At 45.2% G+C, this 246,976-nt stretch overlaps 1 protein-coding gene across 2 annotated transcripts; it reads left to right on the top strand.

Annotated features, from left to right (window-relative positions):
* The first annotated feature begins 41,956 nt into the window (after positions 1–41,956).
* Positions 41,957–228,976, top strand: PLCL1 (phospholipase C like 1 (inactive)). Of its 2 annotated transcripts, none has more exons than XM_075608723.1 (6): positions 41,957–42,342; positions 177,788–180,259; positions 181,922–182,125; positions 193,559–193,634; positions 196,241–196,350; positions 224,043–228,976. In XM_075608723.1, exons 1-6 carry the CDS (start codon positions 41,983–41,985, stop codon positions 224,223–224,225), a joined length of 3,405 nt encoding a protein of 1,134 aa, XP_075464838.1. In that variant the 5' UTR covers positions 41,957–41,982; the 3' UTR covers positions 224,226–228,976. The 2 variants fall into 2 exon arrangements, with proteins under 2 accessions (XP_075464838.1, XP_075464839.1); XM_075608724.1 differs by lacking the exon at positions 41,957–42,342 and adding an exon at positions 100,166–100,232.
* The last annotated feature ends 18,000 nt before the right edge of the window (positions 228,977–246,976 follow it).

Raw genomic sequence — 246,976 nt, 5'->3', positions numbered from 1 at the left:
GGAGTAACGAGGGAGCGGCCCCAGGGAAGATAGGGACTGGTAGGGAGAAACTTACCACAGCTGCGCTAGATGTGCAGCTTGTGAGCGGTGCACGCGCATCAGGCGTGTGCGCCGCGCGGGAGAGGCGCGCGCGGCCTCAGCTGGGGGCGGGAACTCCTCCTGAGGGACGGCGTAAAGGTCCTTGGCCGTGCGAGCGCATGCGCGAGATCAGTAGCCGCCGTGGGGAGCGGAGGAGCAGGAAGATCTCGCCCGCGGCGGCGAGAAGGCAGAGCTGGAGTGGGGGTAAGCAAAGTCGCGGGAGGAACCCCCTTAGAGAGAGGTGTTCCCCCGGACCTTACAATAAGGAACTGTTCCGTTGCTTCCCAAACACTAGCTGCTGCTTCAGTGCCGCCTGAGGAAAAAAAACGACCTAGCCAGTATCTACTCCTCCTATCGCGATGTATTCGACAAAGTTCAGTCCGAGGAGCTGCCTCCACATCGGTCGTTCGACTGTCCCATTGATGTTTTGCCTGGGTCTGTGCCTCTAAGAGGAGGTTCATATCCGCTATCACCTTCGGAGAACCGCTCTACAAAGGAATACATGCAGGAAAACCTTCAGAGGGGATTCATCTGGAAGTCTTCTTCTCACACTGGTGCAGTATTTGTCTTCATTAAAAAAAAAGATGGAACACTGCATCCGTGCATTGACTACAGAGGACAACAAAATCACGATAAAGGATCGATATCTGTTACCACTATTTTCTGAACTGCTTGACAGGTTGCAAGGAGCCCCTATTTTTACCAAATTGGACTTGCGAGGGCCCTATAATTTGGTGAGAATTCGTCTGGGTGATGAGTGGAAGTAGGCTTTCAATACGCGTGATGAACACTACGAGTATCTTGTTATTCCATTCAGACTTTGCAATGCTCCAGAGGTATTTCAGAACTTTGTGAACGAGATATTTAGGGATCTCCTCGACAAATACGTCATCGTGTACCTGGATGATATATTGATCTTCTCTAATTCAGCACAAGAACATCCAGACCATGTGGTTCTAAGACGGTTGCGGGAGAATTATCCGTTCGCTAAATTAGAGACATGCCAATTCCATCAATCCAGTACCTCTTTCCTGGGATATATCATCTCGGATACTGGATTAGCCATGGATCCAGCCAAATTCCAAGCTGTTCTGGAATGGCCATGCCCCCCTCAGCCTGAAAGCTTTTCAGCGGTTTCTAGGCTTTGCAAATTATTACCGACAATTTATACAGAACTTTTCATCCGTCCTGGTGCCTATCACCGCATTAACCAAGAAAGAAGCGGATCCCTCTCAATGGTCTGCGGAAGCAGCAGATGCATTTGACAGACTAAAGACAGCTTTCGCTTCGGCTCCAGTTCTGGTGCACCCAGATCCCACTTTACCCTTTACCTAGAGGTAGACGCATCTGATGTGGGGGCAGGAGCAGTACTATCTCGGCAGAAAAACCCAGGCCAGAATGCATCCTTGCGCATTCTTCAAAAGATTCTCCCCAACCGAGCGGAATTATGACGTGGGTAACCGAGAACATTTTGCCATAAAGATGGCTTTGCAGGAATGGAGAAACTTGCTGGATGGTACCGAAAATACGGTGACTATCCTCACCAATCACAAAAATCTCTTGTACATAGAGGGCGCTCGTTGACTGTGATCACGACAGGCGCGGTGGTCATTATCTTTCTCTCGTTTCAACTTTATTATCTCGTATCTACCAGGATCCAAGAATATAAAAGCGGATGCCCTTTCTCGCCAATTCCTGGTCGACGACACAACCGAGGACTGTGAAGAACCCATTCTTCCTCCGGCTAGCATCTTCTCGGCCGTCAACTTTGACTCTCTAGAAGACATTATTCGGGATCAATCCTTAATCCCATACGGTCTCAAGGTCGAGTGACGTATTTTCGTTTCGCCAGTCTTTCAAGAAAAAGTCTTGAAGTGGAGTCATAGTTCCAAAAGCTCGTGTCATCCAGGAGAAAGGAGGACCATCAATTTTCTGAAACAGAAATTCTGGTGGCCTGGCATTCGGAAGGATGCTAAGATCTTCGTGTCTTCTTGCCCTGTCTGTGCCCGGACGAAAAAACTCAGGAATTGTCCTACGGGGTTATTACAACCACTTCCGATTCCAGACCGGCCTTGGACTCACATCTCTTTGGACTTTGTGGTGGTGCTGCCCTTATCTAAGGGCATGACCACGATCTTGGTGGTCGTGGATAGGTTCTCCAAACAAGCCCACTTCATCCCTCTTAAAGGTTTACCTAATGCCACTAAACTTTTGGAGGTATTCATTCGGGAAATATTCCGACTCCATGGAGCCCCTCAAGTAATCGTTTCGGATCAGGGCTCTCAAATAATCTCCAAATTCTGGAGGATCTTCTGCCAGCAACTGCGAGTGTCCTTACACTTTTCCTCCGCCTATCACCCCCAGTCTAATGGACAAACAGAGCGGACTAACCAGTCCTTGGAACAATATATTCGTTGTTTCATCTTGGACACTCAAGACGATTGGTCAGACCTCTTGCTCTGGGCAGAATTCTCCCATAATAATTTACGGAGCAACTCATCCTAAGAATCACCATTCTTCGTTAATTATGCCTTTCATCCTTCTGCTCTTCCCTCATCAGGAGCCGCATCAGGAGTCCCAGCCATGGATAACTGGATTCAGCAACTACAGGAGTTATGGGGGAAGATCTAGAACAATCTTCAGAAAGCGGTATCCACACAAAAAAGGCATGCAGACCGACATTGTCGAGAGATACCAGCCTATAATCCCGGTGACAAGGTATGGCTTTCTACCAAAAACATCAGGTTAAAAACACCTACGGCGAAGCTATCCCCCAGATTCATTAGACCTTTTCCTATCATAGAGAGGGTCAATCCGGTGGTGCTTCGGCATCCAGCTTCTATGAAGATCCCGTCGGTCTTCCATATGTCCCTACTGTAGCCCTTTGTACAGGATCCCAGGTCTCCTGTTCCTGCATCTCCTCCGGAACTGTACTGGTGGAGGGACAACAGAAGTTCGAGGTTCAGATCATTATGGACTCCAGGCTATCCAGAGACCTTATCCAGTACCTGGTCCATTGGAAGGGCTTTGACCCTGAGGAACGTTCCTGGATCCCAGGGATAGACTTCACGCCTTTCGCCTGGTTTGAGCACTCACAGTTCTTGGATTGGCTGAATCACAGTTTAAATGCTGAGCCTTTGCAGGTTGCAGTTGCATCTAGAACCTTGCTACGGAAACCGGCCCGGTTTCGGCCGGAGACAGCCCGTGCGCCGCCCGCGGCTATTTCAAAACTGCGGTGGCAGCCGCATTAGAGTCAGCTCGGCCGCCACTGTAGGGTTGGTTGCGAAAGACAGGAAGGGGCAGAATAAAGGAGTTAGTGCAGAACTCGTGGCTCAGGGTACATGGGAAAGTTGTGTCAGGGCTTAGGGGGATATATATTCATGATGTGGTGGGTGTAGAAGTTTGAGCTAGCTGGGAATGTGTGTCTTAGGGGGATTGGGACAGGTTTTGTGATGCAATTGAATGGGGCGTATGTCAAACATCTTCTTAGGAAAAGTTGATATATGGGGGTCAAGTGGATGAGGTTATGTTGGGTCCCAGCATATGAAACAAGTTTTAGCAGGTCTGTCCGTTTCTTTAAGTTGTACAGGTTCCTGGATGTAACTAAGGAGTTTGTGGTTTGTAGATGGTAGTGGGATGGAAGAGAGAGACAAATAAGAGGGATGATCGGGATCCCATCACTCCAGTTATGTTATAGAGCTTGATGGGAAAGATAGGGGTTGTATGTTTTTCAGCTTTTCAAGCCTGGTTATTTAGTATGGCATTTTTGGGGGCTTTTTTTTTTCAGGGCCATGAGGGTAAGTGAGCTCGTGGTGACCTCAAAAAAAGGGGTCACGGGGTTTGAGAGGAGAGGACGATATGGTGGGGTCAGGGGTGTTTGAGAGGAGAGGACATTATGGTTGGATCATGTCAGGTTCGCTTCCTGATCAGGTCTACGACAGATTACGTAGATGGCGGACATTGTGTCGGAACTGGCCAGTTTGTCAATTAGGTACATGGATTTTGAGGGCAAGTTGATCGGTTTGTTTAGGCGAGATGGGGTTCATCTCGGATATCGGATGTGATATCTTTAACTTAAGTTTACAAATTACATTGGAAAGGGTGGTAGGGTCGTGGCGGCCGCAAAGTCAGTTTAAAGCTGTTAAATCCCCTTGCTCATATCGGGATGGTGTAATGATAGTTGTGGGGACCTTGCCGGTTTGGCTCTTGGGTGAAGGTCGGTGGACCTCCTGTGGTTGTAATGAGGGAGGTAGTGCCATACGAGGCTGATGCGGCTAGTGGGGGCGTGTCTTCCCAGTAATGTGATTTGATCAGTGTCATCAGGCTTTTAACAGCGGTGGCGATTTGGGATTCAAGCCACAGATATCCTGGGGGTTTTATAAGTGTATGGTGATTCAGAGCAAACTGGCAGGTTCCAGGGGAAGGTAAATGGGGTGTTATATATTGGTTATTATGTCGTATTTAATAAATGCTGTGACAATTTATATCAACTAGCTATGGTACCAGTATATTTGTTCAAGGTTGGGAAGAGGGTACAAAATCTGAGGCTGGGTAAGTTATGCAATTAGTGATAAAGAAAATAAGCGCAAATAACACCACTTTTAACAAAGAAATAAAATATACTGTCCTTTAGAAAGTGCAGCTCCTGAGATAGGACTCGATCCCAATCCAAACAGCAAACGATGAAGAACAGCAGGGGCGCAAATTTCATCAGGACATGAAAGAAATGAAAACACAATAATAAAGCAATATTACACTATTTTTGCTTTTCTACTTGTATATGTGGATTTCCCCTCCCCCCTTTGGAATATTGCCTGTGTTGATCTGGAGTACCTGTCTGGATGCAATCAAAGTTGACCACCTGTGTTGATTTGGAGTACCTGTCTGGATGTAACTAAAGTTGGTCACTTCTAATAACCACACTGCCTGAATATCACGTTAAACACGTGAGTGTAAAATCTGCAGAGTCTGCAATACCAATTCTATTTCACTGAAAAAAAACAATGTTGCACTATTTTGTGTTTTAATTTCTTTCATGTCCTGATGAAATGTGCGCGCCTGCTGTTCTTCATCATGGGTAAGTTATGCACCTGGAAACCAAAATGTGTGCATTTTTAGTTGAACAGGATTTGCCTCTGTATAAAGTTACACCATTTGTTCAGTTTATTAAGAGCTTGTCCAGTAAAAGCATATTAGAAATAATAAGGCAGAAGGCTACAAAAATGTTATAAGTTAAGGCCTTGGATAATATTACAGTGAATTACTACTGTATGTGAAACACTTACAAAGCAAATGATGTTGAAACAACTGATGTTTCTGATGTAAAACAGCTTGCAATTTGTCAGTTTGTAATGACAACCTTTGAACGTGATCCTGAAAATCTGAGTTGTTGGACTCCCGTGAAGACTGGAGTTGGCCATTTCTGGTTTAGGGAATTTATACAACAATGAAAGAAAGACTCAAAGTGTGCAGCAAATACTCAGCCATACTCCTTTTTATATAACCGAGCCTGTCGGACCTGCCACCTTTTATTATATATGTTGTTATCAAATTGTTTTGCTGCTGAATTCAGACAACCATATAGCAGATGCTGCGAAAGGAACAATTCAAAACAAAGCAACAATATGCATTCTAATAGACTTTAAAATCTAAACTGTCTCTAAAAAACAGTCCCTTCCATAAAGCACAACTGCTGGCTAATAATTGATATCTCACTATTTATGTTGAATGATAAGTTATTTAATTTCATATGCTGTCACCTGTCTATGAAATAGAGGTAGGCTGTGTGGTATATTGGTGCATCACCTCAGCAGACTCCAATAGTATAATCTCCCAATAAATGAATCCAGTGTCCAGGAACAATATATGTAGATGTGAATAAATTGACCTCCCAGGGTGATAACAGGGACTTGTTGGTGCCCACACGGCGGCCCCAAACTACGTCTCCAGTAGGCATAAACTCACCCCTGGGGCAATGACACAGAACAATCCAGCAATGGAAGGCAAGAAACGATGGGCTATGCCCTTTACCTTCCTGAAGTGGTATCCAGGTGAGAGGATTCTCCAGCATGCAGCCCTCAGAAGGTAGATCCAAAGCAGCAAAGGAGAAGAGGGTCACAGCTCACAGCGGAAGCGTCAGCAAGCGCAGGTAATGAGGGCAACTCCAGACAGGGGTAAAAATATACATAAATCTTTAATGGTCAGTACAAAAATAGGACCACGCACCAACGCGTTTCATCCGTTAGCACTTTCTCAAGGTGTCTTGAGAAAGTCCTAACGGATGAAACGCGTTGGTGCGTGGTCCTATTTTTGTACTGACCATTAAAGATTTATGTATATTTTTACCCCTGTCTGGAGTTGCCCTCATTACCTGTGCTTGCTGACGCTTCCGCTTTGAGCTGTGCCCCTCTTCTCCTTTGCTGCTATGAAATAGAGGTGAAGAAATTAAGCACTGTCCCCTGCCTATGCAGCTGGGGTTAGTTTTAGGGTTTCCAAAGCAGAAGAGGAGGCTTTAGGAATGTAATCTTCCAATTGTAAACATACAATTTTCATTAAAACCTAATATGCTCCTAATTGCATGTAGCGGCTCCTGGCTGAGCCAAATATATACAGTAACTATTCTAAATCTTTGAACCATTATTTACTGTACACACAAATACACCTAACAAGTTTCCTAAACACTTGCTGCTTTTTTGTTTTCATCTGCTCAATAGTGCCTGATCATTGGGTTAAAAACCATGTTTATTTTCTGGTGCTGTTGTGTAGAATTGACTGGAACGGTATGAAAAATGACCTTTGTGTCCAGGAACTCTGAATATATCTGCATGTCCTCCAGCCAATCCAGGGGCTTCTTTTCAAACACAGGTTTAGGGTCTTCTTCATCTATAAAGAGCAAAAGAAAGCTTTAAGAACCATTACAATTCTCTCCTGGGATTTCATGTTTTCTTTTTTACAGATGACTATGGGATACTGTCCCCACCGCTTTTAATCTTTGAGCAGATTGCTTTCTTTATTGCTGTTAAACATATAATCTCTTTGTACTGCATGAACTGGATTATAAGAGTGACAGGAAGAATTACTGCACATTAACCCAACACTTGACGTTAATACAATTATGGCCCCAAAAGATCAATACTTATTTTAATCAAGCACACAAAACTGATAGCGCGCACAATTGTATACAGTATATATACTGTATAACGATTGTGATCATTATTTCTTGTTTCACTGCATAAGCAGACAATGCCTATTGAGAGTTCATACAGTAGTTACATTACTTTAAACTCATATTTTCAGCATTTAAAAAAAAATGTAAGGGATCGATAATCTGTCACCTACTTCCTAGAACAGGGGTGGCAAACTTCAGTCCTGAAGGGCCACCAACGGGTCAGGGTTTCAGGATATCCCTGCTTCCGCAGAAGTGGTGCAGTCAAAGACTGAGCCGTTGATTGAGCCATCTGTGCTGAAGCAGGGATATCCTGAAACCCTGACCTTTGGTGGCCCTTGAGAACTGGAGTTAGTTACCCCTGGTCTAGTTTAAAAAAATTGTTATTGCCAAAGGAGAACGGACACTGGAATCTAAAACAGGTTCGCCCAGTTCAAAGGCAGTGACATTACAACTAAGCTACATCGTCAACCTGGTGACAATGTCTCTGTTTTCAACTTGTTAAACATTGTGGAAAAGCTCGCTCAGTTTCATAAAGGTTAAAGCAGCAACTACAACCCCTTTTTTTCTTTGTCTTTTCTTATTTTTATACTGTATGTAAAGCATGTGACAATGTATAATTCTACATTCTCACCTACAGTAAGCTGCCAATCGTTTGGTGCCTCTGTTATAAATCTGTAAAAATCCTAATTGTGTGCCTAATGAAATGGCCGCCTTCTAACTCTGTGCTGCCGTCTGTGAAATGCTGCAGCTGATATGTAACATTATATTACTAAGTGTATTACATTATTGTGACAGCTTTCAGAATAAAAGCTTTACACTCTTCTGCCCTCCTTACATCTCAGCCCTAATTTCTCGCTATGCACCATCCAGACTCTTGCGTTCCGCTCAAGGATGTCTTCTCCCTACCCTTTTGTATCTAAAGCCCTCTCCCGCCGTAAACCTTTCTCACTGACTGCCCCACACCTCTGGAATGCCCTTCCCCTCAATACCCGAGAAGCACCCTCTCTATCCACCTTTAAGACCCACTTTAAAGCACCTGCTTAACGAAGCATATGTGTAACTCCGTGGCTGATACTATACACCTCATACATAAACCATGGCCCCTCTTCGGAGCAGTGACTCCTCTTCCTAAATGTTACTTTTATGTCTGAAGCACTTATTCTCATGACCTGTTATTTATATTATTTGTTATTTATATGATTACCATGTGTATTACTACTGTGAAGCGCTATGTATATTAATGGCACTATATAAATAAAGATATACATACATACATACGACAGTCTGCTGTTTAGAACACAGCAACAGATCTGTTTGTGATACTTTGTTGCCAAAGCGCAGAGCTAGAAAAGGTGTGTGTCAGAGCCTGATTCAAAAGAGGAAGTGGATGTGACTTTCTAAATGTTTGCTGTAGGAACCAAATGATGATCAGTACATGAAAAAAAATATTAAAAAGGGCATTAGGCGTTAAAAAATAATAATACAGACAGTGTTATCTAATACTACAGAACTGATTTATTTAAAAAAGAAAAAGATATATTTTTCACGTTTTGCTGCTTTTTAAAGTAAAGATAAAATAAAATGCCAATAAATGTTATGTCTGCAGTACCTGAATAACACCATCAGATGGCTCATAATTGTACATCGGATACCTCAATATATTATCTCAATATTTCATGTTCCACAAATAGTCAAGAACTTAAAAATCAGATATTTATTTACTAAAAAATGTGAACATAGAAATTCTCCTTGTCGTGTCAATCTGGTAATTGCTGTGTAGCTGACAAGTGTATACACAATGCATGAATAAAGAAATAACATTACATGTAATAAAAATAAAATAATTAGGGGGGAGACATGCACGGATAATGGAGGAGACAATTTAGTCCTGCTCTACACACTCGACACATCGAGAACGAAACCTTCGTATTTCAGTGTCTGAAAACCCAGTCACCCTGGAGATGCCTTCTAAAGCCAAGAATAAATCACCAGCACACAAAGCTTCTGTGTTTTTGAAAGAAACGAGAACTTGCGTTGCACTTACAAGAAATCTGGTCGGGAGAGGGGGAGAGGTAAAGGAAGAGAAGTCTTGCTTCTGCCAGCATATTGTGAAGTGTGATAAGGTGCAAATAAGGGGTTCTTTTCTTGCCCTTTGCAAACTTTGTTGTACTTACAAGAACAGAGACGCTGAACCACTCACGGCCAGCTTGTCATCAATGAGATTTGTTCTCCAACATCAGAACCCTCGTTCGATCAGAACTGAAAATATCAAAATCAACTTAGAGCTCACATCTCAAGGCGAACGCACAAATGCTATTGAAACCAGGACAGATGAGATTGTTGAGGCATGTCATGTCTTGGATCGTGGTGTCCAAGGAGCCAGAGAGCCAATAGCAGATCACAAAGAAAAGGAAGAGGATTTGGGGAACAGATTTCGGGGAAACAACAATCAGAATTTGAGGAATACCTAAATGCATGGATTAGCTAGATCAGGGGTTCTCAACTACACTCCTCAAGCCCCCCCCCCCAACACCTAACAGGTCAGGTTTTAAGGATATCCCTGATTCAGCACATGTGGCTCTCAGTCCCTGCTTCAGTACATTATTGCACTATGATACCATAGATACCCAGATACCTAGATACTAGAACAAACCATACCTCCTGCTGGCTGTAGCTCAGTCAGGTTCTGTAGACATTTAGAAAAGAGGGGAGCTAGAATAATCTCAAATATCTACCAACCAACAGCCTTTTCTGTTTGGTTGTATATGTTCTCGCAGGTTGGTGGACCACTCGGACTGGGAGGCACGGAAGTCCCACCGGTTTGGCGAGACAAGGCTAGATATTACACTCATACATGCCTTGCATACTCATTTGGGCTCTTTCGGAATAGCTCACTTCAAAGAGTGACTCAGGGATTGACAGGGCCCTGTTAGCTGTTACTGTAGATGTCTGTAGACATGATGATGGTCGCAGCTCATGCTACCCTTCTTCAATACACCAACAGGGAGCGCTACAACATCAGCAAACAAATCTTAAAGGCATGATTACAAAACATAAAACGACCAGTAGATGGCACTAGAAATGCATGAGATGCCATTCTTGAAATCAACCCAGAGATACTCTTGACTACATAGAGCCAGGGTGGGCAACTTTAGAGGATATGAAGAGGTTTAACTTCATCACACTTCATGGTTCGAGTGTGAGGCCACAAACAGGCTCTTATATCGAATGAGAGCCGTGTGTCTGCAGAGCCGACTTGTGTGTTTTTTTTATACCAGGCCTCTCAAACTCAGAATACCTTTGGGACCAATTCTTATGTCTGACTGCAAGACCCGAGACTCACCATCAGAGCGGCGGAAGGGAGAAATAAACTGGGCACTATAAGCTATGCATGCACTTTGTTCTTGAGCTTTATTTATTCAAAATATGTAAACGTCACTGGTATCCCTTTCCGCACATCACCACTCTCTCCCTCTCTCCATCACCACTCTCTCCCTCTCTCCATCACCTCTCTCCTTCTCCCCAGCACCTCTCTCTCCCCTGCACCACTCTCCTTCTCCCCAGCACATCCCATCTCCCTCTCCCATCTCTCTCTCCCAAGCACCTCTCTCCATCTCACCAGCAAATCTATCTCCCTCTCCGCAGCGCACCTCTACCTCGCCCCAGCGCACCTCTATCCGCAATGCTCCTCTCTCCCTCCCCCCCAGCGCAACTTTCTCTTCCTCCTTCCCCCAGTGCACCTTTCTCTCTCTCTCCCCCCAGCACACCTCTATCCGCAATGCTCCTCTCTCCCTCCCCCCCAGCGCACCTTTCTCTTCCTCCTTCCCCCAGTGCACCTTTCTCTCTCCCCCCAGCGCACCTCTATCCGCAATGCTCCTCTCTCCCTCCCCCCCAGCGCACCTTTGTCTTCCTCCTTCCCCCAGTGCACCTTTCTCTCTCTCTCTCTCTCTCTCTCCCCAGGGCACCTCTACCTCACCCCAGCGCACCTCTATCGGCAATGCTCCTCTCTCCCTCCCCCCCTGCGCACCTTTCTCTTCCTCCTTCCCCCAGTGCACCTTTCTCTCTCTCTCCCCAGCGCACCTCTACCTCGCCCCAGCGCACCTCTATCCGCAATGCTCCTCTCTCCCTCCCCCAGGGCAGCAAAGGTGACACCTTGAGAGTCGCAGGAGGCCCGCGAGTCATGTGTTTGACAGCCCAGCTTTATGCAGATGCAGTGGCCGTTATTCGAACAAATCACGGAGCCGTTTTCGTACTCCATTAACTTATACTGCATTAACACGGCCAATCGCCCCAGGCACACGTGTTTATCGCGGTTGCTTTGTTTGAATTTCATGGATTCTGTTTCTTTGTGTGCAATGAAATGAATGAATTGTAATGTGTACAGTACTGTGCTACTGTGTCAATTTCGGGTGTTTAGAAACCAGAACACTAAAATGCAATTTTCTGCACTCGCATCTTAAGGCGGTACGGTTGGAAGAAATCCCGCGCCATGACGTGGGTATTCCGAGGTATACAACGCGTGACGTGTTCGAATAACGGCCGCTGCATCTGTACCATACGTTCTGCCTAACCTGCTAAACAGAATGAAACTTAGAAGTAGAGGGTATAATTAGAGGGTATAATTATAAGCTCGCATGCTGAGCCTGAGACCACTTGAAATGTTGATATCATGGAATGTTGTTAGCCTATAGACCAATGTTTCTCAACCACGGTGCCTCAGATTAACCTTAATGGTGCCCTGTGGAAAAAACTAATTGTGTGTGCATTTAATGTATCAACCTACAGTAAATGCTGCAATGTTTTCTGAATTTATTGCTGATGAAAGATGTTGCATTACATTTCAAATAACACTGAATTTTACAATGACAAAACCACTATAATTGTAAGTGTGAAATTATATTCTAATTTGATACTTATTTTCAATTTCTACCCAGTTAAATTGGAATTTAATTAACTGTGACAACTGATAAAGTGATGGGGTGCGCCAGCAATGAAATCCTCTCAATAGGGGTGCCATGTGGTAAAAAGGTTGTGAAACACTGCTGCAGGCCATTGTATTTAGGTTTGGGATTGTGTTGTTACAACTGCGGTCAACCTATATTGTCTATTGAATAACAGGTTAAGTAACTACTGTACCTGTATATTACAGTGACATGTTTCTGTGTTGTAATTTAGAAAATGTGTGTGGGTGTGTGGGGGTTCGTGCATGGGGGAACAGCCTGCGCAGGTAAAACCTTACACTTGCGATAACCTTAGCTTGCATTCTTGTTCCTGCACACTCTTGGGGCTTTGCCCTAGGTGCGTAGTCCAGACGCACCTCTAATCTCAGACTCTGTTTTGATGGAATAGATACTGAACAAATATATAGGATATAAACACCCCTATTAAGCACCATAGAAGGTTAATAAGGGTGTGTTTTTTCCTTTAGTATGCATACAGTATGTACACATAAACAAAGTTATATATTAAGTTCCAAGATATCCCTACTACATAATATAAGATATAGACTTATCATTTGCGAAAGTCTACCGAGACATGTAGAAGGGTCGAGAGATGGGCCTGTCAATCTACATCCATAGTCCTACTTCCCACTGGAGATTCTTCCATGTTCCTGGGCCTACACATGCTCTCCTCTAATAAATTATACCCTACTCCCACCCTTCCTATCGCCCAATTTTAGTGCAAGAGATCTGGAGAACATGGTTTCTCCAGAATTATCCTGATTTCGTATCCTTTTTTTGTATTCCCTACCATTTATTTTCAATCTACCTACCTGACCATACAGGGTCACTCCTTCTGGTCAAGAAAGTATATTAAAGTTTAAAAGATCTATACTGTAACGGTCAGTGACTCCTCTTGGCTCTCAAGATGTCTATTGAAATCATTGAGCCTAATATTAAAGGACTGAATAGCCCACAAAAGGTAAAGTTAAGCGTTCTCGGATTCTAAGGCTGGGGCCATGGTACTGCAGACCGTGCGGATTCGTCCGCGTCCACGCAGAAGCAGGAGGGGGCGCGCGTTGCGTGAGAAATCAGTTAAACTGATTTCTCAGCGCGACAGACAGGTCACTTGAGCGGTTCGCCCAATGAGGGTGAACAAGCTCCGTGATGTCACTGGCACGCCCTTAGACACGCCCACGGATGGCGCGCGCACCATGGTCAAAAAACACACCCGCTTCAAGCGGGTGACGTCACGGCCACGCACGCCTCTGCACGGGCGGAGGCACCATGTCCCCAGCCTTAGAAACGCAATGTGGCTGTATTATTAAAACGACTTCAGGAAACACATTGTAGATCCAGTGCAGCACCTCATTTTCTTGATAAGAAATGATCAGAAGTGTTATCCTCGACACTGCAAAAAAGAGGCTTAGCCAGATTAATGAATAATAGATTGCCTTTTATTTTAGATTTTTTTTTTTTAAACGATAACTAAAGAGAGAAGATAAATCATTATGATGCCTACTATCCAAAACACTATTGTCACCATAGGAAACTTGTATGCTCCCAACAAATCCCTTTAGTAACCTAGACAAAATCAAACAGTAATAGTGGCGATTTACATTTTTGTTTTCGACAGGAGTCAAGATAAATCTAATCCCAAAGGTTTACAGATATAAATTCCAGGGGACATTGCATGCTACGGTCTTTACCTTTACGATACTTTACGATAAACAAATCCCCTGACATTTATCAAGCTAAACTCGCCCACAAAGCAGTTATTGGGGTAGGGGTGGGCACCTCCAGAGCTTAAGGGCCACCAACAGGTCAGGTTTGCATGATATCCCTGCTTCGACTGAGCCACTGATTGAGCCACCTGTGCTGAAGCAGGGATATCCTAAAACCTGACCTGTTGGTGGCCTTTGGGGACTGAAGGTGCTCACCCCTGTATGATGGGTACAAACTGGCAGCACATAGAAAAAAGGTTAGGCAAGGAAAAACGAAAAACGTAACCATCAAACTATCTTCTGCAACATAAGCAATCTCAGTCTCCCCCCTGTTAAAAGACATTAATAATATGAAACATGAATAAAATCTATGACTCACAAATGAAACACAAAGGACCCTCTTGGCTAAAAAAAACAAAAAACCCTGCCGAAATGTAAAAAATAAATAAAAAATGCAAGCATTATACACACGATTAGCCTTAAATCCGGGCTGGTGACCCCTAACCCTAAAATAATTATAAATGAATTTCCTAATTACTATAATAATCTGTATAATGGTCAGAAAGTTACACAAATAAGAGAGTTACACCAGAATCAGAACAATTGCTAGCCTCATGCAAACTAAAAGAATGGTAGAACCTGCACTAACTGGTTAGTGATATAGCAACATCCACAGGTGTCCTGATCCTACGTCCATACCGCTGGGTGTGTGTAATAACAAAATAACTGGTGGGATTAGCACTTGGTAATAGAGAAAAGGATAAAGAATAGAGAAACAAATAGACTCGTGTTCCATTTGGTATGAAATAGGTTTCTTCTTTAATGTGCCCATAAAATCAAGAGTGCTTAGTCTGCAGACACACACTGTTACCCCAGCACAATGAGCTACGTTTCAACGCCCCCCTGGCTCCTTCGCCAGGATTAAGCCTCACCATACGAGATGAGATAGGTTCTCAATAGAACTATTAGCAATTGCTTTACATAATAACACAAATATATCAGGTATATGAGTTGGCAGCTGAGATGATTAAATCAGCCCATGGCGGCTATGCCACATTTATATAATACACTTGAGAAGTATGAATATATGTCAGAAGCAATGAGTGCAAATCTAACCTCTGAAAGAGATAAGATGCTCTCTAATAACTTTAATGTTCAGTGGCAAAAGAACAATATAACTTATCTAGGAGTCAAAATAACAAAATAATACAACACATGATATCAAGCTATTTATCCATCAAGATAATTCTTCATCAAGCTAATTATCCATATAGCGCCTTTCTCCCAATGGGACTTGATGGATTGTATCCATCAAGCTAATTGTTCATCACGCTAATTATCCATCAAGGCGTTGGAGAATGATCTAGAAACATGGCCACTGTATATCACATGTCCTGGAGAACCTTACTCAAATAAAATGACGCGGTTGCCTAAAAAATTACAGATGCAGCGGCCATTATTTTAACAAATCATGCGGTGTATGCCTCGGAATACCCACGTCGTGGCGCGGGATTTCTTCCAACCGTACCGCCTTAAGATGCGAGTGCAGAAAATGGCATTTTAGTGTTGTGGCTTTTAAACACCTGAAATTGACACAGTAGCACAGTACTGTACACATTACAATTCATTAATTTCATTGCGCACAATCCATGAAATTCAAACAAAGCAACCGCGATAAACACGTGTGCCTGGGGCGATTGGCCGCGTTCATGACACGTGGAGTACAGCAGCGCACACGAAAACGGCGCCGTGATTTCTTAAAATAATGGCCGCTGCATCTGTATATTTATTCAGATCACTCCCTATTTCAGTTATCCTAATGGAAATGGAAGATTTGCAGAAAAAAAAGAGTGTTTTTTTTTTAATTTGGAATGGCAGGAAACCGAGGGTGAGTCAAAGCACACTATTTCCCCCCAGGAAGACAGGGAGTCATTGCCCCTCAGTGCTAAGCCTATGGAACTAGATTTATGCCTTAATACATGGGTGCTCAGCACTAGTCTTCAAGTACCCCTCCCCCCAACAACAGGTCAGGTTTTCAGGATATCCCAGCTTCAGCACAGGTGGCTCAATCAAAGACTGAGCCTCTGATTGAGCCACCTGTGCTGAAGCAGGGACTGATTGAGCCACCTATGCTGAAGCTGGGATATCCTGAAAACCTGACCTGTTGGGGGGGGGGGGGGGCTTAAGGAATGGAGTTGAGCGCCCCTGCCTTAATAAAGAGAGCCCTATATCTTTCTTTCAAACCTGACCCATAGGTGGCCTTACTTAAATGTCTGATCTCAAACATATCTAACAAAGAATGCAAGCTCCGTAGCTCATATATTATTGGCCACAAGATGCTATTTTGCTACAACATGGAGGCAGCCAGCCCCGAGCCTACTCCAGATTACAAATACAATTTGGCAAATGATGTATTTCCAGAAGTCACTTTATTTCAGCAGCAAAAACCTATGTGTGTTATTCTTATAAATCAGTCCTGTAGCACGAGTAACAAAGGAGGGACAGGGAGTAGGTGGTATGAACCAGATGAAGAGGTTTGAAAGCTTGTAACACATCAACTACTTGTTGGTCCAATAAAAGGTATCATACCACCTACTCCCTCTGCCTCCTTTGTTATTACATGGACAAAAGGACCAACACGGCTACCCATTCTTCAACGACACGGAGTCTGAAGCAGAGGAACCTGGTTCAAGTCGCAGTGTCAGGTCCTTGTGACCTTGGGCAAGTCACTTTATCTCCCTGTGCCTCAGGCACCAAAAACATAGATTGTAATCTCATCTGGGCAGGGATTTGGACTGTAAAAATCCTATGTGCTGCGTACCATGCACTATACTGTAATTGTGACGTGCTGTGAGTCCCATTGGGAGAAAAGCGCAATATGAAATAAACTTATTAATATTAAGTTATTTTTATTTGCCTTATAATAATAATAATAATAATACAATCTTTTTGTATAGCGCTGCTAGTTATACGTAGCGCTTTACAGAGACATTTTGCAGGCTGAGGTCCCTGCCCTGTGGAGCTTACAATCTATGTTTTTGGTGCCTGAGGCACAGGGAGATAAAGTGACTTGCCCAAGGTCACAAGGAGCTGACACCGGGAATTGAACCAGGCTCCCCTGCTTCAAACTCTCAGTGCCAGTCAGTGTCTTTACTCACTGAGCCACTCCCTCTCCCTTCTGTAATAATAGATCATGCTTACTTTAAAAAAAAACATTGTTCAACTCCTAATGCCATTTTTAATGAGTTTTAATATATTGAGTATCCTGTGGTTGCTATCGCAGGTTTCAATACATCTCCACACTGCAGTGCAAGAGCTTTGGCAACAAATTATCACAAACAGATCTCTTGCTGTGTTCCCAAGCAGGAGACTGTGGCTGAGTTGAAAGCTGTAACAATAGACAATGTTACCCTTAGGCCGCACTTATAGCGCGCGCGACGCGACGGATGACGTCACCCGTCGCCAGTAGCAAAAGTTATACTTTAACTTTCAGCTACGTCGCTGGCGACAGGGGGATTGATTGGTTCAGAGTCTGTCACATGTGGCGATAGCCTCTGAAAAATCAAATTTAACCCGCTACCAATTTACCAGACGCTCCGTCGTGCTTACTATAAGCGCTGGCGACGGAGTCAATTGTTTTGTTTTCGGGCTACGTCACGTCGCCGTCGCAGGCACTATAAGCGCAGCCTTAGTAATAAATGGTTACAATGTACTGTAGCTGTCGAGTTCCACTGACTGAAGGATTGATTCAGCATCAGCCGTTACGTGGACCCAGAGAGCAGTATATAAGCTGATCGATTACAGGAGAATGGATCAATCGGCAGCTTAGATCATTTGTTTTCATTAAAGGTACTCAAATATTAACTCCTCACCCACCCCCCTAAAAAAAAGTGCCACGAGGAACACTGCTTGAACGACTCAGTGAAGAAATGCATGAAACTTGGGATCCATGGCCAAGAAATGTAGGAGGACCCAGTTTCGACAGAGACACCACTACACTTTAAATAACCTCACACCTGCACTCCGAGAGCTCTTTATACTCGGCCACTCGAGGTGAAGTCGTGGGCTGGATTTATGCTCACACAGCCGCACAATTCCTGTAACATATAGTATGACTCTTAACCCCCTTTCTGTTACATTGAAGTGTTGTCTCTTACCATTTTGTTTTGTACTTGACCTGAAGTTATCTGTTACGAAAATGTTTATCCCTTCTCCCCTCTTTTATTTCTTCCTCATTGTATTGTATGTCTTTATTTATATAGCGCCAAAAGTGTACTCGGTGCTTCACCAAGAATACAGTACAGGAATTATAATACTACAAACTCATCCCTGCTTCTTATTTCTGCCATTCCTGATGCCGTAAATATTCACAGTATTGCAAAGTCAAATAAATGACCAAAATAAAATATATATTTTTGACTTACAAATCAAATAAAGAGTAAATCACATGAAGTAGGTACCTATTTCAATTGTATACATATAATGCTCAAGTCTCATAGTTTTTATTAACACACTTTATTTTTGCATTTAAAAAAAAAACAGTAGCAGAAGGGGGTACAGAGTGAAAATATGGGACGGGGTACAGGCAATATATGATAAACAGTAGCCATAATGTAAATGAATATTAAAACATTGTGGTAGAGGAGGACACGGCAGACATTGTAAAAGTGTTATCTAGTGCAGGGGAGTGCAAACTTTTTCAGCTGCGCCCCCCTGCCTGCTCCCCCTTGCTCTTGCGCCCCCCTCACCTTGCTCGGCGGCATCAAAGGACGCCGTGGGGGTCACGTCACCCCGTTGTCATGGAGATGGACGTGTGACGTCACTCCGCATGGCACCGCGGCGTCCCTACAACTCTTCAGAATCCCGGTAAGTTAGTTGAAGAGGCCTCACCCGATCCCCCGGGATTTAATTTAAATGTCTGGGGGAAGAGCGCGGGACATCTGCAACAGCCCGCGCCCGCCCAAACAAATCTCCCACCCCCCTTGCGGGGCGCGCCCCCCAGTTTGCGCACTGTTGATCTAGTGGAGGGGGGGAGAGAATCTGTCTATAGTTATGCACCTGGCCTTGCCATCCGCTCAGGTGTTGTACCTTCCCACTATCAATTTCTATAGGACCTCTTCTCTTCCTCCTCCTGGGAAATTCTCAGAGCTTTAACAATCTAACACCAATATATGTGGTGGGCAAAGCAGCCAAATTGTCTTTTGAATGAAACATACAAAACCAATCTCTAATCCTGTGAGGAGGTGTAATCAGTGTCATCGATGACGTTTCTTTTATTTCTCTTTTCTTTTTGGACTGCCCACCCTATATTCTGCTCCCTTTGCTCTATGTGCAGGATGGCACCTAATTTGCCCAGTTATTTGGCACGTTGCTCAGTCAGGGGAGCAACTCTTCCTCCGTCCCACTCTCCAAATGACCTAGGGCCCTTATTCAAAATACACCAAAAAGGTCAGTTTTTTGGCAAATAAATTGTGGGAAAATGCCAAAGCCCTCTCTTAATTCAACAATAGAATAGATACCTGAAACAGTCCTGAAAAGAAAAAAGGAATGGATTTTTGGCTGAACGGAAAATTACAATTGAAATTTGGAACGCTAAAGATAGTTTATCGGGTTAATTAGTGGGGTTTTTGGATAGTTCAGGTTGCCAAACTGGCCCAGTTTGCAATCTATATGGCAAGGGATACACTGTTTGTGCTCATTTGCATGCCATATAGGAAACCTAATTGTAAATCCTGGACTAGTTGAAAAACAAAATGCCAACCTATAAAATCACTATTACCGACCCCTTGGTAACCATTGTGGTCATCAAGGTAACAAGGCATATGTGTGTGTGTGTGTGTGTGTATATATATATATATTTATATATATTTATATATATTTATATATATATATACATTTTAAGTTATGGTGGGTGAAAAAGGCAACAAAAAACCTCCACCGTTAGCATATATCCAATAAAGAATATCACTTGTGAGCACATTCACATGTCTTAGACAAGTCTGCAATCCTGCCTTTCAACCATTATCACCTAGCATACAGTGCTCCCACTGCAGCACTAAGTCCTCGGTCCCGCTGTGCTCGGTGGCGCGGGCGGCCACACGCGAGTTCCCCACCAGCAGGGGAATCCTGCGGAGCCGGTCCCCCCTGGCTGCACAGCTTACTACACGCTGTGGCGCGTCAGCCGCTATGGGATAAAAGAGAATGGTGATCCCTAGCGTTGACGCGTCACGTGGTGTTGCTGTGAGCCAATGGGGAGGGGAGGCTTCGGGAGGAGGAGAGGCTTCGGGGAGCGGGGAGGAGTGTGGAGTGAAAGCAGCGTGAGTGCCTGTCTGTGTGTGTGTCTGAGTGCGTGCCTGTCTGTGTGTGTGTGTGTGCCTGAGTGCGTGAGTGCCTGCCTCTGTCTGTGTATGTGTGTTGCTTTACTTACCTTCAATCAGCAGCCCGAGCCGTGGAGGGAGGGGGGGAGAGTAGCGTGTCCCTCCGCTCAAGCCACGCCCCTCCTCCCGCTCAAGCCTCCCACTCCCGCCCACCTCCCGCTCTGGCTCCCACTCCCTACAGACCGCATATCGCGGTCTCTGTATGTCAGCGCCCCGCCTGTCTGCAGTGCGGGCGCGCTGACTCTGGGAGCGGGGCCTTAGCCTAAGACATGTGAATGTGCTCACAAGTGATAATTTTTATTGGCTATATGCTAATGGTGGAGGTTTTTTGTTGCCTTTTTCACCCACCATAACTTAAAATGTATATGGTAAACCTACCCAGCCTAGAAATATTGCAAAGCAAGTATAAACCAACCTCACACTGATGATACCCATCAAGGTTGAAACATGTCTGTGAGTGGTTTGACTTGCTTTGCTAGTCCCATGTTGTGCTTAAAAGCTGTGTACACAGCGTTGCAGTTGCTTATATGGGCTCCATGTGAATGGATATTCCAGGCAAAAGGTGACACATTGTGTGCTGATTTGCATGTCATTTCCCAGAATCCCTTGCTGCAGTGGAAGCACTGTATGCTAGGTGATAATGGTTGAAGGCAGGGTTGCATACCTATCTAAGACATGTGAATGTGCTCACAAGTGATATTCTTTATTTTATTTATATATATATTATAATGTATATGTGTATACATCGAGAGAAGGAAAGATACACACAAGAGAATTAGCTGCAAAATCTTGCTCTTTTTATTATAGTATATGCAGATGAGGTATATATAACGTTTCTACTAGCAACAGTATTTATGGAAACTCACCCGTTATTCCTGCCACCCACATTCATTTTCTGTGTGCAGGTCTGTGTGATCCAGGAGGCGCATAGTTGGTGACGTGAATTTAATGATGTCAATGCTACAGCCGTTGCTTGGTAACCATGAACAATGCTAAGGATGAGCGTGTATAGGCACATACTGTACACATACTGGGGCAAGAGAACCACTATTACAACAATATCCACGCTCAGCTGATCTATGGTGTCTCTTGACAAGCATTGTATATATAATGAAGATGTTTAGCGAAAAATGAAACATTCTCCATGGTTAAGATGGGTATATGCCCACAGCTCCGAATAAGCATGCTGGGGCACATATAAAATGAATTTAAAAAAATGCAAAATGTAAACAACAATGTGTGCATCATGTTTGACTACTGATTTATAAAATTATTTTTTTAATGTAAAAACATATTTTATCGCTGAACTACTAGCTGTCAGCTTCCTTCATTGTATACTGTACCTGTAATTATGCAAAAACCTGCAAGAAGTGCTTGTTAGCCACTGTGAATATGTTTGCAATAGCCGCGTGTGAATCTCACTGTTGCTTGCAAATATTACAGTATTAAAATAAACAAAAAAAAGAGGCCTCCGATTAGCATGTTTCAAACAAAACCTAATAAAACCTCATAATTAAAGGTATTACTATTAAGGATATCTCTATTTAGAGGGATATATCTAAAACCCCAAGGTAATAACACCCAAACTGTAAAAATAAAATAAAAATAGAGAATAGATTAATGAAGGACTCGAGGCTACTAATCCTGCTCGATCTCACTGCTGCCTTCGATACTGTCGATCACTCTCTTCTCCTTCATATTCTAAGCTCTCTTGGTATCCACAACAAAGCTCTACGCTGGTTCTCCTCATACCTCTCCCATTGCACATTTTCTGTCTGTGTTGCTAACATGTCTTTGCCTTCTGTTGATCTGTCTGTTGGTGGTTCTTAGGGCTCTGTTCTGGGACCTCTCCTTTTCTCTCTCTACATACTATCACTTGGTGACCTCATCAACTCTTTTGGCCTTACAGATGCAGGGGCCGTTATCCGACCATTTCTCGAATTGGTTTTCGAGATCTCTCTGAGATTCTTTCAACATTTGCCATGACAGACTAATGGCCAATTGGATTAACACAGCAGGGGTCCCTGCTGTGTTAATCCTACCGGGGTCTACCTGTTTGTAAGAGACGCGCAGTAAGAGATAGGCTGAATCAGTCACTCTACCTGCGTGCTTCTAACAGGCGATCGCGGGGGTTTTATTTAAATTTTAACACTACAGTATTGTATCAGGGGATCTACGGTGCTGAATCGCATTCATTTCAGGTATGGGGACCCCCTACTTCCCGAGATACAGGCCCCGTTATGGCGTGCTGGTATCCCCGCCATGTTAAAATCCTGTGGGTCACGTGACCATGGGATTTTAACATTGCAGGAGACACCAGCACCCCATAACGGGGCCTGTATCTCGGGAAGTAGGGGGTCCTCAAGGCTGAAATCAACTTTGTTCAGCGCAGAAGCCCCCCTGCTCCCGCCACTAGTATCAACTGGGTGGTTGACTGACTGTGTGACTGATTGACTGGGTGACTGATTGACTGATTGACTGGGTGGGTGGGGGACTGACTGGGTGGGTGGGGGACTGACTGGGTGGGTGGGGGACTGACTGACTGGGTGGGGGACTGACTGGGTGGGGGACTGACTGGGTGGGTGACTGACTGGGTGGGTGACTGACTGGGTGGGTGACTGACTGGGGGGGTGACTGACTGACTAACTGGGTGCCTGGGTGGGTGACTGACTGACTGGGTGGGTGGGTAACGGGGTGGGTGACTGACTGGATGACTGGGTGACTTACTGACTGGGTGGGTGACTGACTGGGTGGGTGAGTGACTGGGTGGGTGACTGACTGTGTGGGTGAGTGACTGGGTGGGTGACTGACTGGGTGGGTGACTGACTGGGTGGGTGACTGACTGGGTGGACGACAGACTGGGTGGGCGACAGACTGGGTGACTGACTGACAGGGTGGGTGACAGACTGGGTGGGTGACTGACTGTGTTGAAAGTGTGGGTGACTGTATCCATTGGGAAGGGGCCATTCATTGGGAAGGGATGGTTCCCACCTGTGCAGCAGAGTTTGGCATGGTCCAGGTGGCTGATCATGATGTTGTGGCTTCTGGGGTCCTGCACATGCGCACGTCGCAGGGAGGGCCAGCGCACGCACGTGGCGTTGGGTAAGCCTGGCTGCGGTCGCATCAGCTCCCGTCCTCCGCAGCGTGGGACCTTTGCGCTCCAAGCACTACACAGTGCCGCGCCTGCTCCTCATCTACTTGATGCCTTATGACATCATGACCTCACGTGGCATCCAGTTGGCATGGCAACGCGGCGCCATTTGACACCGCATGTCCATTTTCAATGCAGTTGGAGGAGAATGCATATGGTTAAAGGCTGAAAAGGAAAAATGGTGGTAGACGCTGCACCGCGTCGCCGCAGCAGCACCATCCCGCCAAAACACCTCGCTAGCAGGTGAAATGCACTCGTCCCAGGAGAGCGGGTGAGTGCATTTGTCGAGGCCCGCAGACATGGAAATTAGCTCATTTGCCCATTCAAAATCAAACATTAGCCAGCCAGCAGAAATAAAGTAAATAAAATGTTCTTCTTACCCCTGACATCATAAAGGGCATCCTCATCAGCATACTGCAGGTCCATGTCCTCCGTTGCTAGAAAGAGTACATGAAAAAATACAATCTAATGGCCCATAACCCCTTAATCACCTTAGCGATTAATAACCGCTATAGTAATTAAGGGGTTAACCCACCATCCCCCAATACCCACCCGGGAGGCCTAACCCCCCACCCAGGGCCCAATACACCCACTACCCATTGATTGACACAGTGTTAAATCATGCCCATATAAATATGGACATGCTTTAACACTGTAGCAATGAATGGTCAAGCTAAAAAAAAAAAACAGGCCCAGTATTACATAGAAAAAAAAACCCATTACAAAAAGCCCAAAAAACTATTGATTGGCACAGTGACATACCCATGCCCTGTGGGCATGAGCTGCCACCATGCCAGGCAATATACAACCTGCCAATCACCAAAACAAGCCTCAAATTAAAAGCACATTCAATTTTAATCCTAAAAATGCCAAAAAAACAATTGATTGGCACGGTGGCACACTCATGCCCTGTGGCCATGAGCTGCCATCATGCCAGACAATATACAACCTGCCAATCATCAAACCATATTGCCTGGCATAGTGGCAGCTCATGCCCACAGGGCATGGTTGTGCCACCGTGCCTGTCAATTGCTGTATTATTCCAATGGGCCATTTAGTCTGCAGCGGACCATCTCGGACCACCACGCACTATAGTGGGTGATTCAACCCGATAAAGAGTCGGATAACGACAGCTGCATCTGTAGGTATCATCTCTATGCAGATGATACGCAGATATATCTATCCACCCTGACCCTCACTCATGCAATCCAGTCCCAAGTCTCGGATTGCCTCCTGGCTATATTCTCATGGAAGGTGCTCCTATGCCTTAAACGTAATATGTGTAAAACTGAGCATCTCATATGTCCCCCTAAATCTGGCCTAATATCCCCCTTTTACATCACAGTAAATGGTACTACCATTTACCCTGTCGCCAAAGCACGTTGTCGAGGATTGACATTTGACTCCTCCCTTTCCTTCTCCATTCCCATTCATGGCATAGCTAAGGTTTATTGCTTCTTCCTGCCGACATGCGCCCTTTCTCTGTCAAGCCACTGGGGCAGGAATTTTCTTGTTTGTTGCACTTATTTTATTAGAATTGCCTGTACTGTAATGTATCTCTTGTAAATCGCTGAGTACAGCTGTGGGCACTACATAAATAAAGATATACATACAAACATATGGTACATTCTTCCACACTTGTGAACATGCTGAACGTAAAGAATAGCAATGCAACAAAAGATGGCATAGATACATGGTCATAATAAAGCACTCTATCTCCTATAGAGGCAAAAGGTGTAGATCCAGTACAAAGCGGAAAATGATACAGTTCCAGTAACAGGAGATACACAGGTTATTATGCAACAGCCACTAGCTCAGGATTTGAGGACACCTGTTGGGTAAGAACGATAGAAATTGGATGTAATTACATGTTGCTATGGCACTATCTTCCCTTAGCAATTATGGGAGGGGATTTTTTTTTTTAAATGGGCAAAAAACACTACCTTCTAGAAACCCAACCCCTAACCCACCCATATAGTTTGGAGAGAACAAGTGCCTCATAGTTAAATTACACAGAAGAGGGCATCAGTCTTGTGTTATGTCTTCTTTCATTATAACTCTAGGAACCAATGGAGTTCTAACATCTCATTGAGGCCACGCGGTGCCACAGTGTCTAACATACTGTAACGTATGTGCTCACCACAAACCTGGACCGGACCGCGGGGCTGAGGTGGGGATAGATATACACCGACCTTAGACCACGAAGCCTGATCCGGGTTGCGAATTCCGTGGTCGTACGTAGCAGAGTCGGGACTGGAGAAGGCAGGATAATCCGTGGACAAGCCGGGGTCAGGATAGGAGAAGGTTGGGTAAACGATATCCATGCTGGGGTTCGGTAACAGGACGCTTGAGCAAAGGTGCTCCAACGTAGACAGGAATAGGAACGGGGGATCCAGCGCAAACACCCTGTAGACTGAGGAGCAGGCTCGTGGTTCGTGTGTCCTATTAACTAAGGACTGTCTGGTTTGCATTACTCCTGATTTGCCTCCTCTCTTTGCTGTTCTCTGGTGTTCTCAGTTGTTGCTAGTTCACTAATACATTGTAGCTGTTTGCATGTAATTTGTCCCTGAATATATCTATACAAAAGTTAAACTGTGGATTTATTTTGCCAATTAGTTTAGGGATATTGTATGTGTATTTAATTAGAATATTACTTAGAATTTGTGGAGGGTCTTCTATTGTTTTTACTTAGGGTCAGTTTTGTTGTTGTGGGTTCTGGGGCTAGGGAAGTACCCTCTTGTCCCCTTGGGACTGAGGGGAACGGGCCTGACGAAGGGACAAGTCCCGAAACGTTGCCCCCCTATACTCCCCCGTTGTGACCAACTTTTTTTGTTTTCTTTGTTCCCCTTCCACCATTCACCTCACCTTCCCTTCGTTGTCCCATCCTACTTTTCCTTTATCCCTTATCCTCCTGTACATCCAACGTATGGCCCTACCTATATGTTATCTGTTCTCCTAGTGTGCCGTTGTCAGTTGTTTGACTTATTTGTGCACTGATTAAATTTTCAAATTGGTTATATACCAGTGACTTTGTATCTATTATTTGGGTGTGCTGGATTTTCTTCAGTACTTTATTGTGTTTGAGAGGGATTGGGCCCTCTCTAGTCCGTGGCACCCCGCTTTGTGTATATTTATCTACTTTGTGTGAGTGCTGTCAATTACTTTTGTCTATACTGTAACGTACGTGCTCACCACAAACCTGGACCGGACCGCGGGGCTGAGGTGGGGATAGATATACACCGACCTTAGACCACGAAGCCTGATCCGGGTTGCGAATTCCGTGGTCGTACGTAGCAGGGTCGGGACTGCAGAAGGCAGGATAATCCGTGGACAAGCCGGGGTCAGGATAGGAGAAGGCTGGGTAAACGATTTCCATGCTGGGGTTCAGTAAGAGGACGCTTGGGCGAAGGTGCTCCAACGTAGACAGGAACAGGAACGGGGGATCCAGTGCTTTAGCACAAAACAGCACCCCCTAGCCGGGTACAGCTGTAAGTAGTGGAGACCACTGGGAGCAGGAGATTGCAGCAGGTAACAGGAACAACGATGCACGCCTCTGCAAGGAGAATATGCAGCAGGTAACAGGAAGCACCGATGCAGGCCTCTGCAGGAGAGATAGGGGATCCAGTACATCAGCACAAACAGCACCCCCTAGCCGGGTACAGCTGTGAGTAGCGGAAGACACTGGAAGCAGGAGATTGCAGCAGGTAACAGGAACAACGATGCAGGCCTCGGCAATGGAGAGTATGCAGCAGGTAACAGGAAGCACCGATGCAGGCCTCTGCAGGACTGGAAGCAGGGAACAGGTACTGCAGATAGGACAAGAAACACTGAGGCTTCAGTGTTACCGCGGCCTCGCCGTGGGGTCTGCCAGTAACTGAGAACTATGACAAGAATGCCAGGCAGGCCAAACACAGGCTGTGGCAAACACAGTTACTATAGAAAGTCTATGTCCAGCAACTTCCTGGTGGGCGGGGGAGGAGTTAAATAGAACAGACAGCCAATGAGACAGAGCTGCATAGGAGGCAGCAAGAAGCAGGCTGCAGTCTAATTGCACTAGCAGGTGATTCTTGATTGCAGGTTCAAGGGAGAGTTTCCTAGAAGCTGCAAGGTTCTGTAACTTATATGCTTATATATATGTTGTGGTTATTTTGGGGGTTCAATATGAGCTTGTAGGTGTTCTGTATGTTCTGTAGGTTCTGTAAGGACAAGGTTTCAGCAAAACCCAGGAGCGGATTCCTTACACATACATCCACTTAGCTTCTCTTTCTAGGAAATTTCTCTCCCTGCGCCATCCTCCTCCCCCCGTTGGGAGGAGGATTTCACATAATCAATAACTTGATACCCCATTGGTAGATATTATGGCCCATGGTTTGTAAATGTCGCACCACAAAGGCGTCCAACTCCTTGTTCTTAAAATTTGCTTTGTGTTGTGAAACGTTCTCCAGTCTGCACTCACAGGCTGTTAAAACATAACTGTTAATGATATAAAAATAATATATGTCTACACTTGCTTATAATAGAAATTAAAGTGTGTAAGTTTAAAATAAACAGTAAGGTTTACAGGGAATGAACGGAGTCTATGTCTCAATATAATAGATGTTAATTGGTCTGATATCTATAGAGATAGTCAGGTAATGCATGCAAATAATATACACTCATTAGCCACTGTGTCTAAATAATCTGCACCAAATAGACATGTAGTGTAGAGAACTGTGGTAACTAACTAAATATAAGTCATGAAGAGCATGACGCAGCTCCAACATCACTGCATAATATTAATGCTAATCTAATCCAAATACACAGTTATACAATGTGTGTCAATCAGTGCAATGTTCATGCATACGGATGGTATATATTCGTTAACCACTGTATCAAAATAGATCTAAAGCGGATGAACATGTAGCATGAGCATAGAGTTTCAGTGAACTGTGCTAGCTATCTATATATAAATGCCATGAGGACATTTATCGGTCTAACATCACTGCATTACTTTAGTGCTGATCTAATTAAAATACACAGTTGACCATAGTGTATGAAACTCAATAATCGCAGCCAATAAAATAAGGGTGATATGTCGTTAAAAGTACGAAAGTGAGTAAATGCTGAATGCAGATGGATATACACACCCAAAGCTAAACTATGTGAGTATTAATGCCATGTGGAGTGTAGCTCAGTTACAAAGTTGTTGCTAAATTGTAATCAAAATGACTGAATTGGGTTTCTCCACTGCTACACATGCAATGTGAATACAAATTGCAATTTCATCCACCCTCTCATGCCAAATATATTCACTCCGTCTGAAATACACATACCGCAGACCCACTAACCAGAGCCTGGGAACTGGGGAGGCAGAATATGGGTAGAGAACAGTCATAGTAATGCCAATTGGCCGTAATATTATTGTTGCACAAAACGATACACAGTATCCCAGAAGTGAATGCATGCGAGGAGACAAAGACAGAGTACTTCCCTGTAATGACGTAAGCACGTCATACGCCCTACGCGTTTCTCTCCGAGGGTGGAGCTTCATCAGGGAAAGGTCCTCTTACTATTACTATGTTCTCTGGTCATTAATTTGCCTTGCATTGCAGAAATCCTTAAAGTAATTTCGGGTCACTAACAATTCTTTTGCCTCTTACCAGCTCACTGATTTGTAAACCCGTCTTGAGTTTGTGGGGATGGAAACTGTTTAGTAAAAAGATCAGTCAGCACGACTCTCCTCGCGTTCACACGCCGATGACGTCATCCTCAGCATCGTAATGGCGCGGGTTGGTATGTATAAATATGCATGTTGTTCCACTGCACTTTACACCTTGATAAAGTGCTCCGGCACGAAACGCATAGGTGCGTTTCATCTTGTCAATCCATTGCGGAGCTTGCAATAAATTGATCTGTCTATCTTGAGTGTGCCCTGGATTTTTTATTTTTATACCTAATTTGGCTGTCATTTGGCTGTGCTCTGCTACCCACTACAGTACTGTACATCTCATGACTTTATTCCCATCTAGGATAACCTTCACATCTAGAAAGTTCACTGTATTTAATATATAATATGTACAGTAATTAGTTGGATGGGACATATTAAGATGGTTAAGGATTCGGTTAAGGATGCCTTATTTATCTGCCAGGTCATGAAGATATAATCTATATATCTCCTCCTTTCAATATCTGTAATGAAAAGGTTGGCAGAAGTAGGTTGGTACAGGCATACCCCGCATTAACGTACACAATGGGACCGGAGCATGTATGTAAAGTGAAAATGTACTTACAAGTGAAGCACCACCTTTTCCCCACTTATCGATGCATGTACTGTACTGCAATCGTCATATACGTGCATAACTGATGTAAATAACGCATGTGTAACAAGCTCTATAGTCTCCCCGGTTACGCACAGCTTTGGTACAGGTAGGGAACCGGTATTGTTGTTCAGGACGTGCTGACAGGCGCATGCGTGAACTGCCATTTGCCTATTGAGCGAGATGTACTTACTCGTGAGTGTACTTAAAGTGAGTGTCCTTAAACCGGGGTATGCCTGTACTATGTTAGTTCCCATGGCTGTTCATATAACCTGTTCATAAAAATCATATTGTACATAAAATAATTCTTAGTAAGGACTATTCTCATACTATATAATTTTTTTTAAATATATTTTATTTGATATATTTATTTAATTATCTTTTGAATAAATGTATTTAATCTTTTTTAATATACCTTTTAAAAGAGCAATTCATGTTTTTTTTTATTATTTATTATTTTTTAACATATTTTTGAAGCAGGGGGTCTCCAGAGCTGAACCCCATTAATTTCAGCTCCGGGACCCCCTGCTTCCCGAGATACTTACCTCCAAAGTGGGTGCCGGTATCTCAGCAAAGTTTAAAACTCCTGCGTCACGGGGGCCAATAGGAAGTCGAACAGAGATTAATAGGGTTCAGTTCAAAAGCCGCCCTGCTTTAATCCTATGGTAAAAATAAAAAAGTTGCACAAAAAAAAATCACCTGCTTGGATTTATTATATTAATTGAATATACTTATTTTTTAATATTTTTATTTAATACATATAATGTGTATAAAAAACAAATACATATAAAATAACCCCAAATACATATAACCCCCCCCATACATACATATATATATATATATATATGTATATAAAATACATATAAACAAAAAACAAATACATAAAAGACCCCCAAATACATATAAAAGCCCCCAATACATATATATAAAAAAAAACAAATACATATAAAAAAAAACAAATACATAAAAACTCTTACCTTGGGGCTGGTCTCAGTTGTCAGGCTGTGCTCGGTGGCTGCGGGGGGCCCGGTGGCCAGACAAAGCAGTTGCCGTCGGGCCCTGGCTCTTCCCGGCTGCGGGCCTCCCTCCTCATTCTGTCCCACGCTGAGCTTGCGATGCTGCCACGCGACGGGCCCCTCTGATGCGTTCCCGGAAGTAAGCTTGGCCCAGCTTCCGGCGAGCGCCAGCAAGAGAGGGAGGCCCGGCGCGTGCCGACGTCAGAGGGCCTGGCGTGGGACAGTCAGTGAGGAGGGAGGCCCGCAGCTGGGGACAGCCGGGGGCCTGTCGGCGGCCCTGGATGGAGCCATGGGGGCTGGAGCTAGAGGTGCGGGAGCTCGGTTTATACATGTTTACATTGTGGTAATGTATGTGTTACTGAATTTGTATGTACTGCCCCCCACCCCAAAAAATGTTCCTGCTCTCCTGGATGGAGCACATTTGGATTAAGCAAGACAATCCTTTAAGAGATCCTTCCCCTGTGGCTCAAGAATGAAGTGTTCGACCAGCGTATTCTGCCCGTCCTCACACATACCCTCCAACATTTCACAGAGGGAAATAGATAAGCCTCTCAAGTATATATGTTTAGCATTTTGGACTGAATAAATGCTTTTTTTTGTCCTATTCCTGTGCCGTGCTGGTATTTTGATCACAATTGTGGTCTCCATGGATATATATATATATATGTAACGGGTGTTACCTATGAATACCGCCGCTACTACTTGCTGTGCAACCTGTGTGGCTCTCAGGAGCCTAAGCCTCCGCTTGGGGAACCTGGGGTACATACATATCATACATCTCTAGGTGCAACGCCTCCACCTGGGAGGGATCCCAACGGAGTGGGAGGAGGCCCTCACAGGAAACAACCACACAACGCTACCGAATATAAAACAGGACTGGCTTTACTGCATGGAAACACACATATCACGTAATAACATCATAACATCATAACAGCATAACCTCATCATGCGCCACGGCGGGCGCTAACCACACTGGATGTCACGGCGGACACTAACCACACTAGGCGTCACGGCGGACGCTACCACCTCTAGGCGTCACGGCGGACGCTAACCACCCACAATGTGACCCCACCCTGTGTCCAGTAACCCCCACCCAAATGTCTCGTGCTCCCGAAGTCAAATACCACTGTACATGTGTGTGTGTGACTGCGCAGCCACTATGTTTGGTGATAGGCCTGGTTGGTGCACGTGAGTTGCAGGTTACCTGCCCGGGCTCCAGCCACGGGTACCGCGATATAAATCCGCACGATCCGACGTGGTCCTCCACACCGCGTGGGTTGAAAGTCCAGCGCGAACAATGTCACTCCTTGTCGCAGGGTCTTTGGTGGTGTCCTGAGCCCAGAACCCACCTCACAGGGCCGCACGGCTTCAACACTGGTCCCTGTCTATTCAACCAATAATGGGGCAGTGTCCCTATCTAGGGCCTGTCCCTAAGCTCCACAAGCTACTAGATGGCTCAGGACCTAACTGGGACCTTGGGGGCTGCTGGCCTAATGCAGAGGGTCACTGACCCCTGCATCCACCTCTTACCCCTATCTGGTCCGGATCCTGACTGCCTGCGTGGCTGCAAAACCCCGCGAAATGTAGCAATCTCTTCCCAGGCAAATCCCTCAGCCCTATTGGCTCCCTGGCGTCAGGTGTCTCTGCCCCTATGCACCCTGGGGGCTGGCATGCTCATCTCGCGCATGCGCGAGCTATCTGGTCCTCCCGCGCTGGGTTTGGGCACTGCGCATGCGCAACAGCCCTAACATGGCGGCGCCCTGCTTCCCGAGCCGCCGGGCCGGTAGCAACGTGATCGCGGCCTTAGCGACGGCCCGATCGCGTCCCCGGCAACCGGCCTGCTCGCCGCTCGCGTCCCTAGCTACCAGGGATCTCTCCTTCGCGCGCCGGCCCCCCCTCACTCCCTCGCACACAGCGTCTGCCGAAAGGGAGGAGGGGGTCAGCCATGACAGGGGGGACCTGGCTACATCCTCCCCCTGGTGAGAACTCCAACGTCCTCGCTTGAACCACATAACCTTCCAACAGTGTACAAAAATTATATAATAAAAATGCAGTGTTAAAATACAACTTAACGATTACTCTAAACGAGATTGTACAGTTCAACAAACATATTTATAACTGAGGCTAGCTTGGCTTTAGCTTGCTGCTGAGACTCATAGTGAGGTGCCCCTAATGAATCATAAGCCACTGTAGTGGGAGGGCATCTCACTCGCTGGCTCCTGCGAGTCTCAGTCTCCATTTCTTCCTCTTGAGACAGACCATCGTAGGCTTGAGGCCTAGACTCTCTGGCAGAGGGTGAATCAGTTTGGGGAAAGTCTCTTTATAACTGAACATTGTCTCTTTGAGGCACAAAACTCGGAGTGGTAGGATCTAATGATTGGTTACTTGGTGATAATTCTGATGAAGGTACTTTGTCAGCCGGCCCCTTACTTGTTGCTCCTTCGGGAGGTGCCCACCAGTCTCTGTTGGATGTTCCCTCCAAAGGATCTTGAATTGTCTCATCTGTGGGCCCTGGATTCTCAATAGACTCTTCAGGCTCACTGTCGTTTATTACTGTTTCTGTTTCGGGTTCACTTTCTCCCAGTTGGGAGATAGGTAACAAGTGGTTTCGGTGCCAGACTTTTACCCTGCCATTCACGTCACGTATGCGATAAACAGAGAGGCCCGGCATTTGAGACTCTACTTGAAAAGGCCCCTCTCTCCAGCGATCAGCTAACTTGTGCTTGCCTGGAATCCCTAAGTTGCGTAGGAGAACTGCGTCTCCCGGTTGGAGCGCTCTATAGCGTACTTTGTGGTCGTACCGTCTTTTATTATTGGCATTCAGTCGAGCGGTGGCTCTTTCGGCTAACTGATAGGCACGGTGCAGACTGTCCTGGAGTCTCTGCACATATCGATAATGAGCCATGTTGGGTATCCCGTCGGTAGATACCCGTAGGCGGATGTCGATTGGCAGTCTGGCTTCTCTCCCGAACATCATGAAGTATGGGGTGTACCCGGTGGACTCGTGCCTAGTGCAATTGTAGGCATGCACCAAGGCCTCAACATGTTTACTCCATTCTACTTTTTGGGAATTTTTCAGAGTGCCTAGCATGTCCAGCAATGTCTGATTAAATCTTTCAGGGAGCGCATCTCCCTCTGGGTGGTAGGGAGTAGTCCTGGACTTTTGAATGTTCAACAGTGTTAGCAACTCTTTGATCAGCTTGCTCTCAAAATCCCGTCCCTGGTCAGAGTGCATCCTGCTGGGCAGACCATAATGCACAAAATACTTCTCCCACAGTACTTTAGCCACTGTGGTAGCCTTCTGGTCCTTCGTGGTGAAGGCTTGAGCGTATCGAGTGTAGTGATCTGTCACTACTAGCACATTTCCTATACCCTTTGAATCTGGCTCTATGCACAAAAAGTCCATACAAACTAAATCCATAGGCCCAGCACTTTTGAGATGGCCCATTGGAGCAGCACGGGTGGGAAGGGTCTTCCTATGAATGCACCGTAGACATTTTCTGCAGTGTTGTTCGATTGACTCCCGCATTCTAGGCCAGAAGAACCGGTCTCGCACTAAACCCAAGGTCTTATCCACCCCCAAATGTCCATGATCATCATGTAGTGATCTTAAAACGAGGCCTTGCATACGCCAAGGTAGAAATAGTTGTCGACGGTCAGGATGATTGTGGAATTGAACAACCCTATAGAGTAGGCCGTTATTCATCTCAAACTTATCCCATTCTCTCATGAGAAGACTCACATCCTCGCGAGGAGCCCGTTTCACCAGTGAAGAGTCATTTTTGTGTAGGGCCTCTCGGACAGCCTTAGCCGCAGGATCATGTGTCTGTGCTAGTACCAGTTCCTTCACCGTGAAGATAACGTCTTGTGTTAGACCCATGCCATCGGGGTGGCAGTAAGCTTCTGGAAGGGCTTGAGGTCGACACCCTAAAGAATCCACTACTCGTAGCTCGGAGAATGCCACTCGGTCGTTTACAATAGCAGCAGTGGAACACATAGCTCTCATTCCTGGTCCTGGAATTTCTTCCCAAGGGCCATCGTCGGCGGTCTCGCCCAGTCCCGATCTCCTAGATAGAGCATCGGCTCCTATATTGAGAGGTCCAGGCTTATATTTCATAGAAAACTGGTAATTGGCAAGGGTGGCCAACCATCTGTGACCGGTCGCATCTAACTTGGCCGTGGTTTGTACATAGGTCAGCGGATTGTTGTATGTTCGGACCTCGAAGGTGACCCCATATAGGTAATCATGTAGTTTGTCAGATATGGCCCATTTGAGGGCGAGGAACTCCAATTTGTGAACTGGATAATTCTTTTCACTGGGAGTCAAACTTCTACTTGCATATGCCACAGGACGAAGCCCAGTGGGGTACTTCTGGTGTAGCACAGCTCCCAATCCGTTGAGGCTGGCATCCACGTGCAGAATGTAAGGCTTCTCCGGGTCAGCATAGGCTAGGACGGGAGCCTCTGTTAAACTATTCTTCAGCCTCTTAAATGCTTCTTCACAAGCGGGCGTCCACCGATCCCCGAAGGGGGTCCTTGGGGTGGTCCTCTTCTGCTTGGGTTCCTCTGGATAGACCTTCAGCAGATCGTTCAGCACAGCTGCCTTCTTGGAGTATCCGTCCACGAATCGTCTATAGTATCCACAGAACCCGAGAAATGACCTCAGCTCCATCACATTCTCTGGTCTTGGCCAATTCACCACCGCCTCCACCTTGGCCGGGTCGGTGGCCACTCCGTCTGCGGACACGATATGACCCACATAAGTGACCGATGTTCGACAGAAGCGGCACTTATCCAAGGAGAGCTTCAGGCCTTCTTTCCCTAAGCGATCCAACACTTTCATCAGCCTAGTCTCGTGTTCTTCAAGCGTGGTTCCGAACACAATTATGTCGTCTAGGTAGACCAGACACTCACGCGGACACATATCTCCAATCGTCTTTTCCATAAGCCGTTGGAAAGTGGCTGGAGCGCCACAGATACCTTGGGGCATCCGAGTGAACTGATAAAATCCCAGAGGACAGACGAACGCCGTCTTCTCTTGATCAGTGGGGCTCATCGGAACCTGGTAATACCCAGATCGAAGGTCCAACACGCTAAACCACTGGCTTCCGGACAGTGCGCTGAGGATCTCCTCTATTCGGGGTAGCGTGTATTGGTCAGGCACAGTACGTCTGTTCAATGTTCTGTAGTCCACGCACAATCGAACAGACCCATTCTTCTTTCGTACCACCACAATCGGTGAGGCATAGGGACTCCGAGATCCGGTCACTATACCGGCCGTTTCCATCTCATTCAGGACACCACGCACATCCTCCACATCTCTGGGAGCTAAGCGGTGCGACCTTTCCCTAAATGGCGTGTCATCATTCAGACGAATCGTGTGCTGAGCGCTTCTGCTGCATCCCACGTCCATCTCACTAGTAGAGAACACATCTCGTCTCTCTCTCAACTGAGCACGTAGCTTCTCTTTCCATGCTTCCTCCAGGGGAGACTCTCCGAAGTCGAATTGTAGTGCCTCGGCCTCTTCTCCCACACGGGCAGTGTGAACGGTCACTGGGTCGTCTACAGGATCCACAGGATAAATTCTACCCAACCTTTGTCCTACTTCCAGCGGCACGGTATGGAGAGACATGTTCTGGATAGACACGGTAATCTTCCTGGGGACAGTAGATGGCCAATCCCGTACTTCAGGTATCATTCGGTATCCCCACTGACTCTCAGACTCGGGGAGGGTCTCCAGCGAGAAGTATCGGTCGTGTTCGTGCCGACTGGGGTACTTGATCAGCGCTGTCACTTGCCTCACTCCCCCTGGCGGAATCTGCAATAACCCTCGCTCTTGATTAAAGATTTCACCATACTCTTCTTCATACGCCACCCTATAGCATTCTTCCCGCAGGCCAGGGGCTATATTCAGGGATGACAACGGTAGCTCGCCGGCTTCTTGTAGGAATGAGCGAATCACCGACCTCACAATATCTGCATTCGTGCCTAGTATGATGGGGGCACTGGGATGTTCTCGAGCCTCCGGACAGACCAAAGCTTCCACCAGCATGGGATGCGACTTGTTAGTGTTCAACTGCAAGATATCCAGCTTGACCACCACTATTCCGTCTATGGGATAATCATCTTTACTCAGTCCCCATAACTTCATCTTTTCGGCTGACTGCAAGGGAAGATGGCTGAGGTGCTGGTCGTAGAATGGACGGTAGATGATGGTCACTTGTGATCCAGTGTCCAGAAGTGCTGAAGAGTATATTCCCTCCACGACGACTCTTATTACAGCGGTGGGCCCTACTCGGCAGTAAGCATCGGCCGGGGCGTCTCCTCCGTGGAAGGCCTCCCCGACTCCTCGGCAACATCCTCGGGTACGGTTGATAGGGACGAGATTGCCTTCCGCACGGTCACGGTGTAGGTCTGGGCAATAGTGGGGTGCGAACAGTTCCTTGCAACATGGCCCTGCTCGCCACAGTTGAAGCAACGGAAGTCTGGGCGGGGACCCGGACCGTCAAGTGACCTGGGAGCGGACCTAGGCACCTCCGGGGTGGCCGTATCCTTACCGCTCTTGCTTCCCTTTGCTTTGGGCACTGTTGCTTCCTTGGTCTCATCCTTGCGAGGGTCTTTGGCCTTCTTGGGCGTATGCAACCTAGTATAGGCCTCATGACCCTTCACCTCATCCAGTAGGTCTTCTAGAGTAGGGGGGTCCCCCTTCTGTAGCGTGCATCTGATCATTACCACGATATGGTGCGTGGGTATGGCTCCCCGCAGGAATTGAGTGCGCCTATACTCATTTACTTCTGAGGCCTTGATGACTTGGCGGGAACGTAGCTCCCACAAGAGCAATTGGATCCGTTGTATGAACTCGGATAGGTCTTCCCCCTCTTTCTGGCGGAGATTGTAATACTTAGTCCATAACTCACTCACATCATCTTCCTTACCATATGCCCGGGTAAGCGACTCCATCATCTGATGTGCGGTAACCTCAGTATGCTGATCTTTATACATCTTGATGGTAGTGGACGCAGGCGGGCGCAGGCACTCCATGATTCGTTGTCTTTTCACCTCATCAGGACAGGTCCACTCTTCCAGTACCTGTGAAGCATATTCCTTCCAAACATCAAAAGCCTCTTCACCAGTAGGGTTTACCCCTGAAAAGAGCTTTAACTTGCGGTGTGGCTGAGGGGAAGGGGATTCGTGCTTGGGCCCACCCAGTTGTTGGATGGCCTGGGCTAGTAATTGGATTTCTCCCATTCTACTGGGGCTGGAGCTCCGTCTGCTTGAGCGACAATTAGCACAGGATAATACACTGGCCTCATCCCCGCATATACTTTCTGGTGGGGACAGGGACATGCGCATACTAGTCTCTAGCAGGTCTGTACTGGGGCTACAGGGTTCGGGTTTTATCGGCATTTCAGGATATATAACAGGACACCCTGAGCTGAGGGCCCCGTGGAAACGCAAGTTGGATGGGCCTTGCTGTGGCGACAATTCACATCCCCCAGTGATTAATACGGTGCACCATGACCCGTCTGGGTCGGAGCGGCGACCCAAGATTCTGGCATCTTCTAAGCCTGGGTACTGCATTAGGATTAAACATAGTTCATAGGATGAGGCATTGGCGGGAACTTGTCCTACAGCAAGGGTTTGTGAGGGCGGGACTTGCCTTTTTACCGCCCACGTGTACACCTCTTGGCGGGAAGGTAACGTGTAACCTAACGACATTTTTACTGAGTTCGGGCACCCCAGGTCTGACTCTCAGCAGCGCCTCCAAATGTAACGGGTGTTCCCTATGAATACCGCCGCTACTACTTGCTGTGCAACCTGTGTGGCTCTCAGGAGCCTAAGCCTCCGCTTGGGGAACCTGGGGTACATACATATCATACATCTCTAGGTGCAACGCCTCCACCTGGGAGGGATCCCAACGGAGTGGGAGGAGGCCCTCACAGGAAACAACCACACAACGCTACCGAATATAAAACAGGACTGGCTTTACTGCATGGAAACACACATATCACGTAATAACATCATAACATCATAACAGCATAACCTCATCATGCGCCACGGCGGGCGCTAACCACACTGGGTGTCACGGCGGACACTAACCACACTAGGCGTCACGGCGGACGCTACCACCTCTAGGCGTCACGGCGGACGCTAACCACCCACAATGTGACCCCACCCTGTGTCCAGTAACCCCCACCCAAATGTCTCGTGCTCCCGAAGTCAAATACCACTGTACATGTGTATGTGTGACTGCGCAGCCACTATGTTTGGTGATAGGCCTGGTTGGTGCACGTGAGTTGCAGGTTACCTGCCCGGGCTCCAGCCACGGGTACCGCGATATAAATCCGCACGATCCGACGTGGTCCTCCACACCGCGTGGGTTGAAAGTCCAGCGCGAACAATGTCACTCCTTGTCGCAGGGTCTTTGGTGGTGTCCTGAGCCCAGAACCCACCTCACAGGGCCGCACGGCTTCAACACTGGTCCCTGTCTATTCAACCAATAATGGGGCAGTGTCCCTATCTAGGGCCTGTCCCTAAGCTCCACAAGCTACTAGATGGCTCAGGACCTAACTGGGACCTTGGGGGCTGCTGGCCTAATGCAGAGGGTCACTGACCCCTGCATCCACCTCTTACCCCTATCTGGTCCGGATCCTGACTGCCTGCGTGGCTGCAAAACCCCGCGAAATGTAGCAATCTCTTCCCAGGCAAATCCCTCAGCCCTATTGGCTCCCTGGCGTCAGGTGTCTCTGCCCCTATGCACCCTGGGGGCTGGCATGCTCATCTCGCGCATGCGCGAGCTATCTGGTCCTCCCGCGCTGGGTTTGGGCACTGCGCATGCGCAACAGCCCTAACATGGTGGCGCCCTGCTTCCCGAGCCGCCGGGCCGGTAGCAACGCGATCGCGGCCTTAGCGACGGCCCGATCGCGTCCCCGGCAACCGGCCTGCTCGCCGCTCGCGTCCCTAGCTACCAGGGATCTCTCCTTCGCGCGCCGGCCCCCCCTCACTCCCTCGCACACAGCGTCTGCCGAAAGGGAGGAGGGGGTCAGCCATGACAGGGGGGACCTGGCTACATATATATAGATATATATATATATATATATATATATACACACACACACATTATAAATAGGTATTTGAGCAATCATGTGATTGCATTGTAATGATGCGAACGGAAGACAAGGGAATCCTGGTCTTCTGTTTCTGCTCTGGGCAGATCTCATTCCGCCTAAGCGCAGAATGTGATCACCCCTAGAAAACTAGCAGAAGGTCCATGGTGTAGACATGGGGTGGCCAACTCCAGTCCTCAAGGGCCACCAACAGGTCAGGTTTTCAGGATATCACTGCTTCAGCACAGGTGGCTCAGCCAAAGACACCAGAGCGTGGAAATGGCCTGGTCTTAAGGAACAAAGGGAGGCTGCAAATGTTTACAGCTGCAATCAATCTCTAACACGTCTGCTACAAAAATACGTTACTCCAGCTTCAGAATTATTCAGCGTTTTACTTTTTACATTTATTTAAGCTAACCCAGGGGTGGGAAACTCCAGTCCTCAAGGGCCACCAACAGGTCAGGTTTTCAGCATATCCCTGCTTCAGCACATGTGGCTCAATCAGTGGCTCAGTCTTCGAAGCAGGGATATCCTGAAAACTTGACCTGCTGAGCCACTGATTGAGCAACCTGAGATGAAGCTAGTATATTCTTAAAACCTGACCTGTTGGTGGCCCTTGAGGACTGGAGTTGGCCACCCCTGGGTAGACACTTTGTCATGGAGCCCCTGAAGTTGCAAACCCCAAGACATGCTGGCTACGTCATGGGGCTCTCAAAGGGTTAAAGGGCCCATGAAACCCGGTACACGCACGTACACTGCTTGGGGGCTGTGAAGTGAAGAAACAGTACTGTATAGCCAAATCCGAGAATCGGTTGGAGGGTCTGGCTCACGTATGGAAACTTGGACCCTAAATGCGAAGATAATTCAGAAGCTTCAGACGACGCCAAGAAGTATGGAGAGACACATTATGGGTATTACCCGGAGGGACAGAAAAAAAGACAGGAAAAAGAATGAATGGGATCGAAACCAAACACAAGTCAGTGACATCATCACGAGGGTGAAGAATTAAAAATGGCAGGGGGTCGGCCATATCGCAAGAAGAAACGACCATCGTTGGACACAGATGGTACTCGACTGGTTTCCACGGGAAATAAAATGACAAAGACGACCTAAAGTAAGATGGGAGGATGAAATCAGAAAATGTGTTGGAGCAAAGTGGAGAAGAGAGGCTGCAACCGCAGTGCCTAAAAGATCTTTGAGGAGACTTTCATCAAGCAGTGGGTCATTATAAGGGCTTATGCTGCTTATGATATATACCAGGGGTATGCAAAGTGGGGGTCGCGCACCCCTGAGGGGCGCAAGATTATTCTGGGGGGCGTGGACTTCGCCTACCTTTCCTCATCGCCGTGTCGCCATAGCAACGTGCGTCAAATGACGCCGCGGGGGGGTGTCACGTGGCGTGACGTCACATGACCCCGCACGTCATTTGATGCTGGATATTGGGTAAGGGGGGGGAGGGCGAGCATAGGGGCTGGCAGGCAGGGGGGGCGCAGCACAGAAAGTTTGCACGCCCCTGATATATACGTATACTGTGTCTGTAAAATTCCTATATACAATGCTGCTTAACATGCACTATACTGTAATTTTGAAGCACTTTTATTTATTTATTTATAAAATATTTTACCAGGAAGTAATACATTGAGAGTTACCTCTCGTTTTCAAGTATGTCCTGGGCACAGAGTTAGGACAAATAATACATGGTTACAAATACAGTTACATAAATGAACAGGGTATACATTATATACAAGACATTGCATGCACAGTTAAAGAAAATATATATTATGGGCGAATGAAACAGTTACAGACCAGATTAAAGTGTGAGACAGCCTTAGATTTGAGTCCCATTGGGAGAAAAGTGCTATATGAAATAAAGTTATTATTATTGTTATAATATACATACACTGTACATATAATACATATAATTCCCCATCATACAGGAGCATCCTCCCAGCACATGGAGCTGTCACAAAGCGGGATTACACAGTGACCAATCAGATTGCTGCATCCGCACAGACCAATACAGCTCAGGAGCTGGGCGTCCAATGAGCGCTTAGCTTCCCACCCCGGGCATCCAATCAGGAGGCAGCTCCCTCCCTGGACTCGCCCAGCTGTGCCCGGCTCTCTCATGCGGTGCATGCTTCTCCGCGCTGCCAGCTGCACGCACCGGACTCTCCCGCATATTAGATTTATTTCTCGCGCCCCGTGTGATGCAGCGGCCCCCGAGCTTGCTCTACTAACCCGTCTCCTTTTCCCCCGCCCTGCCGTGCCTTCCATGGAGCCGCCCGCCGCCCCGTACCCCAGCTTGGCGTCCGACCTCTCCGGGGATGCAGTGAGTGCCATGGCAGACGAGCCGGATGAGGGCAGCGAGCCGTGCCCAGGGCGGGGCAGGGAGCGCAGGAGCGGGGTCACTGTGCCAGCCTGGGACACCGAGGCTTGTCTGCTGGAGGCGGCCAGGGCAACACCCCGCAGGAGCAGCATCATCAAGGTGGGTACCGAGTATCAGCGCCGAGTACCATTACATCACTGGATATTACTACGGAAATGGGTATTAGTAACGCACTGAGTCTCACCCTAGAGCCGAGTATTACTGCAATAATGGATATTACTAAGGCAGGAAGTATCGCCGTAGCACCTAGTATTGCTGCAGTAATGAATATTACTAAGACGGAGTATCACCACAGTACTGAGTGTTACTACATAGAAAAGTATTACGGCATGTCCAGCACCGAGTATCACTAGAGCAGTAAGCACTGCTGCAACACTGCATGCCCAGCACTGGGTATTACTGCCGAATTGGGCAGAACTGAGTATCAGTACCACTGGGTAATATTGGGGAGTGAGTATTACTTCAGCACTTCGCATAACTGCATGCCAGACATTGAGTATCAATACCGTAGTTAGTGTTACTGCAACACTGATTATCACTGTATGCCCGGGGCTTGGCATTCTTACAGCCCTAAATACCATGCCATGCCTAACACTGCACTGGCACCAGCACTAATCCAGGGTCACTCCAGTGTATCCCAGTATCAGGATGGGCCATTATGTCTGCAGCGGCAAAACTAGTGAATATATTGCAACCTACACGTGGCATAACACAACATTTACTCAGGTAAATGTTCGAATAACGGCCGCTGCATCTGTAGGTGTAATGTGACTGTCACATTATGGTGGGACAGCAGCATAATAATCACTGCTGTGAGTGTTACCAATATCGTACCGACAGCAAAAATGCACAACAAATAGCAGTGGCACTGTGACGATTAAATGGGAGTCTGACACAAACACAAGATGTGACTGTCAGACCAGTGAAGAAAAATACCTCTATTTGGGTTTTACCACACAAAAAAAACACTTTTTAAATGTATTTCATTCATAACTGGCACCTGTTGATACACTTAGGATACTTCAGAGACCGGGTTGTCGCTGGGTGAGTCTGTTGAACACTGTTGGAGCTTTGGATGAGGTTAGGACATTAGTGAAGGTGACCCTCAGAGAGTAAAGGAGATGTGAGTACATTGTAAGCGTGCATCCCGGGGGGTATTTTAACCCCTTCTGTGCCAGGGGAGCAGTGGCTTGTAATACATTGCTTTAGAAATTCTGACATGTGAAATGTGTTTTATTGATAGTTATTTCCTGGTGCAAGATCATTTTATAACTCACATACAGCAGTATAGGAAGAAATAAACCCTGACAGAAATGTAAAGGAATCACTGACCTACATAGCTGACGATCTAAGCCGTTTACCAGATGACAGGGATCCAGAGAGAGATGCTTAACAGGACAAGATTACAGCCCTTGCCCAAAGAGCTTACAGTCTAATCTAATGGGCGGTGTGAAAAGAATACAGGGACAATAGGATTACTTGTAAGTGCATTAGTACATTGTACTTTTACAACGGAAGCGGATGATTGCAGCATATTAGCATTATGCATTAGGTATGCTAAAGAATGAAAAGTAACGAGAGGGGAGAGAGCCTAGTGGGAGTACTTGCAGGGATTGCTGAGTAAGTGAGTACAGAGGTAATCAGTCCACAGTGGGGTCACTTAAAAGTACCGAAGCCTTTGAATTGCTACTTGATAAGAGTTGAAATAAGTCCTCCCTTCATTGCTGGCAGGATTTCACTGGCATTTCAAGCCATCCTGATTTTGAAAAGTCACCCACAGGAGTGTGGCTCTGATCACAAACCTCTTGTATATGCAGAGATACAAATCCTTTCCCCAAACCCAGTTACATCACTGAAAACCCTTTAGCACTGTTTTTTTAAATTTTTTTACAAATGTGCATGTTTAAAGCACATTTGACCTTGTGAATAAGCTGTGATTCAGATGACGATCAGTCACACCCGAACAATAACTTCTGCTATGAAAGATTTCAAATTCTCGTGTTGTCTTTATTTAGCTGAGAAAGTGATGGCTTTCAATGATTTGTATCATTGCAATTGTTGTGCGTTGGGGATCCTGGCACATATCCAGTCTGCACCGAGGAGTTTATATCATCTGATCGCATCGGACAGCCAAAGAGGCTGGCGCCTCACATACTCAAAAGTCACTGTTTCTTGTGAATAGGCTCCCCAGTTTCCGACTTTTGCTGCGTCCCTGCAAACGCTGAGCAGGCGGCGCTTGCGGCGGTTACTTACATATATAGATATATATATAAGTCCCCGCTCACGCTGTGCGCGCGCGCTCGTGCGCGGGCACACACGCTCACCCGCGCTTAGATAAACACAAAAAATTATACTTTCTCGCGCGCTCAACTACTCGCAATGTCCCCCCCCCACGCGCGCATGTAAATGCAGGACACCCGGCACTCATGCTTGGAGCACTCTCCAAGCATGAGCGCGCTCAGTGGCAGCGGGGACTCAGCCTTAGCTTGTCAGCTCTACGCCGTATCCGTTTTCTCCTGCATTTGACAGTTTTCTGCAGTGCGTTGAAGGCCAGGAAGAGGTTAACCGATGTGTACATAGACGGAGGGATATGAGAATAACAGAAGTGCCGTGGGGAAAAGCAGGCACGCAGGAGTTTGGGGAAGAGACAGGGTTAATACGAGTCGTATAGCTGACAGTGTGTCATTGGCAGACACCCGGAGGCCAAATAGATCCGTCCAAGATGTGAAGTAACTAGGCACGTTCCAGCAAAGTGCTACAACATTGTTTTCATTGGATCTAGAAATAGAAAGCAATAGCAGATTATGTGGAGGTGTAAGGCTGCGTCCAATCCCACTCTTCTTCCATCACTCCTTCCCCCCCCCCCACACCTTCTTCCTTTCAGGCCCTCTGGGTTGCTAAACCCCTGGAGATTGCAGCTGCCAATGGCAGCAAATGAACTGTGTTATTTTTCTTATTACCATTATTATTTGCATACTGTGCTTTACATAATTTGCTCTGTGCAACATGTACCAGGCAGAGTGAGAGGAGCAGTAACGAAGTCTCTCCTGCATTGGGGCTGGAGCTAGGGATGCGTGGGGGGGGGGGGGGGGGCGGGGCGGGGCGGGGGGGGGGTATACATTTTGACATTGTGGTAATGTATGTATGTTACAGATTTTGTATGAACAGCCCTCCACACCCCCTCCCAGAAAATTGCTCCTACTGTCCGGTTAAGATTGACATCAGAAAGTACTACAGGAGTTGGGTTACTCTTGCAGCTGCAGTGGTTGTTTTTTATGTTTCTTTCTCCAAGTTAAAAAATCTTAAATTGTAAGTGTGTATACTTTGTATTTTCTTACACTACTGTATCTTGATTTTTCTGGAATGGGCTTTGAATAGCAGCTGATGCTTGCAAGTCTAAAACTCAACTCCTGCAGCTTCTTGTTTTTGCAAATTAAATCCACATGTACTGAAACATCTTAAATGGTTATAAAATTAGCGACCTCTTTTCGATAGCCATTTTTGGGTATTTGTTCCCTTCAGGAACATTATGTTCCTTTTACTGTCAGGGACACAAAAATAATTTCCATATTGCAAGATGCAGCAAAAACAAAGAAACCATGAGTGTATCTGCATGTGTTCCTCAAGTCCCCAAAACTGCTTCTTTCTGCCAATTGTCACGTCAGTGATCAACCCGCAGAAGAGAATTCTGGGTGGTGTCATGCAAATGAGCACACAGTGAGCGTGTCCCTTTTTAGCTTTCTTGCCCATTTTGTACACGGATTCCCTATTACCCCAGCTTCATAAATCATATGCTACAGCTACCTGTGACATGGAAGTGCAGAGTCAGTGTACCTGTTCAGCTTTAGCTCTTCGGTTCTTTTAGGCCAGGGGGCGCAATCTTTTTTCCCATCGCCCCCCTCTTACCTTGATTCAGGCGTCCTGGTGTCATGATGTCATGGCAACGTGATGTCACATGACCCCGCGGCGTCTGAATCAAGGTAAGTTAAGGTTTATACAGGCCCTGCAGCTCCCCCGGCATTCATTTTTAATGTATTCGGGAAGCGTGCGTGGCCTCTGTAAACCCCGTGCCCCCCGCAGCGAGTCTCGCGCCCCCCACTTTGCGCACCACTGTCCTTTTTAGTCTCATCAGACTGAGCTCGCTCACATGCATGGTGAAGCTGGGAGTGGTTGCAAAACAGACACAGTAAGACTATGGTGGGTAAGATAGTGACAAAAGTCACCCGTACAATTTAGAGCAAAGACAAAGAACCTCATTTTATCGCGTTCAGTTTTCACGGGGCAACGTTCAGCTTTGCCGGTTCCAATTTGAGAACGTGGCTAGGCTGGGCTCGTGTTATCACCTGGTTCCTTACATCCCGTGAGATTTCCAAGCTGGACAGGTTTGGGAATAGGGTAGATGAGGTCGGCACCCTGACCAGCCAGACCCTAGGGTAGGAGCAGCCAACTCCATTCCTCAGGAGCCACCAACAGGTCAGGTTTTAAGGATATCCCTGCTTCAGCACAGGTGGCTCAGTCGAAATGATTGAGCCACTGATTGACCCACCTGTGCTGAAGTAGGGATATCCACAATATGTGGCCTGTTAGTGGCTCTTGAGGACCTGCGTTGGCCACCCCTGCCATAGAAGCGTGGCCAGTCTCAGAAGCAACAGGCAGTCAAAATAGCAATGCAGGTCGCAAATAGAAATAATAAAAGTGACCCCGTGTTGCCCCGCTCTACGCACCACCCTGCTTTCATCTTGCTCAATTTATCAGCACATGCAGGGCAGCTGTTTGAGAATCATTTTGTAAAAAAAATAAATAAAAAATAAATCCTCGTCGCTTGTCATTGGAAGTCCACATGGTGGAAATACAACATGCTGCTGGGATAAGCTGCAGAAAAACAGCTACTCTTATTTTACTGGAATAAATATGAGGGGGAGAGAGGTGAGCCAGCATGGGAGAGGTTTACAGTATGTTACAGTTGTGGCCCTCAGCTCTGCATTGTCTCTGAATCTTATTTAGCCGCTTTATGTTTGAAGGCATCCAGTGCTGGATAATTTGGGCATAGGGGGACACGGAATCATTTTATCAGCGAGGAACAAATAAATGCTTTGCAGTTGGTCTCGCTTCTGCAGCCAAGGTGTTAAGAGCAACCCTTGCTTTGCTTCCCTCTCCCCTCTTTTTTTGTTGTTAAATAGATGGGAAGTGGGGGATCCCCAGAGCTGAACCCCGTTAATTTCAACTCCCCGAGATACTTACCGGGATCGGCGCCGCATGTTATGTCCTGGTATTTTAATCCCTGTGTTACAAAAGAAATGAAAAAGCGCTCACAAAAATTATGTGATGGTGATAGTGAACAAATATATAATATAATTAGTGAATATGGAGAGGTGCAGCTGATGGACGGCTGTTTCCCAACACCCTTAGAAGATGCAGCAAGAAAACCTTAAGCGCAAGCTCGCTTAATAAATAAAATAAGCGAATAAAGGTGCAAAGTGAATACCTGTGTTACGCAGGCCAATAGGAAGCCAAGGCGGATGACCTCACAGTTTGTTATTGGCCCGGGTAACGCGGGAGACCGAAACGCCATGTTGTTTTTTCTGAAGGGGAAGCTTACTGGTGACATCTTCCCCAGTAATTATCTCGGGAACTAAGGGGTTCCCATGGGCCAAAATGAATGGGTTCAGCTCCGGAGACCGCCTGCTTCCCAACCAGAGTTCTAAAAAAAAGGGGGCGGAGGGGGTTGAAAAAAAAAACCTGCTTCTTTTAAGATCTACAGGTTAAATGCTAGAAATGGAAGAGTACGTGATATATTGTTACAAGGAGGTACTGACAGGACATGTATATTTATTTCAGTAAGGTAGAGAGGAAACAGAGAGTGACAAAAAGCTGCCTTTCCAGGCTTTATCCTGCAGTATTACAGGTGGAAATAACACTGATTTATGGTCCTCCGGAGAGAGCCTTTACAAGTGATGCTCTCCAGAGGGGCTTTTTGCAGCAAAGGAAACATGCTCTAGCTATGTAAACAGTGGAGGCATCACTGAGAAACTCCTTCCCCTATTAGGAAGCTGTATCACCTCACCCCGTGCGTGCATTGCCACCTCTTGCACTGAGACTGGCAGCTGCCAGATACAGTAGCCCCGGACCTCACATCTCCTTTTTCATACTGAACACATGAATCATCGTGATTGTTTTTTTCTTTTTTAATGTATTCATTTTGGAGAAAGATTTACTTACAATATTACGATCATTGTCTTTTTTTTTTCTTCTCTAATGTATCATTTTTAGGTTATTTTATTTTGAAGGCTGTGATTATAGTGCCGCCGCCGGAACTATAATTGTGGCCTAAGGCGCCCACATATTTTGCAATGCAATACAATTGTGGCAATAGACACAAGGCCATATTTACTAAGTAGTCTTCTGCCGTAAGACACATTGCAGCCCATTCAAATCAATGTGTGTATTCTGCCATAATATACATTTTTGGAGGTGGAAAACACACATTGACTTAAATAAGCAATAAGTTCTCTTTCAGCGCCGGAAGTGCCCCCCTGGCAGAAGACTGCTTAGTAAGTATAACCCATAATGCAACACACAGGCTATTGCCAAGAGCCGGTTGGCTGATAGTTTCATTTATTCCAGGATTAGCCAACTCCAGTTCACAAAAGCTACCAACAGGCCAGGTTTTCAGGATATCCCTGCTTCCGCACATTTGGCTGTATATGTCAGTCTTTGACTGAGCTACTGATTGAGCCACCTGTGCTGAAGCAGGGATATCCTGAAAACCTGACCTGTTGGTAGCTCTTGAGGACTGGAGTTGGCTACCCCTGATTTATTCGCTGCTTATTTGTTTTGATTCTGACCACAGATCCATACTTTCCTGTAGGGTGTCCCTGTGGTCTTTGTATTAGATTATTTCATGGTACGCAAGGTTATTTAAATCCTCATGTTACTTGATATCTCACCCTTAATTATCTCAACTGTATATAGGGCAGAATAAATGAGTACTTCAGTATTAGGTGATACCTTTTTTTAATTTGGACTAACAATTGTTATTATACAACAAGCTCTCGAGAGTTCTCCTCTCTTCCTCAGCTCAGCAATACTGATTTACAGAGATTCCATGAGCTTAACACAGATGTAAAATCCAAGGTAACAGTCTATGGTAAATGAGGTAGAGAAAGAATGGCAGAGGGAGTGGGAAATAAACAGACAGGGCAATAAATGGATGAAAGGGATAGTGAGAAATAGGACCTAGCATCTCTCAGCTGTGTGACGTGGGTAAGAAGGGGTTACATTGTAAAATTAACAGAGGCGCAGGGAGAAACATTACAACAAATTCCGATGTGTGTTAGAAACCCCATATCAGCATTAAGTCCTCTTTTTTTAGTGTCGAAGAGCTTGAGTATTTTGATTTCACATGTTTTCCGCACTTGAGTGCTTTTAAGCATTCCTTTAAGGATTTGGATTTGTAAATAATTTATGAAATGATCTGGCTGTGAGAAGTGGTGTCCCACTGGAGTGCAGCATCTTCCTTCTTCACTGTGTGTTATGTGTCTGTGTAGGTTCATTCTGGTTTGACGTTTTTGGACTAGTTTCACTGATGTACAGTAGCACCCTGCATCACATTTTCTGCATAGAATGTGGTATATATGATGACATGCAGCAAATGTGACCAAGGATGCTACATCAGAGAAACCAGTCTAAAACTTCAAACCAGAATGAACCTACAATAACACACCGTGAAGAAGGAAGATACTGCTCTCCAGTGGGACGCCACTTCTCACAGCCAGATCTTTCCATAAATTATTTAAAAATCCAAATCCTCAAAGGAATGTTTAAAAGCACTCAAGAACGGAAAACATTGGAACTCAAAATGCTCAAGCTCTTTGACACTAAAAAAAGAGGACTTACTGCTGATATAGGGTTTCTTACACACTATCATATATGTTTTTTTGGTAATGTTTCTCCCTGCACCTCTCTGTTAATTTTACAATGTAACCCCTTTATCCCCTTGTCATACTGCTGAGGGATGCTAGGTCCTATTTCTTACGGTCCCTTTTATCCATATATTACCCTTTATGTTTATTTCCCACTCCCTCTGCCATTCTCTCTCTACATCATCTACCATAGACTGTTATCTTGGATTTTACATCTGGGTTAAACGCATGGAATCTCTGTAAATCTCAAAAGCTTGTCTTATAATATCAATTGTTAGTCCAAATAAAAAAAGGTGTCGGCTAATACTGAAGTACTCATTTATTGTGCACTATCGCAGCTGGACTAACACGGCTATTTCTACTTAGTTTATGAATTATGTCTACAAATATATGGTTATTTCTGGGAGGTGCAGGTGCAACATCCTTTCTGTGCAATTCTGACACTTTTTTTTAAGGGATAATCCACACATTTGCATATAGTGATTTTGAAATGATATGGGATAGAGCTGAAATTGGGAGTGGATACATGCTTCTTCTACCACATTTCTTTATTTACAACAGAATTGTATTGTAATTAAACATACATTTTTTCTTTGCTTAGGGTTGGGGGCACCTTTCATACAGCTGCCTTCCCAGTGAATGAGACTCTAAGTGACCCAAATTGAGTAATTTCTGGCTCCCGGAAGCATCTTGTATGAAGATATTTTCCCCCTTTCCGTGATATGTTCCTGAGACACGTCAAGAGGAAGGAACATGATTGTGTATTTATACCATATGATTTTCTCACGAAATGATGCCGTTGATCTTCGCTCACTTTGCATGTAAAATTAGCCTGCAGAACAGATGGGGTAAAGTGTCAAGACTTGCATTAATTGTAAGACATTTTGGGCTAGATCCACCGAAGAAGCACCGTTCACTAAGGGCTGATAACTTGAACGTTTTGTAAACCCAGATGGAACGTTCTGTAAACCCAGATGGAACGTTCTATACCCTGAGTTAGTGATTCCTTTAGATGCAAAAACATCCAGGAAGCATTAGAATGCACTCGCCCCGTCATGTTATTGTAGCTTAACGTTGCACTATCTCTCAATAATGTGACGTTATGCCAGCAATGGCGTTACTCCGATCCAGATACTGAAAGCGGGCGAGTGTTTTGGGGTGATTTGCCATGACTTCATGCAACCAAATGGAGCCACGAGTAACAAAACTGCACAATTTGTTGCCAAACCAAGTGGAAAGCCTGCAAAAGCCCTATTTCAGTGTCTGGGTGTGAGTAACGCCATGTTAAGTCCCGGTGTTAACCGTGACTTTTGTGGCGATGTTATGATCACGCCCTATTTGCGTATAATAGTAAGCTCTTGGGGTCAGTCTCCCTTTGCCTTATGTTGTCATTTATCTGTGGCTCTTATCCCCATTGTTTGCAATTTATTTACCTTGCATTTCGTATAGCGCTGTATACATTGTTGACGCTATGTAAATAAAATGATACACAATCACTAACGGCTGTTATAGACCTATGCGCTATGCTTGTTACAGGAGAAAACATGGTTTAACGCTGTAATCATTATTTTAAGGTACACCATTAGTCTTAACGGGACTTAATGGAGCTTTGGGTATCAGCTCTATGTTGGGTGTGTTCAGCCCCAGGGCCACTTAGTAAAGATATTAGATGTATCATAAAGTAAAAATAGTCAGGGTATCCAATCCTTGGGGAGTGGAAGGGACGCTTATATGTTTATAGGTATCAGAATTAGCAGGCTATTAAACTGTGTGAAGATGTGTATCTTCTATCACTACTGCCTGGGTTGACTTATTTCAGGATGCTGTGTGACATCATTAGAATTTAACGTTAACACATATATAGCCTTGTTCTGCAATGCGTTGCCAGCCCCTTCAGCACTGAAGGGTCTGCAAATTGAGAACTGACACATAGATAAAAGCCCAAAGAAAACAGTGAGATTATTTTTTTATAACACAGTTTTGGGCAGCATTTTTTTTTTTTTTTAGGGGAATGGGTTCTATTTCTGCTTAACCCATTCAGTGCCCAGAATCCAGCGCCTTGTTGCCTTCTGGTAATAAAAGGAGTTAATTTGAAATGTTGCTCTCATATTGAATACTATTCAGAGCCCTAGTATGCTAACCTACATGCAAATCTAGATATGCCCCATATCTCAGCTCCAATGCAACGACAAAAATCCTATTGATTTATAGGGCAATGTTTTTTCCCCTGTAAGTTTGAAGCAGTTTTGTTTGATCTCTTTTTGCCTTTCCCAACGCTGTTTATTTTTTAAATCTGGTACTCCGTTTGGGAGATTTACGCGTTAGAAATACTGTATTAAGTCTCCGGGAGGTTAAAATGAAGTTCTTCCCAGAGTCCATTGCAGTTTAAGGCCTTGTATATAGTTGGCGCACGCGACCGAGTGGGTGGCGTCACGTGCACCTGCTGCAGAGGCGATCCCTGGCCTGTGGGATCTGGAGGAGACGCGGCGGGGAGGCGTGCCTGTGACGTCACGTGAGCGGTTCACCCTCATTGGCTGAACCGCTCACTTGAGCCGGCCGTCGCGTGACAAAATTGAATTATTTTGTCGCGTGAAAAATCAGTCGCGCCGTCGCCCACGTGCACTATAGCCGTCCTCATTGAGGTAAGGCCTTTTGTTCGTCACTCTAACTATGGACGCGGACTAACGGTAACCCAAGAAGCTATAGAGCACGTAAGTATATCTTTATTTTTATTTCATATACATGCAATCAACCCTGCTACCCTTAATATACTGTAATACAAAGCATGACTTTTCTTGTAGCTTATACATATGTTAATAATATAAAAATATTATACTTCCACAAGGGCCATCCACGCACATAGCGCTTCACAGCAATCATAAACATGACATAATGAGATCAAGCGCTACAGACATAAAAGTAAAACATTAGAAAAAGGAGCCCCTGTCCCGAAGAGCTTACAGTCTAAATGATTAAGTAAATGATGACATTTTTGTTTTTAAAAACAGCAGGACATCTTCAGAGGGTTATTTACTACAATTATAAGAGTTCTGCTTATCTAAGCTGCTGGTGGCGATTGTGGATTTTATAGACTCTAGTCAGTCGGCTAGTACAGCTCGTGTAAAAGACAGCACCAGTTTCACCAAGCATAACAAATAAACCCTCTTGGAAGCAATGATACCTTTTCCCCAAAGATAAAAGACCTGATTTTTTTCACCAGTTTTTTTCTTTTAATGTGGAACACAGATAAATACCCTTCCAAGGGCTAAGTCTCAGATCATAACAGAAGCACAGCGATAACAAGGCCTCTCGGCACGTCTCATCTGTCCAGCGCTCAGAAAACTGGGCTAATCACCGGTTTTAAAATGAGGAACAGGGCGAGTGGATAATAGGAACGATTTTCTCTGCGGAGCCATCTTCTCAGAGCATTATTCTCTGGAAGGCATTAAAATATTTACAATATAACATTGTTAGCAGCAGAGGAGGCACAAAAGATTGACGAAACGCAGGAGCACATCAAAGGAGTAGGCGCTTTACAGAGATAACCGTAGCCATGTGGCACACTATAACAGTGCCGAGTATTGTTAACATATTTGGTATGGAAAGCAGAATTCAAAGGGTAGAGAAAACACAAACTATAGAGGGAATGTGACCATTACCACTTGGAATTTTTATAAATGAAGCCAGCAAAGGAGGTGTCACCTTGTAGAAAAGAGCATGTTAAGCAGCACCTTATAAAAGTGACAGCCCCCCTAGGGTGAAAGTAATATAACCAGGATGCCATCGTTAGACAGATACAGATAAGTAACACATGTTCAAATGAGTCAAATTGTTGCTTTAACCATCTGAGTGCCCCCTGATGTCAACCACGTGACCACTTGGTGTAGCGGTCTAGGACATTTAGTCACTGCCGTTTCGCTGCGACCAAATGGCCACTTCGCTGCTAAGTGCCTAAGCCCTTACCCTAAAACCCCCTACCCTAAGCTCTTACCCTAAATCCCCCTACCCTAAGCTCTTACCCGAAAAACCCCTACCCTAAGCTCTTACCCTAAAAACCCCTACCCTAAGATCTTACCCTAAAACCCCCTACCCTAAGCTCTTACCCTAAAACCCCCTACCCTAAGCTCTTACCCTAAAACCTCTACCTGAACTGTTAAAACCCCTTAAATTAACCACTACCCTAACCACTCAAATCTCTTAAATGAACCCCCTCCCCTAAACAGTAATTAAAAGTTAACTTGGATGCGGCCGGCGGCGGGGATACCAGCGGCAGATCGGCTGCGGCAGAGGGTCCGTCTGCGGCCAACGTGGGGAAACGTCCGCGACCAAATGTCACATCCCGATCCTGTGGTTGCGGACAGGAGAATGGAAGGGGTGGATACTACACTTCTGTTCCGATCTCCCCCTAGAAACTAGCTCTTACTAGCATTACGTGACCTATACGTCTGTGGTTCCCAACCTTTTTTGCTTTTTGCGCCACCCGCTAGAAAAGATTTGTTTTTGTAAACTCCTAATTAATAAAACTTATCGCCTGCGCATCAGGTTATTGCTAACAAAACTGTTTGCCTGATCCCAGGCAGTATAGTTCTGGGGCTTGGGAGGGCAACACGCTTAATAAGGCCCCAACCTGCATCTCCGTGTGTGCAGACAGCATGGATGGTATAGTGGTCAATTACTGTGGGAACTTCCAAAGTCACACCCCACAATGCCTTGCTGCTCTGGATGCAAAACATTGTGGGCAGCGACTTTGAAAACTCTGTAATTGACATCTTCACCACCCACGCTAAGGTGCAGTTTGGGGCCTTACTTAAGTGCTCAGTCCCCACACAGGCTCAGGAAACCACTATAATGCCTGCGATCTGCCATTACATTATTTTTTTGTCTAACGTCTTGGATGCACTGCTGTATATCATAGGGCCCATAGAGTGCATACGACCGTATAATGTTCAGGGTGCATCTTGGGGCACCAAAGGATTAAGGGTGTTTTTATTGAATCGTTCCACAGAAGGAAATTACACTGAAAGGTTGTTTAATTATTTTTTTGTTTTATCTGCTAAACTGGGCTCCCCTGCCACAGTTGACATAGCGACTAAACTATAAAGCAGCCAGGAAATATGGCGGCCCCATTGCTGATCTTCCCGAGATAAAAACTCTGGAAACACTCACAGCTTCTCTTGGCTTCCAATTATTACTCTACATCTAAAAAGCTTGAACCTTTTTACTGCCAAAGGAGACAACAGCTCTACCCTTCTTAGCAATTACCGTTATTATAGGGCAGGGGGTGGCCAACTCCAGTCCTCAAGGGCCACCAATAGATCAGGTTTTAAGGATATCAGGATATCCTTAAAACCTGACCTGTTGGTGGCCCTTGGGACTGGTGTTGGCTACTGCTGTTATAGGGGTTTCTGCATTGCTGCTTGAAGGAGGTCAAAGGGATTTCTTATGGACATGTACCAGCAGTAGTGGTTAATAGTGGACACCAGCCCTGAGTACTGGAGCTTTCCATGGTTGGCAATATGTATTTGGGGGAAACGTGGGGAAGTACTCCTTTGGATTTGGGGAATAGCCTCCCAACAGAGGTGGTCCAGGCTAATACAGTAAGATAGTTACAATTTGCTTGGATGAGACAAGCGTCTATACTGAATATGAAAGAAAGTCAAGGATCCGACCGGTCCTGAGGTTTTAGAATGGACAGGAAAGTGGGCAGACTTGGTGGGCCAAGTGGTTCTTATTTGCCGTCATTCTACATTTCTATGTATGTATACTCGATATTGCCATATACTACAGCATGCACATTTTTGCACGTGCTGCTCACAAACAATGCGTTGCAGGGGAAGTAGTTGGGGATCACTGCGTTTAACGCTGATCTTCCGGCACTGCCTGGGGTTAACCCTGTATCTCCGCTGCCATTAATAGCTTACAAATAATGCACATATAGTTGGCTTGCCTTTGCCCGCCTGTCTCAGGAATTACCTCTTCGGGATGACCTTTGCCCCCCCCCCCCCTCCCCTTGTCAATAATGGTTTCATTTGTCTCTCTCTGCTGTAATTAAAACACTCAGCTACTGGAAGGGTCTGATCCTGGGTCTCCATCTATTCCTCCATGGCCGATTGTGAGCCTCACAAGTTTAACCCTTTTAGCTTAGGCAAGACTGATAATGCACTATAACCCCCCCCCCCACCTCTCCCTGTCCCCCCACCTACCCTCAGGAGTGGTCCCAGCAAGTTCAATTATGCCGTGAAGGGGTGAAAGCGGCTTCCGTTGAGAAACATGGTAATTGATAGCAGATACCACAGGCCTCTTGGCCTAATTAACCCCTGCGCTGCCGGAAGGGTCAGCAAAGGGATATAAGGAAGTCTTCTTCTTTCTTAGGTGCTGTTAAATGTTCTTTATTATAACATAACATATATGTTTATAGGAAATCCCAGGAAGCTCTCCCTTTTTATAATAGAAACGAGGCTTGCTTTCCGCAAACAATCACTGGTTCTTTAAAAGAAAACACACGTGGCCACCAGATTTAAGCATCCAATCTGGACCCTGTGGCTATGTTACCACTGCAGTGGTGGTCTCTTTATGGGCCTCAACGCTGCAGAGCAAATGTGTTAATTGCCCCCCTCCGCTTTGCAGGGGTTAATCCCAGGGTTCTACATCAGGGGTGCTCAACTCCAGTCCCCAGGTGCCCCCTCCCCCTCCCCAGGTCAGGTTTTAACTATATCCCTGTTTCAGCTTAGTTGGCTCAGTCTTTGACAGCCACCTGTGCTGAAGCAGGGATATCCTTAAAATCTGACCTGTTGGGGGGTCTTGAGGACTGGAGTTGAGCACCACTGATCAAGATCATATTAAAAGCAGCAGTCCACACTGATCACCATTTACTTGGCATCCTATTTATTTACTTTCATCGATCTCTTCCTCCTGCTCAACACCGTTTTAAAGATGTTTTTTAAATCTAATGCTCCGTTCATAAGTTATAGGTGTTCAAATTATTAAGTGTCCGGGAGGTTAAAATGGAGCTCTCCCCAAAAGCCCAATGCCGTCTAAAGTTTACCATTTTATCCTCGGAAACTAGAGTTCAATAAAGATTTTTAACACACAAAAAAATTATATAAAATAAAAAGGCGCAGGACTTGCTCAGGGGTGGAAGATCCTAAGATTATTTGAGTTAAACTCGTATAAGCTTCTAGAGAGAGGGGGATGGGGCCGGGCGGAGGGGGGTTATTCCTACTTTAAATCCTCAGCATAGATTTATGTAAAATCGTCAGCGTTTTCTGAATCTCCAATCCGCCTCTGCAAACAGATTTCTAATCTGTGTCTCTAATCTTGTTGAAAAAACAAAAAAAAAAAAATGTCGTAGCAACATCACTGTGATTAAAATAACATGAATAACTCCCACTTTATTTTTCACTGCTTATGTAAGCAGCTACATAAAACGTCCAGCCGATACGAATCTCCAGTTCCTTTAAATTTTCTTTTGGGGCGTATCTTGTCACACAGCCGCGAGCCGCACATCCTCTGTGGTTAGAAAAAGTGCAGCTTGCTGACGTTTTTATACAATTTATTTTTCCTCCCTGGTCCCCAGTTGTCTTAAAACACAGCGACGCGGCATCCTGTATTTGTGACGGTAGCAAACCGGCGAAAGTAATGTATTTATATCTTATCTTGTGCGAAGGGTCCGTTCTTTTAAGACGGAATTGAAGTTGGCAAAGGGCAGGGAGGGGCGCATTGCGCAGCAGTCCGCGCCGGTCAGCCATTTCTTCTTGGCCCTTTCCAACGCTGCGGTTACGTTTGAAATCGGATGCTTCGTTCAGGAGATGCAAGCGTTTGAAAAAGGAAGCGTCTGGGAGGTTCAAATGGAGCTCTCCGCAGAGCCCGGTGAAGTTTCTCACGGGTGCCAGATATAAAGAAAAACATTTAAAGAAAAAAGAGCAGGAGTCAATATAATAACATTATATGAGCTAAACTCATATAGACTATTTTTTGGGGGAGGGGCGGGGGGTTGCTTTAAATTAGTGACATTTTTTCTTATTATCGGAATTTACACTAACGAAGTATATTTTAATCATTGTTAGAAATTTTATTTCTAAAGAAAAAAATTTAGGCACACCCCCCCCCCCCCTGGATTTTCACGTCTCTGTGGGCTGTTGGACTTTTCTCCCTAGAGTGTCGAGAGGGTTAATGTCTGATACAATGAGGGCCGGTAATCACACTGTTAACACTTGAAATGACGCGGGTCACAGAAGGAGAAAAGTATAATGTCTATTGCAGCTGTGTTAGGCGTATTGAGTCTCATTATTCAGTGTTAAACTATCGTTCAAGGTTAGGGTCTCCTGTGGTGTATGATTATATAGTGTGTGTGTGATCCAAACTCATTCAGAGATATGGGGTGTAGAGTACATTGTGAGAAATATATATATATATATATATATATATATATATATATATGTGTGTCAATAGGGGAAGAGTGCAGCACGTGTGTGTATGAATATATACATTCGCACACGCACAGTGATGTTTTTCTTGGGGGGAATGTGGCAGAAAAAATTGTATGTTATATGTCAACTACAATAAATATTTTGGCTTTAAATAAAGAAATGTGTTGGGAAAAGCACCTCTCCCACTCTGTTAATATTCCAGGCCAATACTTCATTTTATTATTACTGGATAAAGTTCCTTCTTGATCCTTAAAAAAAAAAAAAGAGTAAGTGCCACAACTTATATTTACAATATATTTATACATATATAATCTATATATAGATATATATATATCTATATATAGCCACTGGTTTGTTCGGTGCGCTTCTTCTGGCTTGGTTGCATTGTGCTACGGCTCAATTTCCATTTTCCTGCACCTGGACATCATTCACAAGATTGGAAATGACAGAACTTTTCTCTCCTCGTTCATATCTTATCAGGAACAAAGGGACTGTAGCCTGAGGAATAATTGGCTTGTCATTGAGCTGTGAAACGCATCAGTTCTGTCTCCGGATTCAGTTTTCCTAGAATGTATTTACCTATTGGTGCTTCGAGCCCCCTCCGGTGGTGAATCCATAGTGCTCCATACTGGGACTAGGTCCGTACCCCCATTCTCTGTACAGCAGGGATGTCAAACCCAGTCGTCAAGGGCTGCCAACGGGCCCAGTTTTATGGATATCCTTGCTCCAGCACTGTTGGCTCAATCAGTGCCTGTGCCCGTGACACCCCTGCTGTGGAGCTTCACTGATTGGGAGAAGGCAGTCTCTCGGCCTATTAAAAAGGTGCCCCTGGAAGCATGAACCAAATGTTTTTGGCTGGTCCCAGGGCAAGCGCCATCAGATCATTGCAAGTAACGTAATGTCGCCTAAAACAGAAAGCCATTATTTTCCATGAGCTAATTTTTATTAAGATAATAACAAATAAAAACTAAAAAAAGGCCTGTATATCACCTCATTAGTGCTGCCTTAAGCCGTGATTATACCTTAAATCGCCGGGGGCGGCGTTTTTACTTGCGGCCGAAAAACAAACGGCATAAATCAAATGTAAGCTAACCTATCATGACGGCCGCGCAGCTCCGAACTGCAGAGCGGCAGACTCCTGGAGAGATTTTCACATTTGTTTCTGTCAGGCGACGGCCGCGTCACGTGAGCGGTTCAGCCAATGAGGACGAACCGCTCACGGCCACACCTTCTTGTCTCCTCTCCTGTCTCCTCTCACGGCCTCCTCTCCTTGACCAAGATGCCGCTCGGCGGCAGCATGAGGGTGACGTCACCGAATCGCGCTGCCGCTCTGCGGCATCTGGTATAATCGTAGCCTTAATGTTATCTCCAGATAAAGGGATGTTACTAAAGTCTTAGGCCTCGGACATGGTCAAAAAGACCATGCTGAGGCGCGCTGAGGGGAAACATTATCCCTATCAGCGCGGCTTTAGACAGCGCTTCCGCAGGCGTGTGGAAATGCAGGAGACAGGCAAGTTTAAATTTTGCCGCGCAGGGCCGGTCACGTGACTGCCACAAGACAATGGCAGTCCATGACGTCGGTGACGTGGCGCCCTAGCCCGCCTCCAGGCCCGGCTCCCACCCGGCACACAAGCGCACTCGCTGACGCTCATGTAGGGACACGAAAAATCTGCTTGAGCAGGAGGGCATGAGCGTCAGCGCTGCCCAGCGCTCTTCACTACACTATGTCCCAGGCCATAGTGTTACTCCCATCCAGACCCTGAAATAACAGACAGACTCTCCCCCCCCAAAAAGAAAACGCCCAGGGTGTAGATGGGCATAATGCCAGGTTTAGGTATGACTCAAATAACATAACAGTAGTTCTTGACGTTAAGCTTAGCAGGGTTTAGTGAACGTGGGCCTCATTAACCTCTTGAGAAGACAAACGGGCGTGAAAACATGATGCTACTAATGTAGAAAGGGGGGGGGGGTGATAGACAGCACTCTGACACAATGACTCAGCAAGGTTGCAGGGTGCACGGAACAGGAAGGGACCCTAATTCTCTTCAGAAGTACTAACAAACCAAAAGATAGTACCAGCACCTATCTTTTGGTTTGTTATGACGCTACTAATGTAACGGGAGTAAATCCTGCTTAATCTCATGTAGTTTGGCTTTAGTGAATACAGTGTTGTGATTAACTGCCGTTAAATGAGATTAGCGTCACGTTAATGAGGCGGATGGAGCTCAGAAAGTCTGGGCCTTCAACTTTTCATAGGAATGCAAATATCGGAGGTTCTTAGACACCTTGTGCGTGGGTTAGAGCAGGGGTGCGCAAACTTACCTTAATGTGCCCCCCTGTCTCCTCACCGACTCACGCCCCACCCTTGCACGGCTCCGGCGTCAAATGACATCACGTGATGATGCCGGTTGCCATGGAGACGCGTCGCTGGAACCAATGTAAGTAAAAAGATAGAGGAACCCCTGTGATCCCCAGCATTTATTTGAAATGACTTCGGGGAAGTGCGGGGCCTCTGTAACAGCCGCGCCCCTCACTTTGCGCACCCCTAGGTTAGAGGAGCAACTTAATGGTGGGAATGCTGTTATTGATGTGGGTGAACAATGTTCAAATCCCAGTGGCAGCTTGTGACCTTGGGCGAGTCACTCTAACTCCCTGTGCCTTAGGGCAGGGGTGCACAAACTTCTTGAGCTGCGCCCCCCTGCCCAGCAGCCGCAGCATTCCCGCCCCCCTCTCCAAGGACTCGGCGGCAAATGATGTCGCGGGTCATGTGACGCGTGTTGCCATTGGGGATTTCCTATCGGGCAGTGTAACATGGGAGATTTAAACGTTACTGGCAACATCTTCCCCGTTAAGTGTCTCGGGAATCGGGGTCAGAGTAGCTGAAATTAACACAGTTCTGCTCCGGAGACCCCCTACTTCCTGTCCATGTAAAGAAAAAGTAGGGGGTAAAAAAATAAAAATCCGGCAGGAGGAACTGCTCCTTTAAGGAAGGCAGTGAATGGTATATTTCACAATCGTTCGAGTTTGAGCCACTATTAGTGCAGGCAATGTATGTGATCCAAGTGTTATAGCAACACAAGTTAGAACAGGCTGCTGACTTGATCTCTAAACAATGTTGGGAATTAAAAGTGAAGTGAGGCCTGCAGGCAATAAGATTTAGCCTTTTTATTTTATAACAGTATCTGCATATTACGCATTATGTGCGCTGCACATTCTAGCATCGCAGAAGTTAATTGTATCTTCATTGTCGGTCGATTCTAACACTCAGATTTTTTTTTTCAGATCATAGGTTACCATCTATATATATATTTGACAAAAAAAATAAGGGGGTCTACATATAAATGTAGAGGAAACGGAGTTTAAACGCTCTGCTCTGTTTTTTGGAGCAGAGCCGCAGCGTATATAAGAACAGTTTCTTACGCCTGAGGCAGAATTGTAGACTTAAACCACTTAAGATATGGGGGATTTCTTGTTCCAATAAGAGAGCAGGAAGACACAGAATGTGATATATCTAATTATAATGTGTGCACCGTGTATCTCCTCAACTCCTCCTACTACCGCTCCCCAACTCCGCCTACTGCCGCTCCACAACTCCGCCTACTGCCGCTCCCCAACTGCGCCTACTGCCGCTCCCCAACTGCGCCTACTGCCGCTCCCCAACTGCGCCTACTGCCGCTCCCCAACTGCGCCTACTGCCGCTCCCCAACTGCGCCTACTGCCGCTCCCCAACTGCGCCTACTGCCGCTCCCCAACTCCGCCTACTACCGCTCACCAACTCCTACTACCGCTCCCCAACTCCTCCACCTGCCGCTCCCCAACTCTTCCAACTTCCACTCGCCAATGCCACCACGTGCCGTTCCCCAAAGCCTCCACGTGCCGCTCCCCATCGCCTCCACCTGCCGCTCCCCAACGCCTCCACCTGCCGCTCCCCAGCACCTCCACCAGCCGCTCCCCAACGCCTCCACCTGCCGCTCCCCAACGCCTCCACCTGCCACTCCCCATCTCCTCCACCTGCCGCTCCCCAACGCTTCCTGCTGGCGCTCCGCAACGCCTCCACCTGTCGCTCCCCAACGCCTCCTGCTACCGCTTCCCAACTCCTCCACCGTCCGCTCGCCAACGCCTCCACGTGCCGCTCCCCATCTCCTCAATAAGACACAGAATGTGATATATCTAATTATAATGTGTGCACTGTGTATCTCCTCCCCAACGCCGCCTACTGCCACTCCCCATCACCTCCTACTGCAGCTCCCCAACTCTTCCACCTGCCGCTCCCCAACTCCTCCACTTTCTGCTCGCCAACTCCTCCACCTGCCGTCCCGCAACTCCTCCACCTGCCGCTCCCCAACACCTCCACCTGCCGCTCCCCAACGCCTAAGCTGGGACAGACGGGGCAAAATTGGAGCAAAATGCAATGACACTTTGGTGTACAGAGAAAATAACCCCAATTTTGCTCCATCGTGTCCTTGATATATAGACACCTATGTATCAACATTTCAGAAAAACTTATTTTGACCCACTGCTCCAAAATTGCATCATATATACCAAACTTGTTGTTCCAGTTTAATGCATAACGTGCACATTTTTAAGCAACAAAGTTAATGTCACCGCAGACCTGGGGGGATCTTTTAGACACTTGTTGTAAGGAGGAGGTATTCAGTTTTCTCCATCTCATTATAATCTGTGCACTATGTAACTCCTCCCTAACCCCTTCTTTTGACAATCCCCAAAACACAACCTGACACACACGGTGCAAAAAGTGGATCGAAGTCTTTAATACATTGGAGCAGAGCGCAACACAAACATGACGCAATTTTTACAAAGGCACAATGGCTCGAGATTTTCACCTTGTTTTATATTTCTTCTGTTGTCGTTGTTTTGATTCTTTTTTTTCTTTACTTCTTAATCTCAGGAGGCATAAGATTGAAATAAACACGTTATCAAGACAGACTGTTCCTGTTGAGTTTGGTTCTTCCACCGATTACAGCTCCACAGATTCAGAGCGCTGCAGTGCAAATCAATTGGCCGTTTTATAGATGTGTGGCTTTGGACATGTATGCTACTGTAGTTTATTTTTACTACCAATTAATCCCTTTTGTGAGCATGTGCTTAAATCTGGTACTTCTCTACTTAATTAGTTGTGAGAAGCAGACTTAGAGGTTATGTGTAATAGTTTCTTTCAGACACATGCTACTGCTACTTGCCTGCCCTTGGCATCTAACTACTGTTAATTACAGTAGCTGCTGAGCAAATTGAGATCCAAACATCTTCTGACTTCCACACGGCATTTTAGGCACTTACTTGGTCAAATGTTTTGTCTTAAACAAATTGCCCTTTATTTTCCATTTTCAAGGTTTTTGGTAATACATGATTCTAATAATAAGTTCTATTAAATACGTGTGGTTTTTAAGTCATTAAGTAGCAGCTTTTCAGTCATTACATGAAATGTTTACCCCTCCAAACAAGTACTGAATGAGGATTGTCACTGAATTAGAGAGACTGTGTAATTGCTGTTATCTCTCCCAGAATCCCCCGCACGTCTCATCCTCACTGCGTATTGGCTCTCCCTGCCAAGTTGGGGATAGTGACATCAGACTGGAATGAGCGCTTCATCTGACTATTCGGCCATCTTGTTTTATCTCGGCCCATCCAGTGTCAGAACATACACCAATTTTACCCAGTAGCCCAAGCACGCTGACTAGGGGTCACACTTGATTCCTCTCTCTCATTCTCCTCTCATATTCAAAACGTTTCTAAAACTTGTCGCTTTTTCCTCCGCAATATCACAAAGATACGCCCTTTCCTCTGTTACTCAACTGCTAAAACTCTGACTCAGGCCCTCATTCTCTCACGTCTCGATTACTGCAACCTCCTGCTGTCCGGCCTTCCTACCTCTCACCTGTCTCCCCTACAATCTATCCTAAACACTGCTGCCAGAATCACTCTACTCTTTCCTAAATCTGTCTCAGCGTCTCCCCTGCTGAAATCCCTCTCCTGGCTTCCGATTAAATCGCGTATCTCACACTCAATTCTACTGCTCACTTTTAAAGCTTTACATTCTTCTGCCCCTCATTACATCTCAGCCCTAATTTCTCGCTATGCACCATCACGACTCTTGCGTTCTTCTCAAGGATGTCTTCTTTCTACCCCCTTTGTATCTAAAGCTCTCTCCCGCCTTAAACCTTTCTCACTTTCTGCCCCACACCTCTGGAATGCTCTTCCCCTCAATACCCGACTAGCCCCCTCGCTATCCACCTTTAAGACCCACCTTAAGACACATCTGCTTAAAGAAGCATATGAGTAGCACTGGATAATCATGGACACATGACACAAAGCTTGGCCTCCTGCAGACGCACTTACTAGTATTCCCTCCTACTGTCTCTGTACGTTCTCCCTACCTACCAATTAGATTGTAAGCTCCTCGGAGCAGGGACTCCTTCCTTAATGTTACTTTTACAGTATGTCTGAAGCACTTATTCCCATGATGTGTTATTTATATTTGTTATTTGTTATTTATATGACATGTATTACTACTGTGAAGCGCTATGTACATTTTATGGCGCTATACAAATAAAGACATACATACATACATACAATTTTACTAAGAGTATAGTAATTACAGTAAACGTGTGCTCACAGCTTCAGTGTTCAGCTGAATCCACTGACCCCAACTTCTGTTGGGATCAAAGTTTCAGTGCTCCTGCACCTTCGTCAGGTTAAGGAATATACTATTTGCAATTGGATATATACAGTATATCTAACAAGAAGAAACAGCAACAAACACTTCAATCGCCAGTGACATAGGTACCCCCACTTGGTGTGTCCATGGTGAAGTAGCTCTCCCAGGAACTCCCAGTTTTGGGGATGTCCCGAACCTGCAGAAAAACATGTGTATAATGCAAAGAGTGCATACAGCACTGGGGAGAGCAGGTCCCTGCGCTTGGGTCATCTGATGCTGTGCCCCCCCTCCCCCCCCCGGGAAACTGGGACAATCCGACCCTAGATAACTCTCCAAACTATACAGGGCCCGAGAAGCCGCCCTAATGGTAGTGCCACCCCCCACAGTTATTGCCATAAAAAGATATGTGTAAGCCACAGGATAAACAAAGAGATACCATGCCGTTCTAGGATCTCACACGGAATCCCTGACCCAATATCTAAAGGCTGATGTTTCCCATTACGTTCCCAAAGGAGGTATCCTTCTGTAACCTTTCAATATTTCGGAAAATGCCAATGTGCTCCCCCGCCTCCTATGACGTAACTTTTATGCTATAAACACCACAGTATAGTTAACGTCCTTAAAGCTGCAGACTAAGCAATATCCTACATGTGTGTTTTTTTTTTTTTAATAAATCAGTTCTGTACTATGAGGAAATACTTTATTTAAAAAATAAACTATTCTGAATGACATTTTTAATGTATTATAATGTACAGTAGCGGCCGCCTTTATTCTCCTGCGGCCGCCACCGCAATGTGCGGGCAGACGCGGCTGGGTTCCGATGCGTGCTGCGCGTCACTGTGGCGCCGGTCACGTGCCAGGGTTCCCCCGGCATCCCCGAAGGGTAAAAGGTAAGCGGGGTAAGGGGTACCAGATGCGCGAAGCTGCACGAAGCAGAGGCGGGCAGAGGCGGAGCAGCCAGGGGGTCGCGAGGGGAGGGGAAGATGCGCGCGAGGGGAGGGGAAGATGCGAAGATGCGGCTGGCACGCGGCCAAGTTCGGCGCCAGCCGAAAAAAGCCCCGGAAAATTACGGGCATTTGTTAGATTAAAGCTGGCCGCAGCAGTAACAAGCATTTTTTTGTTTATAGCAACCATTTACAAAGTCACATCCCCTTCCTCTTGTGAAACCGGCTCTGGCACACTCCTTTTTGAGCCCTGCCCCCTCTCGAGCAGTGCACCAATTGTATCTAGAGACTGCCTGGTCACATGATCTTCCCCACAGAACTTTGCATCTTCGGTCCTCTTCTGTACTGACAGCCATTTAGTGAACCCCTGAGCCGAATCTTCGCCGATCGATCGGCAACTTAGCAAATTACTTATTGTGTGGATTGTATTGATGCACATATTAAAGGATTATTTATTTATTTTTAAACCTCCAGCTTGGACTGCTGCTTTAACGGTTACATCTTGCAGGACTCAAGGGGCTAAATGCACTGGGACTTTGGGGCTTAAAGGTGGTCTCGTATAGTATTAAGTTTTTTTAGTTAGTGTGTAAGAATGGGAAGGGGTTGATTTCATCTGGCTACTCCCTTTCATGTAATATTACTATGTGCTGAGCAGGAGTTTTCACGCACCAAACCTCCTTCTCCCTCCTTGTCCTTATTGTATCTCTAAGTGAACTTAAAGTGATTTGTTACCGGCGCTAGCCACACCCAATCTGTGATAAAATAGTGCACAAAATTAAAATTCAAAATAAAATGTGTCAAGGTGATCACTGATCAAATTCTCAACCTTCCAGGAATGTGTACAGATTCCTTTCAATAGTAGCTTGTCCGGGATGGGAAGGGAGCGAAGATAGCAGGGATACACCATGAAAAATAAAAAATAAATGCATACAATATTATATACTTATTGTATCTCTAACAGGGAGACGGCGGGCTAGAGGCTGGGTAAACTTTGAATTGAAAATCGCCCCTTCTTCCCGAGGACTTGTTGAACAGAAATTGCTCTTGATATCCAAAGGAAACAAAACAGGCAGTTGTTTTGCTTTACATCTGATTACACTTGTTAAAAGGAAAAAACAATGACATTAAGTGATTTTCCAACAAGGCTTAATCCTTTAAATCGCAGTGTCCCCAAAATAAGCTCCCCGCATTGTGCACACAGCCAGATTAAAAGGAGTGAGACACAGCTTCCTCTCTGGAAACACACAAAGCTGATACAATTCAGCCCCTACTGCCGATTATAATTAAAACATCTGTATGTTTAAACAAGCAAGACTTTTATTTCCTGCTCTGTATTCAGGCCCACATCCCTGTGTTTTTCTTTTCTATTTCCGTCCCGTGGAGTCCGGGGGTAAAGTGCTTCCTGACTCCTGTTTGGGGCCCTGACAGGTTCCTCTGTCGGCTTGTTCCTGTCGTGCCAACATAGCAAATTAAAAAGAACAACCCTTTCTTTGGCTTTGTCCAAGCTGGTTTCAGCTTCTATTACAAAGTTGCAATGTAGAGTTTGTTTCACACCAGGCTGCATAATAGCATTGTTAGTACTGCCATTTCCTTATCATTCTGCCCGTTCAGTTTGGATTATATCGAATATGAAAAACCCGCACTCTGATGTAGCACATTTTATAGTGTTTTTTTGGAAAACATTTTTGGGAATGTAATCTGTTTATTTACACGTGCCAGTTGGCAGCCCGGCACTGTTTGCAGGCTCACATCAGTCTATTTTTGTTTGTCTTTTGCTGCATATAATAAAGGGTATTGTCCTGATATGAAGCGAATCTTCTTTTCACCCTTATATTTGGGTCAGTGATGCGAGGTAGATGTCAATGCACCCAGACAATGTCACAACTGGAAGCATTAGAAGTGCGAGTACCTCTGGGAGTGCAGGGGTTAAAAAGGTGCAAACTCTACCACATAGAAGATGAAAACAGATGAAGCTTTAATTTCCAGTCTGATGATGTCACTGCGAGATTATCTCTCGTGCTATATTGGTATATTAGATCTCTAGGGATCCTGACTGACTGAGATACATATTAGATATCACAGTAGATACCCAGGCTGTGTTGAAAGCTGGGTAATGCAGCGATCATAAGCTTATAAGGGTTGCATGTAAAAATGGATTTGAGGCAAAAGGCAGCACTGTGTGCTCATTTGCATGTCATTTCCCAGAATCCCTTGCTGCAGTGGAAGCAATGTATGCTAGGTGATAATGGCGAAAAGCAGGGTTGCAGACCTGTCTTTTGTTATTGTAGTGGGAAAGAAACAGCGCACACCCTGGTGTATTACCACAAATAGAATGTATTAATAAAATAGAGGGGTAAACAATGCCCACTTACAAAAAATAAGAAAAATGAATTCATATAAAGGTTTCTTTAGACGGTGTTACTGCATATAGTCACCGTCAACTGGGGAAACACCCGGTGATCAGCTTTGGTCTGCTGATCGCTCCGAAAGTACCACCTGCTCTCTGGGTGGCTATTACAAGCACGTCCTGTACCATGGGTTGCTAGTCAAGCTTGTCGAAGTCCTCCGACCTCAACAGTCCATAGTAGCGTCGCCCGATGAAACCAGCAGCATACAAGGAAGCACAAATGTAAACAGCAAAACCGGCACTCTCACAGCGTGCAGGAATTCTCTCAGCATACAACACGCGTCCTCTAGGTAGCACGATGACGTCAGTCTATATATATATCAGTGCCTTCATTTTCAGAATGTTTCTTTTGCTGCTAGAATATGTCCTGACAAACATGTAGTTGAGGCAGCGGGAAATCAGATTTATAAAATGCATAATCCAGTTGATGTCCAAATTATGCAAAACTCTGCCTCATTAGTCCACATTCTTTGCAGCAAACCCACTTTTCTGCCTAGAGGAAGATCAGCTTTTGTTCAGATAATGACTCTGCTTCCCCAGCATTCTGTCTACCTGAAGCACTGGATCATCCCCACAACCGGTGAATGCAATAAGAGGAGGGCACAAATGGACTTATGCAAAAGTACTTAATTGCCACCTTTTGTTTGCTGCCAAAGAGAATGCAATGCATTGCATAGCCCCTCTGTCAGCAAAAGGGTAAAATACAATCTCTGGTAGGTAGTGTATGGGGCCCTTCTTGAGCAGGCGAGATAGTAAAACAATATTATGAAAGAAGTGTCATTTCCAGTACACAAGAATTCCTGCCGCAGAGATTAAATTGGACACCGGAATTTATACTAAGGAGGCCTTTGGGGAATCATCACTATCCTTAGTTGCAGTTTCTGGAAGTTAAGTGAACTGCTTTATTGTTTTGAATGACAATTCAGCAGTAAAAGGGTTTTATTCCTGTAAGAACTATGAGTGCTAGTGAGAGGTTGAAGAGTGCGAGAGTATCTTGCTTACAGATCACTCTAGCAAGTTCGCCCCCCCCCCCCCCCCATTTCCAGTTTTGTCTCCTGTCTCCCTGCGCTCACTCCACAGTTCTACTGTAGTTCTGCAATTAGCAGCCATTATTTGGATTGTATCTTCCTCTTCAGTTAGCAGTGCGTTGTCACTTAGGGAAATGCACCAGGTCCCAAACTATGACAGGAATCTTTGGAACAATGTGTCCAGGCAGCTGTTTTGTCAATGGAACTTTTCTGGTGGATGCGGTATATAATGTATACCCTGTTCACTTATGTACAGTAACTATGTATTTGTAATCATGTATTATTTGTCATCATAACTCTATACCCTGGACATACTTGAAAACGAGAGGTAACTCTCAATTTTATCACTTCCTAGTAAAACATTTTTATAAATACATTTTTTTTTTTTTTAAAGTATGGAGAATAGTTAACTTTTTGCTGCTGGACGGGCCAGCAAGGCAAACTGTTTATTTTTTCAGTCTGTTTCTAACACAGCAGTTACCAACCTTACAGTCATACCTATAGCTCCTTTTCTACCTTTACTGTTAATAAATTGTTGAAACGTATCTAACCTGTCCGTATTCTGAATATTGTTATTTTCTCTAGTCTGTTCCTTCACCAAATTCTGAGATTCCCTTATGCAAAATGCTGCAAAGTGGCTTTCCAGGGCTGTAGAAGATTGTTGTAATATTCATTTGAACGGAGCTGATCTCTTCCCCAGCACAGGGAAGAGTCTTCACAGAATATTAAATAGGAGTTTCAGAGTGGACTAGCACTAGTCGTACTCAAAGTAAGGGGTTAGGAATTTTGGGTCTAGAGCAGGGGTGGAGGGGGCGCAACTCCATTCCTCAAGGGCCACAGACAGGTCAGGTTTTAAGAATATCACTGCTTCAGCACAGGTGGTTCAGTCAATGATTGAGCCACCTGTGCTGAAGCAGGGATATCATTAAAAACCTGACCTGTTGGTGGCCCTTGAGGACTGGAGTTGGCCTCTCCTGGTCTAGAACGTTTACCTTTAATGTCAGATCTCATCATTACATTTGTTTAAGTGCGTTTTAAAATCCTCCAGTTCTACAATGGGGTTTATTCAACAATGGTAACGTTAAAGTAAGTGGGTAGGAAGGTTCCCCTACTGGTGGGTGAATAGTTTAATCACGGGGTGACCCAGGTGTTGGTGCCCTGAATTGCACCTACAAGAGTCAACAATAGTTTTTTCTGTTTTTTTCCCCTTTCATGAAGTAGCCCACACTGACACTAAAGCGGGTCTCGTTTATCTCTATATACATAGATTACATGAAGCGAGTAGGTTGTATTGCACTTTTATTTAAAAGATCACTATGTAGTTTGTGCAGAATGGTTCTGGGGTGTGTGAGAGGGTTCCACAGGATGCTAAAGGATCCATATATTAAAGTGCACCGAAATTCATCATATTTCAGTGCAGACACATGTGCTATGTATGTGTTGGGTTAAAACACATGAAAGAGAAGGGATGGCAGATAACTGAGCGGGTGAAGGGTATAATGAGGTCATGGGTGGGGGGGAGGAGGGGAAAGAGATTTAAAGTAGTAGTGGGCCTGACAGACGCCCGGGTAAAGGGGGGCCCAGGCCGGGGGGCCAGCGTCCTGCAAACTGGAGGGCAGTACAGGCCCACAAAGGGGGGACCCAAGCCACAGGGGGGCAAACTGGAGGCCTTACAGGTCCGGGGGTTGGGCCTGCCAGAGGGCCACGCAAGGCCTAAAGAGACAGAAGGCAGCAGAGGGGAGGGCCATAAATGGTAGGGTCACTGCTGGGGGCCCAGGCACCGTGACTGACCAGGTCAGGGACAGCAATCCAGGCTCTGTGGTCTCTGTTACACTGATATGTACTGTAGCAACCGGACTGATCATGTTGAAATGTGAGGGTGTTCCAGACGGCTAAAAAGAAGTTCCACTTTCCTGCTTCTGCCATAAAAGACTGGGCATTTGGACAACGCCAAAAATTGAGAGGGTGAGATCTCAATATGGAGTCACATTTCCGCAGGGGTGGTTTGAATTACAGTCCTGCTTTCATTATGCATCAAAACAAAAAAGTAATGCAAACATTGTGAACGTTATTAGTAAGCACAAAGAAAACATAGAGGAAGTGGTTTTAGGCTGCGATTATAGGTCGCGTGCGCCTTTTGCTCGAGCGATCTCTGCACTGTGATCCGAGGCGACGTCACGAGGCTGGTTCGCCCTCATTGGCTGAACCACTCACGTGACTCGGCCATTGCGCGACAAAATCAACATTTTCTGTCGGCTCAAAATTCTGCCGCATGGTTGCTCTTCATCGCTCGCGCTCACTATGGCCGGCCCTATAGAGCTGCTGCACTTTGTTCGCGACGCGCACATGCTGTCGCTGGCACTATGGGCGCAGCCTTAATTGTGGTGTGTGAATGTATTTACACACTTAGATTTTCCCTTCTGTAACAAAAGAAAAAAGAAGAAACCCTCGTTTTCAGAAAAGTATCTCCTTTTGTGATTGTCCAGTATAAATCATCACTTATACTTCCTAACAGCTCAGAAAAAAGGGTGATTTATCCACAGAGTTGTCTCTGGGCTTAAATTTCCCGTGTTTGCAGCATCTCATCAGCAGCCATGACATCACGTGGCTGGTTTGCCCTCATTGGCTGAACCGCCGCCATGACGTGGCCATTGCTTGGCTGCCGCGCCAAAAGATAAAAATCTTGTCTTTTGGCCAAGGCGGTCGCGCCTTATGCGTGCATGCACACACGCCGAGTGGGGCCTGCCCCATAGACGGCTGTGTTCTGGCTTTAGCATCAACGGGACAAGGTGCATTGTATGTAATGCATTAGCTTGTGGACTGTGGAATGTTAACAGACATAGTTAGTGAGGACGAGGAGTTAAAATGTATTAATTTGTGCATCTCTGTTCATTTATTTTCCTTTTGTAGAAATAAGTAGTATATCTGTCAAAGCCTATACCTCTGTACTACTGTAAAGTGCTATGTACATAATGGCGCTATATAAATAAAGATATACAGTACATACATCATGAGGACATATGCTAATGCATTGCTATGATATAATGAACAGTAACATCATATGCCTATACAGGGGCAATAAAACTACATTGTCACCACCCCCCTCCTAAAGCGGCCATGAGATTTTAAATTGAGCTCAGATACTCTCGCACACTTGGAGGTCATACTCTACTGCAGGAATACTCAACTCCACTCTTCAAGGCCCCCCTCCCCTCGACTGAGCCACCTGTGCTGAAGCAGGGATATCCTGAAAACCTGATCTGTTGGGGAGGGTTTGAGAACTGGAGTTGAGTACCCCTGATCTAACGTTTGGTCCAATTTGATCAAAATTTGCTTATGGAGGAAAGACCACCCAAGCTGATGATGTAATCACGACTGTTTCACAGGCTCTTGCCAACACCGCTAGAACAAGTTCTCTTCCATTCAGATAGCACTCACGACCTGTGACCCATGGATGTGGTCTACCATAGAAAGGGGTTGCTAATCACTTCACTGGTTGTGACACGAGTCAGCAGCAGCAATACCTTTTAATGTCTTGGGGGTCATAGGTGGCGATAGGGTATAAGGAAATGAAACATCTACTGAAAGACACATCAAGCTCTCTTGGAGCCTATTTAAAATTATGATCCCATCAAAATGTGATTGGTGTATGTCTCATAACACACGATTAATGCCCATTTGGGTGCTTGAGCTTTGACAGTTGTGGGTACAATATAATGAACCTAATGTTAATTTGGGAAGAAAATGAATACTGTAAAACAATTAGTCCTAAATAAGCCAATAAATATAAAAATTCAATGAATCTGAGCATTCAATTTATTTAGTTGTTTAAAAAGGTTTGTGATAAAATGGATAAGGTGATTTGGGGAATTAAGGGGTCCTTGGAGAATATTTATGTAAGGCCCCCAAAAAAGCTAGCATCACCCCTCCTTAGGGCCTACAGCCTGAAATGCTTCCTGCCTGTGAAGGGCCCCCACATCTGCACAGATGCAGCCGAGTGCATTGTGTTAAAGATCTGTTTCAGTCTTTCCCTTTAGCCTCGAAGGAGTTATATTTCAGGGCTCTTGGCAGAAAGAAACCTGAGCGGCAACTAATTATGACTTATAAATGGCCCATACATAATTTATTGGTGTTGTTCAAACATGGTGGTTTGTCAAGTAAACAAGACGGTCTATAATTAATTGCACACTCTCTGTGCCAGGCAGTTATGTAATGTGATATCCTACTGTACTTCTTGCGGCCTCAAGACGGCCTGTGGGTCAAGAGACACCAAATATGTAGACTTGTTTTAAGTAGAAACCAGCAAGTGATCATTGAGCCCTTGGGAGAGCCAAGTAATTATTAGGCCTGGGACATAGTAAGCGCTTAGGTGCTGCTGCTCGCTCTCGCTTGCTGCCGCTCGCTCTACCAGGAGCTTTTTGCTGTCCTGACAGAGGAGACAGCAAGCGCTTGGGAGGCGGGTATCACTGTGTGTGTGTGTCACTTGGTAGATGTCAGTGTGTGTGTGTCACTTTGAAGTGGTCTGTGTGTTTGTGTGTCACTGGGGAACCTGTGTGTGTGTGTGTGTGTGTGTATATTATATAATATTTTAAAAATTAAAAAAAAAGACATGTTGTGAGAATAAATTATTTATTAACATTGTGCAACTTTGATAAATATATGTACGCACGCACACACGCGCACACACGCGCACGCACAGATGCATACACATACACATGCATACACACACACATGCATACACATGCATACACACACACACACACACAAAGGCACACACATGCATACACATATGCACACACATATACATACACACGCACACATGCACACACACATGCACACAAACACACACATGCATACACACACACATGCATACACACACATACGTGCACACACACACACACAGGAGACATGGATCGGGGCAGAAGGGGGACAGACCGTCAGGGTGGCTGGCCGGGGGCGGGCGCGTCACTGGCCGGGGGCGGGCCAGTGACGTCACGGAGCTGGTTCGCCCGAACCGCTCACGTGACCGGCCTGTCTCGCCGGCAAGCGGGGGAATTTTAAATTCCCCTAAGACCTGCGCTTCCGCAAGCGCGCGGAAGCGCAGGTGAGCCCCTACTAAAGCCGCTCTAATTGCGGCTGTAGGGGCTCAGTGCTGAGCGGGAGCACGCTTCCGCCAGCAAGCGCCAAACATGGCCAAGGCCTTATACTCACTGGACAATGGAGCCCAATACAATAATGAGAGCCAGTCTCACTTGCATTTATGTAGCAGCTTTAATGCAAAAATGTTCTAAAAGTTCTTAGAACATGTCATATATTTAGTACGCATATATTTTAACCATTTCACTGCCAGTAGCGCCAAAACATGCCAGATTTCTGGTTGACTCAGTGCTGTTGCTTCTTAGCCCCATTATACACATTTAGTAACACATACTAATATGCAGTCACACTAATGCACCCGCTGATACAGTCTAAACACAGAAGTACTGATATATGCACAAAGTTTTGCATCTGCACAGTACACAGACCTACACGTACTTATATACGGTTACACTTAAATTACATGCATATACTTTTTTGGGGGATATTGAAATGTAAGTGGGTCCATAGCCTTAGAATTTTATCAGCACACACAATTGTTTTGTTGCCTATATAGGAAGCACCGGACCAACGTGATAGATCCTTGCATATCTACATTACCTTCAGGCTTACGCTGCTGTGGTCTAGACATTTGACCCTAATTACAGACATCTCCTACTGTTTCTGGCTTGTACGATACAGCTCGGTCTTTGCACAGTTGTGCGGGTTAGGAAATTTGCACTTAGCGGTTGAAAGCTGCAGCCGGAGGATACAAATGCTTGCCTTACTCACAGTAAATATAAAGCAGCTATTTTTTCATTGTGATGCATTTACCATTAAAAAAAATGCATGTTGGTAACAGAGCAAGCACAGAGAAATTGTATGTACGTATGTGTATATGTATGCTCATACTTCTAGGGTTTTTGCAGTGGTGGGCACATTACTCAGGCTAACTCATTGGCAGAGGAAATATGGAGAATATTACCTCTGTAAAAGGGAAGTGGAACAATGAATCCTTTCCCTTCCAGAGGTTCTGACCCCTGGCAGTGAAGGGGTTAAGAAAAAACAGTGACCTTTCCATCTTGTGTGGTGGATGCAGACAACGGAATCCCAGCCGAAGTGGACAGAACAAGAGTCAACTGAAGAATAAAAATAAATCCATGTGACATAAAGTACACATGGGAGGAATACAGTATCATCTTACACTTTCAGTGGAACCTTTATCTTGGTGTTTATATCCAGTGTGGGACCAACTTTCACTCATCTCTGGCTGTTTTTGTCCTGTTGTACTTGACTTGAAGCCCAGTAACAGTACATCAAAGAAAAGCAACCTTAGTTTTGTCTGGAATATCTCCTTCTATAATATATGGCACAGAAGCAGCACAGTGTGTAAATATTGTGACTTTAATCCTGCATGTTAACACAGTTTACACCACCCTTTCCATCAACACATGTTCTTTGGGGGGATTTAGAGTGCAGGGTTTTCTTTTGCATTTCAGTGTTCCCTGATGTAATTTCTAGATAGCAAGAACTATTAGAACAAAGCGCGAAAATGAAACTGAACTATGGTTTACCACTGCGCAGCAGCAGGAAAATCAGAGCTACTTATCTGCCAACAATCTGTGCGTTGCTAAACACGATGTTGGATTTCATTAGATAGTGATCTCGTTCAGTCTGCAGTTCATTTAGTCGGCATGATTGTTATTGCACAGCAGTGTGTATATCGCCCTGTAGTATATGAAGAATAAATGAGTCAACGGAAGCTTGGCTGGTGGACAAGCTGGGACATTGTGCCGTTTCTTGTCCATTTCAAAAACAACCGCTTCTCAAAAGGGAACATGCAATGATAATGCTTGCACAAAATATAAGCGATTAGTTTAGATAAATGTCAGTTGCCAAAGTAAACCTTTCAATGCACAGTGTGTCATTAGGTAATTACAAAAGCAAATAAAATAGTAAATACGTATTGAAACCTGTGACGAACGACACACCTGTGAGCACATGACAAGGGTTAATACATCTTGCCATCCAGCTGATTTCCCCGCTGTGTCCCTAAATGAGCAATATCTCCCCCTAAATAGGCACTACACCCGATTCGCTTCACCACCAAGAATTTCAAGTCAACACCTACCCTCAACCCCTTTACCTAATGTAACCATGTATCTGTCATCATAACTCTGTGCCCAGGGCATACTTGAAAACGAGAGGTAACTCTCAATGTATTACTTCCTGTTAAAACTTTTTATAAATAAATAAAAACCCCAAAACTAACCCCTTACCATAACTTACCTTCTCGTCGAAGCAGCCGGCAGATCCTCCTGTGGCAAAACGCCCTCGGGGGGGGAGGGGGCAGGAGGGTTGGTCGCGACGGGACAGCCGTGGTCAAATGTGGATAAATATTGTGTCCTATATTGCAGTTACTCTTCCAAAGGTATTAGATTCATTTAGAGCCCAAAGACAATATTGATTACATTTTATACTTAATATATAAATAGTATTGTGCCTGGTTACAGGAAAACATTTTTGTAACATTCCTACCATACAATATAGAAATGCAGATAGTTCATAAACCGGGTAAGACATCAGAAAGCCTAAACTACATTACCACCTATTAGGCCAGGTTGCCAGTGGCCGCTGCAGCACGCGCTACACAGCACAGCCTTCTATGGGGCAGGCCCCAGTGGCCGTGTGTATGTGGGCACGCAAAGTGCGATGACGCGTACGCTGGCAGGGAAAACAAGAATTTTGACGTACCGTGACGCAATCACGTGGTCGGCGAGCAGCCAATGGAAGGGCAGATATGCCCAGTCATGGCCGTGCCCCCCCGTCATTTCCCCTCCCCCCGCACATCCCTTCGCTCCCCTACAGACCGCCTGTCATGATAATATCATGAGATATTAGTTATTTTAATCCCTTTGGTGCTTAAGGGGTTAATGAGCTACAGTCTGAGTTTAAAAATACAATATATATTGGTTTATGAGGCTCGTCACGTGTGGGTGATGTGCGTCACACAGAACTTAACTGGTGGGTTATCCTGTATGGCTCACTTAAAAGGGCCAGAGGGGTTGTATATGGCTGATAGTCATGATAAGGGCAGTGTCTGGAGACATGGGGGTAAAATATGGCCCCTGTGACAACTTTCTGTAAACATGGTCTCCTTAGAACAAGCTTCAAAGGGAGTCTCTGGATGGTCCTGCAAGGTTCAATGGGTGTGGCTAAGAAAGTATTCAACATGAGGGTGACAATTAAAAATGAGAATATCCTGTGATGTCAGCTCATCTGCATAATAAAAGTAACAAATCTGTAGCCGTGTCACAGAGGGGCACGTTCTGACACCACACACTGTATGTTTAAAAGATTAGAAGGATTCCGACAAGGAGTGGTGCGATCCCGGAAAACACCCAAATGGGGAAACTGATGATAAGATATGTCTTAATTTCCGTGTTTTATACTATGTCACTGTCACAATTGTACTTACAGTATACAGGCATACCCCGGTTTAAGGACACTCACTTTAAGTACACTCGCGAGTAAGTACATCTCACTCAATAGGCAAACGGCAGCTCACGCATGCGCCTGTCAGCACGTCCTGAACAGCAATACCGGCTCCCTACCTGTACCGAAGCTGTGCGCAAGCGGGGAGACTATAGAGCCTGTTATACATGTGTTATTTACAGCAGTTATGCACGTATATGATGATTGCAGTACCGTACATGCATCGATAAGTGGATAAAAGGTAGTGCTTCACTTTAAGTACATTTTCGCTTTACATACATGCTCCGGTCCCATTGCGTATGTTAATGCGGGGTATGCCTGTATATGCTCAATAAAAAAAAATTGAAAAAAAAAAGATTAGAAGGAACAGATATTGATTTGTCACCTAGATTGGAGTTTAAAACGGTCATATTTACACTTGTCGCGTCCGCAGTTGTGTTCAATGGGAAAGAATTGTATTTAAATCGGAGCAGAGATTATAATAATCACATTTCAACAGAGACTAATTTAGGACTAAATTCTTGATTTCTCATATTCATGACCCAGCAGCCTCTCTGGGGAAAATCCTGTTTTTACCCTTTTATTTTAGGAAGCGGTTCTACTTTTTATTATAACTGTATGTTTCTTGTAATACCTTTTCTGTAACCTCAGCACTGTATTTTTATATATATTAAAACATTTAGTAAGCGATGCTTTGGGCTCTGAATGAACGGATTGCAAGCTCTGGGGAGAGTATTTACGCTTCGGACACATTTTGCTATAACTGATTTTGGTGTGTTAAAAGTGCATAGTTTTTTCTATAATAAACAGGGACCTAGGGTCCTGGCAAATATTAATCTGACATCTTTTATCATATTTGCATACCCTCATGGGGTGGAAGTGGATAGATATGATTTGCAATTGAGTAGGGGTTAATATTAACTCACTGGTTCCTTGCGGAGGAGAAAGGCGAGTTTGCTAGAGTAGCCGTGTGTATTAACCCTTGTTGCATATCTAAGTCACATGCTCACTTGTGTGCTGTTCGTGACGGTGGTATATGGGGACGGATTGAGGAGCGATACAACTCATTTGAGGGACTTTTGCGAAGGTGAAGAGACAGCCTGCTTGCGGGTTGTGTATTGATCCTTGATCCTGTAGAGGAGATATTGTCCATTTGACAGAGCTTTGCGAAAGTGAAGAGTGGGAGCGCTGGCGAGCGTCATTATAAATCCTTGTCCCATATGCAGGTCGCGTGCTCGCAGGGTGCCATATGTGACATCGCCGATCGTGGCTTTTATCTGCATGCGCCGCCAAGTTCCTTACATTTATTGCAGCTCTCTCCTCTCTGCAGCTCTCTCCTCTCCCTACTTTTTCAGTCTGCGTCCACGTGCGCGGCTTTCAATTTGACTTTCGAGCGCAGAGGAGAGTCACATGACCCTTCTCTGATCAATAACAGCCCAACAGTGAATACATTTTATATAATACACATGGAATCAAACCCATGACCTCATATGCTAGTAGCAATTCTCTAGCTGCTACACCACAGAGTTGGTGTGATGAATCTGACTCTATACAAAAACTTAACATCTATTGGATTGCATTGTATTATATAAAATGTATTCACTGTTGGGCTGTTATTGGTCAGAGAAGGGTCATGTGACCCTCCTCTGCGCTAGAAAGTCAGATTGAAAGCCACGCACATGGACGCAGCCTGATGAAGCAGGGAGAGGAGAGAGCTGCAGATGCCGGGTAAGTGCTCGCTGATCGTGGCGGCCATTTCACGATCCTGGTTATAAACGGTCTCATTATGTGGACACCGAGCACCGGGTTATAACAGGGTTCAGCTGTATATTTGTATATCGTAGCACCTCTTACACGCCTCTTTTCTAATGTAAATAAATCTAGATTAGCTAGCCTCCTCAGAAATAGATTCTACATTCCATTTATTAATTTGGTGGCTCTTCTCTGCACTTTTTCTAGTTGATGTGCTAGGAATATTCTTTTTTTTTTTTTTTTTCTTGTTGTGCAATATATAAAATCTCTTGGTTTCTACAGAATTCAGTGGTAATGAATGCACTGCACATCAGGTGTGTTTCAGTGGCAATGATTTAACATTGTACCACATTTGCATCACTGACCAAGGCAGCATAATGAGTACAGGGCTATAGCCATTAAAGTAAGATTCATAGCGAAGCTGTACAAGGAACACCAACCAGTCCAAAATAAGTAAAACAAAAGAGAACCTGCAGCACTTGCATATGGGGGAAAAAATGGAATCAAAAAATAATCAGACAGCCATACAGTCTCCAAACAGAGCAACGTACGTTTCAGACGAGGTCTTTTCTCAAGCTCTATATAGGATAGGAATCAATGAGTGCAATTAACTAGGGGCTCTCTGTTGACTCCATTTTGTGGCTCAATTCTGTGCATATGGCTCTTTGGGTAATACCCAGCATGCATCTCTTTATACTTCTGTAACACACCTTGAGCAGCTCTTCAAAAAAAAAAAAAAAAGTTTATAGATGTCAGTGCTCAGTCTCTCATACCTTGTCAGGGTGCTGGATTTTTGCTGGCTGGGTGTAGATCCAACAATGATGGGCGCCAGGAACCTATAGTACAAGCAAGAGCTTTGACCGCCATTGATAATGCTCTTCACATAAAAACATTCTTCTGTTCCACACAAACTTGTGACATTGCACAGTATTTGCGCATCAATGCTTCTGCCCTAGATAAGTACCATTGCCTATATCGCATCTGTTAAATTACATTTCAAGTGGGCCCCTTCTGGGATTAGCCCTGCTCTCATTGCGATCCGTATCCCGGTGCTGCATACAGTGTACCTCTTCTAGGCACTCTAGGTCTGTGTTAGCTGTGGCCCTCCCAGTGTGATTGATCCGACTGTACCCCAGGACTACTACTTGGAGAACCCCATTGGGACATATCTCTTTAGATTCATTAAGAGGAAGCATATCTAAATCCATCAGTACGGATGCTAACTGGATAGGACACTTTACCCAACAGGGACAGGACAATATTAATATACTTATCTATACACTGAAACCTATTTTCACGACTTCCCTGTGAGGCCCGCCAACTGCCACTCCGAGGAACATGCTTCTAGAACAAAGGTAGACTGTCTTCGACGACTTCTAGTTCTATTCCCTGTATTTTGAGTTTTGTTTTTGCCAGAAGACCTTCAGCAACACATGTCATCTCCAACTCGTGGGTGGCTCAAATATTCACTGCTTTTGTTTTTTTTCTTCCAAATCCAAGGTCTTCAACAATCCAAGTGTTGCAGTGAAAAGCTTTGGCGAGATGGTGTCTCCTTACTGCACTCTTGCATGTAATATAATTTTGTCTTAGTGCATCTAGGACCGCTGAGTTGAAGACAGAAATCAAATGCGTTCCCATAATCTACACATCTTAAAAATGGAGTAGTAGATTGTATCCATTATTTCAGGAAATCACTTCTTGTTGGATGTGGTACATTGTGTTGTATTCACTGCAAAATGATCAGAATTTCATGGCGAAATCCACAAAGAGTCTGTAGTGCAGATTTACCTGGTGTTGTTGCTGATAACTGGAGCCAGGATCCGTGGTGCAATGGTCAGCAGGAGAGATCAGGGAGGAGCAGAAGGGGTAGGCAGGCGGCAAACAGAGCAGTCGGACAAGCAGATCAGAGCAGGGAGCAAGCAGCAGAGTAAGTGGATTAGGTGGAATCGATACCAGGTCCTTGAAATAGCCAGCAGCAAGCAGACTACAACCTGCATCCAGGGTAGCAAGTTTCTTGTGAAGCCCATGGAGTACAGGACAGGCAGAAGGAGTGGAAACGCAAGCCGGAATAAGGAACCAGGAATTCAATATAGCAGAAGTAGAGTTAGGGAGACAGGAGCAGTGGAGCAACACAACCAGCTTCCTCAGTAGCAGAAATGTTGCAAAACTGAGATTACAGGGAAAAGGTGTCTTCTTATAGGCCCAGGAAGTCAGGTGCCTAGTGAGGGCCTGCACAGAAAAATGCAGTTCTAGCATGCGAGTCTTTACAAAAGTCCTGCTTGTTCTGGAGGCTGGACAAAACCTAGGGGGTTGGGATTGCTTCATTTCTTGTAATCTCTTCTTGTAATCTCCTCATTAAAAAGGGTCTCATCCGATATTTTATTATCCTGTTTTTTCTGATCTTAGAACTACAATCTTCAGAAGGTTTTCATAATACTTTTTGTGCCCATGCATGTTGAACAATCTGAAGCGATTGTTCAGTTTTGTTAGTATAGATACAGGCAGTCCTCAGTTATCCAACGGAATCCGTTCTGGAGGTAGCGTTGGATAGTGAAACCGTTGTAAAGTGAGTCCCATGTTAATCAGTGGCGGTGAACTTTGGATAACGCATTCCGGCGTCGGAAAACAGCCCTTAGGGTTGCATTGTAAAGCGTTGGATATGCCATTCGTTGTAAAGTGAAACGTTGGATAACGAGGACTACCTGTATAGATAATCAAGTCGGAAGGTGATCGAGACTGGGGAAATGTGTGTAAATGGTTTGTTACTGAAAGACTGGTAGATTCACAGAACAGCAATCCATCAGCAGAGTTTATTATTAAATAATCTGTGAAACGGTCTACCCGTGCTGAAGAGTTTACCATTTACAATTCATTGGAACAAAGCTCAACTCTTCCCCTGCATTCAGAAGTAGCTTAGTTGCATATTGGTGAAGGGCCAATCATTTTTAGATTAGCATTAGGAAAAATAAGCAGAGCGTGTGGCTCCAAATTGTCCTTATGCCGCTTATTTCCATATTTTTCTATTTGAAAGCACTCAGGTGAACAACCTTGTCTAGCATTTGGTTTCTGATTCGTTCATAGTTTAACACGTCTCAGAATTTTCAATACACACACACACACACACACACACACACACACACACACACACACACACACACACACACACACACACACACACACACACCTTTGGTTATGGGCTAGTTTAGGATCATACCTAAACAAAGTATGACTGCTACCGTGATTACAAAATGATGCAAGCGCAGCCATATTCAACAACCCCTCCATTTGCAGTATTAACTACATTACAGCAGGTTTTCTTCCTCTGCTGTACTGCTAGTTTAAAAGCACACGCGTGCCAATATCCTGGGTATTCCAGTTCACCCCGTGTATATATAATTACACATTCCTTGAGTTGCTGGCTGTGTTTGCACAAGCAACTGGGAATTAAACCTGTTTAGTACTAGGGCTGAGAGGACTTAACAGTGACACACTACATTTATAATAAAGCACGCTGCAATATAACACCATTGAACATTGACAAATCACAAAACCTAAAAAAAAGAGAAGCTCTCCCCGCAAATGTATTCTTGATCACCACCTACTTTTTTATTAATGGGTGGGAAGCAGGGGGTTTACGGAGCTGTACTGCATTCATTTGGGACACCCTTTTTCCCGACATACTGAAGGGGAAGGTAACTTAAAGAGTTTATGGACAGGAGGGCAAGGTGAGGATTGCTGCTTTAAACTGCAGTCCAAATATATAACTCAGCCTGGCACAATAAGGAAAAAATAAGTTGCATTGAGAAAGGGCCATAAGCCCGAAACGCGTAGGTGTTCTGTTTTTGTACGTTTGATCCATTAAACTTTTATTGTGGGAACGCACCTCTGTGTTAACTTTTGTCTTAGTGGAACCAGTGCTTCGTTTTTGCTTCTCTTCTTGGCACAATAAGGAGACTGCACAATGCCTCCCTCAATGCAAAGACCAGGTCTCTACATTCTGCTTCGTGTAGGACTAGAAGTTCCACGGTTAGTGCAATGCATGGGGTTGTTAGCCTCCTGCTATTGAGCAGGTACATTTTAGCAATTTGCTTTCTAGTTCTGCCTTCACTTTGCATGGTCGGCTTCCTCTTGCTCTCCTTCTCAGAATCTATTACCATTATAATGTGTTTAGTGCATTTGCTGTGGATTTCAAAGTAGAAATCCTGTAATGCTCACTATACAAAAAATCTATTAAAAATGTTTACTATGTGAGGTCTTGGGCTGCTGTCTTTAGTGACGCTGTCCAGGTAACATCTGGAATGAGCTCCACAGATATTAGTTTCAGAACATTTGGTATTAAAATGGTCATTGGCATTCATACAGGTTTTGCCAACATTGCCGTGCTAAACGTTGACGCCAGTTCAAATGGAATTTGGGGGGCAACTGCATTAAGAGTACAACAGCGAGTCTTCCAGCGTTCAGTACATCTGACGTGCAGTGGTATTTGGCTACTACGCTGCTGGAAAGGACTCTGCTGCACTCTGTTCCACTGTGCAGTTATGCAGAGCATCTATCCGACCCGCCAAAGTTTTTTATTTTTATTCCCAAGACAAAATGGTACTTGTAGTTCCACCAAAGTACAGACTTTTATCTGCTTCCGCCATGTCAGTTTGAAAAGAACACTCAGGCCCTGCAACCTCTTGGGCAAAAGAAAAACCTTGTAAAAAAGAAATGTCTCCTATGGTGGCTGAAAATGGGTCTTTCTATCGCTGTCCATTCCACGGATCAGATTCATGTTCCAGTATTTATTCAGTGACAGAAAGCATTGTATAGTTATTTACAGGCAATATTAGTTATGAGCAGAGAACTGTATTCTTGCTGACATCACTTCATGGTTCCGAGCCGTTCTGAATGCAGTACACAGACATTTTATACCTTCTTGTAACCACTGTAGCTATACGTGGCTTCTCACGATCTACCAGAGCAATTAATAAAGTAAGAAAACATTTTTAATCTTTTACGGTTCTCGTTAGACATTCATGGTAGAATAAGGTCTCCCTATAGTTTTATCTCCGGACATCCTTGTGAGATGTCTACTCATACCAGTCGCTGTTATGACAAAATTCCCTTATTCAAGACAGATTCAACTAGTCTTTGTATCCTAACAATCTTTTATTATTGTAGGTTTCTAAAGACTCTTCTTGACAAACTGATTCAACGGTCTGCTTTCCACATTCCAAACTCATGAGCCTTCTACAGAATGACAAAGGTTTTATAACCTTGTATTTTTCTTACATTTTCTCTGCTATTCCTAGAGTTAACGATTTAAGTGCTAGCTATACAATTAGTATGAATACAGACAATATGGCATCTATGCTATTCAGCTTGAAATTGTCCTAACTTCAGTGGGGAGATAGGCAGGAAGGCCCCAGTTTACATGCACTCAGTAACCCTAACCATGATAAATATAATGTGTCAAAGTGATAGGCTGAGCTGAAATATATCAATGTGAGGATATTGCTTGTACTGTAATGCCCTAAGCAGGGGTGTAGCTATAGCCCGGGGGCCCGCGCACTTGGGGGGGGGGGGGGTGGTCCATGCTCCCCTCCCCCCCATGTAGAGACAGGCAGGGGGAGAGGGTATGCGGTGGCGGAAGGCCCCCAGCGTTAAAGGATAAGCCGGTAGAAGAATCAGCACTTGAGGCAGAGCAGGACGTCTTTCTTGCTTCCAGTGTCTGCTGCTAGAGCACGCTCCTCACCTCACGCTGTCCTGCTCTGCCTCAAGTGCCAATTCTTCTACCGGCTTATCCTTTAATGCCGGGAGCCCGCCCCATACCATCTTCCCCCGCCTGTCTCCTTTACCACAGGTAGGCATGGATGATGAGGGGGAGAAGCGGAGGAGGGATGATGAGGGGGAGAAGCGGAGGAGGGATGATGAGGGGGAGAAGCAGAGGAGGGATGATGAGGGGGAGAAGCGGAGGAGGGATGATGAGGGGGAGAAGCGGAGGAGGGATGATGAGGGGGAGAAGCAGAGGAGGGATGATGAGGGGGAGAAGCAGAGGAGGGATGATGAGGGGGAGAAGCAGAGGAGGGATGATGAGGGGGAGAAGCAGAGGAGGGATGATGAGAGGATCAGGGAGAGGATGGGGAAAAGGAGGGAAAAAATTAGTATTATTTTAAATTACTATGCTGATTTATTTAAAGTGTATGGTGAATTTTACACAACTTTGGAGAAAAAAGCCCAATGGTATTTGAGAAAAAAAACCCTTTTGAATCTCATTGTGGATGGGTGCAGAGATATTCCCACCTCTGCTTTATGGTAAGGTAGAGGGTGGGAATATATCTGCACCCATCCACAATGAGATTCAATAGCTTTTCCAGTGGCGATTTCCCATTAGGCCCGGACCTAGGGCGACAAAAATGTCTGCCCCCATATAGATAAGTAATCTATATTTTATATATATTTATGTGTGTGCAGTATATTTAGTTTTGAATCTACAGAATACGTTGATTTTTAATGGGGCCCTGAAAAAATGTTTGCCTGGAAGCCCGCTCATTTCTAGCTACGCCATTGGCCCTAAGGCTGAACATCTAATTGTCCCCAATGAACAAGTAATGATTAACTGAAAATGACAGTTTATTCACAATAACATTCAAATAAATGGGGACATTTATTTGAATGTTATTGCGAATAAACTGTCATTTTAGATCAGTTCATCATGAGACATTCTTTTGACAGTGTCTCTTTTGCTCATATCTATTCCCCTAGTGCACCAACCCTTACTACCATCTCTATATTAATGTCGAGTGGGTATCACCCCTTTATATGTTAGCCTACAACCTCTTCCCTTAATTATAGGCTAAACAAGAGGGCATTATTGCAATGCTGCATGCCGATTAGTCCAAAGTCTGGGCATTAACTCAATGTTACATACAAAAATAAGGTAGAAGTGATACCTTAAATAACCAACTCAGGACCACAACAGTTCCCGTTGGGCACTTCATTTAACCAGAGGAAGGCACCTTAATGGTCCTGAAAACTTGCACTCTTTAATGACGAGTTGGCAATTTAAGGTATCACTTCTGCCTTACTTTTTGTTTATTTTACAGGCTAACAGTACCATCCTGTGTGTCATAATGGTTGTATCTTACCCCGTGAGCATGTCCTGCTCGGTTTAAAAAAAAAAAAAAAGAAGATTTTCTTCATCTCTAGTTTCTGAAATTACCATGGAAACCTTTAGATTGCACTGGTCTCTTAGCGCTCAATTGTAACCTCCGAGGCACTTATTTCAAATGCTGATCTTCTCAACCATCAGGATTTGTAAAATACAAATTGCGGTGAAAAGGCAAGAAAAGTTCCCTTGAGTACATAAAAGGCTAAACATTATATATAGTGTGTATATATATATACATATATATACACATATACACATATACACATACACATACACATACATACACACACATCAGAAAATAGCCGTGTTAGTCCAGTTGCGATAGTGCAGAATAAATGAGTTCTTCAGTATTAGGTGATACCTTTTTTATTGGACTAACAATTTATGTCATAGGACAACCTTTCGAGAGTTCTCCTCTCTTCTTCAGGTATCAGTATTGCTTGACCTGAAGAAGAGAGGAGAACTCTCGAAAGCTTGTCCTATGACATAAATTGTTAGTCCAATAAAAAAGGTATCACCTAATACTGAAGAACTCATTTATTCTGCAAAATATATATATATATATATATATATATATATATATATATATTTAAAAAATAGCCATCGCGAAGGACTGCTGCTTCACTGTTATTTAGCTGTCAGACACCTCGCCTCTAATTTTGGAGTGTATCAGACAACTAGGTAGAAGAAAGGTTATTGCGTTGGAAAAATACCGAAAAGCCCATGGCAATGGGTTGCAAACTACTTAAATGATGTTTATCACAGGGCTTGGGGAGTCGCACACTGGTGCAGTGTATGAAGCTGTAACACTCAAACAGTATCAGTGTATCAATGTACTATGCACCTTTTTTTACTATAGTCGTGTCTTTGAATGAGGGAAGGTCTTGTGTGGAGCAGGACACGACAAAATTCTGATACATAAAATGCATTTCTTGCTGTGATATTTCCCCTATTTGCTGTATGTGATGTGAGCTGGTAGGAGCCTCGCTAGCAGCTGATAAAGAAAAAAAAAAGTCAAGGAGCACTTTACTGCAGTTTGATACGGAGACCCCAAAGAATGGAGGGATTTACTGCAGTTACTTGCCAGCCCTTTATTTTCTGCCCTCCAAGAGAAACCCACTTACAGAGCCATATGAAAGATGGAAGATAAAAACCAGCAAACATCTGCTAGTGTTCTTCCAACAATATCACTAGCCCTGTTGAAAGGCACAGTTATTTCTCTGAGAGATATTTTTTAAGATCGCCCTCCTGTCTAAGTTCCCCCTACTCACCACTTAGATTGTAAGCTCTTTGGGGAAGGAACTCTTTTCCTATTTTATATCGGATGCACTTATTCCCATTGTGTTATAATATGATGTAACATGTATTGTAAAGCGCTGTGTACCTGAATGGTGCTATATAAATAAAGATATACATAAATCCAGCCGCTTCATCACAAACGTCCTTGTGAATTCCTACAGTAGTTTGCTTATGTTGTTGAAATAGTGATGTAAACTACTGTACATTTTGTGAGAGCCTTTATATAGAACACAAAAAGAGCCACCATTGGGAACTCTAACCATTGCTAGCTAGCTCATCCCAAATAGCTGTTGATCACTGACAGAACTGTTGAATGGTTTATGGATATTGGAATCTAACAGATTCACGTTGAACATTATTCTGTATTATGGTGCTAAGGATAATCTCACAGAAAGAAGTCCCTTATTCATTATGCGGTGAAGCAGTCTTTCCTGCGCTGAAGATTTGAGTCCCATTCATTTGAACGGAGCCAATCTCTTTTCTGGCACTGGGAAATAGCCGTCTCCTCTCCCCCTATTTAATAGGCCATGTGCTTCCCTAACCCATTCACTGGGAGAGTATTTTGCAGCACATTGAGCATCCAAGTGGTTAAAACTGACCCTCTTTTTGCCTTTGCCTCCTACACTCTGATCATAACTGGAAACCAATTCTGTCTACACGTTTCAAGCGGATGCCAATTTTAAAAACCAAAACACTTATTGCAGATGAGGTTTTGCATGCATAGTCAATGGATTTACTATGCAAATCAGTATTTAAATCTGACCTTTATTCTTCACCGGGTGCAATTACAACGTGAAAGATTAAAACGCTTGAGAATTAGCAATAAGGTTTGATTTGGACAGGGAAACCCTTTATGAACATGCATTTTACATTTGCCTCTTACCTTCATATACATATAGAAAAAAAATCCATAAAACAATGCAAAGTATTAGTCCCAATCATTTGAAAGATTGGTTTATAAAACAGGATAGAAAAAGGGCTCCTACAATTATTCCAGCTTGCAGCTAGAGCACCGAATTTTAAATTAGTGTCATGTGTGTTATTCCTTAAATTGTGTATCCCAAAAATATTACAAGCAATTTTAGGTTTTGCAGCTGTAAAGTTAAAGAAATAGAACAGAAACATTGCATTTGTATTTACAGTAACAAGCAGAATCTATAAAATGATTTAGCAGAGCTCTTACATAGAAAGCATAGAGGGTGTCACCTGTACAGTACAAACAGGCTAGTGGTGTCACCATGCTAATAAGATTGAAAACTGCGGTGCTCAAGTCCTGTCCTCAAGCCTAAAATGTTGGGCACTGGTCAAGAATACACACACACACACACACACACACACACACACACACACACACACACTTGGGGGCTGTATACATGGATGTTTGTTGCTGATTGTGTATCAGTTATGGTTTTAATTAAACAGCATGTAGCTCTATACATATAATGTTGCAGGCACAAGGAGTCCCCCTGCCCCTTATAATTTACAATCTAATTTGAGTTTGAGTGACAGATTGACTTGTCCAAAGTCACAGGAAGCAGACACCAGGATTTGAACCAGACTCCCCTGTTTCCGTCATTGTCAGAGCCTTTCCTCACCAAGCTGTTCCTTCCCAGCGGGGTTGAGAATTCCTGTTGTGTTCTCGCTGGTACCAACCCACAACTTTCATTGAAAGCCATTTAATGTAAAGGGGCCTTTTCTTCTAGGACGAAAATGAATCCATAGCAGTGGCATGGAGTTACATGCAGGTGATATTACAACAATGACACCCATAAGTCTTTTTAAAATCAGTTTGGAAACATGGTTCGTTGAGACTTGGGTTTTGGTTTAGTCTGTCTACTCCATTCTGTGTGATATCACTGTTAAACATGCCATCTTCAGATCCCCTGATGAACGTTCTATGTTGGATTCACCATATAGGAGTTAATATTTCAGTGCATCATTTTATGTGCAGTTTTGTTACATCACTGATTGATACAAAGAAACATTATAAAGTGTATCAATCTGAGAGCATCGCTATACAGTTCTCCATGTTCAGTTCAGAGCTCGCTACCTGCTGCTTTGGTATTTGCTACTGGGAGCAACATATTGTGTCGTCATAGCAACAATCCTAACGTCTCCAACACACTGAGCCAGGAAACCCCTCCTATGGTGGATGCTGATCAGGTGACAAGATAGTGAAGCGTTGCTGATCGTCAAATAGGAATTCTTAACTGGGTATCATAGGATGAAGGATGAAAAAGGTAAACCACTGAGCCATAAACATCCATTAAGTATAGATTATATTATAGAGGTGTGTGTGTGTGTGAGGTGGATTATCAGGGGGTTAACCGTTTTGCTGCTAGGAAAAGTCTGCTTCACCTTACTTGCCACACTTAGGAACCTCTGGCTATTGGAAGCGCTGTATCAAACAAATAAATCACTGGTATTGTGCCTGTATGCAGAAGAATATGATGCAACGATGCACAATATTTAAATAAGTTTCTGCATATTTTAGTCATGAAAATCATTAACAAAAGTTGGCAAATTTTGTTATTTTATTTTTAAAACAAAGAGGAGGAATTTCAGGTTTGTAAATAAAGCAGGGATGGTTAGTAGCTCCCTCACCCTGTGACCACTATTCGTTTGAACAACAGTTAGGAATCCCTCAGTGTGAGTGCAGACTCACTGCATATGGCCACAGTCTCAGATCAACAGAATCTCACTGATAAAATGAATGTTTTGTGACTTGAAATCCCATTTATTTAGTCCAGAAGCCACACACTTTACTAATTTTGGTCCTTGGATGTTCACAGCTCTGTAATTGCACCAAATGCTCCTTATCTGCCTGCAGTGTCTTTAGATCTCTGCTAGAGGTTTTATCACCACAAAGAAGAAAGCAAAACACAGACAGATGTCATTGCTATCTTTTGGCTCTCTGTGCTGCTGTTTCAGCCAGCCTGTGTGTCACATTTAAAATCGCAGTAGCACCACAAGCTGAAGTCTCAGGAAAAACATAATTCCCCTTAATTATTTTCATCCCCATGTGGATCAAACACAGGAAGACCACTGTACAGTTAATGGCATTTTGTCTTACTGGAGCCTCTATTTCTGCAGGTTCTTCAGCTAGTTCTCCGATGGCACCGTATCAGAAAATGTTTGAGTAGAAGAGCCACAAGCTTATTGTAATATATTTTGATACAGTTAGAGACTTCACTGGTTAGATTTCAACATTTTGCATGTATTCACATTACCTTAAAGGAGCAAATAATGCCCATTTTATTGTTATTTTTTTAAACATAGGAATGAAGCAGGGGTTAATTTCAGTGTCCGGGACCCCTACTTACCGAGAGACCTCCAAGGGTGGGTGCCGGTATCTCGGCAAAGTTTAAAGCTCCCATGTCACTCGGGTTAATAGTAAACCGAACCAGATGAGGTCACTGCTTCCTATTGGCCCGTTGGGTGCAGGGAGATTTGAAACGTCCCCATTAAGTGAACACTGCTGGCATAGCGGCTACCAGCACCCTCTACAGAGGTCTATCTCCAGGTGCAGGGGGGTCACGGAAAGTAAATGAATGGGGTTCAGCACCGGAGAGCTGATAAACACACACACACACACACACACAAACCACAGAAATAATATTATATACTTATCAGAGATCCAGGTGCTAGCAGATAGACAGGGAACACCAACCAGTCTGTTGGATACACAGAAAGACAAAGTCCGCAGCACACTCAAAATAGAAAAATAATTATTTAATCAGAAAATCGTCAGGCAATCACAAAAACTCCAGAGCGACGTACGTTTCAGACCAAAGGGTCTTTTCTCAAGCTCTGTGTTGTCAATAAAGCAAGAGCAGAATATTTAGGGAGAACACACATAGAAAAACCATCACGTTCATCATTAACAAAGCCCAAGCAGCTGTGTAATCAATGCTACTTATCAAAACAGCCAATCAGAGCACGTGCATATGTCAAAGATTAGCATATGTTACCCTTAGGCCACGTCCATAGCAGGGGAAGCTGCGCTGAGCCGTGCGGACGCACCGCGCTGAGCCCCGGCATCCTCAATGAGGATGTCTTTAGAGGGGGCTCACGCGAGTGTTCGCAGGCGTGCTGAGGAGATGGATTTTTCAGCCGACAGCCAAGCTGTTTTTCAGCGCGCTGTCGGCTGAAAACATCCAATCAGCGCGAAGCAGCGTCAATGTCACAGCGCCGCGATGTCGGCGCAGTTGACGTCAGTGCGTCGCGGGCGATTGGCCGAGTGACGTCACTGCCCCGCCTCCCTCAGCCTCCCAATCGCGCCTCAGAGTCAGCACGGTTCAGCACTGCTCCCATCTCTATGGACGCAGCCTAAGTGTTCAAATCGCACATAGCTGAGAGTAAAATAAATGAACTCTCAACACCTAATACAGAGTGTTGTATGTGTTGGGGTGCCTTTTGGAATAAACTTCTGAGCGGTGATCGCTGCGCGCCACCGGGAAGAGACCTGCTAGCGTCCCTAACTACCAAAAGTAACTAAAGCGTCCTCGCACATGCGCAAGTGGCAGAACCTAACCTATCAACCAGAAATTGCGATGAGCCGCCAGGATGGGACCCGCTAGCAACCACAAATAAGTGGAGGAAGCTCGCGCATGTGCAAACTGTGGAAGCTAGTGAAAATACTAGCAGCGCTCCCTTACAGTGTCTGTAAACACAGTATGGTATAGTAACAACCATCTAATGCAGCGGTGCGCAAACTGGGGGGCGCGAGACTGCCGGCGGGGGGCGCGGGGTTTACAGAGGCCTTGCATGTTTCCCGAAGGCACTTAAATTAAGTGTCGGGGGAGCTGCAGGGCCTCTGTAAACCTTTACTTGTCTAGGCTCCGGCGGCTTCCTTCCTGCGTCGCCATAGCAACGTGACGTCATGACGCCGGAGCGCAGGTAAGTGGGGGTTAGGGGGGCACGGGAGTGAGGGGACCGCCGGCAGGGGGGCACAGGGAAAAAAGTTTGCACTGTCCTGCCACAAGCAGAGTTAGGACCCACACTTAAATGGCGCAAACTGGCTGAATCTCCACCCGCTGGCATATTGTCTAACTTGTACCCCAGAGCTAAATAAATCTATGTTCTGCCTTATTTGTCAAAGTCTCCATCTGCATATACATAAAAGCAACAATGACTAAGCAAAACAGTAACACAACAGAAGGGAATAGATCTAAATAATCATAATTAATAAATAAAAAGAGGGAATAAAAGGGAAGCACTGGAGGGAGAATGAATAGGACAATATGAGCAAAAGAAACAGGTAAAGTAAGCGGACAGAAATACCACCATTCCAAGGCACATTGAATAGTCGAGAACAGAAGAGCTAGTACCCCAACATCAAGCAGGTAAACACCCCATCAGCAAACCGGGTATAGTCAAAGACAGGAGGTACAAAAACTAGCACGTAGAGTCCTTCAAACATACACAAAATCCAGGGGAAGCCCCGATAACAGGTCACGTGTATACGATGAGATAAAACGGGTGCACTTAGCATGTGCATGGACTCAAAGGAGCGTAATGTTTGACACAAATGGGGTAGCAACGTAACAAAACGCACTCCCAGATCCCACCAACAGATAACCAATGCTAGCATCCTTAAACCGTATAAAGTCCACTCCTCAGAAACCCGTCAAGTCGTAGTCACGATTTAGACCATGGGGATATAAAGTCCCCAATTCGTGTATCCAGTAGGCCTCACGTTTTTGTAAAGATAAGAACCCTATTTCCTCCACGCCTCGGTTTCGAGACATGGTCTATGATTTGTACCCGTAGCTGACTGATACCATGCCCTGCTGACAGAAAATGAGCGGACACCGGCTGATCTTGAACCAGACGTCGAATCGTGGATTTGTGCTGGCTCACCCTCTCCTTAAGTTTACGGGTGGTCTTGCCAACATAAGCCATGCCGCAAGGGCACTTAATCAGATACACCAAAAAATCTGTATCACATGAGGTGTAGTGCTTCATGTGGTATTTTCGTCCTGTTTGGGGATATGTATATGTTGGGCCCTTTTGAATGTTCCCGCATTGAGCACAAGAAAGACATGGAAATGTTCCCTGGAGTGGTGTGCTCAATAACCTTGTAGTATTGTTTTTTGCAGTTCCAAAGTCAGCCCGAACAACAGAGTCTCTTATCGTGGGCGCTCTTCTGTAGGACTTCAACGGTGGTGCGGTTAGTATTTTACTAAGTTTCACGTTCGTTTCGATGAGATACCAAAATTTGCGGATGAGACGACTAATGTCAGCACTAGCAGTTGAGTATGTGCTAACAAATGGAATTCTGCCCGTCATCTTGTTCCTTGGTTTTGGACAAAGTAAAAGTTCCCTGTCCATACTGCATACCAATGTCCTATCCGACTCCAATGCTGACCGGGGATAGCCCCTGGCTACAAACTTAGCAAGTATTAGATTTAGTTGAGTGTCCACGTTCGCAGGTTCACCGACAATCCTCTTCACCCTATACGGTTGACTCTTGGGGTGGGACCATATGCTAAGGATGAAAACTTCCATATAATAGTGTTACGGTCCGTACTTTTGTGGTATAGATCCATCTGTAGGGCATTACCTAATACATACACTCTAGTATCCAAAAAACAGACCTCTTTCAGGTCATAGTGCATAGTGAAACTGATGGTGTCCAAGGCCATGTTCAGTTGTTGATGAAACAGGAGGAGATAATCCACGTTGCCCGACCACACGAGGAAGATATCATCTATGTACTGTTGCCAAGTTATGGCACATTCTTCAAATAACTGATTACTGTATACATAGTGATCCTCAAAAAAATTCATAAAAATATTTGCGTACGAGGGAGCCACGTTTGAACCCATCGCGGTCATTCATACCTGATTGAAAAACTGATCCTCGAACAAAAAATAGTTCTCAAACACCATCTTGAGTAGTGATAAAAGAAAATCCTGTTCCTGATCAGTGAATGTTTGTGTCCGAGCAACATAGAAACGGACACCAAACTTTATAAAATACTAACCGTACCACCGTTGCTGTCCTACAGAAGAGCGAAATAAATAGATTTATTTAGGTATGGGGTACGTGTTAGACAATATGCCAGCGGGTGGAGATTCAGCCAGTTTGCGCTATTTAAGTGTAGCTGCTAGTATTTTCATCAGCTTCCACAGTTTGCGCATGCGCGAGCTTCCTCCACTTATTTGTGGTTGCTAGCGGGTCCCTTCCTGACGGCTCGTCGCGATCTCTGGTTGATAGGTTAGGTTCTGCCGCTTGCGCATGCGTGAGGACGCTTTATTTACTTTTGGTAGTTAGGGACGCTGGCGGGTCTCTTCCCGGCGGCACGCACCAATCGCCGCTCACGTTATTCCAAAAGGTACCCCTACACTTACAACACTCTGTGTTAGGTGTTGAGAGTTCATTTATTTTTACTCTCAGCTATGTGCGTTTGAACACTAAGGGTAACATATGCTAATCTATGCCGTGCTCTGATTGGCTGTTTAGATAAGCAGCATTGATTACACAGCTGCTTGGGGTTTGTTAATTATGAACATGATGGTTTTTCTATGTGTCTTCTCCCTATATATTCTGCTCTTGCTTCATTGACAACACAGAGCTTGAGAAAAGACCTTGTGGTCTGAAACATGTGTCGCTCTGGAGTTTTTGTGATTGCCTGATGATTTTCTAAGATTACATTTTTGTTAAATAAATCATGACACGGTGTAATATGTTGTGTTCATCTGAGGTTGTATTTACCTCATTTTAAGACCTGCTAAGGAACAGATGATTGTTATTATGTCCTGATATGTAAAACCATAGAATTCAAAGAGGGTGTACTTTCTTTTTCACAGAACTGTATGTATAATTATATATACATACACACACACTTGGATTGCCTCTAACTTACATGCGAGTGTGTGACAAACTGTGCACAGCTTCTTAAGCAATAGAAGTAGTAGCTTCCCTTCTGGGGCCACCATTGGAGCCCTGCTGTAGAGGCGTAATAAGGATGGAAAAAGGAGCAGTGTTTTGGAATGTAGCTAGGTATGCTGCCCATATTTGTGCTTCGATATACCCTAGGAAACAGCAGTTTACTTTAGACACCATGTTTGTTCTGTAAATATTCCAAATCTACAGTAGAATCATATGTGCAAACCTTTCCTCTAAAATTTTAAAACACAATTGTATTATTGGGGTAAGCTGTCTTACTCAGCAATTTCTTTAAAACAGCAATACTACATTCACCTTTTTTGTCTTTTTTTCTTTGTATATGTGACAATGTAAATTCTACATTCTTACCTAGGCTGGCAATCGTTTGGTGCTCCTGTTATAAATCTGTCAAAATAGAAACAAATGTTCTGTTCAGTGCTGCCAAATCAAGAACACAAAGTAACACAGTCTTTAATTGATTGAAGTATATAAGCTTGCTTGGAGAGGGACTGTCAATGCATCATAGAGTAAGATGTACACTTGAGAAAAGTATGCTCAAAATAAGGGGGGGGGGGGGATATAAACAAAGTCCTGGTGGTTGATAATGCAGTCAGTAACTGTGGATGAACAGTACTGGCTGGTTCTTTTCCTATGGACCACCACCCCACAGCTTGATATATTTTGTATCAACAATCTGACTCCCACTGTCTGGCGACCATAATGTGGGAAGATAATAAGTAAGATTACTCACAGTGAGATGCAGTCCGTTCCTCGTGGGTGCCTCACGCTGAAGGAGATAATGCAGGAGATCCCACAAGGTAAAAAAAAAAAGAAAGGCACAGCAGAAAAAATAAATAAATAACCGAAGGGCTACAATACCATAGCTAAATTTAAAAACAATTTAATGAACCTCTGCAGCGACAGGAGTGGGAATCCATGAGGGCAGCTGATTTACACCAAGTAGATTCGTTTAAACATCTGAATGGTGTCATGTACCCTAAACATGCCCTGCCTAACTAATTGATCATTTATGTGCATATTATACCACTTTACATTGTTTTATTATAATTATACATTTTTACACAGAGGTCGTGCGCTGTCTTTTCTTAACATCCTTCTATATGGTGTTGATTCATCAACTTTGACAGCAGCAGACCTAATCATGGTTTAATGACCAGTTTTTTTAATTAATTTTGGGTGCACTATTCATGGTTAATTTTTGTTGTGTTTTATGAATTAACTTTTACTATTGTGTATGTACACTAGTCATTTATATCAGCGGTGCGCAAACTGGGGGGCGCGAGATTAACTGCGGGGGGGGGCGCGCAGGGTTTACAGAGGCCCCGTGCACTTCCCGAAGACACTTAAATTAAGTGCCGGGGAAGCGGCGAAGGCCTCTGTAAACCTTACTTACCGTGGTTCAGCCGGCATCTGGAGACGTGTTACTATGGCAACGTGAAGTCAGGACACCCAGACACCGGGAACAACGGTAAGGAGGAGGGAGGCGCGCGGAGAGCAGGACAGCGGCAGGGGGGGAAATAAATAAATAATTATTGCGCTCCCCTGATTTATATCACCAAGTAATTTTACAATTTGTTGCGTAGTTATAGCTTTTTTCCTCCAACATTGTCAAAATAGGACCACTTTAGTTCCTTTCTCAAATGTTGGATACAAGAGCTTACAGGCAAATGAGCACTTCCCATCATGGCACAATAACGTGCAATTTATTATAGAAATCCTAGAATTTGGCAGCAGATCAGAACCACTTGGCCCAACTAGTTTCCTACATCTGTATACAGGCAAACAGAAAATGAGGCGGCACTCCACTGGACATCTGTGAATAATAGTGCTTGTTTATTGAAGGATAAATGTTTGACCATTAGCCAAAGTAGGACTAAACCGTCGACCATTCAATATTCCAGCACTACTACTATTCACGCAAGGCCAGTGGAGTCTAGTCTCAGTCTGTTGCTGCATGTGATCCTCATTCAATGTGGAAGACTGTGCCCCCGTGGCAGTGTTTGAAGAAACGGAGTGCTTCTATTTCCCATTTGTGTCATACAGATGTAGCCAGGCCAACTGTTTGTGCTGCCGGGGGAACCTGCAGAATCCAGACTCCGGCATGCCACCAGCAATGGGAAATGTCTGTGGGTGGTGTCCCATTCGGACCAGACTACACCACAGGGAGACGCAGCTTTTACTGGAGCCCCAGCGTTGGTATTATACATTAATATATACATGAATAGGAACATAACACTGAGTATTTATTAAAATCAGTCAGTCATCAAGCTTTAAGCTTCTGTAGTTAGCTGAAGGCTCAGCTTCAACCAACCAATGGGAGAGCCCTCTTCTGAGGCACAAATAGGTACACCTGGTTTAAAAGCAGCAGTTCATGCTCGTGTCCATTGCGATTAAAAATAATAATAATAATATTCTTCGTGGTAATGAGCATTTCAAATATTACATGTCCGGGAGGTTAAAATGGAGCCCATTGCAGTCTAACTTACTATGGTAACCTCAAACTAAAGATAAAAAAAATAAAACCTAGAAAATGTTTTTTTTTTTGCAGAAGACCAGGACACATTTAGGGGGCAAGATATGAACAGTAGGTTTAACAGGTACAGTACCTGCTAAATAGGCAGGGTCGGCAGGCATATCAGGCAGCGAAGGCGTTAACTAACAGAGGCAAAGACACACAATAAAAGGGATGGTGTGGGAAAAAAGGCAAGATAAGCCCTCCTAGTCTGCCCCTGCCTTTTAGGACATAATTGAACTCAGCAGCATTTTCACACTGCTGTCTGTCCTTGAAGTGAAGATTCTTCTGGCTGGTCTTTTATCTTAACCACGCAGATGGCGTGTGGGAAAAAGCAAGAAAAACAACTAAATGCCAAATTTAAAGAGGGGGGGGGGGGGGGGAGAGAATCTTGTAAATTATTCTGAATCCTGTGATCTCCTGCCAGTGTCACACACTAAATAATACCAGTTTGATATTGTTGTAGCTACACCGGCATTGCCACCTTCTCACCTACTGTACCTATGCACTTTAAGGGGCAATCCCTGGAAGCAAACCAAACAAGGTTATTGATGTAACAATACTATAGTCTTCAACAAATGTAACCATTTTAAAGCTGCTTTTATATGTCTTAACGCAGTGTAAGACCCCCCGTGGGGTTACTTTTATGGTTTAAAGGGTTTTGATACTAAACACCTGCCCCTCTAGATAAGGTGTTTGCCAATGACCACGCAGAGGTTTAGCTCTGCCCCTCTTCTTCCTAGAGACAGGGGGTGAGATGATATATAGGAGGGGAAAAAACATTCCAACAGTCAGATCCTGGTAAGAGACCAGTGAACGATCTCGATTGTAAATAATTAAGTTGGGAGGTAGGAGTCCCCTTTATTGTTTTCCACAGCAGGGAAGTGTCCTTTAAAAATCAGGCCCCTAGTAAAGGAAGATGGAGAAATACAGGCTTCAACAGGGGAGATCAGTGTCCTTGAAGGGTTGCTTTATCTGTGGCCTTGGGACTCATTTGAACTGGGGATCATTAGAAGTTGTGACAAGACCTCAAGTAGCATACTGAAAGACTAAAGTGCTGTGCACAAATGAAGAATCGCCGCCTGATACCTTAATACAGTATGTGACGTGAGTAGGGTAGAATACAGAGTTATGATCTCCTATCCTACCATAGTGAGAAAGGGGATCCCATCCTGGGACACTGGAAAGATAGGGATTGAGAATCATGAGAAGCAAGGTTAACGATGACATGAATGAAAGAAACCCATCCAATGTTAAAGCGATGCTCCTTCACAGGACTGCAATGATGCAGCTGCGGGAGAGTTGTAACGGTGAATAAACTACAAAGGTTAACTACAAAGTTCCTGGCGCCCATCCTGCGTGGATCAGTACCGTTGATAAAGGTAATGCACCCCAAGTAGCCAACACAACATCTATGTAAACTCCAATACTATCTATGTAGAGATCCAAACTATGGATCTCATCCTACCTCTCCCATCGTACTTTCAGTGTCTTTTCTGCTAACACCTCCTCCTCCTCCATTGATCTCTCTGCGAGGGGACCCCAGGGCTCTGTCCTGGGACCTCTTCTCTTTTCTCTGTACACACTCTCTCTAGGTGACCTAATCACATCTTTTGGGTTTAATTATCACCTCTATGCTGACGACACACAAATATACTTTTCAACACCCGACCTTACACCTGCTGTACAAACCAAAGTTTCTGAATGTCTCTCTGCTATATCATCCTGGATGGCCCTCCGCCGCCTTAAACTCAACATGGCTAAAACAGAGCTCCTCATACTTCCTCCCAAACCTGGCCCTACTACCTCGTTCCACATTACTGTTGGAACTACGATCATACACCCAGCAGCCCAAGCACGCTGCCTAGGGTCACACTCGACTCCTCTCTCACATTCGCCCCTCCCATTCAAAACATTTCTAAAACCTGTCGCTTTTTCGGTTTGGTAATAGTGAGCAGGTTGCAGTCAGTATGCAGGGAAGTGCTGCTGTAGAAACTTCTCCCAAGTTTCCAAACCATGCAAAATTTGGGTTTATAAAGTTCACAAGCAGATTGAAGGAGATTCCTATTTAGTGCCATTGACGTAAATATCAACCAAAACCATATATACATGGAGGTACCAGAGATTCTTGGAAAATATTATTTTGAATATTTCAGGTCCAGTGTGTAATGGAACAGGGACAATTTACTGAAACATGCTTGAAACTGGTTTCATTCCTACCTACAAGATCCAAATATGTCTCTCCGGCTCCAACTCAAACCCCTTGGATGTCACATGTGGGATCCCACATGGCTCTGTTCTGGGGCCCCTACACTTTTCAGTCTTCATTAATGATTTACCTAGAGCTTGTAAGGCAGCTTCAATGCACATCTATGTGGATGACAATATTAAATGCACACAGCCCTAGCCTCTGACCATGGACACGTGGTGCAACCTGATTTTTCAAGACTTTAATACTTGATTTGCCCCCCCCCCCCCCCCCCCTCCCAATAAATAAATAAATATAGATATACTGTACATACAAGGGAAAAAAAGGGGGTTAGAAAGTAGCGCCACTAAATTATATATATCAAAAATAATATTAAAATTATTAACTCAATGGCAGATAGTAATGCTAAAATAAAAACCAACAACTAACATATAAAACAAAATCAATACAAGTAACAACAACAACAATAAATAACAATAATACCAGCCCATAATGAATTCAAATGACTGTTTCGTAGATGAGACGATGTATCACAACTCCAGTAGAGGGGAAAATATGCAGCTTTCAATGGATGAACCACATCCTAAGGAATACCGAATGAGGGAAAAGAAAAGAGAGCGCAAGCCCCATAGCATAGACCGTATATTTAATGTTGGGAGGGGACAGGGGGAGTAACATGCACTCACAAAGTTCAAAATCAATAAAATCGTGTTGTGAATAATATCACCGCCAATAGGATCCACTTAGCAATCCAAAGTCCTCCACGAGCATGTTGTGAGTTGCCCAACTCAGAATCAGCTGGGGCTTTGGCGGCAAAGCAGCGATCCTTAGATCCTGATGTACAGAGCTGCTACAATCAGCAAATCACGCTCTCGGCCTCAATCAACTCAGGACGCAATCCGGCCCGAACAGATGTCCGTTAGTGAGTACCTAATGCCACTGCTGCTTCCTAACGCGTTTCGTCGCTCTAGGCGACTTCAGAGGTTTTTGTGGGTACTAGCATGAAACAGTCCATAAATACACTATAGTTGCTAAGTAACTAATAAACCAATCTGCTCCCACAAAAGACATACTGTATACTCTAAAAACTGCAGCCAATAAGATACATGTGTTATAGTTCCTAATACATTTGTGAACAGCATACAAACAAAATCAATACAATATTATGCTTAAGCAATTTTAAATAATATTAAAATATATAACAACCACATGTAATAATAAAATATATAATATAATAAACAGAATTCTGGAGGAAGGACACAACCTATTAAAATAGACCAATGTGTCTAAAGTGAAAAAATGAATGAATAATAAAAAATAAAAAAATAGGTTAGGGTAAGGGAATAGGGAGGGGATAGGTATGTGAGGGGATGACAAATAAAACAGAAGGTAAATATATCTGTAACTAAACTACATAAATAACGAAATATTTTTCCTTGAATATTAATAAATGAATTTTAAAAGACACCTTGGATAAATATAACTGTCATTCGGAAATAAGATTCCCCGAATATAAATTTAATATAATTATATAAAAATATATAAAAAGACCAGAGAAATAAAAATGACAGTATGCGGACCAAAACTTAGACTTAACAGCAAAGGAAGAAGAACGACACTATGGTACTAGTGTCCAAACATTCGTTAAATCCACCAGGGGCCAAAGTGCCCAACTGGTAGATCCAGAAGGTTTCCCTTCTGCAAAGGACCCTAAACCTATCATCACCCAATGTATCTGACGAAATCTGTTCCAAACCCATAATAGTTAGGGAACTAGGGTCCTTATTGTGGACATGGATAAAGTGACGTGACAAATTTATGTAAATTATTGCCATTCATCACATTGCGCCTATGCTCTAAAAAACGTGTGCTCAATGGTCTAATAGTTCGACCCACTAATTGTGGGCCGCATTTACATGAGATCATATAAACAAGGTGGGTACTGAGAATTAATATTCCCTTTAACTTTATATGTACCACCTTTTGAGTGTGAGACAAAGATAGAGCTCACATTCAGATTACAAGTGATGCAGCGACTACGGACGCATTTGTAGTTTCCAGATGTTTTGGATGATGCAAACGATGACAATGTTCCTGTAGTGGGAATTTTACTAGGAGACAGTACTCCCTTAAGACTCCTAGCTTTCCTATACAGAAAGGGGACTTTTTTGGTAAAATAGGTCCCAACTGTGGATCACACAATAAAACATTCCAGTGTTTATTGAGGATTGATTGAATAGATCTGTATAACTGATTGAAAGTTGTAACAAACCTAGGAGCAGAATGATCACTATATATCTTACCATTATGTTTTATCTTAACCAATCTTTTATCTTTAGATTTAATAAGTAAAGCGGTTCAGTCAATTGCCAGAACCTTATTGAAGGAATCATCAATAAGTTTACTATCATAACCCTTGTCAATAAATGTATTGCCCAGAATCTGATTGTTTGATGAGGTCACTGTCATGTGAACCTTTCCTTCTTAATCTATGGAATTAGCCAGTTGGGACATTAGACACTGGCCATGATGATTGCTGGTAGCATGAATATAATTATTAAACGATACTGGTTTGAAATAGGTTTGTGTGACTATATTACAATCTTTATCCACTGTTAACAGAATAACAGAATATAGAGAGACCACTGATGTGGGGCTAATATTAAATGTAACTTAGTCCAAGTCTGTTCTCATCAAATGATCCCAAAATATTAAAAATAGCCTCATCACCATCCCAAATAATAATGTCATCGATGAAACGGCCATAGTACACGAGGACGTGTATGAGGTGCTGAATGTTGCCAAACAGAAAGTTGTTCCCAGAACCCCATAAAGAGGTTTACATAGCTGGGGGCGAACCTCGTGCCCATGGCCGTTCCACAGATCTGAAGGAAAAAATCATTACCAAACAAAAAATAATTATGCCTCAAAATAAAACCAATACTGTCCAACAAAAAATCCTTTTGAGGTAAGTTACTATCAAAATCCAGCCAATATTTTATCGCTTTGATCCCCCTGGAGTGATCTATACAAGTGTATAGTTAGCACACGCCACATGTTGCCCATAAATAAGTAGATTTCCACTGGATCTCCGAGATGGAGTCAGTGACGTGCAAGGTGTCTCTAATATGGGACTTTAACCTTGATACAAAACGGTTGAAGGTAGAAGTCAATAGCAATGTAAAGAGGGGTTAGGCTGCACTCCACAAAATAGATAAATTAGACATACAGTTTACCGGTGCTGCTGGTTCAAGGAAGTACCTGCCAGGCAATTTCCAAAGTGTACTCAGGAAAGAAGGATCCAGCACTCCACGGCTTTCTAAATAAAGTAAATGTATTGTGCCACACAACGTTTCGACCAATAGGTCTTTCTCAAGTGCCTAGTCACTTGAGAAAGACCTATTGGTCGAAATGTTGTGTGGCACAATAAATTTACTTTATTTAGAAAGCCGTGGAGTGCTGGATCCTTCTTTCCTGAAGGTAGAAGTCCACATACTGGGACAGGCTGGACATCACCTACCCCTCCCCGGAGATTATGGGCCTTCCAGGGGGATCTAGCATTGTTTTGTGTACTTTTGGCAGATGGTTGTATATACTGTAGGTGTCCTAGGGTGATCCAAATATAAAAATTTAAATTCAGATTTAGTAATAACTCCATCTGTCATTGCCGTTCTAAATGTTTATAACTAGACTGGTACTGTACAGTGGGATGTTGCAAAAGTGCAGTGTCCCCCAAGAGTCTTCGAGACTCTAGAAAATAGGCTGCCCCTTTGTCTGCCTGACGGATCACAATATCGTCATTATTTTTCAAATAATCTAAAGCCTCTAATTCCAGGCTAGAAAGGTTCTGGGTATATCTTGGTTTCTTATGACATAGGTACTCGAATTCCGTTTAAACCAAGCTATAGAAGGAATCATTATACCCCCCCCCCCCTTGATTGAAATGGAAAAAATATCAATTTCAGTTTGAAGTGGGAATGTACTACTTACAACTCAGCATAGTTATCAGGAATGGATGAACAGGTGGGATGTAAAGTAAAGGTCTGATATATTAAGGGCTTTGTCAAGCGTTTGTGACAAATCACTTGGTTCTTCTAACATTGCAGAAAGTGCATCAATGCAAATGTTATCCTGTGTATTGAATAAAACTTTGGTTTTATTAATCTATAATATTAAAATGTCTTTTCAGCGCAACGTTTCTAACAAAATTGAGATCTACAAATAAATTAAATGCATTTGGGCCTACATTAGGGGAAAATGAAAGTCCCCGTTCAAGTAATGACATTTCAGATTTAGATAATGTAGTACTAGATAAATTAAATACCACACTATTTTCTGAGAACTCTATTAATCGTCTGTTCTTCTTGTTCCTTTGCTGGATCCTGCTCTATTTCCTCTAGTCCTCTTTTGCCTCTATATGTTTGCTTGTTTAAGGCTTCGCGGTCCCAAAGAGGGTATTGTTTCTCCCTTAGCTTTTTCTCCTTTTTCCTGCCAAGAGGTTTGGTCTAAAAAATGATGGGATTTTTGGTATGTTCTTTGGATCTATTCTCTCCCAATTTGGCAGTGGATGGGCCCTCCCCATCAGTATCATACACAGTGTCCTCTGACCTAAGTACACGGAATCTGCTTCCGGAGGGTGAAACACCATCCAAACCCCCACTAGAGAGGTTGAGTCCCGGACGGCCCTTCACCCCCCCGAGGCAGCCTTCCCAGATGACTCTTTGGGACCATATGTATGGGTCCTTCCTCCTTGCATATTACCAAATTGTACGCTCCATTCCTTCTATTATGACTAGAGGAGCGCTTCCAGTTCTTCACTTTATCAGTGGCATAGTGATCATTATCACCGTCTAATTTGTTCCATTTCCTTACAATAAGTTCTTTCAAAAAAAGTCACAACTCTCTTATTAGTAAGCTCATATGAACTCATTATCTTCTGAATACGGTTTAAGAGTCGCTTGTATTAAATCTATTTCCGTCTCAAGTGATTTATTTTTTTCTTCACGAAATTGAACCAAGAGTGTCATTAAAGCAAATCAACAATTGCCCAATGCATCATTCCAATTTTTTGTAAACTCAGAATCTGTCTCAAATGTTGGTGCTTTAGTTATTTGAAGGCCTCTAGGAACAATTTTCTTATATAGCTATAGATATAGATATACACACATACATATATATACAGTGTTCGACAATTATATACATTTACACGCCCGGGGCGTGTGGATTTAACCCCCGGGCGAGTAAATATTGGCCCAAGCAGCACACGTGTATTTTTTAAATTTCCCGCGCTGCTGTTTTTCCCGCACTCGCGCTGGAGAGAAAAAAAAAAAAAGCCGGAGGCGGGTTCATGTTGTTGGGGGAGATTACCCCGCCTCCGGCTCTCTGAGCAGTGCCTTCGCTCCTCCCCCGCCTCTCGGCAACTTTCCCTCCTCAGCTCTTCCACTCCTCCCCCTTCCGGCAGCCAGCCCCTTCCACGCCTCAGGCCCCTGCAGGGCCATCTGTCACCCCCCCCTCCCTCCCATCGGGCCATCCGTCCCCCCTCCCATCGGGCCATCCGTCCCCCCTCGCATCGGGCCATCCACCACCCCCTCCCATCGGGCCATCCACACCCCCTCCCATCGGGCCATCCACCCCCCCTCCCATCGGGCCATCCACCACCACCCCCCCCTCACACCAATCTCTCCCGGCCTCCGTGACCCCCCCCCCCTCACCCCACTCGTGCCTCTCCCTGCTCTAAGCAGGGGAAATCCCCTAATCGGAGCCTCTCCCTGCTCTAAGCAGGGGAAATCCCCTACCGGCCCTTCTCCATTCTATCAGGGCGTCGGCGTCCGCCTCTGGAGGGAGCGCGGCCCCTTGCAGAGGCCCTCCTGCCGTGCTGAGGCCCCCGCTGCCATGTGCGACCCCCCCTGCCTTCCAGAGGCCCTCCTGCCGTGCGGAGGCCCCACTGCTGCCATGTGCGACCCCCTGCCTTGCGGGTGAGTGTTTGTGTGTGTGAGTGACAGACTGTGTGTGTGTGTGAGTGACAGGCTGTGTGTGAGTGTGAGTTTGTCTGAGTGAGAGTGGGTGTCTGTGTGTCTGTGAGTGTGTCACCCTCTCTCCCTCTCCCTGTGTCACCCTCTCCCTGTGTCACCCTCTCCCTGTGTCACCCTCTCCCTGTGTCACCCTCCCCCTCTCCCTGTCACCCTCCCCCTCTCCCTGTGTCACCCTCCCCCTCTCCCTGTGTCACCCTCCCCCTCTCCCTGTGTCACCCTCCCCCTCTCCCTGTGTCACCCTCCCCCTCTCCCTGTGTCACCCTCCCCCGCCCTGTGTCACCCTCCCCCGCCCTGTGTCACCCTCCCTCGCCCTGTGTCACCCACCCTTTCCCTGTGTCACCCTCCCTCTCCCTGTGTCACCCTCTCCCTGTGTCACCCTCTCCCTGTGTCACCCTCTCCCGGTGTCACCCTCTCCCTGTGTCACCCTCTCCCTGTGTCACCCTCTCCCTGTGTCACCCACCCTCTCCCTGTGTCACCCACCCTCTCCCTGTGTCACCCTCCCTCTCCCTGTGTCCCCCTCCCTCTCCGTGTCACCCTCTCCCTCTCTCCCTGTGTCACCCTCTCCCTCTCTCCCTGTGTCACCCTCTCCCTCTCTCCCTGTGTCACCCTCTCCCTCTCCCTGTGTCACCCTCTCCCTCTCTCCCTGTGTCACCCTCTCCCTGTGTCACCCTCTCCCTGTGTCACCCTCTCCCTGTGTCACCCTCTCTCTCCCTCTCCCTGTGTCACCCTCTCCCTCTCCCTGTGTCACCCTCTCCCTCTCTCTCCCTCTCCCTGTGTCACCCTGTCCCTGTGTCACCCTCCCCCTCTCCCTGTGTCACCCTCACTCTCCCTGTGTCACCCTCTCCCTCTCTCCCTGTGTCATCCTCTCCCTCTCACCCTCTCCCTGTGTCACCCTCTCCCGCTCCCTGTGTCACCCTCTCCGTGTCACCCTCTCCCTGTGTGACCCACCCGCTCCGTCTCCCTGTGTCACCCTCTCCCTGTGTCGCCCTCTCCCTGTGTCGCCCTCTCCCTGTGTCGCCCTCTCTCTGTCACCCTCTCCCTCTCTCTGTCACCCTCTCCCTCTCTCTGTCACCCTCTCCCTCTCTCTGTCGCACTCTTCTTCGCTCTCTCTGTCGCACTCTCTTCTTCGCTCTCTCTGTCGCACTCTCTTCGCTCTCTGTCACACTCTCTCTTTGTCTCTCATTCTCTCAGTGTGTGTGTGTCTCTCATTCTCTCGCTTTCTCTGTGTGTCTCTCTTTCTCTGTGTGTCTCTTTCTCTCTGTGTGTGTGTGTGTGGGTGTGCCGCTCTCTGTGTGTGTCTGTCTGTCTCTCTGTCTCTCTCTGTGAAGCGCCGACGTCCAGACACTGGTTAAGGGGTTCAGGAAACTAGTCATTCACATCTGGCTTTTATTTCTAGATCCTAAATATACATGTATAAATAACTAATAAATAAAATGGTCTTTTAGTTTAACATTTTGGCCAAATTGTTGTAAGCCCTTGAGCCAAACTTCACGGCAGACCACGTTCAAGGGTCCCTACACTAATATAAATTCTTAATAACCTGTGCATTGCCAGGAAGAATGATTTATAATAAATCTGTCAATATGAGTTGCAAAAGTTCTAAGTCTGATTGAAGCTTTTATTAACCTGTACATTACCAGGAAAAGCACTCTGTAATAGATTTGTCACAATCACACTGCATGCAGGCAAGTTCCCCTGATAGTTGGAAATGCCATGGAGTGAGCTTTTAACCATTTGTCTGTGTTTAATGTTATGTCTCTGGTTTTAAATTTTATTTCTAGATCCGACATTGACACACACAAACACACACACACACGACTAATTGTAGTATAATGTAATACAATAAATACATTTATGTTAAAAACGAATGTTGTTCTGACTAGGAATTTATTAAATGTATTTTATTTATATATTTTATTTTAAAGCGGGTTGGGGGCGGGACTAGGGGTGGAGTTGGGGGCGGGACTAGGGGCGGAGTTGGGGGCGGGACTAGGTGGCAAGTAGATTTTTTGGTTGGGCGAGTAGATTTTTGGGTGATTTGTCGAACACTGTGTGTATATATATATATATATATATATATATATATATATATATATATATATATATATATATATATATATATACACATATATACACACACACACACGATAGATAGATGGATATATAGATAAATATACACACACACATACGTTTAAACAGACTTTATCACCCGAGATCTGACTCCAAAAGACTGTTCATAGTCAAAAGGTTCAACTCTGAAAGCCGTCACCAGCCAAGTTCTTTCTAGGTCCTTGTAAAAACACTTTGGTGTGAAACGCGTAGGGGAGATTCTTTGTTTTGTATTTTAATATGATCCAATAAAGCTCTAGTTTATATTTCTCTATTTACCTGGCGAGTTCCTATGTTAATTCTGGGGTTGTGAGTTTCCACCCACCTGTATATTTTTCTATCCGATTCACGGGGTCACAGATATGCCGACGGGACATCAGACACCAACAGCTGAATTTTGACGCTGCATCATGCTTATGCTGGGTAGTCTACACCACACATACAGGAATTCATTTCTAGATCTATCACCGATGACCCCGGGCTTCACAAGGTGGGGAGTTTTAGCCTTTACTTCAGGGCCCAGGGTAGGTGTAGAAGCTACATACAACCATACAAACTCCTCTAGTGACTTCATTACCGTGAACGCTCTATATCTTATCCTGTCCAAGATATTACCCATATTATTGACATTTGTCCTAATGTGCATCTCCTGGACCTGCTCAACGGCTGCTATACGAAGTTCTAAGACTTCAGCTATCTCGCATTTTAATCTTGTCTGCAACTGTAAATAAACCCGTAATGTTGTCTGCAACTGTCCATGAAATGTCTTTAAACAATGTACAGTATAGCCCTGTTCATTTAATGTAACCAGGTATTATCATCATAACACTGCCCAGGACATACTGGAAAAACGAGAGGCAACTCAATGTATTATTTCCTGGAAAAACATAGCATTTTTAAATTAGCAGGTTTTTACAAATAAGAAAAAAAAAAAAAAAAGCTTTCCCCAATTTCAATGGAAATGGTCAAATTTAGCTTTAATTGCACCCAAACTTTTTTGATTAGTGTTTGCATGTCTCCAGTGCCCAATTACAAAGTAAGGGTTAAAATGTACATCACGACTAGGAATGGGGTGACGCAAACAGCAGAAAGCAAACTGTCGGACTTATAACTAGCATGGGATGCGCAGCAAGAAAGCAAGGTAGCAATTAATATTCTGTCAGCGATAATCACAGCAGCTGCAACGGTTCTAATATTAGCAGCGTTTTGCAGGCTGTAATATTGGCAGAGAGATGAAGTGATGGATTCTACATTCCGGAGCATGGGTTTAGCAATAGGAAGCAGCCCCACCATAGGGTTCACAGGTACTGTAAATTAGATTGGAAGCGCTTAGTGGAAGGGAAGAAACGGTCTAGGATGTTTGGTTGTAACCAAACCTCTGCCGGTGCTCCGCTGCTAGAAGAACTTGCCATGTCGCTGCTCCGATCCACACTCGGATGCCCTGCATAGACGTCACGCCATCTTTAAATGTCCCACATGCGACATTTAAAGATGGAGCCGCTGCCGCGCAGGACTTTGAGCAGGGACAGGACATTTGAGCGGTGACCGGAACCGGGATCTCAGCAGCAGCAGCAGCAGCAGGGATAGGAGCGAACATCTGAGCGGCGACATGTCAAGTGGCGAGTTGTTCGGCGGTGGTGGTTTGGTCACAGCTAAATGTCCCATTCTGGGGAAGAAAGGTCCCGGAATTCCTGTATTTTATATATTGTGCAGTGTCAACACATTTGCTCTCCTCCCTTTATGAAGTATGCAGCTGGTAAAGAAATTGGCCATACATTTATGAAAACTAAAAATACAATTCCAGCGCTCCTTCCAAATTGACTGGCAATATACTAGCAACATTTAGAACCCAAGTCTAACAACCAAGGAGTCATTTGGTTTGATCAAAACAGGATTCAAGCTTGCTAATCCCATTATGGTAAACTCCAAATATATCAAGTACCTACACTGAATGAATACAATATCTTATTGTTCTATGCCATAGAATCTATGGACTAAACTTGGTGAAGTGTGAAAGTGCCCTGAAAGGGGTTAAATAAAGCATAATGCTTTTTTTTATTTAGTGCAATTAAAAACGAGTGTAATTCAGTAAAAACGAACCCTTAAGAAGGAAAACTGTGGGTATGTATGTATGTATGTATCAAGAACACACACAGAGACAGGAGCGTGTTCTTCTAAGGGCACATTGCAGGTGCCCTTACCAGAACACCCCCTGTGTATGTTCTTGCCACCCCCCTCCCCCAGGACGGCAGGAGGAGAAGACAGAGAACAGCAGTAGCAGAGCAGGGCGGCAAAACAGGACAGCCAGGGAGGAGTGTGCTGTAGCAGCAGCAGGACACCGGAAGTCAGTGAAGACTTCCGGGTCTGACCACTGGGGCGTGCTGTTCCCCGGCCATCCTGCTCTGCTCTGGCGATCCTCTATTCTCTTCTCTCACCGCCTGACGTGCTCCTCCTCTCCTGCCACTGCCCGCCAGCCTCTGCTGCCCCCACCCGCCAACCTCTGCTGCCCCCACCCTGCACTTACCGCCCTCTTCCACCACCCCTCAAACCTACACAACGGTTTTCTTTTGCTTCCCCGGGAACACTACTTTTTAGTACCCGGTCCACACACACACACACACGAGAGAGTTTGCAGCAGGAGTGTAATTCACTGTGGCTTATTTCATCCACGGATTTACAATAAACACTTGTGATTACACAGTTATTTTAAAGCAAAGTAACCAAACAAAACCTACTGCACTCAGGAGGCTAAATAAACAAAATTACTTCTATGACTACCATCCCTGGCCAGCTAAGGTGGTTCCTAGTCAAACATAAAAAATGGAGCAGAAGTTCAACAGGTAGACCTTACCCACAGGTATAATAACGCAATCAGCACAGTCCTATCCATGTTATCTTTGCTGTGTCTCAATGCTGACAGCCTTCTCTCAACCCTTTTGTGTGACACTGGCTGTCCCTCGCCTTTTAAACCTTGCAGCTCGGGTTAATTAGTTGCACCTGGAGGCTGCTGTCAACAGAGGTTAACCCTATCATGCTGGGAACAAAGCATGTTCTAACCTGCTGACATAGAAGGCGTCTCTAACTCTCACGAGAATATATATACTGTATATATATATATATATATACAGTGGTTGACAAATCACCCAAAAATCTACTCGCCACACAAAAAAATCTACTCGCCACCTAGTACCAAACGTGTGCTGCTTGGGCCAATATTTACTCGCCCGGGGGTTAAATCCACTCGCCCGGGGCGAGCAAATGTATAGGTTTGTCGAACACTGTATGTATATATATATATATATATATATATATATACATATTTTTTTTTTTATATATATATAACATTTTCTTATCAATGTATATTTGGCAGCACAAAGGGGTTAGTGAACTCATGCTTAACAGTTAATTCCTTTGTGAAGTTAGTAGGACTGCTGCTTTAATTCGCTGTTTTACAATCTGTAATGTTTCTATCGGAGCGTGAAGCCTCATACGTCATCTGCATAAATGGCGTGTGGTAAGCTTATTCTTAACAGTCTGAAAGAGAACTGCTCAGGGCACTGCTGCGCGTAGTGATTAGGATACGACTGGGCTGTGAGCAGTGCCCTCCAGTGCTATAAATTCACATCAATGCACTTTGCGCTATATCCCGAAAGTGTCCTTTGTGTGACACTGCAACTTTTGCACCTTGTCACCAAGCTTTTTGTCGCCTCCCTAAAGCCCAAATACACTAAGCGCTGTTAAATCAGAATTCATTACGTTTGGCTTCCTAAAATAGTAACAGACATTATTTTCCCTGAGTTAAAGCAGCAATACAACTCTCCAACTTAAAATATATATATATATATATATATATATGTATATATAAACAAAAAAGAGTACCAAAATGGAGCACACAGGTATACCAAAGAAATAGAAATAACATTTTATTAATGAACTTAAAAACAGGAGAGAAAATCTAAAATGAAGGGGGACACTCTCAAAATCCTCAAAATAACCACAAAGGAACAAAATGCTGAGTCAAAGACACAAATGGAACTGACCTAGTACAAAGAACAAAGTGATGACAGAAGTCGGGAGATGATATAAGGTAGCTCTGTAGAAACAAATATAATAATGCCACCACACCTAGTGGAGGCAGACAAATTTAACTGCAGAAAGATGGCTACAAAATACATACAAATGCACACAAGAAAAGCAATAATAAAACACTCAATAAATTGCAAGTAGATGTAAGAAACTGGTAATACACATAAATTACCAGTGTTTCACCCAGTTCGTAACTGGGGCAGTGTGATGGTATGAAATTCACTGCTTGATGAAAAAAGGTCAGTCCAGATAAAGAATGGAATCTAAACTTGTGTCCATTTCATAATACATCACCAGAGAATCAGTAAGTGCCAATGCACTGTCCCTTGAGTGTGGTGAGTAGAAAGGGGTCCCCCTGCAGCAGGAGTGACCTGTTGGTGGCCCTTGAGGACTGGAGTTTCCCACCCCTGGGTTAGCTTAAATAAATGTAAAAAGTAAAATGCTGAATAATTCTGAAGCTGGAGTAACGTATTTTTGTAGCAGACGTGTAAGAGATTGATTGCAGCTGTAAACATTTGCAGCCTCCCTTTGTTCCTTAAGACCAGGCCATTTCCACGCTCTGGTGTATTTACTAATTATGTGATCCTTGAATCTTATGCAAGTATAAGCAGAGGTTGCCAAGGGGGATGTGCACGCTGACCATATATAGCAAACCTTTTTGTGGGCTTGAAAGCGTCTTTAAATGGCCAGTAAGTGCTCATTCATCTCTGGTCATAATCGACGCAGAATTCTCATATATTATAGACTGCCTAATGCATGCCTTTAACCCCTATGCTGCTGGAGAGGCTTGCAACACAATGCAGATGTCTCAGGGGTTGCTTCAAATGGAAATAAATGACCATTCCTTTTTTTTTTCTAAGTTTTTTTCCCCACAGTGTGGAAAAATTTCCTGCCCCCCTCCTTTATTTCTCAAATCCGTTTGTGCTGCTTTTGAGAAAGTGTGAACTAAAATTGAAATGATTGTCCTTTTTAAAGATGGATGCCCTCATGATAGATAGGTTGCTTGACCCGCTGGAAGCTCTGCAAGGGGTATTAATACATTATTGTAGACACACTGCTGTAAGCATCTTGTTTCTGACCCCAACACTCCTAATTTCATGCCCCTGAATAATCAAAGGTGTGTTCCCTCTAGCTGAGTTCCAATCCCTTTATCATCCCTACAAAAGTTACGTCTTGCCATAAACTGCACTATTGTGCATTATACACCTTTCTATCAGCAAGGGGGTGAAATGCCAAAGCATAAAAGCATAGACCATGCAAACTATATATGTGTGCTCATTTGCATGTCATTTCCCAGAATCCCTTGCTGCATTGGAAGCACTGTATGCTAGGTGATAATGGTGAAAAACAGGGTTGCAGACCTGTCTAAGACATGTGAATGTGCTCACAAGTAATATATATAACACACACTCACACACTCACTCTTACATCACTAACATTCAGGGACCATTTAACACCGTAAGTCATAAATCACATACTGCACTGGGGGAGGGATAGGCTACAGTCACAGATACATTCCAGTATGCACTGTTTTTAAGTAAAAACCTTTCTTGCTTTATCCACCGCTAGAAGAAGAGATCAGTGTATCAAGAAAGTTCGCACAAATAAAATAATTTCGTTAGCCACAGAACGGTATCGTCTATCCGTTTTTGATTATAATAATAATAACAGCATGTTCTTTTATAGCGCTGCTAGTTTTACATAGCGCTTTACAGAGACATTATACAGGCACAGGTCCCTACCCCGTGGAGCTTACAGTCTATGTTTTTGTTTTTTGGTGCCTGAGGCACAAGGAGATAAAGTGACTTGCCCAAAGTCACAAGGAGCCGATACCAGGAATTTAACCAGGTTCCCCTGCTTCAAACTCAGTGCCAGCCATCGTCTTTCACTGAGCCACTCCTTCTACCTGTGTATATAATATATATAATTTACAACTGAGACAAGGATACAATGCAGCACTCAGTCCTTAAACATCAACTTGTTAGGGGTTTGATGCATAGTAACCAGTAGTCTGTCTGCTATTCCAAAGGGGAATTCCAGGGGGAAAAACAGGTTACTTAGCAATTGGGATTTGTTGCAAAATGTAATATGAGTCAGGAAAAGCACCCAACGTTTCGGCTGCATTTCTCAAGGTCATTCCACCTGTAGGCATGTCCTTGAGAATGACTGTTGACAGCCGAAATGTTTGATGCATTTTTCTGACACATGTTAAATTTTAAACCAAATCCCAAGCGCCCAGTTTCACAGTTCTCCCCCTCCCCCCACTGAGCTTTCTGCTTGGTTCAGTGCTACCACTTTATTGCACAATAGAGTGGACACATTAAATGTATTTTGCTAAGTGGGACGGGTGGGTAACGCTTCTGCTGCTGGAATGGCCAAAGTTTCTGTAGGCAGCTGACAGGGGTGCAGGTGGCTTCACCGACACTCCAAGCACTTAGTGAAGAGGACACAGGGAATGCTGTTGCCAGGCTGCCGCAGCTTTGAGATAATTATTTCAGGGGGTGACACTTCTCTAGGAAGCTGTCAGGCAGAAGTGACATGCGGTCGTTTAATTCCACTAATGGCTCATTCTAGAGGAGCGTAAAATTTCCCCTGCTCAACAGGTTAAGTAAGGGATGTGCAATGTGAATACAGAGCCCTTAACCTCTCCCCTGCCAGAAAAGTTTGTAACGCATTGCAGTGAAGAGTCTTGTTGACATCAGTGTGTGACGAGTTGTAGGGAGCGGGAATATAGAGTAATATAATGGGTTTTGGAAAAGGAGTTGTCTTTGTTCGGCAATACCTGCTTCCAGGATCTCCCTGAAGCACAAACTACTCCACACCCACCGCCACCAGAGAATATTGTGCAGGGAGAAAGGGGCAATTTGCAGTGGAACAGCGGGTCGCTGTAGATAAGAACGGAGCAGTAGTGTTCCAGGAGAACCCCTTGTTTCAGAAAGTGTAAAAGTGTTAAAAAGAATAAACATAAAACAGATGGGTATCAAATGTATAACACTTGGTAAGTAGTTTCCTAAATTTGAGGCTTGCTAAGGAGCAGGAGGATATCAAATTGTGATAAGTAGATTCCTAAGGGCCTTACTCTATATCAACTATAGTGGACATTTTCGGCCTAGCCTACAATATCCATAGACTTCAATGGGAATTTTCATCCGAAAACATCCTGAACGACTGCTTTGGTGTACAGTATATAGAATTACCCCCTGTGAACAAAGATGAACTGATGGGTGCTCTTACTGGATGCTTTGCTGGTGACTTTACACATTGCACTGGGTCGTCACAGTTGCGCCTCCTCATGACATATCGCAGTGCTGCTCTAAGGAATACTGTACGCTGTGCCGGAGTAATTGTTGGGTCTCGGGTCAGTGTTAAGCGCTATAAAATGTGTCCTCTTTGCTCTCCCTCCCACACACATTATTTGTGAAATTCTACAATACTATTCCATTTTTTGTGAGTGTGGTGAACGGTGTAATGGTTTGGTGACACCTAACCCTTCTGCTGCCAGAGTCCGGTAAACACGATCTAATGGAAGAGAGGAGCCTCCTCTTCTGTATACGTCATTTGTGGGTAGCCACCATGTGAATATAGCTGCGGTGATCACATTCTTGGGCTACTGGCAGCATTAAATGATGAACTATATGCCTATAATTTAATCCAGGCCTGCCCAACTCGTAAAGTGAGAAGGGCCGAACTGCTCCAAAGAAATTTTTTTTGGGCCGCATGGGTTAAATCATCATCATCATCATCATCATCATCATCATCATCATCATCATCATCATCATCATCATCATCATCATCTCTCCTCCACCACCTCTCATCATCATCATCATCATCATCCTCATCCTCATATCTCCCCCAGAACCCCTCACTATCAATCTTTACGATACTCCCCATCTATCTCTCATACACCATCTCTCCCCCTCGCCCACACAATACCCCCCTCCACATCAAACACACAATACCCCCCTCCACATCCCCCCAGCACATTCCATGTCAGCATCCCCCCCCCCAAGTCAGCATCCCCCCCATGTCTCTCTTCCCTCAATATGACACTCTCTCCCCCTCCCCTTAATGACACTCTCTCCCCCTCCCCTCAATATGACTCTCCCCCTCCCCTCAATATGACACTCTTTCCCCCTCCCCTCAATATGACACTCTCCCCCCCCTGCAACTCACATCACACCCTCCCCCTGCACCTCACATCACTCTCACCCTCCCCCTGCACCTCACATCACTCTCCCCCCCCCACTGCACCTCACATCACTCTCTCTCCCCCCCTGCACCTCACATCACTCTATCCCCCCCCCCTGCACCTCACATCACTCTCTCCCCCCCTGCACCTCACATCACTCTCCCCCCTTGCACCTCACATCACTCTCCCCCCTGCACCTCACATCACTCTCTCCCCCCCCTGCACCTCACATCACTCTCTCCCCCCCCTGCACCTCACATCACTCTCCCCCCTTGCACCTCACATCATTCTCCCCCCTGCACCTCACATCACTCTCTCCCCCCCCCCTGCACCTCACATCACTCTCCCCCCCTGCACCTCACATCACTCTCCCCCCCACTGCACCTCACATCACTCTCCCCCCCTGCACCTCACATCACTCTCCCCCCCTGCACCTCACATCACTCTCTCCCCCCCCTGCACCTCACATCACTCCCCCCCCCTGCACTTCACATCACACCCTCCCCCCTGCTCCTCACATCACACCCTCCCCCCTGCACCTCACATCACACCCTCCCCCTGCACCTCACATCTCTCCCCCCTTCTGCACCTCACATCACTCTCCCACCCTGCATCTCACATCACTCTCCCCCCCTGCACCTCACATCACTCCCCCCCCCCCTGCACCTCACATCACTTCCCCCCCCTGCACCTCACATCACTTCCCCCCCCTGCACCTCACATCACTTCCCCCCCCCTGCACCTCACATCACTTCCCCCCCCTGCACCTCACATCACTCCCCCCCTGCCCCTCACATGTCATCAGCCCCCCCCTAACATGTCAGCAGCCCCCCCTCACATGTCAGCAGCCCACCCCCCTCACATGTCAGCAGCCCCCCCTCACATGTCAGCAGCCCCCCCCTCACATGTCAGCAGCCCACCCCCCCTCACATGTCAGCAGCCTGCCCCCCCCTCACATGTCAGCAGCCCGCCCCCGCTCACATGTCAGCAGCCCACCCCCGCTCACATGTCAGCAGCTCACCCCCCTCACATGTCAGCAGCCCACCCCCCTCACATGTCAGCAGCCCACCCCCTCACATGTCAGCAGCCCACCCCCCCTCACATGTCAGCAGTCCACCCCCCACCAGCCCGTTTTTCACACCCACCCCCCACCAGCCCGTTTTTCACACCCACCCCCCACCAGCCCGTTTTACACACCCACCCCCCACCAGCCCGTTTTACACACCCACACCCCACCAGCCCGTTTTTCACACCCACCCCCCACCAGCCCGTTTTACACACCCACCCCCCACCAGCCCGTTTTTCACACCCACCCCCCACCAGCCCGTTTTACACACCCACCCCCCACCAGCCCCTTTTACACACCCACCCCCCACCAGCCCGTTTTTCACACCCACCCCCCACCAGCCCGTTTTACACACCCATCCCCCACCAGCCCGTTTTACACACCCACCCCCCACCAGCCCGTTTTACACACCCATCCCCCACCAGCCCGTTTTACACACCCACCCCCCACCAGCCCGTTTTTCACACCCACCCCCCACCAGCCCGTTTTTCACACCCACCCCCCACCAGCCCGTTTTACACACCCACCCCCCTCCAGCCCGTTTTTCACACCCACCCCCCACCAGCCCGTTTTACACACCCACCCCCCACCAGCCCGTTTTACACACCCACACCTCTCTTAGATGAGCTCAGCACATCCTCTCCTCCCCGGTACTAAGCCCCGCCCCCGGCCTGCTCTGACCTCCACGGCAGCCTGCTATTGAAGAAAAAAACACACATCCTCCTCATGCTGCTGCCCCCGCGCACTGCAAAACCCGGGGGCGGGGAGGGAGAGGGAGGGGGCGGGGAGGGAGAGGGAGGGGGCGGGGAGGGAGAGGGAGGGAGGAGGGATGAATCGCCGCCATTTTTTTAAACTTTTTTTAAAAATGTATTTATTTAATTAACTGGCGCCGGGCCAGAGTCAACGAGGGCCGCACAGAGAGGCCAGACGGGCCGCATGCGGCCCGCGGGCCGTATGTTGTGCAGCCCTGATTTGATCTATGATTAATTTAATCTATGAAGAACCTTAATGTTGGTCCTCTGAAAGGTATCACAACCTACAGTGAAACGTCTGGTCTAATGCACTCTTGAAGAGAGGTCAGAAACCCATGACCAGGGTATGTAACAACATGAGTTCATGTTTTGAAGCTGGATGTTGGAATGTACAAGGGAAACATGAGGCAGTGTTTCTCAGCTGAAGGAGTATTGGTTTCATGGAACAGCCTCACATTAGAGACTGATATGATGAAGGTATTGTGGTAGACACAAGGGGATCCTAAATATGGGAAAACGCCAGAGATAAAATGGGGGCTGCAGTAGGTGAGGGACGGGTACCAAATGTTTCATATCTGTTGTGAATGTTTTTGAAACTCAAACTTTATTGAAGTTTTCCAAGGGAGGGGTGGGATAAAAAAAAAAGGGGGGGGTACAGAAAATAAAACGGGAGGGGGAAGGGGTGGGGGGTACAGTTCCAGATACAGTCTTACAAAGGAAAACACCTCATCACAAATATTCATATAACAAAGAGAGATCACAGTGCAATCTGGTGGGAGTAAAATTAACAACCATGAGTTTAGTTAGCAAGTCTCAGCCCTTTCCAACTTCATATCCCTGGGCTGTTGTGAATGTTTTATTGTTTAGTATACTAAAGTGAAAAACCATAGGGATTGTTATTGGGAATCACTGGACAGTAACCCAACTTCTGCAGTGTAGAAAACTGTGTCTAGGTGATGTTACTCGCTCACTGCAGGGAGAGAGACACATGGGGACTGCGGCGCTGGGAGATATAGCTCCTGTCACTGTTGCAATGTCACCTTTTCCTAAGAGCCGCTGTGCAGGTTTTCTGAGAAATCATTCTTATAGAGTACTGTTATTACCTGTCACCCAGAGGTGCCATGCACTGCTTTTCCTCCCTGACTGGCTATATATAACAGCCAACCTTGAAATGTGTTGCACATATCTGCAGGAGGGAAAGAGTTAAAGATGCATCCACTCCCTACCATTACTGTATATAATATATATATAAATATATATATTTTTTAATATATGTAATAGTAGTGAGTGGACGCATCTTCACTCACACACAATTTTTTTTATGTGTATATAGGGTACAATATATGTTCAGATTTCAATTACTCCCCCCCACCTAATAAGTCCCAATGTGGAGTTTCTTGTTGATCCCTAAAAAACAGAACTCAAAAAAAGGTGGTGGAATTCAGCTCTGCCGCGCAGTTGCTGACCAGTCCAAATCTTGCCTTCTATTTTCGGGAAATACTGTGCGCCAGTGTGAAGTTCTTCGGCTGTTCCAAAGTGGAGCTCCCTGTGTCATGTTAAATTCCTCCCTGCTTTGTGGCACACTGGAATATTCATGCCAGAAATTCATCAGAGGTGGCAAATATCGACCTTGCATAAGAAATGTTGCATAGAACATATAAACGGTTGAGATGGGAGGACCATTTTACCTCTCCCCTCCCCCCAACTGCTTCATCTCTGGCCTTCTCTTTTCCTATTTGACTAATTCTTCAAAGTAACATATTTCAGAAAGTCAACCTTTTCTTACAAAGCAAACGACCATACTCATCCACTGATCCATAAGGCTCCGTTCTGGGTAAACACACCCAAACGGGCGTTAACTCCCAGTGACTTGAGTTGGAGTTTTGCCCGTTCGGTGTGTTAACCCGTAACAAAGCTTGGTGAATAACCCCCTCAGTATGGTGGTCTCTCTTTGAAAAGTAGGGTGATTTGCAGCATGAAAAGGGTCAGCTCCACATATCAACATACAGGTATAGCAAGACTTACTGTTTTCAGAACCTGGGCAAGCCGCTGGACCATTAATGCCCCCAGTGCCAGAGGATTATCGCTGCGGGAGGTCCGATCTGGAAGCATGGACCCCCTCGCAGCGTGACCACAGCAGCACTATCTCCGTAGCCTCAGCGCTACGTTTTTTCAGCCTCAGCTACGGAGACAGTAAGTCTCGCTACATCTGTAGTTGGGTGTGCAACAAAGTAAAAGCACTCCTCAAAATACACACTTTATTTTCCATCAGTTGTAGGTGTTTGTATCACGTGTTTATCATAGCATACGATATAATAATTTTATATAGACATAGTTTATCTGTAACTATGATAAACACGTGATGGAGCATTTCTCACGGTACAATGCATTCCTGTCCGGAACGGGACAACTTTCTGCAGCTGGCTATCTCACCGCAGCCAACTCGTAACCGGCCGTTTCGCCACAGTCAACTCGCACCTGGATGTCTCACCACAGCCGACCGTCTCGCCGCTAAGGTAATTTAATAAGGGATTAAATCTAGGGATTTTAAAATAAGGGATTATGTTTTTTAGGGTAAGTTCAGGCAAAGGGCTCCGATTATGGGTTTTAGGGTAACGGGTTAAGATTTCACTTTTTAGGGCAAGGGGTCAAGCCTAGGGGTTTGAGGGTAATGGGTTAAGGTTAGGGGTTTTGAGGTAACGGGTTAAGGTTTTTAGGGTGAAGATTAACGTTGGCAGTAGGCGTTTTAGGGTCAGGAGTCATCAGGTTAGGGTCAGGACTTAATGTTGGGGGTTTTGAGGTAAGGATTAAGGTTAGGGGGTCACCTTCGTGGCGAGACGGCCAAAGGCGAGCTGCCCATGATGGCTGATTAGCGATTTGGCTGCGGAGGATTGGCTGTGGTGAGCTGGCTTTGGCAAGTCGTCCTAGATCGTCCTCTGAAGGTGTTAGGCCCATATGCACTAAAGGGTGCTTAGCTTTATCATGTCTTAACTCTCATTCATTTGGTGCTGGGGCACAGAGATAAAGGGCCATATTGACTAAGAAGTGTTCCTGCATAGGCCACTTTCCATGCTGGAAGACTCCTTAATGCACCGTTCAAGTTAATGGGTCATATTTACTAAACTGCTTTACTCCATAAGACATTCTGTGCCAGAAGACACCACCACCACTTGGATGGGCAGTAAAAGGACATATTTACCATGCCTTGCCGGAAACCATATGGAGTAGCACTGCTTAGTACAGGGGGGCGCAAACTTTTTTCCCTGCGCCCCCCTGCCGGCTGTCCCCTCACTCCCGCGCCACCCTCCCAACCCCAACTTACCCGCGCTCCGGCGTAATGACGTCACGTTGCCATAGCAACGTGACGTCACATGACCCCGCAGCGTCATTTTGACGCCGCGTTGCCATGGCGACACAGGGAGGAAGCCGCCGGAGCCACGGTAAGTTAGGTTTACAGAGGCCCTGCAGCTCCCCCGGCACTTAATTCAAGTGCCTTCGGGAAGCGCGCGGGGCCTCTGTAAACCCCGCGCCCCCCGTCGGCAGTGTCGCGCCCCCCTTGGGGTCGCGCCCCACAGTTTGCGCACCGCTGGCTTAGTAAATCTGGACCTCATTGAGTTTGCCACAGTCATACGGGTTAACTGGGTATTAAACTGGGTTAACCTGCTTCATTACCACTGTGCTCCCTCTTTCAAGCCATTGCAGCCCCCTAGGGCATTGAAGGGGTTAGAATCTGAGGCAGCTCACATTGTCACCTCTCTCACATGTGGCTGTTTAACTCAGGGTTGCTCAACTCCAGTTCTCAAGACCCCCCAACAGGTCAGGATATCCCTGCTTCAGCACAGGTGACTCAATCAGTGGCTCCATCAAAACGCCTGCTTCAGCACAGGTGGCTCAATCAGTGGCTCAGTCTACGACAGCGCCACTGGTTGAACCACCTGTACTGAAGCTGGGATATCCTGAAAACCTGACCTGTTGGGGTTATGGAGGACAGGAGTAGGCCACCCCTGGTTTAGCAGTTCGGAAGCATGATAGGGATGTCCTTAATTTCTTTGACGGTGCTGAGGAACGTTGCTTTATATAGCAGAGAAAGCATTTTCTGCGCCCCAGAGAATGATTCTGTGTAGTTTTGCTCGCATCTAAAAAAGAAATCCTCACTGCCACAGTGTTCCTTTCCCTTTCACACAACAGTGTTACATTTCTGCCTCTATGGGGCACATTCTGTGAGTTTTATTATATCTATTTATAGATCAGAATAAATGATTATAACGTGTTAGAAGCAACATTACCCCTAATAGCATTCACACTTCCTGCCTTGAAGAACCCACTTGTTTTTTTTTTTTTTTAAGTCACAGGGAGATAAAGCGAAGTTGCCCAAGGTTACAAGAGACTACACTGGGAAAATAAGCTGGTTCTCTCACCCCAAGAACCTTAAGGGAAGCACTGCACATTTAGGGCAATATTTACTAAGCAGTGCTATTATTTAAACCTTTAAAGAAATACAGCGCGCGCTATCTCTTTTTCCTCCCTTAGTTTTCCCGGTTAGATTGATCCTCCTTGCTGCTTCCAATCTCCGGTGATCAGCGGGGCAATTCCGGAAACATAAAAAACAAAAATGGGGCACAAAGGGGGGAACAAAAAAAACAAATTAGTAAATCACAATACATTTTATATGTCAAACATGGACCATATAATACTCACATAAAAAAGAGAGAGGTGGATGAAATTGCAACCCCTGATGAAGTATCAATCCGACACGAAACGCGTTGTGTGGTGAGGTCAGACACAGTAACATAACGCCCGTGACGACGGACACCCGGAAGCTGCAATCCAAGTACAACATGAGGACGCCGAAGGATCTAGCTATCAATACCATCTTTTCAGCTGGACTTTTCTCTTTCAGACCTGAGAACTTTCAGATGGCGGGGTTCTAGTTATCGGAGCCCGACCTCGTGGATATGCGGATGTTATGATCAATTTGATCCACCTCTCTATTTTTATGTGAGTGTTATATGTTGTTCATGCTTAGTAAGTGTGGGCTTTAACCTACTCAGGACTAGATCCACAAAGCTCAATTAAACCAGGGCTCACACCGGGACGTTACCTAAAACAGTAACGGACGTTATTTTCCCTGAGGTTAACATGCATCCGCAAAACTAATTACATGCAAAAACAACGGCCGTGGTACATCTTATTAGCACAGGCTTAACGTAACGTTACTGTATCACAGTGTTGCATTCGTTTCCAATAACGCCTCGTAAAGTGTATCTTATTCTCATCCAGACCCTGAAAAGAGAGGGTGCAGGGGAGAGGTGCAGCCACCACCACAAAAGCAATTTTGGAGATCCAGGGTGGGAGTACCACCAAGTTTAGGTATGACTTAAATATTGCAACGTTAAGTCCCCAACGCGCTTTTGTGGACATGGCTGTTAGGGTAAACGGCTCATTATCACTAACGGACATTATAGATAACTCAATGATCGTTACGGGAGAAAACATTACTTATCGTTCCGGTATTAGCTTTTAAAGATATGCGGTTAGCTTAATGTCACCTTAAGTCAATTAACAGAGCTTTGAGGATCTGGGCCGCAGCGTTGGTAGTGTGTGTGTAAAATGTCCCATGACAATGTGTGGCTGGCCTCTCCAACAGAAAAGGCAATTAAGCAGCACTGGAGCATAATGCCGTGACAAATATACATCTGATAATACTGTATGTCACAACATTCAGAGAAATATATCATCCTGCCTCAGTTTTTGTAAACCTCTCCTCATTGTGCATGCAGGTTTGCCACCACTCCGGATTTGACCCGGGAACTACAGGTTTCGGCCACGTATCTCCGGGCTACGGGTGTACCTGTAACATTTCCTCGGCTCTTACCTTCTATGGTGGTGGCGGCGGCATCATCCAACGGCATCTCCCGCTGCAGAGTCGCGTCAACATGGCTCTGCGACGTCAACATGGCAACGGGTTGCCATGACAACCGGATGTTACGTGACACCATGAGGCGTTCCGTTGTCATGGCAACATGGCACCGCATGGTGCCGCGACGGCACGGGGTGTCACATCGTCATGGCAACGCGGCACCATTTGACGTCTCGGAGCCATGCTGATGGGACCTTGGAGGAGGAGATGCTGCTTCCGCCGCCGGAGAAGGTAAGAGAAGTAAATATATAAATAAAATAAATGAATTACAAAAATGAAATGTAACTGCAAAAAGTCTCTGGGTTAGCCTTAATAGAAGGTGGAAACCCTGCCACCTGCAATGGGTTGTAGTCTGTTCTGGCACAATAGGGCATAGAACAAGCCTTTAATGATAACAACCATGTGAAACTCAATATTGTGACATAAATGTGATACAAACAGGCAGCAGTGAAATCTGACCTTGTTTTGTCCTTTTCAAGGTCCACAGTGGCTTACTCGATATTTGCTGCCCAGACAAAAACACATTCAACCCTTCAGTGAAATTCTATTGTGCAAATGTCCTTTTTACTATCCTCCTCCACGGGCTTCATTGTGAAATCCCAGTTTTTAGGTTCGTAGAAATACTAATTTAAAAACTATTTTTGCAGGGCATGTTAAAAATGGCCACTGTTGAGATTTAAAAAAAATGATTCCTACTTCTTCCTGTGTGGGCTGATAATATTACTGTAGGGGACCTACACATACTTTTAATATAGATCTGAGAAAGTATTATCAAAACTTTATTTAAATAGGCAGGAATTCACAATCTAATATTTAGCAGTCCTGGAACTTCCAGGGGCCTAAACAGCCCATTGGCCGCTTTAAAAGTCTACAAAAATAAATTGCCTCTTTTAATAGGTGTGTACATTGGTTTTGAACCCTCACAGGCCTTGTCTTCTTGTGTACAGTGCTTTCCAAACCTCACAAGTTTCTTCTTCTTGTGTACAGGTATTTCTAAACCTCACATGTTTCTTCTTCTTGTGTTCAGGTATTTCCAAACTTCACACGTCTCTTCTTGTGTACAGGTCTTTGCACACCTCACAGGTCCCTTCTTCTTGTGTACAAGTCTTTCCAAACCTCACAGGACCCTTCTTGTGTGCAGGTCTTTCCAAACCTCATAGGTCTCTTCATGTGTACAAGACTTTCCAAAGTTCACAGGTCCCTTCTTCATGTGTACAGGTCTTTCCAAACCTCACAGGTCTCTTTATGTGTACAGGTCTTTCCAAACCTCACAAGTCTCTTCTTCACGTGTACAGGTATTTCAAATCTCACAGGCTTCTTCAAGTGTACAAGGCTTTTCAAACCTCAACTCTCACCTTCATATATACAAAGTTTCGTAATCTCACATCTCTGCTTCACATATACAGAGTTTTCCTAACCTCACAGATCTCTTGTTGACGTGAGAAGGCTTTTCAAACCTCACAGGTCTCTTCTTCATGTGTAAATGGATTTCCTATCCTCACAGGTCTCTTCTTCATATATATCGAGCTTTCCTATCTTCACAAGTCACTTCTTTATATATATATACCAGACTTTCCTATCCTCATAGGTCTCTTCTTCCCGTATAAAGGTCTTTCCAAACTTCACAAGTCTGTTCTCCATGTGACAAGGCTTTTCAAACCCCTGAGGTCTCTTCTTCACGTGTACAGAGCTTTTCAAACCTCAACTTTCTTCTTCACATATACAGACCTTTCCTATCCTCACAGGTCTCTTTTTCACATATACAGAGATTTCCAAACCTCACAGGCCCCTTCTTAAGTGCACTGCATCTACTGCACAGAATACCTGTCAGGTTTAGGATGCCAGCGTCCGTCTGCTCATGCAGCGAAGGGGTTAAAAGACCAACCAGCCTGTGTTGCTGAATAGATGGATCACTTTACTTAATTGTTTCAGATTTCAGGTTCCTGCTTTGTTTGCAGTAAATGTTCAGGTTTCCGCTTTGTTTGCAGTAAAGGAGACAGTTTCACGATCAGGTGTCCAATAAACAGAACTTTGGTGCAGAGAACAGAAGTACTATCTGGTTGCAGCAGCAATTGTCTCTCCCAGCCTATATTTGTCATGGGATGCTGGGTGTGCTTGATTTTCACTGCCAGAGGGATCAGATACATGCAGCAAAGTTATTTGCTAAAAACCTGTCTTAAACAAGCACCCTGGGCTCTCAGTATTCTACAGTCACGATTACCCCATTAAAGCATAACCCTTTTTGTAGACAATATAATTATGGGGACGTGGGTTATTTATTTTGGAATTAAGCCAGAACAAGGCAAACACTTAAGTTACAATTTGACACAACCAGAATAATAGAATGAATGTAAATAATGCATCTGGTGATGGGTAGGGTGTAGCATGTAAATTGTACATGTAAAATCTCATTTGAAAGCGTCGTGGAGTATGCTCCGGTGTCAACAACATGTGAATAAATTGCAGGAGGTGAGTACTTCTGCAAACCGCTGTATGTATTAGGTACACATTATGAAACACTGCTCAGTTGCTGCTCAGTTTCTTAATCTTTTTGCTGCCAGTGGGACTCGCAATGTAATGTGTGGCAGAAAAAGGGTTAAGCTTTTCATGGTCGCAGCGACCTGCTACAGTTGCCAGCAGTCTGTCCCACAATTTGTAGGATTTATGTAAGAAACGCATAATTAATACTTATGGCCGAAACTTGCATGTATGAGTCTCTGCCCTGAAGAGCTTACAGTCTCATTTTTGTTGCACACAAGCAAATTACATTTCTCTCTTCTGCAAACGTGTTGCTGACCTCTGCAGTACGGATGGGGTTAATAGCAATTGTGTTAAAAATACATGCATGGAATTTCACTGAACGGTTCCCAGCTGAGGCCCCCGGTGTATACCAGGCTCCTTTTTGAAGTTGCCCTTAACCATAACTGTTTATCCCTAGCAGAGATGAAATCAAATTAACATTATGGTTTACAGACGTAGAGTTAAAAGCTAAAAGCAGTAACTGTCTCAAACGCAGAATGTCACCACTTTTCGTTCTTTTGCATGGCAAAAGCAGGGAATGGGTTAAAAAGCACAATCCATGATTATATTACATTTTACACATTTGTTGTTGAGGTCACTTTCTTTTAACTTAATTACATACTGTAGTTAAGGTTTCCACAAAGATTCTTACATTTCTTTTTAGACTGCAGGTCCCCAAAGATATGTGTTTTGATTGGGTTAGGTTTTCTTGGGAGGACACACAGTGACTAGTTTATACTCTAATACAGGGATGTGCAAACTGGGGGGGGCTCAAGATTTTCTGGGGTGGGGCGGGCGTGGGCGCTTACAGAGACTTACGCGCTCCTCTCCACAACATTTAAATTAAATGCCGGGGGAGGCACAAAGCCTCTGTAACTCCCTCTTACCTGCTTTCAACCTGCTCTCAACCGGCTCTTCGGCGATGCGCTGCCATGACAACACTGCGTTAAATTATGCCGCCGATGCCAGAGAGCCGGTAGGGGGCGGGAGGGGGGGGGGGGGGTTGGCGCGAGCAGGGGGAGAGCAGACAGGGTGGCGCAAACAGAAAACTATGCACACCCCTGCTCTAATAGAAAGTAATTATTAACCACTTTACTGAAGGAGGGATTAAAAACAAGACTTCGGGCCCTATTCTATATTCGCCAGAGCGGCTGTTTTCGTCCCCAAAGGATTATTTCAGCACAGGACTGTCGGTAACACTGCGAGCTTACCTGGTTAAGGGAAATAGTTATCTTCCTACGTCAAGCACGTCAGAGAAATGTAATGAGAGAATCGGTGCGTACAAATAACACAGCAAAATAGTAACACGGCAGATTAGGTTGCAAAGAGACACATGTCCATCGAGTTTAGCTTTTGTTAAATTGTAATTGGGCGAAGTACTCCTAAGCTATTTCTAGTTCTATTGATCCAGAGGAAGGCAAATTAAAAACCCCGAGTTAAGCATTCGCTAATGATGTCTCATACGATGAGAAAACAATCCTTCCTGACTCCAGTGAATGGCAATCACATTTCTCCCGAGGTCGATGCTCTGCCTGTGTTTTTCACTTATTTGCCGTATCCTTTCTTTGCTAAAGAGATCTCAAATCTTTTCTTCAATGTATCTACTGTATCTGCCACCATAGGGGGATATTGTAGTAGCTCCGATTGTGTGTCAATCCGTGTCACAAGAGCCCTTTCCGATCGGATTGGCAGTCTTTGCTATTCTGTAGGCCGGTCTCGCATGGCCATACGCTGTGAAAAAGGCTTTTTTAGACGTGGTTTCATTGCGGCTCTGCACTCCCGACCTCTCATTTTTTGCAAACTTGCTGAATTCTAGTAGCTTCGAAAAGTGCAAACGGCTAAACCGCTTCAAACAGCGCGCATTTTTTTCTCGTCGCCTCAATGAGGGGAGAGAGGAATTGCGAGTTCCTTCCAGATGGAGGAGGAGGACGTTGACTCCCAATTTAGTGGTATCTCCAGTTGTGTATATATATCCCCCCCAAACCTCACTCCAAATAAATTAGGGAGACATGCCTGGGCTGAAAAAGGAGCCCGCCTGGTACCCTGGGAGATATCCTAATGTCTATGCAAAGTATATTTAAATGTGCCACACCGCATACCTCCTAAAATATTTCCATAAGACCAATGCTGACAAGGATGAAGGACCTGTCAGGCCCAACAGGATCAGAACTTGGTCTAGGACATTTGGCCGCGACCAAAGCGCCACCAGCATTCCACCGCCAGGACATTTCACTGCGATGTCCGCCACGCGCCCAACCCAACAGGCCATTTAAAGATGGTGCGTCGTAGCTGCCTGTATAGGCAGTGTAGCGGTCCTGCGTGGAACATTTAAACATGCAGTTGTCGGAGCGGGCGGTCGGGTCATTCAGTTGTCGGAGCGGGCAGTCGGGACATGCAGTTGTCGGAGCGGGAGGTCGGGACATGCAGTTGTCGGAGCGGCAGACCTGGCTTGGCTTGTTGGGTCGGGTGCGCGGCGGGTGTTCGGACGTGGAGCGGCCATCGTGGTGAGCTGTCCTGTGGCAAAGTGTCCCAGCGGCCGAAACGTCTCATTCCGTCAAAACACACCTCTGCCATTCAGGGCAGCAGCTCTAGCATCGGTTTGTGATCCTGTTTGGCCTGACACCCCTCTCCACCTCACTTATGACCATGTCATACCATGCGGCTTTACAAGGACAAACTCGCAGCTACTAGAATATTCCCCATGGTTGCTATGGGTAGTAAATGCTGCATTTTACTTCACTTACTGTAAAGAACCCTTTCCTTTGCGGCAGGTGAAATAACCTTAATGTCAGGGGACGACTCCGTGTCATTTGTACTGGGTCATGGGGATGAGAAGTTCCCTTGGCCCGGGAATGTTGCTCATCATAATAATGCTGCCCTTACATCTGAAGAAGAGACTTAGGAGGTAAGCAGCAATGTCACATAATTGCGCATGTTAAGGTTAGTCGCATTAATACTATGACGTCTGGGATTTACTGGAAGCTCTCCAGCACTGAAGAGGTTAGGCGTCATTAAATACCCGTAGCGAAAGCTATTTAGGAAAAAAGAACGTCTGTGCACAGCGCTTCTCATTATCCCCATGGAACTTCCCATAAAGCATTTAAACAGAAGAAAATACAAAAAATAAAAAGCCTGCATCTGCCGTCACACAGACACTGGGCTTTGTACTGTCAAAGTGAAAAGCAATTTCCCCTCTTGTAGTTTTCTATGGTAAGAGCGTTATCTTAGAGAGAGAAAAAGATTACAGACGCACGGAAATGATCCTGCTGTTCAGCTGCCTGCAGACGCTTGCAGTGAAGCTCATGTAGGTGTTTGTACTAGATGTTTCCCTTTTAATTATATAGAAACATAAACTATGATGTCAGATAAGAAACACTTGACCCACCTACTCTGCCTATGTCCCTATCTGCTGTAAAACCTTCAAGCCCATTTGCTTCCTTGGGTATTTACTGTAGGATCGCCTTATTTCTATTCCAAGCATTATTTCCATTGCCTTCTGTATTAGCTCCTATTAGGCTGCGTTTATAGTACTGGCTACAGCGACGGCTTGCAGCCGCAAAGCAACTCAATGTAGTCAGTAGCGGCCATAGTGGACGCAACGGCGACGTGTGACATCACAGCTACCAAAATCGCTGTAGTCAAAAGAATTTGTGATTTACAGAGACAGCCGCACCACGTGACTGGCAGCAGCCAATCACATAGCCCCTTGCCGCCAGCGACATCGCACAACTTTGGCGACGTGTGACGTCACGGGTAGCGTCGCCGTCACTGTAGCCAGTACTATAAACGCAGCCTTACCTCTGTTGGGATATGGTTCCACGAATCCACTACCCTTTTCGTAAAGAAGTACTTTCTGGCATTTCCCCTCCGTCTCCTTCCAGTACCCTGTTGAAACCCTTTATGTATTTGAAAGTTTCAGTCATATCTCACATCCCCCTTTTCTCCTCTAAGCTGGACATATTAAGGTCCTTACATTTTTTCTGATAAGTGTTATGCTGTAAATAATCCGTATTTTAGGTATTCCTTCTTTACACAATCTCCAATTTATTTATGTTGTTCAAAAGATACTGAACACAGTACTCTAGGTGAGATCTCGCCACTGATCTATAAAGTAGCATCACCGCCCCTCTCTTTCTGCTGCTAATACCCTTCCCTATAAAACCTAGCTCCCTGCTGGTTTTCCCCATTGCTTTGTTACATTGCGTGGCAATTTTTAAATCAGCTGAAATAATGACTCCCATATCCATTTCCTCTATAGCAGTTGAGATTAAAGTGCCAGTAATCCTGTATTCTGTCTTTGTATTTTGCTGACCAAGTTAATTATTTTGCACTTTTTGGCATTACATTGTAGTTGCCACACTTGACCATTCCTTCAATTCACTTTACTATTAGTCATTTCATGTACAGTACACCTTCCCCCCCCCCCCCCCCCCTGGAGTGTTAACCCTGTTGCAGATCTTTGTGTCATCTGCAAAAGCTATACTTTCCCCTCCAGAACATTTTTAATGTCACTACAGCTCAACCCCCTTATAACGCTGTGCTTGGGGTCCAAAGAGTCACATCGCGCTATAAGCGGATCGCGTTAGAAATAATGTACAATTGTATGCGCTGTACAATAAAGTATTTAAGATACCAATAATCGTGTTGTAAAGTATTCAAAAATACAAAAATTGGGAGCCATGCTTGCATCGCGTTGTAAGCGGATTCATGTTGTAACGGATCGTGTTATAACGGGGCTGAGCTGTATTAAGTCCTAGTACAGATCCCTGACGTAGTCCACTGGTCACCTCCCTCCCCCCTGAATGTGCTCCATTTACTACATCTCTCTGTTGCCTATCCTTCTACCAATGTCTTATCCATTCATTTAGTCCAATCCCAAGTATAGCAACTTGTTTATCAGTCATCTATGTAAAACAATGACAAATACCTTACAAAAATCTATGTAAGCTACATCTACTGCTCCATCCTGATCTGTTCCCTTAGTCACTCACTTAAATTAATCTATTAGGTTTGTTTGATATGATCTCCCCCCAGTAAATCCATGCTGCCTGGGATCTTGTAAATTGATTGACTTAAGGTATTGAATAAAAAATTTTCCCCTGCAGTTTTCCCATGAATTTCCCCACTGCGGATGTCAGGCTCACTGGCCTGTAGTTACCTGCCTCTTCCTTACTTCCACTTTTGAGAAGCTTGCTCTTCTCCAATCATCTGGAACTATACCAGTAGTGACTGGTTAAATTGTTTTGTCAATGGTGTTGCCAGCAGATCCCTAAGGTATTTTAATATCCTTGGACATATCCCATCTGGTCCCATTGACTTCTCCACTTTCAATTTTGAAAGTTCCAATAGGACTTTATCACCTATAAAAGAACTTGTGTCCACCTCCTTTACACACATGTATTCCTGTTCCCAACTGCGGTCCCAACTCTCCTTCATCTTCAACTGTGAAAACTGAGCAAAAATAATTATTATCATCCCTATTGTCACATCAGCAGTTGGGTTATCACCAAACACCCTCCATCCAATCTGCGTTTAGATAATCTCTTTTCATTGTATCATCTCATATTGATATCCTGTTCTTATCTATAACCTCATTCTCCCTCAGTAACAAATCCACATATCTACTGGCAGTTGCAAGGAAATCGAGGAATATTTTCCTATAGCTGTAAGCCTTTTTATTGCAGTAAGATCAATGTCATCTAAGGTTCAAAATCAGGGTCTGGGAATGCAGTAAGGCTGAGCAGAAGCTGTGTTACTGTCATTTATTTCCCGTGTATGCAAGTCTTATGATTGCACTATTTTTAAAGATATTCCAGAACAGAGAGTTTTTTAGAGGTTGAGATGCAGTACTATAGCCAGTAATAGACTGATACTTTCTCCTAATTCCTTGTACAGAGAGTTAGAGGATACAGGCTGTATACATTTTAGGCATCATTTATCAAAGTCTTTCTGTTGCAAAAATATTTTGCTTGTGCAAATGGACAGCACCAGATTTATTAAAACAAGAGAATCCCAGTCCTTTCAAGCGCTTGCACTTTTCATGTGCAACAGTGTTTCCCCCACCCTCTGGGAGATTCCCCTGTTACCAGGTGTGTAGTGCTGGATACCTGCTGGTTCACAGGATGCTGAGTGGTCCGCCGGTGGTAGTGAGGTCATCAGGACAGGCTTCTGGGGTAGATGACTGGTCTTTATCTCATGGTGATCAGAGCCTCCATCCCTTGCAGGCTCCAGTAAAATGAAGGCAATTCCTGAAGGAGAACTTACACTACTCCCCGCTGATAGATTGCACACCAGGCAGGAGTATAGTTGAACAGGAACACTTTATTCTCTTTCTATCTCTGAATACACAGTATAACTGGTCTCTGCTTTCACAGTATATTGGTCTTCAACCTTAGGATGGTTCCTGGACATCCACCTCTGGCCTAGGGCACCAAGGGCAGTCCCAGCTCTTCCCTGACTCCCTTATAGGGTCAGAAGTAGAGGTACTCACCCCACTCCCCAAGGGGAGGGGACAGTAGTAGGTGCCAATGCTTGGTACACCTCTATGTGAGCCCTGTCTCTCTCAAGGGGGGTGAGACACTACTAAATTTGGATAGTGCAGCCCCAGAAGTACCGAGGAGGAAGGTCCAAAGTCTGAGCCCCGATTGGGCAGAACACAGGCTTTAGTCCACCTCCTCCCCTGTCACTCAAGGGAGCTGCTCACTGTGGGGAAAACCCAGGATTGGTCCTGACACTGCCTGCAATGCACTGTTACCAGGGCCTGCATGTCAGGGAGGGCAGACTGGTAGCCAAAACCAGACATGGCTACACATGCACTTCCTCAGCAGTTCTGTGTGCAGGGATTAGGAGGATATAATAGTGTGTGCAAGAACAAATCCAAAGGAGCTATGTACAATGCATCGCTTTAAGGAATTTTATATAAAAAACATGCACATAAGAATAACTAAAAACACTATGCTAAGATATTGAGACCCTGCAATATCATCAATATTTCATGCAGCCGAGTGTTTTATTTGAAATACGTTAAAACAATAAACTTCTTCAAAAGAATTAAAATAAAAACAATTTACGAAAATAGTTTAGTTAAGCTATGAGGAGTAACAAAGTCTAAGATCAATACAATGGCTTTGTATAAGACTTAGCAGCAAAGGGGATGAATATTTCCGATGTTTGATATTTCCGCCCTCGGAGCAATGGAAGTTTGTTGCTTTGTATCATATATATTATTTTCTGCGAAACAGCTGAAATCCTATTGAAACCCAGCACGCAGCACAGCACCGGTGAGCTGCAGATTGAATAAACGCAGTCATGCTACAGCCTGTGACCTTTAAAGATTTCTTACAGCTGTGTTAGTGGAGCAGACCTATTCCCAGTGGAGCAGCGCTGTCATCGTCACTCCAGGGCCAGCGCCTGAGAATATCCAGAGGCCTTTCTACTGTGCTTGCAGTAACTCTGAAAAGTCCCCAGTGTTGTCATTATTATAAAAATACATCAGATAAGCTGGAGGTGGCTATTGGAACCAAAAAATACACTGAATCTAAAAATTAAAGGAAAATTAACATTTTACAAAATCACTACACTTAAATGGGAACCCTTGTGCAACACATTGTGTGCTGGGCCCCTTTGGCAGTGTCGGGGTAAAAGGAGGGGGACTCCTGGTTCTCAAGATACTTCTTCCACAGCAAGGGGAGCGCTACCCTTGCTGTGGAAGAATACAATGAAGATATAGACTCAAGAACGGTCTATAAAAGGGTTGTTTGAGCTGCTTTACAATTAACATATTATTCACATTGGGTGGTGGTGATTTATGTATTAGATATTATTGATTATTATTTCTATTAATTGTTCACTTTGTTCACTATATATATATATATATATAGCAACTGTAAATATTACTGTATGTTCATTTGCATGTCTTAGACAGGTCTGCAACCCTGTCTTTCCCCATTGTCACCCAGCATACAGCACTTCCACTGCAGCAAGGGATTCTGGGAAATGACATGCAAATGAGCACTCAGTGCCACCTTTTGTCTCAAGCTCGTATTACACAAGCCAATCCTCAAGCCAATGCATGCTGTTTTAAACACAGCTTTTAAACAGAGGCTGGGATGAGATGCAAAGCCATTAGACCTACTCACATACATGTTTCAACCTATATTGATCACTTTGTACACTATATTGTATTGGATTCACTATATGTATTACACGGAATATCGATGCACTAGCACTTTATATTTGAAACTTGTTGAAGAGCGCCCTATTACACACCCCTGGTTCACTGGTTCCCAAGTTACTTACCAGTAAAGGTACCGTCAGTATTTACTCGAATTTACTTTACTTAACATCATAAGCATCATGCGGGTCGTTCTTTGTTGTGGCTTCCTATTGGCCTGTGTGGTGCTTGAGATTTAGACCACCATATTGTTTCCCCTGGGGGGCACATGCCGGCGCTGCCTTCAGTGGTAAGTATCTCAGGAAACGGGGTACCTAGAAATAAAATCGCGTCGTTAATCTATGGGGGGTCCCCTTTTTGAATTACTCTCCTTTAAGGGAGCGTTTGTTGCTTGCTTTGCAAATGTAATTCCCTTTTGAAGAGATCTTTGACACAAGGGAATCTAAATCTCTATTACCTTTTGCAAACGCATGCAAGGAGTTATTTGGCCTAAGTTCCTGGCCTGATGTGCCTTATTGCACTATAACCCATATGTACTATGTGGTGTTATTCCATAAGACCCCATTCAGATATCTGAAGACACATTAAGTTCCATTCGAGGTCTTATGGCATAGCACTGCTTAGTAAATATGCACCTATATGTGAAGGAAACTTTGGAGCAACAATTGTGTATTAAAGTACACTGCCCCAAAGTGTCCCTGCATGCACCATCTTGCCGTTTGAGGAGTGTAAGTAGGAGTTAGGGAAGAGTTCCATGACGCACTATAACGGGATGTACGGGATGCTGTATCTCTAGATTATTTTTTTCTCTCTTTTGTTCTGCACCTGAAAAATCCAACAGATCTGAGACCGGCACCAGATATAAGAAAACTATATATAATGCACAGACTGCCTGGAAAGAAGAAAGGCTCCAACTTCGCTATAAATGGACATGTGTAAATCTACATTATCTTTTGCAAACATGTATAGAGTCATGTTGTTTAGGTTCACTCACTGATCGGCAAAGTGGCCCATACTATTCTATAAGACACCTCCCAGCCCCAGAAGGCATTATATGGCTCTTTCAAGTGAATAAGTTATAAGGTCTTTTTTGGTGAGCACCGTAGCAAATAAGGCCCTTAAAGAGGCAATCCAAGCCAGCGATTTTGTCAAACATTTTTAACCGGGATGGAAGCAGGGGGTTTCCGGAGATGAACCCATTAATTTCAGCATCGAGGACCCCCTGCTTCCGGAGATACTTACCTCTGTAGTAGGTGCCGAGCCACTATGCTCAGCTAGCAGGAATCACGTAATGGCCGTGTTTCAAAGCTCCCGCATCTTGTGGGCCAATAGGAAGGTGTGATGTGACATGCAGCTTCTTACTGGCTGATGTGATGCAGGAGCTTTAAAAAGCAGAGGAATAACTGCACAGTTTGCAACAACAACAACATCGCCGACTTGGACTGCTCCTTTAATGAGGGCAATTTGTCAAAGGCAGTTTTGCCACCCACAGTTGACATAGGATTATTTATTATAATGTGCCCGGCTGCAAAACAGAGGCACAAGATTTATTTTATTTAAGATGTTATTTAAACCTTTGGTGCCAGAGGGGCCTGCAACACATTGCATGGGTTACTTTTTATACATATTCAAAGAAGAAAAATGTAATTGTATTGAAGGTGATTTCCTTCCTTGATCAATCTGGGGCAAGTATTTGTACCATTGGTTTTGCACAGTTTTGAAGCCCTGAGACTTTATTACATAACCCCCTTACCCTAAATGAGTGGTAGTTATCACTTTGCATCAATGTGGCCTGTCTATATGTTGACATGAGCTCCCGAAAGCTCCATCAGTTCCTGAAAACCCAAGCTCCAAAACTTCTTAACACGGCTATTTGCTGCTGCTGAGGAAACTGTCATTCAGTGCGTTCCCAGTGCAGGAAACCACTAAATCAACAAAGCATTTTCTAACAAATAAATTATTGAGCTTAATAAATCATTTCCATTAGTTGAAAAGAACATGTGAAGCTGCCTTTTCAGTCTGTTCATGTTGCTCTAAATCAAAAGTTTTTATTGCTACAGTATATCTACTTTGTATTTTTTTCATTCAATTCATGTTAACACGCATTCATCACTATCCCAAAGAGCTTGCAATCTAGTATTTGTTTTCTTTTTTTTCTTTTATTGGTATGTAGCAGGAAATATGCACACATACCATTTTATTATAACCACGCCCAAATTAAAATACAGGGGGTATAATTAGAACTCGGAGATAAAAACAGCAGAAAAACTCAACTTTGCAGGAAGGAATTCACACAGAGCTGTACTAAACTGTTGTGGTGGGAAGCGTATGTGGGAGTATGTGTGCTTATGGTAGCCTTGGCTGAAAGGGAAGAAACTGTGTTGGCCGAGAGAGGATGTTTCAGTACAGGGGTAGCAAACTCCAGTCCTCAAGGGCTACGAACAGGTCATGTTCTCAGGATATCTCTGCTTCAGCACAGGTGGCTCAGGCGAGGACTGAGGATCCGTGGTGGACCTTGAGGACTGGAGTCAGCCCTGATTTAGTACTTATAGTTTATCAAGGCGATTGAAAATGTGGGTTAGTCTCTTGGAGATGGAATGAGATTTAGGTCCTTATTCTATATCTGCAAAAAGCTGCCGTCCCCATCCCTGGCTGGAAATCTCCATAGACTTCAAAGATTTATGGCCATATTGGCAGGTATAGAATTACCCACTTAGTGTCATGCTTCATATCATTGTTTGAAGATTTGCTTATGCAACAGGGCTCTTCAGCTGACACCCCACGGTAGGACCTCAATGTGGCCCTCAGACTCAGCTGCCCAAGCAGCTAATATGCAATTAGCAGGAGCAAACTGCAACCTTTTCACATTGAAACTCCCCGGTAAGTAATGGTAATGTAAATAAATACAGTTGCTACGATGCTTGCAAAAGGTTGAAATATTACATTTTTCAAGTCTTTAAAGGGATCCAAAATTACATTATAATAAGATTGTGGTCCTTCCGCCCACTAAATGTTTTCTGATCTGGCCCCTTTGGTGAACTGGTTATAGAGCCGTGTTACACAGAATAAAAAACAGCATAGCATGGTAAAAAAAAAACACAAAAGGCTTAGACAGCCCAGCCAAGGGATTAAAATATATCGTGGCATGAACAGCTTGTTTGATAGAACATGTTTGCCCCAGTGCTGCCACTGGCGAATTTGCTGCACATGCTCCCGTTGGTTTTGGGTTCTCCGCAGTATGTACTTTATACTCTTCGGGTTCGGAAATACTGCTCCACTGTTCTCCCAAGCAGTTTAAACTCCCCAAGGCAGTGCCGTGTCGCAGGGCGTGATCCTCCAGGAAACCCGTGGGAAACTCAACTACAGCCCGTTACTTCCGGATCACTTTAACCCCTTCACTGCCAGAGGGGCCTGGAAGTATGGGAGGGGCTTATGCTAATTTGATTGTAGTTGCTAAGGCAGTGAAGTATAATTCTTCACCCTAAAATGTACAGATGCAGCAGCCGTTATTGAAACACTTCACGCGGTGTATACCTCGGAATACCCATGTGATGGCACGCGATTGCTTCCAACCGTACCGCCTTTAGACGCGAGTGCAGAAATTGGCACAGTAGCACAGTACTGTACACATTACAATTCATTTAATTGCATTTCATTGCACACAATCCATGAAATTCAAACAAAGCAACTGCAATAAGTGCGGGTGCCTGGGGCGATTGGCGCGTTCATGCCACGTGGAGTACAGCAGAGCACACGAAAACGGCGCTGTGATTTGTTCGAATAACGTCCGCTGCATCTGTACTTGTATCCAAAGGCAATATAAATATATACTGTATGGTACAGGTGTTTTCAAATTCTTGAAGTGTATACAGTATATATATATATATATATATATATATATATATATATATATATATATATATATATATATATATATATATATATATATATACAAATACAACTGTATGCTCATCTGCATGTCTTAGGCAGGTCTGCAACCCCACCTTTCACCATTATCACCCAGCATACAGCATTTCCACTGCAGCAAGGGATTCTGGGAAATGACATGCAAATGAGCACACAGTGCCACTTTTTGCCTCAAAAACCATTTTTAACATGGTTCCCTATAGGCTTAAGCTTGCTGCATGGTCACAGCTATATATATATATATATATATAATATATATATATATATATATATATATATATATATATATGTCTTTCAATGTATCGAATATGAGATCATGATACTCTGAAGACCCTTCTACTCTTAATGTTGTTTTCCCCCCGGATCTAGCTGGCAAAATGAGTTGAAGAGCCCTGCTGCGGAAAAGTAGGAGCGTGTCTGAGCGAGATTAAATTAGAGCCTTTCCGATTGGACACGGTCCCCACCCCGATTCATGATGATAATTACTGTTAGGCTCAAGTGGGTAGCAGATCCGTTAAAGGGGATAACATTGGAGATGTCATATTTCACAATGAGAAAGCAGACCAAAAGAAAAAGAGCAAGAGGAGCTGCTAATTGTCCTGTGTGTCACCGCCAACAAATACATCAGATACACAATCCTGTTCAAAGAAGCAAATCGGCGTGTACAGTTCAATCATTCTCAGTGCAGAGTTTAAAAAACGCTGCTCAGTATTCCCAATGGGAGAGAAAACACCCATTAGATTCAGGATAACTCAATTAGTTGGTGTTCAGAGGCTTGTAAACCCTTTGCTGCCAGGAAGGCTGTCAATGCAACGCAAAGGAGGTTTTCATATCCCTTGATCTTTGATGCTGGTCACTGGACAGATCATTGAGCAGTGTCTTGCGTTGGGGAAATATTTAATATGGAAGGACATTTCCTGCAGGACTTATTAAAGATGGTCACCATTGTACTTTTCTAAAAACACCCTGACTACTGAGCTGTGGGGACTATTACATTGGTGTGTGTGTATATATATATATATATATATATATATATATATATATATATATAGGGAACCATGTTAAAAATGGTTTTTGAGGCAAAAAGTGACACTGTGTGCTCATTTGCATGTCATTTCCCAGAATCCCTTGCTGCAGTGGAAGTGCTGTATGCTGGGTGATAATGGGGAAAGGTGGGGTTGCAGACCTGCCTAAGACATGCAGATGAGCATACAGTTGTATTTGCATATTTGCTTTCCTGTGGAGGGTTTTTGTCACTTTTTTTACTCACCATAACTTAGCTCAGTATTATGGTATATATATGTAAATACAACTGTATGCTCATTTGCATGTCTTAGGCAGGTCTGCAACCCCGCCTTTCACCATTATCACCCAGCACACAGCACTTCCACTGCAGCAAGGGATTCTGGGAAATGACATGCAAATGAGCACACAGTGCCACTTTTTGCTTCAAAAACCATTTTATACATGGTTCCCTATAGGCTTAAGCTTGCTGCATGGTCACAGCTTTGAGCACAGCCAGGGTTAAGGTGCATACCCAGAAAACCCACCCACAGACAGCTGTATATATACATATATATATATATTCGGTCGACATCATTTCTGCTAATCAGCACGTTAAAAAACAACAAATATTTTATATTTTGTTTTATTTACTATTGAGGATTTCGGTCTTTAACTTGCAAAACGGACACGTTTCTCCGAGACCATGAAATAACTGCTGGAAATGTTAGTGAGTGTGTTGTATTGCTGAGCGCTTTCAATTTATTGCCATTTGAGCTTTGCAGAGCACAGAAGCTAATCTAGCCTGGCAAGGAAAACGAGTGTTTGTTTTGATTTCAATCAGTAGTCTTGTACAGTGTAAATTCCTGGTTAACAGAAAGCAGGGACCAGCGTTGTGTTCCATTTTAATATGTTTTTTTTCGTGATGTGTATTGTTGCAAATTGCAGCAACTTGGAGCTTAGCACTTTAATCTCCTCACAGCACGGCGAGGCCTGATGTTACACAGGAGCAACCAGCGGATTTCATTTGCCCTCCATGCTGGGCCGCCAACAGAAATCACGGGGCCCAGGACAAATGAAAGGAGCAGGCCTCCCCCCCACCCGAACACATAGCGCACCTACCACACGAAAAAATATTTTTAGCGCGTAATTTTTACTTAACTGTTTTCTTCTTATTGTAATACTGAAAAAAACATTACAATGCAATCGGTTTATTTTAATATTTTCAACAAAAGACAAAGATACCCAATGCTACATCCAATGTGACAAAAGGTCTGTGGGGTATTCTGCATGGGCCTGGGGGAGAGGGGTTAAGTATGGGCTGGGGGCAGGGGTTAAGTATGGGCCTTTGGGGGTTAGTATGGGTGGGTGACTGGGTGGTTGACTGACTGCTGGGTGGGAGGGTGGGTGGTTTGACTGACTGCCTGGGTGGGTGGGAGACTGACTGCTTGGGTGGGAGACTGACTTCCTGGGTGGGTGGGTGGGAGACTGACTGCCTGGGTGGGTGGGTGGTTGGTTGGGAGACTGACTGCCTGGGTCAGACTGACTGCCTGGGTGGGTGGGGGACTGACTGCCTGGGTCGGTGGGTGGGGGACTGACTGCCTTTGGGGGACTGACTGCCTGGGTGGGTGACTGGGTGGGTGGGTGACTGACTGCCTGGGTGGGTGACTGAGTGACTGCCTGGGTGGGTGACCGACCATGACCGGGTGGGTGCTACTTCCTGCTTTCCTGCCCGCCAGACACTTTGTTCATTGTTTTTGCCTCACTTCCCCCCCTGTCCCCGATCCCCGCAGCTGCTGCCTGGGGTGGGAGGTAGGCTTGGGGTGGAGGGGGGGGGGGTGGGAAGCTAGGTTGGATGGGGGAGCGAGACTGGTGGGCTAATTTCCGTGGGAGAATTTCTCCCCCCGGCCCCTGATCCTCGCAGCTGCTGCTCGGGGCAGGAGGCTGGCGCGGGGGGAGCTGGGTTGGCGGGCGCTGGCTCGCCATGGTGCTTCCCCTCCGTCCCACGTGGGGAGTGAGGGGAGCGGGCCCACAGGCAGCAGACCGAACACCCTGCTTTCCCTGCGTATGTGCGCTGAGACCTCTGCTCTTCGCATGCGCACGGAGATCGCCGGCATTTTTTTTCTGACACTTTTTTTTTAATGAAAGGGGCAAAGCCGGTCGGCCGTGCCCCCTAACTCACCGGGCCCGGGACGCGAACCTCGGCAGACCCCCCCCCCCACTTTCCTGTTTGTGGCCCTGCCTCCATGTACTGAACACTTCTACCGAGATAGGAAATGGCAACCCCTTTTTGGGCAAAAAGCTTGTTCTCACTGTCCCTGGTTACGAGCCTTTGCTGTAAAGCAGCAATCCATGCTGATTGGCATGCATTTCTAATTGTGCTCATTTGGCTTTTTCATAGATCCCTTCCTACCCTTTGCAATGCCGGTTTTTATTTTTAAAATCTGATGCTCTGTTCAGGAGATACAAGCGTTTGAAATATTAAGTGTTTGGGAGGTTAAAATGGAGCTCTTCCCAGAGCCCAGTGCAGTCAGTGCAACCTCAAAAGCTAGAGATTAAAAAAAAAAAAAAAGTGTTAACATTTTTTTTTTTTCAAGAGCAGGACATGCACAGGGGGGGCAAGATACTAACATTATATGAGTTAAACTTATATAGACTTTGGGTGAAGATCGCTGCTTTCATACTGTACACACAAGGTTAAAGTGACTGTTCATGTCCGTATCATACATGCAGTCAGAAAAATGTAACAGAGGAAGAGAGTTCTGAAAGGTAAATAAATAAGGGATGTGCAACAAAAGAAATGGAAAGAAACCATTTGTTTCCTGGTTACATGGCAAGTGGATTTTAAAAAATAGCATTACCAGCATTTCATGAATATCTAAATGTGTTAAATATTAAAAATGTGTTAAACATTAGGGAAAGATGTAAAAAAAAAACAACAACAAAAACCCAGTGGTGACCTAGGGTGTGAATAAAAAGCAGTGACACTGTGTGTGTGTGTGTGCATATAACTCGCTGATTTGGAGTCGGTGTCACTGATATTCTGGGAGTGCCACTGTCAGCATCCCATACACATCAACACTTTTCCATTAAAGCTCCATTTTTTTTTGTTAGCCACAACCTCCAAACCTGTGATTTCAGACATTGGAGGTTGCCATTTCTGGCACCTGCCATGACCACCGTACTCCGGCAGCCGGCCAGACACACACTGTGCTAGATGTAAAGCCCGGGAAGTCAAACAACAGGAAAGAGCCTGGGACATCTCTTGAGAAAAGCCAAGAGATGCAGATCACAAGGGCCGGCCGGCCAGCCGTGCATAGTATGTAACAAGAATGTCCAGGCGAGGGGAAGGAAGGAGCCGCCAGCCCGTGCATTTTGCCTGGAAGCATGAGGAACATATGAATACTTAAGCAGCTGGAGAGCTTTGCCGGTGTTCACATTTCCCCAGGATCTCTTCCTATCCTTGCTATATGAGAACAAGTGCACTAGGCCCTCTTAACCCCTTCCCTACTGCAGCGTGCCGCGGGGCACCGCAGAATTCATTCCAAATGACGCCGTTCCTGGAAATGTCACACTGCGGCGTGTGATCAGGATGAGATGGCAAGAGATGAAGGCGCTGTCAGTTCCAATTTATGTTGCTAAGTGGGATTGTCTTCAATGGTGCAGTTTCTCCTCAAAAATGACCTTGTGTGAACTCAGAAGATTACCAGCCTTATTTTATTTTCCTAGGTGTTGTTAATTGTTATTTTAACCTTTACAGTGCAGTGTGCCACCGCACTTCCAGTACTGCTGGGTCATGTGCTCGTGCTAGGAGTGACCAGGCCTCGGACGCCTCGTACATCACTTCCATTTCGATCAGGTTGACCGCTCCAGCTCTGTTGGAGCAGTCGGCTCGATCACCCCCTTGACCAAGGGTTCTCAGCTCCAGTTGGGAAGCTGGGATATCCTGAAAACGAGACCTGCTGGGGGGAGGGGGGGGGTCTGGAGTTGAGAACCTCTGCCCTAGACAACGAGCACGGTACCAGGTACGACACATGAGCACTGTAAACATTCATTGGTATTTTAAAAAGGTTCAGAGCCTGCAGTGTTCACATAGCAACTCTAGCTAACTTGCTCCGCTCCACAGCACATAGCTGTTTTCCATGCATACTTCAGATAGACTAAGTCCCTCGGATAAGTCTCTTTCATGTCCAGTGAGTATAGAACAAGCCCCATAGATTCAAATCAACGAGCAGGGGGAAAAACTTGAGGTAAAGAAACCCCAACTTGAAATATAGAGGACTGGATAATAAGGGATAGATAAAGGCGGCACAACCAACCCTAATCTGTAGGTTAGAGGCTGACACAGCCAGGAAAAGTTTGAACAGTAATTGAAAACAATTTATACTTGTGTTATTTTTTATAAGAAAGGTGTAAAATCGTAGCGTTTTACACTGCTTAACCTGTTGTCAGCCCCATCTGGGAGCTGAAGGGTTACACACCCCATTACGTAGCTTCAGCAGTTTTAAAAGTCTGACCATTTAAAACTCTTTAGATCAGGGGTTCTCAACTCTAGAACTCAAGACCCCACAACAGGTCAGGTTTTAAGGCTATTCCTGCTTCAGCACAGGTCGCTCAATCAAGTGAGCCACCTGTGCTGAAGCAGGGACTGAGCCACCTGTGCTGAAGCAAGGGACTGATTCAGCCACCTGTGCTGAAGTAGGGATATCCTGAAAACCGGACCTGTTGGGGTGTCTTGACGATTGAAGTTGAGAACCCCTGCTTTAGATAATTGACAGTCTGAAGCATACAGTACATAACGTAAAGGGAAATTATTGCTGCTGTGTAAGCAGGTAAAAGTAACATGAAATACAGTAACAACCGAAGACAAATAAATGTAGGGATTAAAAAAAAGAAATAATCAATTTCTTTAATCTGTATTCCTCTGGAGGAAAGTGGCACTAATTCCGCTGAGCCCTGGATATGACAAAATGATGAGGTGCAAGTATAAGCTCCCGTCAGAGAGCCTGTCATAACCTTGTGACATAGCTGTGGCAGAGAGCGAGCATTTGAAGGTATCAGCAGTGGAAGAAATCCGATGAAAGCTGTGTTTAACGGGTGATGGTACAATGGGGCCAAGTGTATAATTACTGTGCCCTTTAATTCAGGGTTATTCTGGAGGGGGCTTTATTTTGTGTTGACCCTTTTTTTTTAGGGGTCAACAAGACTGTCCATATGGTGATTATAAAATGATTAGGAGTGGGGATGGGATACCAACTTGCAGAGGGCTACATGGTTTTTTTTCTAGCATATTTTTCTTATTTAAAGCAGGTTTATTTATTGTGTAGTTTATTGATGAAACTCAAAAAAGATGTCCTGGAAAAAAGTTTCTCCCCCCTCAAAAAAGTTAGCCCAGGTTCTTTGAAGGTTTGCATTAAGAACACAGGGACGTCCACATGGTTCAATGTTGCCTCCCTGTCCATATGAGACCCTGAGCATCTACCTCCTTTATTAAAAGCAGCTGTGGTGTGAGCATGGCTCTGTCAATATAGACGGAAATCTCAATGAAGCAAAGCAACACGTAAAGGTCACGGGAAGGCAAAGCATGTGAATTAACATGATCCCATAGGGGCACGATTGTGTCTTACAGGGACAACTATCAGTTTTATATCAAGAGCAAGAGACGCAGAGAGAAACGGGAGTGATAGGGGACAGGAATAATATCATTATAGAATGATACCAAACCACACAAACGTAATCAAATTACACCAACAGAAGACTCTGCAAAAAGGAACTCGGGACCGTTTATGTAACCTGTGAAATATAGGTCTCATTAAAGTGTACTTTATATCTGGTACACGAGCAGGAGATATGTCAGTCGTGTTGACAAATGATCGAAACATTGGGCGGCTGGAGAAGGCAATAGAAAAGTATGAGGGGGTATTTATCCGAGTCTCCTGGTACCATGAAACACCACCGCATAAAGTGGTCACTGCTATTTTCTTTAGTAACTCTTGTGCTGTTCTTGCTCCAGTTGTGCAGCCACGAGTCTTTGGGGATTATTAATGATAGAGCCGATTGGGTCCCTATTGCACGGAAATTGACATTAATTTAAGTGGTTGTTTCCAAACGATAGTGACACTGGAACAGTTTTAATGGATTACCCCTTTTGAATAACAGACTCCAAGGCACAGTCTGGAATTTAACATCATGTTAAAGCAGCAACATGTGTGACATCTTGTTTTTAATAAATCAGTTCTAATTTAGATAACAGTGACCTGTTTTTTGTTTTGTTTTTATTCAACTCTTAATGCCATTTTTAATGATTTTTAAAGCAGCAGTTCAAGCAATATCCTACATGTGTGTTTTTTTTAAAATAAATCAGTTCTGTACTATGAGAAAATACTTGTAGCATTTAAAAAAAAAATGTTTTAAAGATATTTTAAATGTTGCTAATGTAGGAAACATTTCCAAAGTGACAGCCCCTTCCCCTTCGGTTAGGCTCTGGCTCTTGAGCCCCGCCCTCTCTCTAGCAGTGAACCAATTGTATCTAGTAACTGCCCAGTCAATCTTATTCCAGGAACTCCATTGCCCACAATGCTGTGCAAGAACTGAATTAAATAACCCTGAGCAAGCAATCTATTACAGTCGATTACAGGAGAACGGATCGACCTGCAGCTTAGGTAATCACTTGTCAGTGTGCAGATTGTATTGATGCACATTGAATGGGAAATATATATATATTTTAAAAACGGCAGCTTGGACTGCAGCTTCAAAGCATCCTTTGATTTCTATAGCCAGTTTTATCCCTCCTCTCAGGAAGTGCAAAATCTTTGCAACACTTTCCTCTTTGGGATAATTTGTTGCAAATGTTCCCAGCTGTTTGAGCTGCAAACTGTAACAATAGATACTGTTACCTTAGTGATATAAGGATACATTGTAGCTGCTGAGTTACACTGACTGAAGCAGCCATTATGCTAGGCACACAATCAGGATTTTTACAGATGTATAACAAACAGGAGCACCAAACAATTGCCATTTTAGGTAGGAATGTATAACTCTACATTGTCACATGCTTTATATATATATATATATATATATACGAGAGAATATATAAAAGGATTGAATGTAGTATTGCTGCTTTAATGTAACACTATGCCTAACGGTGTATCTTCAAAGGACAACTTAAGCGTAAGCCACGTTTTCTCCCGTAAAGAGCATAGCGGGTAATTGTAACCAACCGTAGTGATAATGATATGCAAATGAAGCATTTTCATAACAACACATCCACTAAAGCTCATTAAGGGTAACGCAGGGACTTAACGTTACGTTAGATATGTCCCACCCAAATTTGGCATAATTCCTATCCAAACACTGAAATAGGGATTTTGCCGTGTCTGGGTGGGTGTGACGCCACATTTAGGCATCATTTAAATAACGTAGCGTAATTTCCCGACATTGTTGTCCTCTCCTCTCCCTGCTTCAGAAAGCCCCGTTCCGTGCCAAGGCTGGCATAATGTCACTTTATGGTACAATAACGTGATGTTGGGCGTTGTGTTTGCTTTAAGGATACCATGTTAACTCAAGGAACACACTGTCATTTCTATCCCCCATTCCTGTTTAAGGGAACATCACATTATGAGCCTTGGTTTCGCGCAACTAGACATAAGATTATAAATCTCCTTCATACATCTCTCATGTCCCACTGAAGACACGCAAGCGTGCGACACAGCCTGCTCCAATAACAGACATCTTAATGGGATGGCCACATTTTTGGCTAGATATAATCAAGTCACAGTTGTGAGAGGGTCAAATATTCACTGGGGAAATAAAAGGAAAAAAAAGAAATATTAAAAAAAAGTTGAATTCATTGTGCAGTATGAGAAGGAGGTGGAGGCTAGGGTCAAGGGTTCTGGGAAAACAGCTATGCTTTGCATAATTATTTTAATGTGCTCCTGATGATTTCCTGTTTTTGAGGACACTGAGGATTTCTTTAGGGCCACAGAGATGGACGATTATAAGTAGGAAACCTTAAACGTTGCAGCGGGGGAACAAATTGTTGACTGGTTTACAGCCGCGGCCCCTTTTATTCTCCAACATCTCTGAATTTTTTCGGGGATTTTTTCCGAATGCTACGCACTTCACCGCGTTCATGCCGCATTCATACCGCATTCATGTTCATGCATTCAATATTACAAGCGCTAAAATACCGGAACATATTCCTTAAAAAAAAAATACTGCATCTGCCCGCGGTTATCAGAGTTGCGCCGATACGGCCGCATTAGGATAAAGGCGGCCGCCGCTGTAACTTGTTTGCAGCCACTAGCTTATTCATTTGAACGTACTAAATATGGTGTTCCGTGGTTAAGTCCCATTCATTCTATGCAGCTGAACCACTAACCCCTTCACTGCTGGAGAGCCAAATACACATTGCTGCTCCTTAAGCGAAATGGGTCAAGCCACCAATCAGGCAGATGTTGACCTGAGTGTCTTTCGGATATTTCCATTTCCCAGGGCGCTTGTATTTGTTTACCGCTCCCGTGGCCAAGTAACTGCTGAAATATTTATCCCCACGCTGTGTGTGTACAAGCCGAGACGAGGAAAAGGCTCCTTGTTCCTGCGTTAGACAGATACGCGTGGCTGTTGGTATCAGCTTGTAAATGTGATCTCTCCCCAAGCCGGGGAAATCAATTTACCCAAGATTATATTCGGATCGATTTCCTCTCTCCCTGGGAACCTGAGTCTATCTGTGTGTGGCATGCATTCTGCAGAAAATAGAAAGAGTTATATTTATTCATCTGTTTTACAGGATGCTTTTAAGGAATGGATATTTGAAGGGTGTATTCCAACCCAAATTCAGTTTTAAAGCTTTAGACCAAGCAATATCCTACATGTGTGTATTTTTTAAAATAAATCCGTTCTGTACTAGTTGCATTTTTTTAAACAACGGTAAATTACATTTTTAATGTATTATAATGTAGCAAGCATTTTTTGTTTCTATAGCAACCATTTACAATGTCACATCCCCTTCCTCTTCTGAAACAGGCTCTGGCACACCCCTTTTTGAGCCCTGCTCTCTCTCTAGAACCAATTGTATCTAATGACTGCCTGGTCACATGATCTTCCCCACAGAACTTTGCTTCTTTGGTACTAGTCTGCTGCACTGACAGCAATTTATTGACCCCCCCGAGCTGAATCTTCGGCGAGCGATCACAGGAGAATGGATTGATTGGCAACGTAATTAATTACTTATCACTTTGAGGATTGTATTGATGCTCATACTGTATTAAAGGTGGAAAAAATAAAATGTAAAAAAAAAGGCAGCTTGGACTGCTGCTTCAAGTTACATCATACCAATGATCAAATACTACTTGGACATTTTTCCCCATCAATAACAAACTACTGACATAAACAATTGATATAGTGGGTGCATCAGGGATACTATAGCCTTTTCTTCTTCCAGAATCCCCTGCTTGTTCACTGGCTTCTTCCCAAGTGAGTACAGTGACATCATCAGACTGGGATGAAAGCTTCATCTGCCACAATGCTCTTCCCCAGGCAGCAGGTATCTTTTACAGGGATTTTCTGCCACTCAGGTTCAAGGACGTGTAGGAGGGGCCTGCAGGAATATGGGATAATCTAGTGCCAGGGTTACATTTATTACTATTATTATTATTTTAAACCTTGTTCCGGGCTCTTGGGGCATTTACAGTATGTTCAGGAAGTGGTCTAGTGGTAACAGCACTGCATTTGGTCACCTGGTTTGAATCACAGCGCAGGCTCGTTGTGACCTTGAGCAAACCCCTACACCAAAAATTAGGGTGTGAGCTCTCCAGGGTAGGACTTATTTCCACATTTAAAATGCATTTCCCTGCAATGTTGCATAAGTAAGACCATGTTATTCACGCAGTTAGCTGTTTCTCAGTAGTACTCCTCGCTGAGCCTTTAGCTTTCCTGAGACATTCAAATGCATTCTATGAATAGAAATACAAATATAGGATGAGAATTTAAAGCAGCAGAACAGGATCCCTTGCGTTTTAAAATGTATTAATTTTTTTCATGCACACAGAAGGAGTGATTAATAAGGAGCTCCCACACAGAGTGGTCACTATTAATAAAGTGATTAAGAAATAAGTGCAAATATACACAGTGACAGTGAGTCTGACATTGCCAATTTATGACATATGTCAATAGATAAATATATATAGGGCAAATAAATATGTGCAATAGTGAAAAGAAAATATACTGTAATAATAAAGTTGCAACTTCCTGCTCAGACCCACTGGTAGGGACTGTCTGCAAAGGTCCCAAACGCAAGCAATTCTTCACAAAATCCCCTCGGATTTTGTGAAGAATTCATTTTTTTTCATTACAGGATTGAAGCAGGGGGTCTCCGGAGCTGACCTGTGTTAATTTCTGCTCCGGGGACCCCCTGCTTCCAGAGATATCTCTACAGTCAGAGAAACTGTGAGCATAACGTAATTGCGGCTTTAAATGTTCCGCGTCACGTGGGCCAAGAGGAAGCCGTGACGTCATCCGGTGCGGCTTCCTATTGGCCAGCGTGACCTGGGCCTTTAAACTCCGCAGAGATACCGGCGCCCCCTACGGAGGTAAGTAACTCTGGAAGCAGGGGGTCCTGGAGCTGTAATCAACACAGTTAAGCTCTGAAGACCCCCTGCTACAAACCTGTCATTAAAAAAATAAATACAAATGTAAATGCGATGCAGCCAGTTCTGCTGCTTTAATGTAGGTTAATCTCGATGACAGTTGACTAAAAGGCGCACTACCCGAAAGGAACGCCTCGGGTTCATGTAAACCAGATGTGAGGACATAATCTGTAACAACCATGTATCCTTCCGAAAAAGGAGAGAGCCGGCACTCTAGAGCAAGGGTGCGCAAGCTTTCCTGCCTGCTCCCCCACCCCCTTACCTAGGCTCCGGCGTCAAAAGACGCAGCTGGTTATGTGAAGTTGCCATGGCAACGCGATGTCACGACCCCCCCCCGGCTTCATTTGCCACCACGTTGCCATGGCGACGTGTTGCCCGAAGCCTCGGTAAGGGAATTTAGAGAGGCCTCGCGTGGTCCCCCGGCATTTAATTTAAATGCCTTGGGCAAGAGCGCGGGGCCTCTGTCACCATCGCGCCCCTCTTGGAAAATCTTGCGCCCCCGCAGTTTGCGCTCCCCTGCTCTAGAGGACCTTTGTCAAAGGTCTACATTTTGGACCGACGCGCTGATCCTTTTTATTAAAGCTTTTCCCACTTGGAAATAAGTCCTCTGGAGTGCCGCCTCTTTCCTACCTCGGAAGGATACATGGTGGTTACGGTTAATCTCGATGGACATGTATTTTTTCCACTTCATCTACTATATAAACTACTGTACATTGACAAAGTAGCAAACACCCTACCAAATAATCCTAGTGTAAGGGGTGAAGGTTACAATGTGTCCATCTGTTGTCACCTGCTGCCCTTTGTTTTCTTATCCTCTTGATGGGAGCATGGAACGGTGACCTTGAGTCAGACCCATCCATGTTCTATGTATTTCTTGACTCCCTAGAGTTGTTGAAGGAACAGAAACATATAAATAAAGCCCGGCCTCCCTACCAGAGTATTTATTTACCTTTACTGAACATTCCCATCAGGGATTTTCAAACCACCCTCCCTTTCTCTCCTCTCATTCAAATCTCAATTGAAACGCTGCCGTATCTTTGCAGAGACAGTCACTTTACTGTGAGCTGCTATTTCGAATGCTTACAAGGCTCCTGCTGTCTGTATATCTTAATGTCTCCATTGACTAGACAAGGGGTGGCCAATTCCAGTCCTCAAAGGCCAGCAACGGGTCAGGTTATAAGGATATCGCTGCTTTAGAACAGGTGGCTCAATGATTGAGCCACCTGTGCTGAAGACGGGATATCCTTAAACCTGACCTTGATGGCCTTTGAGGACAGGATTTGGCCTCCCCTGGCCTAGACTGTAAGCTCTTCAGGACAGAGGACTCCCTTCTTTCATGTGTATTTTCCCCCCCTGTTTCCCCTCACTCCTCTGATATTTTGTTGTGCTTCTGATTGCTTTTAAACCCTCTCAATATACAGTACCGTGAAGCTATCCTCCAGGTGCTGAATGTAGCTTCTCTCTTCTCCAGCACTGGGAAGACATATTTTCTGTATATTAAATAGGAGCCTCTGTCTCTGTTAGCTGCTTCTCTGGCACATAGAGCTGCAGCCCTGGAAAGAGCCTGAAAGCTTCACTCCCACAGTTCACCATGAAGCGTCCCCATGTGTCTGACCTGAGCAGTTCATGGGAACATCACACACTCACTGTACACACATCGCTCACAAGCCCCCGCAGCTTATGACTCTCTTCAGATTGCAGATCATACCTGTATTTGCAAGTAACATTTCTATTAAAGACCCCACATCTTGGTCACACAGATTCTTTTTTTAATCTACCATGTTGGTCTAAAACATTGGGACTTTAGAAATGCACATTTAGTAAACGTAAGCTGTAGGCAGTTAGGGTCTCTCCTTCTTTCTCATAGTTGGAAATAGACATAGAATGCACAGTATGTCCTGATTTTCTTTGAACTGTTGGTACATTTTCGTTTCCTTTAGGGCAGTGTTTTTCAACTAGGCTTCCTAGGAAACCTTGGGTTCCTCGGGCATCCCTAAAGGGTTCCTTGCAATTTTCAGGTCATTTGAAAATTGTACCAAATACAGAAGAATTTACAATGTATCTGATATCAGACGCGCTATTAGAGAGGGTTGGGGTTCCTTACAATGCATCTGATCTCAGGCGCGCTATTAGAGAGAGTTGGGGTTCCTTAGAATTTCTCAATATAATAATAGGGTTCCTTAACCAAATAAAGGTTAAAAAAAAAACCCACCACTTTAGGTTTTTTTTTTGTTGCAGATCAAAAAGGAAAGCAGGTGTGCATGAGAAACCCTGGTGCAATATTTTCTCTCTTTGCACAAAAACATTGAAACATTTTAACTACAAAAATCTAGAGAATTAGACACATTTTGTTAGTGTAAACTTCACGGTGTCTGCAAAGCGGAGGAAGCAAATTCCGTCATTTACAGCTGGGTAACGTGTCCATTCTGCTGGCAGAGCAGGAGTTAAATCTGAACTCTATTAAGCCCGCATGTCATGCGATGAGGGGAAATTTCACTGTATGAAAATAAATATGTAGCATTGTATAATAACACAAAGCACCTCTTTTTTCTCTAAAAGTTTGTCCGCCCTGGAAAATATTAAGACCAAGCACACACACTCCCTGCTGTATTGAATTATGTGTGTTGCTCTCCCCTGCTGATCTTTAACCCACGGTAATAGCCCTGAGGAATAGCCCCTCCCTAGAGTAGTTTTTCCACTGTTGGTGTTTAGAAGAGTGAGTGTCAGCAGCTATAATGCTTGTAATGTTCCCTTCATTTTGCTGAGTCTCATTTCTCTACTGAGCACACTCCTAAGACAGTTGGAAGTGTGTACGCATACACTGCAGTGCTTTATGATGCAGCATGCTCGTTTTCAGAGGCTACCAAACATGACATTTCTGTGTTAATGAGTGAATGTGCTATTCATGTGATCCAAGTTTAGCACTGGGCGTGCGTGAAAGGGAACGTGGCTTGCTCACTTCACCTCGGTCTGAAGGATGAGCAGGGGGCTCTGAGTGATCCCCACGTGTCCCTTGTGGCTAAGACCACTACAGGCAAGAAGATGTCATTGTTCATTACCGTCCTTACTGTAATTAGAGGCCTGTCCGACTTCCAGTGAAGAGAAACTCTGCGCTCTTGCTGAACATGGTAGCACGTGTTGGGTAGACCTAGGCAGCATTTGGATGATCACATTGAACAATCCGCTCCTCTCAGGCATCAAGCATAATTCCCCCTTCCAGAAGTGGTCCTACCTAGCCCTTCAACACTAAGGGCTAGATCCACAAACCTCTGCTAAAGGAGCAATTCATTATGCTTTTTTTGTTCTTTTTTAAAATAGGATTGAAGCAGGGGGTCTCCGGAGCTGAACCCCATTACTTTCTGCTTCCGGAGATACTTACCTCTGTACGGGGTGCGGGTAGCCGCTCTGGCTGAGCTAGCTGGGTTTTAACGTTTAATGCTCCCGTGTGAAATGGGCCAATAGGAAGCCGCACAGGATGATATCGCAGCATCCTATTGGCCGCAGGGCGGGAGCTTTGAAACGTTGCCAGAACTTGAACTCTGCTACCGGCACGCCCTACGAAGGTAACTAAATCCATAAGCAGGGGGTCCCCGGAACTGAAATGAATGGGGTTCAGCTCCGGAAACCCCCTGCTTCAATCCTGTGTAAAACAATGTAAAAAAAAAACACGGCTTGGTTAGCCGCTTTAAAAACTCAATCCTCCTTCCAGAGCCTATATGAGCTCAACTAATATTGGTATTTTACCCCCTGAGCATATCCTGCCCTTAAAAAAAAACAAACAAATAAAAAAAACATGATTTACCTATTTTCTAACTTCTAAGGTTACCATGGAGCTTGTAGACTGCACTGGGCTCTGGTGAGAGCTTCATTTTAACCTCCCGTACACGAAATATTTGAAACACCCACAAAAATAGGTAATGCAAAAAAAAAAATGGCAATCTACATAAACTTCTTGCTTTTAGTTGAGTTGAGTGACTTAACATAGCGTTGTGAATATTGACCTACTAAGGGTTAACATAGTCATTTAGAACCTTGTTTTCAATGCATTTAATTCCTAGTTTTTTTTGCAATATTGAAAATACAATATTAAGACATTGCAAAAAAAGGGCAGAAAACAACAACAAAACCCTTATTTTTTCCTTGTCAATTGCAGCATATTGAGATTGCAACATCTTTGATTATATTGCGTTTAAAAACCACCGCTGCTTCGTATATGCGATATGGCCATGCTGTCAGATTGCAAAGTGTCACGCGCAGGGCCCTCATCCCCTGTCTGTATCTGTCTGTCCATGTTTGTCCTCACCTGAATGTAACTGTTTACATTTTTGTAATATGCAAAACTCTGTACCCCACTGTACCACGCTGCGGAATATGTTGGCGCTTTCACAAATAAACGATAATAATAATATCCAGCAGGAAAACAATGTTTTTCTCCAGGCCTCAATGACCGAAAAGTGGTTAACAATAATTGAATTCTACTTCCTTTTTAATACTCCCACCTTGGGGGTGGGATCCTGTTAGCACATTTCTGCCATGCCAACCCAAACAGCAGCTTGTAAAGGTGCTGGGATATCCTCATTATGCACTCGAGGCTGGGAAAACAGGAAATCTTGCAATTTGCACAAGCTCACTAAGGGCCTCGTGCAGAGAGCAGCGCTAGCAGGTAAAGCGGCATTTTTTGGCGAAGTATAGCTTGAAAAAGGCAGGTAATGGAGAGTTTATTAAAAAGCGCCATTTTTTTTTTCTTTACAAATTTCGCCGCGCGGCTGGAGAGAACCTAAATCTCTCCAGTGTTGAAAACGGCCGTATTCAGAGAGGCGCGAACGCCATCTAGTGGCTGTTCGCGCCAAAAAAATGGCGCTATTTTCAACATTTTGCTTCGCCAGCAAGAAGCTGGAGCTCAACGGCCGGTGGGGGAGAAAAAAAAAAAAAAACGATTTTTTTCCCCACAAGTTTCAACAGCGCTCATATCGCCGGTTGAAACTCTCCATATGCAGACAGGATTCTAAATGCAGTTTTATGCCCTTTCTGCATATGGAGAAAAAAACTCTCCATTAAAGCTACTTTTTCTTAAACTCTCCAATTTAGTCTAGCGCTGCTCTCTGCATAGGCCCCCTAGTGATCATGGCAGGGATTGAACCAACAGCCTTGTGTACGCAAACCCACTGCCTCTCCTGTGTAATCTCACTTCATAGATCAGCGGTTCTCCACTGTTTTTGAGTACTGGCGCCCCTGAAGGATTTTTAAAATCTCGGCACTTCTGCTCTTCATACATCACTCGCCCCCTCCTCGCTTAAACGTATAAACGCTCTCCTCTCCTTTTCACATGCACACTCACCCACTCTCTTCCTACACACTGCACATTCAAACTCACACATCATATGCCCCCTTTTACTCAACACACACTCTGCATGTATCCCCCCTTCTCACACAGCAAACTCAACCTCTTTCTTAAGCACAAACACCCCCCTTTCTCTTACTTACACCACTTACCTTCTCCTACCGCCACAAAAAGCTCTAACCTCCCTCACCCTCCTCACACACAAAGCCATCACACTCTTCCCCACACACAAAGCCATCACACTCTCCTCCCCACACACAAAGCCCTCACACTCTCCTCCCCACACACAAAGCCATTATACTCTCCTCCCCACACAAAGCTTCTTTCCTCCCACCTCAAACATGTTCGCTACTCAGTGGGCACGTCCTGCACTGTCCAGAGATGAAGGGGCTTCTCTCTCTGTGGTGTGGGGAGTGGAGAGAGAGGAGAGGCGGATCGCAGCCTTTATATCTCCAGGCGGCACGGGAGGTGCCAGCTGAGCAGCCAGCGTAGTTTTTCCCCTGGGTCCGTGATGCCCGGCAGCGGTCTAGGACATTTGGTGAAGGACGCTTTGCCGCGACCAAATGGCCGCTAGCGCTTCGCCATGACTCCCCCCGCCACCAGAAGCTGCCGCGCTAGCCACTTCGCTGCTAAGGTAATTGCCTTAACCTAAAACCTCCTACCCTAAAATCCCTTCAATTAACCCCCTACCGTAACTACTAAAACCCCTTAAATGAATACCTTGCACTAAGAGCTAAAACCCTTAAATGAACCCCCTATCCTATGTGTTAAACACACCAGGTATTCCCTGCACTCCAAATGAATACAAGAAAAATAATGATGCTTAAAATACTATTGTGTATTATTGAGCAAGAAACATGTAACAACAATAAGCAAACACAAATCACAAATAATAAGTAGATACAGGAAGGTGAGGAGGGGTAGTGAGGAAGGGGGGAATGTGATATCACTAGTAAAGTGAGGGTAGGGTAAAGAAACCTAGCGAGGAAGGATGTTGGTGTAGGAAGAAGCAGGGCCAACGTTTCGGGGTTATGTACCCCTTCTACAGGCCCAATCCCATAGCTTCAACAAATTGGGACTACAGTACTTCCCAACTCCCTCACTACTTGATCCTCCCTTTCTTCAAAAATAAACAATTGTAGAGAAGTCAAATACTTATGAAAATAGGTAAATGCAAACAGTGGTACATAAAATAGACTGTCATCTATCATGTATTCTACCTAATGCAATGACCACCTGACACACCCTTATACAAATTGGACCTGAAAACAAAAACACACTAGTGTATGATCTACAATTGATTAATATGGTGCATGCAATCAGTCTCTGCAGATGGTCCAGTGGTATTAGCAGTATTCCCTTAGAGCAAGTCTCTATGGCTCAACAGGCTACAATATTAGGTAAGTAAACTTGAAAAAAGTCCTCAATGTGTATTGATAACGAAACAACTGTACTCAGAGAGAGAATCTCGCCCGGTCCTGCTCCAACTGCCAGCGGGGTGGTTTGGTGTTGTCTGATCAGCCAGTTGGTTTAAATGCCTCTCTCCCGGCTTCTCGATTTACTTCCGGGTTTGTGCGCGCGGTCAGTGATGTCATTGTGGGCGGAGCTTGCTTGTGGCTTGAATATAATTAGAACAAAGTCCAATTTTCAGCGCATCCAAATCTCAAATAAGGTAGTGCCAATATAAAGACTGATAAACATGAATCTGCATGGAATAAGATTGCAATAAACCCCCATGGGACTATATACTGTCACAAAATGATATGGCCCATAAATTGGGTACCGTGAACAATGACAGTCCTTTGGATCTATGTGGATGGTAAAAACCAAAGATCCGTGGACTATATATAAACAGACCCTAGAGCCTAGCACACTAGCCAGTGTGCCACATGTGACAGTCAGTGGTGATAGAATAACTCACGATTGTGATGTCCTTCCAATTTTAACGTGTGCCTCACGCTGATAGTAGCATAGAAGTTCCAGAGATGTAGGCAACGCAGCACAGCAAGCAGAAAAATAGCAAGTGGGGGCTACGAGGTCAAAAAATAATAAAAATGTATTGAATCAAAATACACATGGTATATAGCAGGTAAGTACCACTCTTGCTTGTGGTTTGGCTCGTGAAGCGTGTGACGTCATTCTATGGGCTGAATTTCACCATACCTCACATAGGGCTGTGCGCATGATGCTAATGAATGCATCCTTCAGTGTCCGTTTGCCAGCTCTGACAGGCGCAGTCTAAATCATTCTGATGGCTGTCACTTTTGTCTAATACATTTCTTTATCTACTGTTCACATTGTCTTGGCGTTCCATGCCAGTGAAAAAACAAGAGGACATAACCAGGGTTATAGATTAATAGACATCTGTACACTGTCCCATACAAAGAAACCAATGACAATGTCATGTTCCTGATTCTATTGTTATGACACTACCTCACAAAACATCTTAAACTACTACGGCAGGAATAATAGTATTAACTCATTATATTCTAGATACAGATACTCTGTCACAGAACATTAGAATCAGGAACATGGCACTGTTCATTCACTCCACTGAAGGATGCATTCATTAGCATCATGCACACAGCCCTGTGTGAGGTATGGTGAAATTCCGCCCATAGAATGACGTCACGTGCTTCACGAGCCAAGCCAGAAGCAAGCTCCACCCACAATAACATCACGCGCTTCATGAGCCAAGCCAGAAGCAAGCTCCGCCCACAATAACATCACTGACCGGGCACGCACACCCGGAAGTAATCAAGAAGCCGGGAGAGAGGCATTTGAACGGACTGGCTGATCAGACAACACCACACCGCCCCGCTGGCAGTTGCTAATACCACTGGACCATCTGCAGAGACTGATTGCATGCACCGTATTAATCAATTGTAGATCTTACGCTACATGTTTCTTGCTCAATAATATACAATAGAATTTTAAGCATCGTTATTTTTCTTGTATTCATTTTGGAGTGCGGGGAACACCTGTGTGTTTGATAGTGTACTTAGGAGAGATTAGGGGTCTCTTCACAGTTCCCGTACACCCACAGGGTACTTATATCAGTATTAAAACTACACACACGGTAGTGGGGTCTATACAACATACTTTCTAATTGTTAAACACCTTCAATTAACCCTAATACCCTAATCGCTAAAAACCCCTTACATTAATCCCCTACCCTAAACAGTAATAAAACTTACCTGAGAAGTGGCCAGTGGCTGGGATTCCAATGGTGGATCGGCTGCGGCAGCGGGGTGAGTCTCGGCGAAGCGTTGGCGGCCATTTGGTCGGGGTGAAATGGTGCGATCAAATGTCCCATGCCACTCGGCAGAGGGTCGCAGCACACCAGGATTGTCCGACGTCCTCTCAAATCCACTTCTGTGTAGGTAGTTTAAGCAACACTTACAGTAGGAGACCTGTGATTAAAAATGATTTCTCTAACGCAGTAGTGAGGAGACGCGAGTAACAGCGGCACAATATAAAACAGGGGAAAGCGTTTACTTGATAGATGTTCATGTTGCATTTTCCTTCTCTTTACAAGTCCTGATATGAAGAGAGAGACGGCATCACAGCACTCGTGTGGATTGTCAATTAAGGACATGTCACCATTGCTGTGCAGTAGAAACATTTATTTTATTTTTCTTACAAATTGCCTTGTTTCTGCTGCCTTTTCAATAAGGCTTTGTCCCCCCTTGATTCACTCAAGACAGAAATCTTTTCAATAATGAATATGCTGTAAGACACTTTCCAGCGTAAGTTGCACTAAAGCCCTGGAAGGTGTTCTTTGGCATGGCACCACTTACTAAATATAGGGTTTGTCTTTGCTGGTGATCTTCAAAGCATTGTACATGTTATAATCTCTGTATAGTGAATCCTTGCCCTGAAGAGCTTACAGTCTAATTTCTAGCACCGGAGACACAACGACTTAAAGTAATTTCACCAAGGAGTTTGTGTTGAGCAGAGCAGCTGACAGGTAAAGATGACTACAAACCTTTGGACACTTGGTTAAAAGGCTGTGCTAGCGGTAGGGGCATTGTCTTTGAAGTGGGAAGGGTCTGGTTCCAGATCCTGGACAAGCTGGATCTGACTGCAAGTTTTTTTGGGACAATCGCTTACAAATTATATTCTGTACTTTAGCGCAATATAAAAATAGATGGTTATAATTAGACACCACCTTTTAAATGCACTTAACATACATACTGTATGCAAAGTTATGCGCATACTGCAAGGCATCAGAGCTTCACACTGCGGATTATGGGCATTATTTACTAAGTGGTGCTATGCTGGAAGGTGTTGTGTGGTGTAGCACAGCTTGGTAAACATGGCCTACAGTAAGAAATGAATACAAATATAAATAGATCAACGTTGTTTTTTTTTTGTTGAAAACCCCAAACCCTTATCTGCCATCAGTGTCTGTGTAAGTTAATGCCTGCAATGTATCTTCTCTTCCCCACCATCCTAAATTCATGGTGGTGCTTTGTTTGAGGATGGGAGAGATGGCACAGCTGCTACTGAGCTCCTGCAAAGGAAGAGTCTTCTCAAAAGCTATTAGCAGGCAGGTGTTCTGAGAGAGATGGCACAGGACATGTGTGTCATTTGTCAATCAATTCCTCTTTCTGTGCTAACCACACAGAGTCAATGCTGGTGCATCACCTGCTGTAATGAGGCATTTAAAATCTGCTGTGCTGCTCATCAGCTTCTCAGTGTAGACTTACAAATACAAAGGGAGACTGTTGCATTCAGAGGAACAAGGGGAGACGAAAGCAAAGTTAGATCTCTATTCCTAATTCTTAACAAGTACAGCACAGATTCAAACCCCTACCCAACCAGAGGGGCAAAAAATGCACCATGGCAGAGACCTAGTGAGGGTTTGTATGTTAGGGCTCTGTTAAGGTCCTTTGGAGAATGTGCATTGGGGGTTGACTGGATGTATATACTTGCCTACTCACCATCATTATACTGTACATAAGAGCATGTTCATCTTCATCACCAATTCAAATGTAATTACATTTTTGTCCCAGCAGCATTTGTCAGTAATGTTTTAGAGGGAACCTCAATGTATAATTATCTTTATTTTATTTATATGGTTTTATACATATGAATTATTTTTTACATAAGTATCGGTCTAACATTAATTTGAAAATGACATTCTGTGGACTGAATGCCTGAAATCAGCTCTGTGACCTGTAATTTAATCATCTGCCTATTCTTCCTGCTAACTAGATTTCTCTTCTTTCTGAAAAAAATACAAGAAAAGAAACGCCAAGAATACGATTAGCACAAAGACTCAATTAAGTAATAATCCCCGAAGAACAGGGCATTTCTGTCCAATAATGCCCTGTTCTGAGGGGATTATTACTATTATAGGCTGAATGTAGGCTTATTCCATAAATCATAGACACTTTGTGTAGTTATATAGATTTTTATTAAAATAAAATGGTAAATACATTAAAGCACCTCTATATACACTTACACTGCAGCTATCTATATCCACACACTGCCGCCCCCTCTGTGTGTACGTACGTACACACACACACACACACACACACACACACACACACACACACACACACACACACGCTACATCAAAACTCTGCTGCTATACACACACACACACACACACACACTGCTGCTACACACACTCTAGCTACACTCACATACAAACTGCAGCTACACCCAAACAGCAGCTACACACACACACTGCAGCTACAAACACACAGACACAAACTGCAGCTACACACACACACACACACACTGCAGCCACACACACACACAAACTGCAGCTACACACAAACCAACTGCAGCTACACACACATACAAACTGCAGCTACACACAAATACAAACGGCAGCTACACACACACAAATTGCAGCTACACACACATACAACACACAAACTGCACCCATACAAACTACAGCTACACACATACAAACTGCAGCTACACACACATACAGCACACAAACTGCAGCTACACACACAAACTGCAGCTACACACTAGACAGACTGCAGCTACACACACACTGCAGACACACTTAGGCCTGGGACATGGTGCAGGGAGGAGCGCTGGGCAGCACTGACGCTCATGCTCTCCTGCTCAAGCAGGAGATTTGTCTTGTCCCTGCATGAGCGCCAGCGAGCGCGCTTGTGTGCCGGGCGGGAGGCGGGCCTAGCGCGCCACATCACGGCGCCGACGTCACGGACTTCCATTGGCATCTGGCAGTCACGTGACTGGCCCTGCGCTTCCCTCAGTGGGAAATCTAAAATTGGTCTGTCGGCTGAAATTCCGCACGCCTGCGGAAGCGCCGTCTAAAGCCGTGCTGATAGGGATAATGTTGCCCCTCAGCGCGGCTCAGTGCGCCTCAGCACGGTCTTTTTGACCATGTCCGAGGCCTAACTTTACACTCCCTCCCTTCTCTCAATTAAGTCTGTTAGCCCTGTTCATGGAGGGAGGGGGAGGAGTCACAGCCTGCTGTTTCTTCCTGACCAATCCCTTGCCCTGTCTCAGAGCTGTTCCTTCCCCCTGACCAATCTCCTGCCTGTCTTAGAGCTGTTCTGAAAGTTGATTCTCTGGAAAGAAACACATTGGAAAGAAACACTTTGCAAGCAGCCAAAAATTCCGGGCATTACTGATTGGATAATTCCCGGAATTCTAACCAATCAGAGAGCAGGGATTTTAATAATGCCTGGAATTTTACTGCTTTAGCCTATAATTATCTTTATCTCATAAAGTAGTGTTCATCTAAAACAGAGGGGTGGAATATCATAGCACTCAAGAGAACAGAACTATTTATATTAATTATACTGGCTTTCCCCCCTCAAACTATTTATTTGTTTAGAACAGTTTTTATACCACATAGAAACAGATAAATGCGTCTGATTGAAAATTCTAATATATATGAACCTAGTATGCAGTTTCCATAATATTAAAAAAAAAATGCTTCTGTAACATATTCAAGTAGTTTGCCTGTCTGTTTGCAGAATAACTGAAGTTGTAAGCTACTAATGTGTTAATATTTTGGTGATATGTTTTCTGCGCACAAGAATAGGTTAGCTGTAAGGCTTGGAAAGCGCTGTATGCTATGTTTTCATCCAACTTTCATGTTGGATCATCAAAATATAAAAATGTTGGATCATCAAAATATAAACAAAAAGTACTAGAGTGTACATAGAGCAGAGATCCCTTCGGGGTGCACTCCAACAAAGCAATTAACAAGATATTAGTAGATAATAAAACTTTTAATTTTAATAGGCATACTTAAAATAAATACAGCTTAGGGATTCATGAAATACATATAGTGGTGCTCCCAAACTACAGTGAATTAAAAGGATGTTCATCCCCAGGAATGATACCAGACTCACGGCTGTGTTAGTAATGATATCCAGGTACTAGTATTGAAAAAGAGACACAAAAACCGACGTTTCGGTCCCCCAGTGGGACCTTTCTCAAGGTGGTGCGGTCCCACTGGGGGACTGAAACGTCGGTTTTTGTGTCTCTTTTTCAATACAAAGAACTTGTGATCAGCTTACCTGAGTGCTGTCCCTTGATGTCGTGCTTCAACCGGTATCGTATGGTCTTTTATTGTGTTATGGGATAAGCACCAAACTTTGTTTACTTTCAAGTGGAGTGCCGGCTGTTTTTTGGATTATATATATATCTACTAGCAGTTGGAATTGTTTAAATTAGAGCCCCAATGCATCAGCCTGTTTCCAAAATGTATTTATAGACTTGGTATAGTTTGGCTACAGTTCTCTTAATGAGATGATTGATACCTCAGTCAGAGGACTATCCAATTGCATCATTATCCCTACACTGAGGACCGCCTATAAACTTTGTTGCTTCATAGGCAAGTGTCTGCACTGTTGCTACTCTAACCAAAGATACATTGTACCTAGATCTAGACACAGATCACTATTTTTACCACTGAATTTTTATCTAAGAGACGTGTAGCCAAACTCGCTGCCTATAAATAAGTTTTGGAAACAACTCCGAAGGGATTTCTTTGCTCTATGTACACTCGAGTACATTTTTTGTATATCACAGGTAGCATACACCTCCTCATATAATAACCCGAGAGTTGAAGCGGGGTTTCTCTCTCTCTGTCTGGATCATTAAAATGTATCCCAAACCGCAGGAAATCTGCACTTCTCCAGTGAGACTGCCCCATTTGAAAGGCTAACAGACATATTTATAAATCAAAAAAAAGCTGTGTGTGCTGTGCACGCGCATAGTAAGTGAAACTTCATTGACTTTTGTCACAGAAATTGACTTATAACGCGCGTGCTCGGCACACATGTGTCAGTGTGTCAGTCAGTGAGTATGTATGTGTTTGTTTGTGTGTGTGTGTCAGTCAGTGTATGTATCTGTGCCGGTCAGTGTATGTATCTGTACCGGTCAGTGTGTGTATTTGTGTCAGTCATTTTGTGTGTGTGTGTGTGTGTGTGTGTGTGTGTGTGTGTGTGTGTGTGTGTGTGAGTGTATGTCTCTCTCTCTCTGTGTTGTGTGAATGTCTCTCTGTGTCGGTCAGTGAGTGTATGTGTGTCAGTCAGTGTGCTTGCGTATGTGTGTCAGTCAGTGTGTCAGTCAGTGTGTGTGCGTATGTGTGACAGTCAGTGTGCGTGCGCGTGTGTCAAAGTGTGCATGCGTCAGTGTGTGTGTGTATGTGTTTATTGGCAGCAGTACCAGCATCATGAATGTTGAGCGGGTGGGGGAGCTCACAGTGGGGGGGAAGGAATAGGGACATCATTCAGGGGCGGTGTTCGGTACATCACTGGGGTGTGCGTGCGTGTGTCAGTGTGTGTCAGAGTGTGCGCGTGCGTGCGTCAGTGTGTGCGCGTGCGTGCGTCAGTGTGTGCGCGTGCGTCAGTGTGTGCGCGTGCGTCAGAGTGTGTGCGTGCGTCAGAGTAAGTGTGTGTCAGTCAGTGTGTGTGTGTGTGTGTGCGTCAGAGTAAGTGTGTGTGTGTCATTGTGTGTATGTGTCAGTCAATGTGTGTGTCAGTCAATGTGTGTCTGTCAGTGTATGTGTATCTCTCTGTGTGTACCGTATGTCTCTCTGTCTGTGTCCTGCCCCCTCTCTCCTGACGCCCCCCACCCCCGACGGAGCTGCGGACCCGGGGGGCTCAGTCTGAGTCTTGTGAGCAGATACCCCCCCCACCCCCCGGCGGCGCGCTCAAGCTCCCCCCTTCCCCACCCCCCGGCGGCACGCTCAAGCTCCCCCCTTCCCCACAACCCGGTGGCGCGCTCAAGCTCCCCCCTTCCCCACAACCCGGCGGCGCGCTCAAGCTCCCCCCTTCCCCACAACCCGGCGGCGCGCTCAAGCTCCCCCCCCGGCGGCGCGCTCAAACCACCCTATTCCCAGGCGCCGCTGCCAGCCGCTTCTGCGCATGCGTGGCGCGCGGCATGGCAGTGGGCGGGGAACGGCGCCGCAGAGGAGTCTCCCGCCCGGCGGCAGAGGAGTGTCCAGCCCCGCGGCAGAGGACTCTCCAGCCCGTGTATCCTGTGGCAGCAAGCCCACCTGCGGAGGTATGTGTATGTAATTATGTGTGTTTGTTTGTGTCAGTGTGTGTTTGCTCCGGGGGCAGGGGGACTTGCAGGGTGACAGAGGAGTGCAAAGCCGGGGCCATGAGTGTTTGCTCCGGGGGCAGTGGGACTTGCAGGGTGACAGAGGAGTCTGTATGCTTCTGACATAAGAGGAATAACAGCGGTGGGACCGGAGCAGCTTCAGACAGCTGACGGAGTTCCCCCACCAGCGCCTGACGTCACTGGGACGTATAGTAGCGTTAGGAGCGGCGCCGGCGGCTATCGCCGCCGCCGCCGCCGCATATGTCTGCGGCCGTGTGGGGGGAGCGGGGGCCATTAGGAGCGGCGCCGGCGGCTATCGCCGCCGCCGCCGCATCTGATTTGTGGAGCGGGTGTGATGTCAGTGTTGGGGTCGGGCTGAGCCAGAACACAGCCCGGCCTCAACTGCCAGCACTGACGTCACATCCGTTTCATTTCTGTCTCCACAATTCTTTTTTGCCCTAGTTTGAATGAGGTGCCACTAAGGAAGTTTCACTTCAATAATTTAGGGAGGACGTAAAAGAAACAGGACTAGATTAAATCAATTGGTTTGTTCCAGCTGAAATACAGTTGGCCAACTGACTTTTTTGATATAAGCTCATATATTCAAATATCTCTTTTAAGCCACAAAGCCTTTACAGCCCATTTAGATGAATAAATAGCATGCACTATGCAGGTTTGGTGACCGCAGATAATGAGTATTTGATATGCGGAGCCTGCTCATAAACTTGCTTCTCTTTCATAGTAAGATAACAGTCATCTCACAGGAATCAGCCTGGCTGATGATTAAAAACTTAGATGATCAACACTCCCTTCTGATTTCTGAGGGGTGTGTGTTAGGTTTTACATTGGGGTGTAAATCCCTGACGGGAGACGTGTTTAGAGTTTAGGTACTGCTCATATAACACTGTCCATCTAGAACCATTTTAGCCTCATTATCGCAAGACGAAATAAAAATATGGGCCTTCCAAGCCATCCAGCGATCCCCCTTCCCTTTAGTCTCTGTAAGCTGATCTGATCCAACAACCAAACAGTAAGATGTCAAGCAGTTTAATTACTTGTAAATAAGGAAGATATTCCAAAAGAAAAATAACCGAAGATTGGTTGAACAGCAACCCAGCAAATAAGCACTGATCAACTCACCGGGTAGTATAAAAATAAAAAAAGTTTATTGAGCTACTGTACTTATTAAAAAACAAAAGACATACTAAAGACAAAAACATGGGAAATTCTCCTCCCACGCGTTTCACGCTAACAGCGCTTTCTCAAGGAGTCTATAGACTAGATAATCCAAAAGACCTTGTTGCAAATTACCTAAAATTTCAGTTAGAGCAAAGCAAACGTGTTCTGACATGTAATGCAACCACTCCGCTATCATTTGTATTGTTTGTCTCCAGTGATTGAAGAGGCCTAAAAAAAGTAGCAGTAATAATCCACAAACTCTTACTGTTTTCCTGCAAGTCTCACTGAACTTTTGTATCAGTGTCTCATAGACTTTAATGGAGTCTCACTGATAAAAATCATAATTTTCCTAATACTGTACATTTTTTGGAAGTGAAACTTCTTTGCTAGCACCTAGTGAAATTGCATAGGACTGAATCTCCTTCATTGGGAAAGAAAATGTGTAACGGAAGTGACGTCAGGTAATGGTGTTGACCGCGCATGCGCAGAAGCATCCGTTGATGTGCGCGCATGCGCATAGTGATGTTTTCCTGGAAGTGATGTCTTCATGGTTACCAGTGCAAGCTTAGAAGCGACTGTGACGATAGCTTCCACAGGCTTATTAATATTACACAAAAATAATTGGGTTTGAACTGAACGAGGCTTAAGATATAATAAATTGTATTTATTCCTTAGAATAAAGGTGAACACAACAGATAATACAGTAACAAACAAGAAGTACACTTACTTAAGGGTTGGGGAATGAGAAGTATGATGTAGCATTTCTTTCAGCAGTGAGGAAATCATTCAGGTGATATCAGGTAACCATATCAGCAAACGAAGACAAAGGATATATGGGTGGACAGCCGTTTATAAACCATTCTCCTTCTATTCTTAACCTTAAGCACAGGGGATTGGTTTACAATTACCTCCAGCCACTCACTAACGTGGGAAAGCATTCTGACCCATGCCCCCCTGCTAGTTGGCACATGGGCAGTAGAACTCTAGGGGTCTCATTTCTGAAGCCCCACATTTACGTCAGGAATGCCAGAAAGTCTACTATTTGGAGTTCTGGCAGGAACACCTTTGTTGAAAGGTGTTAACTGGAACACTTAAGACCTGCCCTGGTTTGGGCTTCGGATAAACAGTGAGGGTGATAAAACTCTTTGAACAGCACTTAAATCCTAGACATAGCGGCGTCCCCAGGGCCATCTGCTACCTTATGGCCCAAAAGAATTTCCTTTTGAACTTATCCCTACCTTAGGATACACTATTAAGCATAAAACATAAACGTATTAAAATATCCGGTTCCGTTAGGTTTAGCAGGTCCAAACTTCCCAGTTCGCATTGCCAGAACTGGGACACCATATGGTCAAAAAAGCGACTTGCTACGACCTAAGAAACCGGAGTTACACAAATGCACATTAAATCATTTTAATACAAAAATCTCCATTGAAAAAGAAATCTCAGCTTTTCACTAAATCCCCATTGAAAACAACGGGCAGCTCCGCCATAGACTTTCAATGGTAAATCGCCGCCATTGAAGTCAATGGGGGTTTTCTGCCATTGAAGTCTATGGGAAAAGTCCCGAACTTCAAGGGGGTCCATACTCCGTCGGGTTGGTCCAAGCGGGTCAAGGATGGTTCTGCAGCGATGCCGGAGCAGTGGCTACAGATACCCCAAACCCTGATCCGCTGAACCCTCCGGAACCGGAGATATGGATTCCTAAAATTCAGCATTTCTCACTTAGTCATTTTTCTGAGCCGTTTCTGCCGCCGCCGGCAAAGCCTATGGCGCGACCCGCTCTATCTGGTTCGACCCTTATGGGGGGTCCAGGATTCGGGGACCCGGTGGTGGTCGAGTGGGGGGACGCTTAGGAACTAGGGGCAAAAAGAATTTTATCCCTAGGTGCCCTAGAACAGTTTATTTCCCCGCTAATTGACGTTGAACTTGACCCAGTGATTTTAGCTCTTTTGAAAGACATTGTATCCGCTTTGCGGTTTGCGGTCTGGACGGCAGCCAACTAGGTTACCTCGAGGCATCTCCATTGAAGTCAATGAGCCCATTGACTTTCAATGGGAAACCGCCGCTCTCCCTCTCGGACGCCACCTGCTGGTCACTACAGGAAACAGGACGAAAACAGCACACATTCCTATTGAAATGCATTGAGCCCTAATGGCGGCCAATGGGGACCTGCAAAATGGTGCCTGAAAAGGCGGGAAAACTACACAAAGAGCTATAATCATTAAAGAATTATTAACCCTTGTGCTCCCGGATGGATTCTAGTGTGTGTGTGATGCAAACACTGAGTAACCAGACATTACAATGGAACAGGGGAAATACATTTACATGTCATAACAAGGGTTACATCACATTTCTGGACCTCAGCCCAGTTAACCCCTTGTCTCCCTGGTGCGGTCAGGGGTGGCCAAATGGGGTGCAACCCCTTTAATACCGGGCCACCCCTCTCTCTCCCTCTACAGCGACTTTCATCCCTCGCAAATGCGCAGAAATGGGAGCGCCGCCGCGCAGAAGCGGCTGTTGCCATCTGCGCATGCGCAGAAATGGCCGGGACCACCTGCACATGCGCAGAAGCGACCGGCGTCCCTGCACATGCGCAGAAGCCGCAGGAGCCGCCTGCACATGCACTCCACATCTGTAAAGTCTCCAAAGCCTCCAAAATTGTATTATTCTCCAGTGTAGATGTTATATTGGTTTCCGAAATAACTATATTTTATTTATAAATCCCGAATATTGCAGCTGGGAGTTGTTTTCTCTCTTTGGTCATTCCTATATCACTAGATGAGGTATGAATATCAAACATATTATTTTCTGAAATTAACGAGTCTTTAGTTTGTTAACGGATTTACAGTTGTAAGTCACATCGTAGTTAGGTTTAACTACTTTAACATCTCGTTGCTGACAACCATAAACATTGTTTTGCCTGTTACCTTTTTTACTGCAATTAGGCTGTATGGATTACATTTGAGTATCTTCTCATTAAAGTTCAGTAGTAATTATCAATCATCCACTCAAGTAGACATCATCAATGATTAGTTTCAGTTTTGGGGCTCTTTGATGTTCCTAATTTCCTAAATGGTATTGACACATTTTCTGGAGGGATGCGATAGTGGTGGACCTCCTTGACTTTGATGCAAAAGGTGTCAGGTTCAGTTCTAGCTTCAACACCTGATCGACATGATGTGCCTCACTTTGTGACTACACTACTAATACTACTACAGTACTAATAATAATGCTTTTTTGTTCTCCTATTAAAACAATCTGAGGGGTGTGCCGAGCACCCGCGTTCTAAGTGAAATGTCTTTGTGTTTTGTCACTGAAATTGTATTTTGATTTTGATGTTTTGGATTGGATGAAAGACTTTGAAGAGTACAATAACAACAATTTCAGTGACAAAACACAAAGAAGTTTCACTTAAAATGCACGTGCTCGCCACACACCCTTTTTTTCTGTCTAGAGCCCCTAAATCTCACTGATCTCCATCCCCGTAAGTTGATATCTCTGTGCATCGTTTCTAAAAAGTCTAAACTTTAAAGATTGTGGTAAAATCTAAGAGAAATCGTCTTCCGCGCTCTAGAGCCAGATCTGTCGTGACGAGGAAGTCTCCTCATCTTACGTTCGCCTTATCTGTGACGTCGTGGTCGGAGCAATCACGCGACCGTGATGTGCTTTGGGGGGCTGTGGCATTGGGGTAGCCCAGCCCTTCAGGTACTCACTGGTTTAAACCTCATGTTAGAAAGATTTCCCATGACACTTATTCTGCAAAATCCGAGAGAAAACTGCAAAAGAAATCCATATTTGCTAAAAAGGAAATGGAACTATAACTGAGTACGTAACATCTGTTTGTCTTCTAATATAAGATATGTTTATTAGCCATAATCTAATACACAAAATACAAAATCTCACATGATATGTGCTGATGTTGCCATATGTGGGTAACCGGCCTGTAGCAAGGATATAACGCTACATGGACCCCAGTATTTCAGTGATCAAGGCTAATTTACAAAGCAGTTTTCAGTAGTTTTACAATGAATCCCATTTAAAAGGTAGTTAAGCATATTAACTAGAATTGTGCTATAACCGAAGAATACAGGAGAATTATGGGTTCTGTGTTCTTGGTGAAAATTGGAATGCAAGGGGGATTTTTAGTGAAAAAAAAAATATAGGGTTTAGTCATTTAATTGTAGTAGTGCCCTGATTGGCCAACCTAAGGCACACTCCATCCCACAATGAGCAGCCACTTCACCTCTTTGTTTCAACATTGTGCCTCGTTCCCTTTAGAGTGTAAGCTCTCACGATCAGGGACCTCTCTGTCTTTATTTGTAGTTGTATGTAACTCTGTTTATGTAATGATCAAATCTCTGCGCTCTCATTGTACCGCGCTGCGGAATATGATGGCTCCTTACAAATAAACGATAATAATAACCCTCCAGCACAGTGATCACATGACTGCGACGTCACTGAGAAGTCCTCCTCTTGTTCCTCTTCCGGCCACATGGAGTTCAGCACTTCTATCTTCCCAAGAAAACGAGCAGAGTGCTACTATGTGTCAGATCTCATGACATGGGGGCTACATCTTAGGGGTACCTAGAGGGTTAGTGAATAACTCCCATAATTTCTGTTCATGGGCAAATGAGGCAGGTTTGTGCACCTGTGGAAGGCATGCAGATGCTCTTCTGTGTATTGTATCTGCTGTACTTTGCGGAGAGTTGTTGTCATCTTTTTACCCACCACAACCTACAGATGCAGCACGACTTACTGTCCTCGGTGCCACAGACAAACCGGCAGAAGTCTGCTGCGCCGGGGACAGTGTCTGATGCAATGGAGCTTGTGGGGGGTCCATGCCTCTGAATGGGATCCCACCACGCCACGTTATTCCCTCAGTGCTGTGACCACAGCGGCCGCATTACCTCGCTTGGCCCGGGCACCAAAAACACTAAGTCCTGCTACATCTATAACTGTGTCTGGGTTGCATCCACTAGCTCAAGGGTTCTGAACTCCAGTCCTCAAGACCCCCCAACGGTCAGGTTTTAATGATATTTATGCTTCAGCACAGGTGGCCCAGTGAGCCACTGATTGAGCCACCTGTGCTGAAGCAGGGAAATTCGTGAAACCTGACCTGTTGAAGACTGGAGATGAGAAATACAGCACTAGCAGCATTACGATACAGAATTAGTTGGTCAGTAAAAAAAGTTCTACCTTTAAACTAGGAAATTCCCACTCCATTGAAAACATTTGGAAGTAGGTCATGCAGTAAGCAGATTCTGCTCTTAGGTACCAACCTGTCATGATATCTATTTCCAGCCGTTTGACCCTTGGAAAAATGTATTCACTACCCCTAGCGGTTTCAGTATAAGCCACCATGCGCCTTCTAATTGGTTGTTTGTTTTGAATTAGTGAAGGAGAAGAATTTTAGGGCTCGGGAGGTGAACTCCCAGGAGACTTTTTCTTCTGGCTTAGAATAAAATAAAAACATCATCATTATTTGCCATGAGAAACGTTGCCTCTTTATCGCGGGCTCCTCGCAGACTCCTGCTCATTAAGAGACTCTGGCTGTCTTTAGTTTAGTGTTATATTTGTTACCCCCTGGGAAATCAGTCACGGAGGAAAGGACATCTCTGGAGGGCAAAAAATGGACGGATTTTATTACCTCCTGCATATGTAGCGCACAGTACAGTATGGAAAAGGTATTCAGGTGACTGATCGTACACTTTCACACATGGATTTGCTGGTGTACCCTGTTCTGTCTAAAATGAAACCATAAGGTACTTGCAGTATGAAACAAACACTGAAACTTGCACAAGTGAGAAAGAAACATTGGTAACACACTGTTTTGTACTCTGTGAGATATAAATTCATACCGATAATTTTCTTTGCAATGTTTGTGTACGTTCTGTAGTCAGAGGCATCATAATTCACTTCCACAGAGGGGATACTACAAGGGACATTAGCCGTATTGATGGTGAAACAAGCATTCACCTGAGCAAAGTAACCTGACTCATTAGTATACTATTGAGTTTATTGAACTCTTGGTATCAATATGTTGTGAGCGTGTGGCTGCTTGTAGAAGGAAAATTGATCTGTGCTTAGTTGCAACTTGTACAAAAGTCTTTGCTGGAAGTTTTATTTTGTGGAATGCAGAGCGTTTTACAGTACAGTCTCTCTGGCATTGAAGGGGCTAGTGCCACTACAGTCAAGACCAAAAAGGTTATGGGCCATATTTACTAAGCGATGTGAAGCCATAAGTCACGTTACAGGCCATTCAAGCAAGTGGTCTTCAAGGTGTTACGGTTTTATCACTACTTAGTAATATTGGCACAGTATCTTTATGACAAGGTTAAAAGAGCAATTCCTCCTGCTCGTTTTTTTCTTTACATAAGTGGGAAGCAGAGAGCCTTTGGAGTTAACCACGATAATGTCAGCTCTGGGGTTCGCCTGATTCCCAAGATACTTAGCCAGGGAAGGTGCCGCCGGTAGAATTCCGTCCATTGGAAACAAGATGACATTTAAATCTCCTGCCTTTCGCAGGCCAGTAGGAATCTGCAACTTCATCTGTCGTGGGCATTTAAATAACCAGGAAGTAACCAGGTAAGTATCTTGGGGTCCAGGGGTTCCTGAGGCTGAAATAAGTGCAGTTTAGCTCCAGAGACACACTGCTTCGCACCTATATATAAAGAAAAGGGGAACTACTCTTTTAAACTGGAGCACTGTCTTGAAACTCACGTCCTCTTTGTCATGGAGTATGCTGATTCTTTGTTTAGGTACCAGCTTTTTGAAGTGAAACGTCTTTGCTGGCGCCTACAGGGTTTTGATGGGCAAAAATCCTTGCCTTGTAACAAATAATAGTAACGCGAGTGACGTCACGGAACTAATGGGCGTGCGCCGTCGTGCGCGGCCATCGGACATGCGCACAAAAACAGCAATCTAGGCTGCACGGACCTTGCATGCGCACAAGAAGGGGTTGTTAGCCGCAGCGCGCATGCGCAGAAGCCAATTGCCACCCCCACACATGCACAATGCTGCCTATCCTGTGCCCAAGCTCCCACGAGATCTCCTCTTCGGCCGGGATATGTGACGGGGGCTGGCCGTGTCCCTGCACCTCCAATGGGAGGAGGAGAGAGGGGGTCTGCTCCCGCAGGCACCGGCGCTCCAGCAGCAGGACACGGAGACCACACACACACACACACACTGACTGACTGACTGACACACACTGACTGATACACAAACTGACTGACACGCATACACACTGACTGACACACACACTGACTGACACACACACACACACACACACTGACTGACACACACACTGACACACACTGACTGACACACACACACACACTGACTGACACACACACTGACTGACACACACACACACACACAAGCAATTCACAGTTACTTTAAATATAGAAGTGCAAATAGCTAAAACACGCATTCTATGTCAAACTTCTTTGCGTTTTGGCACTGAAATTGTGTTTTGGTTTTTAATTAAAAATATCACCATCACAAATACAATTTCTGTGACAAAAGACAAAGAAGTTTCACTTAAGATGCACGTGCTCTGCACTCACACATTTTTTTTTTGAAGGTCAGCACAAAGCACACAATACTTTATTGAATAGAAAACAAAATATTGTTGTCTCTTTATAATGACACATTGGTCCCATAAAATCCAAGCACAAAACACGAACTCCACATCTAAGTACATAATAATTGAAAGAAGTATTGTAGGCCTCATTGAATGAACAAGAGTGTAGTTTACAATGAATAGATAGTGTTTTCTTTTTGTTCGTGTAAATGTACAGGTCTTTGAGTTCAAACCTGGAAACAACTAAAGCAGAATGGAGCTGCGATGGCCTCAGACCTTTAGGATATTTCCTCCTACGTGGTACCTGTAGCACCTTGTTTTCCTTCTCCTCTTTCTCCCAGTGAACATGACGTTTCAGATGTCTCAGGGATTAGGAATAGGGACAAATTACTGAATATTTCTTTGCAAATTATTTAAAAAAAAAATTATTTAGACATTAAAAAAACGTTTTGGTGGGTAAAAAAAAGTATCAAAAACCCTCCACAGTGCAGTAAATAAAAATACCACTTGTGGGTACATTTGCATGTCTCAGACTGGTCTGCAACCCTGTCTTTCCAAATTATCGCTTGGCAAACAGTGCTTCCACTGCAGCCAGGGTTTCTGGGTATTGATATGCAAATGAGCACAGTGCGTCACTTTTTACTTCTCATCCATTTTAACAGGGACCCCTGTAAGATTATGCCTGCCGTATTACACGGTTTTTCAGCACAGCCTGGGTTAAAAACATGATTTCAATTTTTCTAAAATTGCCCTAAACTATTGATAACTACAGTATGCTGCATTTTCTGTGTGATATATGAAAGCCCGAGCTATTAAAGCCTCAATGCCAAAAATGCCTCCAGTCCTGAAGCAGGTGTAACCACCCTCCTAAAGGGTTACTAGCAATACTAGTGCATGCTGGGCCACACCCTGGTTGCTATGAGAATCCATACATCACTCAGGGGTATTTAAGGATGAGGGACTGTTGTGTAAGGTTAGGTTCCCGGAGGTCCAGAGGAACGGAACCGAGGGGAGTGTAGATAAGTAATGTTAGTAAAGTAATAGCATAGACTAGCCCCCTACCTATATATATATATATATATATATATATATATATTGGGGCATGAATAAATTACAGCTGTATTATAAAAGTTCCTGGTGCCCATTATTTAACAACCCTGCTACCTCATCGCCCAGCCGCCTGAATGCCAGCACCCTGAGTCAGGGTAAACCATGCGGAGTAACCACATACATATCACAATGATGCAACCTCCCCATGAAGCCGGGCAGGGAGGGTTACACATGCTATACATGTATCCCCCCGTTACCGGGATAATTACCGGTGAAAGTGCCTGCCGGTGTTTCCCATGGGGGAAACACCATGGCTGTTGCTGTTGACCAAGAGAAAGCTGCAACCATTGACTTTGCAGCTCCCTATTGGCTTGCGGATCCCGCAGCCATATTGTTTTTCAGCAGAAGGGAATTTTAAACCCGGTATGTACTGTACACCAGTATGTATCTTGGGAACCAGGGGTCCCCTGCACCCCAAAATAGCATGCTTCAGCGTGGCTCCAATTATGTAAAAACAATTGCTGATTTCAGCATTTTCAATGAGCTGATAAAAATGATAGTACATGTGTTACGTGATTACACGTTTTCACTTTGAGTGTGATTGCAACATTAAATGTTAATTTCACATTTAAATAAAAAGGAAAATGCTGGTTGTGTTTGCCAATATCTTCTATACCAGTGTTTCTCAACCAGGTTGCCCTATCACCCTGTGGTGTCTCGTGCCCGGTCGCAAACACGAATGATGTGCTTTTAGTGTATTCATCCAAATGCTGCAAAGTTTCTGAATGTATTGCTGATGAAAGGTTTTGCATTGCATTTAAAATAACAGAAAACCTGAATTTTACAATTGCATTTATAAACCATCATCATGATAACACGGTTATTGTAAGTGTCACATTCTATTGTAATTAGATATTTTCCGTTCTACCCAGTTTAATTGGAATTTTACAAAAAATGTGACAACTGATAGTCATTCTTTGACAAAGTGCCAACACACAGGCGTGAAACGCGTTAGAGGAATTCTATCTTAGTTTTTTTTACTACGTGCTATGTGTTAAATGCATTTATTTTTATCAGATTTTTTTCACTCTCGCCTTTCAATTTTCACATGCTGTGAACCGCCATTTTTTTTTATTCCTCAACTGGTAAAATGATGAGGTGCCCCAGTAATTGGATCATCTCAATAGGGGTTCCCTGAGGGGAAAAGGGTTGAGGAACACTGTTCTATATCAATAACTATTATATTACTATTGCCTTAAGAACTTGCCAAAGGGGTTATCGGAAAGTAATGTTTGACAGACAAACCAGTCATAGCTCCAAAGACAGCTAGTTGTATTAATGAACAAAAACATGAGAACCCCCCTTTTTGTTTTGTGTTCCCCTTATGTTTTTTTTATGTAGATTCATTAAATAATTTTTAATCTGTCCCTACCCGGCGAGTTGTGAGTGCTTTTTTGGCTTCTCTGGCTGTCCGCCAATCCTCTTCGGTGTTATCGGAAAGTAGCAGTATCTCTTGCTGTTAATATATTTTCAACTTGTACGAAGAAGATTTTAATATTTCTTATATTTCTCTCGCTTTTTTTTTTTTAAAAATAGGATCCTTCAAATCAAAAATCCGGAAGAAAGAAAACGGTGTCTTTCAGCAGCATGCCGTCCGAAAAGAAAATAAGCAGCGCCAGCGATTGCATCAGTTTCATGCAAGGAGGCTGCGAGCTGAAGAAAGTACGACCGAACTCGCGCATCTACAGCCGCTTTTTCACCCTGGATACTGACGTCCAGGCCCTTCGCTGGGAGCCCTCAAAAAAAGATCCCGAAAAGGCAAAGCTGGATATGTCTGCCATCAAAGAGATCAGACTCGGGAAGAACACAGAAACATTTCGGAATAACGGACTAGCCGACCAGATTTCTGAAGACTGTGCTTTCTCCGTCATTCATGGGGAGAACTACGAGTCATTGGACTTGGTGGCTAATTCGGCCGACGTGGCTAATATTTGGGTATCGGGTCTTAGGTACTTGGTATCCCACAGCAAACAACCATTGGACTTGGTAGAAGGCGGACAGAACACCCCTAGGTTGACTTGGCTGAAGTCTGTCTTTGAAGCTGCAGATGTGGATGGCAATGGGATCATGTTGGAAGATACAGCCGTAGAGTTGATCAAGCAACTTTCCCCTGCCATCAAAGAGGCCAAGGTTAGGTTAAAGTTCAAGGAGATCCAAAAGAGCAAGGAAAAGCTTACTACCAGGGTGACCAGAGAGGAGTTTTGTGAAGCATTTAGTGAGTTGTGCACAAGGCCAGAAGTGTATTTTTTACTGGTGCAGATATCGAAAAACAAAGAATATTTAGATGCAAACGACTTGATGTTGTTTTTGGAATCCGAGCAAGGGATGACACAGGTAACGGAAGAAATGTGTTTGGATATTATCCAGAAGTATGAGCTCTCTAAGGAAGGACGTTTGAAGGGTTTTCTCACCATCGATGGCTTCACTCAGTATTTGCTGTCCCAAGAATGTGATATATTTGATCCCGTCCACAAGAAGGTTAGTCAGAATATGACACAGCCATTATCACATTACTATATCAACTCCTCTCATAACACGTACCTAATAGAAGACCAGTTCAGGGGTCCAGCAGATATTAATGGATATGTGCGGGCATTAAAAATCGGCTGCAGGAGCATTGAACTTGATGTCAGCGATGGACCAGACAATGAGCCAATCATTTGCAACCGCAACAGTATGACATCCCCACTCGCCTTTCGGAATGTCATTGAGGTCGTCAACAAATACGCCTTCATCTCTTCAGAGTTCCCCCTTATTCTTTGCATCGGGAACCATTGCTCAGTGCAACAACAAAAGGTGATGGTACAACACATGAAGAAGATATTTGGTAGCAAACTGTACACGGAAATACCTCTTCCAGCACAGTCCTACCTTCCATCCCCGGAGAAACTGAGGAAGAAGATCATTGTGAAAGGAAAGAAACTGCCTTCTGACTATGACCTCTTGGAGGGAGAGGTGACAGATGAAGACGAGGAAGCCGAAATGTCTCATCGGATGTCGGAGGACTACTTTGGAGAGCAAAGGATGATCCAGCTATGTAGGGAACTGTCTGACTTAGTGTCAATCTGCAAATCCGTGCAATACAGAGATTTTGATGTCTCCATGAAAAGCCAAAACTACGGTGAAATTTGCTCCTTTAGCGAGAGCCAAGCCAGTCGGATTGCTAATGAGTATCCAGAGGACTTTGTGAACTACAATAAAAGGTTTCTGTCCAGGGTTTATCCTAGCCCAATGAGGATAGATTCCAGTAATTTAAACCCACAAGATTTTTGGAACTGTGGATGCCAGATTGTAGCGATGAACTACCAGACTCCAGGACCAATGATGGATCTGAACATTGGCTGGTTTCTACAAAACGGGGGATGCGGGTACGTCCTTCGCCCATCCATTATGCGCGATGAGGTCTCTTACTTCAGCGCAAACACCAAAGGCGTGGTGCCTGGTGTGTCCCCTCAGGGCTTGCACATCAAGATCATCAGTGGGCAGAACTTTCCAAAGCCCAAAGGCGCTTGTGCAAAGGGGGACGTGATCGACCCGTACGTTTGCATAGAGATTCATGGCATCCCAGCTGACTGCGCAGAGCAAAGGACTAAAACTATGCAGCAAAATGGCGATAATCCCATCTTTGACGAGAGCTTTGAGTTCCATGTAAACCTCCCAGAGCTAGCAATGGTCCGCTTTGTGGTTCTTGACGATGACTACATTGGGGACGAATTTATTGGTCAGTACACCATACCAATCGAATGCTTGCAGCCTGGGTACCGCCACGTGCCCCTCGGCTCCTTTGTCGGAGACGCAATGGAGCACGCCAAACTTTTTGTTCACATCGCGATCACCAACCGGGGAGGAGGCGGGAAGGCCCAGAAGCGAGGCTTGACTGCACGGATAGGGAAGAAGGCCAGGCAATACACCATGCTAAGGAACACTGGCCTTAAAACGGTAGATGACATTTTTAAACTTGCTGTTCATCCTTTGCGGGAAGCCAGTGACGTCAAGGAAAATATGCAGGTGAGGAGCTTTCGTTATACTACTATGTAACTGTATAATATGTTGAAATGAAAGCCAGCCTTCCCAAAACATTTGTGAGTTGCGGGTTCAAATCTGGCAAATATCCACCCATTTATGTGTCTTGGGATTTTTCAACGAAGATGGACAAAATGCAAAAGTTAATACGATTATGAACCTGCTTTGTATATTAGGACAGAGTCTTATGCACAGGATTCCTGGAAGGGAGGAGGACAACAGAAAGTTTGGTACTCATGACTCTCAGGAATCTCATCAGTAAGGAATAGCTTAGTGGTCGGAACAGGTGGATCTCGTTCGAAATTCAGTGTCTGCTCTCCTGGTGACCTTGGACAAGTCACCTTATTTTTCTGTGCCTCAGGAACCAAAATTAGGCCTGAATTCACTGTAGATCATTAAATGCAAACGCCAATGTGTTTAACAACAATTTTGATTACCGACCTATTCATTAAAGCCATGTCGCCAGCGGTAAAGCAATGACGATGGGCTTTTCACTGCAGTGATATGTCAGCATTGTTTTGTACGCAGTGTATGCAAATGAATAATACATGCCAAATGATTTAAGATAAATTAGGATTACTTTATTAAATGACTTGGGGACTTAACCAACTTAAGTCAATTATTTAAAAATGCTTATAAGTTTCAAACTTTGGTTAAAAAAAAAAACAAGTGCCAGTCACCTGGATTTAACCTTTTAAACATGTCGCTGGGAGTAGTAGAGACTGACCCATTAAGCATCAAGTAAATGGCAATATCTTATAAATGGGGGTGCCTCATAGAAATAATATAAAATATAAAATGACTTCGCCAAGTGATACATGAGGCGGGATTTGTAAGTCGACAAGTTTAATTGTATCCATGTTTACAGTGTTGAACAATTGGACAGCTCCACGTTTTTGCAAAAGAATAGGATCTGAGAACTCAATGCACAATTTAAAAAAATATTATTATTCAATTGTCTTTTGTGTGGAGCAAATACCCCTTCCAAAAAATTATTGCACTAAAATTCCATCATGCATGGGTTACATTTTACCATCAGTGTTAATTTCACTTAAAGTGTGTGTGTGTGTGTGTGTGTGTGTGTGTGTGTGTGCGTGCGTGTGCGGGTGTGCAAAGTGTTCTTGTGCTCCCCAGTTCCTGAGATGTTATTTTGAAATTTTCCTTCCAAAAAGTTCTGTTCAGTACAAACAATATGGCCATGGTCAGCCTCACTCTGGCAGCCAATAGAAATCTATGACATCTTGCAATGACATTGTAGCTTCTGATTGGATGACCATGCATCTATTTTCCTTGCAAGTACTGGCAATTTTTTTTAGTATCTCAGCCATCGGAAGGACCTTGTTGCTTTGAATGCCGCCGTTTAGCTCCGGTCACCCCCTGATTCATATAAGGTAAAAAAAAAAGAAACACTTGATTTTTTGGGGTGGGAGATTGCTGTGATAAATTAAGTTCCAGCACTGTAGACACTGGAACACATATTTTCAAAGCAGGACTAGGCCACCTTCTATCCCATGCACTTCAGTGGGCTGTTGTAAGGTGTTTTAGGGTGCCGGAAGTTGTTCTGTCATAGCACTGATTAGCAAATATGGTCCTGGGTCTTGTTACACTGCGTGGCTCTTCAAATAACTCTGTGCCTTTTCCGTACAGAACGCGTTAGTGTCCTTGAAGGAGCTCTGTGGACTTCCCACCAGCTCCAGTTTGAAGCAGTGTATGCTGTCCCTGGCCTCGCGCCTCGTAAATAATGACAATACACCCTCCGTCGCTCTCAATATGAAGGAGACTTACCCTTACCTGGAGCCGCAAGGGACCGTCCCTGACGTTCAGAAAAAGCTTCTCACAGCCTACGACATGGTAGGTGCCATTTACCCAGCTTTCTGTGGGGTACTTTGTTGTTCTGCGTGGGTGCAGGAAAGATACCTGCGGTTAGCATTGAATTTGACTTATTTACCTGTTATTATAGGGGAGCCCCACATACTGTAACAGGTCACAAATTCAATTTTTAACAGGTTACTAATGTAATCGCTTCCTTAGAAGGATTCTGTGGCCCTTAAAGTTGCCGTTTTAAAATGAAGGTTTTGCTTTTCTATGAGAATACTAAATTCAAGCATTTCATCTTACTGATGTTTATTTGTCTGACTAATGATAAAGAAAAAAAAACAATTAGCGTTGATGTCTGACAAACCGTTTTATCACTAAAAAACAGTATATAAAAATGGTAATAACCTGCAGTTTTAAAAGGATGCCCTTTCATTGTACATTACCGACCTGTGACATTAACCCATCTCAAAACAAGATCAGAAATAGTATTGTTATCGTGACTAATTTTAGATGTTTAATACAAATTCATGTAGGTACAGTACACAGGTAAAAAAAAAATGGCCTTCCTCACGCAGGCTGAGTTTTAAACCAATGATTACAACATCCGAATAGCAAACATTTTTTGAAAGACTGCATAGAAACTTGTTATTTAATACTGAGACTGGGGAGCTAGTGGAGGATATCACAGTGCAGTGTGTGAACACGGTGAAAACAAGTAAGTAAAGGGAGTTTAAGGCAGCACCGTAAAAGGGCAAAAGATAGAGGATTATCCCGCGTTACTGTGTGATTATCGCTTAATTTGAAATCTCACTGGATAGCAATAGAGTCAACTTAACCGCTTCACTGCCAGACACTAGCTTCTTTGGTAGACATGATGTTGAAGGATTAGTTTGCTGATATCTCCAATGCAGCTATCAGAAAGGTTGACCTTCTGTTTGTATGAAGGACATGAGGTGCAGTCCCACATAGTGGGCCTTTTGAATTTCCAAGGGGCCTCTGAATAAGGAACTGTTTTGCCAATTAAGTGTTTCCGTTACCCTTATTCCACGATGTCCTTATCAAAGATCCAATAAAAGTAAGGGGTACAGGGGAGTGGGGAACAAGCACTTGCTGAACACACAGTGACATCACGCAGAAGGGAGCAGCCAAAATCAATAAAAAATACTTATAGGGGTCTAATTTGAGTATCAATTACCCAGATGAGACCCCTTGAACATCAAAGTGGAATTTGTTGACTTTGGTCCTAGGAGGGATTACCCCTTTAAAAACAAGGCACCTCCTCCATGCCCCAATTCCTGGCATTGTTACTGCATACTCATTACTCTTGTTTTTTTGGCAATTGGAGCTGCCCCACAGAACATGTAAATACAGTTATAATTATCTCAGACAGTGCAACCTTAATACTGTCTCACTGCAAAACAATGCAAATCCAGCTCTTCTTCCCCTAGGCGAAAAAGGCGTATTCGGCTCATCTTCCCAACCTTCTATAAACACACATTACACACAGTGCAAACTAATAACAGGCTCATAATGAATGGGTTATTCTGACTGTCTAAACCAGGGGTGGCCAACTCCGGTCCTCAAGAGCCCTGGAGGGCTGAAGTTGGCCACCACTGTTCTAAACAATACAACCATCATGAATTGCTAAGAAGTCACTCTCCGGATGTGGTATACAACTAGGATATTCCGCAGGGGAACCCGCACACTGACAAAGAGAAACAAGGAGAGTGAGTTAATCAAAAGAATATTTTTACTGAGATCAGATATAAAAGACACCGTACGAAGTGAATCCAATTATATAGGTGAGTGAGCTGAAAGGCAAAATATGGCTAAGAAAACGACAAGATAATTGTACAATAAATGCAAGATATATGCACGGAATACTTAACTAGGCTCACTCTACATGCTGTAAGACTTGGCATAGAAAAAGTGACATAAATGGAGCTGGTAAGTAAAACAGATGGGTCACACTGGAGTAGGCGAGCCAAAAACAAGGGGGAAAATAGAAAGCAAAAAAATGGGATGGGGAAAGAATCCAAAACCCAAAAAATGTGGAGAAGGGAGGGATATAGAAAATGGGCTGGATGGATAACAAAGGGTACAGGGGGGCAACGTTTCGGGAATAATCCCGTCTTCAGGCCCGTTTCCAGCGGTTCTACGCCACTGTGGGTACTTGCCTTTAATGGAATGCCTGTGTGAAACCCCAAAGAAAGTGTTACCAGATGTCAGAATAACAGCCAAAGTGCAGCAAAATCAGACGCAGAGTATGTCCTATATGGAAAGCAGTCCTATATGGAAAGAAGTCCGTCAGAATTGCAGCCTGTGCTGATATGGCTAAGTAAATGCGTTGTGTAACTAAGGTGAGAATATGGAGGGATTCCAAATTAGCAGTGATTTGTTATAAGACTTGAGAATTTATGGAGGATTTGATAGTGAATATGTTATTTGGAGAAAAATTGTGAAGTAAAGGGAGTTTTTTTATAGGATTTTTTTTAGAGGATTTTTTCCTGGGCTGAACCTGATACTGACTGCTGAAGTTACCGGTACTATTTCCTGGTTTTTAAGGGAGATTAAAATGGCCATCCAATAGAAAGCCACAACTGATGATGCTGCAGCTTCCTATTGGCCTGAGATTTGGCAGCCATTTTGTTTCTACTAAGGGAGATTTGAACCCGATATTTTAACCAGTAAGCATCTCCCAAATAGGCAGGGGGGTTCTCAGAGCTGAAAACGGGGGTGTTTGGTTTAGTGGGACCACCTTGTTCACACCCTTTAAAAAATAGGGGTTTAAAAAAAAAAAAGTAGGAGGAACTGTTTTTTTAAGACAAAAGTATTTTTAAAGCAGTGATTTTTTTTTTTTAAATGCAGCGATGAACCATATTATGTCCAGATCTTCATGACTGTACTTTATAACAGACTGAAATACACATGTCCCTGTACTTCACTTATAAGGGCAACACACTTCTTACTCTTCCCCAGGACTGCGTTTCCATGAAAGCTTAGGATTTGCGGTATGTAAACCAACATCTGAGAGAAGTCTTATTTGTTTCATAACACACACTTGTCATCTACTGTAAATGGAATTTTTTCAATTCTAAAAATGAGCCTGTGTACCTCATTGTATTTTCCTGCATTATAGGATTAGGCTTCATATGGGAATAAACTGGCCAAATAGAGAGGCTTTACTGCAAGGGTTATCAAACTATTCACAGTACCTATTATTAGCGGCTATTCACTAAATGATGTTAGCAATTAGAGGTACTGTAGCTCGTGGCCAAATAGGTTTTATGTTTAATGCAGTTTGTTGAATGAACCTATAGTATAGTGCTTTTCCATCCCAAAGCCCTCTGCAGAAATAAATATGCATCTCATATTTATAATATGCAAACAAATAATATATTCTTTAAAATATATCGAAACAAATACATATATATGTACAGGCACAGGACAGGCACAGGACAGGCACTCCTATATGCAAAGAAAGTTACATTTATTGACTCATTGTTCGGTCCCCGCTGGGACCTTTCTCATGAGCAAATAAATAAGTGACAAGCAAACCCAGATATACCCCTCACCCTATGTGATACCCAGATATACCCTACCCCTCACCCTGTGTGATACCCAGATATACAATACCCCTCACCCTGTGTGATACCCAGATATACCCTACCCCTCACCCTGTGTGATACCCAGATATATCCTACCCCTCACCCTGTGTGATACCCAGATATACCCTACCCCTCACCCTGTGTGATACCCAGATATACCCTACCCCTCACCCTGTGTGATACCCAGATATACCCTACACCACACCCTGTGTGATACCCAGATATACCCTACCCTTCACCCTGTGTGATACCCAGATATACCCTACACCACACCCTGTGTGATACCCAGATATACCCTACACCACACCCTGTGTGATACCCAGATATACCCTACCCCTCACCCTGTGTCAAATCAAAAATCGGCGCCAAAAACCTTAGTGAAACCCCCAGTGACGTCACAGGAGTGACAGAGCAAAGAGGCGGGGCCTAAGCGGCCACAGAGTGGTAAAGGGGAGGGAATCCTAAGTCAGGGAAGCTCCGTTCATTCATAGTATACCACAGAAGGTGGTGTAAAACACATCAGAACACTTAATTAGGGAACAACATGTCAATAAATGTATCTACTAGTGTAGCGATATGTGTATCACCAGAGCAACTATAACTAGGCCCCACCACTTTGCTCTGTCACTACTGTGACGTCACTGGGGGTTTCACTAAGGTTTTTGGCATCAATTTTTTATTTGACACAGGGTGAGGGGTAGGGTATATCTGGGTATCACACAGGGTGTGGTGTAGGGTATATCTGGGTATCACACAGGGTGTGGGGTAGGGTATATCTGGGTATCACACAGGGTGAGGGGTAGGGTATATCTGGGTATCACACAGGGTGAGGTGTAGGGTATATCTGGGTATCACACAGGGTGAGGGGTAGGGTATATCTGGGTATCACACAGGGTGTGGTGTGGGGTATATCTGGGTATCACACAGGGTGAGGGGTAGGGTATATCTGGGTATCACACAGGGTGAGGGGTAGGGTATATCTGGGTATCACACAGGGTGAGGGGTAGGGTATATCTGGGTATCACACAGGGTGAGGGGTAGGGTATATCTGGGTATCACACAGGGTGAGGGGTAGGGTATATCTGGGTATCACACAGGGTGAGGGGTAGGGTATATCTGGGTATCACACAGGGTGAGGGGTAGGGTATATCTGGGTATCACACAGGGTGAGGGGTAGGGTATATCTGGGTATCACACAGGGTGAGGGGTAGGGTATATCTGGGTATCACACAGGGTGAGGGGTAGGGTATATCTGGGTATCACACAGGGTGAGGGGTAGGGTATATCTGGGTATAACACAGGGTGAGGGGTAGGGTATATCTGGGTATCACACAGGGTGAGGGGTAGGGTATATCTGGGTATCACACAGGGTGAGGGGTAGGGTATATCTGGGTATCACACAGGGTGAGGGGTAGGGTATATCTGGGTTTGCTTGTCACTTATTTATTTGCTCATGAGAAAGGTCCCAGCGGGACCGAAACGTTGATTTTTTTTTACATTAGCAGATCTCAAGTTTCTTACACAATATATATATTCATTTTGTTGACAACTAAGTGGAACATTAAAATAAGAATGTATAACTGAGGTTTTTTTGGAGCTATGTTATAAATGCACATTGAATATTCAGTGGTTTTATTCTGTTCATTCAGAGACGCTTGGACACAAAATAAAAGAATATTTGGTTTTTAAAAAGTGCCCCAGATTCCACATCCCCTCCTGCTGTGTTTGAATATATTAGAGATGAATACAGTTCTTTTAACAGAAAACATATTCCTCTTGAATAGTTACAAATCAGTTTAATTGTGTGCAAAGCAGCATTAATGATGCACTACAACATCTTTACATTCAAGGCTAATTCTGGGTTGGGGTTTTACAACAATATCTATTCCCACTCACCTCACATCTGTTCGTGTTAGAAGAGATCCCCGTTTTCTCATCGCTAAAGACACCCTGGCTGGGATAGGTTTCTATTCTGTTTCTGTTGGTATACTACAGTAAGCCAAATTAAACCTGTATAATGGTAGAGGGCCTTGCAGTGCAATGCAAAATGATGTTAAGTACAGTAGTAGTTATCACTGCCACGCGTTTGTATTGGCAAGCAATATTAATGTAAAACATCATTTTATTGGGACACTTAAAAGGATGGCCGCCATTGATATTTTGTGGAAATGACAACTGTCGAACTCCCGCGTCACTCTCAGAGCAGTCATCATCCAAAGCCCCAAATCAGCAGGTGGTTCTGGGCTAAAAGGGTACTTTTTGATGGAAAATAACGGATTCTTCTCATCAGGGACATTCCATTGAAATCTACTGTATGACCTCAGTTACACTAACAAAAATCGTTAAAAGGAATTGAGGACTCCATTCTCTTCTGGCAAAAAAACAAAACGTTTAAAGCAGCAATATCCCCACGCCCCACTAAAATGATTTCCCCCCCCCCCTGTACTTTTAAAGGTTGCCGGTAAAACTAACTTGGAATGTTTTGTAGTTTCTTGCAGAAAAAATAAATACAAATCTGAGTGCCGGGGTCACCAACAGAAAGCTGCAACTTCACAATTGTTTTTTTTTTGCAATTATATATTGAATACAATACTTTAGGTACAGAAGTCAGAATACCCCCTTCCACCTCCCCCCCAAATAAAACGAACAGCGCAGATTACCCTTTAAGTCTCCCTAAGCCTCAGCCAATAAGAAGCTGCAACGTCACAAGGACAGGACATATTCAGTAACCCTGCATCCATTGCTTTGCTTTTAAAGCTGCAGACCAAGCAATATCCTACACGTGTGTTTTTTTTAATAAATCAGTTTGGTACTATGAGAAAAAACTTTTTTTTTAAGCAACTCTGAATGATATGTTTAATGTGTTATAATGTAATAAGCCTTTTTTTGTTTCTATAGCAACTATTTACAGAGCCACAGATACTGAGGCAATACTTCTCTGCAGCCTTTTAGTGAACCCCCGGGCCGAATCTTCGCCAATCGATCACGGTAGAACGGATCGATTGGCAACTTAGCTAATTACTTATCATTGTGTGGATTGTATTGATGCACATATTAAAGGGGGGAAAAAATAAATAAAAAATAAAAAACGGCAGCTTGGACTGCTGCTTTAAAGCTGTCCCCTGGGCGTAGAGGTTAGAAGCGGGGGGAGAAAGAAGGTTAGCTGCTTTTAATAGGTCATGTTACAAAGTCAGCACTATATAAGAAAAATATGTTTATGATGATTGTAACCAATGTATCGGATCAAAATGTGTGCAAGCGTTTGTTTACTGCATGTTATTCCTGAACTTCACATAATAGCTCACACATCACGTCACGTTTTCATACAGTTCAATGGCAGCCCAACTTTTTAAAATTGCAGAATAGAGATGAAAAAAACCCACTAAGGCTACTATTAAATAAGGACCGCAGTGTTGAGAATCCTCACTATCTGGTTTTCATCAACTTGTTTGTATGAAATTCTGGGCTATGGGTGTTACGTGCCTTATTTCCAGTCTCTTCCTGTACTACTCGCAGGGAAATACTTTGCTGTGGTTAGAATGAAAAGCTAAAGCAACATAACAAGGGATCGGCATTTAAGAAGTGGTCAGTTAATGTTTGAGCGGCTTATGGCTCACATTAGCATGTGCATTGCACCACTAATGCTGTAGGTTCTTCCTGAAGCGAGGAGTTACTTTGTAACTGCTCATGTATTGATCATCCAGGTACAGTTCCAGATCCCCAGTGATGATTCACAGACCTGGACATTACTGTAAATGCTCCATTGCAAACATAGTTGCAAATCTCCTATTGCTGCTGATGTGTTAAAGGAATATTGAGTAGGTGATTACAAAACAGATCACTCACTATTCTATTGCCCACACTGAATCCTTAAATAAAACACATGTACAGTATCTAATGACTGAAAAGAAGCGTTTAGCTGTAATAATTGCTGCTGAGTTGGCATTTTGAATGTTTCTTTTAGCGATGATGTGTCAAGCAATTTTCCATCTATTTCACCCTATGTCAGCCAGCTACTGATTTGTGAAATGTCAATGGGAGGAGGTACTGTATGTGACATAAAAGTTATATTGGGATGCATCAATTCTCTTTACATTTTCCCCTTTACTTAGCTTAAAAAAACACTGCCACCAGCGGTGGCATAATGATCTGGATAAAAAGCTCCTTGCAGCTGACCATGCACATGTAAGTGCCAAGCACACAGATCAGTGTTTTCCAACACAGGTTCCTATGAAACCTTAGGGTCCCTGGGCATCCCAAAAGGGTTTCCTGGAATTTTCAGGTGTTTTGAAAATTGTACCAAATACAGAAGAATTTACAATGCATCTGATCTCAGACGTTATTAGAGAGGGTTGGGGTTTCTTACAGTGCATCTCATCTCAGACGCGCTATTAGAGAGGTTTGGGGTTTCTTACAGTGCATGTGATCTCAGACGTTATTAGAGTGGGTTGGGGTTCCTTACAATGCATCTGATCTGATATGCTATTGGAGGGTTGTGGTTTTGCAGAATCTCACAATACTACTTTCCAACTCCCCCCCCCCTTTATTATTTGTATATGTAAAGCACGTGACAATGTATAATGCTACATTCTTACCTAAGCTGGCAATCATTTGGTTCTCCTGTTATAAATCTGTCAAAATCCTGATTGGGCGCCATAATAGCTGCTTCAGTCCGTTTAACTCAGCAGCTACAATGTTTCCTTTATATTTCTAAGGTAACATTTTATATTGTTATAATTTACAACTCGGACTGCTGGGAACATTTACAACAAATTATCCCAACCAGGAAAGTGTTGCAAAAATCTTGCACTGCTTGGGAGGGGGGTTAAAACCTACTGTACAAATCATAGGATGCTTTAAAACTCACTAAACATGGAATTAAGAATTTAAGAATAAAAACTAAAAAAAAAACAGTGTCACGGAAGACCAGAACATATCACCAGGATGAAGGCACCAGACAGGACAAAGTAGTTCAAAAAACAGTATGTATTCTAGCTGGAGCCAGCAAGCACAGCACAAAATCGCAAACAAAGCTTACGTTCACCAACGGAATACAGGGGATATTCTAGCTACCTAGATGCCAGGCACCACTTCCATGGCTTACCCGGGTTCCACTTCCACTCCTGTGTGGATAGAGACTGTCTGGACCTCGCTGATGGTATTTACAGCAGAGCACTTTCAAATCTCCCGCTGAAAGTCCTGCTCTCTGCTTCTCCGGCTCAGCTGGTAATGCAAAAGCACTTTCAAATCTCCCGCTCGTATACGCACCAAGCCACGTTTTTAGGTGTCTCCGGCACAGCCTCGGAGCACACCGCTTAGTACACCTCCATGCCAGGATCCGCATGAGCCCTGGAGCGCTGATCTGGCTGCCTTTTTCTATCTTCCCCTTTGCCATAGGAAAGCATGGTAGAGGGGCTGGCGACCAATAAGAGTACGGATTCAGCTCACAGACCAATCAGGAAGCGAGGGCTCGTCTCCATGGACCAATCAGGGCTGGGGGTGGGTTTTGAACGAGTTAAAGGGCTGTGGAAGGAGATCCAAACTGGCCAATGGGAGCAGCGCCTTCAGGAGGGACTTGTCAACTGCTTCCCCGGGCCAATAGGATATCTTCCACTGGGCTGGCGCCACTCTGACTTGGATGGCAGCAAATGGCTCCAGTCTTCCGACGGATGCTCCCGGGCCCGATCTCCGCCCTGGACACCATTGCCTTTGTTCCCTGCCCCTCTCCTCCCCCTCTAGTCCCAGCAGTAGCTATTTTGTCTGGTTGTGGTGGCCTGCACAAGTGCTTTCTCAGCCCTGCATGTCCAGAGACTCTGGCTCTGCTTTATAGTTACACCAAACACATTTTTATGCTTTATAGGCATACCCCGGTTTAAGGACACTCACTTTAAGTACACTCGCGAGTAAGGACATATCGCCCAATAGGCAAACGGCAGCTCACGCATGCGCCTGTCAGCACGTCCTGAACGGCAATACCAGCTCCCTACCTGCACCGAAGCTGTGCGCAAGCCTGTTACAAATGCGTTATTTACATCAGTTATGCCTCTATATGATGATTGCAGTACAGTACATTTTCGCTTTACATACATGCTCCGGTCCCATTGCGTACGATAATGCGGGGTATGCCTGTATTACATTTACACAACAGGAATAAAAGCGTCAGCGTTACAGGGTATGAAGGGGCTACCTAGTACATTAAACCGGGTAGCTCCAAGGCCTGTTGGCCAGATGAGCCCCAGGGCAGGACGGCAGGGGCCAGGCTTAACCTTTACTATTCTGGTCCCTGGGCCTCTTTCTGTCGCAAACAGTCACTATTATCTAATAGTACAAAAGTGATTTTAAAAACCCCATATAATTTGCTGCTTTAACCAAAAAAAGGTTGAAAACCACTGACATAGATGAACTTTCCATGAACTGGATACATTGATCCCACACAATGTGCCCTTTCATCGTCTTAGGGTACTGTTTAGTGTGCAGCCACTTACTTCCCTGTACTAGAGAAAAGTTCTGCTCCATTCAAGTAAAAAGGACTAAAAAAATTTTTCCATCACTGCATGCGGTTTCTCGGCGTATTTAATAAAAGCCTTAGGCTTAGAGCACCTCTCTATGCTGGTGGAGAAGTGTTTGATCCTGCTTTGTAGCCACTATCAGCTTCACAATGCAAGGCCAATAACACCCTCAGACTAATAGCACCCAAAATGTTGAAACAGCTGTAGGTTTGTTGACAATGCACTTCTTTAAGCCAGACCTTGATGGAGAAGCTGTGTAATGCGGCAAGCAGAAGCTTATAGGAATCCATGTTAAAATATATATGAAGCAAAAAGTGACACAGTGAGTGTTCATTTGCATGTCATTACCCAGAAACCCTGGCTGCAGTGGAAGCATTGTATGCTGAGTGACTATGGAGAAAGGCAGGGTGTGGACCCGACTTTTTTTTTTTTATATTTAAAGGTGCAAAACATCTGGGGGGTTTCAATAGATGGGAAGCAAGGGGGGGGGGGGTTCTCCAGAGCTGAACCCAAATAATTGCAGCTCCAGAGATTCCCTGCTTCCCGAGATACTTACCTCTGTAGGTCTGCTGGTAGTACAGTAGCGCCACAGGTTTAAAGGTCCTGGTCACAAGGCCAATAGGAAGCTGCAAGAGATGACATGACCATTCTTATTGGCCCGCACAACGTAAGGACATTTAAGCCGCTATTTCAGTAGCCCCGGCCAGCCCAGTTGGAGCTGCTACCAGCACCCGCTACAGAGGTCAGTATCTCGGGAAGCAAGGGGTCCTCGGAGCTCAAATTAACACAGCTCCGGAGACCCCCCGCTGCCACCTATAAATATTAAAAAAATGCAGGGTTTCTGCTTTAAGCTTGTAAGAGAATGCAAGTTCCCACCCATGATATCTCCTGGAATTTTCCAAGGAAGTCTGTTCTATTTTCATTTCTCCTTATCCAAACAAATGTAACATTTATCTTTAGGATCTGCAAAAAAAGTTCTTCTTAGTTAAAGCCAATGTTTTTGTGTAGTTAATACCATAAGAAGTACGTGGTTGACTTGTCAAGGACCACTTGGAGTGAGTCTCACACAGTGCGAGGCATCCCCACTCTTTCCCATATGGGGAGGCAGTTCCATTGATTTCCAGCTAATTTGTAAAGTGCAAATAATTAAACTTGCAGTCCCACTCAGTGGTCCCAATTTCTCCCAATGGCTGGCCCTTCTGGCAGAGAAAAGGTTCTCTTTTCTTATTCCTCCTGGTGACATAATTTGCTGCTAAGTAAACCAGCATTCTTCTGTTGCGCAGTTGCGCAGTAGCATGGTTGGAAGATACTGTAATGTGTTGAGCTGTTCTCTCATCTCTCTCCTGCAGATGATTCAGGAGAGCAAATTTCTGATCGAGGCAGCTGACACAATCCATGACAAGATACTACAGTGCCAGAAAACAGGTCGGTCTTCCATCGCTCCACCCCCTGCAATGGTAGAAGTGGCTTAAACAAAGTCGTGATAGTGTGCCTGATTTTAAGGGGGTAATTCTATATACAACAAAGTGGCCGTTGTTGGCCTGAAATTCCCATTGAAGTCTGTGGAGATATCTTCTGCATATATAGAATAGGGCCGTAAATGTATGCAATATTGATATTTTAACCAGATTTACACAATACTGGTCCAGATCCACAGAGGTTCCTGGATAATAATGAACCAAAATCAGTCCTATTGATACCAAAATAATAACCGAAATATCGATACCAAAACAAAGCCACAAAGCTAATTATATGCAAAAACAACAGCCGTTGTACATCTCATTAACATAGGCTTAAAGTCATGTTAAAGGAGCAGAACCCTCCTACTCGTTTTATTTTTAACCCCATCATTTTTTTACAGGGTAGGAACCGGGCGTCCCCCTGAGCCAAGCGCCACTATTTTCCCCCTCCCCTGTTCCTGAGATACATACTGGGGAAGTCATGGTGTTTAAATCTCTTTCAGGGGACACAATAAGGCTGCCCAATCTTGGACCAATAGAAAGCTGCAACATCATCGGTTGTGGTTCCTATTGGACAGCCATTTAAATCCCCTTAATGCCGTTAACTTCACCAGTAATTATCTTGGGAACCAATCCTGTAAAAAAAAAAAAAGGGTTGTTAGTTAGGGTGGATTGGTCCTTTAAGCTAGAAATTCCTTGAGAGAGAGACCGATTAACGAATGTCTCATTGTTAATCCCTGCGTTGTTTAATCCCTGCGTTAACTATAACAAAGCTCTGTGGATATGCGTAGTTAAGAGGAGCGCTACTTTTGCATATAAATAGCACTAAAGGTCGTTGTAGTTGACGCAATTTCCTTTTCCGACAAAAACAGCACTTAACACTGCGTTTGTGACTTTGAAGATGCACGTTAGCACTTAACGAGGGTTAATGCCTCGTTACTTCAATAACATACCTCTGTGGATATGGGCCATATTCTGTAAATAGAGAGTGGAAGAATAAGCCTGACAATAAAACGGTAGTGGAGTTATCTGGGGTTGAAAGCTAAAAATGAGTGGCAATCTGCGTTTCTCTGTACCATCACATCTCCACCACTGATCCCAGATATAGGGGGGTAACAACATTAACCTGCTCAACAGGGGGCTAGCATCTGTCATCCTAATGTGCTAGGGCAGGGTGGCCAACTACAGTCCTCATAGAGCCAGCATTACGTCAGGTTTTAAGGATATCCCTGCTTCAGCACAGGTGGCTCAATCAGTGGCTCAGTCGTTGAATGAGCAGCCTGTGCTGCAGCAGGAATATTTTTAAACGAGGACCTGTTGTTGACCCTTGAGGGTGTACATTTGTTATAGATGTCATGCTGGCGTCACTGGTAGAGGCACAGACAATGCATAGCAGGCTCTTCTGGTGGTGAAGGAGTTAAGGTAGCAATTCCCTCTGATTCCTCAACAACAACAAAATCTGTATTATATACCTTTGGTGATATGAACCACATTACATTATGTAGTGGCATTCTGGAGATATAATTGTATACATTAAATAAAATCCACACTGGGAATTAAAAGCAGCAGTTCCCTCCAGCAGGCCCTTCCCCCGCTTTTAAAACAGCAGTTACCCAGCCTGACCCAAAATTGGACATTTGGTCGCAGCCGTCTCGCCGCAACAAATTCTCCGCCGGCGTGCAGCCACAGAGGAATGTTCAGCGGCTGGACACTCGGCCACTGGCCGCTGCGCCAAGGTAACTTCATTTAAGGGTAAATTTAGGTTAGGGTAGTGGGTTAAGGAGAGGGGTAAGGTATTAGGATTTTAGGGTAGGGGATAAGGGTAAAGGGTTAGGATTTTAGCGTAGGGGATAAGGATAAGGGGTTAAGGTTTTTAGAGTAGGGGATTAGGGTAAGGGGTTAAGGTTTTTAGGGTAGGGGGTAACGTTAGTATTAGGTGTTAAGATTAGGGGTTTTAGAATACGGGGTTAGGTTAAGGACTTACCTTGGCAGTGAAGTGGTTGGCAGCGAGAGGTCCCTGCGGTGAGGTGAGCAGCGGCTAAACGCTAGCGGAGATTTTGCGGCAAAACGTCCTCGACCGCATCAGAACCCTTCCCCCCTTTTTAAGTAGGTGTTCCCCGTTAGTTTTTCCCCTGGTTTTTAAATCATCATGTTTGCCAATAGGAAGCCACGGCGGATAACGCCATTTAGTTTCTACTGGAGTGGACTGGAATGCGCTATTTTGACGAGGTATCCCCGGAGATAAAATAGCACATTTCAGCTCTGCGGGACCCCCTTCTTCCCCTCCTGGTAAAATAAAGAGGGGAGGTTATTTTTTTAGGAAACAGGGGATCTGCTGGTGTAAATTGTCCGCAGCCATTCACGCATATCACGCATTGCCATAGCAACACATTTTGCCAGTGACATAAACAAAGAACAGTTAAAGATATGGAAAATAAAAGTTCCAACTCATCCATGGACTGTGCAGGGGGGAGGAGGGGGGTCTTTGGAATGTCCAGCATTAGTTGTCTTGCTACATGAAAGTTCTATCCTTCTAATCCACCCATTCATACCTGTGTGATATTTGGGCAGGGATGGAATTTCACGAGGAACTGCACAATCTGGGAACAAAAGAAGGTCTGAAAGGAAGAAAACTCAGCAAAGCTATTGAGAGCTTCGCTTGGAATATCACTGTGCTAAAGGTAAGCAGAGGAGACCCTGCAGAACTATGTCTTCTCTCTACATATTGCATGCCTGCTGGTTGTCCATGAACTGCAACTTCAGGTCTTCTGGTCTCTCTAGTAACCCCCTCCCCCCCCCACCCCCATTTAATGACAAAACAGTTTGCCAGAATGAGCCAAAATATGTCAAGTAATATGGGCAGATATTTCTCGGTGCGCAGTTGCTACATGGTATCTGTGACGTAAACATGGTGCAACAGCACTCACTCTTTTTATTCGATCTTTGGTCGATATCTGGTTTCTCTCAATCTCAGAAGGAAAAAAAAGAAAGATCAGACTTCCATACTAGTAAAAAGCAAGACTTTATTTAGAAACTGGTCAGAACAGCTGCCAGATACCCACAGATTGAGCGCCGTAGATTGCAAACAAAGGCAGATCCGTTGTCAAAAGAAATGCATAGTTACAGTAAGAAGAGGAACGGTGCGGTCACATCAAGAACAAACAGAGGGGAAAGATAGAAGCAGGACTGTTTCAGGAAGAAATAGCATAGGGGGGCAAACAAAAGGACCAGGGCAGTTACAGAAAAAAACTCACAGTGGGAAGTAGCACAGGGCAGTTGTTTAAATGTTTCCATATTGACAACCCCTTCAATGTAAATAATCAATTGGAGGGCTGCTGTACTGAACACGTTGCCCTGTTCATCAATACATTTATATATACATATAACATACATTAAAAAAAAAAACCTAGTGGATCTTTATCTACATAATATAAATACGTATTGACAGGGGGAATTCCTCTTGGAACCAAAGTGGACTAAGGGCAAAGACTTGTTAAAGGGATTACATGTAGGTGATTGATGCCTTATTTACCAAACACTGACACATATAAGTATTTGTTTAGCTACTGTAGTTAGTTTGTAAACATGATGAGCTGAGATTTGGGAGGGGTTTGATCTCCTCTGGCTGCTCCCTTTTGTCTGGTGTCACTTTGAGTTCTCTCTATCTCCCCTTATCTTTTATGCCCAGGGTGGGGGATAAGGGTAATGACAACACTTGATTGACAACCACTTTCTCATTCGGAGCCCCAAAGGAAGACATTGTGTAATCCATTTCCAGAGAACCAAAATAAGCCAAATCTTTGGTTTCAGCACAGTTAGATCTGTTTAAGGACAGACAATTATATTGTTAAATTGTTAGCAACAGCTTGTTTATTTATTGGCTGTTTACATGGGATTGGTCACTTAATAGTGATAGAAAATGCACATAGTGTAGGAGAATAAAATAATTGGGATCCACTGTCATCGGGGACAGAGAAACATGGCAATTTAATGAGAAGTGTAAATGTTGTACTTGCCCCTTGATCTCCAGAAGTCACTAATGCACTGAACGAGACTGATCGATTGTGCATGTGAAATGTATCAGTTATGCAGGACGTTTTTTTGGATGGTTAGCTCACTGTATGCTCCCCGTTTGCCTCCCTCTGCTGGCCTCTTCACCTTTCCCCCCATAGTTTTGAAAAGAGGATGCTGGGTTTTATCTGCAATTCATATTTTAAATTGGAAGCCAGGCAGGAAGGGATAAGTGCACGCTTTTCCTATGAAGGCTGTCATTTATTTCCTGAGGTATGGCAGATGCACTGTGCTGTAGGGGAGAGAACTTTGTATCGTCTAAGTTAAAATAGGAGCCTCTCTTTGTAGAAACGTCGGATTTTATCACATCACATTAAAGCAAACTTTTTAGGTACTGCTTTTCACATCTCCTGACATGAGTGCACTCTGTGTGGGTGGAACATATCACAATCCCGTGTCTATTTTCCAGAGAGATTTAAAGGTCAGTTTTATGGTCTATCTTGTCTAGACAACCCTGTTAGATATAGGGATAGTTTCTCATATATATATATATATATATATATATATATATATATATATATATATATATATATATATATCCTCCAATGTGCGCATACATATATATACACAAAAAAGAGCTGTGTTGCCCACTAAGAATGAATGGGAGATTAAATCCAGGCACAAAACACCCAGAAATATTTTTTTTTAAATGGATATAGAATTCTCTGTTGAAAAACATAATTTATAATAAAATCTAACAAAAAATAATTATACGGAAAAGGTGACACATTGTGTGCTCATTTGCATGTAATTTCCCAGAATCCCTTGCTGCAGTGGAAGCACTGTATGCTAGGTGATGATGGTGAAAGGCAGGGTTGCAGACTTGCCTAAGGCTAAGGCCCCGCTCCCTCCGTCAGCGCGCCAGCACTGCATACAGGCGGGGCGCTGACAGACACAGACCGCGATATGCGGTCTGTTGGGAGCGGGAGCCGGGGCTGGAGTGGGAGGGAGGGGCGTGGTTTAAGCGGAGGGACCCGCGATAGCCCCGCCCCCTTCTCAAAAGCAGCTGATTCCAAACAATGGTTGCTTCACCCGTTGGAAATATGCTTATAGGTACTTTCAAAAGAAGGCAATTTTCTGAGCTGGCAGTGTCATTTTGGACTGTAAGTTTTGTCTGTTTTAATGTGTCAAAATGCCCCCCCCCCCCCCCCCCGGCTCAGGCTGCAACTGACACTCATGCACACATACACACACACACACATATACACACACAGTCAGGCACTCACGCACTCAGGCACACACATACACAAACACAGATAGGCACTCAGACACACACACAGACAGGCAATCACGCGCTGCTTTCCCTCCACACTCCTCCCCGCTTTCCCTCCACACTCCTCCCCGCTCCCCGAAGCCTTCCCTCCTCATTGGCTCACAGTCACACCACGTGACGCGTCAACGCTAGGGATTACAATTCTCTTGTATCCCATAGCGGCTGACGCGTCACAGCGTGTAGTGAGCTGTGCCGTGAGCCGGGACCGGCTCGAGAGGATTCCCCTGCTGGTGGGGAAAGCCCGTGCAGCTGCCCGTGCCGCCGGGCGCAGCGGGTCCCAGGCCTAAGACATGTGAATGTGCTCACAAGTGATATTCTTTATTGGCTATATGCTAACGGTGGAGGTTTTTTGTCGCCTTTTTCACCCACCATAACTTCAATACAGTTTAAGCATGTTATATATCCATTTTCAAACTTTAGTTTATTTAGGGAGGAAAAAAACTCCAAGGAAAGGCTCTTTTAAAAAAATAAATATGTTTTTTTCTTCTTGAGATTTTTTTTGCAAATGAAGGCTGGTGAATATTAAAGAGAGGAAGCGGAAACGTGTTGCATTTAATGCACTGTTTTGTGTAGATGTGCAATGATCGGTTCGTTCTGTGAATAACCATGCAAAGTTTTTGAGAAGTTCAGTCACAAAAGCTAACTTAGCATTTCCCCTTTTCTTACCATAAACAAGAAGAATTTAATGCGTTTCTCCAAGAGCCCGGTCATTTTATAAAGATTGTTACAATCCCCAAAAAAATTTTTTACCCCAAATTACACAGCAATAGCGACCTTTTAGTGAGTTGTTCCCATTGTCAGAGAGCAGTGGGCTTCAGGCCACTGATGTGAGAATAGGCCATAATAAACCTGTGAAGTCTCACAAAACTAGACCAATTAAGCATGCGTCTTCAATACCACTCAGATATCTAAGATATACTGCTAATTTTTGTAACTAATTACAGTGCCTGCTGGAGCAGTTTCTTTGATCTATAATCCAATCGGTAGCTAATCCTCTTTGTAAAATAGCCCACTACAATCTCTTTACCTGATGTGTTTCTAGCATCGAATTTAGCTGGGCAAATCCTCTTTCATTTAGAGGGGAGTGGGGGGAATGATTGTTGTGTATCCCCCCCTCCTCCTAAAGGGTTACTAAAAATACTAGTCTATACTGGGCCCCACCCTGGTTGACATGGGGATCCAGATGTCATGCAGGGGTATTTAAGGAGGAGGGTCTATTCTGGAAGGTCAGGTTCCCAGAGTTCCAGAGGAGTGGAGCCTCGGGGAGTGTAGATGGGTATGTTAAGAAGGTGATAGCATAGACTAGGCCCCTATATTTGTTATGTTGCAGATAGGGCCAGGAGCCCCTAAAGATGGAAAAAGAGTCATGTACAGTTTCAGTAAAAGGAATATGGCACGCCATAAAGGGTCTCAAGATAAGAGAGCCCCCGGGTGCTCTATCCCTGGATCAGTGCTAATGTTCCTCATCTGTATGTGTGGAAGTGGCACTTCCCAAATACAGACAGTAAGGTATTGGGTCAAGGACAATGAGACCTATCAGGATTTCCTGTAGGGGCCTCAAATAGTTTGATCAATATCTAAAGGGTTCTGAAGGTACGCAAGGGGTCGGGTCCCACAACTACCTAAGCAATTAAGTCAGAGTACCTCCATCTAAGTGTTAAGAGTGGGCACAGATGGAAAATAAGTATTTGTGTGTGTCTTTGTATTAAACTATGTACAATGTGTCAAGACATGTCTGGGCGGTCCCTGAGTTGGGGACACAAATAAATGATGGTTGTACTATAAAAGTTCCTGGCGCCAATTATTTTGTAACCTTGCTACCTCATCGCCCAGCCGCCTGAATGACAGCACCCTGAGGTCAGGGTAAACCATACGGAGTAGCCATATAAATACCACACCAATGTAACCTCCCTAGGAAGCCGGCAGGGAGGGTTATAGTTGGCTGCTATAGCCCTTCACTGCCAACACATTTACAACATAAATTATGTTTTCTGATGTCCTCAGCTTTTGTACAGAATTATCCGGTTGAGCACCATTTTTGTTAATGACACTGTAAGACATGTGCAGAGGTACAACCAGGAAGATTTGGGGAAATTAAACCATGGCTTTTATTCAGCCCGTCACTTCAAACAATGCAGGAAACAAAATACATAAACAGCCTATCCCTTTGTAAGGGCTAACTCACTTTCCCAGTCCCTACCTGCAGGGCTGGGAGGATAAGCCTCTTTCCAACCTATAACCCCAAAGTCCAAAGTGATACCTGTAAGCAGTCTGTGAGTCTGGGTTGGTGTTCGTTGAGGGGCCACCCTCTGCAGTTTCCAGGGTCCGCTGTGTCCTGGAATAGAGAAAAATGCTGCTGCAATGGCGGTCACTGCCCTCCGATAGATAGAACAAACCAAGCGCAATTAATCAAAGTAAAACATGTTTATTAAGCAAAAATAGACATAAACAGAGCAAAGATATTCTGACACGTTTCATCCTAGGTATATGACTTTGTCAAAGAGTAACGAGTCTGACCAACAGGTGATCCTTAAATAGGTATAACCAGCATCCAATTGGTTAGAACATAAAAGGTGGGTCTAAGAAAACACACTGATGAATAGTAGATCTCATCTAACCAAATATAAAGGAGTACTACGAAAGCCTGGAATCCTGGGTAGATCCATGAAAGGTAATCACCTGATTGGTGAACAAACGACATAGATCAAATATTTATTATCACATAGAACTAAGTCATGTAAACAAAACCAATAAAATAAAAAATCAAACAAATCTAAAAGCTATAAGCCAATAAAAATAGCAATGTGTGATGCCTAAAAAAAGAACAACTTGCAAACTTAATCAATTAATAATAAACTATAAAAATATGGAATAGAGGTCTAGGTCCTAGTGTCTTGATAGCAGCAAAGTCCTGTGCTCAAGACAAAGGGGCCTAGTCACAAAGCAGCGATACATTTTTTTTTAAGGGCGATAAATGCCCTTATAGCATGATACTGCCTGCTCTGCTATTCACAACGCAGTGATAACAGTGCAGTATCGCGCTATAATTGCTTTTTATCACCCATAAACATTCAGTGAAAAAAAGTCGTACAATAGGCCAAAAAATGGCAAACCCGACGTTTTTTTGCCAGTAACTGCTATTCACAAAGCAGTGATAACTTTATCGTACTATAAAAGCTCACCATATCTTTTCACCAGCTAAAGGCTCCAACCCTGGGACACCAACCCCACCCTCCAACCCCGCTACCCATTGATTGGTATAGCCTTTTAGGGCTATACTTTTAAAAAGCAATGGTTTTTTGGGGCAAATGCTTGCTTTTATTTCTATTAAATGTATTTTTGTTCTTTGCTTTGAAATATTTCTGCTATTTATTTTGTGTTTTGATTTTTAATGATGGGGATTTTTGTGGTGTTTTCAATTGTTTATTTCTGTTACTTTTTTGTTGTTTGCTTTTTAATTGGGGTTTATTTTTGATCTTTTGATTTTTTAATAATGGTGTTTATTTGGAGTTTTATTTTATTTATTGATTTTTTTTGGTGTTTTAATTGTTAATTCTGGTTTTTATTTGGTGATTGTTTTGATTGCATTGGATATTGTTGGTGGTTGTTTATTTTTTAGGTTGACCATAGTGTTAAATCATGCCCATAACGGGGCCTGTATCTCAGGAAGTAGGGGGTCCCCGAGGCTGAAACCAATGCGGTTCAGCTCAGGAGACCCCCTTGCTCATGTACACTATTATTAAAATCAATATTTTTACTGCACGATCGCCTGTAAGAGCCATGCATGGAGACACAGCGTCTCCATGCAGCTCTTACAGGCTGCAGTTTTTGCTATCAGTTATCGCGCTATAGAATTTATAGCGCGATAGCCCTGATACAAAAAACAGGTCGGACGATAGTGCATTTTTTTATCGGTCTTAAAAAATGGCCTTTGACTTCTTAGTGAATCCCACTTTTGGATTCATGTCTAACAGCGCGATAAAAAAAATGCATAGTCGGACGCAAAAACACTGATTTTATCACTGCTTTGTTTATCGGCCCCAATGTCTCTTTCTTTCAACACAGTTCTCTGTGCTCAAGACATCTCCTTCAGTTCAAGCAGGAGGCTTTTCTGCCTGTCTGATTAGTCAGATGAAGACTGGTTAATTGTCTCTAGCTGCAATTAAACGAGCTGCCTGCTGGATTCTTCAGACCAATACAGGCTTTCTATTGAAGCCATTTTAGACAGGGGTTAAGGTCCTGTTACAGACACCCATTGGAAGAGACAGTCCTTCCTTGGTCCAAAGGCAACTAACAGCAGCGACATGTTCCATAGATCAAATGTAGGTGATTGACACCATTTTACATCAGACAAGCAAAAACAATTTAAACTATAATGTAAACATTTAGGCCCATATGCAATGAAAGACACCTTACAGCCCATTAGCTTGAATAGGTGTCTTCCAGCACCTTGCAGCAGATGACTGTTGAGTAATTAAAGTCCTTTATGCTTTGAAGTACAGTACTTTACAATAATCACATAGGGTCATATTTTCCAAGCCGTTTTCTGCCATAAGACACCACCTGGTGCTGTAAGACGGTTTATTCAAGTCAATGGCCTGTGCTGTGACACTCAGCACCAGAAGCTGTCACAGTGATCCTCAAAGGTTTCATTATGACTAGCACACTGGTTTCCAACCTTTTAACAACCTACAGAACCCTTTAAAAAGTAGGTAATTTCAATTAATTGTTTGTTTAAAAAAAACAAACGTAGCAAACAAAAATCGCGATGACTCACGTATAGCGGCCCATATTTACTAGTCTTCTGCCATAGCACACCTTCCAGTGCTGGAAGACGCATATTGACTTAATTAGGTTCTACCAGCACCGGAGGGTGCCTTATGACAGGATACGGCTCACTGTACGCTATTACCAAATACTCTTGTAACTTCAGTTGAACTTCTACCGAACCCTTAACGTCCTGCACAACACTTTGAAACCACAAATTGCTGCCTCATCAGTCCCTGTCTAGCTGCTAACAAAAAGTGTCATGTTTTGTATACATTTTTTTGCAGTTACTGTAGTGCCGACGAGTATTCTAAAACCAATCTGGGGCAATCACCAACAAGACCCAGGTACATACTGAGTACATGCTGAAAACATGCTGGGTACATGCTGCAACATTTCTGCAGACAGACTAATGGCCCATCGGATTAACAGCGGGGGTCCCTGGCAGTCCCATACAAACTGAATGGGACTGCCAGGGACCCCTGCTGTGTTAATCCGATGGGCCATTAGTCTCCGCAGAAATGTCACTGAAATGTTTTCAGCATTTATGCAGCATGTACCTGGATCTTGTTGGTGATAGCCCCAGATTTTCCAATGCAAGTTTAAGGCAAGTGTTAGAATACTTGTCGGCGCACCTGTAGGCTTCTGAGCCTGCATGTTTAAAGTGGGAGAGATGGTTTTACATTCTCCGAGCGCTTTTCCTTTATCGCAAGTTCAGCGGCTGTTGCAAAGTGCATCTGCACCTGTTGCATGTTTTCAGTCAAGTGTAGCAGCGCTCTTCAGCCAACCAAAAATGATATGACCTTGATTCTCCTCTGTACACGGAGGCCACGCTATGCAGTCCCCACGTCTTCAAGAGATAATGGCCAGGTTCGTGAAGTAAATGAGTTTATTTGCTCAGATACCATGCTGAACTGTAATAAAGAGCGGAGAAAGGGATTCATCTTCTCTCTGAGCTACATCCTTTTTCCTTTAACCGCTGCCAATGAAAGGGTTAAGGTGGGTGGGGAGGTTTGCTACTAGCGAGACCCCTTGTCCCTGGCGATTCCAAAAACAGTCAGCAAGTACCAAGGTTTCGCAAACAACTTAAATATTAATAGCACTGGAAGAGCTTTCCGAGGGGAGAGGAAAAATCCATTCCCCCACTGAGAATGTTTATCAAGTCATCATTTGGCTTAACGTTTTCATAACATCCCAGGCCCTTCCGTCAGCATTAATGTTTAATGAAACAGTTACTGCACACCCAGAGCTCCACTAACAAAAAGCAGTGTTTTTTACTCTCTGTGTATTGTACTCTCGGAGCCAACCGTTAGGTCATCCTCAACACTGCAATTGTTCTCCCTGTGTAGAGGACAAGGCAAATATAGATCTCAAACACAGAGCCCGCTTCACATAACTGGGCCCCAGTTAGCCCATTACCACAGCCTGGAAATTGTGATTGCAGCTGATTTAACCCCGTGCCTGCCTGTGCAAACTGAATGGAGCTCCAACGCGTACCACGCACAAAAAGCGCTCAAAAATGGTATGGGAAAACAGTGGGAATAAACAGAATCTATTTAAAGACGCCCTGAAAATGCACCGTGTCAAGGAAGCCTATCTGGCATACAGTACCTCTAACATCCAACTCCCCCCTCACACCTTAATGAGATCAGCAGTGCGGCCGGACCGTGCGTCAGCCTGAGGCACACTCCCACTCACAATGTGCACTTTACCATTTTGTTTCAACATTGTTCCTCGTTCCCTCTAGAGTGTAACCTCTCCTGGGCAGGACCCTCATTACCAAACAATAGCTGTTTGTGCATGTTTGTCCTTATTTGTATCATAGGCTACGGCGCCAGTGCTCCATGCTGCACTCGCGCCTGGTGGCGCGTGCACAGACTACAGCCGCGATCTGCGGCCTGTAGGGGAGCTATGGGATGCATGAGGGGGCGCGACCATGACGGGGGGTGCGGCCATGGGGGGGCATGTCTGCCCTTACATTGGCTGCCCACCGAGCACGTTTCCGCGTCACAAGCGTACGCATCACAGCGCTTTGCGCGCCCACACACACGGCCTCTGGGGCCTGCCCCATAGACGGTTGTGCTGTAGTGTGTGGCGCGCACGCCGCAGCACGTGCTGCAGCGGCCACTGGGGACCTGGCCTAACTCTGTTTATGTAATGATCAAATCTCTATACCCCCGTTGTACCGCACTGCGGAATATGTTGACAATAAATAAATTATAAAAATAATCTAAAATGGAAAAAATACGGCATTTCAGGAATTTTTACATTGCCATAATATAGTTAATCTTTTGGGTGCTCTTAAGAGGTCATAGGGTCCTGAACTCCAAGGGTCCCATGATGTAGGAGCTACGTCATAAAGTGCCTGCTCGTTTCTCTAGGGGAGATCGCAGAACGCGATATGTAATGAAGTTTAATGGAAGGAGGAGGACGCCCCTTCCATTCAATTATCCGTGACGGAGCTGTCATGTGATTCTGAGTGCCGGAGGGGCCATGGCACTCTGGTTAGTACAAATGTCATGAACAATTAACAGCAAATAAAAATATCACTTGTGAGCACATTCACGTGTCTCAGGCAAGTCTGCAACCCTCTTACTCTTAGCATGCATTGCTCGGTCAAGGACATTTGGTCACAGCCATTTCGCCATGACTCATTGACTGCTGGTGTTTGACCTCAAGTCACCTCGCCCCGGGACACTCGGCCGCTGGCCGCTTTGCCGCTATCGGCTGGGGTGGAGGGTTCATCATTTGCCAAACGCCGCCGGTCATTTGGTTACGGCGAAACGGCCGGGACCAAATGTCCCATTCCATGCAATGCTTTCACTGCAGCCAGGGATTCTGGGAAGTGACATGCAAATGAGCACACAGTGCCACCTTTTGCTTCTTATCCATTTTAACATGGGCAACCCCTATCAGCTTATAATTGCTATATGAATTATACAGCTTTTCAGCACAGCCTGGGTTAAATAATGAAAAAACACTCCACAAATAAAATATTCATAAATACAATATATTCATATTTATTATTAATCCTGAAGTTAAGATTTTTATCTATACACATACTATACGAACACATATGTATAACATATTATAATTTATTTCTGAAATCCAGGTGTATTTTGAGGTGTATTTCCCAGACAATGGAACGGTAGTGACCTGGTTTGGTATCGTCACTCTCTGGAAAACTGTGTTTGCATCCGAGTGGCAACTCCCGGTAACCTCGGTGGAATGACTTCATCACCCTGTCTCTCAGGCAGCATAAATTTAGATTGGAAGCTCTATGGGATAGGAACTTGTGCTTAAAATGTTTAATGTACGGGTTGCATACTGTATTATCACTATATGAGAAATATAAATATTATTAAAACGTTTTCATTTTTCTGTGTGATGCAAATTAATTCCTCATATAATTCTACTAAGAATATAGCCCATTAGTTACCTACATATGATGGAAGTGATTAAGGCTGCTTGCAACATCTTTGTGGCTTGAAGTTCACCTGTTCAATTCTCTCCAAGATTTCTTCAGGCTTTATTCCTTCTTGGTTGGATAACAAGATACCATTTCAATTGGGCAATGGCGATAGTCCTGTGTTCATTGCATTAGAGTAGCACAAACTGATTGACGGATACAAAACATAACTTGGTTAATATTTGTAAGAGGGCTGTGTTTAACATTAGGCTACAGCCCCAGTCCTCCTTGCTGCACGCGCGCCTTGCGGCATGGCGGTGCGTGCAGTGACTACCGCTGCGATTGGCGGACTGTAGGGGAGCGCGGCGGACGGGGCAGATCTGCCCTGCCATTGGCTGCGCGCCGCAACGTGACCGTGTTGCGGCTCGGGAAGACAAAATTCTTCTCTTCCCTGCCAGTGTCCGCGTCACAGCGCTTTGCGCGCCCACACACACAGCCACTGGGGCCTGCCCCATAGAGAGCTGTGCTGTGGTGTGTGGCGCGCACGCCGTAGCACGTGTGCGCCACACACAAATCTCAGCCTAAGATTTGTAGCTGATACTTGCATCGTTAGTGGTTTTTTTTTAAGCTTGGACTCCACAAGGGTTATTTTAAGTACCGTATTTGATCAAATCCCCAATGCCACCACAATCCCATGGGACAAGCTTTTAGAGGACAGTCATCACAGCTCATGTAAACGAAATGTGTTTTTTTTTATAAACTGTCCTATTTTTCCCACATGACCGTAATCATGTACTTGTTTGTGAAATTCTATTTAGAAATAGTTGTGCATCAATGTTGGCTGGGCTGATTAAATATAGCTTAATGAATAACATGGGTAGCCCCACTAGCTGATACTATACATCTCATATGCACTGACTTTGGCTGCTTACAGACGCATTTACCATAACACCCTCCGTCTGTCTCTGTAAGTTCTCCCTACCTGCCACTTAGATTGTAAGCTCTTCGGGGCAGGAGCTCCCTTTCCTATTGTTACTTTCACGAAGGAAGCGCTTATTCCCTCTGTGTTATATTATTATGTCACGTGTATTACTGCTGTGAAGCGCTATGTACATGGATGGCACTATATAAATAAATATATACATACATGCTGTGACAAACAGCTTACTCCGGGGCTCCGCCGTTTGTCCGGGACTGTTAGAACACGGTCTTTTAGGGTAGGTTAAATGATGAGGCGTCACGTGCTGTTCCTTTAAACAGGCTATGCCTGGTTTATTCAGTCCCAGGCACTGAGACTGCCACAGTGCATACAACAGAAACACATCAAAACAAAAAGCTGCTCACCTGAGCGATAACTTAACTTAGGTTTTCCCTAACTCAGGGTGGAAGTGGCTTTTCCACTTCCAACAACAAAACAAGGTACTTTTCAGTTTTAGACAAAAAGGAACAGAATCATTTAACCTGTTTGGGGAGAGGCTTTTCCCCTCTCTGCTTCCAGCAGCCTTCCTGTCTCCAAGCTCTTGGGGAGAGGAAACAGGAAATCAGTCTTACATACCTGATTTCTAATTAGCAGGACAGGTGACAGAAATAAGGAAGCAGACAAACTCTGGTCTGGATCCCTCATCCCTCAGTTCCAGCGCTTGCCAAACTGTGGGATGGAGTGCATGTATTATGAGGCTGCACTCCCAGGCCAAACAGGATAGAAACTGTTCAGTATCCTGGGAGCCCTATATATGGAATTTATTACCATCCCCTGGTTTCTGTCACAATGCATACCAATGTAACTTTTTGCTCATAGCTATAGCTGAAACCGTGCAATACAGAATGTATGCATTGTCAGGCTTAAAGTTCTACATTAGAAAGATCCTAAATAATGGTATAAATAAACATTAACAAGTGCAAAGGATACAATACAAGTGTGAGTGCAATTAGGGTTATTCGTTTCAAATGTCCAGTGTACCATGAATGGGACTGCTGCTTTAATCCTTAGGGCAGCGGTTCTCAACCTTTTTTGGGTAGTGGTGCCCCTGTAGGATTTTTTAAATCTTGTGGCACCCCTGCGGTTCAGATCTCACTTATCCCCTTCTCGCTTAAACACAACATGCTCACCCTCTTTTTCACACGCACAACCCACCATACTTATCCACCCTCTTCTTGCACACTCGCCTTTTCCTTAACACACTCCACATGTATCCCCCCTTCTCACACAGCACCCTCACCCATATTTCTTAACCATAAACACCACATCTACCCCCCTTCTCTTACTTACACCACATACCTTCTCCCACCCCACAAAAATCAGTAACCTCACTCACCCTCCTCACACACAAAGCCATCACACTCTCCTCCCTACACAAAAATCCCACTCTCCTCCCTTCCACCTTCGCACACACCTAAAACATGTCAGCTGCTCAGCGGGTGCATTGTGCGATCTCTAGAGATAGAAAGGCTCCTCTCCTCTGTGTCTGGCTAAGCGAGGAGGGGTGGGATGTGCCCGCGCTGGGCAGCCAGCAGATTCTCTCCTCTGGGGTGGTGGTAGCACCCTTGGTAAAGTGTCGCGGCACACCAGAGTTCCCCGGCATCCTGATTGAGAAACACTGTCTTAGGGGTTAAACTGAACAGCTATGTTCTGTCTCCTCTCCCAGCATTTCCTGGTTCCCCTTGTTGCCTTGGAAACCCTCCTCCCCTTATCTCCTGTGTAGGTTGACCTGCTCCTCCTCCCCTTGCAATTTGGTGCAATCCTACCTGCTATTTCCCCCCTCTGACTGTGGCACATCCTGCCCTTTTGGAGTGTGCTTCCCTGCAGCAAGGTTCTCCCACTTGTTCCCTGTGAAAAGCCTTAGTTTTTTTTTTTTTTTTTTTTTACCTATTCCTATTCCATTCCCATCACTATCCCTATTCTTAGCACTATACCTATCTCTACTGCAATCACCCATCGCTTCATATGTTCCCATCCCAGAGTGTGTATTCCCCAGAACTTTATCCCACTTTAATTTCTGTTTTGTTCCCCCAATAAACAATTCAGAATTAAGAAGCCTCCACTAGCATGGAATAGGGATTGAGTTGAGATGTCTGCCTCTACTCACTAGTCACAGTGTGCATGAGTCAGAACAAGCCATTTTTGTTTGGAGCTCCTGGATTTCTGCAAAATGACAGACAGGAGATGGATGTTATTATGTGTTTTTACATTGAACAGAGGACAATGTCTGGGAAATGCAACACAACAGCCACAATAAGTAGTCCAACTCATGTTGTGCTCCAGTTAAAATAATAGTCTAGCAGTAAACAGCTACATGTATTGATTTGATGAAAAGTATACATTGAGAAAACTAACAAATTGCTGAAAATAAAGGTACAGTATAAGGATAAACTGTAATAATAATGTAATTCCCCTGTATTTAGCGTGCTGTGATGCAAACTTTGCCCATGTACCATTGCTCTGCACCTCCTGATCCTAGCTTGTCTTGTCAGCTTGGTTTTTACATCTGCGTTAAAACACCAATCCCCCTAGAAGTCTATATGAATTTAATTCATATATTGTTAGTATCTTGCCTCCTGTACATGTCTTTCTCTTAATTTTTTTTTCATTATTATTTTCTTAGTCTATACTTTCTGAGGTCACCACTGCACTGTGCTCTGGGTGTGAGCTTCATTTTAACCTCCAAGACTCTTTGGGGCCTATTCTATGAGCCGTCATTAAAAAAATCGCTGGGCCATTTAAATCGCCAGTTTTTTGAGTGTTGCTATCACGGTATCAGAAAGCCTCAATTACCTGTGATAGCAAAATTCCCAAAACGGGCGAGTAGCCGGCGACGTGATGATCGCCTCTCTGAAAAGCGCGCACCCGGCGATTTCTTTCAGCTGCAGAGAGAGCTGCACATAGAGAGCCGCCTCTCCCTGCGCATATCTCACCAGCGATCAAAATATTTTAATATACATTTTAATACTAGTGTAGATGAGCATGGGGTCTCCGGAGCAGAACTGTGTTGATTTCAGTCCCGGGGACCCCTGCTTTCTGAGATACAGGCCCCGTTATGGGGTGCCGGTATCTACTATGCATTTAAATGTTTCGCATCACGTGACCTGGGGATTTACATGCATAGGAGATACCGGCATCCCATAATGGGGCCTGTATCTTGGGAAGCAGGGGTCCTTGGACCTCAAATCAACGCGGTTTTGCTCCCGAAACCCTCTGCTCATCTACACTAGAAAGAAACAGCTTCATTACCTTAGCGGCTAGCCGCTAAGGCAAAGAAGGGGTTAAACCTCAATAGCCTGTTTCTTGGGGCAGAGGGGGTGGATGAAGGGGATAGTAGTCCCAGCGTGGGTGGTTAGGCCTGCCTGGAAGGTTGCGGGACGTGTTAACCCATTCACTACCATAGCGGTGGGAACCGCTATGGTAATGAAGGTGTTAACCGGTCCCGCTAACCCCCGGAAGGCCTAAACATCCATCCTTGGGGCTACTTACCCCCTTCACCTAATCACCCAATCCCTCTACCCCCAAGAAACAAAAATAAACACAAGAACCCTACTACCCACCTCCTCTACCCCCAACAGCCCTCCCCCCAAACACATACAGTACAGTAATGGGCACAATAACTATTATTCACATATGAATAATACTGCATTCTCCAATTGTAAAATCAATTAGGCAGCCAGCAAAAATAGTAAATAAAACGTTCAACTTACCCCTGCCATCATGAAGGGCGTCTTTGTCAGCATACTCCCGGTCCATGTCCTCCGATGCCAGCAAGAATACAAGAAAAAATACAATCTAATGGGCCCTAACCCCTTAATCACCTTAGGAGGCCTTTAAGTGATGTCACATCCTTTTGAACGAATGTGAAGTTGCCTGTAAATGCATTTTTATTGCATGGGATTCATGCCGGGGGACTCCGGTACTGATATTAATGGGTATCGGCTCCGGAGACTCCCCATCTGAATCTGATGCAGGAAAAAAGCATTTTTCTTTCTAAGTCCTCTCTCGCCGCCTCTCAGCAGCTTCTCACCAGCATCATGCCAAATTTTCCTGGCGTGAGGGTTTTGGGAGAAAGTCGCCATTCTAGAGCTGCGATTAGCCTCGATAAGCCAATCGAGGCTACTAGAATTGCACGAGTTTCAGAACCTGCCGATAAACGATTTTTTTTTTGACACCTGAAAAAATTGGCTATTTATGCCTTTGTCGCCCACTTATTGAGGCTTACAGAATAGCCGTAGGCATTTTGGCCGAAAAGGCCTCGATAAGTAACTTATCGAGGCTTATAGAATAGGCCCCTTAATATTTATGTCCTGAACGGGGCCTCTGACTTACAGTATTGGCCATGACATAAGGAGATCTCTTACACTGAGTGAAAAAATATAAAATGTGAGAAAGCATATTGTAATGGAGGCCTATATTTCTCTTGCAGGGTTGTTTAAAAATGATATTGCACTTGGTCACTTTTACCTGTTTGCGGCAAGAGAAGCCTGCCGTTCTGTGCCCACACACCTCTGCTATTCATAATGCCCACTCTGCTGTGGCACTAGGGTCACTGACATAAGATGCTTTAACAGATCTCTTTAATCATAATCCCAAATGCAAACCTGCCAAGTGAGATCAAAGTATTATATTCTGTAAGATCCAGCACTGGAAAAGCCAATGCAATGTTCCCAACTCTTGTGTTCCTTATTAATCAGGTTGTGTTCAGCAATTGGTTTGGGAGATCATTCAGTCCTCTATGTAGTGAGATTTAAAAGGCAAAGAGAAATGAAGTTGCTTTATTTAAAAAAAAAAAAAACACAGCTGGCATGAATCTCCTGTTTTGGACCTTCCACTTCAAAGAGCAGCACCTTATTTGTATTATTTTATTGCTATATAGTTATGGCTGCATACACACATCTTTACAATATGTCATTAATAGAGGCTGGCAAATTATTCACCTAAATTTGTATTCGCCGCAAATAGTGTTTTTTTTTTTTTTTTATTCTCAAATATTTGCGAATTCGGTTGAGTTTGAAAAAAGTCACCATTTTTTATTTTTAACAAAAATGTGAATATTGGAAATGGGAGAATATTAGAAAATGTGCACACAAAAAACCCCGGAAAAACACAAACCTAAAAAAAAATATATACTATAGATTACCTTGCAGAGAAGACTGACCTCACACTGTCAAAATGTATCTGGCCAAGGTAGTTGGGTGCAAATCCGTACTGCCTCTCCCACCAAACACAACCCCCTGGCAGGAGTAGAAGAGCCACTCATAATATTTGCGCCCCTCATAATATTAAAATAATGTAAAAGGAGAATCCTCCCTCAAAGAGCTTACAGGGTATAAAGGGATTGAGATGTGTTGGTTAGGTTAACCCCTTGATGACTGGGGGCACGCAGAAATGAAAGGGTTAAAAGGAAAAGGTTTGTAGGTGGTTGCATGTCACACCACATAACCCCTGCACTGATAAACGAGGCGCTGATAAGTATTCATATGCGCCACACTGGAGATTGGTTTGTATCGCACAAGGGTATTACAGTTCTTTATAAGCAGCAATGTGTAGCATGTATGCGGATACAATGTAGATAAGGCAAATGTGCAATTCTATTCCCATAATCCAAGATGTCATATTTAATCTTTCCTTCTTCGAGAGGATTGAATGTGACAAGCAAAAATAAAACTCAAGATTGTTTTTCGTTTCAGAGGTTGGACCCTTTTACCAATAGGATCTTACCACCTGGGATGTTCTAATCCTGATGTATTTTCTGTGCAATTTACAAAACAATTGCAATTCATTTTATTTTATAATTGTTTTCTAAGGGTTGTTGCTTGACTCAGGGCAAAGTGGACGGAAAGGAAATTAAGCGTTTGTGTGGCGTTGACGCCGGCTGTGAATTAAAGCAGTAATTACATTTTTGTAAGGCTTCAGAATGGAAATTTGGTTTGAAAGATGTTTGAGAGGTAATGGCAGTATGGAAGTAAAGACATTGTAGCTAGTGGTTTGTAGTGCTTTATATACAGTACAGTGTTCAGAAGGGACATTTTTATTTTTCATCTTGCAGGAAAATCACCACGTTTTCATGAAATTGTGAGTAATTATAGGTCTGTCACAGTAGATTATTACATTTAAGAATTATTTGATAATATAATAAATATTCTTTGGAATTGGTGACGGCGTGATGACCTCATCACGTGCATCGTTACAGAATGGTATTTAGTGAAGAAGATAAGCACGGTATCAAGTCCTGAGACGGAGCAGGAATTATGGTCCAAAACACTTCCATAAAATGTTTCCTGATAAAGGATGGTGGCTAGGACTGAAAAAACTAATTCATAAAACAACGTATCGTTCAGGAATGGGAGCAGCTGGATCACCACGTTACCGATTATGTAATCAGTCAGCGGCGTTCTCGTCTTCGGGCGTTTTAGCAGAAGTGAACACACACTTTGAACCATACTTTGAACTGAAACGTAATAGTAATTTTAGTGTTTCAGATTAGATTACAGCCGTTTAATGCACTTTTTTGGCTGCGAAGCAAAAGCTCCTATTTCTCTTTTAATGAACATGAACCTCCTATAGTGTATCTGGTACTTGTTGACTTAATACAGTGACTTCAATGTACTTAACATCAGTTGATTGTCTACATTGTGCTTCTTATGGTGTTAATCTACATGACAGACCGACAATTATGTACCTTTTCATGGGGATTGAGCAAGAAATATATGATAGGGGATCAAGCCAGGGGTGATTGAATCACTCACCTTAAAAGCTTACACTCTAAGCAGGCATTCCAAGTCTCACTTAATGTAGCCAGTTTCACTACCAGATAGCAGTGCACTGCTGGCCCTCTGGCAGCGAAGGGGTTAAGCGAGTCTCACATTAGAACGCAGGCTCACACGGTCCCAGTAATAGCGGCTTGACAGACCTCATAGATATTTCTTTGTCATGGCTGCCATATTTCTTTCAGCCCAGGGAGGAAAATAAATAAAACTATGTACACATTTGTGGCCCTGAAAGCTTGCACTGTTTTAAACCACGAGTTAGCTATTAAAGGTATCACTCCTACCTTACTTGTCTTTGTCTGTATTACAGGCTAATAACACGGTATCATCCTCTATTTGTAGCCTACAAATTATAGCTCTGGAATGGTGGACCCCGGCAGTAATAACTGATCTCGTGTTACCTCTGCAGAACCTCTGTTGCAGACGTAAGGGGGCAGGGGGAAGGGGTGCAGATAGATTTGTTCTTTGAGTCCAGAGGCTTTTAAAACAATCTCCTTTCTCTTTATCAGGGCTGGGAAGATCCACTGGTGCAGGGCGAGTGTGGGACATTGGGGGGGGGGAGGGGGGCACGTGGACCGCAGCTGCTGCTGCAAAACGTTTTAGGCCTCGTCCAGGGTGGCGCTGAGCGGGCGGGCTCACATTAGCCACGATGAGACACATTGCAACAATGTGTGTGGCTAGTGTGAGCGGGCAGGCGCGCCTAGCCGGCCACGAATCGCCCGGCTGAGCAGGGCGCAGCGCACAAGTGCCAGCACGACCGTTCCCTTCCTGGCCGAGGCCCTGGCTACCGCCAGGGTGGCGCTGAGCATGCAGGCGCTCATGCGCAGCGGCTTGCTCACACTGGCCACACACATTACCGCAATGTGTTTCATCGCGGCCAGCGTGAGCACGCCCCCGCTCAGCGCCCGCTGGTTGAGGCCTTAGAAAGCAGAGCTGTCAATCTCCGCTCTGCTTCCCAAAGTTGCTTCCCATAATGCCTTGCGTAGCGCTAAGCAAAGCAGCACGGGCCGTGTCTTTGGAAAGCAGAGCAGTGATTGGCAGCTGTGCTTCCGAAGACACGGGCTGTCCTGCGCCGTGGTGGATTGCTGCAGGTGGGTTAGTGTGCTCTTTATAAGTGGAAATGTAAGTTGATATTTGTGAGACGAAAAATAAAAGTAGCATTATCGCCCTGTACTTTTCCACCACTGGTTTGTCATTGAGTGTTCCCGAACTAATGTGGCAAAGAAGGGTGAGTAGCCGTGTTGGTCCTTTCTGCTACGTAGTAACAAAGGTGGTAGAAGGGAGCATGTGATACTTGTACTTGTTGGTCCAATAAAAGGTTTCATACCACCTACTCCCTCCTGTGTTACTAGCTCACCTGGAGTGATACCTTATTGCGTGTTTGCATCTCGTAATAAGCTTAAGGCCACAGGGGAATCTCTTTATATGGGTAATCACAAGGTTAATACGGATTGGTCTCTCTAATTACTCAAAACAACGCAGAGGTGTTATTCTGTTCTCTTCTTGATTAAAACAAGCATTTATCTGAGAGAATGTAAGATTCTAAATTTAACGTGATTTTTCTCACACCGAGGGACTTATCCCCTCTCCACTAGAAATAATATAGATTGATTTTAAACCCTCTAATCCGTCTTTAGTTAAAGCTGGCTTCTTACACGGTGCAGAGACTGTAGCCTGGCAGATGGAAGACTGCACAAAACTGAGGGCGTTACTAAACTCGTTAAACCTGTAAATCAGGGCTTGAAATTTGCCTGTAGAAACTTAGCCAGTGATGGACACTCAGTGTCCTGAGCTTCCATTAGTTTTCAGAGATATTTTTATGTAAAATAAAATCATATTTAGCTATTTCCAAGGCCTTCCAGAGGTTTGGCCCCTCCTCAAAGTGAACTGGTGTTTAATAGATTAATCCCCATATTTACTAAGTAGTGCTATGTGATAAAACAGAGATAGTCCAAGTTAGGACTATGGTGCTTCACAGAGGATAAGAGACATATGCTGATTTGTCATGTATAAAGAAGTAATAATGAGTCCCTTGTCCAATGACCTAAACAAATTGATGATATGACTGGTGCCTGGAAGATAGCACCTATCTGCATCTTTCATAATAGGAAAACACACCGCAACCAGGAATAACAGCGTCAGAGATTTCTTCCTCAAACATATAGTTTATTACCCAGCCATTAATGAATAGTCCAAATAAATCTTAGAAATGGCATAACACGCACATGCTGTTGTTGAGAGTATGTTGCTGAAAGTTCTGTAGGGCAAGAAGGGAGTGTCCGGTGAGCAGGTCCACAGAAAGCAGGCATGATTAAGAAAAAATAGGGAGACGCGGTGTACCACCACAAATGAAGAACAGAGAGGGTGACTTCCATTAAATTATTTATTGATTTTGTCATATAAAAACAGAGGTACGAAAGAACCACCTGCGTGTTTCGCGCCCAGGCGCTTTATCAATAAGACATCTTGTGGCCCAGTTATTTAAATGTACAGAAGACGATTAATTCTTTTTCATCTTTTCTTTTTTTTTTTTTAAATCGGGCAAGTGAAAATATTTTTTCATTCATCTTTTAAATGTTAAAGTTTCTATGTTAAAAAAAAAAAAAAACTAGAGGATTTTTACAATTGTTATATACTGTACTGTAATCTCCTTTGGTGATAAAACTGTTCGACAGTACTCAAAGCTATACAGTAGGTAAATAGTTTTTTTGTTTTGTTTTTTATTCTAATGATGTCATTAGTCATTATGATGCCATCATTAGACAAACAGAAAAACATTAATACTGTAGTTGATACGCTTGAATTGAGCGGACGTGAAGATCAGGAAAATTTATTCCTTTTTTCACAGCATGCAAATAAATACAAGTGGTTACTGGGGATTAAATCTGTCTAAAAAAAAAAGAGAGATTTATACTGATAAGCTGTGTGTTTATATTTATATTTTTTGGCCCACTTCATGGGGCTGTCCCTTTAAAAGCTGAAAAATCTCAGAGAAGAGCTTTAAAACTCAACCATGATTAAGAATCACTGCTGCATTGTTCTCTCAGTTGGGTATGAGCCCTGAGGAAAAGTAACATGTATTTAAAGAACCATGATACTTACTGTTCAGTTGGAAAGCTACTAAACATAGCTTGCATTATTAATCACACGCTAAGCAGGGTAGATAGAATACGTATTACAAGGTTGGGCGGTATCCCTTTATTTTATTTCCAATGTCATATATAGATTGAGGATTGTAACAGCACCATGAGCTTCTGAGCCTCACATTCTGCAGCTAGTAGCAAGAGATGGACATGTGCCCGATGAGTTGGTTTCTGCCCATGCCTAGCTACAGTAACTTCATAGCTGTTAGAAGAGTTATGCAAGAGACTGGATCATTTCAGGGCTGGAAGAAGGGCCATTTAATGCCAGAAGATTACCACATGTCCTGAAACAACCTTTCCTCTTAGGAGTTGCATTTTCCGTGCCTGCGAGCGCAGGCTCCTCGTCGAGTGACGTCACCCGGCAGTGCCATCGATGTGTGTCCTAACTGGATTAGGCTCATGATGATTTTTGCCTGGAAGACACGTTGGTTCTGAAAGAGAGCATTAAAATATCCACTCCTTGGAACATTGAGAGAGGAGCGAAGTGATACTTTTGTTACACCAGGTTCCCGTGATCTGTCACAGCAGCTTAGCTTAAAAATGCCCACAGTTACTAAGCAGTCTTCTGTCATAAAACACCCTCAAGTTACAGCTCATTAACTTAAATAGGCTGTCAGGCGTCTTCCAGCACCAGAAGGTGCCATATGGCAGAAGACTGCTTAGTAAATATGGACCAACTATTATATATATATATATATATATATATAGATATATATATATATATATATATATCTATATATATATATATATATATATATACAAATACAACTGTATGCTCATCTGCATGTCTTAGGCAGGTCTGCAACCCCGCCTTTCCCCATTATCACCCAGCATACAGCACTTCCACTGCAGCAAGGGATTCTGGGAAATGACATGCAAATGAGCACACAGTGTCACTTTTTGCCTCAATAACCATTTTTAACATGGTTCCCTATAGGCTTAAGCTTGCTGCATGGTCACAGCTTTGAGCACAGCCAGGGTTAAGGTGCATACCCAGAAAACCACCCACAGACAGCTTATTTTTTTTTTTTTTTTTTTGTAGCCCGGGTGGTGAAAAAGTGATTTCACCTCTAAAAACCGTGCTCATGGTCAAGTGAGACCAGGTGCGCAAAACTTGTGACTATAGGCTCCGGAGAGCTGCAAGTCCATGACATGGTCAGTCCTCTTCAGCCACGAGGGCCAGGAAAAGTCCTGATGTTACACCGACGTCGTCATCCGAAGAATCCGACGTCCATCCTATTCCCTCCTAGTGCAGCAGACGCAGCAGGAGGGTCCAGGTCTTTAGGGCTTTCGGCTCACACCTACTCGCCCACCGCAGTCTTCTCCCGAGGGAATGGCGACCACCGACCAGCACACAGTCTTGCATTCTCCGAAGAAAATTAGGTGACTGATAACCCAAAAAATAAAAAATCACAATCCATGGTGCGAGTGCTCCAGTGCGCTGTGTGATGCAGTGCAGGAAGTGCTCAGACGAAACAACAAAAAAAGGTGTGCACAAGTGCACGCCAGACCCGGAAGCCTGGCGGGTAAAAAAATAATAGCTACCCCTCAGCGGAAGGCAATAAGGGGTGCCAGTGCAGAAAAATGTAGGGGTGTGCAAATTTATCCGTGCAAAAGTCGAAGTGCGTGTGGCAACACTTGACTCCACCAGGTTAACCACTCCTGGGGTGCCATGATAAAATAGCCCGGGCTACATATCCGCCTTCTCAGCCCATGACCAGACCAAGTGATGCAACTAGTGCCATCCTTCACAGGACAGACACTACACTTGATCTTAGCCAAAAGGCCGAGAAGCGACAGCTGTTTCGACCTTGATGGGTCTCATCAGTGTGGGGTTGATTTTACTGGGAATGCAAGAGAGGCTATGGGATAGGCTAAACCATAATACTGAGTTAAGTTATGGTGAGTAAAAAAAGTGACAAAAACCCTCCACAGGAAAGCAAATATGCAAATATAACTGTATGCTAATCTGCATGTCTTAGGCAGGTCTGCAACCCTGCCTTTCCCCATTATCACCCAGCATACAGCACTTCCACTGCAGCAAGGGATTCTAGGAAATGACATGCAAATGAGCACACAGTGTCACTTTTTGCCTCAATAACCATTTTTAACATGGTTCCCTATAGGCTTAAGCTTGCTGCATGGTCACAGCTTTGAGCACAGCCAGGGTTAAGGTGCATACCCAGAAAACCACCCACAGACAGCTGTTTCGACCTTGATGGGTCTCATCAGTGTGGGGTTGATTTTACTGGGAATGCAAGAGAGGCTATGGGATAGGCTAAACCATAATAGTGAGTTAAGTTATGGTGAGTAAAAAAAGTGACAAAAACCCTCCACAGGAAAGCAAATATGCAAATATAGCTGTATGCTCATCTGCATGTCTTAGGCAGGTCTGCAACCCCGCCTTTCCCCATTATCACCCAGCATACAGCACTTCCTTATATATATATATGTATATTAGTATATAGTGTATATATATTAGTGTATCTCGAAAGCTCGCACAAATAAAACATTTCGTTAGCCACAGAATGGTATCATCTATTTATTTTTTGATTATTGAAGCTCGGCTAACACGGTACTGATACCTCTACATACATATATATATATATATTAAGGTTATGGTGGGTAAAAAAAGTGACAAAAACCCTCCACAGTAAAGCATAAAGCAACTGTAAATATTACTGTATGTTCATTTGCATGTCTTAGACAGGTCTGCAACCCTGTCTTTCCCCATTGTCACCCAGCATACAGCGCTTCCACTGCAGCAAGGGATTCTGGGAAATGACATGCAAATGAGCACTCAGTGCCACCTGCATGTGCAAATTTGCATGTCATTTCCCACTGAGCACTGAGTGCTCATTTGCATGTCATTTCCCAGAATCGCTTGCTGCAGTGGAAGCGCTGTATGCTGGGTGACAATGGGGAAAGACAGGGTTGCAGACCTGTCTAAGACATGCAAATGAACATACAGTAATATTTACAGTTGCTATATATATATATATATATATATATGTATATATGTATATGTGTATATAGTGTAGGTGTTGTCTTTATTTCTCCTTTTACATTCTGATCACTTACTTCATTCTCTAGTATATGTAGCTGATTGAGACTGAATCCTGTCAACAGCATTAAGTGAAAATGAGCAGCAAAAAAATATAAGCGCACATTAGGTATCACCTCAAATGTCACCTTAAATAAAACACTTGTGATATAAAAAAAATAAGTGACTCAAACTTAAAAGTGAAAGAGTGTTATAAAGTAAAAAAGTGAACAGAAAATCACCATACATGAGAGATGCAGCTGATTCAGGAGATGTTTCCCAACATCACACAGAACAGATAGCAAGAACTTTCACAGCGCAAGGGACTCCCCGTGTACTGTGTCATGAAAAAAAGCAGACAATGTACATAGTGCAAACGTGCTAAAAAGCAAAGATTTGAATGTGATCAAAAATTTTCAAATACCCACTCACATAAAACTGCTGATTCTGTGGGAAACTTGGTACACCATTAGAACATCAAGCTATCATCAGTTTCATATTCATGCACAGGGTATATTCCTTTTTGTATAGCATTTTCTTGGGGGTTGAGATTCCCCATATACTTAGGCTGCAGAATACATTTTCTATATAATATTGGTTATATTTAGGTTTAACATTTGCGACACTTTCTTTGTTCACTTCGTATATCAGATAATACTAATCTGGAACTGGATGTAGTGGAGTAAGACTGGACCTCCCAATGATATAGAATAGAAAAATATAGTACAGATCAATTTTATAGTTAAAAATACATAGCCAGTGAGCTCCAAACACTTCACATGCTCCCAAAGGTTTACAGGCAATTTGATCACTCAGGGTCCCGCTATACCGGCGTCTCGATCAAACTTCAGATGCTCAGCTGATACCGCCTTTTTTCTCCTTCCCTCTATGGCTCCGCCGCGCTTCCAAGTAAGGCCTGGGACATAGTAAAATCAGCGTCGCTGAGGGGGGCTGAGCCGCGCTGAACAGATGCACAAAGCCCCTGCATCTGTAATCAGCGCGGCTATAGTTTCTCCCTCCGCATGCGTGCTGATGCGTGCGGAGGCTGAGAAAATCAGAAGAGACAGGAGAGTTTGAAATTTTGCCGCTTGGGGGAGCGGAGGAGCGGTCACGTGACCGCTCCCATCCAATGGGGCTGCAGTCTATTTTTTTCCTACTGTGTCAGTGTTCTGAGAAAGCAGAGCCACCAGACCAGCACAGCGCCAGCACAGAGGTGTGTGTGTGTGTGTGTGTGTGTGTGTGTGTGTGTGTGTGTGATGTATGTGTGTGTGTGAATATATTTATCAAAGTTGCACAATGTTAATAAATAATTTATTCTCACAACATGTCTTTTTTTTGAATTTTTAAAATATTATATAATATATACACACAGGTTCCCAAGTGACACACAAACACACAGACCACTTCAAAGTGACACACACACACACACACACACACTGACAGCTATCAAGTGACACACACAGTGATACCCGCCTCCCAAGCGCGCTTGCTGTCTCCTCTGCCAGGACAGCAAAAAGCTCCTGGTAGAGCGAGCGGCAGCAAGCAACAGCGAGCAGCAGCACAAAAGTGTTTACTATGTCCCAGGCCTAAGCCGTGATTATACAGGAAAATGCGCGCGGCGCTGCGCGTAGGCGCCGTGTGTCTGAAAAAACAACTTAAAAAAAAACAATAGCAGTGCACATACCTTCCCGCGCGTGCGCACCGCATGGAGCTGCAGGGCGCCTGTCTCCTGGCGCGGTCTGCAGATTTTGTTCTTGGCTGATGATGGCCGTGTCACGTAAGCCGTTCCAGCCAATGAGGGCGAACCGCTCACGCCTCCGCCACGCCTCCTTGCCTGCCTTCCACCGACTCCCTGTAATAATCACTATGCTGCTCGGCGGCAGTGCCGGGTCACAGAATTGCGCTGCCACCTTGCAGCATTTGGTATAATTGAGCCCTCAGCAGCTGGAGGCGCGTCTGGCAGCCGGGACGCAGGCGGAAAGAACTGCAGCGTTTTTTTCAAAGTGCAGGGGAGTGCGATGACGTGCCTCCAGCTGCTAACCCGGAAGCAGTGTACTATTCTAATACTATCTGTGTCTAATACTCGACAAACTCCTCCAAACTCCGAGACCAAGGCTAAGGGATTAGCAGCAGCATAAACACTGACCTCAGAACTGATCTAATAGTTTGGCATGGGGTAGCTTTGTGCCTCTTTGGGGAAAACTTTTGCTTCTAATTTCTGCCTCGTCTCTGGTCAGCCTACACATAATTCAGTACTGGCTGTCATTCTACACCACCTAGTGGTAACACCGGCCATTTACCAAAATGTGTTTTTTTTTAATTTACACCTTTTATTGGGGCAGCATAAGAAGGAATTCTTCTGAGATATTCATATTATGCACAAACTCTCAAAGCTGTAAAAATTATTTCTACAGTGAAAAATATGCTTATGTTATTATGTTAAAGAGTCAACAGGAAATGTTATTGCCTTGCAGGGTCCTATACACGGCTTTTGAGTTCCTGTGCACAGTTACGGAGAAGCAGAAGAATTGGTCAAGCATCTTCATAATCATTTAAAATTACATAAGGAGATTTAGAAGAAGATAGCACTTCCTAATATACAAATGGAATAAAATGATTAGATTAGTATTTGCTCAGGTAACACGTTGCAAAGGCAAGTTCTGCAAATATTGGCTTCAGCTCTCTCAGATTTACAGCAAATGAGATGCAAAACAAGACCTGCTCAGTGTTTATCCAGGACGCAGAGTTGTGCAACAACTTAAAGACAGCATCATTTTATTTATTATAGCTCAAATATCACAATAATGCCAAACATTGCTCCCTGATTACAATGATCGTACTTAAGTCATTACGCTATTAAATAATCTTGGTTGTGTATTCCATTGAGCTGTTTTATTGTTTGTGTTTACATTCAGGGTCAGGGAGACCTGCTGAAGAACGCCCGGAATGAAGCGGTGGAAAACATGAAGCAGACACAGCAGGCCTGTCTCTCCTGTGGCCTGAGCAAGGCCACATGTGCGGCTTCTGATGCAAAATCCAAGAGAGGCCTGGAGGCCATAGAGGAGAAGGACACTGGGGAGGAAAATGGCCGCCTGTGAGGCAAGGCAGTTACCATAACGACAGGCCTACCAGGGCTGCTTTTAGATTTAAAAAAAAAAAAATGTGGTAATTAGACAAAACATATGAAATCAAAGCCCTATTATGAGTAAAAACAACCCCATCATTATTTTTAGCTGTTAATTTCACCATAGAAATCATACATAATATATTTTTTTATCATTATTCAGCAAAACCATTTCTGTCTATGAAAGGTAGCGGAAGCCATTTTGATACGACCCAAAAGTGTAGAGCGCAATCTTCCGTACAAAAACTAGCAATAAGATTATGACATAGCTACTACGTCATGGGCCCCTGGAGTGTCAGTCCCCATGATGTAGTATTGTAGTTATGTCCATGGGCAAAGTGTTAAGCAGTGTTTAGTTTATTAAGTGCTGCAGTGCATAGGCCAGAGGTATATTGCATGGCCCATCAAAACTGAGTGGGCAATACATATTGGACTGTTAGTTAAGCTAAAAAAGAGCACCCTACATTTTTTTTAAATCATCCCCCTAAAAGCATCTCTGAGGCCTAAATGTGAACGGCAAAGTCCCAACAAAGCGTGTTTCAGATGTCTTTTTTCTGCATAAAACAGTGCGGTCCATATAGGGGCCTTTAAGGGGATTTATGCCAATATTTGCTAAGCAGTGCTATTTCATAAGACACCTTCCGACGGGGGAAGACATGTTGTAGCCCATTGAAGTGATTGGTCCGTAAGGTGACTTATGGGATAGCAGCGCTTACTAAATTTGTAGTGCCCGGAAGTGTCAAATCAAGCGACAGAGAACAGAGAAATAAGAAATGCCCTGTGCGGATTCCACAGTGCTGTCTGTATGGAGAAAAAAGCTCATATCCGTGTCACGTTTCCTGCGAATTCATTAGTGCACACGTGTGGTCCGTGTCCCAAAGAAGCTCTAACGACTCAATAGTTTTGAAACACGACTGCATTAATACAATACTAACACTAACATCGGAGTATTCAGCTTTTCGTGGATATTTTTCTGTCAGCAAAGTTTGGTTACTTGTGCAGGGGTCCAGCACTGAGGGAGCTACAATACGGTGGGGCAATTCATCAGTGGTATTTAAACGTAGTCAGTTTAAAACATTCAGATCCAGATGGACTTACACAGCACCCAATCAATGCAACTTTATCCGAAAACCAGTTATCACACGGTCTGCTCTCGAAATTGGCAACTGAAATGTCATTTTTGTTGTACGTGTGTGTTACATATGTACAGTACCGCCCTGTTTTGTATGCCGGACTTGCTGCTGCTTACTCCATCATGCCCAAGAACGGTAAACGGTGCCAGCTTTGTAAAAAAAAGAACGAGGCAATAACATTGGGCTGAATGCTAATAACCTACTTATTTACACATAGGATCTCCTAATCTTCATAAAGTACCATTGTCTTTCAGTAGGCAACCAATTCACTGCCAGAGGCGCATTGTCGTGTTAGATGATCCAAGCGAGTGTATAAATATCAGAAAACACTTTCCGTTGTAAATTCCCACTTTGCAGCTCAAGTCGTTACAACTCTGTGAGGAATATTTATCACAATCCCCCAGCTGCAGAAGAAACCTGATTTATCAAACTGGGGCTGGTTGTTGCCCAATTTCTACCCCCAGTTTGCAGGAGGGGGGTACGTCATGAAACATGATTGCAATATATTACTGTAATTACATTCCCCCGCCCTCCCCCCCAAGTAGCAAAACATTCAGAAAGCCAAAAATAAAAATAGTAAAAAGATACCAGCGTGTCTCGGACCACCAAAAAGTGTTGATAAATTCCAGTAACACTAGTGTAGATCTCTGACCCTTTAAATCCATTCTTCATATCGCAAGGTTGTCACTCATTAACCTTATCACTGCCTGCGTGTGCATAGCCTCTGAGAATGATAACCAATGTAGTTATATACAGTGGAGTATGTGTAAAAGTGGTGCAATTTGGGGGGCAAAACAATTGCACCAGATTTATCATAGAAAGTAATCCTATTGCTTTCAATAAGATTTTTTCTGTAACAAATTACGGTGCTGTTTTTTGCTCCAGAATTGCATTGCTCTTCTTATGCCCCACATAGGACACATTTTAATAGACCCAAAGGCAAATTACATCATGATTGAGGTAAATGCATCAATGTGCTCAGGACCAGCTTGGAAAATCGTGGGGCCCGGTGCAAATTGTGACTCTTACGCTCCTGTAGCCCTACTTGTGGGGCGACTGCGGAGGCGCCACTGGAAGGAGCCCACATGGGATGTCCTGACACGGAAGTTGGGCCCCACCAGAAGTCTGCCCGGCTTCCGTGATCACCGCCTGGGTGGGGCTCCCTCCGTCACCGCAACCGCCCCACACGTGGAGTCCCCAGGGAGAGTGCAGGGCCTCTACATGCACGGGGCATCAAGCCGGCCCCTGACACCAGCCTTCAGGCATGTCACATATACCATTCATCTGAAGTTAGATCAGTGATGCTCAGCTCTGGAGCTGAACTGCACAAGTTTTTAGCTCTGGGGAAACCCGGGTTTCAAAGATACAAAGAATTTTTAGATGCTATTTTTTTCATTCTGATTGGGGAAACCAAAATAGCCACCAATTTGGCCTTAGTCCATTGGGTCAATTGGAGGCCGCAACGGATGATGTTGTAGCTTCCTTTTGGAAAACTGCGGGGACCATCTTTGCAAATCCATGAAGGACACCGGCAACTGAAACGGTATCTCGGGAATCGGGGGTCACTGAGGCAAAAAAAAGAAAGCTCAGTTCAGCTCCAGAGGACCTTCCCTCCCCCCAACGCCCACACCAGTTCTTATTAGTAAATGTGTATATATATAATGGGAATTCAGGACTGCTGTTATTCTAATTACAATTCATACACGGCCCAGTTACCTTTTTATTAACATAGGGGCTGGCTGTTTCTGTTGCAATCTGCCAGCCTTTGTGCATATTTCCTCTTTCTATGCGCATTACACCAGGAGATGAGTGATTCCGTGGTAATGTCACTGCCTTTGATGCGGGTGAACCTGGTTTGAATCCCAGCCAGTGGGTATAACATCTGAAATGTGTTTTCTTAGTGCAATTGTAAATTCTGGCTCTGCCCTGTGCTTGTTCTTAGTTGTATAACAGTCAGGAAGGAGTGGTACCTCATTAAAAAACAATGGTAAAGCTAAACAGAATATATTTATACCCACAAAGCAGGCATCCGCTCTAGCAAAATGGCGCAATCCGTTGACTGAGTGCTGGAAGACTTCCAGATCTCAAAGCGTGATGGTTTGGTGTAGCGATCATCTGGTCGCCGGTAGGCTCCCAGGATGGAAACAGAAGTGGAGGATACTCCAATTGCTTGAACGCAACCTCCCCCCTAAAAGCCTGATATACCCTGTAGGTCATAGGGCCCCTAGAGTGACGTTCTGGGTACATTGTGGAGCAGTCAAAGGGTTAATTGGCTGCACATAATGCCATTGGTGTCTAAGAAGCGATTGACACATTGTATTTCACAGTGGATACAATGAAATGTAATAACGAGTGCAGTATACTAACCTTACAGACAGAGCTGTAAAGGTATGTGTTTGGGAGCTATTTTAAGTTGGATTTTCTCTGTAACAAGAAGTGGGTGAAGAGAAATACTCGGGATCATTATATAGTGCAGGGTTTTCATTCTGAGGAGCATAAAATGTGCTAAGACAGGTGGCCAACGCCAGTCCTCAAGGGCAGTGCCGTCTTAGCGCATGGGCACGCTGGGCAGTTGCCTGGGGGGCCCACGAGCATAGGGGCCCCATGCACCAGAATTTAACACACATTTTCCGATCACCCGCCTCAACATTCAAATCTCCTGCTAACTCGGTAGAAGGAGAAAAATGACGACTTGTAGCGGAGAGTTGGCATGTCTGCATTGGCGAGAGAAATGTTGCCGTTTTTATTGCTTGCAATGTTATGGAAGCAGAATATTGTAACGGATTCGCGGGAGGCAATTAACGGCTGGGGTTGTGTAGGCCGGGCCCAGTGCACTGCTTTGCCCGGGGGCCTATAATGCTGTTAAGACGGCTCTGCTCAAGGGCTACCAACAAGTCAGGTTTTCAGGATATCCCTGCTCCAGCACAGGTGGCTCAGTTTGATTGAGCCACTTGTGCTGAAGCAGGGATATACTTAAAACCTGAATGGTTGGTGGCCCTTTGGGACTGGAGTTGGCCACTCCTGCGCTAAGACATATTTACCCATGTACTGGAATTTAACATGCCTATAGATACAGAAAACTGACCAATACCATCGTGCGTAGGTAGCTTTTGCATCGGACATGCGTCTTTTAGGTACTTTGCTTCAGTGTAGTATTTGTGTGCTCGTTTAACCCCTCCGCTGCCAGCGGGGAGCCGGGCGACATCGTACTTCAGAGCGAGGCAGGCTCCTGCGGCAGCGAAGGGGTGAACGAGGCCAAGTGTTCTCTAGTTAAGAAATAAAAGAGATATCTATTTATTTAAGAGCGTTGCTTTTATTTTGAAAAGCTACCTTTTTAATGTATTCAATGAAGAGAATGTAATGTGCTAATTTTCTGAACCGGAGTAATATTTTAATTGTTGTTGTCTCTGACGAGTCTTACCTTGTGTTAACTCCTCCGCTGCCAGCGGGGCCCACAAGGCACTGCACAACAATGCGTTGCGGGGCCCCTCTGGCCACGGTGGGGTTAAATTATTCTTAATCCTGATTTATCCTGAATAACACTAATCTTCTTTATTTTGCACATTACTGGAAGAGTAAAAATATTAACAAACATTGGTGTGCCGTGTTATTTTGTTTCACGTATTTTCCTTTCATTATATCGTACAGTGTATCATGTAGCAGGTTTGGGACATTAAAAGTATAATAACTTGGGATGAATTAGCTGCTCTTCAGTGGTTTGCATGCTCTGTAGTGCCTGACGAAGGCTTTGACTGCACAGGTACTTAATGCAGGAATTAGGGAAATCCTGTAAAAGGGAAGAAGCAAACACTGACACAATGTGATCATTACAACGTCCACGCCAGAATCTGGGTATCTGCAGTTTAAACGCGTTATGTTTTAGGGACTGAAAAGTTTGATATATCCACAAGATGTTGAATTCATCATACTGAGGACAAATGACGTCTCTGGATCTTAAATTGTAAATACACTCGGGTACAGGCACAGAGAGGCGCTCGGGTACAGGCACAGAGATGCACTCGGGTACAGGCACAGAGATGCACTCGGGTACTGGCACACTGATGCACTCGGGTACTGGCACACTGATGCACTCGGGTACAGGCACAGAGATGCGCTCGGGTACAGGCACAGAGATGCGCTCGGGTACAGGCACAGAGAGGCGCTCGGGTACAGGCACAGAGAGGCACTCGGGTACAGGCACAGAGATACACTCGGGTACAGGCACAGAGATGCGCTCGGGTACAGGCACTGAGATGCGCTCGGGTACAGGCACAGAGATGCGTTCGGGTACAGGCACAGAGATACACTCGGGTACAGGCACAGAGATGCGCTCGGGTACAGGCACAGAGATGCACTCGGGTACAGGCACAGAGATGCGCTCGGGTACAGGCACAGAGATGCACTCGGGTACAGGCACAGAGATGCGCTCGGGTACAGGCACAGAGAGGCGCTCGGGTACAGGCACAGAGATGCACTCGGGTACAGGCACACTGATGCACTCGGGTACAGGCACAGAGATGCACTCGGGTACTGGCACAGAGATGCGTTCGGGTACAGGCACAGAGATGCGCTCGGGTACAGGCACACTGATGCACTCGGGTACAGGCACAGAGATGCACTCGGGTACAGGCACAGAGATGCACTCGGGTACAGGCACACTGATGCACTCGGGTACAGGCACACTGATGCACTCGGGTACAGGCACAGAGATACACTCGGGTACAGGCACAGAGATGCGCTCGGGTACAGGCACAGAGATGCGCTCGGGTACAGGCACATTGATGCACTCGGGTACAGGCACACTGTTGCACTCGGGTACAGGCACACTGATGCACTCGGGTACAGGCACAGAGATACACTCGGGTACAGGCACAGAGATGCGCTCGGGTACAGGCACATTGATGCACTCGGGTACAGGCACACTGATGCACTCGGGTACAGGCACAGAGATGCACTCGGGTACAGGCACAGAGATGCACTCGGGTACAGGCACACTGTTGCACTCGGGTACAGGCACACTGATGCACTCGGGTACAGGCACAGAGATGCACTCGGGTACAGGCACAGAGATGCGCTCGGGTACAGGCACATTGATGCACTCGGGTACAGGCACACTGATGCACTCGGGTACAGGCACAGAGATGCACTCGGGTACAGGCACAGAGATGCACTCGGGTACAGGCACACTGATGCACTCGGGTACAGGCACAGAGATGCACTCGGGTACTGGCACAGAGATGCGCTCGGGTACAGGCACACTGATGCACTCAGGTACAGGCACACTGATGCACTCGGGTACAGGCACAGAGATACACTCGGGTACAGGCACAGAGATACACTCGGGTACAGGCACAGAGAGGCGCTCGGGTACAGGCACACTGATGCACTCGGGTACAGGCACACTGATGCACTCGGGTACAGGCACAGAGATACACTCGGGTACAGGCACAGAGATGCGCTCGGGTACAGGCACAGAGATGCGCTCGGGTACAGGCACAGAGAGGCGCTCGGGTACAGGCACACTGATGCACTCGGGTACAGGCACAGAGATGCACTCGGGTACTGGCACAGAGATGCGTTCGGGTACAGGCACAGAGATACACTCGGGTACAGGCACAGAGATACACTCGGGTACAGGCACAGAGATACACTCGGGTACAGGCACACTGATGCACTCGGGTACAGGCACAGAGATGCACTCGGGTACTGGCACAGAGATGCGTTCGGGTACAGGCACAGAGAGGCGCTCGGGTACAGGCACAGAGATGCACTCGGGTACAGGCACAGAGATACACTCGGGTACAGGCACAGAGATGCGCTCGGGTACAGGCACAGAGAGGCGCTCGGGTACAGGCACAGAGATGCACTCGGGTACAGGCACAGAGATGCGCTCGGGTACAGGCACAGAGATGCGCTCGGGTACAGGCACAGAGATGCACTCGGGTACAGGCACACTGATGCACTCGGGTACAGGCACAGAGATGCACTCGGGTACTGGCACAGAGATGCGTTCGGGTACAGGCACAGAGAGGCGCTCGGGTACAGGCACAGAGATGCACTCGGGTACAGGCACAGAGATGCGCTCGGGTACAGGCACACTGATGCACTCGGGTACAGGCACACTGATGCACTCGGGTACAGGCACAGAGATGCACTCGGGTACTGGCACAGAGATGCGCTCGGGTACAGGCACAGAGATACACTCGGGTACAGGCACAGAGATACACTCGGGTACAGGCACAGAGATGCGCTCGGGTACAGGCACAGAGATGCACTCGGGTACAGGCACAGAGATGCACTCGGGTACAGGCACAGAGAGGCGCTCGGGTACAGGCACACTGATGCACTCGGGTACAGGCACACTGATGCACTCGGGTACAGGCACACTGTTGCACTCGGGTACAGGCACACTGATGCACTCGGGTACAGGCACACTGATGCACTCGGGTACAGGCACACTGATGCACTCGGGTACAGGCACAGAGATGCACTCGGGTACAGGCACAGAGATGCACTCGGGTACAGGCACAGAGAGACGCTCGGGTACAGGCACAGAGATGCACTCAGGTACAGGCACAGAGATGCACTCGGGTACTGGCACACTGATGCACTCGGGTACTGGCACACTGATGCACTCGGGTACTGGCACACTGATGCACTCGGGTACAGGCACAGAGATGCGCTCGGGTACAGGCACAGAGATGCGCTCGGGTACAGGCACAGAGAGGCGCTCGGGTACAGGCACAGAGATGCACTCAGGTACAGGCACAGAGATGCACTCGGGTACTGGCACACTGATGCACTCGGGTACTGGCACACTGATGCACTCGGGTACTGGCACACTGATACACTCGGGTACTGGCACACTGATGCACTCGGGTACAGGCACAGAGATGCGCTCGGGTACAGGCACAGAGATGCGCTCGGGTACAGGCACTGAGATGCGCTCGGGTACAGGCACAGAGATGCGTTCGGGTACAGGCACAGAGATGCACTCGGGTACAGGCACAGAGATACACTCGGGTACAGGCACAGAGATACACTCGGGTACAGGCACAGAGATGCGCTCGGGTACAGGCACAGAGATGCGCTCGGGTACAGGCACAGAGATGCACTCGGGTACAGGCACAGAGATGCGCTCGGGTACAGGCACAGAGATGCACTCGGGTACAGGCACAGAGATACACTCGGGTACAGGCACAGAGATGCGCTCGGGTACAGGCACACTGATGCACTCGGGTACAGGCACACTGATGCACTCGGGTACAGGCACAGAGATGCGCTCGGGTACAGGCACACTGATACACTCGGGTACAGGCACAGAGAGGCGCTCGGGTACAGGCACAGAGATGCACTCGGGTACAGGCACAGAGATGCACTCGGGTACTGGCACAGAGATGCGCTCGGGTACAGGCACACTGATGCACTCGGGTACAGGCACACTGATGCACTCGGGTACAGGCACAGAGATGCGCTCGGGTACAGGCACACTGATGCACTCGGGTACAGGCACAGAGATGCGCTCGGGTACAGGCACACTGATGCACTCGGGTACAGGCACACTGATGCACTCGGGTACAGGCACAGAGATGCGCTCGGGTACAGGCACACTGATGCACTCGGGTACAGGCACACTGATGCACTCGGGTACAGGCACAGAGATACACTCGGGTACAGGCACAGAGATGCGCTCGGGTACAGGCACAGAGATGCGCTCGGGTACAGGCACATTGATGCACTCGGGTACAGGCACACTGATGCACTCGGGTACAGGCACAGAGATGCACTCGGGTACAGGCACAGAGATGCACTCGGGTACAGGCACACTGATGCACTCGGGTACAGGCACATTGATGCACTCGGGTACAGGCACACTGTTGCACTCGGGTACAGGCACAGAGATACACTCGGGTACAGGCACAGAGATGCGCTCGGGTACAGGCACAGAGATGCACTCGGGTACAGGCACAGAGATACACTCGGGTACAGGCACAGAGATGCGCTCGGGTACAGGCACAGAGATGCGCTCGGGTACAGGCACATTGATGCACTCGGGTACAGGCACACTGTTGCACTCGGGTACAGGCACACTGATGCACTCGGGTACAGGCACAGAGATACACTCGGGTACAGGCACAGAGATGCGCTCGGGTACAGGCACAGAGATGCGCTCGGGTACAGGCACAGAGATGCGCTCGGGTACAGGCACAGAGATGCACTCGGGTACAGGCACACTGATGCGCTCGGGTACAGGCACAGAGATGCGCTCGGGTACAGGCACAGAGATGCGCTCGGGTACAGGCACAGAGATGCGCTCGGGTACAGGCACAGAGATGCGCTCGGGTACAGGCACAGAGAGGCGCTCGGGTACAGGCACATTGATGCACTCGGGTACAGGCACAGAGATGCACTCGGGTACAGGCACAGAGATGCGCTCGGGTACAGGCACACTGATGCACTCGGGTACAGGCACACTGATGCACTCGGGTACAGGCACAGAGATGCACTCGGGTACAGGCACAGAGATGCACTCGGGTACAGGCACAGAGATGCACTCGGGTACAGGCACAGAGAGGCGCTCGGGTACAGGCACAGAGATGCACTCAGGTACAGGCACAGAGATGCACTCGGGTACAGGCACAGAGATACACTCGGGTACTGGCACACTGATGCACTCGGGTACTGGCACACTGATGCACTCGGGTACTGGCACACTGATGCACTCGGGTACTGGCACACTGATGCACTCGGGTACAGGCACAGAGATGCGCTCGGGTACAGGCACAGAGATGCGCTCGGGTACAGGCACAGAGAGGCGCTCGGGTACAGGCACAGAGATGCACTCAGGTACAGGCACAGAGATGCGCTCGGGTACTGGCACACTGATGCACTCGGGTACTGGCACAGAGATGCGCTCGGGTACAGGCACAGAGATGCGCTCGGGTACAGGCACTGAGATGCGCTCGGGTACAGGCACAGAGATGCGTTCGGGTACAGGCACAGAGATGCACTCGGGTACAGGCACAGAGATGCGCTCGGGTACAGGCACTGAGATGCGCTCGGGTACAGGCACACTGATGCACTCGGGTACAGGCACAGAGATACACTCGGGTACAGGCACAGAGATGCGCTCGGGTACAGGCACAGAGATGCACTCGGGTACAGGCACAGAGATGCGCTCGGGTACAGGCACAGAGATGCACTCGGGTACAGGCACAGAGATGCGCTCGGGTACAGGCACAGAGAGGCGCTCGGGTACAGGCACAGAGATGCACTCGGGTACAGGCACAGAGATACACTCGGGTACAGGCACACTGATGCACTCGGGTACAGGCACACTGATGCACTCGGGTACAGGCACAGAGATGCACTCGGGTACAGGCACAGAGATGCACTCGGGTACAGGCACACTGATGCACTCGGGTACAGGCACACTGATGCACTCGGGTACAGGCACAGAGATACACTCGGGTACAGGCACAGAGATGCGCTCGGGTACAGGCACAGAGATGCGCTCGGGTACAGGCACATTGATGCACTCGGGTACAGGCACACTGTTGCACTCGGGTACAGGCACACTGATGCACTCGGGTACAGGCACAGAGATACACTCGGGTACAGGCACAGAGATGCGCTCGGGTACAGGCACAGAGATGCGCTCGGGTACAGGCACATTGATGCACTCGGGTACAGGCACAGAGATGCACTCGGGTACAGGCACAGAGATGCACTCGGGTACAGGCACACTGATGCACTCGGGTACAGGCACAGAGATGCACTCGGGTACAGGCACACTGATGCACTCGGGTACAGGCACACTGATGCACTCGGGTACAGGCACAGAGATACACTCGGGTACAGGCACAGAGAGGCGCTCGGGTACAGGCACACTGATGCACTCGGGTACAGGCACACTGATGCACTCGGGTACAGGCACAGAGATACACTCGGGTACAGGCACAGAGATGCGCTCGGGTACAGGCACAGAGATGCGCTCGGGTACAGGCACATTGATGCACTCGGGTACAGGCACAGAGATGCACTCGGGTACTGGCACAGAGATGCGTTCGGGTACAGGCACAGAGATGCGCTCGGGTACAGGCACAGAGATACACTCGGGTACAGGCACAGAGATACACTCGGGTACAGGCACAGAGATACACTCGGGTACAGGCACAGAGATGCGCTCGGGTACAGGCACAGAGAGGCGCTCGGGTACAGGCACAGAGATGCACTCGGGTACAGGCACAGAGATGCACTCGGGTACAGGCACAGAGAGGCGCTCGGGTACAGGCACACTGATGCACTCGGGTACAGGCACAGAGATACACTCGGGTACAGGCACAGAGATGCGCTCGGGTACAGGCACAGAGAGGCGCTCGGGTACAGGCACAGAGATGCACTCGGGTACAGGCACAGAGATGCGCTCGGGTACAGGCACAGAGATGCGCTCGGGTACAGGCACAGAGATGCACTCGGGTACAGGCACACTGATGCACTCGGGTACAGGCACAGAGATGCACTCGGGTACTGGCACAGAGATGCGTTCGGGTACAGGCACAGAGATGCGCTCGGGTACAGGCACAGAGATGCGCTCGGGTACAGGCACAGAGATGCACTCGGGTACAGGCACAGAGATGCGCTCGGGTACAGGCACACTGATGCACTCGGGTACAGGCACACTGATGCACTCGGGTACAGGCACAGAGATGCACTCGGGTACTGGCACAGAGATGCGCTCGGGTACAGGCACAGAGATACACTCGGGTACAGGCACAGAGATACACTCGGGTACAGGCACAGAGATGCGCTCGGGTACAGGCACAGAGAGGCGCTCGGGTACAGGCACAGAGATGCACTCGGGTACAGGCACAGAGATGCACTCGGGTACAGGCACAGAGAGGCGCTCGGGTACAGGCACACTGATGCACTCGGGTACAGGCACACTGATGCACTCGGGTACAGGCACACTGTTGCACTCGGGTACAGGCACACTGATGCACTCGGGTACAGGCACACTGATGCACTCGGGTACAGGCACACTGATGCACTCGGGTACAGGCACAGAGATGCACTCGGGTACAGGCACAGAGATGCACTCGGGTACAGGCACAGAGAGGCGCTCGGGTACAGGCACAGAGAGGCGCTCGGGTACAGGCACACTGATGCACTCGGGTACAGGCACACTGATGCACTCGGGTACAGGCACACTGATGCACTCGGGTACAGGCACAGAGATGCACTCGGGTACAGGCACAGAGAGGCGCTCGGGTACAGGCACACTGATGCACTCGGGTACTGGCACACTGATGCACTCGGTACAGGCACACTGATGCACTCGGGTACAGGCACACTGATGCACTCGGGTACAGGCACACTGATGCACTCGGGTACAGGCACACTGATGCACTCGGGTACTGGCACACTGATGCACTCGGTACAGGCACAGAGAGGCGCTCGGGTACAGGCACACGGATGCACTCGGGTACAGGCACACGGATGCACTCGGTACAGGCACAGAGAGGCGCTCGGGTACAGGCACACGGATGCACTCGGGTACTGGCACACGGATGCACTCGGTACAGGCACACTGATGCACACTGATGCACTCGGGTACAGGCACACTGATGCACACTGATGCACTCGGGTACAGGCACACTGATGCACTCTGGTACTGGCACACTGATGCACTCGGGTACAGGCACACTGATGCGCTCGGGTACAGGCACACTGATGCACACGGTACAGGCACACTGATGCACTCTGGTACTGGCACACTGATGCACTCGGGTACAGGCACACTGATGCACACGGTACAGGCACACTGATGCACACTGATGCACTCGGGTACAGGCACACTGATGCACTCTGGTACTGGCACACTGATGCACACTGATGCACTCGGGTACAGGCACACTGATGCACTCTGGTACTGGCACACTGATGCACTCGGTACAGGCACACTGATGCACTCGGGTACTGGCACACTGATGCACTCGGTACAGGCACACTGATGCACACGGATGCACTCGGGTACAGGCACACTGATGCACTCGGTACAGGCACACTGATGCACTCGGTACAGGCACACTGATGCACACTGATGCACTCGGGTACAGGCACACTGATGCGCTCGGGTACAGGCACACTGATGCACTCTGGTACTGGCACACTGATGCACTCGGGTACAGGCACACTGATGCACTCGGGTACAGGCACACTGATGCACTCGGGTACAGGCACACTGATGCACTCGGGTACAGGCACACTGATGCACTCGGGTACAGGCACACTGATGCACTCGGGTACAGGCACACTGATGCACTCGGGTACAGGCACACTGATGCACTCGGTACAGGCACACTGATGCACTCGGGTACAGGCACAGAGATGCACTCGGGTACAGGCACACTGATGCACTCGGGTACAGGCACACTGATGCACTCGGGTACAGGCACACTGATGCACTCGGGTACAGGCACACTGATGCACACTGATGCACTCGGGTACAGGCACACTGATGCACTCTGGTACTGGCACACTGATGCACTCGGTACAGGCACACTGATGCACTCGGGTACTGGCACACTGATGCACTCGGTACAGGCACACTGATGCACTCGGTACAGGCACACTGATGCACACGGATGCACTCGGGTACAGGCACACTGATGCACTCGGTACAGGCACACTGATGCACACTGATGCACTCGGGTACAGGCACACTGATGCACTCGGTACAGGCACACTGATGCACACTGATGCACTCGGGTACTGGCACACTGATGCACTCTGGTACTGGCACACTGATGCACTCGGGTACAGGCACACTGATGCACTCGGGTACAGGCACACTGATGCACTCGGGTACAGGCACACTGATGCACTCGGTACAGGCACACTGATGCACTCGGGTACAGGCACACTGATGCACTCGGGTACAGGCACACTGATGCACTCGGGTACAGGCACACTGATGCACTCGGGTACAGGCACACTGATGCACTCGGTACAGGCACACTGATGCACTCGGGTACAGGCACACTGATGCACTCGGGTACAGGCACACTGATGCACTCGGGTACAGGCACACTGATGCACACTGATGCACTCGGGTACAGGCACACTGATGCGCTCGGGTACAGGCACACTGATGCGCTCGGGTACAGGCACACTGATGCACTCGGGTACAGGCACACTGATGCACTCTGGTACTGGCACACTGATGCACTCGGGTACAGGCACACTGATGCACTCGGGTACAGGCACACTGATGCACTCGGGTACAGGCACACTGATGCACTTGGGTACAGGCACACTGATGCACTCGGGTACAGGCACACTGATGCACTCGGGTACAGGCACACTGATGCACACTGATGCACTCGGGTACAGGCACACTGATGCACTCGGGTACAGGCACACTGATGCACTCGGGTACAGGCACACTGATGCACACTGATGCACTCGGTACAGGCACACTGATGCACTCGGGTACAGGCACACTGATGCACTCGGGTACTGGCACACTGATGCACTCGGGTACAGGCACACTGATGCACTCGGGTACAGGCACACTGATGCACTCGGGTACAGGCACACTGATGCACTCGGGTACAGGCACACTGATGCACTCGGGTACAGGCACACTGATGCACTCGGGTACAGGCACACTGATGCACTCGGGTACAGGCACACTGATGCACTCGGGTACAGGCACACTGATGCACTCGGGTACAGGCACACTGATGCACTCGGGTACAGGCACACTGATGCACTCGGGTACTGGCACACTGATGCACTCGGGTACAGGCACACTGATGCACTCGGGTACTGGCACACTGATGCACTCTGGTACAGGCACACTGATGCACTCGGGTACAGGCACACTGATGCACTCGGGTACTGGCACACTGATGCACTCGGGTACAGGCACACTGTTGCACTCGGGTACTGGCACACTGATGCACTCGGGTACAGGCACACTGATGCACTCGGGTACAGGGACACTGATGCACTCGGGTACAGGCACACTGATGCACTCGGGTACAGGCACACTGATGCACTCGGGTACAGGCACACTGATGCACTCGGGTACAGGCACACTGATGCACTCGGGTACAGGCACACTGATGCACTCTGGTACTGGCACACTGATGCACTCGGGTACAGGCACACTGATGCACTCGGGTACAGGCACACTGATGCACTCGGGTACAGGCACACTGATGCACTCGGGTACAGGCACACTGATGCACTCGGGTACAGGCACACTGATGCACTCGGGTACAGGCACACTGATGCACTCGGGTACAGGCACACTGATGCACTCTGGTACTGGCACACTGATGCACTCTGGTACAGGCACACTGATGCACTCGGGTACAGGCACACTGATGCACTCGGGTACTGGCACACTGATGCACTCGGGTACAGGCACACTGATGCACTCTGGTACTGGCACACTGATGCACTCTGGTACAGGCACACTGATGCACTCGGGTACAGGCTCACTGATGCACTCGGGTACAGGCACACTGATGCACTCGGGTACTGGCACACTGATGCACTCGGGTACAGGCACACTGATGCACTCGGGTACAGGCACAGAGATGCGCTCGGGTACAGGCACAGAGATGCGCTCGGGTACAGGCACACTGATGCACTCGGGTACAGGCACACTGATGCACTCGGGTACAGGCACACTGATGCACTCGGGTACTGGCACACTGATGCACTCGGGTACAGGCACACTGATGCACTCGGGTACAGGCTCACTGATGCACTCGGGTACAGGCACACTGATGCACTCGGGTACTGGCACACTGATGCACTCGGGTACTGGCACACTGATGCACTCGGGTACAGGCACACTGATGCACTCGGGTACAGGCACACTGATGCACTCGGGTACAGGCACAGAGATGCGCTCGGGTACTGGCACACTGATGCACTCTGGTACAGGCACACTGATGCACTCGGGTACAGGCTCACTGATGCACTCGGGTACAGGCACACTGATGCACTCGGGTACTGGCACACTGATGCACTCGGGTACTGGCACACTGATGCACTCGGGTACAGGCACACTGATGCACTCGGGTACAGGCACACTGATGCACTCGGGTACAGGCACACTGATGCACTCGGGTACAGGCACACTGATGCACTCGGGTACAGGCACACTGATGCACTCGGGTACAGGCACAGAGATGCGCTCGGGTACTGGCACACTGATGCACTCGGGTACAGGCACACTGATGCACTCGGGTACAGGGACACTGATGCACTCGGGTACAGGCACACTGATGCACTCGGGTACAGGCACACTGATGCACTCGGGTACAGGCACACTGATGCACTCGGGTACAGGCACACTGATGCACTCGGGTACAGGCACACTGATGCACTCGGGTACAGGCACACTGATGCACTCGGGTACAGGCACACTGATGCACTCGGGTACAGGCACACTGATGCACTCGGGTACAGGCACACTGATGCACTCGGGTACAGGCACACTGATGCACTCGGGTACAGGCACACTGATGCACTCGGGTACAGGCACACTGATGCACTCGGGTACAGGCTCACTGATGCACTCGGGTACAGGCACACTGATGCACTCGGGTACAGGCACACTGATGCACTCGGGTACAGGCACACTGATGCACTCGGGTACAGGCACACTGATGCACTCGGGTACAGGCACACTGATGCGCTCGGGTACAGGCACACTGATGCACTCGGGTACAGGCACACTGATGCACTCGGGTACAGGCACACTGATGCACTCGGGTACAGGCACAGAGATGCGCTCGGGTACAGGCACACTGATGCGCTCGGGTACAGGCACAGAGATGCGCTCGGGTACAGGCACATTGATGCACTCGGGTACAGGCACAGAGAGGCGCTCGGGTACAGGCACATTGATGCACTCGGGTACAGGCACATTGATGCACTCGGGTACAGGCACACTGATGCGCTCGGGTACAGGCACAGAGATGCGCTCGGGTACAGGCACACTGATGCACTCTGGTACTGGCACACTGATGCACTCGGGTACAGGCACACTGATGCACTCGGGTACTGGCACACTGATGCACTCGGGTACAGGCACACTGATGCACTCGGGTACAGGCACACTGATGCACTCGGGTACAGGCACTGAGATGCGCTCGGGTACAGGCACACTGATGCACTCGGGTACAGGCACACTGATGCACTCGGGTACAGGCACACTGATGCACTCGGGTACAGGCACACTGATGCACTCGGGTACAGGCACACTGATGCACTCTGGTACTGGCACACTGATGCACTCGGTACAGGCACACTGATGCACTCGGGTACTGGCACACTGATGCACTCGGTACAGGCACACTGATGCACTCGGTACAGGCACACTGATGCACTCGGGTACAGGCACACTGATGCACTCGGGTACAGGCACACTGATGCACTCGGGTACAGGCACACTGATGCACTCGGGTACAGGCACACTGATGCACTCGGGTACAGGCACAGAGATGCGCTCGGGTACAGGCACACTGATGCACTCGGGTACAGGCACACTGTTGCACTCGGGTACAGGCACACTGATGCGCTCGGGTACAGGCACACTGATGCACTCGGGTACAGGCACACTGATGCACTCGGGTACAGGCACACTGATGCACTCGGTACAGGCACACTGATGCACTCGGGTACAGGCACACTGTTGCACTCGGGTACAGGCACACTGATGCACTCGGGTACAGGCACACTGATGCACTCGGGTACTGGCACACTGATGCACTCGGGTACAGGCACACTGATGCACTCGGGTACAGGCACACTGATGCACTCGGGTACTGGCACACTGTTGCACTCGGGTACTGGCACACTGATGCACTCGGGTACAGGCACACTGTTGCACTCGGGTACTGGCACACTGATGCACTCGGGTACAGGCACAGAGATACACTCGGGTACTGGCACACTGATGCACTCGGGTACAGGCACACTGTTGCACTCGGGTACTGGCACACTGATGCACTCGGGTACTGGCACACTGATGCACTCGGGTACAGGCACACTGTTGCACTCGGGTACTGGCACACTGATGCACTCGGGTACAGGCACACTGATGCACTCGGGTACAGGCACACTGATGCACTCGGGTACTGGCACACTGATGCACTCGGGTACAGGCACACTGATGCACTCGGGTACTGGCACACTGATGCACTCGGGTACAGGCACACTGTTGCACTCGGGTACTGGCACACTGATGCACTCGGGTACAGGCACACTGATGCGCTCGGGTACAGGCACACTGATGCACTCGGGTACAGGCACACTGATGCACTCGGGTACTGGCACACTGATGCACTCGGGTACAGGCACACTGATGCACTCGGGTACTGGCACACTGATGCACTCGGGTACAGGCACACTGATGCACTCGGGTACAGGCACACTGATGCACTCGGGTACTGGCACACTGATGCACTCGGGTACAGGCACACTGATGCACTCGGGTACAGGCACACTGATGCACTCGGGTACTGGCACACTGTTGCACTCGGGTACAGGCACACTGATGCACTCGGGTACAGGCACACTGATGCACTCGGGTACTGGCACACTGATGCACTCGGGTACTGGCACACTGATGCACTCGGGTACAGGCACACTGTTGCACTCGGGTACAGGCACACTGATGCACTCAGGTACAGGCACACTGATGCACTCGGGTACAGGCACACTGATGCACTCGGGTACAGGCACACTGATGCACTCGGGTACAGGCACACTGTTGCACTCGGGTACAGGCACACTGATGCACTCGGGTACAGGCACACTGATGCACTCGGGTACAGGCACACTGATGCACTCGGGTACAGGCACACTGATGCACTCGGGTACAGGCACACTGTTGCACTCGTGTACAGGCACACTGATGCACTCGTGTACAGGCACACTGATGCACTCAGACACTGACACACGTATTGTATAAGAGCGCGGACATTCTCATGTAAACCCTCCTTAAATTACCTCAGACCAATACCCATGCTGAGACGGGGGCCTGAGTTCTACTCCCCGTTATGGCCGAAGTATTATCACTAGCTGAGTACGCGACCACAAGTCTGAATATAGGACATGACACCGGACTGTGAATAACCAAATAAGCATTTATATATCCAACTCCTTTAACCCCAACAATATAAACATCAGTGTGATTGTGTGAGGGTCATATACTGTACATACAATTATACTTTTGACACGTGTCTATATGTCTCACAGAATCCCCACGATCCCGCAGGTAAGTGCTAGCATGAACGTTGGAGCGTATATATTTAGTATGGTACCGTTGCAGGCCTGTCTCTTCACAAAGACTTCAGTACCCTAGCAAGGATCCACTTCTACTCACATCACAGCTCCCTTAGTCTGGTGGGCCAATGACCGCTGGTACTCTGCTCGGGGAGCCTATCTGTGGCTTTTTTGAGCCTGCTGCTGCTACCTGATGCCAATTATAGACTATGGGGACATATTATATGCACGGCAACCCAAACGTACCTTGGGAAACTTGATACCCTCTACAACTCACTATGCCGCTTTGTCCTGCAATGCAACTACTGTACAACACATCACTGCAAAATGCTTAAAAGAACTAGATTGGTCATCTAGATTGAGTCTAGGCACAAAGTTCATATTTCCTGTCTTGCCTTCAAATACTTTGTGAGCAAGCTACCCGCCTATCTGAACAAGCTCCTCACCCCTACCACATGTAGCACTTATCATCTGAGATCTGACTACAAAAGACTGTTCATGGTTCCAAAGTTCAACAAAGTATCCGACTGCTCCTCCTTCTCCTACCATGCACCCCACAACTGGAGTTATCTACCGGAGACTCTCCCAGCCGCCACCAGTCTAAGCTATTTCAAAACTAAAGCTGTCTCACATTTTAATCTGGTCTGTTACTGTTACATACGCCTATAATATATATTATCTTTAACTGTGCATGCAATGTCTTGTATATAATGTATACCCTGTTCACTTAATGTAACTATGTTTTTGTAACCATGTATTTGTCATCATAACTCTATGCCCAGGACATACTTAAAAACGAGAGGTAACTCGCAATGTATAACTTCCTGGTAAAACATTTAATAAATAAATCTCTCAGACTGGGGCCATCCTCTGCAGAGTTTCTCCCTAGCTCCTGACTGCTTGCTGTCTCAGTCTGGGTTGCTGGGCTCTGCTTATCTTGTCACCTCATGTGGCTCATGCAGGTCCCTCTGTGCAGGAGGCTTTGCACACAGCCTCACTGCATCATCTCCCTGCAGATCTAAACTGTCATAGCTTCCCCTAGCACTCCTGGCTCACTCCCCCTCATAGACGCTCCTCCTTCAGCAGCCTTCTTGCTGGCTTAGCATAGTCATATGTCCACGGGTATGTGCCTTCTAGGGGCAGTGTTCTCTGGCTACCAGGCAGACCAGGTCGTTACATCCCCCCCCTGCTAAAAAAAAGTTGATGTCCCCATCAAATAGGTCTGGACCTTTTTTCACACATAGTCTAAACTAACAAATAACTCCTCTCTATGCACATAACATCATGGGTACAGTAGAACCAATAATCAAGCAGTTCCTACGTATTGCATCCTTTTTACACCACAGAGTTCTACAATCCCCAAGGCCTCCTATTTCCAGGGCTAGGGGTACCACCCATCTAGCCATTCTAACGGATCTCTGTTGAAACTCCTGGAGAATCATAGCTCAGTCTCATGCGTGTCCTAGTTTCATTCTTGGGATGTGATGCTAATACTGGGGTACGACTTCTATTTCCCTTGGCACTTCAAAGAATCCATGTGATCCTGGTGACTCATGTATTAGGGGCCCTACAATATCTATCACTGATTCTCCTTCAGATACCCTGTCTTGTTCAACGTGACCCCTGGGGGTGAATTCCTCTACCTCAGGGTCCAACTCTTGGATCAAATCTCTTTCTCTGTCTTGGTGGCTGGCTGCATTGGGGGACCCTGTTGAGGGGGAGGTATTTCTTCCCTATCCATGATAGTGGATAGATGCCCTAACATTCCTTTTCCTGGATAGGACCTGTGGGAAATTGGGAAGGACTACCAATTAGAGCCCAGAAGAAGCGCGCATGCGTGAAACATCTTCAGCATTTAGCACCAGAACACACGAGCATGGACGTTAGCTAATTTCAGTAGTAACACTAAGGCTGAGATTATTGACTTGGAAGTTGTTCCTAACACCACTGTATAGACTTAAAGCAATTCGATCCTGCCATGTCACTGTTCACCAAATAGTAGATCAATCTTTTTTTAACTTGTGAGTCTGTTGCCTGCGGAGTCATAGGAAATCTGAATTACATGCACTCACTTCAGTATAAAAAGTAGTATAAAAAAAGCATTCATGGGAGACAATCTGTAAAACCGTCAGGAGTTGTGGGAAGATGATTCCGCCAAACAGTATAGTATAGGTGTATATGGGTGGTAAGCAGCGGTTACTTATCCGTAGGTGGATGGATGGTGCACAAGAGAGTCCCCTCTGTAGCAGCAGTGAAGGTAGTGATGCCCACAGATGATCTGTGCTCCATCCTGCACTGTAGGGAAAGTGTCCACGTATTTCATATGCAGACCTCCACACTCCGTGTATCTGGTGCAAGAACACTGCCACAGCAGCCCGTCAGGAGCGCCTCACTTAGTTCTTCTCCACCCGGAAGATTCCACTGCTCCAACCACCTCGTGTAAAACACTGGCTAGCAACCTCCAAACAGCTCCCTATCGGCGTAGTGACGTCAGTGCATCACGACATTCGACGCGTTTCGTCACTTCTTGAAGAAGTCATTCACGTGACGAACTATGGCAACTGTCTTGAATGTTTTCCACTTTTGAATAATCTTTCTCACTGTAGAATGATGGACTTTAAATTGTTTGGAAATGGCCTTATAACCCTTCCCAGATTGATGGGCAGCAATAATTGCTTCTCTAAGATCATTGCTAATGTCTTTCCTCCTTGGCATTGTGTTAACACACACCTGAGTGCTTCATACCAGCAAACTGCTAAAACTTCAGCTTTAATATAGGTGGTCACACTTGTTGATGATCAATTAATCAAGGGCATTTGATTAGCAGCACCGGTCTGCTACTTAGCATCTTAATTCCTATGGAAACAGTAAGGACGTACTTAGCTTTTCACACATAGCTTCTTAATTTTGGTTTTATTTTTGTTAAATAAATCATGACACGGTGTAATATGTTATGTGTTGTTCATCTGAGGTTGTATTTACCTAATTTTAAGACCTGCTAAGGAACAGATGATTGTTATTATGTCCTGATATGTAAAACCATAGAATTCAAAGAGGGTGTACTTTATTTTCACACCACTGTGTGTGTGTGTATACATATATATACATACACACTTAGTTAAGTTATGGTGGGTAAAAAAAGTGACAAAAACCCTCCACAGTAAAGCATATAGCAAATGGAAATATGACTTAGACAGGTCTGCAACCCTGCCCTTCACCATTATCACCCAGCACACAGCGCTTCGACTGCAGCAAGGGATTCTGGGAAATGATATGC

The sequence above is a fragment of the Ascaphus truei genome, chromosome 7 (genome assembly GCF_040206685.1).
Source record: "Ascaphus truei isolate aAscTru1 chromosome 7, aAscTru1.hap1, whole genome shotgun sequence".
NCBI lineage: Eukaryota > Metazoa > Chordata > Amphibia > Anura > Ascaphidae > Ascaphus > Ascaphus truei.
The sequence above is the reverse complement of the archived record's forward strand: the minus strand, read 5'-3'. Positions and strand labels throughout refer to the sequence as shown.

Coding starts and splice junctions, on each gene's coding strand:
- PLCL1 (XM_075608723.1), top strand. CDS start 41,983: ATGCGGTGCATGCTTCTCCGCGCTGCCAGCTGCACGCACCGGACTCTC. Junction 180,260..181,921: donor ACGTCAAGGAAAATATGCAG/GTGAGGAGCTTT, acceptor TTTTCCGTACAG/AACGCGTTAGTGTCCTTGAA. Junction 182,126..193,558: donor TTCTCACAGCCTACGACATG/GTAGGTGCCATT, acceptor TCTCTCCTGCAG/ATGATTCAGGAGAGCAAATT.